The following is a 288358-nucleotide window of genomic DNA, read 5'->3' on the forward strand; positions in this document are numbered from 1 at the left end:
CCCAAGGGAGAAAAGCGACTTGGGCAGGGCTGAGACTGGCCCACCATATGTCGACTCCCAGGCCGATGCTTAGGGTCTTTTTCTTTGCCTGGGGTCTTTTTTGCCAGTCTCCTTAGCTTCAAGGGTAACTTCAAGGCCAACAGCAGACCCCCATGGAATGTAGGGGTCTTGGACATCTGATGTGAGATCTTCCCTACGACCCAGTGGGACGTAGGAGAGAAGACCTGTGGTCTAGTGATGGCCCGTCCACAGAAAGTCTGCGTGAGTTTCAGCAAATGACTTCACATCTTTGAACCTGGGTCTTATCATCTTTATAGTAAAAGGGCTTGGGACAGAGGAGTGGTTTTTCGGACTATGTTTTAGCAATGGAACCCTCTTTTAAAGTGAAATCTTATCTGGAACTCTAACATACAAAGTGGTTAAAAGAGGGGTACTCTGAAGCAGGAGATGGGGTGGGGTGGGCTGGAGGGCCCTGATCCCACCACTGGCCTCCCCTTGGGCCCCCTCCTTCCTTCCTCACCCAGTTTGAAACTGCTGGGCCCAGTTTCGGCACCTCAGCTGGCTCAGCTCTGCAAGGCCTTCCTTGCTTCTTCACCCACTCCTGCCTTATCTCCAAAGATGAGTGACAATATCCTTCTAGCGGAGCCAACTTCACAAGACCCCGCTATATAGCCTTGCTCTGCTGGGCCAAGGAAGAGGCATCATTCAATGATTTAGCCATTTACTAGCTCTGTGACCTTGGGCAAGTTAGTACTTTTAAAAGGTACCTCTGAGTCTATTTCATCATCTGTAAAATGGGATCATGATCATTTTGACCTCATAAGGTTGGGAGATTTAAATGAAAACATACGTATAAAACATTTAGCATGGAACCTAGCAAACTGTAAGTTGCAGTTATTCTTGTTCTCGTTATGAATATGAATGTGAGGCTTATAGGAGATAAAAGCTTATTACGGTTCACAATAGATACTTAAATGAATAAATGGTAGCTGTTATTTTTATTAGCTGATTATTCTAATAGGCGCCCTGGGGAACCAATGGGGAGTACGCTCTGGCACCCCCTCCTACAGGCCTCCCAAGCCCTGCGTACCCACCTGGTCATGAGCACATGCTCCAGTGCTGCCCCAGACCACCTCTGTGCTTCAGGAAGGGGCATGTGCTGTGGCATCCCAGAGGGGACAGTCAACACCACCACAGCGGGCATCACAGAGCTTTCCCATGGGAGGGCTATTACTTTTCTATCGCTGCACAGCAAATTGCCATAAACGTAGCAGTTCAAAGCCCACCTATTTATTATCTCCCAGTTCTGAAGGTCAGATGGCAGGCAGGGCTTGGAGAGCACACGCCTGACATCAGGATGTTGGCCTGGCTGAGTTCTTATCTGGTGGCTATGGGGAAAAATGTTCTTCTAGGCCCCCATTTTCTTGCAAGCTGCTAGCGGGGAGGCTGTGCTCAGATCCTAGAACCTGCTCTCGGGCATTTTCCATGTGCTCCTCTCCATCCTCAAGGCAAGTGGAATCCTACTGGTGCTTCTGCTTCATATCTGTCTGACATTCCTTCTGTCACCAGCAAGAGATAAGGCTCTGCTTTTAAAGGGCTCGTATGTTTAGGTCAGGCCCACCTGGATAATCTCCGTAGCTTAAGGTCAAATGACTTGGGATTTTAAATACATTTGCAAAACCCCATTACAGTAGTACCTAGATTAGTGTTTGATTGACTAGCCCGGGGCAGGGAATCTTGAAGGGCCATCTTAGAATTCTGCCTACCACAGAAGGTGCCCTTAGGATGGGCACTGAAGGATAAACAAGCTTTCAAAAGATGAAGAAGAGAAAGGGAGCTCCAGGCACGGAGCCCAGTATCAGTGAAGGCCTAGATTCCTGGGGAGGGGCAGGGAAGGTCATGCTCTATGGAGCTAGGCAGAAATGTGCGGAGGTGGGGTGCTGGGGTGGGGATGGGTGCAGGGCTGGGGAGGGGATGTGAGATGTCAAAGCTCCGGACGAGGGAGGTGTTTAAGGGGGGAATGGCCACTGGGGATGGTTTAGGAGAGAGAGGGACCAGCTGCATTCTGGGCTCCCCTTTGGACCAGAACCATCTGGGTAAAAGCAGATATATGGTTATTTCCTCCCCTTATCCTATGAGTCTCCATTCGATAAATATTACTGAGCACATGTGATGTGCCGACAACACCATGGTGAAGAATATGTTCATGGTTCCTCCCTATATGCAACTTAGGGTTCACTAAGGGAGACACAAACAAAGAGGAGTTTCCTGTAAAGAGGAGGGTGCAGTAATCAGGGAGGTGTTGGGTGCTAAGGGAGCTCTGAAGTGGGCCCCTAACCTGAGGCCCTGGTTTAAAGCAGATGGAGCTGTCGGCTCTTGGTGCAGGGAGGGACCCACGACTGGCCTGAAGCGTCAGTGGAGGGACCATGCACCCAATTCTGGGGAGAAAGGGGAAGATGGAAGGAAGCACAAAACTGTTTGATCAGAGTCTGGCCCCTGGGAAAAGAGCTAAGTGTCTTTTTGCTGGCAGCTGCAGCAAAAGACACAATCATTAGAAGGTGGCATTTTGCATTAAAATTGTTCCCATCAGCCAGTGACATTTTCTTGTTCCTTTTGGTCGGGAGACCTTTCAGTGCTACAGATTCAAATGACTTGGGCGGCAGAATTTCTTTCCCCCCTGGGTAGGGGCCGGGGAAAGCCCAGTCCACTCACCCCGGGGTGGACATACCCATTAAGCTGAGGTTAAGAAAGCAGATGAACAAGTGAGCACAGTGAAGATTAGGGGTGTGCATGAGCAAATGAAGACATGGGGGGAAATGGAAGTGCACACCCGTGTTCTGTGCCTGTGAGGATGACCAGCCTGGGGGATGAGCCCCGCACACGTGTGCCCTGCAAGTGTACTCATTACTGTGAGAGGCAGGGCCACTCCTGGTGCACGCGTCGGCACATGTGCTGAGGAGCGGTGTGGGCAGGTGTGAATACGAGCGTGTGCACAGGTGGGTGCAGGGGGCCACTCGTGAGGATCTAGGCTTGCGTGAGGCAGCCCAGCTCGCTCCCCACCTGCGCACCATCCTCCCCACCTCGGCAAGGGGCTCCGCACACACCCGATCACCCAGCTCCAAACCCAGGAGTCGCCCTTTTTCTTCCCTTGCCTCACTGCAGGTTCAAATCTCTCCTCTTCACATAGGCCTTCTCTGGCCACCTCAGCCAAAACAGCTCCCCTGGCCCCTCCACATGAACTCTGCATTGCAGCACAAACTTCCTTTCCTTTACCGCAGTTCTCTGTGTTGGAAATTATCTTGCTTAGGCGTCTGTCTCTATGTATGATTGTCCTTCCGCTCCCTTCAGAACGGCTTCCTGACAGCAGGGCTGGACCTTTCTTGTTCACTGCTGTGACTCCCTGCCTGCATGCAGGCGGCACTCGGTAAATGCTTTGGAGAATGAGGGTATGAAATTATCTATTTCCTTGTGCTGTCCCAGGGGCTGATTGAGGTCTGGGGCAGTTTCAGGCATCGGGGGGTAGGTGATTTCTTCAGTGCCAATGAACTGGCAGAATGAATTGGCTCATGAGTTCCGGAGCACTAGAACAGAGCTGCGTGGATGCTCTTAACTTCCCACCTGAGCACCTCATCGTGGGTGGAGGGATTAATCAAGAACTGGCCTTGTTTTACCTCCCTGGCCTCCCTGCTTTCCGATGATGCCATGTCCTTTCAACCTCCCCATCTGTATGTATTGTCATCACTTCCTGGCAGATCCTTCTCCTGTTCCTTGACTGAAAATTCCACGTGTTCTTGGAAATTCATACTCTGTGAAATCCTCCTCAGCTCTGGAGTCAGGACCAAGCCCCCCTTCTCCTTGGCCCCTCTTGTGGGACTCGTGGTTCCGACCACCATGGCTATATTCACTTGTATTTTCCCTGTAACCGACCACAGATAAGCCTGGCTCCCCATTCGTCCTGGCATCCCCCGGGCCCGGCATGGGGGTGCCGTGGGGCCCCATTGATGCTGGGTGTCTCTTTGCAGCTGGCATGTGAAGGGAGGTCAGGCTGGAAGATGAAAGATAGGCTCCGATGACAGAATGTTCTGCTCCCTGCCCCTGCCCCTCCCCCCCCTGATTTTCGGGTGACTCCTTTGGCACCCACCTCCACCAGAAGATGCTAGGCAGGTGATATACAAATCGTTGGTAAGTCGCTGCATGGGCTGCCTGGCCGAGAACCAAAGCCTCGTGGGGTGACTTCCCTGAGCCTGGGCTACTGGGGAGCTTCCAAGGTGCTCCCTCAGAAGGCAGGGCATAGACCGATTGATTATCAGGAAGACACAATGTTGTCTGAGCGGCCAGGGCTGTGAAGGTGAGACGGTAAGCCCAGAGACACCCACTCTTAATGTGCATCCACCAGAGATACAGAGAACAGGCACAGGAGCGCGGAGGGGAGGCTGAAAGAAGCATCTTCTAGGAGTAGATCAGACACTGAGCCGGGCCATGCAAAGGGCTCAGGTCAGTTTGGGCCACCCTGGGGTGGGATGCTGGCCTTGGGGTAGGCTGGGTGCTGAGGGGAACATGCCCAGCAGAGGGCGCTATGGAGACTCTGTGGGACAGCACTCGCAGAGCCTGAAGTCAGAAGTGTGGGTTCCAGCTTGGCTCTGCCACTTCCTAATCATACATCCTCGGGTGAGAGTCTCAAATTCTTCCAAGCCTCAGTTTTCTCATCTACAAATGGGGATTCTAGGTATTAAACATTTACCATTTAGTCTTTATGGCATATCTTTGACCTTAGTACTCTTATTCATCCCATTTTACAGATGAGAAAACTGGGGCTTACACCAAATAATTTGCACCTAGCCACATGGTTGGCCAGTGCTGGGATTTGATCCTGAGCTCAGTCTACCTGGAAAGCCCATGCTCTCAGCCTTGCAGGTGCTGCCAGGCTTCATTCCTGGGTTGATGTAAAGATCTGAAAAGACAACACAGGACCCACAGTGTGAGGAGCTCAGCACAGGTCATGTACAGGATCTTGGCTGCATGGATGCTGGGACCTGGGTTCAGGGCACCCACTTCCCCCTGGCACCACACCCCACCCTGCCCAGCCCATGCTGGGCCACCCCGGGAGGGTGGCACCCCCTCTGCCTACTTTTGCTGCTGCTAAACTTTACACTTGGCTCTGTCATTAGCCCAACAAGAAGCTCCCTGTTTGACTAGCCCTGTCCAAATTTACTCGGTGCAAGCAGGAGCCCATGGTAAGTAAACGGTTTTCTGTTGATATTTGAGTACTAATGAAGAGGCAGCGAGCGGGACCCATTAATAACTGAGGAGATGATTGTGTTTGCAGAAGGCCTGTATACAGCTTGTCAGCCTGCCCAGGCAGGGCCCACCTCCTTATTGATTTTCCCAATAAGCCGCAGGGGGCTCTTTGTCCTCAGCCTAGGTAGGAGGTGGCCTCTGTGTGGTCCTAGAGGTGGATCTCCTTTTTCTCCATGCTGCCATGCTGCACCCAGCCTAGGTGTCAGGTGAGGGTGGGGTCCATTCATTCATTGATTTGACATGCATGGATTGAACATCTTTTCTGCCAATAGCCAGTACCCATGCTCACCTAGAAACGGACCCTGCCCTTGACCTTACTGGGTGGCTTGGTCCCTGATACCTCAGGGCAGACACATGAACAGAGGCTGATTCCCTGTCTGCTTGGACTTCTAGCCATGTACCAGGTGGGACCCCATCACCGTATACTCCCTACCTGGATCCTCTACTTCATCTTGAACTGAACATTTGCTTCATCTGTGACAGGACATGGTCCTCTGGCTGGCCCTGGGGGATGGTGTCTTACCTCCTATATGGTCCTTTAACCCTGAGATCCAACAGGTTTAGGGTATGAAAACTTTTGTCTTTGGCTGGGATGGTCAGTTATGGAGGGGGCTACAGGGTGGAGCTGGAGACTCCCTCATTTTCCGCGCTGGGAAATTTCCAGATCCTGAGCTCTTCAGAGATATGCCACAGAAGGTCCAGGTCCAAGCTTCCAGGAGGACTGCCAGAAACCTCCACTGGAGCCCGACTGAGGGTAATTCCTGCCCCGTCTTGCGGGGGACACCAGGATGACTGAGATAATATCCCTCAGACAAGGCTCACCATCTGGCAGAGAAGGCAGACCTGGAAACAAGTAATTGGAGAAAAAGATGAGTCTGTTAAAGGGCATTAACCTAGGGCTGTGGGAGCAGAGAGGGGGGTATTAGGAGGCAGGAAGGGCTTCTCAGAGGAGGTGAGACTTGAGCAGGCTCTTTAAGGGCAGCTAGAGATTTATGGAAGCTGCAGTGGCTGCTCCCACTGGTGGGAGAGGAGAAAAAGAAAAAAAAACAGACTGCATTGAATGCAGCCATCAAAGAGACTCAGACTTGTGTCCTCTGACCAGGGAAGGTTTGCAGGGGAGAGCTTTTTCAGTCAGGACTTTTGTTGGATTTGGGATGGGTGGTGTCTGGGATGAGGGATGTCCTCCAGGACTGGGCACTGGCATTCCCTGCTCCTAGGAAAAGAAAAGCAGGTGGGAGGAAGAGTTGGGAGTCAGGAGGGTTAGACTGTCATCCTAGACTGCCTTTAATTGTGAAGAGTGTCTTTAGTTCCAAGAGTGACTTCATTTCTGGGAGCCTCTATTTTCTTATTTGTAGAATGGAGCCAATAATACCTACCTCAAGGCAGTCTTCGGAGAATCAACTGAGGTACTAAAATTGTAAGTGGTGGAGGTACATACCCAGAGAAGGGTACTAGCAAACGCGGCTGAGAGGATGGGCTGGAGGCAGGTCATAGAGGGCCTCGGATGCCAAGCTTAGGAGTTTGACTTTATCAGACAGACTAATGAGGGACCAATAAAGCTTGCTTGTGTCAAGGCATGACAAAAATCAGAAGTGTAAAAATTTTAAAGTGTGGCTTCTAGATGTGAGGAGCCTGGGAGGGTAAGGTGTCATGAGGAACTCCAGGGTTTCAAATCTGGCTATGTGGGAGTTGTGGATGGCATTCTGAGAACTTGGGGAGTAAAGAGAAGGAGGTGCATGGAAGGGGGGCGGGGCAAGACAGTGACTTGGTGCCAGACATTTGGAGGCAGACAGAGCTCCTGTAGGAAAACCAGAGAGAAGGACCCAGCAGCACCCTCAGAACTGAAGGGAGATTGGGGCTCTCTAGGAGGTAAAGGGGCTGAGGATTTAGATATATATGAGAGTCATCTTCGCAAAGGAGCAAGGCCACCGAGAGAGGGTGTGGTGAGAGCTCTCATACGTAGGGCTCAAGGGGTCAGGGAAGGGAGCAGGTAGGAGATGGCCTGAGAGCAGCAGTGTAGTACTGCTGGGGAAGGTTTTCTTGCTTCTAGAAGATAGCTACAGGAAGAGAAAATCCGCCTTCCCTGTGTGTGCTCAGGTCTGGAAGGGATGCCTAGAACTGCTGCAGCTGATCTTGTCACAGACTGAAGATGAAACCAAACCCAGAGGACATAAAGGAGAGACAGAAAGGGCCTGGGTTTCTAATAGCATCACTGAGCCCTTGAATCAGCCTCTGGGTCCTGCCCCTCCCCTAGACTTCCTGCTGCATAAACAGTACTTTTCCTTACTATTTAAGCCATTCTTGAACAAAGCTTTTTGTTACTTGCATGCTTATATATCTCGCAGAGTGGATTTTTTGCACCTTCCATTCAAGTATGTAGAGCTGCGGATGGTGAATCTCACAAGTAGCCTCTTGCAGTCATACCCCTGTCCCTAGAACTTCACACCATGTCCAGGGCCAATTAACTGTGAATTGATTAAATGACAGAAAAATGTGGATTAAGTAAATGAACAGACAAACTCCAGCCCTATTTGGACTTACTTCCTGGAGTGTTCTACCTTAAAGGCTGCTTTATGATCAGTTCCCTTCCTCTTCAAGAAGCTTCAAGTCCTTCGCAAAACCCAGGCCCCAGACACTTACTTGATGCCATGCAGTGAGGCTGGCATCAGAGGAAGGGCCTCAGATTGCATTCCTTGGCTCCTGTGTGCCAGGAGCTGTGCTAAGGCGATCAAGATAAATGATGTACGGTCCCTGCCTTCACAGACCTCACTTTCCAGCTGGACTGATAAATGAGGAAACAGAAGCATATGACCTATCTAAAATACCTGTTTTGTAACTGCTGTGAACTGATCCACAAACTTGGGGCACCTGCATTTTTTTTTCTTTTTTCTTCTTGAAATAAAAAAAGCAATAGTTTTCAAAGCACTCTTCAATAAGTAGTTACAGAACAGATCCCAGAGTTTGTCATGGGCTACCATATCATCCTCTCATATTTTTCCTTCTAGCTGCTCCAGAATATAGGAAGCTAGAGGGCTTAAATGTTTTTTTACCATCACAATTGACTTTTTTGCCTTTTTTTGTGAACAATAACATATATACAAAAAGCTATAAATTTCCAAGCACAGCACCACAATTAGTTGTAGAACATATTTCAGACTTTGATGTGGGTTACAGTTTCACAATTTTAGGTTTTTATTTCTAGCTGCTCTAAAATACTGGACACTAAAAGAGTTATCAATTTAATGATTCAGCATTCACATTCATTTGATAAATCCTATCTTCTCTGTATAACACCACCATTACCTTTGATCTTTCCATTCCTCTCTTTAAGGGTGTTTGGGTTATGGCAATCCTAAATTTTTCATATGGGAAGGGTCTGTCACTAATATGGAGGAGGGAGATTGAACTAGCTGATGTTCTGGACAGGCTGGGCCCTCTAGGTTTCAGGATTTATTTGGTCCAGGGAGCCATTTGGAGGTTGTACATTTCTGGAAAATTATCCTAGTGCATGGAATCTTGGCAGAATATTATATATTGCCCTAGGTATTCTTTAGGATTGGCAGGAATGGTCTTCTAGTTTGCTAGCTGCTGGAATACAATATACCAGAAATGGAATGGCTTTTAAAAAGGGGAATTTAATAAGTTGTTAGTTTACAGTTCTAAGGCCTAGAAAATGTCCCAATTAAAGAAGTCTATAGAAATGTCCAATCAAAGGTATCCATCCAGGGAAAGATATCTTGGTTCAAGAAGGCCCATGAAGTTCAGGGTTTCTCTCTCACCATGTGAGAAGGCACATGGTGAACACGGTCAGGGTTCCTCTCTCATCTGGAACTGCACATGGCAAACATGGCATCATCTGCTAGCTTCTTCTACTGGCTTCCTGTTTCATGAAGCTCCCTGGAAGACATTTTCCTTCTTCATCTGCAAAGGTCACTGGCTGGTGGACTCTGCTTCTCATGGCTATGTCGTTCTGCTCTGCTCTCTCTGAATCTCTTATTCTCCAAAATGTTTCCTCTTTTATAAGATTTCAGAAACTAATCAAGACCCACCCAAATGGATGGAGACATGCCCTACCTAATCCAGTTTAACAACCACTCTTGATTAAATCATATTCCCAGGGAGATGATCTAATTACAGGTTCAAACATACAAACTGAATAGGGATTAGAAGAAATGGCTACCATTACAAAATGGAATTAGGATTAAAACATGGCTTTTCTAGGGTACATACATCATTTCAAACCAGCACAAATGGTTTGGGTTGGGGTTTGGCAAATTATGATAGGTAACAATGTCTAACTGAAGCTTGCTTAAGAGCAACCTCTATTGTGGTCTCTTCACTCTATTGGAACTCTCTCAACCACTGCTACCATATTTGTTACACTTCTTTTCCCCCTTTTGGTCAGGATGGCATTGTTTATCCCATATTGCCAGGGCCAGGCTCATCCCTGGGAATCATCTCCCATGCTGCCAGGGAGACTTTCAGCCCTGGATGTCATATCCTATACAGGGAAGAGGGTAATTGTGCTGGTTTGAAAAGATGTGTGCCCCCTAGAAAAGCCATGTTTTAACCAAAATCCCATTTTGTAAAGGCAGAATAATCCCTATTCAATACTGTATGTTTGAATCTGTAATTAGATCATCTCCTTGGAGATGCGATTTAATCAAGAGTGATTGTTAAACTGGATTAGGTGACGACATGTCCTCACCCATTTGGGTGGATCTCGATAAGTTTCTGGAGTCCTATAAAAGAGGAAACATTTTGGAGAATAAGAGATTTGGAGAGAGCAGAGAATGCTGCAGTACACGAAGCAGAGAGTCCACGAGCCAGTGACCTTTGGAGATGAAGAAGGAAAATGCCTCCCAGGGAGCTTCATGAAACCGGAAGCCAGGAAAGAAAGCTAGCAGACAATGCCATGTTCACCATGCGCCCTTCCACATGAGACAGAAGCCCTGACCGTGTTCGCCATGTGCCTTTCCACTTGAGAGAGAAACCCTGAACTTCATCGGCCTTCTTGAACCAAGGTATCTTTCCCTGGATGGATACCTTTGATTATACATTTCTATAGACTTCTTTAATTGGGACATTTTCTTGGCTTTAGAACTGTAAACTAGCAACTTATTAAATTCCCCTTTTAAAAGCCATTCCATGTCTGGTATATTACATTCTGGCAGCTAGCAAACTAGAACAGTAATGATTTCACGTTCAGAGTTAGGCTTAGAGAGAGTGAGGCCACCTTTGAGCAACAAAAGAGATCCTCCAGAAGTAACTCTTAGGTATACCTATACGTAGGCTAAGCTTCACCTTTATCTACATAAGCTTCACAAGATTGAGCCTCAAGATCAAGGGCTTAGCCCATTGATTTGGGTGTCCCTAATGTTTGACACAGTATCAGGGGATTCCCTGATGGTAAGGTTTAATAGCTCTATATTCTTTCTCCCATCCCTCAGGGGACTTTACCAATACTTCTTGATTATCTGCTTAATATATTCTAGGATGTATCCAGGCATTACAATAATCTATACAGGATTAGAGGACCTCTTATTCTGGGCTCCCTGTGTTTCAGTTGTTCAAATGAGCTATACAGATAGGTTGAATTAGATTATGCACTACAGAAAATTTAGGTTCCAGACCAAATAAACATTTCTTCCATTGGTCTCAAGAGTATGTGAGGTTCTAAAATATAGACACTGTCTTCCTTACCCCTGTAAGTAAGTACTCCTTACTTTAACCCCAACCTGTTCGGCTTTGTTCTTATTTCTAAATATCGGGTTATATATATAAAACAGCATCTCAAAATGCATAAATAATAATCACCACTCCAGTCTAAAAGACTCTACTTTTAGAGTAATGTGTCTACTCTAAAAGCTTATAGTCTAGGCCCCTGTTTTCTTATAAGCATTTTCTAAATACTATGGTTGTTTTTTTGTTTCTGGCTGATTTTGTCTCACCAAATGTCCCACATGTTCATTCACATCGTTGCATGCCTCCTGACTTTGTACCTTTTTGTAGGAGCACAACCTTTGTTCATAAGTATACACCATTGTTCGCCGATCTATTTCTCCATCAGTGCCTTCTTCAGTGACCTGCATTCACCGGGCATCACGTATTGGGCCCAAAATCCACAGTCCATCAACATTCTCAATTTTAGATAATTTCATTGTTCCCAAGAGAAAGAAAACCAGTAAACACACCCCAGCCAAATAGGAGATCTAAACCTCCCCTTAACTCTTGTCCCTCCCCCATTATTTACCATGCAATAACAGATTTCCTCCTGTATCCTGGACACTCTTTGTACAAGAATCACATCTTTAAGGTAATTCTTGTGAGAACTAATTCATATTTCTAGTGTGAATCAGTGGGACATGCAGGCCTATACAACCCCTTTCAATCTTGTTCACCTTCAGGGGCACCTGCACTTTTTTTTTTTTTTTTTTTTTAACATGGGCAGGTACTGGGAATCGAACCCGGGTCTCCGGTATGGCAGGTGCGAACTCTGCCTGCTGAGCCACCGTGGCCCGCCCAGCACCTGCACTTTTAAATCTAGTTCTCTGAGAGCCCACTTTGCTGAGAAGCATTCAGCGCAGGATCAGCCTCTTGATTATTTGGTAATCCCGGTGGCATACCTGGTTCAAAAGGGGCCCATCCTTTTCCATATGCCAGACTCAGAAAGGGCTGCAGCCTGAAGCACAGCCGCTATGGCTGTGTCTTCTCACAGCCTACCATGCTTGGCACAGCCCATAGACACTTGTCCTCTGACCGTTATGCTCTTGTGGCCAAGGCCCTTGCGAGGCCACAGTAGCCATAGCTCCAAACTTTCAGCACTTATAGATCAAACTCATATGCTCAGCACTTATTACTTAGAGCACAACATTTTGCCAGGGTCTCTGGGTCTGGAAGGGCTTATGCAGCTCTAACCTGGCTTGCCCAAATCAGTCACTTGCCCATAAATGTTTTTGTCCTTGTCTTGGGCTAAGTTCATTCACTGGACACACTCTTTCCTTAAGATGATTCTGTTTACAGGACATTAGTCCAGTCACAGATGTCCCCGACTTTGAGTCCTGGGGAGCAGAGCTTAGGGCACTCATTGGTCCTTTTCCTCCCCAAAGACTCTGGGCTTGTTATGTAAATCAGGTTTCTTCTGCCCCAGCAATCAAAGGATGAAGAAAAAAAAAGTTTGCTAAACCACTTAAAACAGAAAAAGGTTTTGTTATATCTTGAGCCTCTAAACAATGAGCTCCTATTAGCTCCATCTTTGCATAAGTAAGAGAGTTTCTTAAATGACCCTGGACGGGACAAAATAACATCAGCTTTGCAAGGAAAGAACTTGTATAAGGTTAAGCAAAATTAGCAAAGAGGAGTGAGTGATGAATTCTTTCCAGGTCTGGTGTGTGGAGTGAGAGTGCAAAGGAGAAAGGCTTCAGAAAAGTACTGGCTTAGCAACATTTTATTATGAAAAATCTCAAGCATATTGAAAAGTTAAAAGAGTTTTGCAGTGATCACCCAACTTGCCACCTAGAGTCTGCTATTACCATTAATTGTATTGTGTTCATTTCATCATAGATCTTATCTATTCATCCCTTCATCCATCTGTCAATCAGCTTTAGTGACTGATAGCTTTACTATTCATATCATAAAATTCACCCATTGTGTATCAGTTCAATGATTTTTTTTTTTTTTTGACATGGACAGGCTCCGGGAAACGAACCCACGTCTCTGGCATAGCAGGCAAGAACTCTGCCACTGAGCCGCTATTGCCCAGTTCAATGATTTTAAATAAGCTCATACAGTTGCACAATTAACCCTACAAGCAAGTTTTTTATTTTTTATTTTTTTGCTTTATTGGAGAAGTCGTGGGTTTACCGAACAATCATGGATTGTAAAATACAGGATTCTCTTATTTTATTACTAACACCTTACGTTGGTGTGGAACGCTTGTTACAGTTGATGAAAGCAGAGTTTTATAATTGCACCGTTAACTACAGTTATGGTTTGACTTAGGGTTCATTGTGCAGGGTAGGTCCGTGGATTTTAAAATATTTTAAAATTGTTATCATTTATACAATCTAACATTTCCCCTTTTAATCACAGATATATTTCAGTGCCGTTAAGTACATTCACAAGTTTGTGCTACCACCACCACCATCCATTGCCAACACATCGCCATCCTTCCAAATAGAAAGCCTGTACATTTTAAGCCTTAATTTCTCATTCTTTATCTCCTGGTAACCTATATTCTACCTCCTAATTCTGTGAGTTCTACAATCAAGTTTTGGAACTCCCATCACCCCCAACGATTTCCCCGCACGCCTGTGTGCTGTCAATCACGGCGCATCCCCCAGCACCAGGCAACCTCTGATCTGCTTCCAGCCTCTATGGGACTGCCTTGTCTGCCACCTTCCTGTCATGGGAATACATAGTCTGGTGTGTCTGGTTTCTTTCACTTAGAAGAATGTTTTTGAGGTTCATTTTTGTTGTTGCACATAACAGAAACTTGTTCCTTCTTATTGCTGAGCTGTATTCCTCTGTATGGATATACCATATTTCGTTTATGTGTTCACCAGTTGAGGGACATTTGGATTGTTGGCTATTATTACTAATGCTGCTATTAACCTTCCTGCAGAAGTCTCTGAGCGGACATATGTTTTCTTTGCGAGGTTTTAAAGGAGTGAGGTTTCTAGCAGCCAACTAGGTTGTGAAAGCCAGAGGAAAGAGTTCCTGGCCGGAGGCACGGTGTGTGCAAAGTCTCAGATTACAGCAGCCACGTGTGCAGGGAATGACAACAGTTCAGTATCATGGAAGAGTGTTTAATGCAAGGGGAGAGAGGCGGGGGCAGGGCTACAGAAGTAGCAGGGGCTGGACCGCAATGCCTAGGGCAGAGCGCTGTGTGTCTGTGTGTGCCTGTTGTATCCTAAAGACTCTGCAGGACCCACGGAGGGCTGTTAACAGGAATCGACAGGCTCAGATATGCTTTATAAAAGGAGCATCAGGTTGCAGCACAAGAAATGGGTCCGTTACAATTGTTGTTGTAATTGTCGGGTGAGAGACACAAGGTCCTGAATCTGGTCCTGAGTTGGAGAGAGAAGGCAGTGTGATGGGACTGGGGACTGGATGGATTGAGATTGTGTGTGTGTGTGTGTGCGCACTGGGGAGGGGAGGACATGTAGTGACGAGGGGGCAGCAGAGTGACTCAACCTTGCCTGCGGCCCCATAAACACCCCTTCGCCAGAGAAGAGGCAGCCCCCAGCTCTTCTCTCACCCACCAGTGCCTGGCTGTCAAGGTGAGCGCTATGGGGGTCAGCGCTGTTTAAATGTTGATTACAGAGACGGTGGGAGCTGCTCAGATTTCTAATTAAGATTAAAGAATGTACCTGGCTTATAAATGGTTCTCAGGAATGTATAATTTGATTAGCCTGTTTTCTTCGGGCGCTTTAATTTCTGGATTAGTGAACGTGGCCTTTCGCTACAGGTGGGGCCGCTCGCTACAGGTGGGGCCGCTCGCTCCGTGCACACCATGTTTGGGGCCTTGCAGGGCCTTGGGGGAGAGGGGTGGGGGGTGGAGTGACAGGGGGACAGGACACCCTGGGGAAATAGGCTAGGCCGGACTGGGGCTTCTCCTTGTCCTCTTTTCTTCTTCACCACTTCTGGAGAAGAATGAAGAACGTCCAGCTTGGGATCAAAAAGTTCCAAAATATTGACTATAAAAATAATGTGTTCACTTAGCTCTTGTCCATATTCATTTATTAATTTCCAAAGGTACTGAATGCCTGGTCTTCCCATGCCAGAAACCAGTCCTCCTCCCTTCCCTTTCCCATGCTTCCGTCCTCCTTTCCCATCCTTCCATCATTTTGAGCCCTGCCTGTAGGGCCGCTCTAGGGAACATTGCTGGATGGTCACCGGGCGCCCCGGTGTCAATCATAATCATCACGACATTCTAGGGCCCATGCAGGGGCTCCTCTCCCCCCACACCGGGCCTTGGGCTGTGGTTCGGCTGCCCCAGGCAGGGGCTAGAGGAGTACTTCCAGGCCCAGCGCCCCCATGGAAGGGTGGGCTCTCAGGCTCCATTCCAGGTACCTTGCACCTCCCCACATCCCTTCTCTTCCTGCCCCAGGCTGCACTGAGACGTTTATGGCCCTGAGACACCTTTCCCTTTATGGACCCCCTTCTCCATTTAAAAAAAATATATATATATATTATGACTGCATTGGATGCATAAAAGATGACTATATCAATATTACATATTAAAATGCTTTGTTCTTTCTGAAACTTTATTTTCTTCTGTTTTAAAATAATTTAAAGCATTTTCGGGGACCATAAAAGTTTTGTGGGACTTGGGCATGCCTCCTATTTTGACCAAGGGAATAAGGCGGTCCTGTCGTGTCACCAGAGCTCCTGAGGACCCTGTTTCCCCAAAGCATACCTGCCTGCCACTCACTCAGGGACAAAGACCAGGATTCAGCGATCCTTGCAGAAATCCTGAGCCTGTTTCATCTCTGCCCTCAGGCTATTCCCACTGAAGAGCCAGGGGTCTCCCCAGCACCGGCTGGGCAAATGTCTCCCTCTTCAACCCCACTTCTGAAACCTGAGACCCTCCTGGAGAGAAGGCCAAATGGTTCCCCCCCCCCCCCGCCCCCCAATCACTTCTGCCCTTGATGGGACGAGTTTCCTCCCCATGCAGGCTGACCCCTGCGGGCCTCTGTGAGGTGCTCAGCTCCAAAAGCGACGTTTCTCATCACGAGTGGTGGGGTGACATTCCTTCCCCGGAAATGTGTGCCGCAAGAGGGCCTGTGCTTAATGACGATTCCAGGGACTCTAACCACTAGATCAGACTCTGGCTGGCACTGGGATTTCTGCCCTTGAAGGGGCTTCTCGACTGATTTCTTATGCTCCAGAAAGTTCGAGAAACCCTGGTGTGGGGGAAGGACGTGAACTTGGCCTTCTTACCTTTCCTTCTTCCCAGGCCCAGCCTCTCAGGCTGCCGGTGTCTGGGGTAGAGCCCCTGCTCTTTCCCCCTTTGGTCCACGCCTGGCTGGGAAGGAGCACGTTCTCTCCAGCTCTTCCTCTTCCCTGTGCTCAGGGTTGACACCACCCTAAAGGAAGAGGGGGTGCATGGACGCCTGGCTCTCACTTGCTCTCTTCTGAGGGCACTCAGCTCCTGCACTGGACACCTCCTTCCAGGTCACCTCAGTTCAAACACCGCTGTTAAACACTGTGCTAGGACTCTCTGGGGAGAAAGAGGTAGGTGAGGTCCCCGCATTGCTCTGTGGATTGACAGCCTTTTTCCTCTATCCAGCCCCACTGTCCTCTCCCCTCTTCCAAGGGGCTGGTCTTTTTAGACTTCTGAGGGAGGTGCCTCCATGCTCAGCGCCATCCACCCACCAACCTCTAAAACCATCAGAGAATTTCTTTGGACGAAATGCTTTGCTTGTTGACCGATAAATACCCAACTTCAGGGGAGCAGCGGTGAGCAACAGAGCAGGAGGAAAATACATGCGTTTAGGGAATTGCAACCCAGCCGCTCTAAGGGGGGGAGGTTCTGTCAATGTCTGGAGAGGACAGCACACTGGGTCCCCTGTCCCAGCATTGCCACCGACTAGCCGTGTGGCCCTGGGCAAATCCCCTCATCTTGGGGATTAAAACTGTAAATCGTAATATATTCTGCTTATTATAATTTCTCATTGGAAAGTGATCTAGGCTTCTAAGTACTGCTGTCGTTATTCCAAGGGGGCAGCAATGCAGAGGAGGGGTCTGGAGACCAGGGCTGTAGTTCTGGCGTTGTCTGATTTGGCTGTGTGATTTGGACATCTCGCGGCTCTGGGCCTAGATAATATCCAAATCTCTAACCAGACAGGAAGGCGCTTCTCAGGAAGGGACTAGATAATGTTAAGATCTCTTTCAGTCGTAACTGTCTGGAGTTTAGGACGGGTAGGGCTGTCTCACTCTGAGGCCAACGCTGAACTCTCTGGTAGGACCGCGGCGGGTTAAACCCAGGACCCGCTCCGAGTTACGCTCTGCACTCCCAGGGTCTTTCAGCTCCGCAGGGAAGGGGGACTGGGCAACCGGGCCAATGGGGGAAGGGAGACATGGTTCTGGGGGCAATTGGGGGTGGGGCGGGGAGGGCAAATCCTGAGATTTAGGAAGACACACTCCAACAGTACTAGGTCACCACCTTGTCCTACTCCTCCAAAAAGTGAGGCGCCCCCTTGATGAGGACTTCCTGGACCTCCCCGCGCCCCCACCCGGGTAGGGGCGTCTATACCCACGGCCCCACATCCCCACGGAGCCCGCTCCTGTCCTCACGTCTGCATCTTCGCAAAGGGTGGAGGTCTGGTTGCCACTCTAGCGCCCGGGGTCTCGGCGCCCCGCCCGGCCTCTGCGTCGCAGGCTGCAGAAGTGGCACACTCGGCTTCCTGCGCAATTCGGCAAGCGGGTTGGGACCCGGCTAATGATAATTAACACGTGGGGCGCGTTTTGTCTTCGGTAGTGCTTTACAAACACGACCTAATTAGCCCGCGGGGAGGAGCAGAGCCACCGAAACGCTCGCTTTATTATTCACCGCGAGGAACGCGCGACGTCCGCGCGCGGAGGGTGGGCGGGGGGCGGGGGGGACGGGGGCTGAAACGCAGTGTCCCGGGTCCCGGGCTCTCAATAGAAGGTTCCCGTGGCGCTACCGGCCAGGCCGAGTGCGATTCGCGTCTTTCTGCCCATTCCCAAGCATCTCTTTTAACCTACACGGCCATCTTGAGAGATGGCAGGGCTCTGAGGTTCAGAGAGGTTAAGGGACTTGGCTAAGATCACACAGCTGATGCGGAGGCGCCGTATCTGAGACCAGGACCCTCAAACCGCAAAGCTCCACCTCTTGACCACCTTCCCTGGAGCTTCTTGGCTCCGCACAGCGAGGCTCAGGGCGGCCGCCTTGCTTGCAGCATCCCCGCGCCCTGGCTGAAGGCGGGCTGCTTGGCGGCAGCGCGCGCGCTCCCGGGCCGGCCGAAACTGTAGCCAGCGGAAAACTCCCCTCTACACCTGAGCGGGGGACAGATGTGCATCAATATTTATTCGGAACTCCCAGGAAACCTGGATGAAGTGTAATTATCTCAGCTCAATCAGCTCGGATTAGCATAACATCAAGTCACCCATCAGACGGAGGGTTTGATTTCGGAGATCAAAGCGCCGGGCTGTAGCGCTGATTAATCCGGGAGAAAAGAGCTGCGAGAAGAAAGCCGCGCCGGCTCCGCGAGCCACAGCTGCACCGCTTCGAGGCGCCGATTGTGCCAACTTAACTTTCCTGGCCCCTCGGCGCCCGCCCCCTCCGGGTCTGCTGGGTTTAGCGCCGCTGCCCGCGAGCAATCGCCATCTCAGAAAATAGAGCCGCGACCTGGGCCCACGGCGAGATTGTGCTGTCTGTGAAGGGTGGCGCTTGTCGGTGCATTTTCTGCTCGGAGGCAAAGGAGGCGCTGCAGAGCTCGCCCGGGGTGAGGAGCAGGGCCGGGCGGTGGCGAGGTTCTCCTCCTCGGCTCTCTGGGAGGTGTGCATCCGGAACGCCCTTTGGAGCCTGTCCCGGAGGCTGAATGTAGTGAAAGGTCTTCCCCAGGCCGACCCCACCTAACCTTTGCCGCCCCACGTGCCTCTCGCACAACCCCACCTCTAACCGTGCAAAAATTACTCATGTTTTCTTAACTCGCTCTTCTTTCTTGATTCCCTACGTGCAGTGCCCTTATGCACGTTTCTTTGGCTCCCACTGCAGGAGCTCAAATGGGGCCTGGCGCCCTGGTGAAGCATGTGCTGCCGGTAGTTTCCCCCAGCCCCGGGGGCCTCGGTTGTGGCACCCTGGCTTTGGGCTCTCATTGTTTGAACAGTCTCCCTCCTTCCCGGTGGGCTGGGCCGGGTCCAGGAGCCCTTCCAGCGCGGGTCTGACCCAGAAGGAAAACATTTTCAGGAGTGGGATGGTGGGGATGGACAGGACGATTAGATTTGGATGAATAAGTCTCCTGGGTGTCCTGCTGGTTTCCAGACTCCCCCTCCTGCTTTGTGCTGGCTCCTCCCCCTCCCCCATCGAGGGTTCTGTGGGCAGGGCCCTGTCTTACACTTCTGACAGTCCTTGGTACTAAGCAGGTGGAAATTGTAGCTTCTCCTCTTTGTCAACTCTGTTTATCTAAGTCTCTTGCCCTCCCAGGAATTCAGACTGCTGGTCTGTCTTCAAAGGCCTTTGTGACTGTGACTTTCTGTGTTCTGGGATCTGCCTTCAGATAAGTCACTCCCAAGGGAGAGTGCCCCAGATGATGTCAGAGAATTCTAGAATCTTAGGGTTGACGGGTCACCCTTCAAGACTTTCTCTGGCTGATGGATGAAAGCATCAAACCCCCCTTCCCAGCCTTCCCAGCCTCCTGTCTCACTCAGGACCCCAGACAATTAACTGTCCGTCTGGATGTCAAAGTGAGCGAGGAACAGTCCTTCACCTTGTCTCCTTCTCATGAATTTGACCTTGCTCCCTTCCCCAAAGAAGATATACTTGATTTCCAAGGCTTCTACTTTGCAGACAATTTCCCAATTTCGCATCTTGTTTCCTTCAAATTGGTTGAAGGGTGTCTACCCTTATAACTTTGGTAATCTTTACCACAGCCCCTGGAGGGCACCATAAAAATGATTACATACATGTGTGCCTTATGTCACTGTTTACAAAGCCTCTCCAGCCATCATCACACCTGCTCCTCCCAGCAGCATTTGAGAGATAGAAAGTAAAGGTGGTTGTCTTCATTGGACACATTAGGGAACAGAGACTCAGAGATAGAGTGGTGTGCCCAAAGTCACACAGCCAGATGGAGCCACAATTGACTATGGGTCTCCTGGTGGTCTGAGGTAGGATTCTTGCCATCATGATGTGAAACAGCATGTTTGTGTTTTAGAGAAGGTTGAATGAGGTCCCAAGCAGTGAAGGGACTTGTCAAGATAAGTTGCCCATCAGGACAGTGTTCTATCAGTTCCTTCTCCTAGACATGGTATCACCTAGCGTGTTCAGACAGCAGGATTCTCCCCCTTTTTGGACCTGGAGTGTCTCCAATGTATCCATTAGCATTCTTCTCTGGAGTGTAAGCTGCGCGAGGGCAGGGAACATTTTTATTTTAATCCCTGCTGTGCCTCAGAATCAAAACTCAGTCCCTAGACATATTAGGTATTTGATAAATAGAGGTAGAATGAATGAAAGAAGGAAGGAAGGAAGGAAGGGAGGGAGGGAGGGAGAGATGGAGGAAGGAAAGAAGGAAGGAAGGAAGTCAAGACTGCAAGCCTTGGCAGAGGGCTGAGTCTTGAGAGTGGGTGGGTATGTGCCCAGTAGACTGGCAGAGAGATGATTTATCTCCGTTCCAAATCTCTGCTATGCAACATCATGGATTTTTCTCTCCCCTTTAATTAAGAACTAAATATAGAACTTAATTAAGACACTGATGAATTTAATTTAGAGTGGCATTAGGGCCTTAACTTGCAGAGCACAACGCCGTGTTTGTATAATGTGGGATATAAGGTAAACGAGTGCTTGCTTGTTACCACCATAAATAATTCCCTTGCAAATCCTTTTCGAATCATCGCAAACACTAATCCGCCTCCATCTAGAGAATGTTCTTGGACTCCCACTGCCTAGCCCCTCTTTATTTGTCACAGGATGGTCTTCGCTTGTCCCCATACTCTAACCAAACTGGGTTACCTCACTGCAGCTGCCTTACCCACCTCTGTGTCTTTGTTTACACCAGCCCATCTCCTAGGAGGGCCTTTTCCCTCTCTTCTCACTCCAAGTCTGTCTGGTGAACTTTCCTTTCTTCAAATTCCAGCCCAAGTGCTTGGACTGAGGAAGCCCTCTCTCTGCTCCTCTCTCCGGATCCCTAAGCCTACCACACACGACCTCCAAACTTCCACAGGGCTCGTGGTCTTCCAACACTTACTCTGCTGTGCACCATCATTATATCGTTACCTGTCTTTCCTCCCTGGCCCTAATCACGCTATAAGCACAAAGCCCAGGGCATGCACACAGTAGGTCAGCAGGAAGAGGATGTCACTTGGCTTGTATCCCGGAGCCCAAAGAGCCAGATTCCCTATTTCAGTTCCAAAAAGGTTTGTTGAGTACCTGCTGTATGCCAGCCAGTGTGCTAGGACCCAGGAGACCTGTACGATTTCTGTAGCAGGTCAGGGGGCTGAATGTAGACACATTCGGTAGGACAAGGGCATCCTCTTGTGTGTGATCGGAGGGCAGAGCATAGCTTGCGCCCATTCATTCATTGTGCAAACCCTACCTGATGCCCAAGAGGAAGTAGAGCATGATGGCTCAGAGCTGTGCTCTGGAATCTGCCAATCTGGGACTGGACAAGGTCACCTTATTCATTAAATGGAGTTGTTAGGAGGCTAAATGAGATTCTTTTCTTAGTGCAGTGCATGGCACCTAGTAAATGCTCATTCAATGGCAGTGATGCTGACTAGTTGGAAGTTTAGCCAAATGAGGGAGCAGAATGTATTGTTCACACTAAGTGCATTGGCAGATTGGGTATGGGAGGCAATTGGCCTCTTCAGGAACTCCATGCTTATCATCACATTGTTTGGGTCTCTGGGCCCTTCCTTTGCCCTCTGGGCTTCTCACCTGTGAAATGAGGGAGTAGAATGGGGTGATGTCATCCCCCACTCTACATAGTTACTCTACTGGCCTTACGTAACTCAACTCCTGGCTGCTTCTCCTCCTCGTTCTTAACCTCACATTGGTGCAGTTTTATCACAGGTGTCCAGAGAGCGGAGACTCTGATTTTTTTGTTTGTTTGTTTGTTTATTTTTTTGGGTGCACGGTCCAGGAATTGAACCTGGATCTCCTGCATGTAAGGCGAGCATTCTACCACTGAGCCACCCGTGCATCCTTTAGGAACTCTGATTTTTAAACACACCCCCTGCAGTGCCTGGCATAGAGCTCTTTCATGTGGCAAGCAGTACGTTTCTGTGATTTGAAGAATTGAATCATCTCCCTGAACCAACTGCCCAGCCATCGTGCTGCTGTTTGGGGCACTGAACAAAGGGTGTGCTGGTGGAAATCTATAGATTCAACTCTCTACTCTTTCTCCTGTTGTGCAAATGTATTGAACACTGCCTGTGAGGCTTGATGCCAGAGTTTCTCAACTTCAGCACTATTGACATTTGGACTGGATACTTCTTTGTTGTGGGAGGCTGTCCTTGCACTGTAGGATGTTTAGCAGCGTCCCTGGCCTCTGCCCACTAGACGCCAGTAACACCATCCCTCCACCCCACCATGACAATGAAAATGACTCTGGGCATTGCAAATTGCCCCCTGTTGGCAACCCTTGCTCAATATAAAACACAGACTGCATGCATTATCTTAGTTATCTATTTGACGAACTTGTAATATAGATACTATTTGGATACTTATTTTATAGATGAGGAAACAGACAAAATCAGGATTTTGGAACGGGGCGGATACCCAGTTCAAACCTGGGCCCTGCCAATGACTGGCTCTGTCATTCTAGGCAACTCACCTAACATCCTTTAGCATCTCACCTTCAGTATGTTGAAAATCCTTACCTCCCTCTTAGAGTTATTGTCATATTCTTAGCACAGTGCTTGATACCTGGTATCAATAAATACCAGAAAATATTCTTTTGTAGATGCACATTCAGACTCAAACCTTTTCGAATACCTATGAGGTGCCAGTAATAGTGAGAGTTAAACTTTATCGAATGTTCATTATATGCCAGGCACTGTTTTTTGTTGTTGTTGTTGTTTTTATGCTGTAGGGTGGGGATCACGTTTCATTCTTTTTCCATGTGACTATCCCATTATTGCAGCACCATTTGTTCAAATTTGGGGGGAACGGGGAGAGTGCATGGATTGGGAATTGAACCCAGGTCGCCTGCATGCATGGCTGGTGAGAATTCTACCACTGAACTATAGTTACACCGCACCCCCACCAGGCATTGTTTTAATGTATTACCTCATTTGAGCTTCACAGAGCTCCTATACGGTGAATAATATTCCTGCTAGTCAGATGAGGAGATGAGGTTCAGAGTGGTTAAAACTCTTGCTAATAACTTGAGGTATGGGGATTTGAACTTAAGACAAGGTGGCTCCAGAGCTCATGCTCTTAGCCTGCGGTGGCGCTGAGCACTTAGTAGGCACTTTCACATTCAGTTCATTTAGGAGACACTCACCCCCATCTTCATAGCATCTCTTTCTAGAATAGCAATTCCAGTGTGGTAACTACCAGCCACACGGGGCTGTTTGAATTACAATTAATTAAAATTTGAAATTCGTTTCCTCAGTCACACTAGCCACATTTCAGTAGCCCTGTGTCCTTAGTGACTACTGTATTGGGCAGAATATTTCCATCATCAGCAAGTTCTACTGGACAGTGCTGTTCTAGACATGTGGGTAAGAATTTCTTGCTCCTGAGATTTTTAATGTCCCTTAAGGTAATTGGTATCAGGCAATCAACATTAGGTCCAGAATTGTGCAGATAACAGAGTATTCTGTTCATTCAACAACATCTATTAAGTCTCTACTAAAGTGTCTGGAACAGTATTTGGGTCTGGGGTTATGAAGATAAATAAATATGGTTCCTGCTCATAAATGTAATTTATAATAGCATTAAGGTGCTAACTTGGAGCGCTTAGGGCTGTGTTTGTGTCGTGTGGACTTTGAGCTAAATGAATGTGGTAGGTCTGAAATTTATGCAATGCATCAGATATCATGGTGGCCAGGGGAAGGGGCAGCTAATCTTCTTAGAGGTGGGTTAAGAGGGGGAAACCAATGCACCCTGCCTTGAAGGATGCATGGTGACCCCTGAGCAGGCAGCAACTGGAAGTGTTCTTCACGTTCTGTAGATGCTCGAACTCTCTGTGAAATTTCTGCTGTAGAAGCTTGCAACAAAGAGAGTGGACATATTAGGGCAGGTCAATATTCTTTAAAGGAGATGTCAGTTGGTAAAGCATCTACATTCCAGGTGAACCTAGAGTCGAGGATAGTAAGTGGGAGAGGAAGAGTAGCAATAGAAAATGTTAGGGTTTGTGCTGGTTTGAAAGGACGTATGCCCCCTAGAAAAGCCATGTTTTAATCAAAATCCCGTTTCAGAAAGGTAGATTAATCCCTATTCAATACTGTATGTTTGAAACTGTAATCAGATCATCTCTCTGTATGATGTGATTTAGTTAAGAGTGGTTGTTAAAATGGATTAGGTGATGATATGTCTCCACCCATTTGGGTGGGTCTTGATTAGTTTATTGGAGTCCTATAAAAGAGGAAACATTTTGGAGAAAGAAAGAGATTCAGAGAGTGCAGAGCAGAACAACATGACCACGAGAAGCAGAGTCCACCAGCCAGCCACCTTTGGAGATGAAGAAGGAAAATGTCTCCCGGGGAGCTTCATGAAACAGGAAGCTAGGAGAAGAAGCTAGCAGATGATTCCGTGTTCACCATGTGCCCTTCCAGATAAGAGAGGAACCCTGAGCGTGTTCACCATGTGCCTTTCTACTTGAGAGAGAAACTCTGTGTTTGCCAGGTACCTTCTCACTTGAGAGAGAAACCCTGAACTTCATTGGCCTTCTTGAACCAAGGTATCTTTCCCTGGATGGATGCCTTTGATTGGACATTTCTAAAGACTTGTTTTAATTGGGACATTTTCTCGGCCTTAGAACTGTAAACTAGCAACTTATTAAATTACCCTTTTTAAAAGCCATTTTGATTCTGGTATATTGCATTCCAGCAGCTAGCAAACTAGAACAGGGTGATACCTCTCCTTGCACCTCCTGACATCCCAGCATCCTCCTTTCCTAATTCCAAGCTGAGTCCTTCCTCCTGCCTCCCTAAAGCTCCCCGCTCCCCACCCTTCCCACCCTGTGTTAGCTGCCCCTGTCCAATTGCCAATCTTCCTGCTCCAATTCAACACTCCCCTGGCTTAGAAATTGCTTGATAATATTGGGAACAACGAGGCCTGACTCTGTTAGTTCAGAGCAAAAAGACTTTTTTTTTTATTATTGTTATTAAAAGAGTATTGGTTTCTTAGTGCTGTATGGACAGGGCAAGAGAACAGAAGGAGGGATGAGGCAGGAGAGGAAGGCGAGGAGTTAGGACTCCAGTGTGGCTACAGCCTTGTTGGACAGGAGAGGTGGCTGCCCCTACATGGGACTCTTGACCTATGGAGCAGGGTCCTGGTTGATCCAGTTTGGAAGAAAAGCCTTGGGTGCTTGATTGGGAGGGGGATGGGTGAAGTGTTGAGGGCTGCCAAGGAGCCTGGGCCAGTGGAGAAGCTTATTCCTTCTAGCAAAGCAAGACAGGTCAATTTTAGTTTCCATCTCACCCTTAATGTCTTAGAGGACAGTAAGGCAGTGAAATGGACTAGAGTGGCAACATTTTTTATGGGACCACACTGAGGCCCAGAAACTGCAGCTGAATTGCCTAAGGTCATATAGCAAAAGTCCAGGGCTTTTTCCTTTGCTTCTCTGCAGAATTTTCTAGAAGTTTCCCCTCCTGCATCTCTAGGCCCAACCAGGCCTAGCTAAGAACCTCCTTGGGACGCAGTCCCCATGAAGAGCTGGTTCCAGGGGTGTGTGAGCAACCTGCAGGTGAATTTGAAGTGTTCTCTTTTAAGGACCAGCTCCAGCCCTGTTCCACTGGTTGAACTGTGGCTTCGAGAAGGCCTGGTTCCTCAGGTACTGTTTGGGGATGGGGTTGGGGGAGGGTGGGCAGGGGTGGCCTTGTCAACTGAGAGCCCAGCTCTCAGCTCTGGGGGCCTGTTCTAACCCTGAGGCCCTCCGAGACCCCAAGCACTCAGCTCCTTTGTAGCCAAGCTTAAAAGCCAGCTGCCTGGGCTCTTTCCCTCCCTGTGCCTCTGGCTCAGCCTGGGGCTGCCTCCTGGCTTGCAGGCTCCCCCTCTAAGTCCCACTTTCATTTCTAAACAGACAGGAAAATAAGCAATTGATTTTTGGATATTACATAAGCTGGGCGAGGGAAACTTTAATAAGGAAAAGAGCAAAGGGAGTGGCTTGAAGATCTTAAACTCAAAACTACAAAAAGCCCACCATTTCCAATCCAAACAAAGAGAACTGCAAACCTGCTGTGATCAGAGAGATCATGCAGGGGGCCTCAGGCCTCTGGGAGAAGACTGTTCCCAGCCAGTGGGGCTCTGTGATATCCCATGCGGAGGCTGAGCCCAGGCAAGTCTCTTCTCCATGCCTCCCACCACGGTCCCAAGGCCGTTCCTCTGTCCCGTTCTGTACCTTGATACTCACCGGTCTATTTGATTCTCAAGCAACATGTGGAGGCAGGCTGGGACTTCAGACAATCAGAGACACACAAAATGTGAGGGTAGGGAGGGATGACAGAGACCAAAGTCAGCCCCACCGTGACTTCATTGTGCAGATCTGGGAACTGGGGTGGGAACATGCTGTTAGCGTCAGAGCAGGGGCTGCTGCTCAGGCTTTCTGGTGCCCGGGACAGGGTTTGTTCAGTTATTCAGTGAGATGAATGTGTGGTGACTGCAGAGTGTCTGTGACCCTGAATGGTACCTCTTCGTATTGTACACGTCCCAAATGGGGAAACGGAGCCTTGGAGAAGTGGCTGTCCTTGCCCAGGACTTGGACTCTGGTTCAATGTTCTTGACTGCTCCATGTTGTCTTTTTGCTCCTAGGTTATTGCTGTGTGTGTGTGTTTGTGTGTGTTTGTGTGTGTGTGTGTGTGTAAACAGGGAGCAGATTGTGGGCATGAAAGGGAGAATGTGGTTTGGTGAGAGGAGAGCAGAAGGTCACGAAGGGCCTCGTGGATCCTGCCATACATTTAGTCATGCTTTGGCCTCCCAGGCTTGGGATGTCCTCACTTAGAGCATCGAACCCTGAACAACTACGTGGGCACTACAAAGGGTGTAGCCTCTGCACCTCTTTCTCCTGCACCTCCTCAGTTCTAGAATCCAGAGAATGCTAGCAACAGGCTCATAATCTCACAAACCCTCCAAGTCTGGAGTCCTGTGAACAGGAATCCCCAAAGGCTTCTTAGGGTGGAGGAATGACTTTCCCTCTATGGCCTATCACTGGCCCACTTCAAGGTCCTTGGGTGGGGTGGGTTTTGGAACCAGCAACTGAGAAGCATTTCCCTGCCCACTGACCACAGCACAGGGGACAATCATCTTACCTCTGACAGTGCTGGGAGTTTTACAGTAGCTTCAATCTTATCCAGACTACTGGACCCTCTTAAGAACAAGATTTGGAAATGTGAGCAAGTAAGAAAGACTTGGTGATCTCCTTTCTCTGGGTGGTGGAGATGCATGAGGGTCCTTGTCCCCAGTTGTTTATCCTCACAGAGGAGAATTTTAAAAAAGTGTATAGGGAGGGGAGGTGCCAAGGTGGCAGCTTAGCAAGGCACGTGATTTGTTCGTCCTCCAGAACAGCTGCTAAATAACCAGGAACAGTACAGAACAGTTTGTGGGGCCACGTCAGTGATTGGACACACAGCGTACCCCAGTCTGGACCAGCTAGACCAGCTGCGAGCCCCCCCAGAACCGTGAGTTCCCCAAGCCGTGGCAGCTGGTGCCCCTCCCCCACAGGCTGCTTCCCAGAGGGGAAAGGAAAGAGACTTTACCAGCAGCAGGGGCTGAGCCCAACCAACGCCAATTGTGGAATTAATTAATAAATTCTGACAACTAAAAATAGACCCCCAGCTCAGGTGAACCTGGTCAAAGCAGACATTGCTGATTTTTGCCCCGGCGCCAAGGGAGCAGGGCTGATGGAAAAAGAAGAAAAAAAGAAACAGAGGTTTTTGTGGCTGTGTTTCTACAAAGTCTTGACTGCCTTTGGATACAGTGTCAGGACTTCTCAGGCTGCAACTGCCCAAGACATAGGTAGAAACAAGCTTGTTTGAGAGCCTGTCTGGAGCCTGTGCCTTCCCCAGTGGGTGAGGCCCAACTCAGGTGGAATCCCTCCCTCAAGGAACTAAGACACCAGGGCTTGGCAATTTGAAGCCATTAAAACCAGCCTACCACCTCTCCTCTGTCTCCACCACGCCCCCAGCAGGGAGACTCTGCCAAAGTTAAAGATACCGCATCACCTTATGCTGGTGGGACCTGCAGGCAGACAAGTGCCACATACTGGGCAGGATAAGAAAAACAGAGTCCAGAGACTTCACAGGAAAGTCTTTCAACCTGCTGGGTCTCACCCTCAGGGAAAAGTGACACAGATGACTCTTTCCTCCTGACAGGAGGCCAGTTTGGTCTGGGAAAATCCAGCTGAGGTCTATAATACCTAAATAGACCCTCCTAAGGGTGGGGGAAAGGCACCATACAGGCAGGGCAAAAAACAAGAACTGAAAAATTCTCCTCTGTTAAACAAAACCTAAGTTAGTGGTCCAGAAAAAGCTGAGCTGAATGTCAAAGAACAGACAGACAACAAATTCATCCAGCAAGAAAACCCTAGGTAAAAGAAGTGAAAGCAATCTCCAGAATAAACTAATTAAGGTAATTAAATGTCTAGGCGCCAGCAAAAAATAATAAATCACACTAGGAAAATTGAAGATATGGCCTGGTCAAAGGAACAAACCAACAATTCAAATGAGATTCAGGAGTTGAAACAATTAATTCAGAATATATGAACGGACATGGAAAACCTCATCAAAAATCAAATCAATGAATTGAGGGAAGATATAAAGAAGGCAAAGAATGAACAAAAAGAAGAAATTGAAAGCCTGAGAAAACAAATCACAGAACTTATGGGAATGAAAGTCATAGCAGAAGAGATGAATAAAACAATGGAAACCTACAATGGTAGATTTTGAGAGGCAGAAGATAGCATTAGTGAACTGGGGGACGGAACATCTGAAATCTGAGAAAAAAAAGAAAATATAGGGGATAAAATGGAAAAATATGAGCAGGGACTCAGGAAATTGAATGACAATATGAAGCGCATAAATATAAGTGTTGTGGGTGTCCCAGATGGAGAAGAGAAGGGAAAAGGAGGAGATAAACTAATGGAGGAAATTATCACTGAAAATTTCCCAACTCTTATGAAAGACTTACAATTATAGATACAAGAAGGGCAGCGTACACCAAAGAGAATAGATCCAAATAGATGTACTTCAAGACATTTACTAATCAGAATGTCAGAGGTCAAAGAGAAAGAATCTTGAAAGCAGCAAGAGAAAAGCAACCCATCACATACAAGGGAAACCCAATAAGTCTATGGGTAGATTTCTCAGCAGAAACCATGGAGGTGAGAAGACAGTGGTATGATATATTTAAGATACTAAAAGAGAAAAAGGGTACAGGAAGGCAGAGTGCTAAGAGGCAAATCGTGGTCAAACACCCCAGAGCGGGACCAACCACCATGTAAGTTCAGAGGTGGGACTGGCTCCTCTTGGTGCGGAGCAGAGTGGAGGCAGTAGGTGTTGAGACAGGCTTTGAAGAATGGGTAGGCATTTGACAAATTGAGGTGGGAGGGAAAGGTATTCCAGGTGGTTGGAATGGCATGAACAAAAGCATCAAGGCAAAAAATTGCAAGTTATACTTGGGAACTGGCAAAGTATCAAGTTTAATTGAAGCATAGGGTGGAGGTAGAAGAAGGATGATAGAGAAACCTTGGGCTGAGCTTTAGACAAGTCACGGAGGATCTTGAAAGCCAAGCAAAGGACTCGTGACTTTACTGAATAATCACAGGAGCCGTTGAGGGTTTTTGAGGTGGAGAATAGCACGACCAGAGTGCTATGTTAGGAAGATTAATTTGTTAGAGCTGTGTGGGATGTATTTGAGCAGTAACCAGGTCATTGCAGTGGTCTGGGGGCAGAGGGGCAGCCGTGGGAAGGAGTGCAGTGGGCAGTCTTAGAGAAGGGGAGACACAGCTCCTGTCTGTAAGCCTCCCTGGTGAGAGAAGGTATAAGAAGAGTATTTAATTAATTGCCAAAGTATTTATGGTCAAGAGCCAAAGTAAGTGTTTTGGGGTTGATGGAAAGGGATGAATCAGGTGGGACAGGAGCAGAAGAAAAGAGTTCTTGGATCAGGTGGAAATTGAGCTGATTCTTGAAGACAGGGAGAATTTGAATAGGAGAAGGGGAGCAGTGATAGAGGGAAGGGTGCCTGACAGGGAGCAGAGTGAGTGAGGAGTGCAGGATTAGACCCTGGAGGCAGGAACTGGGGCCAGACTGAACTGAGCTCATCATATTCTTTCTGGTAAGTTGTATAATTAAACTCCAGATTCCTGGGGCCTGGAGGCTGGGGTCATTGGGAAGGCACAGGTGAGGGTCTCCAGCCCAACTGTTTGGAAGGCTCCAGATTTCTAGACTCTTGATGCCAGCACCTCCACGATAAACACTCATCCCATCCTCTGTGTTAAGTCTGGTACCCGTGGGAACCCCAGCAGAGTACTCCAGAAAGGAATGCAGGCGTGTGAGTCAGGCTTTGAGAAAATGCAGTAGGAGTCCATGGAAAAATCATGTTTTTGAGCTCTTCTCTGGTCTGCTCACTTGTCCTAGGTTTCTTGGGTGTCTAGCAGGGACCCCCAGACTTCTGTAGGAAAACCAGTACTTTGGGACATAGGGGGCAGTGGGGTAACTGTCTCTAGTATCTGTTTCCCATCTCAATGAACTTTTGATGCCCTCACCAGGAGATTTCACCTTTGCTGTTCCTTTCGGCTGTTCCTGAAATGGGCCTTCGTGCAAGGAAAGAGCAAAGCTTAATTCACTGCCACAGTCTCTGCCTGACGCCGTGGTGTCAGGCACCATCCCTGCTAGGCACCCATCTCCCTGCCTCTTCCTCCACTGCTCTCCTCCCTCTGGGGCCAGGGGAGTCCTCCTGTTACCACCCACCTGCCAGTGCGGAGGCCAGGCAGGCTGTGTCTCCTCCTGGTCCAGGAAACCCACTCTAGGTTGGGGAAACTGTGGTTGTGTATAGGAGACTACCATTTTGATCGTTTGGTGGCTCAGTGGTACAGGGAGGTGGACCTCAGTTATGCAAAGGGGCAAGAAGGCAATGTGACCAGGTATATCTCCATCCTCTCCCTACCCACTGCATCTGTTCAGATGACCGAAGGCTAAATTGCTGCTCAGTGCATGTTAGAAGGGAAAGTTGTGGAGAAATCAAGGCAATGTCACCAGTCATTGCACATCAGCCCAGGTGTGAGGGCGCCTGGGAGGGTCTTCTGTGTCTGACCCACCACCCATGCAGCCCAGCACAGCAGGGTCAGGGGACATCCTGTGGAGCAGTTCTGGTATTAGTTTTAGGTCTCCTATGTATCTTGGTACTGCAACAGGAGGGATCTCTTCCCCTATCCCCAGGCTTTTACCAGAAATTTTATTCTACCTTTAGCCCAAAGCTCTTTCTTATGCTATTTGCATAGTAGTCAAGTCTCACCACTTGCAATTTGTAAAGAGCTAGGTCTGGACTCAGACACGCAGGGACCACATCCAAGCCCTGCCGCCTAGAAGCAGGCACAGGGATCCAGTGGGTCCCATTATGGCTCCTCTGGGTGAGGTGAAATCCCAGGGGGACGTCCTGTTCCTGTTGAACGTGTCTGTGGGGCAGCCCTGGGGGTGAGGGGAATGGTTCGAGAGGGTACAGAGCACTGGCCCCACAGACCCAGGACTGAGAGCCTCTCCTCCATGGCCTGGACACCAGCCAGCCTTTCTGCATTCCCCGTGCAATCTCGGGAGATGAAAGAGCTCACAACTGCCAGCTCTCTGGCCCCCAGGCCCCTGAACTGAGGAAATGGCTGAATAATGAATGAGGCCAGAGCACTTCAGAGAGGTGGCCCTGGGGACTGTGTGGGCAGGGGGAGCGGCAGGGGCAGGTGTGTGTTGGGGAGTGGACCTGAATGCCTTCAGAGGTAACAGAAGCCTAATGAGATCTCTGCCAGTGGCTTCTGTGCAGGTCAGAGCTATTGGTTTGCACAGAGGAGACTGGCTGGGAGAGCTTGCATGTGGATTTGGGTTGCAAACCCTCGGCCTGTTGCATCTCTAACCTTCTGCACTTTCCTTGTGGTAAGCCCACCTCACATACCTGGCCAAGAAGTGCTACTTGTGGATTTTGCCCAGGCAGTTTGTGGAGCTGGATTTAAGCTGGATCCAGGGAGCCCCCCCCCCCCCCCCCGCCAAGATGAGGGCTGCAGGACAGGAAACTTATTCTGCGATGTTTTGAGAAGGGTGATATTTGCCAGGGAAAGTGGTCGTGGTCCATGCAGGAGCTTGCGTGGCAATCCCCATAGGATCAGGGCATCCCTGCCAGATCTGCAGATGTTTCTGATGAGGAGGCACTCTCTTCTCTTGAGGCTGCCCTTTCTAGTAGGCAACCCAACTATGCAGGTGTCTAAGCACCTACCGGGGACCCCCTTGTTTCCTGTCACTGTCCTTACTATTTTTTTCTTCATGGCCTAGAAGGGACAGCAGCTCCTAAAATTCAGCTTGCAGAAATAATGGGAACAACTCTTTGTTGTTCCCTCTGCTTGCTACGTCAGGCGCTTTTCTCACTGAGCACTCACAATAGTTTGGAAATGAAGTACTAGTATCTCCCTATTTGAAGAAGAATAAGCTGAAGTACAGAAAGGCTGAGTAACTTGGCCCAAATCACACAGCTAATAAGTGAATGAGCTGAGACCTGCATTTATGGGCTGAGCTGGGATTTAAACCCCCATTCCTTTCCATGCAAAACTGAAACCTGAGGACGTTCTCATTCTTCTCAGGGGGCATTGGGAGGGCCTTTCAGTCAGGCTCACTGTTGGGCAGCCCCAGGTGCTCCCCACTTAGCCCCTCTTGGCATAAAACTTGGCATAACACTAAAGCATGCTTGGGGCCAAGGTCTCCTTCCTAGGAATACTTTCCCCGCTTCTTTGCAAAGCATGATTGACCCAGGGGGATGTCCCATGCTCGCTAGGTTGCTCCCCAAGAGCTTCATAGCTGTTCTGCCTGGTCTTACTACAAGGTCATGTTCTCTGGCTTTCTCTCTGCCAGCCCCAAAGCAAGTAGGGGACCCCTCACAGCACCTGTCAGCTGAGAGAAGCTCGCCCGTGCCCACCTTCTCACCCCATTCTTCAGGCAGGTGGTATAGCCTTCCTGGGCTCAGATTGGCCTGAGATCCTTCTGAATACCTCTCTGCACCCCACTCCTCCACCCTTTGCTGCATTCTCCTAGGCCCACCCTGGCTGCTCACAGTAAATATCAGCCAAGATCAATGGCAGCCAAAGCCCCTGTGCCAAGGAAGAAAGCTGGGCATCATGCCTTTCACTGCCCTGGGAACCTGCATTATTGACTTAGGCAGCCCCAATTCTGGGCCTCCAAAAGGTGTTTTGGCCAAAAAGTTTTCAGCCTTGGTGCAAGCCAGTGTGAGTCAATCAGGTGTTGCTAATATCTTGGGAAGCACTTCTCTGTGTACACAACAGGGGGCCCAGGAGGCAGGGGAGAGTGTGAGAGGCAGCGCCTCTCAAGGAGAGGAGACTGTTGGAAGTTCGAAGCCATCCTGAGCACATCACCCCCATTCTGCGGCCCAGCCCCGCCCAGCCCCCTCCTCCTGCCGGCTGGTAGCAGGGCTGGACCCATTGGCTCCCGGGCTTCTCTCCTTCTCCTTTCTCCCTTCTCCCTCGGGCTGTGCCGAGCACCTAGCAGGTCTGTGCGGACCAGAGACACCTTGGGCAAGGCCATGTTGAAACAATCCTCAGTGCCCGGAGATTCCCTGCAACCCAAATGCACGTGTTGCCGGATCTCACAACAAATTTCACTGTCGTTCATGTTTTATTAGTATAAGTGCCTTAAAAGCAGATCAGAGATTCAACTAATTTGCTCATTAGTAAAAGGAAATTAGCCATTTGAGATCTGTTCTAATAAAATTAGCATGGTGACAAATGCTTTGTTGCCATGTTTATTAGATTACCATACTCCCTGCATTTTAAAGGCCAGAGCAGTCATCAGCAACTCTTCAGGGGACTCTCCCAGCCTCTTTCTTCTTCCTTTTTGTTTTCCCTTTCTGGTCTGTGGAGACTTTTTTTTTCCCTTTCAAGGCTAATTGGGAAGGCTTGACCCAAATCTGTGTTCCATTCACACAGTCCCACCGGCTCCTTTCCGCACTGCCTCCCTGCCCCCCCCCCCCATCCTCCCACTTCCCCAGCCCCTGGCCAGCCCCTGGCCCCCAGCCCATCCCTGCAGGTTTTCCGCTACCCTTTAAATGGAGCCAGACATGCCCACCCAAGCCCACCCACCCACCGGCAGGCAGCTGTAGCCCTCTCTGCTCTCCTGTGATTGTCCGGGGCACCCCTTCCACTGATCCTCAATTGGCCTCTGTTAGGGGGTGAATTGTATCCACCAAGAAAGGACATAGCCAAGTTCCAACCCACCCCCCTTTTCCTGTGAATGTTTGGAAAGAGGGTCTTTGGAGAGGTTAATATGAGGTTAAGTTGAAGCCAAATCTTAGTTCAGACAAAGCCCAGCTCTATTAGGTGACACTAGTCATGTTGCATTCAGACCTACAGACAGACGGGAGAACGACCTGTGACAACTGAGGCAGAGAATGCCAGGGGTTGCCAGGAAGCCACTGCCAGAAGCCAGGAGGGAGGCACGGACGGGTTCTTCTCTGCCGCCGCTGCAGAGGGAGCCCGGCCCTGTGACCCCTTGATTTGGGGCCTCCGGCTTCCCTGTCCAGAGCTGTGAGATATAACTCTCCATTGTCTAAAGCCACCTGGTTTGCGGCACTTTGCTACAGCAGCCCTGGGAAACTAAGTCTCTCTGCCCCTTGAAGCCTTCCGGCTCATACTCCAGTTTATACTGCGCTCAGGACCCAGGCCTGGCTTCACCCAGCTTCCTCTTCCACTGGGAGTGACTCATCCCCATCAGTGTGGTCATGTTTCGTATTTGCTTCTCTCTTGCATGTGCTTGTTCGTCTGGTGCTTGATTGATATAGCGAGAAAGTTCCATGAAACCCTCCCCTGTACAATGAGCTGCCAGGTGTGGTGTGGGGTTCCCTCTTGTGTCTGAGTCTGGGGCAGGCCTGTGCGGACCCCGGGAAGCTCCCAAGTAAGCCGGGGCTGTATGAGTTTAGGAGGAAGTGCTCCCCAACATTGCCACAGCCCTTTTCCGGCACCTCTCTTTCCAGCAGCACTTCATTTGACACGATGCGCTATTTTCACAACCGCTGTGAGCACTTGCTCTGTGCCAGGCCCGGGGGCCTGTCAGCGCTTTCTGTGCATTATTTCATCTAATCCTCTCTGTGACCTTAGGAGGTCACCACACTGCTATCCCCATTTGAAAGATGCAGGAACTGAAGTCTGGAGAGTTTCCCGAGGTCACTCTGCTGTAAGCTGCAGAGTAAGACTTTGAACGTGGGAGTGTGTGTCTCCAAAGCACCGACTCGAAGGACTCAGATCTTGCATGTGCTGGGATGGATGCCTGCTGCCCGTACTGGGGTGTGAGGTGTGAGCTTCTGGAAGGTCGGCTGTGACTTAGTCACCTCTGTATCCCCTACAGTGCTTGGCACAGATCTGGCATGTAGTGAGTGCTCAGAAATGCTTATCAAGCGGGAGGTAGATGGGGGAGGTCAGTCAGACAGACTCAACTACCCCAGGGCCAGAAGCCCACTGCAGGGGGTGGGGGAGTGGGGAGGTGGTGGTGGGGAATGCAGGCTGGTCTAGTGAACCTGAGCCCTTTTCCCTCTCTCCTTTTGCTGCCAGCAGCCTCATTCCCAGCCTCTCCCTGCTCCTCCCGGGTCCTCCTATCCTGGTACAAATCATTGGCTCAGACAACAATGATGTGTTTATCCCACTGGATGTGACTCTGAATATTAGAATGTCAGAAACGGCTGCCATCGCAATAAGTTGCTGTCAGAGAGGAAATAAAAGGGGAGTTGGAGTTATTTAATTTGGAGCGTGCTGGCAACAGGCTGGGCCTGAGAACTCGCAGCTGTCTTCCTGGTAGCTGGTGCCTTACCCTCCCTGGGAATCCTGCCCTTGCTTCTCACACCGTCCCTGCTCCGGGGACCAGTCACCCACTGACGCCCCGCTCCTCCAGCCCCATGAGCCCCACAAGGGTTCCCTCTCTGGCCTTCACTTACCTCTCCCCAGCTCCTGAAGGCCTTCCTTCCCATGCTCCAAACTCCAACGTCCCTCATTTATCTTCTCTCTCGGCTGGCTCAGTCTCCAGCGAGCCCTGGTTTTTCCTCTGTCCTGTCTCTCCTACTCGCCTGGCCCAGTCCCCTCTCCCGGTACTTTTACTGTATTTTCTGCCTAATTATCCCACTACTCCTGTGAGATATGCATTACTTCTCCCATCCCAAAGGATGAGGAAACTGAGGCTCAGAGAGCCCCTGGGCCTCCTGCTTCTACATAAAAGGAGACACAAAGTCTGCAGGTGATAAAAGAGGCATCAGTTACTTAACTGCGCTACCGTGTTCTAGTCTCTGGAGATATCGTAACGAATGAGATGCAGAGCTTGTGCCCTTGAAGTGGCCTGGGGCGTGCGACCACCAGAGCTCTTCTCCAGCTGGGGAGGGAGTCTTGAGGGGGGCGAGGACATGGCCAGGGAGGGCTGTGTTGGGGCCTACCTGAGTGCTTGAGCTTTGGTTCTGAATCTTCCTACCTCTCACAGCATTAAATCTCCTCTCCTTGGTGTGGCCCTGACTGTGATCTAGGGTGTGGGGAAGTATAGGGTATCCAAGCTGAATCCCAGAGACATGTTTTTGATGGAGACATTGACCCCCTTTCCAGCGCTCAGCTTTGGGTATGGGACACATGTCCTGCTGGTTCCAGTCCTCTCGGGAGAGGAGCTTGGGCTGGATATTTAGAGCAAGGTGCCCCAGAGAGACAGACAGAAGATGCACTCAGCCACACTAGATGCAAATCCAGGTCCATCAAGCTGTGTGACCTTGGGCTAGTTGCTTGACCGGCCTGGGCCTCCTCACCTGTTATCCACTTTTCAGGAGTGTGATGAAGATGACTGGAAATGTGGGCTGAGGGCAAAGGCTTTGGGGAGTCATACTGACCCTCTAAAGGCGAGGCCCAGCCTGACTTCCAACTGGGCTCAGGAAGGAGGCTGCTAGACCTGAACCTGAGCCTGAGAGTCAGCTCATCTGAAGCTCTAGGAGGTCCTGATCTGCCTGGAATCAGTTCCTGTGCTGCCCCAGCACCCTGCCTGCTGAGGCAGCTCCCTAGAGGAGGGCACGGCCAAGGGAGCTTCCTGGGAATTGAGATGGCCTCTCCTGGCTGGAGGCTCACCTGTCTGTGGGAAGAGGAGAAGGTTCCAGAGCTTGTTAGGCAGCTCCTTCTCCACCTCCGGTTTCCTACTTTCTGCTTTCCTGAACTGCAGACTCCCACTCAGTCTTGTTCTCTGCCTGAGGCCATACCTGCCCTTCCCAGATCCACGGCCCCGAGGAGAGTCCACTGCTGAGTGGGGACATGAGAGTGTGGCTTGAGAGGAATCAGGGTGTAATGAGAAAGGCGTGAAGAAAGAAGAGGGGAGACTTGGGTTCCTCTCTCAGCTCTAGCACTTGCCGGTTTTATGATCTGGGCAGTTGCTTTACCTCTCTAAGCCTTTTCTGCATCTTAAAAATGGGACCATAAAACCACTCAATGACTATCCTAGGGGACAATGGAGTGATTTATGGAAAGCGCTAGCATATCCAGGACATAGAAGTACAGTTTCTCTTCCCTGAGAGGCAGCTCAGAGCTGAGGCTTGCAGGAGCTCTCAGTGTGCCCCCAGGAGCCTCTGGCCTTCTTCAGATGACTGCCTTCCTCATTCCACCCTCCCCCTAAAAGCCAGAGCACAGTGGAGAGGGCACTTCAAAATTGGAGGTGGTCTTGATCCTTCAATAATGTCTCTCGTCCCGAGCCTCCCGTTGCAGGTGTGTTGGTACAACTGATGTTGTCCTACAGGCCCTGAGGCTCTGCTCATTTTCCTCCAGTAAGTTTTCTCTTTGTTCTTTATCTTGGATAATTTCTATTGACCTACCTTTAAGTTCACTGAATCTTTCTTCTGACATCTCAGATCTGCTGTTGAGCCCATCAAGTGAATTTTTCATTTTTTGTTACTATGCTCTTCAACTCCAGAATTCCCATTTGGTTCTTTTTAATATTTTCTATTTCTTCAGTGAGATTCCTTATTTGTTGAGTCATTGTCATCATATATTCCTTTAATTCTTTAAATATGACTTTTTAATTCTTTGAGCATATCTGTAATAGCTGCTTTGAAGTCTTTGTCGGCTAAATCCAATTTTTGGGCCCTCTCAGAATTGGTTTCTAATGACTGCTTATTTTCTTGAGTAATGGATGGCATTTTCCTGTTTGCAAGTCTCACAGTTTTTTGTTGAAAAGTCAACATTTTAGATAATGTATTATATGAACTCCGGATTCTGACTTTTTCCCCTTGAAGATTTTTGCTGCTAGGGTGTTGTTGTTTTTGCTTTGCTTTGTCTTATAGTAACTTACCTGGACTTAATCTGTGAAATTTGTCTCCCCAGTGGTATGTGACCACTCGTATCTCTTCTCATTTATTTAAATACTCTCATTTTCACTTTTTATCCTGGCTTCCTAGGGGTTATATCTATGGCTGCACAGCTAAGTGGTCAGTGAGTGACTGGTCAGAAGTGTGTGCTAAAGCCTCGAGCCAGAAAGGTTTCCATACTCTTTGTGTGAACTTAGGGGGCACATTTCAAACATCAAGCAGTTTTTACATCTGCCTCTGCTTTTGCTTTCTATCAGACCATCCCATGGTCTTCTCTATGTGCGTGCAGTCTCCCAGCCAGGGAGCCTTGGATCTTGCCTAGAATCTCTCCTGCATAGTTCGCCAGGCATGGGTGAGAAACTTTTCTAGCCTTTCTCTATGGCTCTCTCACGTCTAGAATCTCCCTGTTAAATATTGAACTGGTTTGCTGGTCTGCTGCTTGCCCAGACTGGGACTTCAACCTCAGGCCAGAGGAGAGGTGAGCTTTCCCCATTTGTTTCTCCACTTTAGCCAACGACTGAATGTGAGCTACCAAATTTCTGCTCCAAATCAAGTCAACTGTCTCTGGTAGTGAAGATGCTATGCTGGTTTTATGATCAGCCCCACTCAAGAAGAACTGCACCGGGGGTGGGGATAGGCTCAGCCCCAGGCTGAACTCTACAGACTCCCACTTTTCCTACCTACAGTTCAGTTTCTCATGATTAATGCTTCTCAATTTGTTGCTTGTCTTTATTGATTTCCAGAGCCCTAAGATGGCTGATTGGACTATTTTGTCTAGTTTTACAGTTGTTTTTGGGGAAAAGGATTTGCTGACCTCTTCAGTCTCCCACCACCAGAAATCCTGTTTCTGACTTGATTCTTGAGATCTAAACTTATCAATGTGTAACTTGAGTTCTGTTTGCATATCATGAAGAATCCTCTACTTGTTTGTTCAGTGTCTCCTGAACTTCTTGAGGCCTTTGATGACTAAGATGTAATTGATTTGGATTTGGAGATCTGGGTCCTAGTTAGTTCCCCTGAGGTCCTCTCTACCAGTGCTCTTCCATCAGGGAGGCCCAGGGCCTAGTGCCAGCCCAATTCTACCACGATCCAGAAACCATCTTCATTAAGGGTCTATTTGTCCCTCAGCTCTACCTGCTGCATGCCTCTTGTGGAAATGAAGGAGATGGTTTCCATCCATCCTTATTAACATGGAGCTTCTTGTAAGCAATCTCCTTAGAAGAAGGCATCTGTGGACTTATCCTGGGTGGAGGGGATGCCACTTCCTGAGGTTTCCTCAGTCCTCATTACCTCTGGGATCCTGTGGTTTTTGGAGCAGCAGGCTTTTTTCTCTCTATGTATCTTTTTAAAACATAGGTCTGATTTATCATGTTCCTACTAACAACCTTAATGGATTGGCTCTTCCTATTGAATAATGACTAAACTTTGTTACTGCCAGCTCTTCTTTCTATGCCTTCTTAGGGATATTTGTGACTTTGGGTACTTGAGATAAAACCCAACCCCTTAACTTAGGTCCCATTACCACCCTTCACACTCTGTGCTTTAACCCAGTAGAATTATTTGCTGCTCTTTGAGCATGCCGTGCTCTTTTACACCTCTGCACCTTTGCATAGACTGTTCCCTCTGCTTGGAGTGCCTTTCGTCCCTTCTCCATCTGGTAAATTTAAGATCCAGCTTAGTTGTCACCTCCTCATCTGTTACGATCTCTTTGGTTCCTCTGGTCAGAGGTGCTGTTCCCTCCCTTTGCTTTTACCTGGGTTATCCCATTGTATTAGTTTGTTAAGCTGCTGGAAAGCAATATACCAAAATGGAAGGGCTTTAAACAAGGGCATTTAATAAGTTCCAAGTTTGCAGTTCTAGTGCCAAGAAAATATCCAAACTAAGGCAGCAAGAAGAGGTTAACATCACTCAAGAAAGGCTGATGCCGTCCAGACCACCTCTGTTAGCTGGAAAGACACCTGGTGGGCATTTGCTAATCCCTTGCACCTGGATTCTGTTCCTTTCAGCCTCTGTTTCCTGTGGGGGTTCCTCACTTGGTATCTGTGGGCCTTCACTTAGCTCCTCCAAGACACTACTCTGGGTTCTGACTTGCTTAGCATCTCATGAGAAGGCACATGGCGATATCTGCTGGGCCCTGCCTCTCCAAACGTCTGGGTTTCGTGTTGGCTCTGTCAGCTCTGAAGCAACTGTTCTCCGAGTGTCCGCATCTGCTCTGAGCTCTCTCCAAAATGTTTCTTCTTTTAAAGGACTCTAGTAAACTAATCAAGACCCACCTAGAATAGATGGAGTCACATCTCCATCTAATCAAAAGGCCACACCCACGATTGGGCATGCCACATCTCCTTGGAGATAACCTAATCAATAGTTTCCACCCCACAATATTGAATCTGGATTAAAAGCAATGGCCATCCCCACAAGATTGAATCAGGATTAAAACATGGCTTTTCTGGGGTACCTAATAGTTTCAAACAGGCATACCCATCATATTGCTTTTGTGTCTGCTTCTCTCTCTAGCCTGCAAATAACTTGAGGGCTGGGCTGTTTTTAACTCATCTTTATATCCCAGTGTCTAACACAGTGCTTGGCACATAGTAAATCCCTAGTCCCCTCCACATCACACGGCGCTCACAACTGAAAAATCGACATAATTTTTATTTTCAGGGCATCAGGAAACTCCATCGCTCGTTACCTTTTTTTTTTTTTGCATGGGCAGGCACCAGGAATCAAACCTGGGTCTCCGGCATGGCAGGAGAGAACTCTGCCACTGCACTACCGTGGCCCACCCTCTCCCTTTACTTTTACACTGCTTAGACTAAATCTCATTGCAAAATTTTCAAACCAGTCTTTGCTGGCCTGAAAATCCGTTGAGGTAGACCCTTCACCTTCATTTTCCTTTAAGGATTCATATAAAGACTTAGCCTTTTATTGTATGATGCCGGAGTCTATGGGAATGCCTTTTTCTATAAGAATCAGGCATCCAAAAGAATGTTGCACTTTCTACGTGAGAGAGATGCGGATCTTGTGGTTTATGCAAATGCTTTGCAGTTGTTGGTGTAGCTGCAGCAACAGCTTCATAGATTTCTTTGTGTGTTGTCTGCAGCTTTTGCAAAACTCCCCCCAGGTTCCCATTTAATTTCTTATGCCGACCTGCGATATATTCGAAACCGCAATGGGGAAAGTCGCAATGTAGAAGGGATAACTGTAACTGTTTGTGGAATATGGGAATGACTTTTTTATATCCTTTTCTGTCAGAAGTGAATTCTTTTGATGACACACTGGGGGTTTTGCAGTGGTTGGAGTACAATTTTTAGTCTGATTACATTCAAATGTGAGATCTACATGACAATATTTGCTTAAGTTAGAAAATTTTAGAATGACTTTGGGTGGTTTTTTATTCAATACTCATTGTCCTTAGCACTGGGAGGGGCCTCCAACCCCCCCATCTCAATATTCTGATTCTGGAATTGCTTCATTTAATTTTGTCCATCTGTTGTGAATAGCGGTTGTTGGAACCTAAAAAAATACCCATTCCCTCTGTGACCCCATCTCTGCCCTTCAGATCAGGGATCCTGGCACTCATTGCTGCCACCATGGACTCTTCTGGAATAGCTGGTGTGTGTGTGTGTGTGTGTGTGTGTGTGTGTGTGTGTGTGTGTGTAGGAGCATTTGTGTTTGGGAGGAGGGAAGCTCCTCAAATGGTATGGGATCAGCTTATCTTATTATTCCTTTTTTTAATAACCAAATTACTGATGCTGACAAGTATTAAGGATTAATCCTGTAAATTTCGCTCTGAGCCACGGCGATCCACTTAAACAGGCCCTTTCCTTGATGGAATATATTCTAGGAGAGAGGCTCCAGAATGAGCCCTGCCCTCGTTAGGGGCATCTGTGACCTTGCGATCTAGAGCAGATGTGCCACCCGCTGCCCCGTCTGTAGGGTGGCAGTCCAGTAGGGAGCAGTGGGCTATCTGACTGGGACCCTGCTCTCCCTCACCTCCTCCAAACCAGTGGCTCCCCGGGATAAATGGGGAAGCCACTGATTAGCTCACCTGTGACTTAAAGGTGAGAAAGGTTGTGACAAGATCAAGTGCTTAGGGGAAGCTTGGTGAGTTGGGGCGGGGACTCCTGGAGTCATAGCCCTGTGAGGGACTCAGATATGTCATCCAGTCGATTCCCTAACTTCCAGGGAGCTTCAAATCCAAACAGTCCCTAACAGAGAAAATTTGGCACTGGTTATATTGATGAATTGAATAAAAGACACCCCAACTGGTTCCCCAGTTGTCAGGGAGAGATGGACAGTGCCCATTATGCATTGGCTTTTTTGCAGCACCTCCAATACACTGTGCCCCTATTTCTATGCATGCCTGACTCCCATTAGATTGGGAGCTCCTTGGAGGCAGGAACTATGTCTTATTTACTTTGTTTTTGCATGGGCAGGCACCGGGAATCAAACCTGGGTCTCCGGCCTGGCAGATGAGAACTCTGCCTGCTGAGCCACCGTGGCCCACCCCCATGTACTCTTATATCTTCAGTGTCTAACAATGGGGCCCGGAGGATGGACTCATTGAAGTTATACTGAATGAAAGAAAGAATGGGTGGATGGGGTGGGTGGGGATAAGTTCTGATTGGAGGCAGTCACCAGAGAAGAGAAACACGTCTCTTGTTCTTTAATTGGGCATTGGCTGCTGTATCTGCACACTGACCTTCCCGTGAGGACACTGGGTGCCCTTCCTAAGGCCTCTCATGCCCTCGGCTGCACCCTGGACTCCTGGAGTCTGTGCAGCAGGTTAGGGCTGAGAGCAGTGTGGAAAGATTGGTGTAGACAGAGGAGCAAGGGGGCAGTTCGGGTCTCAGCAGGAATTAGATGGCCCACTCCAAAGGGGTGATTAGAGAGGGCTTAATGAAGGGGCTGTTTACAAAAGCGTAGGGAGGGTTAAGGCAAACTAACACAGATGGTATAGCACCCCCCAGGGCATAGCAATGGGGTGAAGGGCGAGGGTGTAGCTGTAGGAGCCGTGGCCTTGGGTGGGTGTCTGGTGGAGAGGGAGCCCGGGAATAGATAGCCCAGGCTCTCTTGTCCTTCATCCACCAGGCTCTCTTGCATCTTCCCCAGAACTCCAATGGAAGCCAGAGAGCAAGAGAGCTTGGGTGATGCAGTCCAGGAGGTTGGCCTCCTGGGACACATAGCAGCCCGGAGAGGGGTGCAGATAGGTTGGGGGACAGGACTGATAATGTCCAGCGCACTGGGTATGGGTGAATTGCAAGTGTCTAGCTCCAGGCACCTGTGTGAATCCACAGGCCTCGCCGCACCCCTCTGGCCTCTCACAGCATCTAGAGGTTGGGTTAGGCTGGAAGTGGGCAGGAGGAGCCCTGTGAATCTCGGTCTCAGAAATGCAAAACTATAAACACAGCTGGTCCAGCTGCCCAGCCCACCTTCAACTGGCCTTCCTGGCTTCTGACTCCATAAACCAACAGACCTTTTTTCTGTCTCTTCTGCCTTCTTAAAGATCATCTGCCCCACGCAACAGAGCCAGCTGGCTGTCGATGAAACACCAATAGCCTCGTACTCTCCTGATCAATATTGGAGTGGAGACGGAAACAATTAATGACTTTTTCTCTTTCAAGGAGTGGGCTATTGTTTGGGTGAGGTGAAGGGGACAGGGCTGGGGACACAGAGGTGCTGCAGAAACCAAGAGCTAGTGATTTCTGGGTCTTGTGGGATTCCAGGCAAAGAGTATTGATGGACATTTGCAGAATAACTGCCTAGGTTTGATTGGGGGTGGAGAATGGGAGAGACATGATCTGGAAATCATGTTGAGGGAGGGAGACAGGTTTCGGGTACCAGGGGCTGGTCTGACCTTCCTGAAGGCTTTTCATGGGCCACCCCAGGCTTGGCCCCAGGTCCCCAAATCATGGAGTCCAGAACCTTAGAGCTGGAAGAAACTTTGCAAATTTTTTGACAAACACCATCATTTTACACAAGGAGACACTGGGGATTTAGATATTGAATGACTTTCTCAAGGTCACACAGGAAGACCATGGCAATGCTGTATATTGTCTCATGAAATCCCTTTAACATGTCTATGGGGTGGGTTCTATTCGTTCTGCTTATAGCTGAGGAGATGGGCTCAGAGAGGCCATGTAACTGGCTCAAGTTCACCAGCCAGTGAGTAGAGAAGCCCAAGACTGGCCGGCTCTAACATCTATGCCCTTCTACTGGATATGCCGACTTAAGCTTGCCAGGCTAGTCTCTGGCCATCTCCTCACCTTGTGCCCTGTGAGCAGAGCCCTAATGCTCTATTTTGACACCACTGAAGCCCCAGATTGCTAATTGCTATTGTCTGTCTGAAGTGGTACTGCTGTATTTGGGATGATGCATGAGGGTTGGCCGAGGGATAATTAATAGGATCCATCCTCCTTTCTTCTGCTCAATTGAACTCAATTTGGGTGATTTTCATTCATCCATCTGGAGGCCTTATTCAATGCAAGGGTGGGAGGCTAATGGGACAGCCATACCCTGGGGTCACCTGTGTCTCCCCCAGCATGGCAAGTGGGCTCATGTAGGTCATGCCTGCTCTCCAAGGAGCACAAGGAAGACCCTGATGGGCCCTGGTTTGGATGCTGGCTTGTTGTTAGAACAGCCGTGCCTTCCTCTCTGGTCCTCCCCAGAGGCCTAAAATCTTGGCTCCTCTGGGCTGAAATGGACCAACTTGCTTTCTAATATCTGTACCCTTTCTGCAGCACCCTCCCACCTCAACTCTCATCCATGTCTTTACTTGCACACCTCCAGTAACAGGAAGCTCACTACTCCTTTGCTAGAGCTTCTCAGTTGGTATGCTGTGTGCTATTATTGGATACATTTTGTGAATTCTTCTGAGTTGTAGGGCTGCCACCAGGGCCTGGCGTAATCAGAATCCCATCGCTGGTCACCTAAGGCTATGGGCAACTGTGTCCATTCCTTTCCCCCATTAAGCTATACAAATATCACCATTTTCTGTGTGGCCCATGATGTGAAAATGGTTGGGAAGCATTGCTGTATGACATATTTGTCCATCCTAACTTCTGTGCCTTCATACTGGACGCCCAAAATTGTTTTCTACAGTTTCCCACAGTAGTCTGAATTCTATTCCTTATGGGCCAAATGCACAAGTCCATTCCGCGACAGCTCTTTAAATAGCTGATAGCTTGTTCTGATAGGTTTTCTCAGGCTAAACATGCCCAATTTCTGTAACGTTTCTCTGATGACATGGTTTGAAATCTGTCCCCATCCTGGATTCCCTTTTCTGTCTCAATTTCTCTCAAGCACAACCCTTAGCACCGAACACCATGCCTGAGGGAAAGCTACCCTGCGGTCTGAGAAGACTGTTGCCTTCACCCTTTTGGGCCTTGCATCTCCATTAAAGCAGCCCCCACCCGATTAGTGTGGTTGGCACCCCCTTTGCCCTGGTGACTCATGCTCAGCTTTCTGCTGTCTGGACCCTTGGGTCATTTTCTCTAGGACCAGATGAGACCTGACCCCAGGACTGACACCCATGGCCCTTGAGATACCTGTTAAAAGCTCTTATCACCTTCCATGCTTTGCCCTTAATTTAGAAAATCCAACCAGCAAAGATTTTCTGAGCAATCCTCACGTGCCCAGCTTTCTGCTAGTTCAAAAGGAGGAGATTCCCAGACCATACACCAAAAAAAAAAGAAGAAAAGGAAAGAGGCAGCATGGCCTCTGTGCCATCACCAGGAAAGGGTGTCCTGTGAGGGCAAAGCTTTCTCTCACATTTGCTCCCTGTCCCTCCCTCCTTGGATCCTGTCCCCCGCTCCCTGAAGCTCTGTTCTCTCTTCTCCTTTACTTTTGCCAGATGGGTCCTGGCTGGCCTTGGCAATATTGCAGAGTTGAAGAGTGGGAAGGGTGCTGAGACGTAAGGCCCCCTTGTCCCACATCCTTAAGGCAGGTAGAGGTCCAGGCCTTGCTCCCACCCTCAGGTGAGTTTCATTAGTTCATCCCAAGCTGGTGGTCAGATCCTAGGGAGAGGGATCTGTCCTTTTTGCTTGCTGCGGCCCAGGTAGGGTTCTGAGGACTGCACGTTGGATGCCCTCTGGCAGCCTGCTGCACTGTGCACCGTGGGCCAGAATCAGACCTGGGTCCTAACCAGGCCCTACCGGGCTTAGCTGTGCGCCCCAAGGAAAGCTACTTAACCTCAGTGTTAGAATCTGTGTTATGGGGCTATAATTACCATCTGTTGGAGCTGATGGGAAACTTGAGAAAGATCACATGTGGCCTGGTACTTGCATACTGCCATGCTGTATTGTGAAGCTGCAATCGTGTTTTCATTTGTGTTTCTACTGTTGGTGAAACACCTGCCTTCCAGGGTGAGAAGTCTGAGCGGGGTGGGGAAACCTCGGGGGGTGGGGGCCGTGTGCCAACAGCTGCCCTGCCTGTCCCCAGGGGCCACAGCTCCCGGCTTCCTTTCCTCCTGGGCCCGCCAGCCCGGGGAAGCCCAGGGCTCGCTCCTCCACCGCTGGCGCTCCCGGTCCTGCTAGAACTGTCGACTCTGCCCCTGGCTCTAGTGCCACTGCAAGTAAACAGCAGTTGTCAGAGCCGATTTATTGTTGATATTTTTATCACATATCAGGGCCTGGCACCATGGCAAGGAATGACAGAAGCAGAATGCTAAATAATTTCTCTAAATGATGTGCGCTCTCTGGGCTGACTGCAGGGAGGAGGAGCTGAGGGAGCACAGAGCCCGGGGCTTTGTTTTCAGAATATAGGCATGAGGGATGCATTTAGTCCCTCATCCTTGGGGTCTGGCTGCTGACAGCCTTGGGTGGGCCTGCTCCTGGGTGATTGGGGGACAGGCAGGGGGAGCGGGACAGTAAAGGCCTAGGGGAGACAGAGCCAGGGAAGGTGGGAGGAGGAGATCAGACTCACTAAATACTTGTTGATTTGATTTGAAAGGAGGGAGGGAAGGCAGGACAAAGAGGGAGAGAGTGAGCCTGAGAGCTCTGTCTGCAGGCAGAGGGAGCAAGGAAACCAGGGAATAGAGAGTGAGTGAGACAGGAAGTGGGAAAGACAGCTAAACATGGGGCGGGGGGTGGGAGAAAGCCTGAGAAGGAGTTTTCTGAGAAAGGTATAAAACAGGTGTGGTGAGGAGGCCAGGCGGGCGAGGGAGAGAGGCGGGCAGAGGTGGGCGGCGGGGCAGTTTGGGAAGCTGGAGGGCTGCAGTGGAATGGTACGCCACACCCGGACCCCCAAGAACCCAGACACAGCCATCTGCAAATTTGGACCACTCTATCCCGCTCTCCCTGACCCCCTGTTCTCCTTTCCGGCACAGTTCTTCCTCTGGACTTTGGCAGAGACAGGGAGGCTGAGGCTGTGCAGGTTCAAAACCTTCCCAAACAAAGTTGAACAACCTCTGGGGGAAGCCAAGCATCTACTCAGCCCAATAGCCAGGGCTGAACGTCTTCATCTCGTCACCCTGCCCAGTAGGGACCGCCCCCCGCCCCCATTCTGCCTGCTGCTGACACCTCCAGGCCAATACAGGCTGCTGCCTGAAAGAACTGATCAAGGAATTCTGAGAGGATTGCATTTCACCAAAAATGCTTTCAATTGACAGTCTCCCAGACTTTCACCTCTTGAAGGCAGGGAGACAGGGGACTCGAGGGTGGTGAGCCAGGGAATTATTCGTATCTCCAATTCTATCCCCAGCAAAGTGCCTGGTATGTATTAGATGGTCCTGGTATGCTTGTGGAATGAATGAAGGAGCAAAGGAGCGATCTCAGGGTGAAGCATCTGAGGCATGGAGAAAGGAGAGGCGAACCTGTCCTGCAGCGTGGATGTGACAGACCCAGGGCTCATAGACTTATATACTAGAAGGGGGAGAGTACTTTGAGGTGGGTTGGTGCCCTCCTCACACTCCAAAGCCAGGCCTGACTCTTCACCCTCATAACTCAGCTCCACTAGGCTGGTGTCATCTGGTCTACCCCACCCCCTGCTATGTCACCCACCAGCCTCTCGGTCTCTCTTCTTCATTCACTTCACACATGGCATCTGCCTCAGTCTCCTCTTCATGTCAAAGTGTCTCAAGGCCTTGAAAACCCCATGCCCCCGTGGAAGACTCACTTCAAACCCTTCCCTCTCCATCCTCTAATCTCTTCACATAGATATTGGTCTTTGTCTTTGCTCCACTTTGGTCGGCCACTCTTACAGTGACCCCTACATCTTATTGTCCAGAATTGCTCCCCCTCTGAAACCCTAAATTCAAACACTTCACATTTTGACCACAATTTCTATCAATCTAGTTCTCTTGCTCAGTTTCTTCCCCTAAACAGATTCTTCCACTCATGAAGTGTCCCTTGATTTCTTACTGACCCTGTCTTCTCTTCCTTTCCCATCCAGCTTAAATTCTCCTCAACTCCTTTTCCCCATGGCTTCCATCTCACGGGGTCAATCCAATGATCTCCTGTCTCCATTTTCCATTCTGGGATGATTGGGATGATGAGTGCTACTGAACACACACATGCTCACACACACACACACACACACACACACACATGCTCCTGAGCATACTGGCATTTTCTCAAATCCATGGTGTCGGCTTCCCCTGGCCTTTGCTTCTCTGCAATCCTTCTTGATTCCCTAGGCACTTTTCCCTTCTTTTCTCCAAAAAGTTATCTCAAACATTCTTTCAACTTCCTCACACTCCATGCTCTTCCCCACTTCATCCCACCTCACATCACTAAGGCAATAGCAGCCCTCAGACCCGAGTGCCTTTGTCTTAGTTTCCTAGGACTGTCCTAACCAAGTACCACAAACTGGGTCACTTAAATCCACAGAAATTAATTCTCTCACAGTTCTGGAGGCCGTGCTACCTCTGCTCTGCAGGGTTCTGGCGGTGACTTCCGCCTTCCCACGGAGTTCTGCAGCCTGTGGCATGATAATGTCAGCCTCTGTCACATGTCTGTCTTCTCTCTGCCTCTCTGTTTCCAAATTTCCTTTCCTTATAAGAACACCAGTCATATCGGATTAGGGTCCACCCAAATCCACTCTGATCTTATATTAACTAATAACATCTTCGAAGATCCCATTTCTAAATAGGATTACATCCATGGAATCAGGGGTTAGGACTTGAACCTATTTTGGGGGGGGCGGGCACACAATTCAATCCAGAGCAGTCTTCAACATACATCCCCCTTCCCCAAACCAGCTTGCCTGTATCTGTACCTGGACTTTTCCTGGATTTTTTCCTGTCCCAGTAGTCTCATGCCTGAGACTAAGCTTTCTGCCCATATGCAGGGACTTTCTCTTGCCCTTACCCATCAATTAACACCTTTCTCTCCTAGACCTTCAAACACCTCCCCCTCCTTTTGCTAGATCCTTCTATGCACTATTTAAGCATATTCACCTCCTATCAATAAACAAGAATATGCTCTTCTTTGACTTTAGGCTCTACCTTGGCTATTGATCCATTTCTCTTGTCTCCCTTACAGCAGGCTTCTGGAAACATTGCCATACTTTTCTATTTTTATTTCTCATTCATCTGTCATTCCCTCAGATGGAATCATCTGGCCTTCACCCTCACCGCTCTGCTGAGTCACATGGAATCAGTCCCACACTGAGTGCAGTGGGAAGATTTCACTTTTGCCCGGCTTGACTTTTCCAGATCATCACACAAGGTTGACCATTCCTACTGGAAATATCCACTTTCCCCTTTCCTTTCTACTTATCTGACTGCCTCTTTATGGTCTCCATTGTAGACTCCTCGTCCTCTCTCTTAATTTCCTTAATATTTGGATATTTTTCAGGTTCAGATATGAACCTGCCTCTTTCATTTTTACTTTACAGATTCTGCCTGGGTGTTTGAATCCAGTGCCATGGCTCCAGTTATGAGCCATATGTTGATGACTGGCAATCTCGCTCTCCCCAGACTGCCCGTGCATCCTACCGTTTACCGTAATCTCCAAACCTTATCTCACCATCCTCCTTCCCCACCACACCTGCTCTTCTTCCTACATTTCTTCTTTTTGGTGCATTTGTTCATTCAACCAATATTTCCTGCATCCTGCCTCGTGCCAGGCAATGCTGTAAGCATTGGACAACCCAAGCCATAAATCCTGAAGTCAGCTTTGATTCCTCCTTCACTCTCTACCTTCTAAAAACACTGGGTCCTGTCAAATCTACTTCTCTGGTATCTTTTAAACCCTTCCCTGCCTCTCCATCCCTACAGCTTCCTTGATTCCTGCCTCAGCTTCTAAATTCTTATCCCTGTTTCTGGTCTTGCTCCTTCTAACCCTTTATCTCTTTTGAAGCCAGATTGTTCTCCTCACTCTACTACTCCAAAGCTTTTCGTAATTCCCCACTGTCCTCAGGCTCCCAGGTACCTAAATACTTACCTGCCTCTGTAGGGCATGGCTTCTGTTCGCGTCTCCAGCCTCATCTCTCCTGGTTTGTTCCTAAACTGATCAGTACCATATCCAGGATGAGATGCTTGCAGTCCCAGGCAGGCCCGCTGTTCCCCCTGCCTGCAATGCTCTGCCTCCACCTCTTCACGTGGCAAGCCTTTAACAGTTCAGGTAGCATCTCAGCGGTCCCTTGATGCCTTTTATCCTTCCCTAAAACCAGCCTAGGTATTCCCACTGAAGGGCTCCAAAGCGCTCTATGCTTGTCTTGTCGTGGAAACCACTATGATGTGATTTCACGGCTGCTTTCCTCAGTCCTCCCCACCATGAAGGTCCTTCCGGGAAGGAACTGTGTGTGGTTCACCATTTGTATTCCCAGCATTTTACATAGCGCCTGGTCAAAGTAGGTGCTCGATAAACATATTCTAAAATGAAGAGTAAGGCAATGAATGATTTGATCCAAAACCCAGCCAGGACCTCAATGGGGCAAGGAAGGGTGTGGCATGCACATGAGGGCATCGCCACACGTAAATGCCTGTCTGCTACTTTTTAGCAACCCTGATGGTGGTGGAAGCAGCATTGAGCTCTGGGTCAGAGAACCTGGATTCAAGTTACAATTCTGTCTTTTCCTTGCTGTTAATGATGCATGGCAATTCCTTTAACCTTTCCAAGCCCTTGATTTTCTTATTGTTAAATGGGGACATTAACACCAACCTCATGATTTTGTTGTCAGTATTAAATGTGGTGAGAGTTGTGGGAAGTACTATGCATTTTAAAAGTGTGGAGCAGGACTCTTGAGCCTCCTGTTGAGGACTTGGGCGAGTGAGGACATTAGACAGGCTGGGCCTGGTCAGCCAGTGGGAAGGAGCAGGCTGTGCCAGGGAAGCTGCTCCTTGGAGCTCGGGGAAGGGGTCTCAGCGGGTCACAGAACACCAGCTGCACTGAAGCTCCCGGGAGGCCCAAAGCAGAGAGCCTGGACTCAGCTCCTACCCAGACCCAGGCTCCTTACCTGAAACCCCCTCCAAGCCAAGCCTCCTGGGAGGTGGGCAAAGTCGGAGGTGGCTCTCTGGGGACCGGGGCAGCTGGGTCCTGGTGGGAGGTCCCTGGCAAACTCCTATTCCCCTGACCACAGCTGATTCTTCCTGGAGCTGCACCTGTCCTTCCCTGATCCGTGTCCAGGCTCCAGGGTGGCTGCCTCTGAGCTTAAAGCAGTATCACAGGGTGGGCTGGGAGGTAGCCAGGTGAGGAAGGCGAAGAGAAAAGACTTGGATTTTGGTCCCAGCTCTGCCACATTCAGTGTTGGTGGCCCCGGCAGAGGCTTCTGGCCCTTTGCTGCCTCCCCGGAATGAGCTACAAAACCACCACAGGGACTGTTACAGCCAATGGGTTAAAGAGATGGGAAACTGCTGTGTGGACTATAAATGCCATGTAAATATTAAAAACTATCAGAGAAACCAGGCTTTGTGAAGGCCTGTGTGGAATTAGTGCACTAGTCAGAAGATGAGTCCTGATGAGACCTGTTTAGTCCTCAGCCCTGAGCCGGGAGGTGTGAGATGGGGGCTTGGTGAGAGAGGGTTCCAAAGAAGGAATTTTCCCCCTCCCTATGTGTCCTCCACTGTTAGGATTTCCTGGGATCTGCCTGTGGGGTACAGGGGCTACTGCCCGGCTTCAAGAGGGAGATGCAGGCCAGGCCTGGGGATGGGACTGTGCCTGGGGACTCCTGGGAGGACCAAGGGGCCCTGGGGCAGCCTCAGGGGCTCCCCAGGGGCCTGGAGGTTGAGTACCTCTCCATGAGGCTGCCCAGCTGATTCCGGACTCCTGCGCTGCACCGGTGTTTTCAACTGGTGGCTCATAGTTGAGTGTTTAAAGCAGTTTACTCATGGTGCCAACTGTTCTTGGATGATTTTCTCTAAATGTTTTATGTTTTGTACTCGTGCCCAGAGGCAGTTTTATCTGGTGGGGACACTTCTGTCAATCTGTCAATGGGAGAATGATGAGAGCGGAAGGCTGGAGGAGAAGGAGGGAGCAAAACAAGGGGGAGGGATCCCAGGTACTCCTTGATCCTAGGTAGCTGGGGGAGTGTGTGCACTCAGGCAGTGGGTCAGACAGACTGTCCATCGGTCAGTCCACCTGAGGGGCTGAGAAGCTCTCAAACTCCCTGAGTGGGGCGTGCTGGAGGATGTCAGAGAAATGGCGCGTGTGTGCACAGACTCATCAACACAGAAAAGGCTTGAGAACAAGCTGGGCTTATCAGTGAGCGGTTTCCCATAGGACACAGTTTAGGGCATTCTGGAAACAGTCTCCATCGGGAGTCTCCAACTCTTCTCTCTCCTGTTACCAGCAATTTCTTTTCCTGTGAGGAGCTAATCTGACTCTCCTTGAGTCTTGGGACAGCCATGGGGAAGCCAGGGCAGGTACCACGAGAGCGAGTTGTGTGAGCTGGGGGGTGGACAGGCTGCTGGCCCCAGGCTTCTTCTTTTGGGATCCTGATTTAAGTGCTTAGAGGCAGAGTGCTTTGCTCAGTCTCAGGGCTGGGCCCTTTGCAGGCTCTGGATCAACTGGTAGACTGCAACCAAGCACCAGAACGTAAGCTCCAGTAGAGGCACAGATTTATTTCTGGTTTGTTTGGTGCCTAGAACAGGGCCTGGCTCAAAGCCAGCTCTTAGTACACATTTGTTGGAAGAACGAATGAAGACATTTCTGGATTCCAGAGTCAAGGTTTTGCTTTGTGAGCTGGATCTTTTATAATGCAAATGTCCAGGTTGAGAGGCTGGAAGGCTAGTTCCTCTGAGCTGTGGAAAGTGCTCCAGCTTTGAGCAAGATAGAAGCTCCAGGGTTACTATCTCAACTCTGCTCTGTTTGCTCGTCTGTAAAATGGGGATGACGGCATCGATCTCACAGAGATCTGATGTTGACTAAATGTGCAAGAATATGTAAATAGGGAGTGAGAGGAGAAGGCACAGGAAAGGAGGCTTAATTTAGTAAACTCCTGTGGAAAGCTAGCACATCAGGGAATCCCAGAGATGAACTTTTATACCCCTGTTGGCTTTGAGAGCAAAATCCAGCTCTGAGGTTTCAGTTCTGAGATAGTGGGGTATTCACAAGGCTGGGGAGACAGTGGGCTCTTTAATGGGGACTGTTTACTCCTCTTTGCTTCACTTAAAGTTCTGGTGCTAACTCAAGATGTTCCTCATTGAAGACCTTGCTGGGCCATAGTCCCAGGCCAGACTCAGATGAGATTCTGCATATGTTAGGCCCTTCCTTCCTGTTACCAGTCAATTCCACCCAGCTGTGCTGAGTTTGCATGCGCCCCCTCTTGCCCACCCTAGGACTTCTGATTAAGTGCCCAGGAGAAAGGGGGATCATTTGGGGGCATGGTGGTGATGCCTCAGGGGGGCTGGCTTAAATAGGGTGCCACAAACGTGAAAAAGAGCATAGAAAGCAGATCACTGAAGATCTGTTTCACCCTAGACACATCTGCGAGAGAACTAGAAAATCAACATATCATAATTCTCCATGTGCTGTTTTACTTAATCTCCACAGAGGCACTGAGAGCGTGTCCTGGAAGATATTCTTTTCCCATTTTGAAGAGGGTAAAACTGAGGACCAGGGGACGGAGGTTGATGATGTAAGTGAGCTGTTTTGTATGTAGCCTCTGATCCCTGGAAAATTTGATTCTTGGGTGAAAGGACTGTAAAGCTAAGAGAACCAAATGACCATCTGGGACCTTTGGTCACTGGGTGGCCAGTCCTTTCTAAATTGGTTAAAAGGCTGTAAATGGTGGGAACCGGCTCACCTTTAACTCTGCCAGCACAATGGGGGCAGTAGCAGATGGCTGTGGGGTGGGGGCTGGGTCCTGAGAAGACGCTGAGGGGTCTGGGGAGATGCTGTTAGTGCTGTCACCACGTCTAACTGTCCCCATGCCTGAGACGGCAAGAGGAGGTGACAGTGTTGCTGCCAGTGCCATGGTGGGGGGGTGAGTCATCCAGACTCCGGGGTTCAGGATCTGGGGTCACAGTCTCATTCTGCCACTTGTTAGATGTACAGCCATAGGCATAAGCCTCTGGGTCCACATTGGTATGATGTCCAATTTGGGTGGGGGGGCAAGACCAAGCAGGGCCTCTCCTGCCCGCAGAGAGGTTTGGGTGTTGAATTGTAGGTCAGCACCCCAGAGTGTTCAGCAGGTGGTAGATATGTAAAAGACAATGTTTGTGGAATCGAAGTGAGTATCGTGGGCAGGACTGGCTCTATAATTTGTGGGGTACAGCCCCGTCATTGCAAATGAAAATGCAAAAAGTATTAAGAATTTCAAGGCAACAGCGAACATTAAACAAATCCTGGGGCCCCTTGGGTCAGGGGGCCCTGAGTGATGGCACGGGTTAGGGACCAGTCCACGGCTGGAGGGGTGGAGCAGAGGGCTATGGGAGTTCAAGAGGGGTCTCTCCTTCTCTCCTTGAGGGGCTTGAGTTGCCCTGCACATGCTCAGTTTGCCTGGGGCTGGGAAGCCTGGGAAATACTCTCTCTGCAGACCTATCTCCCTGAAGGAGTCTGGGGGCTCAAGAGGGGGCGGTGGCTGCTTCTGGACTGAATAGACACAGAGGGAAGTCTCCTCCCATCCAACACTATTCCCTCCCCACCCCCAAGGCAGCGCAAAGTAATAGTTTCCGACACATTTCATTGAAATATAATAAAATATTTGCATGGCATTATTAGATAAATAAAAGTTGACTCGAGGCAGTGCTTATTGGGAAATGTGATATGAAAATTCATTTAATATGAAAGAATGTGGAGGCTTAAGTTTATGGTAATGGATTGATTGCAGATAGGATCTAATAACTCCATACAAATATATTTCAATCACAATATCCGTTGGGCTGGTCTTCGGCTCCAGGGGAATACAGGGTGGTTGTATGCCCGACCTCTCTTCCGGGCCAGATTAGAATTAATTAATTGCTAATATTGTGACATTACTTTTGTAATTAAGAAGCCCCCTAATTTCCAGCAGTGGTGAGCAGGGAAAGTGTTTGTTTATTGTTGTCTCTGATGAAGCTGGGGAAGGAAGGGAAGCAGAAAAGTAATAGCAGAGATGAGTGAGCTGGAGAGGGAGCGAGGGAGAATGTATTATTTAATTCTCTTTGTCTTGAGATTTTCTGTCTCGCCTGGAGAGCGCAGAGCCGAAGATACGAGATGGAGTCTCCAGGGTGGGCCGACACCTAGGCACAAGGTCAAGGGCCACTTCGCTCTTGACTCACTGACCCCAGCAGGCCTGGTGAAGCAGCCGAGAGGGGGCTCTGGTGAGAAGCTGTGGCTGTGACCGGGGCAGGGAAAGCAGGGACCAAAGGTGGGTCACGGTTGATGAGCCACTGGCACGCCCCTTCCTCCCTCGATTAACTGCGAAATCCATTTGTCCTTGGCGGGCAGGAACTCGGTGAGGTATTTGCTGTCACTTCTGGGCGCCTGCATCAGGGACTAGAGGAGGAGGGGAGGCCCCTGGCCTAGGCCTCTGTTCTGGCCTCTCTCCCCATCCGTGACCCTGGAAGAAATGGAAATGATTTCCTTTGAAACGTGACATTTCCTAATCTGGCGCCTGGCCTGGCTGACAGCAGGATGCGTGTGTGCGGCAGGGCAGGCCTGGCTGGCCACATGCAGCCTGACCCATGGGGCCGTGGGGCCAGCCTTGCCCTTGTCCGCTCCCCACCCCCCGGCCTGGTCTCAGCTGCCCCCTCTGTTGGCCCTGGGAACCTGCTGAAGCCCTTTCCTGACCGCTTGATGGTGGTGGTGATGGTGGGTGGTGGTGGGTGGTGGCGATGGGGTGGCTTTGTTCGCCCACCAGAAGCTGTTCCTCCAGGAACCCTGAGAGACAGGTTCAGATCCTGGCTGTGCACAGACTAGCCCTGTGACCCAGGGCTGTTTGTGTCCCCTCCCTGGTTTTAGTACTCTTACCTTCAAAATAGAGCGATGCCATAGATTGCTTCCAAGCTTCTGCTTCCAATAGCCTCTGATTCTATAGTCTCTATTAAGGTGTTTTTGTTAACAATAAGGTCCCACTGAAATGATGGAAAACATCAGTAGTTATTGCATGAGGCATTCTTCAAGGGACTGGTTTGACTCTCCCTCCCGGGTTTCTGTCTCCTGAGGAGTCTGGAACTTGTGGCTTTGCATGCCAGGTCTCTTTTTCTCTTGATGTAATTAAGGAACCCCATAATTTCCAGCACCTCAAATCCTAATAAGTGCCAGCTTATTATGAAACATTCTGTTAAAGCCTCACAGCAATCTGAGAGGTAGATGGTCTTTCCCCCCTTTCAACAGAAGAAGAAACTGAGGATCAGAGAGGTGAAGTTACTTGTTCAAGTCACTAGCTCAGGCTAACTTGACCCTGGAATGGTCCAACTCCAACCCCCCTGCCCTCCCAGGCCGCCTCTCACCTGTCGCCAGCTGAGTCGTCTGCCCCCTACCCCGGCCCCCACCCTCTGCCGAGACCATGATCTCTGGGTAGCCCTGGGCTATCCTGGCTTGTGTGTGATTTTAGTTCTTTGCGGTAGGGATTGGAGTACTTCCTACGGGGCTTGGTCTCACGTGCCCCTCAGGCACGACTCAGGCATTGCCATCTCCAAGACCACCTTTGGGGTGCCTCCCAGGCACAAAACATCTCACCAACCCCCAGGCAGGGGCCACAGGTGAGGATGAGAGCTGGAGACTCAGACACAAGCACATTGGAGAGCTAGAGAGTTCTGCTGTTTAAGGACTTTCCTGAGCATGTGGCTGGAAATCCCTTTTCTGAACTTTGAGACCCAGAGAAGAACCAGAGGGAGGCCAGGCATGGAACTATGAATTAGCAGATGAAGTCGGGAAGCCGCGAGGTGTGGTGGGAGAGCCCCGACCAGGGACCAGGGAGCCCTCTCTGCCAATGGGAAGGATTTTCTCCCCCATGCTCTGGGCTCCCTTAGTTTCTCCATCAGTAAACCAGAGACTTAGATTGGTCTAGGATGCTGCGGTCTCTCCACAGCATTTTGGGGCCAGCAGGGCAGGGAGAGGGATGTGCTGGATGGACCCCTGCCCCTTCCCCCTCACGACCCACTTCTCTAGGTGCTGACGTTGTAACTTGTGGTTCGTTGTAATAGGTGGCTTGGAAGTTTAAGAGCATTTACCTGGGGGATAGGGGTGCACACGGTGGAAAGGAGGAAAGGGAGTTGACAGGTAATTCTTCCTTAATGGCAGGAGGAGAGAAGCCTACATGGCCCAGCTTAGCTCAGAACTTCTCTTCCCCAACTCCAGCTCAAACAGCCCAGTGCTGAGCTCCTTATATTACACAGTTCAGAATGGCACAGCTGAGAACACGCGTCCAGCTTGGGACCAGTGGTGAAAGGGAGACAGCTTGGCCATAAAGTGCCTCTCTTTCAGACCACATCTGTTGGAGATTACAATAGCAATTACAAAAAAAGCAACGTGTTTGCGGCTACTGGGTGGCCCCCTGGGAACACCCCACTCTGTTCCTTCTTTCACGTGGGGGCTGGGAGTGGTAGGGAGATGGGGAGGGGTTGCCTTGTCCTAAGGCATCCTTCTGTCTCTATGTCTGCCTGGCTATCCCTGTCTCCCGTCTCTTTCTCACTCTGCCTTCCTGCTTGTCCTTTCTTCTCTGTGTTGTATCCCTTTCTTGGTGTCTCTGCCCCTCCCGTTTCTCTCTCTCTCTCCACTTCTCTGGGCCCACTCTCTTTCTCTCCCTCCCGGATCGATCTCTCCGACCTCTGCATTAGCATTCACAACCTCCGGCACCAGCCGTTTAGGCCAGAGAGACAGCTCCTTGGAAACACAATTGAAATATTTTTATAAATGACCAGCGGAGTTTGAGTGACATGCCCTTCTTAAGCTAAATAAAATTAAAGTTAAACCTTCTAAAAAATACATGAGCCAAACATCCTCTGCACATTTCATTATGCAAATGCAGCTGTCCCGAGCTGCACAAATTAGCCCTCCTTTTGAAATTCTCTGCTGCTTCCACACACCACCCCCCCACCCCACCCCCCATCCCCACCCCCGTCCCCGTCCCTTTGCTTTCCTTTTTTTTTTCCTTTTGGGTTTTGAGTGAAAAGGCTTTGTGATTTTAGACCGACAGCTGGAGTCTGGGGGAGAGGTTGGGAGGGTGGGAGTACCGAGTAACTCCTGATTTTCTTCTTTGTCCCTTTTCTTCCCTCTCTTACGGGAAAGGTGACTTAAAAACAAAATAAAACAAAACAAAACAAAACAACAACAACAACAAAAAAGCAATGAGCCTATGGACTCCTCACCCTTTCTCTTTCCAGCCTGCTTTGCAGGGTCTGGCCAGGAGAGGTCAGTGTGGAGTTGGGAATAGGGGCTTCCCCACGTGGGGGCTCAGCCGTTCCTCAGACCCAGGGGCTGTTTATGGAGGGAAGCTGGCAGCCCTGGCAGACCCGCCTTACCTCAGGTCCAGCCACCCCTGTTCCAGGGCCTTGGTCATAATAAAGGACGTCTTTTCCCTATTGCCGTTATCTCAGATGACAACAGGAAAAGTTGAGCCCGTCATCAGGGTCTGGGAGCATTTGGGTTTAAAGCAGGTACGAAAGAAAGAAGGCACGTCCCTGGTGATGGAACTTGGGGAGGGAGGAGAACTGGGTGATTGGGGTAGACCAGCAGGCCAGGCCGGTGGCGCAGACCTCTACGTGCTGCTGCCTTTTAGGGAAGACCCAGGCCCCTATAACCCTCTCTGCACAAGCACTGCCACCGTGCCTGAAATGCCACCATTAGAGTAACTGATTTGCACTTCTTTCTGGCAGGAAGGGTATGGGGTAGGGTGGAAATATGTACACCAGGGAAGGGTGATAAAAGAAATTACACAAAGGTGTAAATAAACTCCAAGGATCTCAGCATTCAGATGTGTCTTAGAGGATTTGGTACTACAGGTAGGGGAGCTGAGATCAAAACAGACGTGGTGACTTGGCCAAGGTTCCAGGCCTGAGTCGTGGCGGACTGGAGCCAGACTTAGAGCTCCTGGCTCCTGGTTCAGTGATCTTTGTTTCAAGGAAAGGTGTCCAGAGCAGGGCACAGGAAGAAAAGGAGCAGGAGGTGTGGGGGCAGAAAGAGCTACTGAGATAAATGTCAGCTGACCTCCCCAACCCCAGATGTGGCCATGCCCTGGCTCTTTGGGTTTGAGGTAGCATGTGTCTTGGCAGCCAGGCACCTTGGTCTTTGGACCTCCTAGGACTGAACCGAAATTCCAGATTGGGTTCCTTCTCCTCCCCCACCCCCCAATAATTCTGGGCAAGTCCTTGGAGTCTAAGCTGATTTTGCTTTGCTGTCCTGCTATTTTGTCACCTCCTCCTTCTGAATTATATTTTTAACTTTTTATCTTGAAAAACTTTCAAACTTATAGGAATGTTACAAAAATAATATAAGCTCTATACAGAGAAGTCCAACACAGCCCGACCTCCCAGATACCCAGATTCACTAATTTTAACATTTTACATATTTGCCTTATCATTCTATGAATCTATTTATCAATGTATCTTCTAAAAACTTGAGGCTAAGTTATATGCATCATGCCCCCTGAACACTTAATATTGCTGTGTACATTTCCTACGAATGAGGATATTCATTTATATAACTGCCTCAAGTGCAGTTATCCAGTTCAAGATATTTAACACTGATATAAGGCAGACATTCTATATTCCACTATCTTCTCAAAAGGACATTTTGAGTCTTTTCTTCTCCCTTATTAGGCCCTGTCCAGGATAGTGAGTTGCATTTAATTGTCAGAGTCTCTTTAGTTGCTCTCTCTCTCTTTTCTTCAATTGTGGGAACATATATACAACATAAACCTTCCCATCTCAACCACTCTTAAGCATACCGTTCAGTGGGATTAGTTGCTTTCACTATGTTATGGTAGTCTCAGCACCTCCCATCACTAAAACTTTCCTGTCTCCTCAAACAGAAACCCTTCACTCATGCATGAATTCCCCATTCCCACCTCAGCAACCTGCAGTCTAACTTGTGTCTCTGTGAGGTTGCATATTCGTCAGTATTGTCTTCGTAGTTACCATGGAGGTTAAATAAAACCTCCTAACTCTAAAACGATCATGTTTACTTTGACGCCAACTTAACTTCAATAGTCTACACGAACTGTCTCCCTATAGACCTCCACACTCCCACCTGTATGTGGTTCTTGCCACAAATATATATATGAGTCTCAAGCCACTGAGTTATTACATTTTATGCATTTGCCATTTCAATCTTATAGGAACTAAAAAGTGCAGTTACAACCCCAAAATACCATAGTACTAGCATCTATATTTACCCATGTCATTACCCTCACTGGACATATTTATTTCTTCAGATGACTTCAATCTATGGTAACCTGTAGAATTTTCCTTAGCATCCTTTATAGGGCCAGTCTAGTTGGGATGAAGTCCTGTAGCTTTTGTTTATCTGGGAATGTCTTAATCTCTCCTTCATTTTTGAAAGAAAGTTTTGCTGGCTATAGAATTCTTGGCTGGCAATTTTTTTGCTTTTGGCACTTTTGATACATAATCCCACTGCCGTCTTGCTTTCATGCTTTCTGATGAGAAATTGGCATGAAATCTTATTGATGACATGTTTGCTTCTCTCTTGCAGCTTTCAGAATTCTCTCTTTATCTTTGGCAGTTGACAGTTTGATTATAACATGCTACAGCATGGGTCTACTTGGGTTTATCCTGTTTGGAGTTTGTTGAGCATCTTGGATGTTTATACTCATGTCTTTCGTTAAAGTTGGGAAGTTTTCAGCTATTATTTCTTTGAATAGTTTCTCTGCCCCTTCCTCTCTTTTATCTTCTTCTTGTATTCCCACAATGCAAATATTGGCAAGCTTGGGGGTGTCCCATACATTCCTCAGGCTTTGCTAACTTTTCTCCACAATTTTTTGTTCCTTCTCCTCAGACTGAATGATTGCAATTGCCTTTTCTTCAAGCTCCCCGATTCTTTCTTCTACTAGCTCCAATCTGCTACAGACCCCTCCAGGGAATTCTAAATTTCTGTTACTGTGGTTTTCAGCTGTGTTTGGCTCCTTTTTATAATTTCTGTATCTCTATTGATATTCTCTTTATATTCTTCTGTCATTTTCCTGATTTCCTTTAGGTCTTTGTCCATGTTTTCTTTTAGCTCTTTGTGCATATTTGGAACCATTTTTTTAAATTCATTGTCTGGTATGTCCTCCTCACTGCTGGTTTCTGATGCTTTGATTTTCTCCTTTGCCTGGGTCATCACTTCCTGTTTTTTTGTGTTTTGTAAACTTTTATTGAAATTTGGACATTTTACTATTTTAATGTTATTGCTGGAATTTAGACTCTGAGGTAACTGTTCCTTAAGCTTGTATCCAGCTAGTGTTAGGACAGAGCTTTCTTTGTCAGGAGCTAAAAAGAAAACACCTGTGCTGATGTTTGCATACTGACCCTGAAGGGGAGCTTATCCATACTTTGAGTTTAGGGAATAGCTCAAGGCCACAATGTACAGGACTTCCTAATCCTTTCTGTGCATGTGTCTTGTCGTGGGCATGTGTGTGTGGTCCTAGGAATTCCCCCATTTACATGGTTCCAAATGTCCCCTCTTCCCTAGGAGACAGTTTCTTCATGGTTCTGGACACTGCCTGTATGTACTATAGCCAGCAATCCCTTGCTCCACTCCACGTGACTCGATTGCTTTCCACAGTGTTCTGTAGAGACTTCAGCCAGCTGCCTTCTACACACAGAGCAAATGATGGGATGGCAAGCCCTCAGGTCATCATCAGACAGAATGGACCCGGCATTCATGCCCCCAGTTGTGCACGTGGGTTACTCTTCTCCCTTCAGATCTGGGACCAGGGACCTGCATTGGGATAGCCTTTTACTTGATTTTGATACAGTGTTTATATATTACAGTATATAAACACTGTAATACTTTAAACTGTTTTCTGGAGCTTTGAAAAGATGTTTTTGTCAGTTGCTGATTGTTCAAAGCTTCTGTGTGTGTGTGTTGGGGGGATGGAGTCCTCAAGTGTCTCCCTCCACCCTCCACCTGCTGCTCGTGAGACTCCTCTTCTTTAGTCGCTTTCTTGCTCAAAAAGTTTAAATGCCCAGTTTGGCGCCTACAAACACTTGTTGAATCTCTGCTAGGTCCCAGGCATTGGGCTGGGCCCTGGGGTATAGACAGACATGGTCCCTGTCCTCATGGAGCTTATAATCTCATAGGGAAGACAGATAGTGAGGGAGAAGTAGAGGATGCTATCGGGGCCAGACCTTCCACGCTTCCTGAGGAGGTGACATGTGGCTGTCACTGGCTGGTTGTTTACTAACTCTGTCCTCTTCTTCCTGGGACACAGCCAGATTGTACTTCCCAGTCTCCCTTGTGGTTAGGTATCACCTTATGATAGAGGTCTCACTCCTTGAAACTCAGGCAGCATCAGTATCACCAGGGAGCTTGCTAGAAACGGAAATTTCTAAGCCCCACATCAGACCTAACTGAACCAGAATCTCTGGGAGTAGGGCCCAAGAGTCTGAGTTTTAGCAGGATTAAAGTTTGAGCACTGTTTTACTAATGGAATATAAGTACAAATGCCACTCTCAGGCAGTCTAGTGATTCCAACTGGTTGAATTATTTTTCCTTTTATTTTTTGGATGGTGAATGCATAGAATTGAATTAATCATGCTCCTCATTACATGACAATATCACCCTATGAAAGGACTCTGTTTTGTTTTATTTCATTTCCTTATTTCATCATCACACCCATTCCCATATCCTCCCCATATATATAGATTTTGACCTGTTTCTTACTTTTTCACTCAACTCTGTTTTCTATTTTCCTTCTGCTGCATATACATCTATTTTCATTACCTTTGGCTGCTGCAAAGCATTCCACTCTTTGCATCCACCAGATGCTATTTTTGAGTCCCCTAGTGATGGACACTCAGGCTGCCTCAGATTCCTTGCTGTGATGAATGTTTCAAACATGCCCTCTTATATATCTCTGTGAAAATTTACTTGAGGTATATTTCCAGGAGAGGGATTGCTGGGCCACAGGATATACACATATTTAGTTTCTCTTAGAAATGCAAAATTGCTCTTGAGATTGACTGTATCAGTGGGTATTCCCACTAGCAGCGCCTGTGGATTCCCGTTTCCTCATATCATTTCCAACACTTGATATTATCTGACTTTTTAATTGTTGCCAGTCTGATAGGGATAAAGGAGCACCTCATTGCTTTTGGCATTTCTCTGATAACTATGTGGTTGCACATAGTTCATATAACTGCTTTATGGAAGGACGTTTCAAATTTCTTCTTATATGAGTTGCCTTTTCTTAGTTGGGTTTGTTGTCTTCTTTTGGTGTTGATTTGGAGGAGTTCCTAAGATATACTAGACAGACACATATCCTCTATTTTGTTGTTGCAGACATCTCCCAACTGGTCACCTGCCTGTTAACTTTGTCCCTGCTGTCCTTCAGCAAGAGGCATCCTAATTTTATTCTAGTCAAATGCACCATTTCTTTTTTGACCTGTGGTTTGCGCCTTTTGGGATTTTGTTACAGAAATCCTCCCGCACCAAGGTCGCCAAGATATTCTTTTATATTTTCCTCCATTGGCTTTATAGTTTTACATTCACATCGTCACATGTAGGGACTTACTTTTCTGGAGTTCACCTTTTTATATAGTAGGAGGAGAGATTTAAAGTGGCTGTTTACCTGTTTAGTAAGCTATTCTTCTCAGCACTACTCGCTAAACCCTTAGTGCTTTATGATTTCATCTAGATATTATATCCAGTTTAAATATGTACATATATACGTACTAACACATGAACACACACATATATACTGTGTGTGTGTACATAGTGTTCTGGGTTCTCTCTTCTGTTCCACTGGCTTATTTGCCTGCACCTGTGCCAGTGATACAGTGTTCTTTAGAAATATATCGTGGTAGTCATAAAGACAGCTCACCAATAGTCAGGCCCTCTTCTCTTTTAGGAAAATGGTGTGAGTGTACTTTCCTGCTGCCAATTTGAAGTTAAATGTAGCTATGTGCCTTGATTTGCATAATGAAATGTGAGCATAAGTGATACTTGTTACTTCTGAGAGGAAGCTTCAGGATCAGTATGCAATGTGCCACATCCCCTTTCCCTTCCTGTGCCAACCTATAATGCTCCAGGCCCAGAAGTTTCTGAGAGCATGGACCTGTAATGAGGAGACATGGGGCAAGTCCTCCAGACAACCCGCAGTGGACATGTAACATGAGTAAGGAACCACTTTGTTGATTTAAACGATTGAGCTTTGAGACTTTTTGTTTCTGCAGCAAAGCCTAGTCTATCCTGGCTAAAAGAGTTATCATAGCTTTGTACTATTTCCAGTTGCCAGTAGGGTTGTTCTTTACAAAGAATTACTTTGTTTTTTGTGGCTTTTTGTTCTCCCATTTTAGAGTTTGTTTGTCAATCTTCTCAGAATGTCCAGTTGGAAACATCCACCCAAACAAGCAGTTTTAAGCAGGCATATGACGGAGGAGGGGTTTATATTGCTTCCATGCGAGGAGCTGTAGTTGTCACAATAGACCTCCCCTACTAACGTTCATGTAATGTACCGCATCTCTAACATGCGGCACTGATCCTTAACCCTTCCACTCTCTTTTCACTTTTCTGGCTCTTCTTTCCCCATCCTCTCTTCTTCTTGTTTTTCGTTTGTTCCCATTCTCCCTTTTATGTGAAAAACAACAAATTCCTCCTGAATCTCATGCAGAGTTATTTTCCTTCTCATCTAAAGTTTTGGACTCACTGTCACTCAGGCCTTTGGGGGGTTATCTTTTATTCTACATTTATCAAGAGAATCTTCCAAGCAGTGCCAGTTCCCTCTCTACGAGGAATTCTGATGCTAGCTGTTAATACAGAATTATCCACCTTGTTGTAAATAAAAGATTCTGGGAAAAATTAGATAACCATTTGAAGGGAGGAGACATACATTTAGATACATATCATAAAAGAAGAATAAATTTCATATGGATAATGAGGTTAACTATAAAAGTTAAACCATGGAAAAGTAGAGGAAATATCTGATCCCTGTTTCCATCCTTAAAAGTAATAGAACAGATTATGTACACACAAACTGGCAGGCTTAACTATATAAAAGTGTATAACTGCACACCAGCAGGCCGGGGGTGCACGGGTGGTTCAGTGGTAGAATGCTCGCCTTCCATGCGGGAGACCCGGGTTCGATTCCTGGGCCATGCACCTAAAAAAAAAAATAGTATATAACTCCTAAATGTCCCATTAGTATAAGGAAACATAAGGGTAACTAATAAACTTGGAGACATTTCATTAAGAACATGACAAGGAAACGTTTGTGCCGTTAATATATGAAATTTTCATGAAATCCATAGGAAAACCCAGCAACATTTTTTATATTAATTTCTAATTTTTTTTAAATACCAAAAAACACCAAACAAACGCAAACATTCTTAACTTTTGATTATTCCGTTTTACGTATATAATCAGTAATTCACAAAATCATCACATAGTCTAGCAACATTCTTAAAGAAAGTAAGCATTTGAATAAGCAATTCCTTAAGGAGGAAATAAAATAACTAGGTAGCTAATATTCAGAAAAATATTCAGAGCAATTAATAATAAACTAAAACTAATTTTAAAATCCTGCTGGGATTTTGTTTGGAATCGTGTTAATGAGTTTATAAATTAATTTGGGGAACATTTTCTCTATATGTCTTCTGCCATGCCCTTTAATAGGTTACCATTTTTCTTTGTAGAGGTCCTTTGCATGTTTAGGTAGGTTAATTTCTATTCTCTGTCGGTACGGTGACTAAAACCTTCTCTTCTTCTTGATTAGTCCCCTGTTGGGCTAGATCTTCTCCTTCAGCCTCTCTGAGTCCCGGACGCTCGAAGGACGCGCCTGCCAGAGTCAGAGGGCTGTGTGTGTTGTGAATGAAGACGAGGAAGGAAGGTGGGGGTGGGGTGGGGTGGGGGAAAAACACCTACTCAGCATCTTTCAGTTCTGAAAATACCTCTAAGAGTTATTGAAATGGAGATGCAGAGGAGGTAAGAAACTTGGCTAGGGTCACACATCCAGCTGGTAAGACATTCTTTCTTACTCCTGGGCAAAAACACTGCTCTTCGGCCACATGTTAGGTGAAAATGGTATAATGTTAACATTTCCCTGGTCAGGGGTGAGAGCACCGTCTTTCCCTGTGGTTACGAGCCAGCTCCTTTACAATGAATGTTTGTGTCCTCTGCCCGCTTTCTTTTTGCTTTGTAGGTATTCTTTCTTTCAGAATATTAACTGTTTGTGATATGATTTTAAAAGAGATTTTTCCCCCAGAGTTTCGTTTGGATTTTGGCTTTGTTTGTGCTATTTCTCACTGCCCCCCAAACTGGATGAATTTGATTTTTATATGGTTAAATTAGTCAGTGTCCTTTTTTAACATAAGTGGTTTTCAATCATATTTAGAATGGTCTACCCTGCTCCTAGCTATATTTATAAAATTCTCTCATTTTTCTAGAGTTTGATGGTTTTCGGTTATAGAACTATCAATCTTTGATTCTTCTTTACTTGCTTTTGGTGTAAGGTGTAAGGCTGAGATAGAGAACTTAAGGGGACCTCGCTTTTTCTCAGGTATCTACCGAGTTGGCTAAATATTATTTAATTAAAAAATACATCTGTTTCTCACCTTTTGAAACATATATCCTTGGGTTTCTTCTGTTCCATTGACTCATTCATCTGCTGATGCCATTTGTTGCTTTATCGTGTCTTTTAATATCTGACAAGTCTAGCTCTGCTTCTCCCACCCATTGATCTTCCTTTTCAAAATTTTTTTCTAGAAATTCTTGCTTATTTATTTTTAAAGGTTACTATTTACTTCAGAATCTTTTTAGTCCCTTCCCAAAGAAACTCCCAAACAAACAAAATGCAAAAACAAATTCCAACTCTTTTGGTATATGGACAAGAGAGAGGATTTCATGGAATTTATAAATTAATATAAATGAACATATTTTCGATGTTGAATCTTCATCTCCAAGTCTTCTATTTAGTGCTGTGTGGTTGTTCTTTTCTCCTAGAAAAAAAATCTCCTAGATCTTCTTTATTTCTTGGTTTAATTCTATGCATGTTATCCTCTTCTGTTGCTATCTTAAATGGGCTTTTTCCTTCCATTGTGACATCTAACTTTTGCCATATTTAGGAAAGCATCCTTCCATTCCTATTTTATAAGACACTTTATAAAAAAATCAAGCATGGATGTGAATTTTTCAAATATCTTTCCACCATCTATGACAGTATCATATGAGACTTTTCTCTTTTGTTTTATTAATACACCAAATTACAAAAGTTATTTTTTTTTTAGTATTAAACCATTCCTGAATTTCTGGAATAAATTCTACTTGGCCATTATGTTTTAATGTGACTCTGATTTCTGTTTGCTAATCTTTTATATGTTTTATTTTGCTATGATATTCATAAGTGAATTTGGGCTATATAGTTCCTTCTTGAGCTCTTTGTCACATTTTGATGTCAGTATTATGCAGTTTTCATAAAAAAGAGTTGTAAGTTTTGTTTCTTTTGTATACTCTGAAGGCATTTACACAGTGTGAGCTATCTGACTCTTAAAGGTTGGCTAGAATTCTTCTGTGACATTCTCTGGCGTGGTGCTCCTTTACAGGTGGAATAACTCTTTGACAATTGTTTTTAGTTTTTATAGCAACTAATCTATTAGATTGTCTAACTCTATTGTAGCTTGTTTTGGCAATTTATATTTTCCTATAAAATCATATTTTATACCCAGGTTCTCAAATCATTTTGCATACAGAAGAGCAAAGTAGTTTCAAATTATTTTTCAATTTTATCAGTTTCTGTGGGGTTTTCCCCATTATAATTCTTTATACTGGGCATTTCTGTGTTTTCTCCTTGTTTGATAAAGTTAGCTAATAGTTTATCATTTTATTAGCTTTTTTGAAAAAAAAACAATCACCTCTTGGGTTTGCATATTGATTGTACAGTTCTTTAATTTAATTCACTGTATTTTGCTTTCTAATTACTAATGCCTTCTTTCTGCTCTCCTTAGCTTTAGTTTTTCTAACTTCTTGGTTAGATGCTTAATTAATTTCCTTTCATTCTTACCCATGAACACTCTTTTAGCACAGATTCTAATGTGTAATTTATTTGTTATTATTGCTTTAAAGATATATTCCAATTTCAGGTTTTGATTTCTTCTTTATCCCAAATGCTGTTGAGAGAAAGAATTAGGTTTTCTGAGTGAGAAGGATTTTACTTCAAGAATCTAATTTTATTAGACCATAATCCCAGGATGCTGTTTGTGTGGTTTTTACTTTCTGGAGTATATTGACAGTATCTTTGTGGCCTAAGATTTTCAGTCTTGATATTCTCTGTTTTCAGTGTATTGAACTAGATATATATCATTTAAATTAAGTTTATTAATTACGTTGTTTAGTCTCCTATATCTTTACTTATTTTTCTGTCTACTTATTCTGTCACAGAATGGGTGATCAACTGTAATTTCTGACTACTAATAAGCTTCTATTTCTTCTTGTAAATCCTGTAGCTTTACTCTAAGGATGTTAATATGATGATGTTTGAAACATAAATATTCATAACTGGTATATCCTCATTGAAGATTATGCTCTTCATCATTATAAAATTTCCTTTTTTTTCTACTTTAATACTCTTCTGCATCTCCCCTCACCCCCAAAACTTATTGCCTGCTAAAATTGTAGTCCTTGCTTTCTGCTTGTGTTTGCATGCTATGTCTTTGTGCATTCCTCTGTTTTCAAACTTTCTAAGTAATTGTGTTTTAAGAAGCATAAGACATTTGGGCTTTATTTTGTGATCCAGTCTGAGAGTAAGTATTTTTAGTGAGTAAAGTCATGTCATTTACATAAATTTAATATAACAAACATGTTTGGTCTTAGCTTTCTGTTTTTTTTTTTTTTTAATCATGTTTTATGTAATGCTTTCCATTTTTATTGCTGCTTCGTTTATTTTTTTCAATCTTTTATTCCATGTTCTATGTTTTATCTGCTTGGTTTTTATGTTTGTATTTCTTCTAATAATTTGGATTGCTTGTATTTCCTCTCTGATAGTTACCTTTAAAACCATAACACATACACATATAATGTACTTGTTTAATACATATATGCATATACACACATATTCTTTGTATCTATTGAATGCTTTTTATGAGAGTCACACAACTGGTATATTTGCACATAATCCAATCTCCTCACCCACCACTTTATTTTGATTGTTACTATTTGTCTTCATGTTTCCCTTTTATACCTTTTAAATGTTCATGTATGTCTACCACTGACTTTATTAACTTTAATCTTCGATGCCCAAGCTATAAACAAAAAAAAATTAGCACACAACACCACTTTCTACCTTCTCTTCCCTTTCCTCACCCAAATTTTGTTAGTTACAGAATTTCTATATTATCAAGGTTTATAGCCTTGACATTTGGTTCTGTAACCATAACCTCTACGCTGTTTGGTCTTAGTCTATAGTTTCATGAATTTAGTGTCACATCAGCTGTTCTAATGTATTTTCTTCCATTCCTTTCTTTATTGGCTTGACAATTATCCTCTTGTAGATTCTTCAAACTCATGGGAATGATGCCCTCATGTTCTTACATGTTCATAAATATTGCCTTTATATTTAATTGATAGTGTGCCTGAATAGAACACTCTTAGGTAACACCATTTTCTTCGTATTGAGTAAAGGATATGGAGAGTTCTGAGGTTACTCTGATTTTTTTCTCCATCTTAAAGACACCTTGGTCTTTTGTGCTGTAATTTCCAAAGGATTCTTTGTCTTTGAAGTCTGATATCTTTACTAGGATTTGACCATCCTATGCCAGTCTTTTCCTGGGACAAGATAGGCTCTTTCAATCTGTTAATTTATTTTTGGAAAGTTCTCGTAAACCGTCTTTATACATCTGTTCTCTTTGTAGGGAAGTGAATTGCATGTAACTTTGTCTTTCCTATCTATTTTCTCTTTCACCTTTTTTTTTATAACCTCTTGCTTATTTCTACTAAATTTTCTCATTTTTTCAAATTCTGTTCTCTATATTCCTTCTGTTTTTATTAGTGTAAGTAATTGTTTTTACATTTTTCTTCTGAGCACAACTAGCTCATGATTTTTATCTTTTGTTTGTCTTGCCATCTTTTTTCCTGAACAAAATGTATCTTAATTTTGTGTTCTTGGTTTATGGAAAAATTGCTTCACTAAGATTTTTTAAAACTTTTTATTTTGAAATAATATCAAACCTATAGGGAGATTGCAAATACAATACAAAAATAATAAAGAGAACTCAAATAGCCTCTACCTTAGACTTATCAACTTAACATTTTGCCATTTTTATTATGTCTTTCCTTTTCTTTGTTTCTTTGTTTTTCTCCCTCTTTTTTCTTCTTTCCTCCTTCCGTTCCTCTTTTCCTTTCTCTTTTATTTTATCTATCTATCTACCTACCTATTTATTTATCTATCTATCTATCCATCCATCTATATCTGTCTAATCTTTCTATCATCTCTCTATATATTTATCTATCTTGTAAACATTTGAGAACAGGCTGCATATATCATCTCCTCTACCGCTTAATTTAATACTGCATATTTCCAAAGAACAAAGATAGTCACATTCCCACATTTAGGAAATTTAACATTGATATAAAGAATAGAGTTTATATTCTAATTTTTTAATTTTCCCAATAAAATGTCCCTTTGGGCCTTTTCTCCCCCATTATTAGATGCAGTGCACAACCAAGTATTACATTTCACTGTTATTGTCTTTTTCATCTCTCTTTTTTCAACCATAGTGATATATATACACCGTGCTATATATGTTATATGTAACTCATCTACACAACCACTCCCAGGCACACAAATCAGTGGCGCTAACGCCTTCACAGTGTTGTACTACCATCTCCACCACCTATTGCCAAAACTTTTCCATCAACCCAAAGACCCTCAATTCACTGTGTGTTAATTCCCCATTTCTCCTCCCCCCTGCCTCTGGTAACCTTTATTCTATTTCTGCTTCTGTGAATTTTCATATTCTCCTTATTTCATGTAAGTGGAAGCATACAATACCTGTCCTTTTGTGTCTCAGTTCTTCACTCATCTGATGTCTTCAGGGTTCATCCATGATGTAGCATGTGTCAGAATTTCATTCCTTTCTACAGCTGATTAATATCCTATTATGTGTATATATCTTATTTTGTTTATCCATTCATCTATACTATTCATCTGGACTCTTGGGTTGCTTTTACCTTTTGGCTATTGTGAATAATGCTGCCATGAACACTGGTGTATAAATATCTGTTCAAGTCCTTGCTTTCCATTCTTTTGGTGTATATATCTAGAAGTGGAATTGCTGGGTTACATGGTAATTTTGTTTAACTTTTTGAGGAATTGCTAAACTTTTCCGCAGCAGCTACACTATTTTACGTTCCCATCAACAGTGTATGAAGTTTTCTATTTCTCCACATCCTCACTGGAACTTATTTTCTGTTTTGTTTTTTTTTTCATAATAGCCATTCTAGTGGATTTGAAGTGATACCTCACTGTGATTTTAATTTGCATTTCCCTAATGGCTAATGATGTTGAACATTGTTTCATGTGTTTTTGGCTATTTGTAAATCTTTTTTGGAGAAATATTTTTTCAAGTCTTTTGACCATTTATAAATTGGGTTGCTTGTTTTTATGCTGTTGAATTGCGGAGTTCCTCTATATTTTGGAATTAAATCTTTATCAGATTCGTGGTGTTCTAGTTTGCTAGCTGCCAGAATGTAATTACCAGAAATGAAATGGCTTTAAAAAGGGGAATTTAATGAGTTGCTAATTTACAGTTCTAAGGCCGAGAAAATGTCCCAATTAAAACAAGTCTATAGAAATGTTCAATCAAAGGCATCCATCTGGGGAAAGATAGCTTGGTTCACGAAGTCCGATGAAGCTCAGGGTTTCTCTCTCTCAAGTGAGAAGGCACATGGCGAACACAGTCAGGGCTTCTCTCTCAGCTGGAAGGGCACATGGCAAATATGGCGTCATCTGCTAGCTTTCTCTCCTGGCTTCCTGTTTCATGAAGCTCCCCGGGAGGCGTTTTCCTTCTTCATCGCAAAAGGTCGCTGGCTCATAGACTCTCTGCTTCATGGTGCTGCAGCATTCTTTGCTTTCTCCAAATCTCTCAGTCTCCAAAATGTTTCCTCTTTTACAGGACTTCAGAAACTAATCAAGACCCAGCCAAATGGGTGGAGACATGTCGTCACCTAATACAGCTTAACAACCACTCTTGATTAGGTTACATCTCCAGGGAGATGATCTAATTACATACAGTATTGAATAAGGATTATTCAGCCTCTATGAAATGGGATTTTGATGAAAACATGGCTTTTCTAGGGCACTTACATCCTTTCAAACCAGCACACATGGTTTCTAGATATTTTCTCCTATTCTATAGGTTGTCTTTTCACTTTCTTGAAATATCTTTTGATCTGCAAAAGTTTTTAATTTTAATAAAGCCCCATTTATCTATTTTTTTTCTTTTGTTGCTCCAGCTTTTGGTATAAAATATAAGAATTCATTACCTAAAACAAACTCCAGAAAATATTTCTCTATGCTTTCTTCTAAGATGTTTATAGTTTTGCTCTTATATTTAGGTTTTTCATACATTTTGAGTAATTTTTTTCTATATGGTATGAGGTAGGGGTCCACCTTCATTCTTTTGCATATAGATATGCAGTTTTCCCAGCATCATTTGAAAATTTTTTTTCTCTTTTTTTAAAAAAAGTATCTTTTATTGAGAAATCTTCACACAATACAGTCCATCCATAGTATACAAACAATGGCTCATAATATCATCACATAGTTGTGTATTTGATAACCACGATCATTTTTAGAACATTTGCATCACTCCAGAACAAGAAATAAAAAGGAAAAAGAAAAAAACTCATACATCCCATACTTCTTACTCCTCCTTCTCATTGATCACTAGTATTTCAATCTACCCAATTTTTTACTCTTTCCCCCCATTATTTATTTATTTTTTATCCTTATTTTTTTACTCATATGTCCAAACTCTGGATAAAGGGAGTACCAAACATAAGGTTGACACAATCGTATGGTCACATTGTAAAAGCTATATGGTTATACAATCAACATCAAGAATCAAGGCTACTGGAACACAGTCCAACAGTTTTAGGTACTTCTCTTTAGCCACTACAATACACCATAAACTAAAAAGGGATATCTATATGATGCATAAGAATAATCTCCAGGATAACCTCCCAACTCTGAAATCTCAGCCACTGAAACCATTTTGTCTCATTTCTCTCTTCTCCCTTTTGGTTAAGAAGGCTTTCTCAATCCCATGATGCCAGGTCTTGGCTCATCCTGGGAGTCCTGCCCCACATTGCCAGGGAAATTTATACTCCTGGAAGTCATGTCCCACATAAGGCGGAGGGCAGTGAGTTACCTGCTAAGTTGGCTTAGAGAGAGAGGCCACATCTGAGCAACAAAAGAGACTCTCTGAGGTGACTCTTAGGCATAAGGGCTTCTCTTTTGCAAGGATAAGTTTCGTGGGGGTGAATGCCAAGACTGAGGGCACAGCCTATTGAATTGGTTATCCCCACTGCTTGCAAGAATATCAGGAAGTTTAACATTTCCCCAGTCCCCCAAGGGGACTTTTAGCCTCATCTTTTTTAAAAAAATTTTTATTAATTAAAAAAAATTGCAAGAAAGAAACACAAACATTCTAAATATATGCTCATTCCATTCTACATATATAATCAATAATTCACAATATCATCACATTGTTGCATATTCATTATCATGATCATTTCTTGGAACATTTGCATCAATTCAGCAAAAGAAATAAAAAGACAACAGAAAAATAAAACAAAAACAGAAAAAAAATTTTACATACCATACCCCTTACTCCTCCCTTTCATTGATCACTAGCATTTCAAACTAAATTTATTTTAACATTTGTTCCCCCTATTATTTATTTTTATTCCATATATTCTACTCATCTGTTGACAAGGTAGATAAAAGGAGCATCAGACACAAGGTTTTCACAATCACACAGTCACATTGTGAAAGCTATATCATTATACAATCATCATCAAGACACATGGCTAATGGAACACAGCTCTGCATTTTCAGGCAGTTCTCTCCAGCCTCTCTATTACATCTTAGATAACAAGGTGATATCTACTTAATGCATAAGAATAACCTCCTGGATAACCTCTCGACTCTGTTTGGAATCTCACAGCCATTGACACTTTGTCTCATTTCACTCTTCCTCCTTTTGGTAGAGAAGGTTTTCTCAATCCCTTGATGTTGGGTCTTAGCTCATTCTGGGATTTCTGTCCCACGTTGCCAGGAAGGTCCACACCCCTGGGAGTCATGTCCCACATAGCCAGAGGGAGGGTGATGAGTTTGCTTGTTGTGTTGGCTGGAGACAAAGGCCACATCTGAGCAACAAAACAGGTTCTCTTGGGGGTGACTCTTAGGCCTAATTTTAAGTAGGTTTGACCCATCCTTTGTGGGGTTAAGTTTCATATGAACAAACCCCAAGACTGGGGGCACAGTTGGTTGTCCCCACTGCTTATGAGAATATCAAGAATTCAACTTGGAGAGGTTGAATTTTCCCCCATTCTCACCATTCCCTGAAGGGGACTTTGCAAATACTTTTCCACTTACTGATCAAATCACTGTGGGATTCATCAGGGCATCACTCTGGACAAACCAACAAAATCTCATGTCCTACCCAAGGTTCCATGTACTTATGTTGTTCAACCTACTATCTACATAAATTATATTAGGAGATGCACTAGTCAAAACATAAATTTTGTATCAAATAAACAGTTTTTGCTTTAGTCTCACACATAAGTTGAAATTTTAAAATACTAATTACCATCTATTTTCAGCACCCTGCAGTGATGACATTCCTTTGTTCTTCCTCATGCAAAAACATTTTAAAATTTGTACATTTAGTCACTATGATTATACACTCTAGGCATTCCTAGATTATACCATCTCAATCTTATCGTCTATCTTTCTTTCTGATTTCATTTGTGCCCCCAGGCCTCCTCCTTCTATCATTCTCACATTCAGCTTCATTCAGTGTTTTAACACAATTGTACTACAGTTAGGTAGTATTGTGCTGTCTATTTCTGAGCTTTTATATTCAGTCCTGTTGCACAATCTGTATCCCTTCAGCTCTAGTTACCCAATATCTTACCCTATTTCTATCTCCTGATGGTCTCTGGTACCAATGAAATTCTCCAAATTTATTTACTAATGTCAGTTCATATCAGTGAGACCATACAGTATTTGTCCTTTTGTTTTTGGCTAATCACACTCAGCATAATGTCCTTAAGGTCCATCCATGTTGTTACATGCTTCATGACTTTATTCTGTCTTACAGCTGCATAATATTCCATCATATGTATATGCCACAGTTTGTTTAGCCACCTGTCCATTGATGGCTGGCTTTCCAACATTGTGGCTGTTTCCATCTCTTGGTAATTGTAAATAATGCTGCTATAAACATTGGTGTGCCAATGTCCGTTTGTCTCCTTGCTCTCATGTCCTTTGAGTAGAGACAGCATATAGATGGGTCCTGTTTTTTAATCCATTCTGCCAGGCTATGTCTTTTGATTGGGGAGTTTAATCCATTAACATTTAGTGTTATTACTGCACAGGTAGTACTTTCTTCTACTATTTTGCCTTCTGGATTTTATATGTCATATCTAATTTTCTTTCTTTTTACCTTTACTCATAGTCTTCCTTTCTACACTCTTCTCCACATCTCTCTCTTCTGTCTTTTCATATCTGTCTCTAGTGCTCCCTTTAGTATTTCTTGCAGATCTGGTCTCTTGGTCACAAAGTCTCTCAGTGATTTTTTGTATGAAAATGTTTTAATTTATCCCCCATTTTTGAAGGACAATTTTGCTGGATATAGAATTCTTGGTTGGCAGTTTTTCTCTTTTAATAATTTAAATATATCATCCCACTCTCTTCTCGCCTCCATGGTTTCTGCTGAGAGATCTATGCATAGTCTTATTGGGCTTCCCTTGTACGTGATGGATTGCTTTGCTCTTGCTGCTTTCAAGATTCTCTCTTTCTCTTTGACCTCTGACATTCTGATTATTAAATGTCTTGGAGTATGTCTATTTGGATCTATTCTCTTTGGGGTATACTGCACTTCTTGGATCTGTAATTTTAAGTCTTTCATAAGAGTTGGGAAATTTTCAGTGATAATTTCTTCCATTAGTTTTTCTCCTCCTTTTCCCTTCTCTTCTCCTTCTGGGACACCCACAACACGTATATTCATGTGCTTCATATTGTCTTTCAGTTCCCTGAGTCCTTGCTCATATTTTCCCATCTTTTTCCCTATACTTTCTTTTTCTTGTCGGATTTCAGATGTTCCATCCTCCAGTTCAAAAATCCTATGTTCTGTCTCTTGAAATCTACCATTGTAGGTTTCCATTGTTTTTTTCATCTCTTCTACCATGCCTTTCATTCCCATTAAGTTCTGTGATTTGTTTTTCAGACTTTCCATTTCTTCTTTTTGTTCATTCCTTGCCTTCTTTATATCCTCCCTCAATTCATTGATTTGGTTTTTGATGAGGTTTTCCACATCCATTCATATATTCTGAATTAATTGTTTCAGCTCCTGTATCTCATTTGAATTGTTGGTTTGTTCCTTTGGGCCATATCTTCAATTTTCCTAGTGTGATTTGTTATTTTTTGCTGGCATCTAGGCATTTAATTACCTTAATTAGTTTATTCTGGAGATTGCTTTCACTTCCTTTACCTAGGGTTTTCTTGCTGGATGAATTTGTTGTCTATCTGTTCTTTGACATTCACTTCAGCTTTATCTGGAACTCTAGCTTTAGTTTTGTTTAACAGAGGGGAATTTTTCAGTTCTTGTTTTCTTGTTTCTTGCCCTGCCTTTATGGTGCCTTTTTACCCCTACCCTCGGAGAGTCTACTTAGGTATTATAGATTGCAGCTGGATTTTCCCATACCAAACTGGCCTCCTATCAGGAGGAAAGAGTCACCTGCATCAGTTTTCCCTGAGGGTGAGACCCAGCAGTTTGAAAGACTTTCTTGTGAAGTCTCTGGGCTCTGTTTTTCTTATCCTGCCCAGTATGTGATGCTTGTCTGCCTGCAGGTCCCACCAGCATAAGGCAATGCGGTACCTTTAACTTTGGCAGACTCTCGCTGCTGGGGGCATGGTGGAGCGGTTGTAGGCTGGCTTTAATGACCTCAAATTACCAAGCCCTGGGGTCTAAATTCCTTGACAGAGGGATTCCACCCGAGTTGGGCTTCACCTCTCCCCTGGGGAAGGCACAGGCTCCAGAAAAGCCCTCAGATGAGCTTGTTTCTGCCTATGCCTGGGGCAGTTGCAGCCTGAGAAGCCCTGCCACTGTATCCAAAGGCAGTCAAGCCTTTGTAGAAACACAGCCACAAAAACCTCTGTTTCCTTTTTTTTTTTTTTTTTCCTTTTTCTGTCAGCCCTGCCCCTTTGGTGCCAGGGCAAAAATGAGTGACCTCTGCTTTGACCAGGTTCACCTGAGCTGGGGGCCTATTTTTAGTAGTCAGAATTTGTTAATTAATTCCACAATTGGCATTTGGTCCGGCTCAGCCTCTGCTGCTGATAAAGTCTCTTTCCTTTTCCCTCTGGGAAGTAACCTGTGAGGGAGGGGCGCTGACTGCCGTGGCTTGGGGAACTCATGGTTCTGGGGGGGCTCGCAGCCAATCCAGCTGGTCCATACTGGGGTACGCTGTGTGTCCGGTCACTGATGTGGCCCCAAGAGCTGTTCTGTGCTGTTTCTGGTTATTTAATAGTTGTTCCGGAGGATGAACTAAAATGCACATATTGTTAAGCCACCTTCTTGGCTCAGAAGTCCTTAAAGACCTAGCCTCATCTTTTGAGGAGACTATTCTTTCTCCATTGAGTGGATTTAGTGCTTAACGAAAATCAATTGGCAAAAGGTGTAAGAGTTTAGGGGTGCACAGGTGGTTCCGTGGTAGAATGATCACCTCCCATGCCAGAGACCTGGCTTTGATTCTTGGGCCATGAACCTCCCCAATCCCCCTGCAAAAAAGAAAGATGTAAGTGTTGATTTCTGAACTCTCAGATTGATCCCATTGGTCTATATGTCTGTCCTTGTGCCAGTATCATGTTGTTTTGATTACTGTAGCTTTGTAATAAGTTTTAAAAGTAGGAAATTGGGTCTTCCAGTTTCATTCATTTTTATCAAGATAGTTTTGGTTACTAAAGGCTGCTTACCCTTCCAGGTGAATTTGATGATGACTTTTCCATTTCTGCAAATAAGTCTATTGGAATTTTATTGGAATTGTGTTAAATTTGTATATTACTTTGGGTAGAATTGACTTCTAAATAATGTAATCTTCCTATCCATGTATATAGAATTTCCTTCCACTTTATTTAAGTCTTCTTTAATTTCTTTCGGTAGGATTTGTAGTTTTCCATGAATGAGTTCATTATATCCTTGGTTAAATTTATATGTAGATATTTGATTCTTTTAGTTACTATTGGAAATGGAATGTTTTTCTTAATTTCCTCTTCTGAATGTTCATTGCTAATATAGAGAGACACTACTGATTTTTGCATATTGATTTTGCACCCTGCCATTTTGCTGAATTTGTTTATTAGTTCTAGTAGCTTTGTTGTGGAGTTTTCAGGATTTTCTATGTATAGAATCATGTCATCTGGGCACATAGAGAAAATTTTATTTTTTCCTTTCCAATTTGGATGTTTTTCTTTTTTCTTTTTTTTTTCTTGCCTAATTGCCCTGGCTTGAACTTCCAGTATAATGTTGAATAATAGTGATGACAGTGGGCATCATTGTCTTGTACCTGATCTTAGTGGGAAAACTTCCAGACTTTCACCATTGAGTATAATGATAATTGTGGGTGACAGATATGCCCTTTATCATATTGATGAGGTTTCCTTCCATTTCTAGTTTTCTAAGTGTTTTTACCAAGAATGGGTGTTAGAGTTTCACAATATCTTTTCTGCATCAGTTGAGATGACTATGTATTTCTCTTTTTTATTTTGTTCTGTTAATGTGGTATTATATTAATTGATTGTCTTATGTTGAACTGCTCTTGCATACCTGGGATAAACTCCACTTGATCATGGTGTATAATTCTCTTAACGCACTGTTGGATTCAGCTTAATAATATTTTGTTGAAGATTTTTGCTTCTGTATTCATAAGGTAAATTGATCTGCAATTTTCTTTTCCTGTGGCATCTTTATCTGGCTTTGGTATGAGGGTGATGTTGGCCTCATATCATGAGTTTGGAATATTCCCTCCTCTTCAGTTTTTTGAAAGAGTTTGAGCACAATTGTGTTAATTCATCTTGGAAAGTTTGGTAAAATTCACCTGTGAAGCCATCTGTTTCTAGGGCTTTCTTTGTTGGGAGGTTTTTGATGACTAATTCAATGTCTTTCCTTGTTATTGATCTGGTGAGACCTTCTGTTTCATCTTTAGTTTTGGTAATTTCTGTGTTTCTCGGGATGTGTTCATTTCATCTAGATTATCTAATTTGTTGGCAAACGACTTCATTAAGATTTTAACATTTTCATGATAATATGTTTGTTCATCTCCTCCATGGTAACATTTTTCTGGTGAGTGTTCGTCTACTGTTTACTTTAGCTCTTCCTCTCCTTTTCTATTATAGTATCTTTATTGTATAGAACCTATGGTGGTTCCTTTTTGATCATTAATTCATATTTGAATGAATTGACTTCTTCATGAAACAGCTGTCTGCATGAGGTTCTGGATTGGGCTGAGAATGACCTTTTCTAGGTTAGCAAGAATTTTCCTATAGAGATAAGAGTGTGAGTTAGGTCCTTTAAACATCACTCTTCTTTAGCCAACTGGCACTGATAGTTGCAGATAAAATAGAGAGATAAAGCCTCTCTCTTCTATCCTTACTGATAGACTTCTTCCTGTAAATAGAACTTCTCGTATGATTCACCATTCAGCCCCACCTGTCCTATTTATGTCTTTTGTCAAAATAGGTTCGGGAAAGCTCCCAAGCCAGCCCACATACGTGTTATCGATATTCCTAACATGAGATCCTGGTGAGTGGCACTGACTTTGAAGAGCTGTGTTTAGCCACTTTACCTGAATGCTGCACCACACCTATTCTCTCTTAGCATCTTTCTGCACTCCAGTTGGACTTTACTACATTTCTTCCATTTTGTGTCTTAGGTTTGTACATCTTTGCTAGCTTTGTTAAAGATAATTTGCTTCTTATTTTTCTTATTGCTTTTAGGTGATTTTCAAGAGAAATATTTTTCCCTTAGCAGAGGAAAACACCAACCAGAAGTTCCATGTATTTTTTCTTAATTTTTTCTGTGATCGGCTTAGCTTATAGTTTTATTTACTGATAATTTATACTTACCCAAAGCACACTAGTTACATTGTTACTTCAATGCCTATGTCTAGGTATCTCTTCAGTTTTTATTTTTGCTACCAGCTGCCTGATTATCTTCCCATATCTTCCTATTCAAAATTTTGAGACAGTCTGAAGGTTTCAGCTAATAACTATCATCTTTGTTTGGATAGAACTTATATGGCAGATCCCTCCTGATAGGCTCTGGGCAAACCCTTGGGTAGGTTTCTACTCCTGGCCAAGCAGCTGCAGATGAGGGGTCTGGAATAATGCAGTAGAGAACAGGATGGTCTTGAGCTGTCTCCTCAGCAGAGAGCGATGGGCGAGAGTGTTTTTGTGGGCAAGAATATTCCAGAAATGACTTCAGGTCAGGAATGAGTATGGAAAGTTTAGGGGGTGGGACACCAAAATAAGCTTTGATGGAGTGCTATGCTGAGGTGATGGCAGAGGAAGGACAGCAGGGGGGTGGAGCCTTGATCCACTGCTAGACCAGAGCTTCAGAACTCAGGTGCTAAGTGGTAATGGGGTAAGGTGGAGGGCAGCATCTAAGATGCTAGAACTAGGAAGTGGGGAGGATGCCGTGGAGCAGGAGAGAGATGTGGGGTCTGGAATCATATGGAAAGGCCTTTTAGGGTTATCAGCATTGAAGTAGTTGAGGTTTTATGTCATATTGGCCTTTTGTAACTATTGTCCTTATCACAATAAATATTTTTGTTAAGCGCCTGGTAGAAACACTCAACCATCTAGGGTGGCACTGGTCTGGCTTGACCACTGCCTCAGGTTGTGTTAAGAATATCCCTGGAGTGTGGTCAGTGCGATAAATGGGGGACATGCTCATTCTCTCCCACTTCACCGCTATCTCCCTTCTGTCCTCTCTTTGTTCCCACAACCTTTGCCCCCACTCTGCTCCTTATACTACAATAGGATTACAGGGTATTAAAGATGAAAGGGATCTTGAAGACAGTTTGGTTTCTCCTTTTATAGAAGGGAAAACTGAGCCCCAGGGAGTGAAGTGACTCTCTTAAAGTCACACAGTCCAGACCTTCTGACTTTTCCACTATGCTGGACCATCTCTCTCATCAGTATATAAGATTTTCTCTGTATTAGTGGTTTATATTGTGTGTGTGTTTGCTTTGTGGATTTGCCACTCTATTGCCCCCAGGAGTCCTGAAAAACAATTTTTTAGAGAGACTTAGAGTGGGTGGCCCAGTTACTGATCCTACAAGTATCTGCAACTTCAAGTAAAGTCCTTCCATCCAGCTACGTGAGATGCCCCGTGTTTTCTCTGTCTAAGCCACAGCTCTTAAAGCAGCCCCTTCCTTTGATGGGTGACCACAGGCCTTGCTCTGATTCAGGCTCCATCCCCTCTTGACCAGATTATAGCAACAGCATCCCAACTCTTCTTCTCCTCCAGGCTTGTCACTTTTATGTCCATTTCCCCCCATCCAGCCAGAGTGAGCTTTCTGAAATAAAAGCTGGCCCCTTGCTCTTCACTACCTACAATGTAAAATCGAGTGGGATCTCAACCCTTTCCTCACCTGGCCCCTGTCCACCTCTCCAGCCTCATCTCTCCTTGACACCCCAAACCCAACCTCCTCCTTTAAGTTCCAAAGACATCAAACAGTTTAGAGTTCCCTGAATAGACTAGGCTTGTCCACACCTCTGTGTCTCTTCTTGGAGGGGCTTTCAGTCTTTGTGTCTGCCTGGCTAACTCCTGGCAGGCTGCAAAGCCCACTGAGATGCCACCTCCCCTGGTTGCTTTTCTCCAGTGCACTTCTGTGCCTTGTTCATCCAGTCTGCACTGCAACCCATACGATTTTCCCTTTGCAGATTCCTTAATTAGAGAGGGAGTGCCTGAAGGGCTCACACTTCCCTCCATCCCTGAGCATAGAGCTGGCAAGAAGGTGTTCATTAAACTTTCTTTGTATCGAGTTTTGGATCTACTGGGCCATGGATATGTATCCTAAGGAGATACGGGGGCTGATGTGTTCCTGGTGGTCATTTGTCTCCAGATAAGCCTTGCATTAGCAAGTATGTCTCCTGAGAGTGTTAGATTTGCTGCCGTGGGGTATGGAGCTGGGCTGTGTTGCACAGTCCGGCTGGTTGAATAAGTTGTCTGCTTCAGTATCTGTAGGTAGAACAGCTCAGGACAAGGACATTTCTGATTCTCAGTTGTGTCTGCTCCAGGGCCCAATACAGTTTATTAAAAGGCACTCAACAGGTTTAAAGGATGCTTCAGGGAGCAGAAAGTATACCTGAAGATTAAGCATATTATCTTTTATGCCAAAGAGGTTTGGGTTTGAATCCCAGCCCCACCTTTTACTAAGTGTGTGACTTTGGAGATAAGTTACTTAACTGTGCTGAGTTCTATTTTCCTCATCCATCAAATGAGGAGCATTACCCCATAATGTTGCTGAGAAGATTAAATACAAAAACATATAGAGGACTTTGACCCATTGCTGGCATGTACTGGGACTCAGTAGATGTTAGTTTTAGAAGCTGAGCAGGGAATATTTTCTTCATTTTTCTCAGTTTCAGTTTAAATGACAGGGCTCGGTGATAGAGGGACCTTTTCCAAGGCTGTTAAGATTTTTGACCTGTGCCCCTGTATCAACCACATGCCCAGAGTAACAATAATAATAATAGCAATTGCACGCTCTGTAAAGCACTTGGTAGCTCATAAAATGCTCCCTGCCCATCGTCTCATGATGTACACTCAGGAATCCACTCAACCCCCCGGCTGGAAGACCAGGGCGCTGGCATGAGAGATGGCGAGAGCAGCTGTGGCAGCAGCCCTGGTATCCTGTGGTCCAGCTGCTCCTCTCTTTCCATCACATTCGAATTCTTACTTCCTGCCAGGAGGAGGTCGGGGTGGGAGGAGCTTGACTAGAGAAACCTCTTCCAGAGGCCAAGTGAGTTTTTAAAGGGGTTTGACCTTGGATGTCCTTTTCCAGAGGTGGAGAGTAAGCAGTGGTGGCTGGGCCCCGGGTATCCTCTCCACCTGTGGAGCAGTACCTGCCTGCTCCGAAGACGTCGGCTCTTTCTGGCAGCCATCCCAGGCAGCCGGCCCCTCCCACGAGCCATCCCAGAGCGCCATGTCCTCGTTCACGGACCATTGGGTGCAGGCTGCTGCTCTCTCCTGCCTAATTGCCGGTGTCCTTGTTAACACCCTCCCTCTGCCTTCGTGCCTCACTCCCACCCATGGTTCTTGGATCCCCCACCCCCACCCCATAAGAGCCTCTTACTTGATGAACAAGATGTGAGTATACAAGTTATTAATCTTTCCACCAAGGCAATTACAGCCCTGCAAAGTTCCTCCTTGGCTACGTTGGCTCTTCTATGACAACCTTATCAGGTTAGCAATTTCAGATCTGCATTAAGTGTTCAGAAATCAATTTTCAGCTTATTTTGTGTTGCAAAGTTTGCCATGCCTGAAACCGCACTGCTAATTGAACAAGAGCAATTGATGTTTTAGCAGTAATTAAAGATGGTAATTATGACCAAATCTCCCCCATGGCCCTGCCGTGTTTGCTTTTGGACCTGTCAGAATGGCAGGCAGGCCAAATCAATCTTAATAAAGTTGGTGCTTCAGAAGTTTCCCCAGAAATGGTGTTGTCCTTGGGGTGGGGAGGTAGAGTCGTGGGGAAGACAGAGGCTGATGGCATGTTTGGGGACAGGGTGGGGGCGGCCAGTCAGTTGGGTGGTTGGGCAGCCATCAGCTATGACCACTTTCACTCTGAGTGCCCAGCCAGCACTGAGCTGGGCATGGGAGTTGGGGGGAAAGGAGCAGCCTGAAGACATAGGTGAGAACATTCTTGCCAAGGCGATGCTTGCAGCATATTTGGGGAGAGGCGATGTCTGTGCATGTACAAAATACCTTCAGAGTACTTATTTTCATTCATAAACGATAGAGTACTTACTATGGGCTAGGTGTGGGGGGAACAAAAATAAAAGATGTCATCCCAAATGAACCTCCAAACAAGCACAAATAACTACAGTTTTCGCATCTTTTATTCAGGACTTGGGGTCAACCCATGTTGCTGAATGATGTTGGTCTGATCATTAGGGATTGGCTCTACCCCTTCCCCTTCCTTCATCTCTCTCTGAGGAACCTCATCTTCCTGGAAAGATGGGAAGAGTTCTGGACCCAGAGATAGCCTCCATTCTAGGTTTGCAGCTCCATGTAGTGGCCCTCCCAGTGCTGACACCCTAGGACCCATGAGCATCTTGCAAAATTTGAAGTGAAGAGAGGAAGGTGTGATCAGCGGTAGAGGGTCTTCTCAAATCCCTTTGGTAAATCAGCATCAGATTTCTACTGACCTATTAAGTTGCTGTGCCATGAGATATTCATGCCACACTCACCTATTAAGCATCTGTGTGGCAGATGCTGGGCTCTGTGCTTAGGGAAACAGTGATGACTTTTGAGTACAAGAATTGGACAAATACCAGCAAGTGTCATATATGTAGGCAGAGGGTTAACACAGAGACTGCCCAGTCTCTCAGCATCCTGGGGAGAGGTGTGCTTGGGCGTGCTGGGTGCCCTGTAAACTGTGCACCAGGAGAGGGACAAGCCCCACTGTTGTTCTACCTCTTCAAAGGGAGAATTTGCAAAACAATCTGAGCTTGGCTGCCAGCTGCTTGGGGGAGGCTGCATATGAAAGCTGGCATGCCCGGTACCCCGTGTTATAGCATCTGGAAACCTGTGGGGAAATAGAGTCTGCACACAATGGAGGAGGTGGGTAGCCACTGAGTTCCACCAACTCATTGCCAGGACATCTAGTGAGAGCCACTGGGTCATTCCTTTCTGTTTCTCCACCATGACCAGGACTGGCTCCTGGTTTCAGGAGCTTTATACTCCATGGGGGGGAGAAAGACTCACAAATAGTTAATAAGAAAAAACACAGGGCAGTGCCATCACAGAACTCTGCCATGCTTATGGGAGGACTGCAGAAGGACAGGGGTGGGTGAGAGAGAAAGTCCTAGATGCTGAATCTTGAAGGTTGAGTGGAAGTTAGGCAGAGCAGGGGCACTGTGTGAACAAGGGCATTGTGGCATGTTGTGGGAGTGATAAGCTGACCACTATTGTAGAGGGCACAGCAGGTAAGGCAGGAGGTGTGAGAGATGAGTTTGGAGAGGAAGGCAGGGGACGGAACAGGGCATGTGGGTCTTGCTAAGTTGTCTGCGCTTTGTGCTGAGCATGGAGAATGGGAAGCCACTGAAGGCATAACCCAGCAGGGACCAGGTTTGCCATTGAGATATTTCATCCTGACAGTTGAGTGGGGGTCCTGATTGGGGACAGAGATAGATGCAGGGGTGGAGGCTCAGGGACACCTTGCCTGGTGGTTGCTCCTAGGATGGATTCCTGGAGGGATTCCCTGGACAAATGCCCTCTCCCCCTTGTACTTGGGCCTATGCCATTGAGAATGATCCCCAAAGCACCCTTACCCAGAATGCTGTATTTGCAGCCTCAGCTTCCACTGCGCTCCGAAACAGCACACACAGGTTGAGGGTGGCCTGCACAGCAGCCATGCAGGGCAGCGCTGTGACATCACCTTTCACACAGAAAGGAGCATGATAAGCAGGATGGAAATGGGCACCAGCTACCCCTGCCCCACTGCACCATGCAGCCTGCCTTGCTCACTGCTGGGTTCTGCAGCATGGCTGTTTATTCACCATTCACCCCCTCACACAGACAGCCTGAGACACAGGCGCATATAGGGGCCTCTGCTCAAATCTGAATGGGAACACATCTTTATAGGCACACTGCATATACACTTACACGTGTTCACTGCAGCTCACCTTTGCATGCACCATCCCAGCACCCAGGGGTGGATATGGTGCAGTCTCAGCCCTGAGAGGAATGTTTGCTCTCTGGTTCCAGTAGCATCAGTTTAAAAAATGAGGTAATTTTGGAGCCAGGCAGGTCGTCAATCAGAGGGCTTAATTCCTCCAGGGGAGGAGATGGGTGTGGGGGCGGAGGGGTGCCAAGGGAGGGACTGGGTAGGAGAGAGGCTGGGGGCTGGGTCCCCTCTTGGGAAGTCTTTGGTTTCCTCTGGGGGTGTACGCCACTCTTCTCACATCCTGGTCTTTTATGGTGGCTGTTTAGGCCCCTCAGATGGGTCTGCCCTGGTCTTCCGACTCTGGCTGGTCATCTGCTTCCCCGTGGGTCAGGCTCAGGCCCACCCATGCTGAGATGGCCGCAATGGGAGGTACTGGTCCTGCCTCTGCATCAGTGGGCAAAGTGAATCCCAGAGTTTAGTTTGGGGTTCATCTTGCCCAACCCCTGCATTGTCTAGATGAGTAGCCGGACGCCCAGAGGGGACAAGTGACTTGCCCAAGGTCACACCATGTGCCGTGTGAGGATGGGCCTTGCAGTAATTCCAAGGTGCCCTCTTCAGCAAACCCCTTACCCTGGGCTGGATGAGGCTGTGCCGGGTCAGCCCGCCAGGGTGAGGTGATGCGTGCCGGATGGAGCTCAGATTTTACTGGGTGGAATTAGCACTTACAACACACTTCGGTACAAACCAAGGCTCTGTGACTCTGTAGGCAAGTCCCCCTGCCACGAGGACTGCCCCCCTCCCCTGCCTTGTTGTTCAGATGGAGTGTTGGACCGGGACAGGGCTCCTGTTTTAAAGGCTCTTGACTGCAATAGCCCTCTTCTTTCTTCCTTCAGGATGGTTTCCTGAGACACAGTTACTTTCCCCAGCCAGGATCCTCTCTGATTGGAACACAGCATCTGAACTTAGCCACCGCCTACCCATAACTACCCTGCTGCCAGTGACAGCTTAAGCTCCCTTCCTTTGGTGCCGTTACAGGAAAAGGGAGAACAACTGGTCATTTGTCCCTGAGCATTTCCTGATGCTAATCCTCCAGGCTGGCCCGGCTTCAGTCACAAACCTTGCAGGCATGTCCTAACGTTTGCCTTCTGTAGGAAGCAACATCAGAGGGGGAGACATTTAGGGTAGTGGGAATTTCCACCACAGGGCTGGTTTCTCAGTCTCAGCCCTGGAACCGATTGCGTCAGTGCCTCGATGGGACCCCCGCTTCCTTCCTGATGGGGCTGCTGTGGCAAGACCATGTGGGTGTTCGCTAAGCAGAGCCGGGGGGCAGGGGGGCCAGGTCAGCCCTCAGGACCGGAAGCACGCCTGCTGGCCCAAGAGGTGCCGAGCCCCACTGCGCCCACTGCCCACCACATTCAGTTCCATTTTCTCTCCAGCTCCTCTCTCTCCACCAGCCTGCCTGTGTTCCGAAGCTCCTTCCCTGGATGGGTGATTGATTAATTGATTTACATATTTATTAAAATGTATTTTAGTAGCGTCTTTGCCTTTGATGCCAAATCTCATTTCCTATTGTGGGGCTGCTGACAGCCGGCATTGTAAATGCAAAGACACTTTACAAAACAATTTAAATAGCAATTGCCATCAGCTTAAAAATGAGCAAAACAGACAAATAAAATACTGATGAGGAAATTGGCAGCTTCAGGACAAAGAGGGCCAGGGGTTTCTGAGCAGCCAGCAGCTCCGGGTGCCGGGATGGTAAAGGCCATGTAATTGTCTCTCTAGAATGACTCAGATTCTAGGTGTGGATGAAGGGAGGTTAATGGTCTCTGCTTAGGAAACAGAAGGGCCTTGCCATTAAAGGAGACCTGCCCTCTGGGACTTTGCTGGACAGAGGTGGGCTGCAGATAAAGGGAGCAGCAGGGTCTGAGCCATAGGTTTTTGTCTTGCAGTCTGGACCTGCGAGGTTGGAATTGCCTGCTCCAAAGAGCACCAGAGTCGTGGAGGCTGGCCTGAAGATCTAGGAGGCTGGCAGGCAGGTTGTCTTTGTCCAGGCAGTTGCATGAGAAGAGTGTGGGCAGGAAATCTGGTCTCTGGGTTCTCGCCCCTGCCTGACCACAGGCTAGCTGTGAATCTTGGGGTTTGAGTCTCTGCTTCTCTGTAAAATATGCCATAGTAGAGATCCAGGAGTGCTAGCCTGGGGCACTGGAGAGCTGGTTTCTAGTCCTGCACTCCACTCCCTAGCTGTGTGACTTCCAGCAGGTCGCACTCCCTCTCTGAGCCTTGGTTTCCTCACCTGTGGCATGCGAGCCTGGGATGCGATGCTTCCTGAATCTTGTGTGCGTGTGCAGATGTGTGTTTGATACGTTAGCAGCCCACAATCCTGTGTGATCTCACTTCTGGCTTGATTACAGCGAGGGAGAGAGGGGCAGGTGAGGGAGGAAGAGTGTGTGGAACAGGGGCCAGGACCAAGTCAGAATTTGGAGCAAGACCTGGTCATAATATTCAGACGGCAGAGACGAAAGCTGTCAGAAAAGACGGTGGCGATCTCCAAAGGTGAAGATTTTGCTCATCCTCCTTGTCCTTTCATCCTCTCTGTTCTCTGCTTGCTTCCTACCTCCAGGGTTGGGCTTTCTCTGTCTCCTTGACTCCAATCCCACCCCCTTCCTTAGGGCTGTCTCTCCAGGCCCATCCTGGTGCCGCCTTTTCCTGCTGCTAGATTTACTTCCTGCGTGAGCTCATTTTACAGCCATTCTCTCTTTTTCCAAGATGCTCAAATTTTCATTTCCAGCCTTGACCTCTTACCAGAGCTCTAGTCTCATAAATCTAGCAGCCTGTAGGACATCTCTCCTTAAATGTCTTGCTGTCACCATAAAATGTCTAAAACCAAAATGTCTCTCACAAACCACTGCCACCACCCCTCCCCACCATCAACCACCAGCGTGCTTTTTTAAAAAATTTATTTCCATGCATTCCTCTCTCTTTAGTTTCCTATATTCTGGCAGTTATCAAAAGAAACATTTATATGGTGTTTACAGTTTTTGAGGTACCATTCTGTGCATGATCACATTTTTTTTAGCAAGTATGTATTGAGCACCTGTTATTTGCCAGACTCTTCTCTAAGTGCTGGGGATTCAGCAGAGCACAAGCAGACCAAATCCCTACCCCCAGGGGGCTTAGGTTCAGCTGACCAGGCTCTGCTTTGTGGCCTTGGATTGGGTCCCATTGTCCACAGACGCAGCAACAGTGCTGTGCTTCTCTTGAGAAGCTTCTGGAGACATCGAGTACCAGAGTGGATTCAAATCACACGCTCCAGATATTTATCTGTCAGAAATTTGGGAAGCACCTTGTATAAGCATAGCACTCTACTAAATACTGAGGGGACTTGCAAACTGGAGGCTCAATGTAAAGAGAGTTAAGGCAGTTAAGTAGCAAACCTAAATCAGCAATGCAAGATATTCACAAGGCTGTATTCATTCATTCATTCATTTGCTTATTCATTTAACAGATATTTGTTGAATATCCAAAATATGCCATTCTCTGTGCCGGGTTCAGTGACTGCAAAGGTAAAAGAACTAGCCTGTGCCCTTGAACTCGTGCTGTGGTGGAGAAGGATGTGTGAGCAGGGATGTCCACAGAGGGTGCTCAGGGCAGGGCAGCAGGAAGCATGGGATGCTGTGGGGCAGAGAGGAGGGCAAGGAAGGCTTCCTGGAGAAGGAGGTGAGTATGAGCAGGGATTAGTCAGCAAGAAGAAGGAGAGGAGGACTGGTAAGGAAGGGAGGGCTCTTCAGAGGGAACAGCATGTGTTCAAGTGCACTGGGAAAGGTAAGCCTGGCGGGTTGGTAATTGAGGGCCCTTTTGCAAGGTTGTATGGGGTAGACAGGAGGGAGTGGTGGCAGGTCAGTAGAAGGGGCTGGTGGAAATAGCAGGACCAAGGAGGGAAGGCCTAGGGTGTCTCGAATTTCTATCGAAGACAACCAGAAGGTTTGGGAGGGTCTTTGTCAGAGGAGTGTCCTATAGAAAGACTTGAATATCCAATAAGTGGTGTTGACTGTAGGGTTTAGTGGACTTCAGCAAAGGAGAGTCCTTCTAGAGAGATCAAAGGAGGCTTCCTGGAAGAAGCGCACTTTGCACTATAACCTGAATGGGGAGGAGGCTTTGGATGGGTGGAGCCGAAGGAGAAAGGCACTTAGCTCTCAGGGGCTCCCTTTGCAATGTGGCATTGAAAGCCCTCCAGGTTCTAGTCCAGTCCACCTTTGGCTTCATTTCCCAGTGTCCCCCATCACACACTCTGCCCTGGGCTAAGGGGATGGCTTACAGCTCCCACTCTTTCCAGCCTCTGTGCTTTTGCTCAGGCCATCCTTTTGCTTGGAAGGTCCTTCTATGTGTTTCTGAATGTTGGGATCTGAACCAATTTTAAAGATCGGTGATTCCCAGCTCTCTTCCTCCATCAAGCCTTTCCTTTCCCACCCACCAGAAGTTTTCTTCCCCTACTGGTGTCTGCAACACTTTCCCCTAATGGCTGTAGCCCCCATGTGCTGCTGCACCATAGCCATCTTGGGAATCACTCACCTCTTCTGTTGGTTGGTGGGACAGGGCCTTTACCAGGCATCCCTTGGCTCCCTGGGCCTGGCACAAGGTCCCTGTGCAACAGTGATGGTTGAAAGAGAGAACCGCAGACAGCAGGCTCACTGAGTGAGCCACAGGGTGCAGCGGGGAGCTGAGCCTGGTGTGTAGTGGATTCGCTGGGTCAGGGTTTCTTGACTCAGCGCCAGAGAAGGAAGTCCCCACGAAATGAATTGCTATGGATTCTCCTTGCATGCATGGTGAGGTTATACTGGGGAGCTCTAATGAGGAGAGGCACCTCTGCATGTGGGGCGGGGGTCTTACCTGACAGGTGAGGGCTCTCCTTATGCGCAAGGCAATACCTGCCATTCTGCCTGTCACAGCAGGTGGGGCGGCCTCTTAGCTTGGAATCCAGCACCAAGTGGACACCCCAGCCATGTAGGAAGCTTAGTCTGTGCCCTCGCTTGGTTTTGACTAGGAAACAAGTAAGCTCTTCATTTATTCAACATTTCATTACTGATGACGCACAGGCACTCTGGTGCAGTGGGGAAATAAGATGGGGCCTGCCATTTATATTTCCTGTCATTATTTACTTTTTGTTTTCCCTGAGTATTTTGAAAAGACTTTTAAAAATGCCAGCCTGTCTCAGCTGCACCAAGGGGAGGGGATTTGGGTCCAAGCTTCGGCTGGAGTTCTAAGGGCAAGAGTATACGGTGGAGATTAGTGGGATGGAGGCAGGGGGTCCCAAGCCTCTGAGGAGGGTGGTCCTGAAGGCCTCTGAGGGGAGGTGGCCCTGAGGGGAAGGTCAAACTGTTTTGCCCACCAGTGCTCTCTCCTGAGACTCTCTGACCTAAGTTATTCTCTGCCAAACCTCTGGCCACTCTGGGTCTGTCTTTAACAAGCTCCTTCCTTTTCACGAGACAGTATGGGGAGCGGTTAAAACCCAGGCACTGGAGAGAGCCCCTCTGGGCTTGCATCTCCCTGGGAACCAATTCCTTTCTCTTTCTGGGATGGCTCTTCCCTCAGGGGGCGGGTGTAAGAATTACAGAGCCTTTGTGTGCCATGTTCTGACCCAGTGCTTGCCTTAGTTTAAGTTTTTAATGAGTGACAGCTGTCACCATCATTCTACAGAGGTGAAAAAGACATGGGTTCCCTACTGTCAAGAAGGAGAGGGAAGCAAAACAAGGAGCCGTGGTCTTTAATTGATATGGTGTGGGTGGGTCTGCATGCTTTAACCCGTGGCCTCCTGACCCATCCCTGGTGGCCTTCCCTGCATGCAGAGTGGTCATGCTGACCAGTGCAGGCCGGGGCTCTGAACACAATGAGGGAGTCAAGTGGCTGACCTGAGGTTCAAACCTGCTCAAACCTCGGCTTTGCTGGGACTGTAGCACGCAGAGCCAGTAGGCAGCTCTGGCTAACACTAGCCTCAAAGGACTTCCTGAGTAAGGGAGTCCCTAAAAAGGGGGCCTGGAAGATGGTTGGAATTTCACAGCTGAGCCCCTCCACTGGATCTCCCCAGCCTCCTCTCTAGCTTCCCCTGGGAACACCAACCATGGCCATCCCCATGGAAACAGTGGCGGGGACCCTGGGGAGGGGGGGCTGAGATAAGAGAGAGGTGAAGAGGGAGAATAATCAAGAGTTATTTGTTTGGGGGAAGAGGAAAAAAGGAGTGGAGAGGGGAGTAGGAGGGAGAAAGAGTGGAAGGGAAGGAGAGACAGAGGGGAGAGAGAAAGACAGAGAGAGAGAGTGAGAGGAGAGAGTCTTTTCTTTGGGGAAAAATGGAAATTTAATCAGATCAGTTTTTATAGTGCAAATAGAAAATCAGTTTTAATAAAGTCAAAAGGAAATGCAAAACAGCCGCTTGAGATGGAGATTGTGTTAAACAGACAGCTCTTTAGGAGTAGCCGAGTCTGGGATGTTTATTGTGCACAGACAGAGCAAGGAGGGGGATTTCTGGCTGAATTTCAAATAGGCGGTTTGATTTGGCTTTTGGGGGCATGTGGTGAGTCCCTCCTCCACCCATCCTCTCCACCCTGGGCCCATCTGTCCAGGGAAGGAAGTCTCCCAAACTGAGATGGAAAGAGAGGGAGGAGTGGAGACAGCAGGGGGCAGGAGAAATCACCCCCGTCCAATGGGGTGGGTCCCCACAGCAGCACCCCATTGTGGCCCCCAGGTCTCCTTGCCCGTCTCACTCATACTTGCCTGCCCAAAGGCTGGACCCCGTCCTCCACTGACACACCCACTGTTTTCAGCTCCTGATTCTTAATTATAGTTCTGGCCGAGCTCTGGGTTTTATTGCTTTCATTTATTATAAAAAGACCAGTGTCTGTTTTTTGAAACGGCTATCTGGTCAAATCATGGTTGATAAGCAGCACTGAGCTGTCTTTTTAAGACAGGCCAAATTTATCACACTTTAAAAAAAAAAAAAAAAAAGCAAGCCTTCGATAGCCTATTAGAAAATTTCCCCCCCTTTTCCCAGAGTGACATTTCAGTAAAAGGCTTTATTTTTCCCCTCCGCTTTCACAAAGCCATCGCCTTGAAAGGGAGAGAGGGGGGCAGGGAAGGAGAGCAAGGCAGAGAGCACTTTTGAGGCTGTTCCATAAAATATATGGAGAGGGCACAGAAGATAACAGGATCTGTCCTAGTGGGGCTGTTAGCTTACGAGGAAGAGGGGGGCTTCTGGCACGTGATCGTCAGCTGTTATTTTTGTAATTAGAAGAGGAACTGCACTTTACGTTTTGGAAGCGCAGCTATTTGAGGCTGCAACAAAGATAGGGGGGTCTGGGCCAGAGAGATAGATTGGGAAGGGCCAGGGCAGGGAAGGAGGGGTGGGACGGAGCCCGTTGGCTTCTGGGGTTAATGAGCGCATCTGTCATCCCTAAAGCTGGGGAAAGCTGGTAGGCTTTCCTGTCCTTGTGGAGCAGCTACTACCAGCCGGAAGTCACAGAAATGGGGGTGGGGGACGCAGTCAGGTAGCGGGACTGCTCGGATGCTGCAGGGTTGGGAGGCAGGGTCCAGCAGCGGCTCTTCCCGTAGCCGGAAGCCTCTGACCACCTGCTGGGACTGGGATGGGAGCTGGGAGGGATGAGGCTGTTTTGAGAGTTCAGCTAGAAGCCAGTTTCTATCACCAGCTGCTTGCAGGTTTGGCTCTAGAAAGAACCAAGGTCTGAGAGATGGGGCCTGGTGCCATACTGCTCTTGGGATGGATGGGGTATCCCGGGGAGCAGGGACGGGCTGTGTCTAATCCCTCTGTGTCCATGCGGCAGCCAGAGTGGCTGGTTGCAGGGGTGTTGGCTGGTGGAAATCAGAAAGCATAGCCTCCTAGTCACCTGTGACACTTCATAGCTCTTCCTGATACTATCCGACCTTCTGTGAAAGCTGCCTGACCCTCTTTTGCTTCTTTCTTTCCTGCCTTCCCTCCCCAGCAGTATTCCCTACACCAATTGCTGAACAATAATTGTTCAACAGCTACCTCCCTTTTTTCTCTCCCTGGTAGTTAGGTTTCAGAGGCATGTTGTGGACAGCAGCCTCCTCCCTGCTCTGCTTGCACCCGTTCTCTTTTCCTAGGTGGACGCCCTCACTTTCGCCACTCAGTAGCAGCTTCCTTTCCCTGACTGTGAACATTTAACTCAGCAGCAACGTTGTCTCTGCCATCTGGCTACCCTGAGATCCAAAGAGAGCTAGATATGGAGGGGCTTAGGCTGCAGCAATGAGGGGCCTGGCGATATAGCACAGATGGCTTTGTGAGCTTAGGAGAATTATTTGATTTCTTTCAGCCTCAGTTTTCTCATTGTAAAATGGCACAGGGTTGCTGGGAAGAATAAGTAAAATAATGGCCATAAAGCTTGCACCACAGTGCCCAGACCCAATAGACGCCAGGTTCCTTTGTCCTGCCTAGGTGGGAGGCAGGTGGTGTTTGTCCACTGATACGTTCCTGGTCCCAGGGGCATGTGTGTGAGCACAGCAGGGCAGCCAGCCTCAGGACGGAGCCAGAACTAAAGTCAGCCCTCGCACTCCCAGACCTGTATTCTCTCTTACTCTACAGTGTCTTTCAATCTTCCAGCACCATCTTGGGTAGGCTACTTAATCTCTCCAGGCCTCAGTTTCTGCTTCCTAGATGATCTCCAAGGTTTTCCAGTTCCCAAAATTCCAAATTACATGAATCCATTCTGGTACTCTCTGGATCTTAGTCAGGTCTGGTTGACAGCAGTCCTGAGGCTGGACAGCTAAGCTGGGCTCCCCCCTTCACCCTGAAGACATTATGAGCTTGAACAATCCAACCTTGAAAACAGGTCTTTCATTATTTGAGGACTGCAACCCTCAGTTTCAAAGAAGGAGGTAAATAAGAGGGAACTAACCCTCCTGAGTTTCCTGGGACTGAAGAAAGAAACTGAAGCCTTTTAGTGCTAAAACTGAGGAAGTCCTGGGCAAACTGTAAAGAGCAGGAAATCCTTGGACAGGGCTTCAATTCAGTTCTATAAACGTTAGTTGATGGCCTTATATGGGCTAGCACTGAACCAGGTATTACGGAAATAGTAATGGCAGAAACTGGGGAAATGGTACAGCTTCTTCAACACATTAAACATAAGAGTTATTATATGACCAGCAATTCCACTCCACATACCCAAAGAAACTGAAAGCCGGGACTTAAATAGATACCTACATACCAGTGTTCATCGCAGCATTGTCCACAGCAGCCAAAAGGTGGGAACAACCCAAGTGTCTGCCAGCAGATGAATGGAGAAACAGAGTGTGGTGTATACATACCATGGGATGTTATTCAACCATAAAAAAGGAATGAGGTTCTGATACATACCACAAAATGGATGAACCTTGAAAGCATTATACTAAGTGCAATAAGCCAGACACATAAAGACAAATATTAAACGATGTCACTTGTATGAGACATCTAGAAATAGCAAATTTGCAGAGATAGAAAGTAGATTAGAGGTTAGGAGGGGCAGGAGTGGAAGGAAGGAGAAAGAGGGAATCATTGCTTGGTGAGTATAGAGTGTTTGTTAATTTTGGAAATTAAAGACAGAGAGAGAGAGATAAAGGAGGTTAGTCTTGCCTTTAAGGTTCTCAGAGCACAGATGAGGATGTAGCTATGTAGACAGATTAATTGCCCTACAGTGGGTGATTAGGGAAGTAATTGAAGCCTGTATAGCTATCCAGGAAACCCAGAGGAGGGGTGTTTTTTTTTTTTTTTTTTTTTTTTTTTTTGATAGTGCTGGTGGGAAGGCTTCCCAAAAGAGGCGATAGCTGAGGTGGGCTTTGAAGACTGAATAGATGTTTGCAAGGCAAACAAAGTGGAAGCGGGACAGCTAGGGACAGAACACAAGAGGCAGGGCTTGGAGAGGTATAAATGACTCAGTTAAGCTCGGGAGCAAAATGATGTGTAATGGTGGTGGGAGGGCAGGAGACTGAAGATGCCAAGAGTAAGCTTTCCCTTTCCTTGTAGGGCTGGGAGTGAGGGGTTGGATGTGGTTTGGCGGGAAGGTCTCAAGGCCAGCGAAAGGTTGGGACTCCTACCCCATCGGAGGATAAAGACATTAATTCTACAGTATCCTGGTTTCATCTCAGCCTTAGCTTATGAACATGTAGGACTTCACGCCAGGACTGCTTGGCTCCCTGGTGTGGCTGGGTGCCTGGCCCGTGGCTGGAGGCCAGTGGCCCTGAGCCCAGGGAAGCCAGCTGGTGACAAGATAGAGTTGTCCTGCCTTTGGCCAGGCAGACTGGTGGGCTCTGACCCAGACTGTGATCCCTGCTGGACTTCTTCTCAGATACATTTTGCTCTGCAGGAAAAGGCAATGGCACTGGCCTGGCTCTGCTGAAAGTGTCCCCTACCTCAGCTCTGTGCTTCCTTGCCTTTGTCACTAGCTTGGTGAATCCAAGGACCTAGCCTCTTTGGTGTAGGGCTGAGCTAAGTGACCTGGCCAAGGTCAGCTCCATTCTGGCAGACCCTACAATTCGAGGGGCCAGGAGCTTTGAACCTCCATGCATAGAGTAAACCTGAGTTAGGGCCTTTATAGGGACAGAGCAATGAATGGCTGGGGGCAAACAGAGTTTATTCCTTTGACTACCCTAAGAGTCTTGGTCCACCTGAAATCCCTTTTTGGGATAATACAAGGTATTAAAAACAACAAACTGGTCAGCCAACCAATTAATCAACTATGAAAACTTGTCCAGAAGCTTCATGGCAGCATCCCCATGAGAAGGACCCCCCAGATCTGGGCCCTCAGTGAGAACACAGGCAGCTGGCTTCCCTTTCTCAGCTGTCTTCTCCCTTTAGCTGGTGGCAGCAAACCTGACCTTGAGAGACTTGCTGGGGTCAGGGGCTCCCTCCCAAACTCTTTTTCCCTCCCACCCAGATCCACAGCCTTAGACTCAACACCCAGAATGAGTTAATATGGATATTATTGGATGGATATTATGGATATTAACCAACCAAACAAACAAATAAATAGATAGATGCCATGAAGACAATGATGATAATTGAGCATTGTAAGTGGAAAGCCCAGACATGGAACCAGATCTTGGGCCTGGGGTCAGGTAAATTAGCCTCTGAGTCTCCTCTCCTTCCTGTTGAGTAGACTGCCTTGGCCCAGGGTCTTTGTTCTGTTAAGTTAATAGAACTCCCCAAATAGAAGGTGAATTCCTTGAGGGATGAGGCCTTCTTTTTTCTTCTCTCTATACCCCCAGGGCCTGGCAACAAGTAGAAACTCAATAAATGTTAGTGGAATGAATGAATAAACGTTTGAATAACAAAAATACCAGCTCTACCGACCTCTCTCAGGATTATTGGGAGGATCAAATGAGATAATGCACATGAAAGCACTTTGTAAATTGTGGAGCACTATACAAATGCAAATTATTCGCAGCTTTGGTGGAAATTATCATTCAAATTATTATTATTATTTTCACTGTAAAGAAGGACAGGAAGGAGAGGGCAATGGAATGGGTCCCTAATGGTGGAAGCTCAGGCACCGGCAGCCAGCAGTGGGGCGGCACTCTCAAGCCTGCCTTGGAACCCCCCTAAATCATGGGGGATGGGGTGGGCAGGCTGCTCCCAGTATGGTGGGCCTGAGGATGCAGGGGCATTAGTCGCTACTGGAATCCAGTGTGGGACTGAAGCTATGAGCACATCTTATCTGAACAAAATAAATTAAACGCCAAGCTCTAAAAGAAAAAGGTTTTCTTTTCTCTGTCATGCCCCCCCGTTTTTTTTTTTTTTTTAATTTGTCGAAAAAATAGCAGAGAAAGCACCCAGCACCCAAAAACTCGGGGGTTCATGCGCATCTCCCCACCACGGAGCTCATATTTCCAGTGCTGTTTTCCTGCCTCTTCAACCCCTGGTCCTTAGGAGGGAGGACGAGCCGGCTGGGCAGCCAAGAGACGCCAGCAAAGGCGTGATTGATAATTGGCGACTGTAATTCTATAATTCATTTCCTTGCACCGCAGTGAAATTAAAAGAGTTTAGGTTCCCAGGCATAATGATCATCAATTAAACGCCGGGGAGATTTAGTGTCCTCATTTGAATTTTGTTTTATTTATTTAAATGTGTTTTTTTGGCTGGGTGGGGAGAGCGTTGGGAGTGGGGAGAAGGGTGCGTGAGGGTCTGCGGCCGCCGGGAGGCCGGTGCAGGGGAAGGCGCTCCGCTAGCAGCCGGGGCGCACCGGGCTGCCTGGGGGCGGCGAGGGTGGGAAGGTGGAGAGAGGTCCACGGGGCGGCTGCGCTTTCTCAGACAGGGGATCCATCATCCCGGGCCTAATCAGTTAATACTGATAAACTGCCAGCAATAACTGCCAATTGCGCCGCAGTTTTGGAGCTGCCAGTTCATTCATTTAGGGAGTGTGGCGGCACGTCGAGCGAAGCGCCCCGGCCCCCGCTTCTGGTCCCCACGTCTTTTCTCTGGGAGGGAGAGGATGCATCTGGCAGAGGCAAAGAGCTACCAACGATTTCCGCGGGCAGCACGAAGTGTGCACGGTTTAGCTGGAGGGTTTGCAGTGGCGGAGCGGGCTGCAGGAATGAAGCTGCGCTGGGCCGGACTGGGCCGGGGGAGACGCCCTCCTGGTTCTCCCGCCGGGTTTGGCATGGAGATGGCACCCGATTTCAGGAGTCAGGGGGAAATGTTTCCTGGCCAAGCGGTGGGATCTCTTTGTCCAGGGCCAGAAAGGGAGGTTTGGGAGAGTCTTGGGAAGCAGGGTCCTTCTTGGGCCCTGCTGCTGCCCACCTGTGTGACTCAGTTTCCCGTCTAGAAATGAGAGGGCTGGATTAGGTGAACTAGAGGAGTCTTCCTCACTCTGTGACTGTACCAAAGCTGCCGCTCTGTGCTGGCAGGGGTGGGATGGCTGCCACACCCTTGCCGCCCCACCCCGCCCCTTCCTTGGGACTTTGGGACTCAGTGCTCTCCAAGACCACGCCGAACCCCTTCCGTCCCGTGTTACTGTCTATTCGTCTGGTTGGTTACTGTTGTGGTTTCCCTGTATTCTCTGATCCTAACTTTTCACTTGCAATCAAGAAACTAAATACAGAACATAAAGGAGCGTTCCATGTGGGAGGGGGGAGGGGGTCAGAAGATGAGGGAAAATGCTCTGGCTCCCTGTGGAAATGAGACCTCATCAACTCTATATGGGGAGTTAGAAATCCAGTCTGGACCTCTGGCCAGGGGCAGGTATGGGGTGGCTGCCTTTCTGAATCTTAAGTGAAGAACTTGAGAAGAAAATTGTGAGTGCATGTGGGGAGGCGGGATGGGGAGCAGCCTTGGGTCACCTTCTGCAGTTTCAGGTCCTGGGGTTTGAGACCCATAGCCTGCCCGGTACAAGGGCGCCCTGCCCCTGGGTTGCCTGAGAACTGAAACCCATTTTTCCCAGGGCCCACATCACCCCAGAGGCTCTGTGTTCCAAACCATCTGCCAGGAGGGGGCGCCGTATTCTAATTTTAACAAAAGGGTCTTTTGTGCAAGCTGAGGCCCTGAGAAGGCTTTTATGGGGCGGGGGTGGGGACGGGCGGGTAGAGGTAAGGTCTAGTCATGTAGCTGTCCTTTTGACAGGCCCCCTACCAGGGATTTCTTCTCCAGGACTTCAGAAGCCAATCCTGGCTTTTGGATCGGAGGGAACGGACGTGTTCACGCTTGGCATGATAAGGTAGGCAACTCAAGGGCACTGAGGCTGGGAGAGGGCCCATGGGAGTGAGTGCAAAGCCCTTCTCACAGATGACACCCCTCTCTGGGCAGAGTACCTTGGAGCTCAGAGTGGTAAATGAACTTGGGTAAATTTCTTGGCTGCTCATGAGAGGGGGAAGCCTGATCCTGGAGTCTGGAAACCTGTCTGCAGTCTTAGCTGCACCACTTCATGCCCTTGGCCATGCCACTTTTTTTTTTCTCTGAGCCTCAGTTTCCTCTCCTGTGTAACAGGATGTCTGGCATAAAAGCTCTGTGGAGGAAAGGCACCCTGTAAGTGCAAAAGATTGTGACTTTCATCTCTTCTGCATAAAAACAGGTGGCAGCCCAGCCTTATCTTCCAAGGGACAGTGCAGAAGGAGGACCTTATCTCCACCCTTGCTTGCCAGGTGCGGCCTCACGAGCCCCTTTCTCACACGGGGCTATCTTCAGGACCCGATATGCTTCCCCTCCTGGGGGAAGAAAGGAAATGGCTGATATTAGAATCCAGAGACTTGCCATTTTTGTACCACCGATTCAAATCAAGATACCGTCTTTCAGTCTCCTCTCTGTCTTGCTGAACTCATTTCAGTTCCCTTGCCAAGCCGATCTCTATCGAGAGAGTCAGTGCTTGAAAATGTGATTTCTCCGGCGAGGGCTGGGCTGTGAGGGGGCAGGCCCTGCTGGGGGCGCCACCTTCACGCCTGGTGCGCTGTCTCCAGCTCTTCTCCGTCCCACCCACCAGGTTGTCCCTTTGGGTCTAAAAGAGCCCCTGTCATTGCCCTTTGTTTCTTGGCACTGCCCCCCCCCCCAGGACTCCACCACCTGCCCCCCTGCCCCCAAGGGGTATCTGCCTGGGGGTGTCTGCTTCTCTGACTGGTTTGGGGACCCTGACTGACTGTTCCATGGCTCCTTCGGGCAGAGCAGCAGGTGCACTGGTGATGAGGAGCTGTGAGGGGCAGGGACTCTGCAATTTTCTGTGTGAAATCCGCAAGAGCACCAAGCCCTAGTGGGCATAAAGCCCAACAGACGCTTCTTTAAAATTACCATTTGCTGTCCTTTTCTCTGATTACAAAAGTAATACATATTCATGGTCATAATTTTGGAAAATACAGAAAAGCACACAAAAAATTCATCCATATTCCACTACCTAGAAGCAAACACTATTATTACTGGGGGGGCATTGCCTCCCTCTCCCTTCCCGTGCTCTTTATCCCTGTTTTTCTGTATGAGTCTCATGCAGTATTACTGTTTTGTCACTTACTTCTTAATGTTGTGTCAGGAGCGCCCTCCTCCCCCCAACAAAAGCCATTTGATGTGGGTAGCCAGGTGTTTGTTCTAGGAAATGTGGGGGAGCAGGCTCTAGCAGGAGATCTCAGCATTGACAGATTTGGGCTCTCTCCAGCTTGCAGGGAGAAGGAGAACCCTAAAATCCATGGGCTGGAGGGGTAGCCCATGAGGCAGCCGTGTGCAGACAATGGTGTCCCAAGAACATCACAGGTGTTGCGCCAGGCTGCTCCTGCTGCATCACCTGAGGTCCCGGTCACTGGATGTACTTTCTTTCTTCTTGGGCTCTTGCCCCAGCCAGAGTAGACTGGAGGGGGTGTGTGTGTGAGGTGCCATCACCTAGAGCCTCACAATCGTATGAGAAATGTGAAGGACTGCCTCAGAAGCCATGTGGGGAGAAGAGCTCTGTGGTCTTATAACGACAATAACAAGGAAGGGGTTCCAGTTTAACCACAGACCTTTAGTTTAGCTAAGTGGGGTGTACACATCCAGGGGTCCTCAGCCTGTCTGAGTGCTGAACAAATTGTTACAAGATCTTGGTGTGAAAAGACACATTATTTATGTATGGGGGGCACCCATACATCTAAGCCAGACCCTGCCCACATCTGTTTTCCATCTGGTCAACTCGGCACCCCAGATTCACCTTCCTGAAAGTATTGTCATGAGGTCATGCTGACTCCTGCCTTCAACAAGAGCCTTTCTTCTCCCTCCTCTTTTTTCCTCTTCAAACTCAGCTCACCATGCCTATCCTCCTTTCTCTGGCTAGCCTCACAGGCAGAGAGCTCTCTCTTTTTAGAACTCCTCAGGCCCTTACACTTTCTCCTGCGGGGCCCCTAAACTGACCCATTACTTCATATATTCACGTTTGAGCTTCCATTCGGAATGCAGAGATAAAATCTTTGCCTCTTCATTTTCCCCATAGCACCCAGCACAGTGCCTCAAACACATAGCCTCTCAGCAAAGATTTGCTGATTGACTGAATCTTCACTTCCCGTCATACATTGTGGACCGTGGGCTGGCAGGGGATGGATGGAAGAGAGAGCCACGGCAGAGAGACAGGGGCAGGGCATGCCTCTGCACCCGTATATTTCTGCACATCGCAGCCTGTGAAGTGTTTAGGCAGCTGTCATCTCCTCGAGACTGGACTTAGATATACCCCCTTGCTGTTTTTATCTGCACACGCAGACAATGAGATTGGGGGAAATGGAGACACCATAGATATCTACTCTTGAGTTAGCGTTAGACCTGAGGAAATGGTGTTTTGGACTCTTCTAGAGATTTTAGGCTGAAAAATGTTGGAAGACATTAACCTGAACCACCCAGGACATGTACCTAATTTCGCTTTTCTTTAGAATTCCTAGAGACACAGATTCACAGCTCTCCTCAGGAACTCACATCAGAGTCTTACAAGTCTTTGGCGGGGAAAGTTTTTCCTGACCTCTCACCTTCATCCCTCCCACTGCAATGTAAACTTCTTCTCTGCTGAAATAGAGTACAGTCTCTTGCCGCCAGACCCCTTGTAAGCTCTTTTAAACTTGGGCTTTAGCAGAATAAAGATCCTTTACGTTAGGTATCTGTAATTTTCTCTTTGTAGGGTGGTTCCCCTGCTAAATTAATTGCCTGGTGCTCTTGAAAAGCAATCTTTTCCCCCCAGTTCATGTTCCGTTTTTGACCTAACATGGACACTCTTGGCCTTTTGAATGGGATTTGCTTTTAGTCGGGAATTACATTTCCATAGCAACGCTGGCAGCCATCTTAAAAGTCCTTTACCCCCATCCGGCTTTAACCCTACGCTGCCTTCGCAAACAGGCGGTTGGTTTGCCTGGTCCCAAGCCACCTGTGTATTTATTCTCATTGCAGTCAGGGTGGACAACAGTCGAGGCAACTCAAATGACTAACAGGATGAACAAAAATATATATAAAGGAGTCTATCTGCTTTTAGTTCCTGGGGACCTGGGACTCCTGGGGAAACGTTGGTGTTTATTTTTTAGCTTCACAGCATTTTTTTTTTTTAAGCAGGGGATTGCAGTTTTTCATGTTATTTCTGGATCACCTGGGCCTTTTTCTCTAAGCATGGCACCCTGCTAAGCTAGAAGCAGGAGAAGGCCCCGAATCCTAGCTTTTGGGATTTATCTGTTTAAAGTTTATTATTTATGGCGGTTTTTGAGTAAACTGTAAGAAATGTGAGAATTTTTTCTTCCTTTGTCTTCAAACATACCACTCAGCTCCCTACCGATAAACTCAGACAGGATCTTGGTTGTCAGTGGAATCTAATCCAAACTGGTACTCAAGCTTCCTCCGTGTGCTGGCCTCAGCCTGTCCGCCTGGTCTTAATTCCCTGTTATCAGTTGGATTGTGTTCCCCCAAAAGACATGTTCAAGTCTTGAACCCCATCTTGTGAATGTGGCCTTATTCAGAAATAGGGTCTCTGCAGATGTGATTAGTAAGATGAGACCAGACTGGATGGGGGCGTGCCTTACTCCAATATGGCTGGGGTTTTTTATAGTAAGAGGGCAATTTGGGCAGATACAGATGGACACAGCATAGAAAGTCACTTAAAGCCAGAGGCAGAGAGGGGAGTGATGCAGCTGCAAAGCAAGGAAGGCCGAGGGTTGCCGCTAACACCAAGAACTAGACAAGACTAGGAAAGCATCTCCCCTGTAGGCTGTATCTTGATTTCAATGTTCTAGCCTCCCAAACTGGGAGACAGTAAATTGCTGTGGTCCCAGGCCGCCTGGTTGGTGGTACTTTTTTCCAGCAGGCCTAGGAAATGAAGACACTCCCTTCCTTCCTCTTACAGTGCCTCCTGTCTGTCAAACAGGATGTTTGCCTGTCAGAATACACCCAACATTTACCTCTATGCCTGGGGCCTATGCAACGGGGACTGCAGCAGTCTTCCTCCCCATCCACTTTTGAAGTTCTGCCCTGTCTTGCAGGCAGGCCTTCCCAGCTGGTGTGTTGTGAAGGAGGTGACAAAAGTACTCATTCCCCTTAGCTGGATGGGGCTGGAGCCACCAGCACCCCCTCTCCCTCCCCCTTCCCCCACCCCCCCAGCCAGTGCTTCCATCTGTGGGTGGGCTGTCTCTGCATTCGTCCTGGTGAGCTGTCCAGCCTTTATCATTTCCTGTGTGTTCCATGTCTTGGAAAGGTTAGGATGCATGGCTTTAAGGCTCAGCTCATTGCTGCCTCCTCCATGAAGCCTCCCCAGGCTCTTCCTCAGATGCCTCCCACAGTCCTTCTGGAGTGTTTTATAGTCTGCTTTGTGTTGTGGGAATTTATACTTTCTTAATAACATCCTCCCTCCCCACAGAAATCGAAGGTTTTTTAAAATTTTGTTCTTATTTAGTTATACCCAGAGCCTAGAACTATGTCCTGTGTGTAATTGGGACTCCTTAAGTGTCTGGTGATCTGAAATCTAGAGTTCATATAACTGTAGATTGTACTCCAAGCATAACTGTCCCCACCCCCCTGCCCTGCCATGCTGCACTTACTCCAATGACCCTCCCCCACTGGTCAAACTATTTCTGGAATTTCTTTTCTGGAATTGCTTTCAGAGAAGGCTTAAGAGTCAAAGAATATAACTAGTCTCTTTTCCTTAGAATCAAACCATGTGTATTTAATTTTCATTTTGCTGTCATTGTTAGTCAACAAATGTGTATTGAGCCCCAGGCACCTAGTTGTATTTTAAAATTTAATATAAATGACTTGTCTACCTTATTGGCAAGATTTAGCTGCAAATACGTTTGGTCTTTTTCCAGAAAACAAATTTACCCTCAAAACATTGAATATTTACCATCTTTGAGAAGATTCACAACAATGAAAGCAAGGAATACAAAACTGCAAAAAAAGAAAGAAAAAAAATAGCAGACCAAAAAAAAAAAAAGGAAAACACATTGGCAGCATCATTGGAATAAGTGCAAAGCCTCCCAAAGTACCATCAAACTTGAAGACATAAAGTCTGGAGTGTTTGTTAGAAGAAGTTAGTGTTTCTAGTTGCTGTTGTCATACTTTGTACAAGTATGTGTCATTCAGAGAACTAAGGGGAATGAAATATGGTCTGTACTTTTGAGAGGCTTGTATTCTGAAAGAGGGGATATCATTCAGACAAAGACTTTTATGAGAAATCGTCACTAGAATTGGGTTGACACCTGAGAAAACCTCCAAACTCACAAGTTAATACTAATGTGTGGTTAATATTATGCCATTCGAAGCCAGTAGGTGTAGTTTATGTCCTGTTTTTGTTCCCACTGGCTGGATTTCCTTTGGTATTATTTAAACACTCTGGAACTCAGTTTTGTTGCCTGCATAATGGGGGCATGGTATCTATTTTATAGAACTGTTGAATAGATGACTGTTGACTCTGGCACAGCTCCTCTGATTTCAAAGAAAGCATAACAAACATTTTGGATTGTTATTTTTTTTCTTCCAGTGAATAAAAGGATAAGAAATAAATTGCTGCCTTTTTCAAACTTTTGGAGACTTAGATTACAGACTGGGCTTTAAGATGTTCATTGGAGAAAATATAGATGAAAGACCTGGTGTTTGGTTGCTGTAGAAATGATATGGGATATCATGGCTAGGTAGCGGGAAGTATGAATGGGGAAGACTGAGGCATCACCTATTGAGGAACAGGGTCCTAGCTTAGCTGAGTGTATTAAAGTGGTTTCTACTTTCTTCCAGCAAAGTAGCTGTACGGAACACAGGTGGAACCTTCTACTAATGTGGGCTCTGCTCTAGAATGCAGCCTAAACTCAGCTGCCACTCCTTCTCCAGTCATTGGACACCAGCACCTGCTGGTCAAAGCTCCACTACTCTAGAAAGCCTTCCCAGATAGACATGATTATGCCAATAGATAAGATCAACTTTCTTTGTGCCAGGCACTGCTCTGGGCACTTCACACAAATCAACTCACTTAATCCCTGAAGGTAGATATCAGAATGGGCCCTGTTTTATGGATGAGAATGTTAAGGCCCAGAGAGGTGAGCAGATTGAACAAGGTCACACAGCCAGTTAGTGGTAGAGCCAGGAATTGAACCCAGATAATCCAGTTGCCAAGCCTGCTACCCTACATGGTTCTAACATCCCAGAAACCTCATCACTTCTTAAGAACTTATAGATTAGTTCAAATGAATGAATGAATGCTCACATTTATTGTTTGTCTCCCCTCTACCAGTATCCAGCCTTCATGAGGTCAAGAAATTTTGACTTTTCTATTAACGGATGCATCCTTATTACCTAGAACATGGAAGCACATAAGAGATGCTTAACATGGATTTGGTGAATAAATTAACACTGCTTTTTTTAGCACCTTGCCTTTTAGGAGTTCTGATGTGTGTGTCCATTGGCCCTCTGACAGCCTGTAGAGGTGGATTTCTATCAGTTTTATTAACCAACATAACTGGCTCATTTCCATGGAAAAGTGTATGCCCAGTCTAAAGCCTGTTTTCTATGGGTAATTTTCTTGGTTAGAGAGAGTTGTAAGCCTCAAAAATCAACTAGCCCAGGGGTTATAACGGTATTTAAGGCCTGCAGATCAGATTTTTTTCAAAAAGTCAAATAGTGGGGATGTACTTTGCCATAGTCCCCTATCCTCACTATTATATAACTTGTATCTATTGACTCATCTACGTTCCCTCTTGGCCTCTAAATGGGGCTATATGATTCTATTCCAACTCCATCATTTTTTTGAACCCAGATCTCCTGCATGGCAGGTGAGAATTCTGCCATTGGGGCACCATCATACTGCCCCAACTCCATTGTTTTACAGTTGAGAAAACTGAGACCCAGCGAGGAGGAGGAGTTTCTTGCCCATGGTCATGTAGCTGGCAGGGTCTGGAATTAAGCTCTGATCCTGCCTCAAGTACAGTGTGCTTTCCCTATGTCACATTCCCTAGGAATGCCTTGTCTGCATAGCAATGAAAATGGGTGCCACTGGTCCAGGGGATGGTGGGTTTGGGGTGAAGGCAAGAAGGAGAGGAGTTGAGTGGCGATAAGCAAATCTCCTTGTTCTCCCTACCACATGGTCATTGTGTTCATTGGCAACCCCTTCGAGTGATGGTATTTTCAGCAAATAGGAGATAGTAGTTCTCTCTCTTTCCCTTCCCCACCCACTTCCCATTGTAATTAGTTGTCAAGAAATTTTAGATGGAAGGGGGAATGCTCAGGTCCTGATGAGATGATACAGCAAAGATTTCATTTCATCTTGAATTTGACATTAAACTTTAATAGTCTCAAGGACAAGAAGCCAAGAGATATCAGATGTAATGAGATAAAGCAAAGTTTCTCTGACAGCAAATTTGATCACAAATGGGCTCCGAGATTGCTTCTTTGATATAAATGGAACATAATTCATCTTCCAGCGCCCCGAATGGGCTTTCAGGCTGGGAATGAGGCTGGCATCTCTCTTGCCTGGTGCTGACAAGTGGCAGCACAGGGAGGAGGTAGAGGCCTCACAGGACCCTGCCTGGGCAGTTTCCCTTCTGTTTGGGAAGAGATGGAACCAACAGCTGTGGGAAGTTGGAGGGCGTCCTGGTGGCTGCAGGCAGCGGCTGGACCCACACCTTCTGCCCTGAGCCCAGTTTTGGTCTAGGAGGTCCTCTTCAAGCTCAGAGTGACTCAGAGGGTGTCAAACATCCCAGAACCCCCTTCCAGGGGTTAATTGCTCTCTTGATAATTTCCTGGTTTGGGGATTGAGAGGAACTCAGCAATTTGTTCTTGAATGCCCTGTTCATTCTCCTCTGAAATGTCTTCTTGAAAGAATTCCTTTCTTTCCACACTTCTTGTCACTGCCCAAATTCAAACCATTAGGGTGTGAAGGGTGTGCTTGTGTGTGGAGGAGGGCTTGGGGGAGGACGCGAGCATCCCAATCTCCATGTGTTCCTCATTTGTTTTCTTCACCTCGAGTTGATGACCTTGGTGATGCCTTCCAGGCCTGCCCACTACCTCTCCACCAGATTGCTGTCCTCCAGCCTCTCTCACCTGGAAGTTCTGCAGCTGCTGCTGGTCTGGCTCCTCTGGGTCTAAGGCTGCCGCTAACTGCCACCGGCCTCTCTGCTTTTAGCCTTTGCCACTTCTGATCCCTCCTCTGCAGATCATACACCTGTCAGTACTTTAGGACAGGTGCCAGCCCTCCTCAGCCTGGTCCTCATAGGCCTTTCTAGCCCCATACCCTGCTGAGACTCCTTCTCATGGCCACATCAGAGGGAGAACACTCACAGAGCAAGTCAGGCCTTTTCTGTGCCTTGGCTCCAGCAGTTCCCTCAGAAAGCCCTTCTCTGGTCTAATTCTACACTCTTCTACCCTTATCTGTAAGGGTGTATTTCCTGAGAAGCCTTCACTTACTGGCTCTCCTCTCCTTTGTGAATTGCTGTTCTTCTCTCCTTCTCACTGTGTCTTTGCAGGTATCTGTCTGTTTTCCCAGACTGTCAGCCATGTCTGGCTGATCTTTGTATCTCAGTATGTCACATATGTCATGGTGCCTGGCATGGAGCAGGTACCCACTGAGGATGTGTGAGACGAAATCTAGTCCTGGCCCATGGCTTGGCCTTCAGGCACATACCAGGCTCAGTTTATCAGATAGCCCTCCTCTGGGGTTGAGAGGGTCAGAATGCCTGCATATCTACCTCTCTGCTCAGGGGCAACAAATAAGCCAACCAAATAACATTGTTGAAGTCTCCTTGATCAAGAGTTTCAGCTTGTGGAATTGAGACCAGATTTAAAAGATATCTGGTGACATTATCTTCTCTTCTTCCCTGGAGTCCCAGAGTGAGGACTCAGATTAAGGCATCTTCACCTTTCTTAGCTGGAGACAACTTGAACATCCTGATGGGAAGGGAGGAAGTGTTGAATCTGACATGCCTTGGATTGAATCCAAATGCGGCTGTGGGAGCTGTGTTAAAGTACGGTATGCATGAAAAATATGCGCGCTCCAAAGTGGGAGGCAGAATCAGGGCTGGGAAAAAAGGACTGATCTACTCATTAAAGGAAAGTTGAATTTGAGAGCTCTGGGTCTAATCAGAAATGTAGCATTAACCCAAATGTTCAAAAGGAATATATGGATAAATGAACTGCAATGTATACATACAATGAAATCTTATTCAGGCATAAAAAAAGAATGAATACTGATACTGCTACAACTGTGGACAAACCTCAAAAATGTTATGCTAAGTGAGAGAAGCTGGACACCAAAAGTCATATATTGTATGATTCTATTTATGTGAATTATCCAGGATAGGTAAATCCAGAGACAGATTGGTGGTTGCCAGGGGCTAAGTGCAGGAGAATGGGGAGTTCTGCTTAATGGTATGGGTTTCCTTTTGAGGTGATGAAGATATTTTGGAACTAGTCAGAGGTGGTAATCATACAACATGTGCACACTAAATGCCACTGAATTGTTCACTCTAAAATGGTTAAATTTGTTACATGAATTTCACCTCAATAATGTTTTTCCTTTAAAAACCAAACCATTCACAGATTTATGGAGATTGAACAACATACTGTTAAACAATTAGTGGGTCAAAGAAGAAATAATAACAGAAATTGGTCACTATCTTGAGACAAAAATGAGAACACAACGTATCAAAACTTATGGGATGCAAAGAAAGCACTGCTGAGGGGGAAATATATTGACCTAAATGCTTACATTAAAAAAATAAAAAAGAGGGCGGGCCACAGTGATCCAGGAGGCAGAGCTCTCTGTCATGCTGGAGACCTGGGTTCAATTCCCAGTGCCTGCCACATAAAAAAAAAAAAAGAAAAAGAAAGAAAGAGCTATATTCAAAGACCTAACTGCACACCTGGTATTCAAAGACCTAATGGCACACCTGGAGAAACTAGAAAAAGAACAGCAAACTTACCCCAAAGCAAGCAGAAGGAAAGAAATAGCAAAGATTAGAGTAGAAATAAATGAAATTGAGAATAAAGGAACAATAGATAGAATCAACAAAATGAGAAGTTGGTTCTTTTAGGAAATCAATAAAATTGACAAACGCTTAGCTAGATTGACGAAGAGAAAAAGAGAGAAGATGCAAATAAACAAAATCAGAAATGAGAGGGGAACATTACTACTGACCCCACAGAAATACAAAAGATCATAAGAGGATACAATGAATAGCTGTATGCCAACAAACTAGACAACTTAGATGAAATTGTCAACTTTCTAGAATCATATGAACAATTTACACTGACTTTAGAAGAAATAGAAGACCTCAACAAACCAATTACAAGTAAAGAGCTTGAACTGGTCTTCAAAAATCTCCCAAGAAATGAAAATCCAGGACCATATCACAGGTGAATTCTACCAAGCATTTCAAGAAAACTTAAAACCAATCCTGCTTAAACTCTTCAAAAAAAAAAAAAAAATTGAAGAGGAATGTTTTGGTTTGCTAAACTGCCAGAATGCAATATACCAGAAATGCATTGGCATTTCCAATGGGGATTTATTAGGTTACAAATGTACAGTTCTAAGGCCATGAAAATGTCCAAGTTAAGGCATCAAGAGGGAGATACCTTCTCTGAGGAAAGGCTGTTGACATCTGGGTTCCTCTGTCACATGGGGAGGCACATGGTGACATCTGCTTGTCTGTCTCTCCTGGGTCCTGGTTTCAAAATGGCTCTCTTAGTTTATGTGGGTCCTTCTTGCTTCTCCCAGGGTTTTCCCTCCTAAATCCTCTCTTCCAGTGTTTCTGACTTTATCTTTTCATAAAGGACCCCAGAAGAGGCTTTAAGACCCACTTGAATGGGCTGGGTCACATTTCAACTGAAATAATTTAGCCAAAAGTTCCTACCACAATAGGTCTGCTCCCACAACAATGGATTGAAAGAACATGATCTTTTCTGGGGTATGTAACAGATTCAAACCAGCTCAAGGAGGGAATGCTACCTAACTCATTCTATGAAACCAACATCACCCTAATACCAAGGCCCGACCAAGATACTACAATAAAAGAAAAATAAAAATCAATTTCTCTAATGACCATATATGCAAAAATCCTCAACAAAATACTTTCAAACTGAATCCAGTTACACATTAAAAGAATTATACGCCATGATCAAGTGGGTTTTATCACAGGTATGCAAGGGTGGTTCAACACAAGAAAATCAGCTAATATAATAAACCACATTAACAAATCAAAGGAGAAAAATCACAGGATCATCTCAATTGGGACGGAAAAGGTATTTGAAAAAATCTAGCATTCTTTCTTGATAAAACTACTTTGAAAGGTAGGGATAGAAGGAAATTTCCTCAACATGATGAAAGGCATGTATGAAAACCGACAACTAGCATCATACTTAATGATTAAAGACTGAAAGCTTTCCCTCTAAGATCTGGGACAAAAGGATACCCTTTTGTTACTATTGTTATTTAACATTATACTGGAAGTTCTAGCTAGAGCAATTAGGCAAGAAAAAGAAATCAAAGGCATCCAAATTGGAAAGGAAGAGGTAAAACTTTCACTGTTTGGAGATGACATGATCCTATATTGAGAAAGTCCCAAAAGATGTAAAACAAAGTCACTAGAGCTAATAAGTAGGTTCAGCAAAGTCGTGGGATAAAAGATCAATATGCAAAAAATTAGTACTTTTTCTATACACTAGTAAGACCAATCTGAGGAGGAAATCAAGAAGAATGTCCATTTATGATAACAACTAAAAGAATCAAATAGCTAGAAATAAATTTAACCAAGAATGTAAAGGTCATATACACAGAAATCTACAAAACATTGCTAAAAGAAAACAAGGAAGCCCTAAACAAATGGAAAGATGTTCCATGTTCATGGACTGGAAGAGAAAATATAGTTAAGATGTCCATTCTACTTAAATTGATTTACAGATTCATACTCACTTGATCAATCAAAATTCCAACAGTCTGCTTTACAGAAATGGAAAAACCAATCATCAAATTTATTTGCATTGGCAAGGGGTCCAGTACCTAAAAGCAACTTGAGAAAGAAAAGCAAAGTTTAAGGATTCACACTTCCTGACTTTAAAGCGTATTACAATGCTACAGTGGTCAAGACAGCATGAAACTGACTTAAGGCTAGATACGTTTATCGGAGGAATCAAATTGAGAATTCAGAAATAGACCCATGTATCTATGGTAAATTGATTTTTGACAAAGTGGCAAATTCCACTCAGCAGGATGTAACAGGTTCATCAGCAAATGATGCTGGGAAAACTAGATATCCATATCCAAAGGAATGAAAGAGGACCCATATCTCACACCTTGTACAAAAATTAACTTAAACTGGATCAAAGACCTAAACATTAGAGCTAGGACCATAAAACTCCTAGAAGAAAATATGGGGAAACATCAACAAGATCTTGTGATAGAAGATGGTTTCTTAGATCTTTCACCCAAAGTGCAAGCAATGAAAAAAGTAGATAAATGGGATCTCCTTGAAAATGAATTCTTTTGTGCTTCAAAGGACTTTATTAAGAAAGTGAAAAGAGAGCCTATTCAATAGGGAAAATATTTGGAAACCACATATCTGGTAAGGTTTTAATATACAAAATATGTAAAGAAATCCTACAACTCAGCAATAAAAAGACAAACAGCACAATTTAAAAATGGGCAAAAGATTTGAATAGATGCTCTGCCAAAGAAGAAATACAAATGACTAAAAAGCACATAAAAGGTGCTCAACATCACTAGCTATTAGGGAAATGCAATCAAAATCACAATGAGATATCTTTTCACACCTACTAGAATGGCCATTATATTAAAAAAACAACAACAGAAAACTTCAAGTGCTAGAGAGGATGTGGAGAAATAAGACACTTTTTCACAGCTGGTATGAATTTAGAATGGTGCAGTCACTTTGGAAGGCAGTTTGACGGTTCCTCAGGAAGATAGGTATAGAACTGTCATATGATCCTTCAATCTAGTTACTAGGTGTGCCAGTTTGGGTCTATTATATACCTCAAAAAATCCAAGTTCTTTGCTTCTCATTCAGTATTGTTGGGTGGGAGCTTTTTGATGGTTTCCTTGGAGATGTGACTTACCCAATTGTGGGTGGTACCTTTTGATTAGGTGGGCTCCATGGAGATGTGTCTCCACCCATTCAAGGTGGTGTTGCTTACCAGAGCCCTTTAAGAGGGAATCATTTTGGAAAAAGTTTTAGAGCCACCAGAACCAACAGAGTCAACAGAATGGACAAAGCCCCAGGGAAGCCATTGAAGAGAAAACTAGCAGGTCTTACCATGTGCCTTTCCAGCTGAAAAAGAAACCCTGAATGTCATCGGCCTTCTTGAACCAAGGTATTGTCCCTGAATGCCTTAGTTCAGACATTTTTATAGCCTTGCTTTAATTTGGACATTATCACAACCTTAGAACTGTAAACTAGCAACTTAATAAATTCCCTTTTTGAAAAGCCATTCTGTTTCTGGTATATTACAGTCCAGCAGCTTGCAAACTAGAACACTAGGTATATACTCAAAAGAACTGAAAGCAGTGACATGAACAAACATTTGCACACCTATATTTACGGCAGCATTATTCGTGATCGCCAAGAGAGGAAGACAGCCCAAGTGTCCATATACTGGTGAGTGGATGGACAAACTGTGGTATATATATATATATATATATATATAGGATGGAATATTATGCAGCAGTAAGAAGGAATGAAGATCTGATCCATGCAATAACACAGACAAACCTTGAGGATATTATGCTAAGTGAAATAAACCAGGCAAAAAAAAAGGGACAATATTCTATTATCTTACTAATATGAACTAATTATAAATGAGTCAATTCTGAGAGTTACAATCTAGAGAATAGGTTTACCAGGAGACAGAGTATAGAGAATGGGCAGATGATGCTAAAGGTGGATGGGATTTTTAATAAGGTTGCTAAGCATTGATAATGGAGGTTATGAGGGGTGTGGGATGTTTTTGGTTTTGTTTTTGTGTTTTTTTTGAGTAATGAGAATATTCTCAAATTGATTTTGGTGGTGAATGAATAACTTTGTGATTATACCCCAAGAGCCATTGATTGTACATTTCGAGTAGATTTATGGTGTATGAATAAAACTGTTAAAAAACAAACACACGAAAAAAGACATGTAGATATATTCCTGGGGCATCTGGGTGAATTCTACTAGATATCTTTCTTGTTATCCTGAGCTGTCTTTGTGAAGTTGCCTATGTTTGTGTGTGGGTGTCTGCCAGGGCTGCCACGGCACAGCTCCAGAGGATACCACTGGCTTGACAGTGCATGTGAATGGATTACAGAAGGCCTGTGCCCACCCTGGGGTGCCTCTGGGCGTCTGGCAGAGGGATGGGTATGGAGAGGCTCCAGGCCACCCTCCATCCATGTCTTTCATGCTCATAAACATGATGCGAATCGTTTTCCCTCCCCAAAACTGCCAACCAAGGAGAATGACCACTGATTTCCAAAACCCAGAGTGTGGAATAAGGGACTCCCCTTCTGCAACATTGGTCTCTGTCCCTACGGCTGTGAGTGTCTCCCAACACAGTGGTCATTGCCAGCACCCTCAGGATATGGTGGGAGAGGGAGGGGGAGAAGACCCTAGGTGATGACAGAAGAGACCCAAAGTCATTATTTTAATGGAGCCATTGGCTGTGCTTCCAAATTTCCTTATCAATGTCATTAAAATTAATTTGAGGGCAATGGTGGCTCAGTGGCAGAGCTCTCGCCTGCCATGCCGGAGGCCCGGACTTGGTTCCTGGTGCCTGCCGGTGTTAAAAAGAAAAATTAATTTGATTGCATGCTCTCCCTCTTCATTTTTTCTCTCTTCTTTCTCATCACAAATAACTTTCCTCCTGGATATGTTACTCTAGGGGATGACAGGTTTTCACATGCTGGGACCTTTGATGTGAAGGTGGCAATGTCCTGGAGTTGCTTCTTCTTCGAGAAGCTGGCTGCAAAGACACCTTCTTCTGGACACTGACTTCTTTTGCTCCCTGGACACTGGCATTGGAGAGCATCATAAAGGGCCTCTAGTCTTCTATCAGGTTGCGTATCCCTCAAGAACTAAGAAATCCTGTATACTGCTGTTATCAACCACAACAAAATTTAGAGTAAAAAAATTCTAAAGAATTTTTCTTAGCTCCTTAACGCAGAATTTCTAAGCTACATGGAATTCTCAACCCTGGTAGTAGATAGACCATCTCTTTGTACCTAATCCAGGTGTCATAGACCAGAGGCTTATAAGGCAATTTCACAAGGGCTCTGGGGTAACCTGCCACTGAGCAGTAGTATTATGTATCAGAGGCCTTGGACTCTTTGCCAGTGGCCTGGCATCCGAGGGAAGGATCTGTAAGCAAGGGTGAGTGTGGCTTTGCACTAACAGACCATTACTTAGTGAGTGAGGCCTCCAGTGGTTCTTGTCACTGTCTCATCAGTGCTGGCCTCACTGAAGCCACAAGGTAGAATGGAAATATACAGGCTTCCCAGCTGCTAAAACAAATACTATACAGTGGGTTGGCTTAAAAACAGGAATTTATTGGCTCATGGTTTCAAAGCTGAGAAGTCTTGCTTCCTTCCAGGATCTGTACTTTCTGGCTGGTGGGCAATCTTTGGGGTTCCTTGGCTTTTCCATCACATAGCAATACATATGGCGCTGTCTTATCCTTTCTCTTTTGGGTTTCTTTGACTTCCATCTTATAGCTAATCACTGTGGCTTCTCTCTCCATCTGACTTTTGTTCTTCTGATAAAGGGCTCCAGTAATCCGAATTAAAGTCCAACCTGATTCAGTGGAGCCACAACTCAACTGAGTAACACCTTGAAAAGATCTTATTTACAATGGGCCTATACCCACAGGACCAGAGGTGGGACTGAACATGCCTTTTGTCGGGGACATGATTCAGTCCCCAATAGGGAGTTTTCTGGATTCTGGAAAAATTCCTACTTTCCCCCACAAACACAGTTTACCTGAGGAGCATTCTAGAAAGTTTCAGTGGAAAGGCCCCTGGTGTGTCTGCTAAGGGCAAGGTCTCTGGTGTGTTTACTGAGGGCCAGTTTGGATTTCAACAGGGTTGGAACCAAAGGAGTATGGCAGCTACAGAAGTGCCCATGATTCAGTCCTTCAGCTGCTGCCCTGTGGCTTTGCCTGGCCTGATGGTCTTTGCCAAATCTAACTGAGTCTGGGATCTACAGATTGGAAATGGAGTAAGCACACCCACGGGCATCTCCTCTACATTTCTAGAGGGCTTCAGGGTTGTACCTTATAGAGATGGGAGGGGAAAGTTACACCATGTGACAGCGTGGTCGGTGGCGTGCGTTAGAGCACTGGGGACACTGTCAGAACCCCTGTTGGGTCCTGCCCTGTTACTATTTAACTGTGTGGCCCTCACCAAGGCATCTTCCCTTTATGGACCTTGGCCTTCTTACCTGCAAAATGAAGGTTGAATTAGAGTCTCTCCGCCACCCGTCATGGTCCTTCTATGATCCTATGCTTTTTGCTAGAAACCCACCCCACCCCCTCTTTATTCTCCAAAGCGAAGAAAAGAAAATCTAAATTGCCAAGCAGAGAGAAAGGAAGATTTTTCATCAGTGGTTATCAAACTATAAGAATATCTGGGGAGCAGGTTAAAATTGTTCATGGTTTCAAAGCCTTGTTTCCTCCCAGGATCTGTACCTGGTGGACAATCTTTGGGGAGCCTTGGCTTTTCCACCACATTCTGGTCCTACTCCCAGAGATTCTGAATCAAGAGGATGGGGGAAGGGGACCCAAGGATCTGCATTTTTACAAGCTCCCCAGGTGATTCTGACGCAGCACCTCAGTTTTAGAAATACTGCTTTGCCTCTTGGTCTGCAGACTCAGATGCTGTCTTCACCTAATAGGTGGAATGTAGATGCTGGAAGAAATGCAAATCCATCTGAACTTAGTGCTTAGGACTTTAGCTCCAGTGTCTGAGTCTCAGTTACCATCCCACACAGAGGGAGCTGTGGCAGATGAGGCTCCCCAACACATGCATCCACCAGGGAGAGAACTATGACTGTGCAGAGGAAGACGGGGCTGCTGGGAGAGGTGGACAGCCCTGGCACCTTACAGCCGGTGACAAACACCTTTCATTATCACTGAGAGGAAAGTTGTGTTTTGCAGTCGTGGGTATCTTTTCTTAATTGGTGAGACAGGGCTGATATATTTGCTAATTAACAGATGGAGGTGTGTACCATCCTGTGATTTGCTTATTTATACTTGACAGTGGTTGTCTTCTGGAGAAGCACCTGGGGACACAGGGGCTGGGATAACTGTGATGTAATGGGAAGGCAAGTCATCCTGCAGGGGGAGGGGCTTCAGGGCTCCACCTGTTCCCCGGTCTATTCCTACGTTCTCCCTTGACCAGGAAATCAAAGCCACTTTTCTACAAGACTGGCAAATTTGTTTGGCCAAGATTAAAAAAAAAACGCTGAATGTATTATTTATTAGAAAACTCAGTTTCCTCCTTCCTTCTATTATTTCTTTATTCCTTTCTTCCACAAATATTGGGTGACTACTATGTGCCAAATACTGTGTTTTGTGCTAGAGAACTAGCAGTTAACTCCGTAGACAGGGTCCTGGCCTTCAGAGATCAATTACCCTCTTCCATGCAAAGGGCCACTGGTCACTTTGTTGACCCTATTCCTCCATGCTCAGTGTGAAGGAAACAAGAATCCATGACTCCAGGATGCTTTGCAGCAGTTCAAGGCAGTTCTAAGGCAGACCCAGCCACATCAAACCCTTGGTAGATACCTCTTCTAGGCTAAACAGACCCTGTAGCAGATAGTGAGATCAGTGCAATTGGAAGCCTTTTCCTCGGAGAGTTCCCATGCGGGCAGAAGCCTGAGTCTGCCTGGGCTGAAGGGTGTTTGCAGCCCCTAACCTGGGACATGGGCATTCCTGAGACATCCCCAGGTCCATATCTCTTTATTCCGTAGGTTAGTATCCGTAGGTTAGTATTTCAAAATGTCCCTTCCCTTTGTTCTAGCTCCAATCCTCTTTAAAAGACTCTGGCTAGCAGATGGCCATGTCTGGGATGAATAGCAGATGCTAACCCATGTCTATCTATTTTGTATTTTAAAGTGCTTATTGCTTTTCCTATTAGAATGTGCCTTAGCACATTTAAGCCTCTTAATGAGTCTATGAAGTAGGTACTACAACCATCTTCATTTTACAAATGAGAAAATGGAGGTGTGAAGAGATGAAGATCTCTCAAGGCCTTCCAGCTGGTGAGGAGCAAAGCTGGGGTGTGGTTATGGAACCTCTGTGAATCCCCTCCGAGAATAGTCTAAACCTTGTTCTCAGGAGCACCATCTCTATATTACCGTGTCTCAGTCTACCTTCTCTACCTCTGCAAGCACGTGCTTATGCCCAGATGAATAGCAGGACAGTTTGGACTTTTAGTCAAATAAATTGGAGTGGGCTGCCAGATTTGCCTCTTACAAATCCTTTCTGCTCTACCTTGCTCTTAGGACATATTAACAACATTTCAAGATTGACTGAATGAAGAAGAATGATACCTTTCAGGAAAAAAAAAAGCAGTTACAAGCAGGTAGCCTAATGGTTGATGACCTAGGCTCTGGAACCAGATTTCCTGTCTCCACGGTCCTGGCTCTGGCATCTTGGGCAAGTTATCTAACCCCTTCAGACTTCAGGGTCTTTCTTAGTAAATTGGGGATAATAGAACTATCTGTCTCATAGAATTATTATGGCATTAAATTGGTTAATGCATGGAAAGTACCCACAGCTGCTGGCAGAATAAGCTATGCAGAAATGGTGATGATGATGTTGTTGAAGAAGATGATGATGAAGAAGAGGGAGGAAGAGGAAGAAGGGGAAATGGAAGGTGGAGTGGAAAGAGAAGGTAATATTGAGGCCAGACCTCGCGTGCAGGCCCTTGTGCGTGTCTTTACCACTAACTTTGTGGAAATCTGCTCATCTCCCTGACCCAGAAGAGGATACTCTGACAGCCATGGATGAAGCATCCCTTAGCAGATGTGCAAGGGTAGGAGTGATTTCAAAATATTCCCGTCTTGGAGTCCATCACCTGTCTGCACATATGTCCATTCTCCCTTTACTCTGGGGAGCAACTTGACGGCAAGTCATACAGAGTTGCAGTGCCAGCTTCCGATTCCTTGTATTCAACTCTGCAGAGGTCTGTGCTTCAGCTTATGAAAACAGATGGCAAAAGTAATTAGAAAGCCGAACAGTCTTGCTAAAGCCCGCAAGAAGGTATCTCTGTCAAGCATTCATAATAGTTACCATTGTGCCCCAATTAGGTGTCAAGCCTTACAAACAGTCAAAGTGATGCTATTTAAGGGTAAGTCAGACCATGCCCTTTCTTTGCTGAGTGTTCTCCAAGGAGATCCCCATTTTACTCAGGGAAAAAACACAGAAAACAACAAACCTTATAGTGGCCTATAAGGCCTATGAGATCTGCCCTCCTCTCTGATCTCATTGCCTGCTAGCTTCCCTTAACACTCAATGCTGAAGCCATGCTGCCCTCCACAGTTCGAACATGCTGGGCACACTCCTACTGCAGGGCCTTTGCACTGGCTGTTCCCTCTGCCTGGAATGTTCTTCCCAAATATCCCTATGGCTCACTTTTTACTCCTTTGAGTCATTGTCCAAGTGTCCCCACCTCTGTAAAGATCACCCTGACCACTTTAATTTAAATTAAAAATCCTTCCGCATCTAAATCTCCCTTATTCTGTTCTACTTTCCCCCCAATGTACTATGTAATTACCTAATTTATTATGTTTTATCTGTTTCCCCCATTAGAATGTAAGCTCTATGAAGGCAAGAATGTTTATCTGTTTTGCTTAATGTTGTAGTCGCAAAGCCTAGACCAGTGTACAGCACATAGTAGGGGCACAATAATAATTTTTGGATGAATGGATAAGTGCTTTATATGCATTTCCTTACAAGGAACCTACAAGATAGGTACTATTATTATTCCCATATTATAGATAAGAAAACTAAGGTTCAGATTGCTTAAGCAGTTTTTTTCAGTGTTGCACAGCTAAATGGTGGTAGAGCTGGGTTTGGAATCTAGTATTACTTGAGAGCCTTGGCAAGTGTTAATCATACCATGTTGCTTCATCCATCCTTCTTTCCACCTGTCAGTCCATCAGTCAATCTATCCATCCATCCATCCATCCATCCATCCATCCATCCATCCATCCACCCACCTATAACAGCTTTCCAGGCTCTCTCTGGCAAAATCTATTTGTACCAAACACTGTGACTGGCTCTGTAGATTTGAAGAAAAGATGACATAACCAATTGATCATTGTCTTCAAGAAGCTCATGGTACAACAGGGCAGGCCTCACAGGGGATAAGTTCAGATTTGTAGGAAAGGAGGTGGTTCTATGCATGAAAAAGATGGAAACTTTGGAGTGGCTTCCTCTGAGTTCTGGCTTCTAGAAATAGTAATTTATTTTCATCTTGTCTGTATCATCTTTCCATGCTATCCACAAACTCTGCATGAAAATCTCTACATAGGAAGGCAAAAGTCTCACCCAAATATTTTATGTAGTGCCTGACACAGTGTCCATCCCTGGAAGCTCTTGGTAGAATTTATATGAAGGGGAGAGAATGCTTGAGGCAGGTGATTATCATTATGTTGCTGCTTTAATTAAAAATAGCACGAGCTGAAAATCACAACAGGGAAGAACAATAATCGAGTTTTTCTTTTATTTATGTGAAATCCCAAAGGCTAAAGGTTAGTTTTTTTAAAAGTCATAATCAGTAAAGTGTCCATGTGAGTTGATAATTGACTCTGGTTTCTTTGTATGAGATGCAAGTTTTGTGAAATTCTTTCCTACCAGTGAAATGTAAACACAATTTCACTACTTCTTCTTATTATAATTCTTTCTAGGAATAATAGTCAACATTTGTTGAGCATTAACTCTGTGCCAGGCCTGGGCTTAGTGCTTTACATATATTTTTTAATTTACTGCTCACAGTGTCCCTGATAAGTAGGTAATATTAGCTTTGTTTTACATACAAGGAAATGAACTTTGAGAGATTAGTAAAATAATGTGTTCAATCTAGCCCAGTGCCTGGTATATAGCGGGTGCCCGGCTCTTCTCTTTAGTAGTACACGATGGCTGTAGAAGCCTTAAACTTTCCAAGACACACCTGGAGTCCATTAGTATTTGCTGCCTATGCCCCCTCTTGGGTTAATGAGTTTTATAAGCTGACAACCAGCTGTGCAAAGCAGTCGTTTTTCCTTTGCATTTGTTTTAAACTACCTATTTCAGGCTTCAAGTGGTGCCTTTGTAGATCCAGTGATTCAGGAGTTGATGAGCACATTCATATCGGTCTTTGATCGCCTTTAATCTCGCAGCCTTTTATTGTGCACCTGCTATGTGCCAGGCCTTGTGCTACTCTCTGTGGATACAAAGAAGAAATCTGCCTTGACCCTAAGGAACTCTTACCTAAAAGACTTTGATTGCTGGACTCTATAATATAGTTGTGAGTAAAATGGTCTTTGGAAGCAAGCGAGCAGGGACACTGTGCATGGCACACAGTTTGCGCACTGCACAACTCCAGGTGGTGTTATCCACGTGGCGTACAACTGTATGCTGTGGGGTTGTGCAGCATGCAACCTGCACATATGCAGGCAGTGAGTGTGTAGTTGGGGGAACACAAGCAAGTGACTAAATATTTTCTTTAAGCTTCTGTTTTCTTACCTGTAAAATGGTAATCACACCACCTTCCTCAGAGAGTAGCCTTGAGGGTTCAATGAGGTGCTGCATGCAGAGTGAGGATTAGAACGGCTGGTGCAATGGGGCTACTCAGTTAATAGAAGCCCATATCATCTTGTCTTTCCAGACTCAAGAATCTACTTCTCTATTCAGAAGTCAAGAGTGTGCTTTGTTATGGATCAGATGAGTCTGATCTTATTCCAGGAAGGCTCAGGCCTAAAGTCCTACCTGGGAACATGTGAGTGCCTTATTGAGAGGCTGACACTCATCAGTAGGAATAGCATTCTCAACTGCTGCTGGAAGAGTCAAACCTCATCTGAGCTCCGGAGAGTGAGTGAAGCGGTTGCACAGAGTCTTCTCTATTTCTCAATTGCAAAGCTCAAACAAATTAATATTAAAATTATTTATTATTATTATTTAATAGCTTTTTTGGCATTTGTGTTTTATAAAACCTTTGAGTAGTCTTCATAGATGTGGGGAATTTGTACCCAGACATGCAACATCAGACTCCCTTGCTTGTGACCATTATTTGGCCAGTTAGACTTACCCATAGGGACTTGCCTAGAGTGGGCAGTGTGCAGAGGCTTCCAGGTAGAGGCAAGTTGGTTTTCTGGTCGGTGCAGTGGTAGAAGTGTTTGTTTCCTTGAGAGCAGCAGCGGCAGAGCTTCTGGTATTCAGTCCTGAGTATTATGGGACCCAAAAGGAGTTCGTATTTTCACAGAAGGGCACCTGCAATGAGATTAGGCATTAGTCTTGACTGAGTGGCTTCTGCCACAGCTCTAAGTTGCTGGGAGCTACCTAATATTCTTTAATATGTGTCCCTTTTGGCGGGAACTAGCCAGGGTAAATTAGATTATTTACACCTAAGAATCCCGGTTAATAATGTAGTAATTACATAATGTGGTAATTATAAGGTTAATATTTATAATATTATAACTGTAAGCCTCTCTATAGCAGCATTGGGGTTCCAGAACTTTTGGTGCTCCTGGAAACAGCCCCATCCACAAACGGCATCTCCTCTCCTCCCAGCACTCACAGCCTCACCATCACTCTCTGCCTGAGTCCCTAGGACTGTTCATTATGCCTTTTATCTGAGTTTAAGTCTATAAGACATGAGGCTTGACTCCTGGGTCACCCCTCACCCCTGGCTCTGCCCCATCAAGGTCTGCACATCTCCTTTCCTGACTTCATTTCTCATTTCTCTCCTACCCTTGCACTTGCCCTCTGGAATTCATGGTCAGCCGCCAACAAATCCCACATTTCCTCAGTCTCTGAAATTCCCTGGTTCTCCCTTAAGAGGCTCCCCTAAGAGATAGCCCTCTTGATTGATGGCTATTTTCTGTCTCACAACCATCCAACCACTGAACCTAGAGATGGTGTAGGAACCTTCCCTGCTTCTCATTCCTGCTTCCACACTATTCTCAGTCCCTTCCCTCCCTTCTCTAAGAAGCCCCAGCTTTGGAAATAACGATATCAGGAGTTGTGATTACCTATCAATTCCTGGTTACTTGCTCTCGTCCCTTCAGCATTTTTGTATGTAGCTCATTGTCACTTTCTCCAATACTACCTGTCTCATAATTCTTAGCCATCTCAGTGTCCATGATCCTTATAGTACCTTGGCCCATCAGTCCTGTGACCTCTGCTTCCAATGCTCTTGCTCTCCCTCCTACTCTAGCCATTTCTATCTACTTCCACAGATGTACCCTAGGCCTTGATATTGCCAGTCACTGCCACCCCTCCAAACTGTAAAGGTTAAGGATCCCACTCTCTGTCCCCACTGTTATCCTTCTACCTCTCAACCTCTGGCACCCTGATTCTCACATTCCTCCACCTAATTGGAACATGCAATCCCTTGATGCAAATACCCCTTACTGATTCCTCCCTCTCTCAAATCCTTATCCAGCTTCAATTCCATAGTCCATCATTATAATCACTCTTTTGCATGCCCCTCAGCTCCTTTGCTCCTCTTCTCTTTGTATTTGAGTAGCAAACCCAGCCCTGATTAAGTCCAACTCCCTGCTGATTTGGTGCTTACACTTGTACAACTGAACATGGCTAGAGAAAACCATATCCTAATCGGACTGATCTTATTTCAAATTCATGAGCAAACCTCAGGCAGGCTCTGAGTGCAGCCCTGTAGTCCTACTAAATTTCCACACCCTGTTTGCCCTCCCACTGCCCTTCATGACTCTTTCATTCCTTTCACCTCTGCTCAGAGCTTCAGCACCTCATCCCCATCCGCACGCTCAGCTGACGCCTTCATCTCCTGCGTCACCACCACCAGATCTACCCTCCCGCCATGCATAGTTGCCTTTTTCCTCTTCCTATGAATGAATTACCCGTTCTCCTGGTTAACGTCAGAACTTCCATATATGTTCCTAATCCCACACCTTTCAACATCCCAAGAATACCATGCTGTGATCCTCCCTGCTTTTTCCTGTATCATCAGTTCTCCCCTCTCTGCAGCATTATTGCTTTCAACATAAAAAAATACCACCATTAATTTTCCAACTTAAAAGAATGTTATCTTGACCCCACATCTCCTTTCAGCAAAACTCTTTATCAAAAGAGTTGCCTACACCTGCCTCCAATGCCTCTGCTTCCATTCTGTCTTGAACCCATTCCAGTTCAACTTCACTCCCATTTGTCAAGGTCACAAATGAGCTCTGAGTTGCTAAGTTCAATGGTCCATTCTTCGTCTTCACCTGACTGTCATCACTGGTACTTGGCAGAATTGATGACCCTTCCTTCCCAACATTTTCTTCACTCGGCACTCAGGACATCACCCTCTTCTGGTTTTCCTCATTCCTCACTGACTGCTTCTTAACTCCTGGTGCTCTGGAGCCTCCCAGAACTCAGTCCTTGGACTTCTTCTCTGTCTACCCTAAGTGATATCCTAAGTTCAGAGTAAATGAGACAACTCTCAAATTTCTGTCTCCTCTCCAGTCGTCTCCCCTGAACTCCAGACTCATACCCTACTGCTTAGCTGACACCTTCACTGGAGTGTCTAAAAATGAAATGCTGATCTTCCCCTCCAAACCTACGCCTCCCACTTTCCCCCATTTGGTAAGTAAGTGGAAACTCCGTTCTTCAAGTCAAAAGCCTAGAAGTCATTGGCGACTCTTCATTTTCTTACGCACACACACATCCAGCTCATCAGCAAATCCTGTCAGTTCTACCTTCAAGCTATATTCAAGATTCAACACATCTCCTCATCTCCACTGCTTCGTCTCTGGTCTGGGTCTCTCTTTTTCATCATCTTGATTGATGCAACAGTCCCTGAACTGGTCTCCCAGCTTCTAGACTTACCCTTCTGTAGTAATCCAGAATCATCTTTAAAAATGTGATATTAAATCACTGCCCTGCTCAAAACCCCATTGCACATACAGTAAGCCTGCAAGTGCTCACGTGGCCTGCAAGGCCACCTCTTCTCCTTCTCTGGACTCACTGCCCAGCCCCCTGTTCGAACTCCAGTTTTTTGGCTTCCTTTCTGCCTAGAGTCCTTGTTCTTGGGGTTCCCACTGCTTGGAATGCTCTTTCCCAGGAAAACTGCCTGACTCGCTCCCAAACGTCCTTATGCCTTTGTCTGATGACCTTCTCTGTGAGGTCATCCCTGAGACCATCCAATGTAAAATTGCAACCCTCCCACCATCACTCCTTAAACCCCCTCTCCCATTTTATTTTCTCTATAGTATCAAGCTTCATCTGACATACCAAGTATTTTAGATGTATATTTGTTTTCTGTCTGTCTCCTCCAACTAGGATTCTGCTCCTTGGGCATTGGAACCTGTATCTGTTTTGATAACTATTGCACACCCAGGCATTGACCATGGCTGGCACAGGGAAGGTAATTAGGAAATATTTGTACAGGGAATTAATTGAATGAATACAAATTCTAATAATGGTGAATTATCTGTGACGTGCATCTTTTAAAGTATAGTCACCACTTAATTTAGCCTCCTAAACTGGTGAGGTAGAAGGTACCCTCATTTTGCAGAGAGGAAGCTCCGGCTTAGTGTGACTGTGTGATGGGTCCCAGGTGGCACTGCCAGTAAGTAAGTAAGTAAGCAAGGCTGGGATGAGAGCATCCAGGCTCAAATCCTTATCCTCTTTCTAGGTATGTGTCCTGGAGCATTTTTCATTATCTCTTGAAGCCTCAGTTTCTTTTGCTATAAAATGGGATTAATAATAGCTCCCTTTCCAATGAGGTGTTGAGAAAGTTACATGAGATCATCTTTGACATGTGCCTGGTTAGTAAACGCTTGATAAATGTTAGTTTTTATTGTTATTGTTCTTCCCGTTTATTTTTGCATCTGTAGCCCATTGATGAAGAAAGAAATAAAATTGTGGAGAAAAAAATTCTCTTTCAGAACCTTTGTTTCTTTTCAGTATCAGCTCAGGATCCAGTTTAGGATTAAAAAACACAATAAAACAGGCCCAGTCTGGCCCTATCTCAACAACTGTGTGTGACTGTTGGTGTTGTATGCGTGTGAGGTTGTGTTGCTTGTGCCTGCGTGTCTTCATTTTCCATTTACCTCGAAAATTGATAGATTTCCAATTTAGAGCAAGGGGGGACTGGGAGGGAGAAGGAAAATGGAGCTGCCCATCAAAATTAGCAGGGAAGTGGGTAAAGGTCATTTGATCACAGCTTGGCTGAGCTCTGAATTAACCTGCATAACAGAGACTTGTTGAGTTTGCAGCTCTTTAAGGCGCATATTAATACCAGGAGTGAGGCAAGGAGACACTCGGAGAAGGTCAATTTATGGCCACTGAGATCCACGGGGCTCCTGGAGAAAGTTGGCTGGAGCAGCCAGTGCTGGGCGAGGGGGCGAGGAGAGATGAAGGAAAGCCTGGTCTACAGCGGCCAGCTGCCTCTCCAGGGGCTGATTCTGAAGTCTGACTGGCCCCACATTGGGGCTGGGAGGGGCTCCCCTAGAGCTGGAGCTGCACCAGAAAGAGAAATAAAGAGAAGTGGGCACAGCCTCCAGTAGCAATTGCAGATTCATTAATTGTCTTTGGGGAGAAGAATGGGAGGCATTTGTATGATAAAGATGCTGGGAAATTAGAGGGAGCAGCGGTGCTGTTTACTGTTTTTATTTTATTTTTATTATCATTAAATTGCTTCAAGTCACCTGTAATTTTCCTAGGCTGTCACAATTACAAATCTTTGAGGGTTATGCGAGGCATACACAGTCAGAAAGGTATAATTTAAACTTTCAAAGGTCTGAGGGCCTCAGCTCCTTTTCATTACCTCTCTGGCGGTTAGCCCTGATGTCAGATCACCTCCAAGGCTGCTTCCAGCCCCCAGGCTTTGAGATTTTACCACCAACTTGGGGCAGGATGGGCCAGGAGGCTGCTGTGGAGACAAGAGTCATTCCCTGGAGCCAAGGAGCTATCTTCACATTCCTGCTTTGCTCCAGAATGCTGAGCTGCCTGTGGATAAGTCATTTCCCTTCCCCGTGCCTCAGTCTCCCTATCTGTGGCATGGGGACATTGAGACATAACTTACAAGATTGCGGTTTGCCTTATCTAAGATTCTGGTTCCCAAGTAACAGTTTCCTTCTGAATCACCTCAGAGCATGTTAAAATTTCAGCTTCCAGGTCCCTGATCTTCCAAATGATTCTGAGGCAGCAGGTCTGAACTGGGGCCCACAAAACTGCATTTTAACCTACCTTGCAAATGGTGCCGATGCTGGCGGTCTACGGATCACACTTTGAAAAAATGATAATGTAAGATAAGGTACAGTAATTTGCATGAAATTGCACTGAAAACTGTGACATTCTCCAAACATTAGATATTATCACAAGGATTGACTCCACCTTTGAACAGCCCTGATTGTTGGATAGGCTTCAAGTGTGATTGTAATTAAATATCAGAGTGGAAGGAGACTTAGCAGCTTTAGAGAATCTAGTCCTCTGGAACCCCTAGGCTGCAGGTCGAGGTCGGGGAAGATTAAGTGCAGAGCCAGGCTCTTTGCCATGCTCCCCTTCAATCCCGATCCCACCCTCGGTCCTGTTTCCCGCTGTTCCCTCATTCCCTCCTTGTTAACGCCAAAGGTCGGTCAGCCCAGCTTTCAGCTTCCACCCTAGTCCTAGGTTGACTTAGAAGGGTGTAGCCTGGGTCTTTTACAAATCTGGGACCTTAGCTGTGACCTCAAAACTCTTGCAAACTTCTAATTCAGTTTCTCAAAGAACACTCCCAAAGAACCACATGGAGGGTGATGCTGAATTGATATCTCTGGGGTTGGGCCAAGGAATTGGCATTTTAAATAGATTCCCAGGGAATCCCTGCACCTTCTCCCTTAGCAGATGACCTTGCCCCTAACTTGCTGGGAAGTCCAGTGCAAGCCGACAAGGGGTCAGCTTCCTGCCCACCGGGTAGTAGGTACAATGGATGTTTATGGAATGAATGAAAGTATCAGTGAGTAAATTGAATTTCTCTTCTCTCCAACTTCAAGTTCTTTTGTGGTTTCCACTGTCTTCTCCAGTCCCCCAATACCACCCCATGTTCAGACTGTGGCCCCAGTGGGGCTTCTGGCCTCTTCTAAGATCCTGCTTTTCAGTTCTCCTCCCTCTCCTGAAATCTTCAATGACTTTCCACTAACTCTTTCCACATGCCCTGATCTTCCCATTCCTCCTTTCAGAGGACCCTCTGTTCTCTCCTTCTCCTTGCCTCTCACAATCATTTGCTACTTTTCCACTTAACTTAAAGGCATCACCATTCTCCCAACTTCCTCTATACCTCACAGCCACCTTTGGTCCCTCTCTCCCCCTCACTTTTGCATCCAGTGTGTGGCTAAGCCCTCTTTTTTGACCTTTGATCTTTGTCTTGAACCCACTTTCTCCTTTCCCTCCCTATGCCACACTTCCATTGGCTCAAGTTGGGTCTATTGTAATAGCTTCCTACTCTCTGATGTCTGACCTCCAGTTTATACTGAACACTTAGCCAAGTGAATCATTTTAAATTTCAGCTCTTTTCATACCATTTATCTGTTCAAAATGTTTCTTTCACTCCCCATTGCCAGCAGAATAATGGCCCCTATCTTCAGACCTGAAATTCAAAGCCCTCCCCCATTTGACCTCAACCTATGTTTCCAAATTCATCTTTCACTGCTCCTTTAAAATTCCAGTCTTCCAAAAATCCTAGATTCCTACTCTCCTGGACCTAAATATTTGCTGCCTTTTCACATTTGGCCTTACTGTTTTTCCAGCATCCCTTCTCCCCCTGCAATCTTTTCAGCCGCAATGGCACTTGTTCCAAGAAGGCTCCAATCATTCCCAGGGACCTTCCATGACCTGTCACTGGTTTCTCTAAGGACATTTACCATACTTTGCTTTGCTTTATGGTCTTTAGATGTGTGTCTTCTGAGATCTTCAGTGCCTTGAAGCCAGGTGACCATATCAATAGCCGCTTATGAATGGCAGGAACTGCTTTAATTAATTGAGAACTTAACAGAAAACTGGGTATGTCACACATAATATCTTTAAAACACATAACCATATTCCAATTTGCTTGTCTACATCTTAGAGATAAGGAAATTGAAGTTTAGAGAGGTAAAGACTAAAAAGCTGATACATGGCAGGAGTCAGATTCAAACCCAGGCTGACTCCAAAACCTGCTCTTTCTATTCCACAACGCAGCTCCCAAGACAAAGAAGAAAAGCCACATTTATTGAGCAACTACTGTGCCAGTGCTGGCAAGAACCCAAAACTGCACAAGACAGTCCTATGAAAGAATGTATATCAAAATGCCTCGTGCAGTGGCTGGCACCTAATAGGTACTCAATAAATGCACTTCAAAAAACCTATGGATGTGGGGCCTACTCTGCGCCTGTGATTGCTTCTGGCTTGGAGGCTGCATCCTGCCATGGCCAGCAGCGAAGGAACCCTGGGGTCCAAGATCTACTTCTGCCCCAGCCAAATGCTGTTACAATGACTTTAAGTAAGTCTCATAGTTTTTCCAAACCCCATTTTCCCAGCCCTCCTGGGCCAGCAGGAATTGGAGGTGAAAGACAAAGGACCTCTCTTCCCCAGTGCATTGGGGGGTGGGGGGTGCTACTGGAGGAGCTCTCCTCTCTGGTGGGGAGCAGAGTTCTGTAGGATCTGGCCATGCTTGGCAGAGTTAATTAATGTCTGTGGGATGAGCTAGCAGAAATAACAATTGCTTTGATTAAAGGAGAGAGATGGCTATGAGCTTTACTTTACAGAAAATGTATAAAATGGGAAAGCAAATCACCCACTGTGCCTCCTTTGATGAGGCCCATTGGCCTAGACTTTCTCTGTCCTGCCTGCTGACCTCTCTGGCTTCCTTTATAGATGGGCTTTAAAAAGGACCCTTGTTTTTGTTGTCATAGATAAGAGGGTCAACATCTATGTGGGTTTGAGAATGTGGATTTGGAGAGAGGCCCATGATTCCTGGGAAGAGGCCACAGATGAGAGAGCTGATGAATGTGAGGTGGAGCCAGGGGAAAGATGCATGAGACAGTAAATGTGAGGGGTGCCCTGTGCAGGCGCAGCCGTTCTTAGCAGCACTTTCTCCTTTAATCTGCATGAACACTGTAGGGGAAGAGGCGACCCTCTGCTCTAGGCTACATGGCTTGTGAGCAATGGAGGCAGGATTCTGACGCAGGTCTGTCCTTCATGACCCAATGGTTGCTTGTTACAATACCTCTGCCTAGACAAGTAGAATGCGAGGATGGAGAATATTGAGGGAAAAAATGGGGAAACAGCTTGAGAGGGGAAGAGCTAAACTCAGGATGTCCTCACCCACGCTTGCCCCGACTGGCTGCTGGAAGCAATCAGTGCTCATTGAGTTGAGTTCCTACTACGGAGAGTCATAATGCTAAGGAGTATTCCAGGTACCAGCTCCCTGGAGCTTCTGGGTAGCTGTAGGAGGTGCATGTTGTTTCGCAAAGGAGCAGAGTGAAGCTTGGAGAAGACAAACCCTTTGCCAAGGTCATGCAGACAGGGAGAGCTGCCAGACTTTGAACGTAGGTCTGACTTCCTTCCTTGCTTGCTCCACCGACTAGCACTGCCTTCCTCTTTGCAGAATCTCAGGAGACATTGATAAGTGATGTTGGCCTGAAGCATACTTCTCACCCCAAAGTTAGGGAGAGGGGGAAGCAATGGGAGAGAGAATGAGGAGATGGAATCTTGCAGAGTACTTTAAAGCACCTGCCACTTGACTAGGCACTCCACTGCATGTCATCTTGTTTAAGTTCATTTAATTCTCACAACACCTGGGTAGGAAGGGCATAATTGCCTGCGTTTTGCAAATGAGTGTGTTAAGGCCCAACAGTGGCAACTGATTTGCCTAAGGTCACATAGCTAATGAGTGGAGGATGGAGGATTCCCATCCAGATGGGCCCAACTTCAAAACCGGGGCTAATTCGAAATATAATTTTGTGCTAAATCAAGTAGCATCTCACACCAGAGTCTATTCAAGGCAAACCATAGCAAAGGCCAACATTTAAAAATAAATTTACAGTTGAAAAATTTATAATTATGCAATCATCAATTGACTCATTTTTCAGAGAATAGAGAAAGGTTTGCTGTTACTCAATTTCAGCAGAAGAAGTATCTAGAGCCTTGCTTAAGACCTGTGGTGTGTGTTCAACAAAGCAGAAGTTAGACAGCATGGCTCAGGGAAGCTGATCCAGGCTGGATGCCTGTTAGGGGACTTGCTTGAGAGCTTTCTGGGCATAGAGAGCAGGCAGGAAGCACAGGCAGGTTCAGCACTGCCTGGGAGAGCAGTTTTGGCTTCACTCTAGGCTATACATAGTATTAGCCAGAAAGGATCATATGTTCGCAAAAAACAGGGACTAGGAACAAACTAATTTATTTCTCCTCCCTGCTCAATAACCCTCAATGGCTCCCCATTATGTCCTGAGTAAAGTCCACAAGCCTTACCTAAACATTCAAAGCTCAGCATAGTCTGGTTCTGCCTTATTTTCCCAGTCCTAATTTCTACTATGTCCCTCTAGCCCCACAGAGACTTCATGCTCAAGTTAACCTGAGCATGAACCCATTTCTGGGTCTTGGAGGATCTCTTTCCCCCTTCCTCAATCTTTGCCTCCAAATCTGTCTAGTAAAATACTCACAGCCTTCAAGTTCCTTTCCAAGATGACCTCCTCCCCAAAGTCTTCTCTGATCGCCCACCAGAAGCAAATTCTTCCTCTCTTTATTTATACTGTCCGTGAGACACTGACCCATTATGCCTTGAATTGAGATTACTTATGTATGCATGCCATCATTCCTACAAGGTCTGACCTCTTTATGGGCAGAGGCAGTATCTCACGCTTTTAGGTATATGAGTTAAAGTATCTAACAAGCTAAAAGGTTAATGGTGTATCATTGTAGTTAAATTCTCTAATGGCCCACATTTAAATTCAGCAGTTAAAAGTGACTTAACTTGAGCTTGCTTAAAAGTGTATTAGAGACTTGAAACATTTTGGGAAGCAGGTTTTTCCATAGTCCACAAATGATATTCACTTATTCAACATTCTCAGTGTGGGATAATACACTTTTTATTTTTTTTGCATGGGCAGGCTCTGGGAATTGAACCTGGGTCTCTAATAATATACTTTTTTTTTTCCTGAAAAACTTGTTTGAAAACCGGAGTGTGCAAGCTGTCTACTAAGTACAAGTGTTGCTGTTTGGAGTTTCTTGGTGGTGTGTCTGCGCGTGCGTCTGTGCGCGTGCATGAGCCCCATTTAATGAGTTCCCGCTCTTTGCCAGGCATCGTACTAGAGGCTTCCCCCATATGATTCCATCTGTAGCTGCAGAGAGCAGACTTCTGAGCGGCTTGCCAGGCATCCATCTTCTGTGGTTCAGCCAAGCCAAGAGAGAGAAATTGAAGATGCTGCTTCTAAAAATACTTGGTAACAAGCCAAGTAATTTCTCTCGCTTTCAACTCCCACTCCGTGCTCTGTTCATGACTGGGACGGATTGAAATTCCCAACCAAGAAATACCTCTTGCCAGTTTGCACGGCAGCGCTGCCACCCACCTTGTCTCTGGTACATTTGTAAGTTTGCAAAATTAAGTCAGGAAAGTCCCACCTTGGCTCAGGCACTGTTGATTTGAAAGACAGCCATGGTGGCTGCAGCCAAAAGTGAAGAGCTTCTCAGCTTCCTCAACCTCTACGCATTTACCTGGATGGGAAAAAAAAAAAAAAGCATTGTTCTTTGTGGTTCTCTCTGGTCTGTAAAGTTGGAGAACCATCTCATTTTTAAAAGTTATTTATTTTTAGTTGTGGCAAAATACGCATACCATAAAAATCATTTTAACCATTTTAAATGAACGATTCTTTGACATTAAGTACATTGACAATACTGTGTAATTTCACTACTATCTGTTTCTGGACTATTTTCATCATACCAAACCCAAACCCATACTCATTTAGCAATAACTCCTCATTCCCTCCCACCTACTCCCCAGTAACTACTATATTGCTTTCTGTCTCTGTGATTTGCTTATTCTAAGTATTTCGTTTGAGAAGATTCATGCAGTTTTTCTCCTTTTGTGTCTGGCTCATTTCTCTCAACATGATACCTTCCAGTCTCTTTCCATGTGGTAGCATGTGTTAGAATTTCACTCCATTTTACAGCTGAGTAATGTTCTATTGTGAGGATAGACCACATTTTATTTATCCATTCATCTGTTGCTGGACACTTGGGTTGCTTACAACTTTGGGCTATTGTGAATAATGCTGCTATGCGCATCAGTGTGCAAATATTTGTCTGAGTCCCTGCTTTCAGTTCTTTTGGATACGTACTGAGGAGTGGAATTGCCGGATCATATGGTTATTCTGTTTCACTTTATGAGGAACCACCAAACTGTTTTCCACAGTGGCTGCACCAGTTTACATTCCCAGCAACAGTGTATGGGGATTCCTATGTAGAACCATCTCATTTTGAGTAGTGACCAAGATGAATTTTGCTCTGCTTGCTGCCTCCAGAAGCAGCATACACAGTACTTACGGTCAGGGGCTTTGGGACTAGTGCAAATCTCAGCCCACCCTTGATTAGCTTGGAGGTGGGTTTTTTTGGGGGGGGAAGTTGCAGTGAAGAGTGTCAAGTTTCTTCATCTTGCTGTGCCTTTGTACCCTCATCTGTAAAGCAGGACTAATAATAATTCTTTGTAGTTGTCCTAAGAAGTAGGTGAGCTAAAAGGGGTCAGACAAAGAGGAAGCGCTCAATGTATGCTATCTATTATTAGTATTACAAATAGGCTCAGGTAAGCTGCTATAACCACCTCACCCCCAAAACACATATGTCTCTTGGCTTGTCTTCCCTGAATGGCCACTCAACCAAACTCAAAGCTAAGCATGAAGTTGTTAGCGTTTCCCCTTGATGTATTCCTAATTCAAGTTCCTTTATATCTAAGTCTGTGCAATAAACATTCACCTACTGTTTCCTTCCATTGAGGGACTGTGCTATGCTGTGGGTATGCTGGGGTGAAAAGGAAATGGAGGACCAGCCTTGCCCTCAGGGAGTTTGCCATCTGGTTGGACTGAAAGACAGGCACTGACTGCTGTAAAACACTCTGAAGTGTGAATACTGTTGAAAATGAGATGCAAACCCTGTGACTAGATTATTGGCACGAAACCATGTCATCGTCCTGCCTCATTTTAATTATGGTTTCCTTTCTCTGCTATCATCAAATTATAAAATCCTTGACACTGTAGTCTAGCAACATTGTTATATTGTCATTCTGAAAATTATGTGGAAGGAACAAATTGCTTTCGGGGAAAGTTTCAAATAAATTTATGAGCTTATGGACAAATTGCCCCTTATTGCTTTTTTTTCTTTCTAAATTATATAGAGAAATATTAAGTCAATTTACTAATTTTCAACCTTCAATTAAAAAGAATAACATCTCCCACTTGTCTGTAGCTATAAGGTTTATCAATCTTGTAGCCATGCTTGCATTTTCTTACAGCCATGACATTCTGAAGATAAGGGAAGTGCTTGATCTCAGTTTAGGGACCCAGGCTCAGAAAGGTCAAGTGTCCCCTAAGTTCACAGTGAGGGACTTGGTGAGTCTTTGGAACCCAGGATCCCTGACTTCAAATCTGGGTTCTTTTTGCTACATTACTCTGTAGTCAACTAGTTATGCATCATTTAGCTAACATTTAATTAGCTAGAATGGAAACAGATAACCTTGAAATTGATTCAAGTTAATGTTAAATGTTGCTAACTTTTTATTAGTTGAATGTTTCCATTAACTTTTCCAGTGGCTGCTTTTTTGCACCCTTACAGCAGTGAACAAAATTGAGTAAGTGTTCAATAAGTATTTATTGAATAAACAAATAGCTTAGCTGGCCTGGTTTGGCTGCAGGGAGGGGTTAGAAGGTTGAATCACTGAAGACAAAGTTGAGCATTTAATTTGGTCTTTCGTTTGTCAAGTATTTATTAAGTCTCTCTGTCTGGCACTCCATGGAGTGGCATTTTGGAAACACATGGCCCTTGGCAAGTGGTTTCACCTCTCTGAGGCTCAGTTTCCTTGGCTTTAAAAATCTTACACAACTCTTATTAGGATAAAACTAGAAAATATATATAGAGAGAACTCGATACAATGGCTAGCACTGGAGCAGTGCTCAGTAAATGGGGAAGATGTTCGTTATCAATCTTCATGCCGTATGCTTACATGTGCTCGCTGCCCCAAGGCTCCAGAGACCACAGTAGTCGTGTCTTGCAGTCTGAATAGCTGGCTGGGAAGGTGACAATTGGTTTGCTTCAGAGCAGAGGAGGGAAACCGAGGGAAGCTTTGGCAGCAGAGCTGGGTTACCTGAGAAAATAAAGAAAAGGATGCTCCCCCTCCATTTCAAGTGACCATGAGGAAAGGGACCCAGAGGATAACTCAGGTACTGTCACTTGTCACACTCCAGGTGGGGCCTCCACTCTGCATCTTGGAGAATTTGGAGCTCTTTGGGCCTTTCAGCCAACTGCTTAGATCAGATGTGGGCACAGGGATAAAGGGATTCAGGGATGGGGGGGGCTGTGAGACAAGGACAGTGCTGGGCTCTTGCCACAGAAAGATGGTACTTTTCACCAAGTGGCAAGACAGGGCACAGCTCAGTAGGGTCTTCTGCAGATCCTCTGTGCCGCATCTACTGTGGGAGGAAAAAGTCCTATCTGGGGCCAAGGAGAGCCCCTGCCTTGGTTTTCCCTTTTCAGCTGAGCATATGGGGGGAAGGGGAAAGGGCTAGAGTGCTTGCCTCATTTCTCCAGACCGTTTTTCTCTCCAGGCTGGGACGCCGTGAGTGGGGGCACACAGACACCCTCTCTGTGACCCACCCAGCGGGGCTGCAGTCTGGGTAGAAGGCACTGGATTGAGTTGTTCTAATGAATAAAGCTGCTGGTGAGCTCATTTACAGTCTGACATCCATGCTGGCACCACCACAGCCGCCTTCTACCCCTGCAGAGGAAGCTACTTAGGAAGACTGCAAAGCAATACTGCCGCCAATCTATCAGCAATTGGCTTCCATTAGGGATAGGATGGCTGAGGAGGCGAGGGGAGGGGGGAGCAGGCAAAAGGGGGATGAAGTCAGCTCTGCCAACCGTTTCCTCTTATCAGGTTTCCAAATCCCAAAGGGGGAGAACGGTGGTAGACTGGGCAGTGGCTGATTGTCTCCTTCAGGGTGGCACATGGGTTCAAAGATGTCTTCATCCACTACATGAAAGTGTGCGGCTTATCATAAATTGTCCTGTCTGTCCCCATGCTTATTTATCTGTTCCCATTTCTGCCTGTCCACTGGTCTGTCATATCAGTGTTCTTGTATCTTTGTGTCTCCCGATTGACCTATCTTCCTAGTCTGTTCCCACGGCTTTCTTCCCTGCTCTGATTTGAGCAGTGGTTCCCTACAAGGGAGGTGATATTGTATCCTGGAGAGGTGGTGCTTGGCTACATCATGGTATTTTGCATGCATTTTATGTATGTCTCCGTGACTAAGGAATGCTACCGGCTGTCAGTGCTCCGTGAGAAGAGACCAGGGATGCTAAACATCTTGCAATGTGTAGGATGGTTTCACCCAACAAAGATTCATCCCATGCTGTGCCAATAACAACTCTGTTAAAAACAGGTCTTAATCCTGTCACTGGAGTTAAAAAGGTAGGGAGAGAGGAATTGGGGTATCAGGGGGGATTAGACTCAAACGGGACTGATTCCTGCTAATCAGATTCATAAGAGACTGATAAAGGGTTGCAATGGATTAATTTACAAAGGGGCTGTTCCTTTGCCCTGGACAGAAGACTTTGATTATCTGTTTGGAGCCAGGACAAGAGGGAAAGTGAGTGACATATGCAAAGGTGAGCACAGACTGGAGAGCAGTGGAGCCTAGTACGTGGTGAGGCCCCACCAACTTAGGACTCCTTCACTGCCATCCATACCTCACCTCTCTAGGGCCCAGAAAACTCATATCAGTCTGTGTTTCTCCTTTTTAGTCAGTATTGGATAAACCCAACCGAACACTTGCTCTTTGAGACACTGCCACCCTCAGGCGTGGGCCGCAGGGTCCCTGTCTGGGCCTGTTGTCTGGAGGGCCCAGCTCTGACTCTCCTCATTCCTGCCTGGGACCTTGAGTTCCTGCCCGAGCAGCACCAAGTCTGCTCCCAGGGCCTGCCTGGTGCGCCTATCCCTGGGGGCCACAGAGCAGCTCTACTGCAAGAGGTGGGGAGAGAGCCCCTGCAGCCTGAGGTCTGAGACAAAGCTGGGACAGGAAGCAAATGGGGCCAGGCCTGCCTGTGTACCCTTGCTCAAGGCCCAGCAGATGCAAGGGGCAGGCCTACTTTGGGCTTCCTTTTCTGAATCCCAGTCTGGCACCCCTTCTATAATTACGGCCTTTTTTCCTATGAAATCCCAAGGACTTAGTTTCAATCAAATTCCAGTTGTCCTTGGAAAAAGGCTTGAGTCACCTTGATCGGATTTGGGGCCATACAACTCTTCTCTTACATGTTTATGCCCAGATGTTGGATTTTTCTCCAGTTATTCCTTAGAAGTCCAATCACATGCATTTCTTTGGCTTTTACAAGTATTCTTATCACTTCTGAGGATTTTTTTGTGGCAGGTGAGGGAGTGAGGTGGAACTGGGGTCACTGCAACTTCCTCCACAATTACTGTACCCCACAGGGTCAGATACATGGTTTGCAACCCTCAGCTCTGTTCTTATTGTGTCTATTCCTATGCCTCTTTGCCCCAGTGTTCTGTCCCAACTTATTTCGTCTTCTAAAAATTTCTACCTTTTGGGGCCCAGGGCCCAGGACCATAAACTCATCCCATCAAGCTATAAATTTGCAGGGTCGGTATAGCTTCCGTATAAATTAGAGGTTTGGATGCTTCAGGCGGCAGTTCTAGCAGTTTCTTTGATCTTTTACTGACCAGTAAATTATTTATTGGGTCTGTCATAAAGATAAACCAAAGCCTATAAACTATATTTATAGTATCACAAAAACCTTCCCTCCTATCTGGCATCTTCAGATGTGGACTATAGTCCAAACAATAAGCAAGTCTCCAGGGCTGAAGCATGCTTGCTGCTTCATTTTGTTCTTTTCGTACCCCTTCTTCTTCCCTGTCCTTTGACCTGTTTACCTCATTTTCCCTTCCCTTGATTTTCTGGGTGTTGTCCAGATTTTGTGAGTGTTGATAAGGTCTCTGGGCGGCCACGCCCTTTCTCTGCCTGCATCTCAGGTCACTCTCAGCTCCTCCCTCGAGAATCCCGACATGCCCAGGCCCCAGCCGCAGCACCAGGCCCAGCAGCTGATTCATTCCTGTACAACAATCCATCTGCCCTGAAGGCTTAGAACACCTGTCAACCCCTGGGAAAATGAACTGTTCCCAATCAATGGCCAGTGCCAACTGACGCTTTGGGTTGTCAGGAGGGGAATTCATGCCAGAGGGTGTGTGTGTGTGTGTGTGTGTGTGTGTGCACGCGTGTGTACATGTGAACAGATGCATGCTAGCCATTAAGCACCCCTTTTCATTTTATCCTTCCTATGGCTTTTAACTAGGACCTTCCTCAATTAAAGTGGCAAGGCAGAGCAGACAAGGAAATCAGTGGATCTCTTCCCGAACATCAATAAAACAAATTTCTCTCCGGGATACCTATTTGTTATTTGGATATCAGACTGACTGTAATCTGTTTCCATTTTCCTTCTACGTGTCCCCGCCAGAAGCTAGAGGCTCAGCCGTGGATATCCTGCTGTTTCCATTTGGCTGAACGAAGGGATAGATTAGATTCCTATTTGCTATGCGGACGCTCCCATCTGATATCCATTAGATGTGTCAAGGAGAGCCCGGAAAATGTGTCTCCTCAATTCATTTTGGGTGTGGTGGGGTGCGCTAGTGGTGGTGGTGGGGCTCTTGGAAGATATCACCAGCTACCTCAAAGATACCAACATGGCTTTTTCTTTCCCTCTGCTTGGTAACAAATCACAGCCCAAGTTATTTCTGGTCCAAGGCTTATGGATATCAGGGGCAGCTCCTGCTGCTACAAGAGGAGAAGGCAGACCTCGACTGAAAGGTGGGCAGAGCACCTTTGAGGCAACACCTTGAGAGCCTGGAGACTGAAATACTGTGCTCCATTGTACAGATGAGGAAACTGAGGTCCAGAGAAATCAGGTAAGTTATTGCCTTGGAATCTACTGCCTAGCCTTCTCTGCTTTCTTTCCTGCTACTATTTCTCTTGAGGAGTGTCTTCGAGCTTGGCCACTCCCTGGCCACCCCTCCCTCTTGAGCCTGGGGAAATCAGGCGTGAATGTGTCATTTATATATGTATTTGCAGCCAGTTGCTAAGGAAGGCACAGGCCATGTCTAATACTTTGCTGTGTCCCACGAGTTGCCTAGCATGGCACTGTGCACAAGGTAGGCATGCAATTTGTCCTTGGTGTCATCTTTGAGGTCACCACCCTCTATAGCAATTGCCTAGTGAGTATTTACTTCATGCAGTTCCTTCCAAACTGGATTGCCCAAAAGTCACTGTTGTCCTTCTGGAAGGCCTGTTCCTTCTGCCTTGGCCAGCGGACCTGCCTCTGTGCCTTTTCCTACTTGTCGCTTTCCTGTCCCAGCTCGGTCTGGGATGCATTACCAGGGACAGCCTCCTGCCATTCACTTGGTCCTGCCTCACCTCTAGCCCCTGCTCTCCCCAAGCCTGCTGCTGCATTTCAGGTCCCCTCCCCCCGCTTCAGGGGGACAGCTCCTTTTTAAACAGAGTGCTGTTTCCTGGAACACTGACAATCCTTCAGAATTGACAAGCCCAGTCTCTGCATCTCACACCCTGCCACCCAGCTCTCAACCTGGGGCCTAAGTGACTTGTCATCTTCCCTTGTCAGTCGCTGGCTCCGGCTGCCACTCCTGCTCCCCCTCCCCACCAGGGCCATAATCCTCTCCCTTTGATATCACAATTGTCTCCGTGGCACTGAGCAGCCCAGCGGCTCCGCAGGGGCTCTCAACCGAGAGAGAAAGATGGTAATAACAGCAACAAAGACCCTCATAAGAAAATATTTATGTCCGTCTCCAGATCTGCTCCCACCTCCCTAGACCTTCCCCTTCCTCAGAAGAAAACTTTCTGGGAGAGAAGATACATAGAAAACGGGAGGACAGGGAGGCCCTCAGACAGAAGGTTCTGTTCGCACTGCTGTCCTAAGTGGGATTCTTTGTTTTCCTGTCGAGGCAGCATGCCCCGAGAGAGCGAGAGAGCGAGAGAGCCCGCTACTGCTCTGGAGAGATGGGGAGAAGGGTGTCCAGCGGCAGGCCAGAACTGTTTGCTCAGTGCAGTGCCTGGTAGGGAGCAAGTACTTTCGGCTGGTCTAGGACAAAGCAATGGGTTGGGTACTGCCCCAGTAGATTTGCCTGGAACTGTTCGGTTCATTGAATTATCTAGTTAGTGTCTCCCATGGGCCAGACTGTCTGCCAGGCCCAGGGAACTCGTGGGCTGCATTGCACAGGACAATGACAAACAGGCAAGGATGGCTTTGTTCAAAGCCCTATGCAATAGGGAAGAGAGACAAAGCTGACCCCAAGGCTATCAGAATGGGGGGGGGGGGGCTCCACTCCACTGAAGCAGAGGAGAGGGTTGTGAGGGACTGGAATGAAGAGCTCGTGGAAGAGGATGGGAGGGGAGGTTAAGCCACGGGGTGTGTCCACTTCATGGTGCCATCTCCTGGGTTGCCTGTGGAGCCAGGTGGAATGTGTTAGCTGGGTACTGTTAACGCCAAGTTGAGGGAGGTCGGGGCCTCTAGACAAGAAGAAGCCTGTTGAAAGTTCCGTCAAAACTGAGAAAGTTAAGGTCTTCTTGGTTGGTAACACGAAGAGCGGGGGATTTCTTAACCTATGCTGTTTCCCAGGATCACGTGGTTTGGGTAAAATTCAACATGGTCGGGATAGACCCCCACATCATGCAGAGCAGGAAAGAGTGGAGCGAGGCGGTTCTGGCTGGAGCTGTCTGCCCCTGAGGCTTGAGCCCGGGCCCTGGCCTCTCCCCTGGAACCCAGCCAGCTGACCACTCCCGGGCCCCTCTGCCCTGGGGCATCCCCAGTAGAGCAGCCTCAGCCGTGGCCCAAGCCTCCCCCTAATTTCTATTTCCGCCTTCTCTGCGGGGTTTCCCTCGCTAAGCAGGACCAGTGTGGGAGCAGAGAGGCAGGGCCACACCCAGAACCAGCAAGAGACTCCAGCCTGCCTCTGGGAAGTCCTGTCGGAGAATTAGTATTCTGAGGAGGAAGCCAGTGATTACATTTTAGACTTGCAAATGGGTTTGGTAAATAGGCTTTGCAGAGAGGTGGGACAGACAGCTGGACGAGTGAAGACAACTGTGAGCGGCAGCACATGGTGATTAAGGATGAGATTTGCTCCCTCAGAAAGGGGACTCTCCGGGGGCTGCTTCCTGGTGAGGCATCTTTTAAGTGAATTCATTTTGGCAGTTACTGCCCTCTTTCTGAGTCGAAGTCCCTGGGTGTTGCTTCTGCTGTCTCGTTCTAAGGACCAGAGAGAAAGCATGTGCAAAGCGGTAAGCAGGCACACACTCACCCACGTACTTCACGGGTACCTGTTGAAGAATTCATACGCTCATTCATTCATCCATTCACCTAACAGGCATTGCCCACCCATTCTGTGTCAGGTACTGTGCTGGGGTCCAGGGATAATGCTGAGCAAGACATTCATTCCCCCTTCTATATCCCATGCCATCTTTAAGCAGCTGTTCGGTGCCCAGAAAAGAAGTCAGAATGCCCTCAGCATCTTAGTTTGTCTTTATCAGACCCTGTTTGCTTTTCTATCCCAGACCAAGGCTAGCACAGTGGAAATATCACATGTTCACAAGCTGGGGTGGTCTGGCCCGCTGACCATCTTATATACCCAATGCCATGTTCTAAAACAAAGGACCCAAGACCATGTAGGTGAGCTAGATGCTCTGGACACTAGCTCCTGTGGTACCCGGTGCAAATCAGAAACAAGGGCCCCTTCCTCAAGACATATCACTGCCATCTGCTGCAAAAATTGTCCCAGTCAGTATACAGCTCCACATGACTACACTGGGAATAGTGCTTCCTAGTTTTGTTCAGTGCATTCTCTGCCTACCTATGGGTTTGCTGAATGCCTAGTATGATCAACCCTGCAGATTCACAGTTCAGGGGCTACTGTCAAATCCCTCAAGAGAAAGGTGCAGTGCTCTACACAGATCCAAACACCTGGGAAGCCCATATCCATCTCTGTTCTACTGTTAGCACACATTCCTAAAGTTCTACTCAATTGTGGGTGACTGAGGGTGGAAATGTACACTATTCTGAACTGCATGTGAAAACCGACTAATGAGAAGGTGCAAAGTTATCTACAGGTCTAATTTTCCTTTCCCTCTTCCTTGCCCACATCTCAACTCTAGTCCATGCTGGAATCAGATAATATCTCCATTCAGACAAATGCAAAGCACCCAGCCAAGAACAATTCTTGGCTCCCAATACTCCTTGGCTCCTGATACTCACACATTCTTTGGAAGAACTCTTGAAGTATTTTTCTCTAAGATTCATTGCCTTATAGTTTAAATTGAAGGATAAATCTCAGGACTCAAACCCTTTTGTCCACAGAGGAGGTTGATAAGCAAAGCAATGGATTTAATCAACAGGCAACGGTGTGCCTTGAAGATACTTAAGGGTCTATTTTCAACTCCATGGGTGCAGCACACACATACACACACATGCACAGTTGCCTGCAAATGTGTGTGCAGGGATTGGATGTCTCTGAGCTGGGGCCTGGCCTGGTGCCTTTTGCTCACTGTGCTACATAAATGTTGGTTGGTGAAAATGGTGGTGGCACCAGCAATTATTGGGATCTTCCTTGCTTTGAGCTTTGGGGTCCTTGTAGTTAAGTATTAGCTCTATGCAGTAACCTTGCCTATTCCAATCCTGATGGTTCTGCAGAAGGATGGGTGAATGGGTGAGCATTCAGAAACATGAATATTCCAGGGAACTACTGGCTCCAGCTGCAAAGGACCTTCTCCAGGAAAGGCAGGAACCCAGGAGACTGAATCAGACAGAGATGACACTGATGCCCACGGCCAACCTCAGCATGTTTGGTCAGAACAGCTTTAACTTGGAGCTTGGGCTCTAATGATGTAAATAAAGGGTGGGAATTCAAGACAGGAAGCAGATTGATGGGATGCGGTCCCAGAGTCCCCATGGCTGAGAAAGGTAGGACAAGAATGCTCAGCCTAGGAATGTGTCAGTCTCGGGTGGTGCTGGCTGCATTGGTGGTGAGATACACCAGACCAGGGCTTGAGGGGTCTTGGGGAGGGCCATGCATTGTGCCAGGCTGAGGAGTGGAGGATGTTGTACCTTGCTCCTGGCCTATATTCATGCATCGATCCACTTAGGTGATAAATAAACCCTCAATGAGTGCCCTGTGATTAGGGTCTGTGTTGCAGGCTGTGGGAACTGCCCAGATGAATGAGACATGATTCTAGCCTAAGGAGCTTAGCAAACTGCCCCAATGTGATACCTCAAAGGCTTGGGGGTTCCAGGGAGCAGAAAGCACCTCCAGCTAGGGATTAGTAAAACTGCTCCTGGAGATGGCATTCAAGCTGGAGCTTAGAGGACAGCTCAGACTTGAACAAGTTTTGATGAGGAGTAGAGGAAGGAGTTTGGGCAGAGGGGAATTCCCAGGGAGAAAGACCAGGGAGAAAGCATATGCCACAGCTGGCACAGGCAGGGCATGAGGTCTGGTGCAGGAAAACTGTGTGGAGTGGAGGCTGGGGAGGGTGAATAGGGACTCAGCAGTGAAGGCCTTCCATGGTGATTGACAGAGTCTTACCAGTCGGGGTGGTGAGGTAGGTGGAGTAATTCCCTTCCCCCCTATCCCATTCTCTGGAAACTGAATTTGTGATCTTGCATGGTGAAAGGACTTAGCAGGTGTAATTAAATTAGGCATCTAGAGATGGGGAGAGAATCCTGGATCACCCAGGTGGGCACGATGTAATCACGTAGGTCCTCAAAGGGGGACAGCAGGGCCATGTGACAAAGGAGGTAGAAATTGGAGTGATGCAGCCACCAGCCAAGGAATGCTGGTTACCTCTAGCTGGAAGCTTACAGAGGAAGGGACTCTCACCTGGAACCTCCAGAAGGAACCAGTCCTGCTGACACCTTGATTTTTGGACCTCTATCCTCCAGAACTGTGAGAGAATGGATATGTGTCGTTTTCAACCACCAAGTTTGTGGTGCTTTGTTACAATAAACATGGGAAACTATTGCAGTGGAAGCCCTTTTCCAGCTCTTGTGGTTTCTGCTCTTAAGGAAAGTCTCTTACATTTTCTATAAATTTCCTCATTTTTAAAGGGGTTTAATAGTAGTATCTTCCTTGCAGGGTTTTAAGGGTTAACCGAGAAGGCATATGTAATGCTCCTCCCCATAGAAAACAAGTCATAAATACAGCTTTTGTGATGTTATTCCTGCAGGCTGCACTGGCCTCAATACCTCCCCCTTGCCTGCTCCTCCCCTCCCTTCCCCTGACCTTTTTGCAGCATGGTCTTTCTCCTTTCCTATTCATTCTCCTTTCCCATTCTCTCCTATTGTAGCTCAGTGGTTTCCATTAACTTAGGTCTGTGTGGGTGATAAAAAGTCTCCTAGGCATCTCTGATTTAGGTGAAGACACTAAACCTTACCAAACCCTCTCCAAACCTTACCACATCCTCTTCCCCCTGCCCACTCAGGTCATAGAAAACACAGGGTGAAGATTAGAACCTTGCTGACTCTGCCTGTCATAACATTCATAGATCTTAATAGTTACTGGAAAACATTAATATTTTAACAATTAATTATGTATTTAATTATAGGGACAAATGTTTTAAAATACATTCTTTTTAGGTACAGCATTTAATGAGTGAAACAAATAAATCCTTGAAAGATCCACATGTGGTTATATGCGATGAAATTCTGATTCTGGAAGATATACCTGAATTATTAGAAGTCTGACTCTGTGACAAGCCCCAGAAATGCAATTTTTATAAACATATATTTTTTTGGCCTTAGGTCAGGTCTCCCCAAGGGCTTCCCAGCTCATCACTTCACAGAAGCCCCTGAAAAATCACCATCAAAGCAGACCTCTTCCTCAAGGGCCTGTTGTCACCTCCAACCCTTGAGTTTTTCTGGTATCACCCTCTCCTGGTGTCTGGGCTCCAGTCTTTGTTCAGTGGCCTCAATCAGGAGCTCAAAACATGGCTACCAGTTTGAAGGTGCCCTCAGGCTTGGCAGGAATCATGTGGACAAAAGTCTTGGCAAGCACATCACCCTTGGGCAGCTTAGTGGCTGGATTGACCTCCTCAGAGCTGCTGGGATTGGGCATGTAGACCTTCTGAGTGAAGTGGACTACCTCCAGGGCATACAGCACTTCTTCCTCCCCAGACCCATATGGGCTCCTGGGTACCAGCGGGAATGACGCTGAGTCCAAGGATATTGCCAGCATGAACGTAGTGATCCTCCATTTTCTTGAAGCCTTAGCGTCTACCTGATGATTTTCCACCAGGGGTTTTGGGAGTTACCACTTGTCTTCTTTTTTTTTGCATGGGCAGGCACTGGGAATCAAACCCAGGTCTGCAGCATGGTAGGCGAGAACTCGGCCTGCTGAGCCTCTGTGGCCTGCCCCCACCTGTCTTCTTGGACCCATCTCTGATGGCAACTGCTGTAGCCTGAGGCGGGTTCAACAAGGTTGTCACTGCAGTCTGCGCCCTCAGTGCTAGCACCACTGATGCCGTGTTCGTTTTACATTTGCTCAAACATATCTTTTTGATAACTTTACTGATGTCTAATTGACATGCAACCAACTGTACATATTTAAAATATACAATTTGGTAAGCTTTGACGATTGCATCTACTTGTGAAACCATCATCATGATTAAGCTAATGAACATATCTATAACCCCCCCCAAATTTCCTCATGTTCCTTTGTAATCCATCCCTCCTGACCCTCTCTGCTATCCTCGACTTACCCCTTCTGGCACACTTTTCCTACAGGTAACCACCGACCTGCTTTTTGTCAGAATAGCTTACATTTTCTAGAATTTTGTATGAATGGAATCATACAGTATGTACTCTTATTTTGTCTGTCACCTTTTACTCAGTAAAGCGACTCATCATGTTGAGTGGATCAGTAATTCAAGCTTTTCTATTACTGGGAAGTGTCCTATTTTGTGGATTACTACACTATATATGTACACATTTCCCTGTTGATAAACATTTGAGATTTTCCAGCTTCATAAATAATTTTGCTAGGGACATTCATGTAAAAGTCTTTATGTGGCTATATGCTTTCATTTTTCTTAGGTAAATACCTGTGCCAGTTTGAATACCCCAGAAAAGCCATGTTATTTAATCCTCATTAAATATTTCTGAGTGGGATCTTTTTTTATTATTTCCATGGAGATGTGATCCACCTAATTGTGGGTGGTAACTTTTGATTAGGTGGTTTCCATGGAGATGTGTCTCCACCCTTTCAAAGTGGGGTTGCTTACTGGAGCCCTTTAAGAGGAACCATTTTGGAAAAAGCTGAGAGCCACCAGAACCAACAGAGCCCACAGAACAAACAGAGGACTGGGGGAGCCATTGAAGAGAAAGCTAGCAGATCTCACCATGTGCCTTTCCAGCTGAGAGAGAAATGCTGAATGTCATCAGCCTTCTTGAACCAAGATATCTTTCCCTGGATGCCTTAATTTGGACATTTTCGTAGCCTTGCCTTAATTTGGATATTTTCACAGCCAGAGAACTATAACTTTGCAACTTAATAAATTCCCCCTTTAAAAAGCATTCCATTTCTGGTACATCACATTTTGGCAGCTTGCAAACTAGAACACTATCTTAGAATGGCCATATGGTACAGCAGGTATATGTCTAACTTTTTAATACAATGCCAAACTGCTTTCCAAAGTGGTTGTACCATTTGCATTCCCACCAGCAGTGTCCAACGGTTGCTTGCCCACACTTGATATGGGCAACCTTTTTCATTTTAGACATTCCAATAGGTATGTATCTAATAGGTAGTGGTATCTCATTGTGGTTTTAATTTGTGTTTTCCTAATGACTAATGATACTGAGCATCTTTTCATATACTTATTTCCCATCCACATATCTTTTTTTGGTGAAGTAGCTATTCAAATTTTTTGCCCCATTTAAAAAAGAAATTATGACATTTTCTTGTTGAGTTTTGAAGATTCTTTATATATTCTGGATTCAAATCCTTTATCAGATATATGCAAAGATTTTCTCTCCATCTATGGTTTGTATTTACATTTAATAGTGTCCATTGATGAGCAGAAGATTTTAATTTTGAGAAAGTTCTTTTATGGATTATGCCTTTGGTGTCATATCTAAGAAATCTTTGCCAAACCCCATGTCGCAAAGATTTTCTCCTAGGTTTTCTTCTAGACTTTTTATTGTTTTGTAACTGAGAAATCAGGTTTTAGGGGATGATTTTGATTACTGAATCATTATCTAGATATTCCTTTTTGCTTTCTGGTATATTGGAGTAGACAGAGGGAAATATCTGAAATCTTTGAATTGAAATCCTGCTGCCTCGATCTGTGATAATGATTGTATAACTTTTATCTTGTGCCTTTGTGATTGTAAAAAACCTTGTGGCTAACCTCCACCTGTAACCATTTATCCAGTTTTTTGACTTTAAGTTTGTGATCTCTACAGACAGCCCCTAATGTTTATTTATGAATGAGTCAGCCCAGAACTACTGCCCCCCCCAAGTTAAAAGTTATCTTTATAACCAAGATTGGATCTAACCAAAATAGGCCTGCCTGACATGCACAGTAGCTTAGATTTTAACCTACAAGTCACCTGTACCTCATTACAATACTAAAAATCACACCCATCATGATATTAAGGCCGCCATTTTCTTGCCTATTTTCTGTGACTAAGCATGTAATCAATCTGCCCATGTTTAGTGATTAGATCACCTCTAATTACATCATCTGGGGCCACTGTGCTCATTTTCACCAGTGACAGTTTTAGTTTTAAATTTATGTGTATGATCCATCTTGAGTTAATTTTTGTAAATGGTGCGAGACATCAATGGAAGTTAATTTTTTTTTAATATGGATAGCCAATTGTTCCAGTACCATTTGTTACAAAAACTTTTCTTCCTCCACTGGCTTGGCTCTGCAGCTTTGTCAACAAGTAGTTGCCCATATATATGTGAATTCTTATCAATACTTTTATGCACTCTTCCAAGTATACAATAAGCGATGTGTTTAAGGGCGCACACTATAGAAACACCAAGATTATTTTCAAAAGCCAGTGTCAAAAAATGCTCATAAATGAACATAACATAATAAACTTACCAGTCAACTTTTAGTGTCAATATTTATAAAGGCCTTTGTAAATTGCTTGCTTATATTATGACGTTGACTAGAATGAGCCAGGGAATCCACACCTAGCTGAGCTTTGGGGAACGATACCTCGGTGGTTTATAAATGCCGCACAGTAAAATTTTGATATTAAACTCGGTGCTTTTAATCCTCTCACTTCTCTGCCTCACCTTTCCAGATGAAGGGAAGGTTTTCACCATGCACTGCTCTTAGGGTAGGGACTCTACAGAGGGAACAAAGAGTCCCTTTCCTGGCTTTTGAGCTCTTAAGTAGCCTTTTGTAAATCTATTATACAGGCAATGGTATTGAGAGCCATGGATTTCAATTGCAAGGGTATGGTACTTGAGAGAAAAAAAGGTATTTTTGAATTTCAAAAGCTGGGCTTTAAATATCAAAAGCCAAAGCCAGAGGGCTCAGAGCACAGATTTGTATCATAAACCAGACAGTGGAGAAGAGCAGTCTCTTTCCCTACCCAAAAGGAAATAAGATTTCAACCTAAGGATGAGGGGTGGGATGGAGGAGGGAGAACTGGAGGGAGCTTGATTAAATTTTAAACTGATGGGCACCTGGAAGGGCTGCGGTGTTGGGAGAAGCCCAAACTAGCTACCCGTAAGGTGGTCCCGCGTCCAGCAGAACCACACCGAGGCAGCGCAGAAACAGGGGTCCAAGGTGCCTGGGCCTGATGGGTCCGAGGAGCCCCTCGGAATCCTTGCACCCGATATGGAGTGGAGAAGCTGCCCACAGTTCTAGCATTTCCTGAGCAGAGCCTGCAGGTGGCCGAGAGGGCTGGTGGGAGTCTGACCCGATCAGGGGGGTGCAGTATGCAGAGCTGATGAGGAAGTGCAAATTGGTGAACGTACTCCCTGGCGCCTGTGAATGTGTGACCTGATATGGCAAAGGGGAAGGAAGGTTGCTAATCAGCTGACCTTAAAATAGGGAGTGTAGCCTAGATTATTGCCCAGGTGGGCTCCAATGTAACCACAAGGGTCCTTAAAAGTGGGAGAAGGAGGGGCTATAAGGGTAGTGCAGTGGTAGAATTCTCACCTGCCATAGGGGAGACCTGGGTTCAATTCCCGGTCCATGCACTTCCCAAACAGACAAACAAAACGAACAAAAATTCAACAAATGATGCTGCAATAATGGGATACTCACATGGAAAAATAATGAAATGTGACCCTGCCATATAGCATACCAAAAAAAAAAAAAAAAAAGTGGAAGAAGGAGGCAGAAAAGAACCAGAGAGATGGAAGCATGAGAAAGGCACAGCTTGATGTTGCTGGCTCTGAAGACAGGGCTGTGAACCAAGGAAAGCGGGCAGCCTCAGCCTCTAGAACTGTAAAAGGCCAGGGAAGGGATGGATTCTCCTCTGGGACCTCCAGGAAGGAATGCAGCCATGCTGACACCTTGATTTTAGTCCTGTGAACCCATTTTGAACTTTTGACCTCAGAACCGTAAAATAATAAATTTGGGCTGCTTTAAGCCATCAATTAGGTGGTAATTTGTAACAACAGTAATAGAACAGACTCCTTGATCCCTATGTCTGCCAGTTATGAATCACAACTGCTGTGCAAACTGCTCTCTCTGCTGCTGCTCAGTGGGCAAGCCCGCCTGCCTCCTCTGCCTCACCTCGCCCCAGCAGCGCCCCCTAATGCCCACCAGGATACTCAGTGCAGCCCCCAGTTCTTGACACAACCCTGTGCCCCTGCCCCAGTCTGCACAAATCTGGAAAGGTCCAGGTTCATGCATTTCAACCTGGAAAGGTCCTGTCTATGCGTTTCAACCTAGTCTATTTTTTTTTTTTGTATAATATGCAGTGGGGGTTACATTTCATTCTTTTTCCATGTGACTATCCTGTTATCTCAGCACCATTTGTTGAATTATTTTTTATTTTTTATTTTTATTGCATGGGCTGGGAATCGAACTTCAGTCTCCTGCAATGGCAGGCGAGAATTCTACCACTGAACTACCCGTGCACCCCTCACCCTACTCTTTACCCTCTACCACCAAGACAGTTTCCATTCTAGATGTACATTGATGCCTAGAAGACACTCAGAAATTAAATAATGCTGCCTTTTATTATTTTCTTTTGAAGTTCTTTACTCTTTCTCCAAGGTCCTGATGCCATAGAGCTACCCTGGATTTATAGTCTCATATTATTATTTTGTCAATTGTTTCTCTGAAGGAAGTGTTCCCTCAGCTTCGCTCCCTACCTCTTGCAGAAGATTGCATGGAGCATGTGTTTACAGGCCTCTCTTCTCTTCTTCCCATACCCAGGACCTAAAGAAAATCTGGTGAGCATCTAGAAGGAGTTCGAGCAGGGGCAAATATAGTTTCATTTCTTTCCTTCTTTCCTCCTTCTTTTCTTTCTCCTTTTCTTATGCTAATACTGGTCAAGTTCCACCTCTAGTTCTGACTCTGCAGTTAGAGTTGGTGCTCAAAGGTGAGGTTGATTCACTCCTGCTTCTAGTTCGGAAGGGACAAGGAGAAGGGTAGATAGACACTTACAACGTAACCTGACTGAGGACCACTAGACTAGGGACTACCAGGAGTGCTCTGGGAGCACGTACTAGAGGAGTCTCTATTAGTTAGGGGGATGTTAGCTGCTGTAAAAAGCTATTAGAATTTATTTCTTGCACATTTATCAGTTCAATGTGTCTGTGGTAAGCTTTTCTGTGTCTTAATTCAGGGGCTTGGGCTCCTTCTATCCTGTGTCTCTGCCATCTTCTAGAGCCTTGTCCTCTTTCCCCAGCCAAAAAAAACGCAACCTAGAAATATCACCCATCACTTCTGTTCACAATCCATTGGCGAGAACCACCCTTGGATGCAGAAAGAGTCAGGAAGTGTAGTCACTGGTTGGCATCTGCCTCCCAGTAAGAATTCCATTGTTATGGAAATTGGGACCATGAATTTTTTGGTGGATAGCTAGCCATTTCTGTCACATCTAATGCAGTCTTCAAATGGTCAAGGAAGGTTTACTGGAGGAGTTGCCATCTTTACTGAGTCCTGAAAGTAAGGAAGACAGTCAAATGAGGAAGTTGGGGAGAGTGTTTCAGCATGAGAAAAAGGCACATTGGGGAAAATAATAATAATAAGCAACATTTATGTAGCCCTTTATAGATTAAGATGGGAACCAGAGTGTTTGGTTTTCTAAAGCTGCAGGAATTCAATATACCAGAAATGGATTGGCTTTTGCAACGGGGATTTATTAGTTAATGAATTTACAGTTCTAAGGTCATGAAAACATCCAAATTAAGGCATTAAGAGGAAGACACCTTCTCTGAAGAAAGGCCACTGACATCCGGGACACCTTTGTTACAAGGGAAGGTACATGGCATCTGCTGGTCCTTCTCTTCCAGGTTCTGTTGCCTCCAGCTTCTGATTCCAATGAGTTCTTCTCTGAGCAGCTGTGGGTCCTCGCTTAGCATCTTCAGGGTGTTTCTCTCCAAACTTTCTCTTTTGGTGTTTCTGCCCCTTTATCTTCTCATAAAAGACTCCAGTGAAGGACTAAGACCCACCTTGAATGGGCCAGTTCAGATATCAATTGAAACAACCTAACGAAAGGTCCTATCTTCAGTAGGTCTGCACCTACAAGAATGGATTGAAAGAACGTGGCTTTTTCTGGAGCACATAACAGCTCCAAACTATGACACAGACCTTCACAGAATTCATTTAATTTGCACATTAACAGTATAGTGCATACATTATTATTACCCCGTTTTTTTTTTTTTGTTTGTTTGTTTTTTTACATGGGCAGGCACCAGGAATCAAACCCGGGTCCTTGGGCATGGCAGGCAAGCACTCTTACCTGCTGAGCCACCGTGGCCCACATACATTATCATTATTCCTGTTTTATAGATGAGGAAATAGAGGATAGAAAGGTTAAGGGACTTTCCCAGTTGATCAAGAGTAGATTGTAGTGATGCTAGGGGTAGGAGGGGTCAGGAGGGCCCAGGAGAGAGAGAAGTGAAAAGATGTAGGGCTGTGGAGGCAGCAATGGCTAGACCATGAAGGCTTTTGGAGGCCATCCTAAGAAGTTTGAACTTGAACTAGGGATCACAGAGAAGCTGTCGAAAGATCAACATGGCCAGATTTGCAGTCATGGTGTGTAATTGTGGAGAATGATTTGAGAAGATTGAGACGGGAGGAGGGAAGCTGTGTCAAGTAGGATGTTACAAGCCCAGAAAACCCAAACTAGACAGGCTTAGATAATGAGGAAGACATTTATCTCACACCGAGAATTAAGGCCAGAAGCAGGGCTCAGCCTTCTTTAATTCGGCAGCTCCACAACATCACTGAGAATCCAGGTCCCTTCCATTTTCCTGCCCTACCATCCTCTGCTCATTGGCTTTTACCCCTTATGGTCCAATGGCTTCCAGGCAGACAGGACAGTGTCTGGTAAAAGAAAAGAGATGATCTCTCTTTTTATGTGTCTTTAATTAGCAAAGAACTTCTCCCTGAATCCTACCAGAAGATGTGCTCTTACGATTCATTGGCCAGGTTTGAGTCCCATGCCCCTTTCTAAACTAATTACTGACAAAGGGAATGAGCGAGATTACCATGATTGGCTTTGAGGATTCCAAGCTTACCCTCACACCGTGTGGAAGAGGGTGGAAGCCTGAACAAAACTGTGGGGTAGGAAACCAACAGGGACTGCTACAGAAGATCATGGAGGTGGCTATGGTGGGAATTTGGCCTGGAAACATTAGTGGTCTGGATTAACAGATTGAGAACAAGTCAGTAGGGGGAAGAGAAGTGGACAGATTCTAAACCATTAAGGAAATAGCATGACCAGAACTTGGTGATGAGTGAGGTTAGGAGATGAGAGAGAAGTCAAGGGTGACCAGGTTTCTGGTTTGGGCAGCTGAGAAGGAAGCCAAGCCAAGGAGCAGCTTCTTCTTTCTTCATTCACTCATTCAACAAGTATTACTAATCACCAGTCATGAGCCAAGCACTTCCTCCCGCACAGTAGTTTCAGCCTCATCTTTCAGATGAGAAAATGGAGGTTTAATGAAATGAAGCAACTTATCCAAGATCACACGGCTGGTGAGTAAGTGGTGAACCAGGATTTCAATCCAGATCCTTCTGTCTGATTCCAAAGCCCATTTTCTTGCCAAAATTCCATCCCACTTCTACAAAATAGGGATAAGTCAATAGTCTTTGCTCTATAAAGAAGTGAGATAAGCATACAAGTAAATATACCAAATGGCAGAATATGATAAAACATTCAAAGGGAGTTAGAAGAAACAGACATTTTTTAACCCCTCCTATGCTTCCAGAATGGCTCTGAACAGGTTACAAAGGTGATTCATTTAACCCTCAAACAAAACCCCTGTGAGGTGGTTTTATTATCCACAGAGTCATCTTGGGCCGAATAATAACAGCAACGGCTACCATTTCATGCTTCTAGCCAGGCGATGGACAATTTGCTTTAGGTATAAACCTCACAACCACATAATGAGTATGTGTCCTTGACCCCAACCACTGAGGCTTAGAGAGGTTAAGAAATGACTCCCAGGTCATACCGCTAAATCCATTTTAGATCTCTTCTTCCCCCTCACGTGGAGAGGCCAATCTCCTTGGCCTGGCTCCACAAACCCCTCCAGGATTTGCCCCATCTCTCTCTTTCTAGTCTCCTTTCATACTAGTCCTTGCTTTGCATCTTTTGCTCCAGCAACACTGAAACATTTGTGGTTCCTTAGAAATTCGGAGGGCAGAGCTGAGACTAGGGTGAGGAAAGCAAGGTGCCTAGGATACAGAATTTAAGGAGGCCCTCATTTCTCAGCACTGTGTTAGGTGGCTGCACTCCTCCATGTTGGCTCTTGTTTTTCTCTCAGGGATATCATCTTTTCTCCCCACTCCCAATCTCAGTTTGACTCATGTTCACCCTTAAGAGTCAGCTAAGATATGGTCTCCACCAGGAAGCCTTCCCTGACCACCTCCCACCCCTTAGGCTAAGACAGGTGGCCCTTCTTGCTATTCCTATAGTAACAGATTTACCCATCTCTCATTGCATATCCACAAAAGAGTAGTTCTCTGTTTCTATGTTTGCTTCCCTACTAAATTAGAAGTCTGTTGAGGGGAGTCTTACTACTTATCTACTTGGTCCCTATCACTAAGTGCGATGTCTGGTATACAGTCAGTGATTATTAAATGCTTGTCAAATTAACTAACTAACCAGTCATCTCAGATCCCCGATGCCATGCGTGTGCCACATCTTTTGTTGTTGTTGTTGTTGTTTCCTATTTCTTACCAGTACGTCCTCCCTCCCCAGTGAGATGTTAAATCCTTAAAGGAAAGAAGTGCATATTTACATCTCTCTGGCACAGGACTCAGCTCCTAGTGGTTCATGCTTCCAATTGGTCTCGTTTAGAAATGGGACAGGACTAGTGTCCATTTGGTCACCAGGACTAGTGTTCAGCCTCATTTGATGGAAACAGCCTAGACAAAAGGTGGAAGCCACTCTAGTGTCCATTAGCAGATGACTGGATAAGCAAATTGTGGTCCATACATAGAATGGAATATTACTCAGGCTTAGAAAGGAATGAAGTTCTGATACATGCTTTAACATGGCTAGAACTTGAGGACATCATGTTGAGTGAAATAAGCCAGACATAAAAGTACAAACATTGTACGATCTTGCTTATGTGAAATCCTGGAATAAGCAAATACGTAGAGGCAGAAAGCAGATTGCATGTTACTGGGAGGTGAGAGACAGGGACTTGGGAGGGCATGCTCAATGGGCACAGAGTTTCTGTTTTGGGTGATGAATAAGTTTTGGCAATTCGTGGTGGTGAGGGTAGCACAATATTTTGAATGTAACTAACACAAGTGAATTGTATACATGAAAAATGGTTAAAATGGGAAATTTTGTGTTGTATATTATGGTACCAAAATAAAAATGGAAAACACTCATGCACACACCTGAGTCAAGCTGTAAATTTGGTGCGTCGTTATTCTTAGGAAGTCCTTACCTTGAGTCTGCCCAAGCTCTCCCCCACGCACACCCAAGGCATCGGCTGGGGGTGGCAGAGGTCCAGACCTGGGCACCAACACTACCTAAAGGTCCACAGAGTGGCATGTGCCAGTCTTCCTCCAGGAAGGGGCCTGTAGATGTAAGACTGTTATACTTTGGAGTCTTGTAAATAACTCATCACTCATTTATTTGGAACATGTATTGATAGCCTATTATGTTCCAAGCTCTGAGGATACCATGGTGAATGAGACAAGACAGGACACTCCCTTCCTGGAGGTCCCATTCTACTGGGGTCAAGTCTTTGTCATTGCGGACACATTCTAATAAGCGCAGCTGGTATTTATCACAGGGTGTTGGAGTTTACAAAGCATGCTCATGCTCATTAGCCCTCTTGATCCTCTCCAAAACCTTGGGCGCTAAGAATTATTATTATCATATTTCATAAATTCTCACAGTTTTCTCATTTGAACATCTCTGTCATCAGGGTGGGTCTTGCAATTGATGGCATGTCATAGTTTAATTGGCAGCACTTGTTTTCTTTCTTAGTGGTAAATAAAAGAATGGTGGGTCTTACAATAAATGGTTTTTTAAAACACAGAATTTTCCCTGTTGTATAGATAATGAAGCTGAAGTTCAGAGTGATTCAGTGGCTTTCCAAGGTCACATGTGGTCATCTGTGCAGGCTTGGGGAGACTGGGAGTCAGGGCTGTGCCAAAAGCCACAGAATCCGTGGCCAGAGCCTCTTCCCTTCGTTGCTGTCTGCAGATTCCTTTTCCAGGCACATCACAGCTCATTGCTCACATTTTCCTACAGGGAAAGGAAGTGCTGTCCTGTCCCAGGATGAGCTTCAAAGGGGCCCTGGCCTCCCCTCGCTCCACCCTATCGGGGGAGCAGCAGGATTGTGGCTAAGACCTGAATTAAGCAATCTTGGATCAAAAGAGCCTCCATCTCTCCAGAGCAGCCCAGGGACTTGAGTGAGCTCCTCTCCAGACTGCCCTGAGTGATCAGTTGACAAAATACATCTGGGAAAGGAAGAGGCCTCTGTGATCAGCTGTCATCTTCCCTAATACCCCTGATGCATTTGCTTTCTTCATCACCCATGAGGTGTCAACCCTTCATCTGCGGTGATCTAATCCAACACGCCTGTTCCCCTGTGGCTGGAAAGCGGTTATGCTGCTGTTGGATGGGGGGCTTGGGGACTGGGGGAGAAGCAGTGAGGGCAATGGGTTTGGAGACAAAGAGACAAGGAGGAAGAGAGAAAGGAGAAGAAGATTGCTAGAGTGAGGGAAAATGGGAACTGGAAGTTGGCATTGCCTTGTCTTTATTCCTTGTCTAGTCCCAGCGCTGGGCCCCTGACTCAAAGCTGGGTGTGGGGCGACCCCAGTGAGTAATTGCTTCTGTTTTTCCAGTACATTGTCCTACACACGCATGTGTGCATGCACACACACACATACTCACATGCACTGTCTGGATCAATATGTTACCTAACTGGAACTTTCTACTTGGTTAACTGTGACACCTGTGGGGGTTGCTACTCTCATCTTGAATTTTCCATAGATAATGGGAGACCTCAAGAAGTCACCTTGTCTAAATCCTTTCCCCAAACTCAGTCATCAGCTCTGGAGTTTCTCCAGAATTCCCCAACTCTTTAACCTGAAACCCGGTTCCCCTTCCAGTCTGGCGCCAATCTATATCCCCAAATGTAGCAAGCAGTACCTTTTAATCTAAATGTTATACTCCAGCAGAACACATCCTCTAACTGGACTAGAAGCATGCCATAAATATACCACCTCTGTACATTTTCTCACTCCATGTCTCTTCCAATAATGCCTTCCCCTTCTCTCTCAGCACCCTTTACATCTCAACTCAAGTTCTTCTGTGTGAAGACTGGCCTTACCCAAGGCTGGACTGAATGTCCATCACCTGAGCAAGGAGCCTCAACCTGGCACCCAGGACCAGAGTGAATCAATGATCGAGGTGAGCTGTTCCAAAAGGACCCAGAAGAGAATTGCTGCACCCTCTTTGCTGTCCCACACCTTGATACAATGCAACAGTTTTTTTGTTTTATGCCTGAATTTCTGTCCTGGCATTGGGCTTATAGAACCCTGTCTCAAGATTCCTACAATCACCAAGGCTTCCAAATTTCACTTCCTACTCATATTCTTGGAACTCTGCTACCCTGGATGAAGACTGAAGACAGCTGTGTCCCACTGGCACCTGCTTGTCCACTAGACTGAGCCTCTATTCTCATTGTCTTTGGCTGGGTCAACTTCCACAGCATCTGTCCTGCCCCAAGGACAGGGAAGTGCCCACTCGCAGCCTCTTCCTGTCTTCCATCCTGCTTTCTGGCACTTGCTGTGTACTGTCAAATCCTAAGAGACTATGACAACCATGGTGCATGAAGTGTCTTCTGTGCTCTACTCTTGCTTCTTCCTAATGATTACAGGAAACAAGGTTATCTTTGTACATCTATGTTCTGTTCCTTCAACTTCCTTGTTCATTCCTGGAGATGAGACCCTCTCATGTATCTGTGACTTCCCTGCCTGATGCGTACAGAGTATAATTAATGCATATTACGATGCAAATGTCCAGATCTTCCCTGGTAGTCCTTGCTGAAATCTCTCACAAACTCTTCTGTTATAATGGCTCTATTCTCTCCCTTCAGCTTCCACCTGTCTGTTTCTTTTCTTGGGAATTCTTCCCTTCCCTGTAGTCATTCAGAATTACATTTTAGTGGATTCGATGGAGATTTTCTCTTGGACAGGAACTGTGGCCAGTTCATGTCTATATCTCTTGTAGTACCTGGTGTATAGTGTATGACCAGAAAGCAGTGGACTAGAATTGTGGAATTAATCTCTGTAAGCATTTCTTCAGCCCCTAATGCATGCAAAACATTGTGTTAAGTATCTTAGGTTCATGAAAGAAAACAAAACCAAGCAGAGCATCTATCTTTCAGTAATCCAGGCCAGGCAAGGGCCATAATAGGTGTTTCCAGTTAATTACAAATATCTAAGTGCCACATTGGTAGACATTTCCTTCTAGATGAGAGGTTATCAAGTGGTGAGAAAGAAATGGTAGTCTCAGATGGACATGAGCATATTCATGCCCCTTTTGGAAAACAAATCTTTCTCTCCCGTCTTGGTGAAACCCAAGATCTTCAATATTTCAACTGATGGGACTGGGTTAGGGAAGGGCTACAAACAGTGAGCCTTGGAGGATTCTGTCTCCTGTTACCCCGCCCCCACCACCACCACTCAGGGAACTAAGCTCCAAGCTCCTCCTCTTCTCTGTAGTGAGGAGGGAGATGTCTGACAGGAGTAGACAGTGGCCAGTGGGGGCCTGAGTGGCAGCAGGAGGTCTTGTCAGCCATTATCCTGCTGGAACAATCCTCAAACACCCTCAAACCCGACTGGGAGGGCGGTCTCTCCATTTGATCTGCCTGGGACTGCAGGAGATAGTCAAATGCTTCTGGCTAATATCATATGCATGCATAATTAGATGGCAGCAATTACCATCTGGGTTCCTAGCACTAGTTCCAACATCCAGGCCTTGGGCAAGGAGCTGGTGGGAGTGAGGCAGGGAGGCCTCCCCCACCCCTGCTTGTCCTCCGTCAGTCTCCTGGAGAGCAGATTGGAAGCCCGGAGCCTGGGAGTTCAGCCCTGTGGAAGGCCAAGGATGCTCAATGAAGAGTGACAACAGGCGGGTGGCAAAGGGAATTGAGTCGTGATAGTGCTTTGCCAGCTCATGAGTTGGCTTGCCATCTCAGGCTGGGTGGGTTGCATGGGCATGGGGGAGGAAGGCTCATGGGCAGCCCTGGTTTCAGAGAAGAAGCACCGAGCATGTCTGAGGGTTCTCAGAGCAGTGATGGGGCTGATGAGATGCCATCTACCCCACCCCCAGCTCTGGGTTCTTCCATCTCCTGGCTGTCAGAACTCTCTGTGGGTGCCAATGACACAGACATATGCTTGGCCAGGTCTGGCTGACATTTTCCTGAGGCTGGTGTTCAGACTTCCTGGCTGGGAAGGGGAGGTGGAGCTCCAGGGAGTTGAGGTGACTTGAGGAGATGGGGGCACGTCTTCTGATGTAGAGGAGGTTGAAAGAGTGGACATGCACAGACCCCAAACCCATGAACATTTCATATCCCTTTTTCTTGAGGAGGATCCCAACAGCTGTAGGATTGGCACAGTCCCATGCAACACTTGCTACCTGCTGTGCCTGCAGTTTAATCAACCAGTCAATTCAGTTGGACGTCCAGCAGCTTCTGCCTTGTGGCAGTGAGGCAGCATATGTGTGTGTGTGTGTGTAGTGGAAAGATCGTGACATCACAGGCTTTGCAATAGATGGGGCTGAGTTTGAATCCTCCCTCTGCATTTCCCAGCCAAATGCCCTAGGTCAAGTTATTCAACCAATTCGTTGCTTCTTTTGCAAAACGGAATTGTGAGGATTAAAGGGGTTTTTGGCACATAGAAGATAACTCAGAACATGCCAGCTCTATTTTTCTTTTCCATCTTAATGTATGATTGCGCTTGTTAGGGAGTCCACATTCTGTTCATTCCTGATTAGCGAGGAGGGTAAAGTGCATTTTAAAAAGTTGTAATATCCCTCTGGGCCTAGTTGTTTGGTATTAAGAGACTTTGTGTGGTCCATTTTGGCCAAGGAACCTCCTTGCACTTCCAATGCCCTATTCTCTGCTATCTGCCCTAAGGCAGAACCTGGGATTCCCCTCGTGCCAGCTCATAGCACTGTATATGCTTGTTTGCCATGGTACCCGGCGTTGTAGCCATTGCTTGTATTGAACTTGTGTTTGGATCCTCAATCTCTTGCATGGTTCCTGGCAAACAGTAAGATTTTGAGAAATGTTTGTTGAGAGACTTACTGATTATGGCTTAACTCAGGTAACCTTGCCATAGGTCCATGCTGGACTGTCAGCAGCAGACTGAGGAAAGTGGGAAGAAGATAAGATGAGGTTGAAATGAAGCCAGGCAACATCTGGAGCCCAATCCATCATAGTAGAAAGACTATGAATTTGGAATTCACTGAAATTTTGGGTGTTGTGTGATTGCTGTGTGATTTGGGGGAAATTAGTAAACCACTCTGAACTTCTGTTTCATCATCACTAAGATGTGTATAATACCTGCCTTACAGGATTATTATGAGGATTGAAGAAGCAAAGCATGCATCTACATAAGTAGATGCTAAGTAAAATAGTGGCTGGAATGATTACCGCTTAGATTGAGTTAGGACCTCCTGACCTTTCGAGATCTATTAAATGTGACTGGAACCTCAATTCTGTAGCCTGTGCCATGAAGCTTCCCTATAATTTCTTAAGCTTCCTCATTTATTTCTTTATGCTCCTCTCCAACACCCCAGTTCTAGACCTGTCTGTGTTCATTCCTTCACCAGTTTCCATGCACTGTTTAATTATTTCAGGTATTTGGTGAGTTTTTGTAGACTGCCTACAGACTTGGAGGTGGCAGGAATCGAAGAAATAGTACATTGCACTTTTTGTGACACAACTTCTGGCTGTTCAAAAGCTCTTGGGGAGTGTGCACAGGTGGTTCAGTGGTAGAATGCTTGCCTTCCATGCAGGAGACCCAGGTTTGATTCCCAGACCATGCATTAAAAAAAAAAAAAGCTCTTGGAGATTAATCATCTTTTGTAGATATGTGCAGAAAACAATTCTGGAGAATGAAGAGCTCTCTATCTGGTTCCCTCATTATTGTAATCTCACTCTGCACTGCAGCTGACTCCTGGTGACAGCCACTGGATGCTCTGTTCACAGGTTCAAAGGAGACTTGGGGTGTCTTGAGGCTTTATTTGTGTTGGTGTCAATAGGTCCAGTGAGTCGGGGTGGGGCACAAAACGAGCTCAAGAGTTGTTAGTGTAGGAAGTCAGGTGGGTGCATTGTGGATATGGATGGTGCATTTGGTGAGGGTAGGGACCCTGTCAGCAAATAGGAGTCCTAGGGAACAGTGTCCAGACCTCTGCACAGGACATAGAGGTGGCAAGAGCTAAGCAGGGGTGCATTCCAGCCAAACAGGGCAGGGCTTTATTGTCCTAGAGTGCTGGAGTGATTAGCAGGAAACAGGTTTTAGAGTGGGCTAGACCTACTAGGACTAAGAAAATAGCCCCTTGCTTTCGAAGCAGTGTGTTTCTTGCACGTGGGAATCTATGGGGTCACATTCTGATACACTTATGATGCGGACGCCTGCAAGCTCGTGGGGTTGGATTTGATCCCTCCTGAAGATAACTAGTGACACTCCCCACCTCAACTATCTAGTCACAAAGTGGGTTCTAGAAGAGAACCTCCTACTCAGAAGGCAGGGCTTGGGGGCTCTTCACTCACTTGGATTTGGTCCTCCAGGACCCTGGAAGAACTGGGGAAAAGTAGCCTCTGACAAGGGGGGGCACATCAGGGGTTCATCCTGGGGGGAAGGCATCCTGTTGAGGGATCCAAGTAGAACGTGAGTCTACTATAGCCCTAAACCAGATTCTTTTTTTTTTTTTTTTTTAATTATTACTCCATTTTTTTCCCTTTTGTTTTTCTGAGCATTTCATGAAGTTTTAATCAAATGTTCCATCTTGATCTCAACTATACGGTGGAGAATAAGGAAAATGGTGCAGACCCTCACTTGGTTCTGTGAGGTAAAGTGGGGGAGCATCCTGCACCCAGGGCCTCAGTTATTTATTTACAAAGGTGAGGATGATCCGGGCACCACGGGACCCACCTTTTCCTCTACACCAGGAGTTCTCCCCGTTGCAGGTGGTGGAGGATTGGAGTTTCACATTGCTAAGGAAGATGGCCATTTTTCTGGTCTTTGGTGTGGTGAGGCTGGATCTCAGGGTACATGGGTTTCTTGGGTACAGGATTTATCACACTTATAGCAGCTGAGCACAATTTCAGACCCATTCCTTGGTGGACCGATGCTTTTAAAGCATTCTCTGCCTTGATGAGACTCATTCTCAGAATCTGAGGGGCTGCTGCTGAGCAGGGGTGAGGGTGGCGGGGGCACAAAATCACCTCCCATCTTCTCCTTTGCTGCCCCAAATTCAGCTTCCAACAAGTGCTGGCAGCCTGCCCTTCTCCAGCTCCCCTGTGGCTCCCAGGGCCTCAGAAAGGTCTTCTCTTATCTCCCTGCCAGCAATGGGCCCCAGAGGACCATGCCAGCCCAGCCTGAGTTGACCTGGAGTGTCGGGGCCGGTGGAGATGACCTCTGCGGCATGGAGCCCTTTGCTGAAGAATTCATTACCATTCTGTGTCCAATTAGGGAGAGCGGGCTGGAGGAGACAATGGCTCATACCCCTTGTTAAGTAACATCCTTAATTGATGACAGGGATGGTGTAGCTGCTTGGAAGCCAGCTCAGATTGTGTTTTTTAAATTCTCCTTTCTCCTGGGCTACCTGCCAGAATTCCATGGCATGGCTCTTCAGGAGAACAAAGGAGGCTTTGAAAATCTTTCTCCCCACCTCCTTCAAATGCTTATCTGAAAGGACATCTTTTTCCCCTTAGTTGCTGGCATCATAAAAGCGCAGGTGATAAACTGCTTCTTCATAATCATCAATTGTGAAGGTTTCTCCCCCTCCAAAAGCAGGAGCAGCAGCAGCAGCAGCAGCAGCAGCAAGAGGAGAGAACCACCCCTGTGCCCACACTGATGCCTATCAAGCCTCCAGGCAGGGTGAGGGAGAGGCAGAGATGAACTTTGTTTGGTGACAACTTTTATCTTCGGGTCTTGGGCTGTTGAAATGTCAAGCCAGGCTTCGATAGGATCTCCTGACGATGGCTGCTGCTTAGCTCCAGGGCATAGAGGGCTGGCAGAGGGACGGAGGAGGGCCTGGAAGCCAATTGAACACATCTTGAATTGTCCAAGCTCTGGGTCTTGGTGGGGCTACATTCCCAGAAAAGAGAGCAGAGGCTGTAGGAAGGAGCCATCACAGCCAGTGTCTGCAAATGACCTTGAGAGTCATCCTGAAAAGATAACGTGTAAGCCATTTCAGAGGAGAATCTGCCTAGGTGTTAGGCTTCCCAGCAACGAAACTGTAGAAATGAGGGATAGTTAGGCCCAGGTTTCGAATTGGATTCTAGCTCCTGGGTTCCCACTCATGGTGAGGCCTTTCTCCTTTAGCGGTCACACCCTGGCCCTTCCCTGTAGCTCACAGACCATCAGCTGGCCCTCACTCTCTGCACACTGGCTGACACGCCTCCCCGGGGGGTCCAAGGCTGGGACCTTCCATAGTTAAGGGCAGCATTGCAGGCTCAGCCTAATTTAATAATGCTTCAGGTTTTTAAAGCTAGAGGAGATAATATCCACTTTATTTTTTCAAAAATGCACAAGGCACCTATTACATAGTGGGTACCGGTTTAAGTGCATTTAAATGCATATTAATTCATTTCATCCTCGTAATAATCCTATGACCCGGGTGAGAAAATTGAGGTACAGAGAGGCTAAGTAATTTGTCTAAGATCCCAGAGTAACTGACAGAACCAGGACTCAGATGGAACACCGGGTCAAGAGCTTGTATCTTTCAAGACTATGCCATGCTGCCTTTCTTTATGCTTTGCTGGGCAGTGAAGGATGAATAGGGGTTTGCCAGGTAGACAAAAGGAAGGAGAGAACATTTTGCTGGGAAAACAGCAGGAGTAAAGATATAAAGTTTAAAACAGCTTGGACCTAAAGGAAAAGGGAACCAATATCTGTTGAGCACTTACCTTGTGCTAGGTACTATGCAAAGCATATTGCATTTATCTTATTTTATTTGCAGATTAACCCTGTGAAGTAGATATCATTCACCTTTTACAAGTGAAAAAATTGAGGTTCAGAGACCATAAGCAAGTTGTCCAAAGTCATATAGCTACTAAGTAGTAATCGTCCACATTGAGTTGATTTGAATAAAAAGTGGACTAACCAGGACTTCCTCAGATAAGGCCCGGCCTGTGTTTCCCGAGTAGCCCCACACCCCTGGTGTTTCCTTGTTTAGAACGTGATTCTATCTTGTAACTAATGTTCAGTATTGATCTTCCCTGGAGGACAGAAAGCTCCATGAAGACAGGGCCCATGTCTGTTATTCACCAATATTTCTCCAATGCCCAACCTTGTGCCAGGTGCCCGGCAGGCTTGCAAATCTTTACTGAATGAATGGGAAGTGCAAATTGTGTTGTAAATAGCTGCCAATTCTTCACTCTCCCCTGTCCAACCTACACATTGGATTTTGCTAATCAGGTCCCAGGCTTCACCTCACTAGCTGGTGTCCACATCCCTAAGGACAAGGCTACTGGATGGGGTCACCTCGGCCCCCGTCATTACTACTCAGATGACCAAGGGGAACTGTGTCTGGGAAAAGGGCCAGGCCTCGTGGACATGGTCAAGTGAAAATAAACCAAGAATGCCCAAATGAGAACAAACAGGCTTTTTATTCAGAGCTTGCTGCAGCAAAGGAGTCGGCTGCCATCCCTTGGTTTGGTAGAGACTTGAAAGGCGGGAGGGAGTGGGAAAGCTCTGAGTGCAGAAAGGAGGAGGCTGTTGGCATGGGGAAGCTGAAGGCAGGCCAATTAGGGCTGGGATATCCTGTGTGGCTGGTTTAGGGAACGGATTTGGCTTTCTCTGTTTGGTCCTAGATTGGAAGCAGGAACAAAAATTAGGGAAGCTGGCAGTCATTCATCAATTCCTGTCCACTGGGGTTCGATTGTTACAGGGTCAGTGGTTTGACTCCCCGGGATGTTTGCTAGGGATGACCATTTGTTCCAAATAGTGGGACAGGCTTTCCTGGGTGTTGTCCTTTTGTATATTCAGTCTCTTAGTCTGGATGAAAATACTGCCATTTGTTCAGGGCAGTCCAGGTTTTCACCTGTTGTCCTGCTGCATTATTAATAATGATCCCTTTCACTCTCCAGAGAGCCCCAGTTGGGATGGTCAATCCGATGTCCTTGGGCAGGTGACTGCCAGAGGCTTCTGTGCTTCCCAGTGTGTCAGGTCTGCTGGGGAAGAGCAGAAACAAAATCAAGTGTGGTTGGCAGGAGCATGCTGCAAATTCCAGTGATTTCCCTTTTCTTCTCCCCCATATCCTCTGCCCTCTCCCCTCCGGCGGACCATCCTTGTGGTGGGCACCAACGACGGCCCCTTGGCAGAAGGCAGGTGGCAGAGGCAGCAGACCGGTCCGCTGGCTGGCCTCGTGACCGCGGGCAAGGCACCTTTGCCCTCGGGGGTTCAGGTTTCTGTTTGAAGGTGAGAGCACCCGAGTTTAGGGGTTTTTCAGTCAGCTCTGTGCACACCAAAGAGAGGGGATAAAGAGTATGCAAACCATCGGGCTAGAGAATCCGATGGCAGGGCAATCAGGGAGGGCCACCTGCCGCCTGTTGAAGTCAGGACTGAGGCAGGACCCCTCAGAGTTCAGAAAATGTGCCCATCATCACAGCTCACACAGCACCGCCTTCCCAGTAGAGGGTCTCTGGGAGAGAGGCCTCCCAGGGTGGTCAGGCTGAGCAGCAGAGTGGCGCTTTGGGGTGGCTACGGCCTGTGGGGGGGGGGGGGGGTAGGGTGGAGGAGAGGGGATGCAAAAATTCAATGGCCTGAAGGTCTCCAACACTGATTAGTCAATTAACCAATCAATTCATATATTCATGCATCAAGCATTTACTAAATGCCCTGGGGACTAAATGGACCCCTGTCAGAGAGTGCTTCTGAGTAGGCATGTAAATGCCTCATTTACCCCCTACCCATCTCCCGTCTGTGCTGCCCTGGGTTGGAACTGACAGTAGGGAAGGGCCGGGCGGGGAGCTGCTGAGGGAGGGGAGGTGGTTGGGGTTCGCAGGTGGAGGCCTAACTGTTTTTCTGGGCACCTGGCACTTTGTGGTTGGGGGACCCCCCCCCGCCCCCAGAGTAGCAGGCTGTAGTCGGTGGTAGATGCTTCCACCACACCGCTCTGCCTCCCTCCCCTGCCCGCCTCCCAAGCAGCTGGTCCTTTGCGGAGGCTCGGCCAGCTCCTCTTCGCCCTCTGCAGGTCTCGTCTGGCATCTCAAGTCCTAAAGGTTCTGGGTAAGGCCGATTTGCTTTGCCTGCGTGACACTCCTCTCTACCCCTCTCCCATTTTATCCCCTTTCTGCCATTTCCAGACCACAGTGGGGGCTACCAGGGACCCCAAAGAGTGGAGCCCATTCCTGGAATGTCTGCGGGGGGTCTGGATTTGGAAAGGATGACAAAAGCGGGAGGAGCTGTTGGTGGGAGTGGGGTCCACAGAGATTCGAGAAACTTCGGGAACTGCGTGGAGCCTGCGGGGAAGCCCACCTCTAGGCTCAGCTCTGAGATGGGCGAGATTTGGGCGGAGGTTCTAGACATGTCATGTTTCTCTCTGGACACCATCTGGTCCCCTTTCATATGAGTGCTTTCCCGTGTCTCCGGCCCCAGAAGGGAATTTCTGCTCACACTGAAAGAACAGCGAGTTCAGTCAGGGGGTGTGCGTGGGGTCTCAGGGGCCTGAACTCTATGCCTGTTCTTGACCCAAAACTACTGTGTGACCTTGGTTGGGTCCTTTCAAGTGTAGATGGGGGACACGATGATGCCCTCCCTTCACTAGATTTCTGTGGTTCTGTGAATTCTAGATCTCCATCTGGCTTGGGGAGGGCAAAGGAGAAGTGGCCAGTAAACCGTTTCGTGGAAAGCTCAGCACGCAGGGACAGGGGCTGCCGAGGGGCACGTGTGGTCCTAGCCGGGCAGGGACCTGGCTTTCAGGAGCTCGGGCAACTCCTAAATGTGGCAGTGTCCCTGAAGACAGGTCACTCTGGAAGTTTCTGAAAGCTCAGATATTAACTGCTATTCTCTTAGCCAAACCACCGTTTGAAACCTCGTTTTAAAAGTACTAGAGGCTCATTTGCATCTTATTTGCATCTCATTTGAACATCATCTCATTTAATGTTCAGAAACCACTAAGATTTCTTCCAAGCCCTTGCTTCTTCCTGTATCCAGATTGTTTCCTTACCTCCCTCTCTTTCTGGCATCCCATCTAGCTGGACAGGCTCACTGGTTCCAGCCTGGCTGGAGCAGTTGGCCCTATGGTTATGGGAAGCAGTGGGTCCAGTGAGGGGATGAGCAGTCCTTGGAGCCAAGGGCAACCGGCTGATCTCCAGCCATAGCTTGGTGGGGTCCAGCCTTCCCCTTCCCCTCCAGGACCCTGACCCTTCCCAGGTCTTGGGGTCTCCAGAGCTTTCCCTCAGACACCTGAAACTCTCTAGCTGCCTGCAGCAACAGAGAGGGGGAGGGGGAGGGGAGGAGCAGGCACCATGTGTTAGCAGGGAATAGGTTTACTACGCCCTGGGGAGGAAAAGGAAAACAATTAAAGAATTGATAGTTTTGTTTTATTTTCTAAAACCTACGGGGTCCCGGGGAGGTCTGCTGAGGAAATTCTCCTGTAGGGGCTGGAGAGAGATTTTCTCTTCCAGGGAACTCCAAAACTCTGAAGGAGCCCCTGGGCAAATCACCATTACATTATTAAGAGGGGAGTGTCTCCCTGCCTCCCTCTCCTTCTTTCCTCATCCCTAGCCCAGCTAAAATCCAGGCTGCATTGTTCCTTCTGCAGCCTCCCGAGTTCAAAGGGCAGCCGGCCATGCAGGGCCTCAGAAACTGCCTGGCTGAAACTCTCCGTGTACCGGAAAGAGCCGAGGCGCAGTGAGGTTACATGGCTCACCCAGAGTCACGCAGGTGGTCAGGAGCCAGGCCGGGGCTGGAACCCCCAGTTCCTGACTCTGTCCCTAACTAAGCTGGCAGCTGACCTCCAGCTCTCAAAGAACATGGAGAGCGGATTCCACGGGATGACTCGAGAGTCCCAGGAACCTTACATCCCCCCAGCCACAGCGAGCAGCGCCCGTCTTGTTACTCCTCCTGCGCAGCCGCCCTGACTCCGCCCTGCCTCTCTTAGCCGAGACCTGTCCCCTCCAAAGCCCAGGGCGACTCTCATCTCCTCCCCGCGGCCTCCACCAGGCTTTGGTCCTCCCTGGCAACTCGGCCCTTGAAGACGTGCTTGCTAAAATACCGTGTATTGTTCTCTCGGTGCTGATGGTCAGCAGGCTTCATCTCCCTGACGGACTGCTGCTCGCGGAGCACGGAATTCTACAATCCCAAACGCGCACTCTGTCTCTTTTTCTCTTTGTGACTCTTTGGTCTCTGTCAGTCTCTCCCTCACATGTGCACACACAGCAGGAGCCTTGTGCCCACAGTTCCATCGAGTTCCTTCATAGCTTCTCTCTGACTGGCCCAGGTGCCTCAGTCTCTATGTGTGTGAAATGGGGGTGGGGGCTGGGATGATGTAAGGTCCTTGTGGCTCAATCTGCAGGAGCTAAGCCTCCTACCCTATGCTGGTTTCGTTTTCCTGCCCGTTTGGAGAGCTGGGGATTGGGGGTTTTGAGGGTGGGGGAAGTTAAGGCCGGGAGGGAGATTGATGCAGCCCCCAATTTGCAGTGGGGTGAGGGCTGGACAACCCCCCAGCAGCCTTCTCTGGGCTCCTGGCGCCGGCTCTGAGTGCTGGCCCTGTCTGAGCCCTGTGAGCTGCGGTCGGGCAGAGCTCATTAAGGGGGATAATGTGAGCAGAGTGACAGGGAATATCTGTTCTCTCCCCACTATTACACTTGTCGCACGCTCTCTTCCTCTCATAGGTGAGCTAAGGGGTTTGATTGTGAGTGTGTCGGATCTCTCCATAACAACCAGGAAGACTAGACAATTGGGCTGCTCAGAGCTGTTTGGCCAGAAGCTACTTCCCAGTAAACCTCAGGAATGGGCTATACCCTGGTGGATGGCGCCAGTGGAATAGCCCCTCTGCCCCACCCCAAAGAAGCTGCACGACAAGGACACTTTCCTTTATCCCAGAGTAAAAAGGAGGATGCTATCACACTCAGGCAGGCTTGTTGCCAAGGCAGAATGGACACGGGGAGTGACGGAAAATGCTCTGGAGAGCTCTTCCCTGAGAGGCTGCATAACCAGCTGAAGGGCTGGGGCTGAGGGCTGGAGGTAGAGGGCAGCAGGCTAGGATGCCAGAGCTGGAGTGGCTGGGGCTTCCAAAGAGGCTGGTATCAGAATTACCTGAGGGGCTTGCTAAGAATACACAGCCTGGGTCCCACTCAAAAGCTTCAAATCACTTTTCTAGGGGCGGGATCTAGGAATCTGTATTTTAACAACTTCACAGGTGATTCTGAAACACATCTGGATTTGGGGGCTGCTGATAGAAATTTGTCCTTGTTTCCACATTACTGATGTGGCAATCAAGGCAGAGAAGATCATTTGAAAGATCTGGAGGATCTGAAAATAGGCCCTGGGAAGGAGACTGCGAAAGGTACGCGACGTAGTGCTGACAGTTTAGAGAGCACCCAGCCCAGGTGGACAGGGGTGTCGGGAAGTGTGATTCTCAAGGCTCCTGAGCGGGAGAGTCATCTCGAAGGGCTGGTTAGGAGGGACCTGACAAGGTTTAGCATAGCATGCAGGATACAGGTGGGGTGGGACAGCATCAACCAGCAAAAGAGAGAGGATCTTGGACACAGTACAGGTTGCTGTGAGGCTCATTCCATGGGCCTAGGAAGCAGGAGAGACTGTTCTAAGCTGTGGCCACAGAGCAGAAGAGATGCAAACCCAGAGTCACTAAGATTTCAAACAGAAGCCAGCAGAGGAGAGGAAGAAGGGGGTGGAATAGCAAAAGGTCTCCCTTCTCTGGACCAGAAGGGGAGCTGGTGAATGCAGCTCAGCTTGAGCTGGGGGAGGCTCAGAGGATTGATGAGAAAGGGGAGGGGAGGGGAGGGGAGGGGAGGGGAGGGGAGGGGAAGGGAGGGGAGGGGAGGGGAGGGGAGGGGAGGGGAGGGGAGGGGAGGGGAGGGGAGGGGAGGGGAGGGGAGGGGAGGGGAGGGGAGGGGAGGGGAGGGGAGGGGAGGGGAGGGGAGGGGGATGAAGCCAGGAGCAAATGTGCATCTTCCTTTTAGAGCACATCATTCTGGGCAAAATGCTCTCAAATCAGCTCCATTCCCCGAATCCCAGGGCATCTAACTGTTTCTGGGGGACTGATGAAGGGATCAGTGGGGATGATGGGAGCTGACCTAAGTTCGTAATATCCTTTCATGGAGAATATGTCCCCTTGAATTAAAAACAATACAAAGTAACTCATGGGGCAAGCAGACAGACCCTTACTGGACCCTCATTCCCTCATTCCAAGCCAAATGCCTCCTTCTAATATCCTGAAGGTGGCAGGAGAATTTTAAGAATGACCCCCCCGTGACTTTCAACCTATGGAATCCCTTTCTCTCTGAGTGTGAGCAGAACCTGGGAATATGATTTCATTCCTGTGATTATGTGTGTTATATGGCATAGTTGACTTTCACACAGGGAGATTATTGGGATTGGCCTACCCTTTCACAGGAGCCCTTTAGAACTAGAGCGTTTTCCCCCGCTGGTGGCAGAGGGGCAGTCAGAGAGAAGTGGGAGAAGGGTTTGATGTGCCCTTGCTGGCCTGAAGCCGGAGGGGCCACGTGATGGGGAATGCGTGTGGCCTTGAAGAGTAGAGAATGGTCCCCAGCTGAACTCCAGCTAGGAAATCGGGAACCCATTCCTACGATTGCAAGGAACTGAATTATTCTAACAAACCAAATCATCCTGGAAGTGGACTCTTCCCTGGAGCTTTCATATCAGAGTCCAGCCTGGTCAGCACCTTGATTTTGACCTTGTGAGACCCTACAATGCAGAGAACTGTGTTGAGCTTGCCCAGGTTTCTGACTTTACAGACTGCGAGACAAAACACGGGTGTTGCTTTAAGTCGCTAAATTTGTGGCAACTCATAATACAGCAATAAAAACCGAATATGCTAAATCTCAATATCCAGTCACCTGGAATCCATCCTTCCTCATTTCTGGCCTCGGATGGCAGATAAACACAGGTTCCTATTCGTGGAGACAGCAGGTCAGTTAGGTGCCCATCCTCTTTCCTTCTCCAAATCCTTGGGTGCCACCCCCCACTTCCTACACCGTGGTGAGTTCTGAGCTGTGAGCCGGGCATCAGCTACCTCGAGGTCTCACCTCATTGCGTAAAATGTGATAATGGCATTTCTTGAACCTCTGGCCTCTGAGAATGGTCTGGCCTAGCAGTTTCCAATCTTTTCACTCTCCCATGATAGTAAGAATCATAATATGATTATGATGATAAGAGCTAATATTTAATGCCTGTTTCCTCTGTGCTAGACAATAAGCAAGGTGATTTCCTAGATCACCTCATTTAACGCTCACAATAACCCGATGAGAATTATACTGATTCCCATTTTGCAGAAGAAGAAACTGAGACTTGGAGAAGTGAAGAGATAAATGCAATTTACAGTCAGCAGGTGGTTGAACCAGGATTGGAGCCTGAGTGTCTGGCTCTGGAGCCTGTGCTCTTAACAGTCTTGTAATCTCTCCCTCCCTCTGCACCAAGCGCCTCGGATTTTTAAAGATTTTTGTCTACCAAACAAACTGCATTTATCAAGTAATAATTTGTTTTCCCATTTTTTATTAATCAAAGCCATGTACGACTGCCAATCAGGGGTTCAGATCAGCATGAGATTAGCAGTATTATCACACTGAGTTGATAAAATTCCAGCCAAAAGCAAAGCAATGATGTCTCAGTTAGTAATCTGTGCAGCCTTATCTTTGGTAAATGTGTCATTCCTGTGAGGCGTGCAGAATTACTAAAAATAGCTCGTGATCCTCTGCTACTGCCTGTGGGAACCTGGAGGGGTCCGAGGATGACAGGTTGGTCTAGAGGGTGGAGAGCTTCCAGACCCTCTTTATCAGCTCTGCTCAGGCCTCAGTGTCTCTGCAGCCCGTTTCCAACCAGAGAGGGGGCGGAATGGAAACGCCTTTCTCCTGACCACCACACTGCTGGGACAGGGTGAACAGTGCCTGCCAGTCCACCCACAATGCACACACACACACACACACACACATACACACACAACCACTAGGGATGTGGTTTTGTTGAGTAGTCTCCTGTGTGTTGGGTTGTATGTATGTGACTACAATGACTATGTCTTTTTTAAAGTTTGGGTAATGGATGGTGGTGATGGTAGCACACATTGTGAGTGCAATCAATACCACTGAATTGTACATGTAAATGCGATCAATTTAATCACTTAAAAATTTAAATTTGGTGTTATCTATATGTTACCATAATGCAATTTAAAAAAAAAAAAAATTAGTCTTCTGGGGAAGTTGCCCAGAACTTGCCCAGAAGTTGTCTTCCCCAGATCTTTCCCTGCTCCCTACTCGCTCCCACCCTTGCAGTCAGCCAGCCACCCCCCCACACACATGCACACATGCACAAGTGCACAGACCCCACCTCCAGCACCATCTTCTCCTCCAATGGAACATACTTCTGTCTTAGTCTAAAACATTTAACACTCCAATCTCACAGGACCATAAAGGTACAGCAGCATTCACATACGTGAATGAGGAGGGTTAGTCTTCACTTTCCCCACTATATGTAGCCTGATTTCTCTTTCTCATATTGTGGGTCTAGTACAATGAGCCCCTTGCATCATTCATTCACATAAGACATGTATATTCATCACCCACTATGAGCCAGGTATGGGGCGCCTATTGGTAAGCAAGGAAGATATGGCCTCTGCTCTCATGGAGCTCTTGGTCTTGTGGGGACCCCCATTCAGCAATTACAATGAAGAGCTGTGAAGGCTTTACAAGGAAGTGCGGGAGCTGGAGAGCATTCAGGCTAGGACACTGTCAGCCTTGAGAAGGGTTTGGGAAGACTTCTCGGAGTTGAGACTTTAGGGTTGAGTAGGAGTTGACCAGGTGGGGAGAAAGGCGGGGGAGAGAGCAAGACAGGGGGCCCAAAGGTTGGAGAGTGTTAATGCTGGAGGCAGTGGGATTTCCTGGGAGGGACAGCATCTGGACTAAGAGTCCCCGGTAGCTTAACGTCTGGGGCAGTGAGTCCTATCCAAAGAGCAGGAGTTGAGCAGCCCCAGCAGGGTCCAGGAGTACGGGCTGGGGTTGGCAGGGAGGCATTGTTTGTTTGGTGTCAATCATATAGTTTGCCAACTCATCACCAACCTCCACCCTCATCCCGACCCCGACACACGGGGAACTTGTGTCGTATTTGGAGAGAGGAAGGACTATGAAAAAATATAGGAGTCAGTCCAGTGAGAGATTTAGATGCCAGAGAGTGGGAACTTGGAGTGGATCCATCTTTCGGTGGCTTCATAAAAGAGTGCTCCCCTGGTGGGAGAGCATCCTCCTCTGCCTTGGAGAGAACAGCATTAGCACGGAGGGATGGGGTTGATGTGCCAAGCGGGATGGCAGCTGTGAGGGTGGCCAGGCCAGCACAGCAAAGATGGAATGCTTCACAGACAGTCCAGCAACCAGTTGGTCAGGGGAAGCTACTGCACAAGGGAAGAGAGCCAGGAACCACTCAGAGGGACCCTGGGGGCTGCAGGTGAGTGTAGCATCATCTGAGGCAGGGGAACAGAAAGACCTGAGGTCTCTGCGGGATTCTGGGCTCATTTTCTTTGTTGTCCTCACTAAACCTCCGTAGTTAGCCAGAATTCCAGTGGTTTCACTGGTGGGATGGGTCTCCCACCTGGCATTGTAAGTTAGCACACTACAAAATCATCTATGTGTGAGCCACACTTGCTTGGGGACACTGGTGGAAGGGCCAAGCCAGGAATGCCAATGTGAAAGTAGTGCCAGGGGGCTGAGTCAGGGCCCAGTCTGGATGGGAGAGGCCCCCCACCAGCTCTTAACCATGAAGGGTTCCTGACCTCCAAGGATAAGGGAGGTGGAAGATACAGGTGCACCTTCTGGGTCATGATAATGAAAACCACCACCACTGAACAGTATACAACCACATGTATAATCTGCTTTAGAGATTAAATATTTCAGTCAAGGTCAAATGCCGATCCCTCCACCAGGCTACAAAGCAGGCTGGACAGGTATCAACATTCCATTTCATTGCTGTGTGTGGTTCAGAGAGGGTAAGCAATTCACTTAAGGATGCACAGCTAACGAGTACAGAGAGGAAACCAGAACCCAGCCCTGTGCCCTCTCAGGTATACCTGGACATTCAGTCAATGTGAGACTGAAGTGGTTCCCAAGGGACAACAGTCAAGGAGTACTCACGGCTCATTGGGACAGACCATGTAGAGAGGTCAGGAGCAGCAGGAGAGCATGCCAGAGAGGAGCTAGCAAGAAGGGCCTGGATTTGATTTGGCCACTGGGTTTCCTGCGTGCTCCTCTTTCTCAGGGGACCATACAGGAGAAGGAGGAAATTGGACCTTCTTGTCCCCCAAAGACACCCTTGCGGTCCTTGAGAATCCTAACTTCTATCTTCTAGAATGGTTGATCATGTAATTATTACATAACAACTTTAATTTATTGAGCACTTGCTATATGCCAGGTACTGTGCAAAGAGCTTTGGAGGCATAATTTCACGTGACCCTCTCAATGACTCTATGAAACAAGATCTATTATCTACATTAGACATTTCAAGAAACAGAGGCTCCAAAAGGTCAAGTCCAACTGCTTGAGGTCACAGATGTGGGAGGTGGTGTGAAGAGGATTCTAGCTCAGCCCTCTCTGACTTCCGGGTTCATGGCTCCTGCTAGAACAGGGGCCCAAATTCCTAGGCACTCCTGACTCCCTCCATCCTTCAGTGGCCTATTCCCTGGGGAGCAGAGGGTGACCTGGAAGAGCTGTGAGAACCCCAGAATGAAGGGATGGGGAATGGGCCATGAAAGGGAGGTGGGGAGAGTCACAGCTTGCCGTGTTTCAGCTCTCCACGCTGGCATCGTCCTTCTCCCTTCCTCTGGGGCTGGTGGGAACAGTGGGAGAAGAAAATGAGGTTTCTACCTTACTGCTGTTTCTGTGGGGCCTGGAGTGGTTCCCCACCCTATTTGCAAGGCCATAAATAATCGAGATGTATTACTCAGGGATTGCCATGGTAACATCTTCAGGTTACCAGGGATGCGAGATCCAAACAAAAGTATTCGATTAAATATTTCTGGCCACTAGAGGAATCCAGCCCTGTAACACTGGGGTGTGGGGGAGGGGAGCGGCTCGAAGGGCTTACTGCTTCCTTCTCCTTTCTTACTGTTTCTTTCCCAGCTTCCTCTTCCTCTTCAGACCCTATACAACGGTCCTGGCGCACTCCTTTCTTAGCCTCTTTCCCTTCCTGGGCTCCTTCCCTGCTGCTGGGATAGCGGTTTCCCACCTACAACCCATATTTCTCACATACAACCGGTATCCCGAAGCCAGCTCTATACAATATGCCTCCGGCACTCGCGATAAACACACTCTTCTAATTGGTTTAGGATCGAGTGGAATATCCAACTAAAAGTCGTTCTCACATACATCACCCTTCTTAAATGTAATCAGCAGCCCGGCAGGTTGGTTTTCCCCAGACGGCAGGTGCAGTGTTATAGGCAGAGAGTGATGGTCGCGGCAGAGGGAAGGAACGAGCTGCCGGGGGCCCCTTCCTGGTTGTGGGGAGAGCTGCGCTGCCGCCCGGCCTCCCTGGGGACCCTGCCTGAGAATGAATCGTCTCCATTCCCGGAGCCGCACAACCACAATAAATATGTTTCTAATAACCCATTGGTGTTGGTTTAACGTAAACTCCCCGCTCTGTCCTCCCCGGTAGCCTGAGAGAGCTCGGAGGTAAGCGGAGTTTAGGAGGCTGATTTAGAGTCGTGTTGGCAGGTTTCAGAGTGGAGGCTAAATCCCCACCAGCAAGGAAGCCATGTCTCTGTGGCCTCACGTCTTAGGAGACAGAGTTGGGAGGTGAGGAGTCACCCAAGGTCAGCCGGCTAGCCAGTGGCCCCATTCCTTAGAAAAACCGATCCCCTGACCCAAGGCTTCTTCCTCTTTGTGGGGACCCCGGAGGCCTGGATGGGACTATTGGGGTCTGCATACAGCCTGGGCCTCTGGAGAAAGGTGGAGGAGGGCCTGGGGTGGGGGATGTGGCAAAGGCATCTCAGCCCATCCAGCCTGGGGAAGCCTTGAGCCTACTACCAGCCCTGTCAGACATGTCAACAAAGCTTTTCCTGCTCTCTGAAATGTCCAGTGGATCAATATGTATTCTTTGAGCAGGCTGGGCGGTGTGGACTACTGATTAGCTGTCCCTTTCAAAGTGCTACAATTTCCCTCCTCTGGCACCATTGTTCCACCCACGTGGGCTGGGACTTTGCAATGCAGCCTTAGCCCCGGCCGGGTGGGTGAGGGGGGCCTGGCCTGAGGCCAGATCCCAGCCACCTGGACCACCTACGAGCCCCCGTCCAGCCCCAGAGGAGCATCTCATGCATTGTTTATGAAGCGGTTGTCCAGGTCTCAAGGTTAGCCAGGGAGTCAGCAAGAGAACATTCTAAGCAGCCCCGAGTGCAGGGGCTGGGTGGGAGGGCGGCAGGGGTTGTTTGCCTTTGGGGAGGGGTGGGGTGGCTTGCATATTTGATCACTGTGCAATCTCCTGACTCCTCTTTCTTCCTCTCCCCCTCCCTCCTGAAGCGGCTCTGATGAGAGTTTATATTATTCAGCACATTTCTTTGTAAGTCTATTTACAACCCGGACGCCTTTGGTTTGCGTGTGAGAGAGATGGCCCATCCTCAGATTAGTTAAATTGGAAATAAATTGGTTGTTAAATAAAAATCCTCTCAGGGATGTGACAGTGATGAATGAGGGATGGATGCGCCTGGGAGAGGGAGTGGTGTCTTCTCTGGATTGAGACAGTAGAGCTAAACTACCCCAATAAGCTCAGGGGGACCCTAGGGTGGCCTGAGGGCTGAGGGTAGGCACAGGTGGGCAGGACAGGGGTGAAGGGGTGGGCACAGAGTATATTTAGGAGAGAAATCAAAGGTCAAGACTTGCGCCCTCGGGCAGCACATTTTATTTCTTTATTATAGTTTACAAAGCACTTTTATATAGGGTATGTGGTTGGCTTTACAACTTTGAGGCATATTTCCCCCTACTTTATTGGTGAGGACCATGTTGCAATATTAGAACTGGAATTTGGGACTCTGGATTCGTAAGCCATGTATGTCACTATCATTTTTTATCCCCTTGCCTCTTTCGTATCTGAGCAGTCTTATGTATTTTTCTCCATCCTCCTCCTCTTAAACCTGCTGCCAAGAATAAAGAAGCTGGTGACAGCTTAAACTGTGACCTCCCCAGGGATGTCTGGCATGACTTGGGACCAGAGCCTTAAATTTCAGAATCTGAAGAGGGCAGTTCTTTCCACGGGCAATCGGTCCTGACTTCTCTTTTCTTTCATCAAAGTCACCGGGTCACTTCTGCCTGGACCTAGGAGGAATAATAGGTCATAATGGAAGCTGTTAGATGATAAGGAATTGGTTGATGCAAATACTCTCAGATGGTTGAAGCAAAGACGCTCAGAGCTAGAAAAGATCTTAGAGTATTTGGCACAGCCCCCCATTACACAGATGGGAAAAGTGAGGACTAAATAAGAGAAGGCATCATGGTTAGACTGGATAACAGAAAAGGATCATCCTGGAGGAGGGAATGGGTGAACACACAGCTCTTCCTCTTCTCTAACCCCTCAGCCTGTTCCTGCTCTTGCCCACGCCTCCCCTCACTGCACGGGGGGGTCACTGCATGCCCCACAGTCATCAAACTTTAATATGAACCCCGTGGCGATGCTTTTTTAAAAGAAAATAATAGGGTTCCATAAGCATTTAATATTAATAAGCATTTAATTATAAGCAATTTTTAATATTTGTAGGCATTATTCTATGTATTTGACATGCATTAACTCATTTTATCTTCATAATAACCCTTTGAGGTGGGTGCTATTGTTTGTTTGCTTTTTATTAGAGTAGTTGTAGGTTTACAGAAAAAACATGCAGAAAATACAGAGTGTCCGTACACCCCACCTCCTTGGCGATGCTTTATTTAAAATGTGGATTCCTGCAACTCTGCTCTTCCTCCTGCCTGATGGAGGAATGGAGCCCAGGAATCTGCATTCCGCCAAGATTCAGATGAGGCCATCTGGGGACACATTTGAGAAAGGTTGGTAGAGGCTATGTCAGGTTTTAGAAGCAGGGTGGAGAGAATGACCCTCGGGAGGCTCTTCTGGCTTGGGTGCTTAAGTATTCTGTGGATTTAGCTGGGAGAATTATGTAAATTTGGGGGGAGGGAGCGAGGAAGGGGCAATGACCTTTTCTTCACACCTCTAGGATTTGTGCCCTCTTGCTTCCCCTTATTTTCTCTACCACCTTACAGAGACAAAGCCTGAGGCAGGGGGAGGTGTTCTTCAGTGGAAATAAAGACTCTTCCTTGAAAGGTAACAAATTCCTTGCTAATTATGCAATTATTTTATTATGCAGCCTTAATGAAAAAAAAATACACACACTACTCAAATCTTAAAAAGAAGGCTGTGGCCAAGACTTATCCAATTTAATAAATCCTCTCTATCCCGTAATTCTTTCCCTGACTCATTAACACAAGTCTGCTTGAGGATGCCAGAACTGTCTTTCCCTGGCTGCTGGCAGGGGAGGGGTCAGGCCCCCGAAGGGCAAGTGAGCTGCCCCCCCATTTCTCTCCCCTCCTGTCCTCTCCTCTAGGTGTCAAGGCACAAGTACCTGAGCTTTTTCTAGACTCTGCCTCTCATCTTCTCATCCACCCTTTCGTATCCGTGAGCGAAGGCATTGGGAGAAGGAGGGGGTGGGTCTGAGGGATGGAAGAGGTCAGACTAAATTAGTTGAATTTTAGCTTTGATGGTTTCCCCACCATTGCCTCACTCCGATTTGTGTTCTATTTCCTTAGCCTTCTTCTCAACTAGCAGTCATAAACGTCACGGGTTGAGGGACTTGTGATTTCTAGATGGGGTTAGATGATAAAATGTGGACCAGTCACCCTTCAAGGTCACATATTTTGAGTTTGTCAGGTCTGGGCTCAAAGTGTGGGTTAGCCATGCATAGTTTGTGACCTTGGGAGAAATCGCTTAATCCCTCTGAGTCTGTTTCTTCATCTGTGAAATGGGGATGCTAACCCCTCCCCTATCAGAGATATTGTGTGGCTCGAAGGAGATAATGGACCTAAAAGATTTAACACAACACAGGACACTTAGCTGGCCTCCATCAAGGAAAGTTTACTTCCAGGCTCCCCTCTCCCAGCCCTACCTCCTCAACTAATAGCTTGAAGGTGGCATTTATAATAATGGGGAGACAGTTGGGCCAGTGGGGACTTACTTGGCTCTCCGGAATTTCCCTCACTTCTTCTGTCCCTACCCTACCCCCAGTAGTGTCACAATGGTGCTGTGATAAGGAAAGCTTCAATGGAGGGGGCTAGGCTGAGGTTTAGGGCTCAGGAGGAGCCTAGGAAACCTCGTTTCTTTGTCCCTAGCATCAGGACAGGGCCAGGAGGAGCTCATTGGTTAATGCCTGCTCCCCCACCATCACCATGGTGACTGCGGCAGCCTGAATTCCCCAGCCTCCTGACTGAGGCAAAACCCACAAGGGTCCCTTGTGCAAGATGCTGGCCACATCCTGCATACTGCTGGTCCAGTATCACAATTGCCTCAGGGTGGTGGGTTAGTGCCTGAATCTCTGCCTGGCTCTCTACACTGCTCACTCATTCACCCCACACTAACTTGCGGCCACGCCGTAACAGGCACCACCCCCAGGCACGGCCTGGATGCTGCAGGGTCCTGGCCAGGCAACCTGGCCTTTGAAGTCAGTTGGACCCCATTAGAAGGTTCTTCTTTCTGATATTCTCTAGTGGTGTCATCTTGGACTAGAGTTACTTAAACTCCCCAGACCTCACCTGTTTCCTCACCTGTAAAACAGGCATAATACAAGAATTTACCTCTTGGTGTTGTTGAGGCTCATATTAGATGAGGTATAGGAAAGACCTTGCTAACTGTGAAGCACTGAACAAATGTGGGATGGGTGGGATGCAGCTAACTATTTGAGTGTCTACTACATGTCTGTTATCGTTTTGAGCCCATCCTACACATTGTTCCATTGGATTTATAAACACTGTGAGGTAGGGCTCAATTTCCCCATTTTACTCATGAGGATATGGTCACTTAGAGAAGGTGAATAAATTGCTTGAGTTCCCATAGCAGCAAAGAGCCAGAACTGGTGCGGTTATCAGCCCATTCTCCATAAGCGCCTGAAAAGGATGATTGTTCCTATGGGTACTGAGCCATAAAATTTTCATTGTGCATTTACTTATGGGGAGCTCTCAGGGGTATTGAGCAGTTTATGACAGGGTCTTCCTTAACCTCGAGGAGTTTCTACTCCCTGATGGCAGAACATGAAGAATGAACTAGCTTTAGAGAGGGGAGTCCCTGACAAAACCTTGTGTGGAGACAGGCAATCTGAGTTCAAGGTCAGAGGGCCGATCTTCCTGGGCCGGGGTCTTTAGAGAAGGCCTCATGGAGGGTGGGGGTTTTAGTAGGCTTTAAAGGATGGGTAGGATTTGAAGAGGCCAAGAAGGTGGGTGGACAGTCCGCTGGGGGCTTGGACCATCTGGAGAGAGCCCTAGAAATGTGCTGAGTGACGTGTGTGTGTGTGTGTGTGTGTGTGTGTGTGTGTGTGTGTGTGTGTGTGTAGGGATGGGGGTGTTGTTAACATCGGCCATGGATTATTCTCCACGTGGAGCTGCTGTTGGATAATAGAATTGGCTCTAACGTCATGAATCAGTTTTGTGGCCGATGCAGGTGTGTCCTCAGCAATGTGTCCCTACACCCCCAGCTGGCCTCTCAGTCACCTCCTTTTCTTTGGAAGCCTACTGCCAAGTGGGCACCAAATTTGCCTTGTGTGATGTTCAGTTTCCTGCTGCTTCTTGCCTTTGAACCAACCTGACCAGCGGCTCCCAGCTGGCCCTCTCGCTCATCAAACGCCAGGCTCAGCTTGATCAAATTTGACATCCTCCAATGCTGGGGTCAGAGGAGGTTGCAGGTGCGCATGCTGGGTCCTGGCCCTACTAAGTTGGGGTCTTGAGAGTTCTCAGAGCAGGTTCTGGGCCCGGTCTCTTTGCCACATCTTTAATAGGGTCAGCCTTGAATGTTGCTGGTGAAATGAGAGTGGATTTGCATGATTTCAGAACCAGGTTGGGGTGAGGGCAAAGCTAACGTGCCCAGGCTGTGGATACACTGGGACTGGAGAGAGCGGTGGGGGTGGACTGTGTTGGTGTTTGCCCAGTGTTCACCCTGGAGAAGACTGTGAGGTCAGGAAAGCAGATCTCCAGGCCCTCAACTTCCCTCTTTGTACCCCATTTTTGTGCCACTTCAGATGCTGAAATAAGCCAAGGATCCTTGTGGGATGACTTCCAGTCCCCTTACATGAGTACTTTTTCTCAGCAGGGCATCCATGCAGCCTGAGCTAGAGCAGCCAGTTGTGTATAAGGAAATTCTAGGGGTAGACTATGTACTGGTTTGTAAAATCCATAGACATAACCTGGCCATGTAATTTGGCATGACTCAGACCATCACGTGAATCAGGTTGCCTATTTATCCCTTACAGTCTTAACTTTGGGCTACTCAGTTCCCATGCCCTTCTGGGCTCTAGGACAAATTCTCATTCATAGCACTTTCTTCCTTCAGATTCTTTTCTTTGGGCAGTTTCTGGAAGCTTTGGCTTTTGATGGTCTTCTGCTTTCCATTCTAGGCTCTCCAGTGAAGCATCCAGGACTGCTGTGTCCCTGCCCACAAATACAAGGCCTTGTCTTCACTTCCTTTGCATTTAGAGCTTTTGTCTTTGGCAAGGGTTTTTCTCTCTTTCCCCCTCTCCACAACCTTCTTGAATTCCCATTTCTTTTTTTTACCGCTGCTCTTTTGTCCAGGTTTTCCCCTCCCTCATTTCTCTATCCCTGCTCCAGATGTTGAGCCTTTGCTGGGTTATCTTCTCACCTCCATCAAGTTTTCTTAATCTGGAGTCCTCCCTAAAAGTGCAGAGCTTAGAGACAGCTCAACTGACATGCTAACCATGACTAGAAAGTCAAAATATTATACTTCTAGTAACACACCTGCAATTTGGCATGTCCGTCTGGAGCTGTGTCTTAACTCAATGAACTGGTAGGTATTCCAGGCTAAAAATTTAAAACCACAGATGGTGAGATGCTTGAGGAGAACATTTCTAACACTCTCATGTTTTGGGTGGAATTAATCTCCGAGAGGGTCAAGATCAGGTCTAGGGTCTTTGTTACTCTGTGTTTCTCCTTTCGCCCACCTTAGCCCTTCAATTTGCCCTTGAACCTTAAACTAGAAACTAGGATGTAGCATCCAGGAGCAATAAGGCGAGTGATCCATGTCATTCCCTCCCACTTTTCCAAAGGAGAAAGTGTGATGGGGAGGATCCAGAACTCCTGGCACATCCATCCATTCCTCAGCTTCTTGTTTCTCCCAGTGACCTTCTTGGGTACTCCTGGAAGGAGGAAGGGATGGCTCTTTACTCTTCAGATCATCCAACACCTAGGGTTGGATTCATATGGCCAAGTGTCCTCTGGACCTCCAGTGGTTCTCAACATTTTCTTTCTAAGCTCCCATCAATTGCTCATTCTGTGTGTCCCACCATGATAGACACCAAAGCCTCCATTTTTCTAAGAAGGCCGTTCACATATTTACAGGCATTCTATTATTACAGTTACCACTTACAGTAAATTTTAAAGACATCAACTGTAAGAGTATTGTTGGGAGCCTATTTTATTGCTCTGGCTTTAAAAGAAACAAAAATAGTAATTCCATTAGTAGTTGGAAATCATAATAGTACTGTATTGTTGGGGATAAATTTTACAGCTACCATAACTGTGTGCCACAAAGATAATAAACACCCGGTTGCAGAGTGATCATATTGGCAGGCCAGGTGGACAGGAGACAAAACATCACCCTTGCAGGGCCACCTGAGAATTGAGGTAGAGGATTTTTTAGTGTTCTGAGAGCTCCGCTTCCTCATACACTGAAAGATGTGGGGTGATACAGAGTACGGGCTGGAAACCAGACATATCTGGGCTGAAATCCCTGTTCCGCCTGTTTCTAGCTGTGGAAAGCTGAGTATTTCACTTGGCTTCATCAATAAAATGGGGATAATCCTACCAGGTGGTGAGGATTAAATGTGGCACTCAACATAAAGGTCCTTGTGGATTGCTAAATTATAAGTTCCAGAAATTCCTATCAGTCTTGTTCTCCACTTCATCCCTGGTGCTACCTCCGTGCTTGGCATATTGCACTTGGTTTATTGATACAGTTATTATCGTACTGTTTTGTTGTTGCTGTTACAATTATTGCTTTTAGATCACAGGTAAATTGCCAAAGACCTTTGATTTAATTAATCCCACTGCCTTCTTCTAGCCCACCCTGCAATCCAGTGGTATAGAGCCAGAAAACTGTAGGGTAGGCAACAAGGAAATTGGAAAGAAGACTTGAATTGCAGAGACTAAAATGAAAGGGCTTTCCACCAAGCCATGAGATTGATGATCTGAGTATGTATATTTTAATCTTTTGGCAAAACGTTTCTGAAGCAAATTCCAATACTTGATTTAATAGTTGAGACTCCCAGGTACAAAGCATGTCTCGGATAGGCCAGGAATTTGTTACTTGATTTATAGGCAACAGTTTTGGTGTAAATGTTTATTAGAATCAAGCTCTCTTTAAAGGTGATGTATGGCATTATTGTACATTAGCATGAAGAGTGGTCTCTTTGGATCTCCCAAATTGCACCAAGTCAAAAGCTTTATGTTTTCTATGCCTGGGAACATAGCTACCCACCATCTCACTCAGCAGCATTTATGATCTTTTATCAATTTTATGTCCTGATTGTCACACCGACAGAGCTTCTGTCAAGCATTAAAAGTTTTCCGTTTGCAAGTGAGGAGGCACCTCTTGGCATTGTAGATGACCTTCTGCTTTGTGAATCGTTAATTCTCTTTCTTAGAGAGAGTTGAGCAGGTGAAACTCACAAGAGTGACAGGACAGGAAGTTGGAAGTCAGAGTTTTGCAACAGCCTCTGCAGAATTTTGGGCAAGTTACTTCTTTCCTCTCTCTAGGCCTCAGTTTCCCTACCTGTAAAATGAGGGATGAAGATAGTGTCTTCTTCACCGCTACCTGGCCTCTTAAAAACACGTGCCCTGCCTTACTTCTCTTTCTATCTCTAGAATAACTGTCATAATAATTTACACTTGCTAATGCTCACTCAACAACTTTGGATTGGATGAGAATGAAGGAATGAATATTTTGTCTATGGGAGATTTGGGGTAATGACAATCTGTATAAATTGTTTGCTGGACATTCAGAGAAGAGGGTTCTACTAAATTTCAATGAAACTTGCTTCTCTCTTCCTTTCTCTTTCCTAATCCCTTTTTCTTCAGAGACTCCCAACTAATTTAGCTTCTAAAGCTGGATTCTGCTGCGAGTTTTAAGCTGGTGCCCCATGCCTCCCCAGGCTGCCCCTCATTGTCTGCTTTTGAACCCATCCCTTGTGGATGGAGTTGGCAAACACTCTATAATTATATTGGAAATCATAGGTTCCCAGAGACGGGGGAATAATTATGCTTAATAGGAATAAAATGAATTCCCAGTTGCCCTCTTTGGGGTGGTTGACTGTCGGACTCTATATTTACCTTGTAATGATATGGCAATTACAATCTAATAATTATCCTGGCACTGGCTGGCACCTACCCAGCCATTAATTGGTTAATGGCCATCATGCCATGCAGGGAATTGAGGAATATGCCTACTCCCTAATTTCCATAATTTAAATCTTCAGCAGGTTGGGGGTGGCTCTTAAGAGATAGTCACGTGGGGGGCTGGAAGGATCAGTGCCGCCTGCAAAAGGATTGGTAGCTGAGCCAAACATCTTTTCCCCCAGGGAAGCAAAACTCAGCCCTCCTGGGAATGGTGGAGGTGGAAGCCACACAAGGAGAGAAGTTCACTGAGCTCAAAATAACTCTCTTCACTCCCATCCTGAGGGCAATGAAAGGACCAGAAGTCCTTTCGCGGCAAGTCATAATTAAAGACCAAATTAAATCCCACCTCAACCCTTAAATATTAATCACTTCATTAATTCATCCAGTCAGTTTACTGAGCACACACATGAAGCAGCACACTTCCAACCGTCTTGGTGCACACTTATCTTGCCCTTTACTGAGCCTTTCCCAGGAGCTCTTACTGGATATGTCTGTCTTGTGGTCTCCTCATTGTCTCCATATTGCCTCTAAAAGCAGATTGGGAGATTTCTGAGGGCAACATTTGTAGAAGCAATTCTTTATATTCTCTCAGAACCAGCCCTCAGTGGATCTTGAAAATACTTGTTAAATGAATAATATTTAACAGACAATAAGATAGAGGAAAAGTGCATGAGTTTGGGTCAGCTAGGCTTGGGTTCAAATCCCCGCTTTGCCAATAATTAGTTGTGTGACCTTGGATAAATCACTTAACCTTTCTCACCTGAAAAATGGGAATCCTATAATTAGCACAAAATGCTTATCACACAACATATAATTGACATTGCAATGGTTCCTACCTAACTTTATTATGTACTTTGTGTCGCATTTGCATATTAGTGCAAATCATATATGGAAATAATAAAAGCATTTCCTTTCCTTTTTTTCAAGGGAGCAGAGGTAATGTGGAACTTGAAGTTCTGAGTAAGTATATTTATGCTTTTTTAAATATACTATTTGGTTTGAAAAGTTGTATGTTTACAGGAAAATCATGTAGAAAATAGAGTTCCCACATACACCCCTCCTTATTATTAACACCTTGCATTAGTGTGTTACCTTTTTATAACTGATAAAAAAATTATTGTGGCTGTATTATTAACTATACTCCATGGTTTAAATTAGGGTTCACTGTGTTTTTTTTCATTTTCATTTTTATTCTTGTAACACAACCTAAAATTTACCCTTTTAGCCACATTGACATAAATAATTCAGTGGTATTAACTGCATTCACAATGTGTTGCTATCATCGCTACCAAAACATTTTCATCACCCCAAACAGAAATTCTGTACCAATTAAGCATTAACTTCTCATTCTCTATCCCCACCCTGGCCCCTAGTAATCTATATTCTAATTTCCAACTTATGAATTTAATTATTCTAATTATTTCATATCAGTGAGCTCATATAATACTTGTCATTTTGTGTCTGGCTTATTTTACTCAACATGATGTCTTCAGGGTTCATCCATGTTGTCACAGGTATCAGAATTCCATCCCTTTTCATAGCTGAATAATATTCCATTGTACGTATATACCATGTTTTGTTTATCCATTAATCTGTTGATGGATGCTTGAATTGCTTCTTCCTTTTGACAATTGTGAATAATAATTCGACAATTGTGAATAATTCTTTGTATATTCTGGATACTAAACCTTTTTAGATTATGTGATTTCCAAATATTTTCTCCCATTCTGTAGGTTGTCTTTTTCTGTTAATATTGAAGTCCATTCATACAGAAAAGTCTTTAATTTTAATGAAGTTCCGTTTATGTATTTTTCCTTTTAATGCTTATGCTTTAGGTTTAAGAATCTATTGCCTAACAAGGCCCTGAACATGCTTCCCTATGTTTTCTTCTAGGAGTTTTCTTCTATGAACATCAGTGTTAATTCTCTGTTCTAGTTTCTGCTTTCAGTTGTTTAGGGTGCATACCTAGAAACAGGATTGCCAGATAATAATGCTAATTCTATACTTAACTTTCTGAGGAACTGCCATGCTGTCTTCCACAGTGGCTATACCATTTTACGTTCCCACCAAAATTGAACTAATGTTCCTATTTCTCCACATCCTCTCCAATACTTGTCGCTTTCCATTTTTTTATAGCAACCATTTTATCGTGGCCACAATGAAATTTAGTATCTCATTGTGGTTTTGATTTGCATTTTCCTGATGAGCATCTTTTCATATGTTTTTTGGCCTTTTGTATATCTTCTTTGGAGAAATGCTTTTTAAGTATTTTGCCCATTTTAAAATTGGATTGTTTGTCTTTTCCTTGTCAAGTTGTTGGAATTCTTTGTATATTCTGGATGCTAAACCTTTTTAGATTATGTGGTTTCCAAATATTTTCTCCCATTCTGTAGGTTGTCTTTTTCTGTTAATATTGAAGTCCGTTCATACAGAAAAGTCTTTAATTTTAATGAAGTTCCATTTATGTATTTTTCCTTTTAATGCTTATGCTTTAGGTTTAAGAATCTATTGCCTAACAAGGCCCTGAACATGCTTCCCTATGTTTTCTTCTAGGAGTTTCATAGTTTTGGTTCTTATATTTAGGTTTTTAATCTATTTCAATTTAATTTTTGTATATGGTATAAGTAGGAACCCGTCTTCATTCTTTTGCATATGGAAATCAGGTTTTCCCAGCATCACACTATTCTTTCCCAATTGAGTGGACTTGGTGTCCTTTTGAAAATAGATGGCCACAGATGTAAGGGTGTATTTCTAAACTCTCAGTTTGATTCCATTGGTCTATATGTCTATTCCTGTGCCACTACCATGATATTTTGATTATCGTAGCTTTGCATTAAGTTTTAAAATAAGGAAAGGTAGGTATTACAACTTTATTTTTCTTTTTCAAGATGCTTGTAGCTATTTGGGGCCCCTTACACTTCCATATAAATGTAATGATTGGTTTTTCCATTTCTGCAAAGAAGGCTATTGGAATTTTGGTTGGGACTGCATTGATCTGTAAATTCCTTTGGATAAAATTGACCTCATAAGAGTCTCTTTTGTTGCTCAGATGTGGCCTCTCTCTCCCGCCAACACAACAAGCAAACTCACCACCCTCCCCCTGTCTACGTGGGACATGACTCCCAGGGGTGTGGACCTTCCTGGCAACGTGGGACAGAAATCCTAGAATGAGCTGAGACTCAGCATCAAGGGATTGAGAAAAACCCTAGAATGAGCTGACACTGAGCATCAAGGGATTGAGAAAACCTTGACCAAAAGGGGGAAGAGTGAAATGAGACAAAGTGTCAAAGGCTGAGAGATTCCAAACAGAAGTCAAGAGGTTATCCTGGAGGTTATTCTTACGCATTAAGTAATATCACCTTGTTAGTCAAGATGTAATGGAGAGGCTGAAGGGAACTGCCTGAAAATGTAGAGCTGTGTTCCAGTAGCCATGTTTCTTGAAAATGATTGTATAATGATATAGCTTTCATAATGTGACTGTGTGATTGTGAAAACCTTGTGTCTGATGATCCTTTTATCTACCTTGTCAACAGACACAAATAGAACATATGGAATAAAGATAAATAATAGGGGGAACATAGGTTAAAATAAATTTAGTTTGAAATGCTAGTGATCAATGAAAGGGAGGGGTAAGGGGTATGGTATGTATAATCTTTTTTTTCTTTGTTTTATTTTTTTTTCTGTTGTCTTTCTTTCTTTTTCCGAATTGATGCAAATGTTCTAAGAAATGATGAATATGCAACTAAGTGATGATATTGTGAATTACTGATTATATGTAGAATGGAATGTTCACACGTTAATGTTTTAGTTAGTTTGTTGTTAACTTTTTTAAATTAATAAATAAATAAATTTAAAAAAATTGACCTCATAACAATATGTTGTTCCAATCCATGAACATGAAATGTCATTCAATTTATTTAAGTCTTTGATTTCTTTTAGCAATGTTTTCTACTTTTCTGTGTATAATTCCTTTACATCCTTGGTTAAATTTATTCCTACACATTTGAATCTTTTAGTTGCTATTGAAAATGGAATGTTTTTCTTGATTTTCTCTTCAGATTGTTCATTACTAGTGTACAGAAGCACCACTGATTTTTGGGTGTTAAGTACCTTGCCACTTGCTGGATTCTTAGTTTATCAGTTTTTGTAGCTTTGTTGTGGATTTAATCTTTTTTAATAACATTTTTTTATTGAGAAATCTTCACACACATACAGTCCAGACACAGCATAAAATCAATGCCTCAAAATATCATCACATACTTGTGTATTCATCACCATGATCATTTTTAGAACATTTGTATCACTCCAGAAAAAGAAATAAAAGAAAAAAGAAAAAACTCATTCTTCCCATACTCCATACTCCTTCCTCTCCTTGACCACTAGTATTTTAATCTACCCATTTTTTTTTAACCTCCTATCCCCCTCTATTATTTATTTGGATTTAATCTTTGAATTTGTTGTTCCTTTCCTTCTACTTGCTTTAGGGTTAGTTTGCTGCTCTTTCTCTAGTTTCTTCAACTGGTCAGTCAGGCCTTTGGTTTTAGCTCTTTCTTTCTTTTAAATGTAAGCATTTAAAACTATGAATTTCCCTCTCAGCATTGCCATTGCTGCATCCCATAAGTTGTGATATGTTGTATTCTCATTTTCATTCATCTACAGATACTTAGTGATTTCTTTCGCAATTTCTTTTTTTCACCCTCTGATTGTTTAAGAGTGTGTTATTTAACCTCCATGTTTGTGAAAGTACTGGTTCTTTGGTGGTTATTGACTTCCAACTTCATTCCATTGTGTTTGGAGAACGTGCTTGGAATAATTTCAATCTTTTTTTTTTAAATTTAGACCTGTTTTGTGCCCCAGCATATGAGCTATCCCAGACAATGTCCCATGAGCATTTTGGAAGAAAGCATATCCTGGTGCTTTGGGGTGCAACGATCTTTATATGTCTGTAGGTCTAATTCATTTATCATATTATTTAGGTTCACTAAATAATAATAAAAATAAAAAATAAAAATGGTCACTGCTCAGTCTTATGAAACTTCAATGCATGTGGTGAATCGCTTTTCTTTTGTTGCTTTCAGGACTCTCTCCTTCTCTTCAGCATTAGAGAGTCTAATTAGTATGAATCTTGGAGTGTGTCTATTTGGATTTTTTTCTATTTGGAGTTTGTTAGAATTCTTTGATTTGCATATTTGTCTCCTATAAGGATTGAGAAATTTCCCCCAATTATCTCCTCAAGTACTCTTCCTAGCTCTTTACCCTTCTCTTCTCTTCCTGGGACACCAGTCATTCTTGTATTTGTGTGCTTCATGTTGTTCATTGTTTCCCTGAGATCCAATACATATTTTTCCATCTTTTCCACCATTTGTTCTTTTGTGCATTTGAATTCAGTTGCTCTGTCCTCTAGTTCACTTATTCTTCTGCCTCTTCATATCTGATGTCTGTTGTATCTCTTGTATTTTTAATTTGATCTACAAATCTTCCATTTCTGTAAGATCTTCTACTTTTCTATTTATTCTTTCAAATTCTTCTTCATACTCCTCTTGTATCTTCTTGATATTCTTTATCTGTTTAGCCAGTTCATTGAAATTATTTAGGAGATTTGTATGAACATCTTTGTTTAGTTGTTCCAAAATCTGTGTCTCCTCTGCCTTTTTATTTTGATCATTTGGCTTGGTCATATCTTTTTTTTTCTTTCACATGGTTTGTGAGTTTTTTTGGTTGGTTTCTTGGCATTTGTTTATCTTGGTAAGGTTATTTTGAAAGTTGGTTTCCCTTGCTCATCTAATATTTTATTTTTGCTCGGGTTTGTGTTGAAGGTCCCCTTTGGCACTTGGTTTGTCAGTAATTCCTATGCAAACCAAAGCCAGGGCCTTTCTCAAGGGGAGCAGCCCTTTTTCCAGTCTACTGGAGGCTGGACAGAGATGCAGCTTGCCAGTCTGTACTTTCCCCATCTTCCCAGCATATGGTATTTTGGGCCACCTCTTCCCCACGACTCTGCTTCTGCCCCACTGCGACAGCCTGCTGAGCAGGGACAAGACGAGGTGAACATCCAGTTAAGGCTGCAGGGCCTTGTGTGCACTGGAAGCCTCAAGCTCTGGGGATGGAGGATGGGCACTGTGCACCATGGCAAAGACTCTGGCTTGTAGGTGGAGTGGGTCTGATGATTCCCAGATACCCGTGTGGAAAGAGTCTGGGCTGCAAGACTGGGAGGTCTGACTTCACCAGCCAGCAGTTGGCACAAGAGTGCTCTCCTTTTTGCTAGCCAGCAAGACTGCTTCAGGGTTGAGGGAAGGGTTCCTGGCATTGCAGCACAGCTGCCTGGCCCTCGCCTCTCTGTTCCTGTACGGAGTGAGTGCCCTGAGCCCCTGTGTACAAAAGATGAGGCAGGAGCACCCGGAGTGTCTCTCTTGCTGGCCAGTTGTCCGATCGGTCCTGCTCTGCATCCCTTCTCTACTCAAGGGAAGGGCTTCTCAGATTCCCTGAAGTCCGGCACCTGCAGCAGCCTGCCGCAGGGACGGGGGTAGGCCCTGGGCACCACAGCAGGGTCTCTGTATGTAGCTAAGATGAGCCTACCAGCTCCTGGATTCCTGCACGGAACGCTGGGCTGCGGGTCTGAGAGGATTGCCTCCCCCATCTCTCTGAAAGACTTTGCTGCTTTTCGGCTGCCTGATCGGCCATTGTGGGGTGGCAGACCTTACGGATGATAGGGGATTGAATACACTCACCGGAATTTCTCAGTCATCGTCTCTCCGCTTTTCCATCCGGGCCTTCCTCATATAACGCAGAGGCCCTTCCGGTTACTGAGGCTCGGAACTGCTGCTTTGGTCCTACTACTGTTTTTAAAGCTGAGTTTTCTTGATTTGACCCTTTTCCAGTTACTGTGATCCTTTAACTGTTTTCTGGTGTTTGAGGAAGATAGTTCTGCCAATTTTTGTTAGTTCAAAGATTTCGTGGGGAAATGGCATTGTGGAACGTCTCACACCGCCATCCGGGTCGACCGGAACTATGATTACGTTTTATGGTTAGTTTTTCTCTGACCTGTGAGTAACAATACCCTGCCCCAATCTAAAGAATCACTGGAGATCATTCAAACCCCATTACCAGAAAAATTACATTGAAAGTGCTGTGCAAGACAACTTCCATCTATGTTATTTCATTTAGTCTTCACAATAACTCTGCAAGGGGAAAATAAATTGTGAAAGACAAAACAGTACTGGACAATTAAGAAGATTATTTTATTCCAGTCATTTACGATGGAGAGAATGTTCTTTGATGAGGAAAGTCTCCAGGGGAAGAAAAGAGGCCTTAGGTAAGCAAGGCTTATGGGAGTCCTAAGGAAGGGTGGAGATGTGTCTGATCTCAGAATATATGAGAGCAGGTGGCCCTTTGCTGTTAGCCATTTCTGGAAACACTAAAGGGCAGGATTATTCCTTAACCTTTGGGAGCATAGGGCTCAGATGAAGTTCAGCTTTGTCAATCTCATCCTGATGTTTGTAGCTGAGCAAGTGACAGATTGTGAGAGAGGCAAAGTTACTTCTCTCATGATGGCTATGAAGGTAAGTAACTTGTGTCATGACCAGTCTGAAGTAGAGCAGTTTCAGAAACCTGGCCCCCAAACTGCCATCTTCTTGCAGACATGATGGCCTTTCTTTTATTCGTTGATTAATTCAACAAATGCTGTGCTGCTATTATGTGCAAGGAATTGTCCTAGGTGCTGGTGAAGCATTGATGGATAGGGAGTAAGGGCTCTGACTTCATGGAAGTTACATTTGGGTGAGATGGAGGGACATTGAACAATGTAACAAGTACATAAAGAAGATAAATTGAGATAGGAATTAATCGCTACAAAGGAAATAAATCAGGCTGAAGTGGTGGACATTGACTCGGGGAGGAGGCTGCTTCTCTGTGGTGGACAGGGAAAGCTTCTCTGGGGATGCGACAGTAGACAGGAGTCCTGAATAGTGAGATGAGAAGGAACCAGCCATGGCAATAGTTCAAGGGTGCGGATGTGGGGGGAGAACATTCTAGGAAGAGGAAACATCTAATGCAAAGCCCTATGGAAATGAACTTGATTTGTGTGAGGAACAAGCAGGGGTCGCGGACACAGAATGAATGATGGAGAAAGGGGTTGGACCAAAGTCAGAAAGTTAGGAAAAGACCAGATCTCAAAGGATGCAGTAGGCCTAGCAAGGTATTTAGATTTTATTCCAAGCACAATGGGGGAAGCCATCAGCCTGGTAATGGAACCCCTGGGTGGTGTTGGGAAAACGCTCAGATTGTGAGTATCTGTGAAGGCTGGGAAAGGGTGCCACTGGCCCATCTGCAGTTGGGCTAGCCTGTCTACCACAGGCTTCCCCTGCCCCCGTGCATGTACTGCTTGGCTTGAGGATAGAAAACACGGTTATCCCATCTGCCCACAAAGCAGGACCTCCTGTCTGCCTCCCGCAGCTGAACCTTCACTTGTTCCTAAAATGCATTTAAATGTCAGAGGGCTCACCCCTCTCATTTATGCTCATTCCACCCTCCGTGGTGGATAGAACAGGGATTATGTCCCATCCTCCCTGTAAGAGGTGAGGAAGCCCAGGGGTTAAGTGGAGGGCCATAGACCCTGCAGCTAGTTAAAGGAACTTAAACAGGAAGCCAAGGTGTGTGACTACGGGGCTGGGATTGCTCCTCCCTGCGGATTTCAGAGGCTTCTGCATGCAAGGGTGTCCAGGTGGGCGCCAACACCACATAGAGTAAGAGGTGAAACCAGGAGATGTTCTCTATCTAATGGTCTTCGGGCCACCACCCCTGAGTTCTTGGCGATGCTCTCCAGCCAGCAGCTGCCTATTATCTATTATTAGCACTGCCATCTATTAGCAGCTATTATCACTTTGCAACTATTAGCCACCATTAGCTACTGTTATCACCCAGCTACTATTATACATTATTAGCTACCCTTATCAACTATCTACTATTATCTACTATCAGCTTCTATTATCTTCAATCTTCCATTTGTTATCTGTGATCTACTCTCTATTATCCACTATGTGCTACCATCTATCAGCTACTTTTTATTCTCTGCTATCTTTAGTTTTGATCATCTACCAGCTACTATCTGCTATTTAACATCCATCAACTGCCATCTACTATTAATCTCCATCTTTCCTCTCTACCTAAGCCCCCACACAGTAATTAACCATTATTAGACATCTCAGGTTATAATTTGCTTATAGTTGTCCTTCTGGGGTACAAGCCTTCTCTCTGCCACCATAGTTTTGAGTGTCACTATCAGAGGTGGGTTCCTATGTATTTACAGCCAGGGGGCCATGGGCCATCTCTACCCCTCCCAGCATCCCCAGGTCAGTGCATCCATGAGACTCCTGGATGCCTGAAGGTCTTAGACAGAAGGAGTCAAAGTTCCCCTCAGCTTTAATGGTATACATTTGCTTAGTCAAAGCAAAGCCTGCTTGAGGTAGAATACCTGCTTTCATGGGAATAAGATTCAGAAAGATGCCTATGAACAAGACACATCAAATCATGGCTGCCTGAGCTGCCTCTCCTCCCCAAACACAGACATGACCCACGTGTATGCATGCTCATCAGAGACAGATGTGGGAGTGTGTGTAAAAAGCGTGCAAAAGGGTGAGGAGTGTTGGATGCAGAAAGGCCAGGAGTCTCTGTTCTTTCAGGGAGGCTAACAGCCTAGGAGCAGGTGGGGCCGAGGGTGTTTTACTGGAGGCCTGAGTACTGATTGATCAGAGGTGGCCTGTCTCAGAAGGTGGAGGATAGCGTGGAAATTGCTGGGCCTTGGGTGGGTTGTGTAAAGTCCTTTTTCCAGCCACTAGTGGGATGACCTTGAACAAGTCATTTAACCTAGGTGAATTCATGAAGGCAATGTGCATACATGTGAAATGGGTCATTAGGGGAAACCTTCTGGGGATAGGGAGAGGGTCAGAGCCGTGGCAGGTGCTGCAGGAGCTCATCAGCTGAGGGACACCCCTCTGGAAGGCGAGAAGGCTGGAGAAGATTCATCAAGGGGCACAGCTAGAATGGTCATTAGAAAGCATCTAGAAGGGGGTTTGTCAAACTGTGGGTCATGACCCTTTAGGGCAATGAAATCAATGAATGGGCTGTGACCAGAATTTAAAAAAAAAGAGAGAGAGAACTAGAATAAAATAGAAAACAGGGTAAGGTCAAACTTTGTTTTGTGGAGTGTATTTACTTTATATATATATTTACACACACATGTGAACCGGGTTGCGGAGAAAATGGATTTTGTACTCTGAGTTGTGGTGAAATAAAGTTGAAGACCACTGATCAGATTGAACTTTCTGATTTGGAAATCAAGGCACAGAGGGTTTAAGTGCTCTGCCAGGACAGGAACATATCAGCCACTAAAAGGAGATGCTGCCTAAGTCAGGGACAAGAACTCCCCACATGCCCAGGGGGATGGGGCCTTTGTGAGAGCATTGGGTGAAGGACTATCTCAATGAAAGAAGAAACAGTCAAAGGATTTCTAAAGGGCAAAGTCAAGGAAACAGGACTGCTGTGATAGCTCCATGGAACATTCCTTCATGTTGTGTAAAACATTTTGGTTTTCCTGCAGCTATTGGCGGAGCTAAGGGTTCCAAATAATGAGCCCAGCCCCAGCCCTGGCCCCACAGGGACTTTCAGTCTAACAGTACCTGCGACCAGCCTTTGCAAAGCCAGTTACGAACTTGGAGTCAGGCAGATCTGGGGTTCAGATCCTGGCTCTGCCACTCACAGATGGAGTCAGACATGTCATGTTGAATGCGTGAGTCTCAGTTTCTCCATATGTAAATGGAAATTCCTACCTTATGGAGGCTTTAAAAAATTTTTTTTTATTTAAAGGATTTACCGAAATAACTTTGGGGGAAAGTACTTGGCAGTTGAACGCATTCAGTGCATGCTTGCCCTTGCGTCCACCCCTGAACCCTCGCACTCAGTGCTTCGTGGTTCACCAAGGGCTTTCATATCCATTATCTCATTGACTGTCCGTCTCAGCCGGCGAAGGTGGTTCTTACACAAACAGGTCAGTAAATATGCTCAGTAGTCACATTTATGCAGGCGAAGTGGCCAGTGTCCCTTGCCAAGACAGTGATGACATATAGAGAACCCAGCAGACAGAAGTGATACCTTCTTTTGGAAATTTCCAGCCCCCTAGGATATTGAGCAATGGATGCCCTTGGGCCACCCTCTAAGAGGCTTTGAATTAGGCAGAAAGGGAGGTCTGGTTCAGGGGCTGCTGTGCCCCTTCCTTCTGCTCCATCAGTTTGGCTAGTATTAAAACCCCTGACCAGGCTGATCCACTTTCTCTCTTGTCCGACGGACCGAAGATGGATCCAGCGAGGAGGCCTATTAATGAGAAACATGATCTAAACCTGGAAGGGCTTTAATGCTCTGGGGGAAAATATTGTTTTTTCTATATTAAAAAAAAGTGCTTCTATTATCTCCTTCAAGATGAATTCCAGCTATTTACTCACAGTTTCCTTTATGAAAAAAGCATATGCATTCCCTGGGGGCATCTTTCTTGCTTGATCACCTCATAACCAGATTGTAGATGCATATATATCAAGATGCTTGTTACTGCACCTTCTCTCTCTCTCTCTCTCAGGTGGAAGATGGATGGATGAGGATGGACTTCATGTATTTGGAATGCAGGCAGCTCAGGTCCTTGCTTGGAGGACAGACTGATTCCCTTATGAGTCCTGGGCCTGTTTGGATGATGCCATTCATTATACAGTGACTGGCCTTAGAGCCCTTTCAGAACCAGGCTGGCCACAAGCCCTGTATGTTCTTCCCTGAGCCCATGGGGACACAATGCAGATGGAAGGTTAATATGACTGTACCCAGAGTCTGGGCATTGTCTGGGTATGCCTGGTCTCATGTAATTGGTCCCTCTGTTCTCTGAATAGGCTTGCATGTGTCCCGTTTTCTGGTTGGGAACCATGGATACTGCAGTCATTTCCTTTCCTCTTGCCAAATTCCCTCTCTGTCTTTCCTGTCTTAGTGAACTCACCCCCAGAGCTATTCCTTTTGCCTTCTAGGAAGCTGTGACCAGTCTCGTCCAATGCTAAAGGCTACTGAAATGAAATCAAATTCTAAATTTAATCAATGCAATAAGAGCCCCTCTAGTTCTGTAGAAATGTGAGTTCTCGAAGCACAGGCTACTGATGGTGGAGATCCACCCCTGCTTCCAGGAAGGCTCTACCTGGTAGGTTTGACAGCTCTGCCAAGCAGAGAGTCCTGCTTCTTCTCCTCTGGCTTCTCCTTGGCTTTATTGAGGTATAATTTACATACCATAAAATTTACTCATTTTGAGTGTTCAGTTCAGTGATTTTTAGTATATTTAGAGTTGTGCAGCGATCACCATAATCTAATTTTAGCCCATTTTCAGTACTCCGTAAAGAGACCCTGTACTCTTGGTCATCTCTCCCAAGACCCTCCTGTCCCCTCAGCTCTAGGCAATTATTAATCTACTTTATGTTTCCACAGATTGCCTATTCTGGACATATCATTTAAATGGGATTATACAATGTATGATCTTTTGTAACTGGCTTCTTTCACTTAGTATAATTTATTATCTCACAGTTCTGTATGTCAGAAGTTCAACACAGGTCTCATGGGACTAAAATCAAGATGTTGGCAGGCTCTAGAGGAAAATCTGTTTCTTTGCTTTTTCAAGTCTTTGGTATTCCTTGGCTCGTGACCCTCTTCCTCTATCTTTAAAACAAAACATTGTTTCTCTCTGACCATTCTTCCATTGTCACATCTTTTTCTGATCACAGCTCTAGGATAGGTTCTCTGCTTTTAAGGACCCATGTGATTGGATGGGGGAACAGTTGAATAATCCGGGGTAATCTCCTCATGTCAGGGTCCTTAAACTTAATGACAACTGCAAAGTCTGTTCTACCACATAAGGTAACGTAATCCTAGGTTTCAGGGATTAGCACTGAACATCTTTGGGGGAGCATTATTTTGCCTACCACAGATGGCAAAATTCACTCTTAAAAATTTTGATCAAGTCCAAATTACCAATGTTTTTTCTTTTATCATTTGTTTTAGGTGTCATATCTAAGAAATCATTGACTGATTCAAGGTTACTAACATTTACTCCTATGTTTCTTTGAAGAGTTTTAGCTCTTACATTCAGGTCTATGATTGCTTTTGAGTTGATTTTTGTGGATGGTGTGAGTTAATATCTAGATTCATCCTTTTACACATAGATATCCAATTGTCCCAGCATCATTTGTTGAAGAGTCTGTTCATTCTCCATTGAATTGTTTTGGCATGTTTTTGAAAATCAATTGATCATAAATGCAGGGGTCTGTTTCTGGACTCTCAATTCTATTGCATATGTCTGTCTCTATGCCTGTACCACATTATTTTGATTATTGCAACTTCATAATAAGTTTTGAAATCGGGAAGTGTAAATCCTCCAACTGTGTTCCCATTTTTCAAGATTGGGTTGGCTATTCTTAGTTCTTGGGATTTCTGTTGAATTGGAGTCACTGTGTCCCTGGTTCCTTTATCTGTCACGCATAGAGAGCAATTCTGATGTATCTATCTTGACCATCACCCAGCACATAAATGGCTCCCAGGGAATAAGGAACTATTCTAGTGCAGTGTAAACTTGTAAGGGAGACACTGAGGAGCCCCAGCAGTAGTGTTTATTGCCTGGCCAAGGGGAGGCCCATCTGAGAGATGAAGAAGAGGCAGCTCATGTCTAAGAGAGTAAGGCTTAAATCTTTCATACCATTGATAGTACTTGGGGTTGGATTCATTCATTAATCACATGTCAGACATTTACTCAATGCTGAGGACATGTATTTTATTTGGGGAAGTTGGTGGTGTCAATTTTAAGAAGATTCCATTGAGCTCTCAGTATATCAGTGGAGTCTGGAAACAGGCAGGATCCAGGCAGGGAGAGATGGAAGAGGGGATCACTTTTTTTTGTTGGAGTAAGGACTGTGGTCAAAGGCACAGGGGTGAGAAAGTGTAGACTCAGGCATGAGTAATGAGGATAGACAGTACTAATAGGTTGGGATCCAAATATCAAAGACTAGAGTGACAGGTTGTTTGGGTTTAAAATCGTTGTGTACCTCAGAAAAACCATGTTCTTTATTCCTGATTCAATATTGTTGGGTGGGATCTAGTGATTAGATGGTTTCCATGGAAGTGTGTCTCCACCCATTCAAGGTGGGATTGCTTACTGGTGTCCTTTAAGGGGGAACCATTTTGGAAAAAGTTTCAGAGCCAACATGAGACTGAGACATTTGGATATGGAGAAAGAAAATGCCCCAAGGAAAGCTGTTTGAAACGAGAAGCCAAAGGACTAGCAGACACCAGCCACATGCTTTACCAGATTGGCCTTTCTTAAGTCAAGGTATCTTTCCCTGAATGCCTTAATTTGGACATTTTTTATGGCCTTAGAACTTTAAATTTGTAGCTTAATAAATTCCCTTTTTAAAAGCCAACCATTTCTGGCATATTGCCTTCTGACAGCTTTAACAAACTGACACACAGATTAAGTGGTTTGGAGTTAAATTTGTAAACAAAGGAAAGCCTCCCAAAGTTCATTTCAACAGGCACTCATTGAACCCATGTTATATGGAAGGGACTATACTGAATACTTTTGAGAAAATACAAAGATAATGTAATGTTACTCCTGCCTGCCATGGTCTTACAATCCAAGAAAGGACACAATACCCAAATGCCTAATGTGCAAAGTGAGTGTGGAATGAAGCTCACTGGTGTCACAAAGTGCCTTAAGTATATAGAAGGCATTTAACTTAGGAGAAAGTCTAAATCAACATGACTTTAAAAAGTAAAGTCATGTCCTATTTTATGGAGCAGTTGTGAAGTAGGTCAGGCTGCAGGCAAGGCTTGACCCAGATGTTCGTTTCATTACCAGAATTTTATTTCTTTCCCTGACTCCCATGGAATAATTTGTATCCTAAGGATGCATTCCTCATACTACTAGGATGACTGGCAAGCAGATATTGGAGATCTTGCTTTCTTTTTTATATTTGGAAGAAGAGAGCAAGAGCAAGTGTGAGAGCAAGTGGAAACGGGAAGAGAAAGAGAGCTAGTTCCCTTAGAAGAAAGAGAATGCTTATCCCCAAAGAGGAAACAAATATCTTTTGGAGTCTCACCAGCAGTAATTGCCCATCTCAGAACCAATCACTGTAGCCACATGATGTAGGCACTGGAGCTTGGGATTGGAGATGTTCCCATTCAAAATGCATGGCTGAAGAATTTGGGTCCTGTCAAGAAGGGAGAAAGAGGAAGTCCACCCTGTTCGTATATATTCTTATTTCCATACACATATTTTTAACAAATGCTAAGCTTATGGAAAACATGCTCATTTTTCCCTCTGAGGGAAAAAAACCAAGTGTCATCCAGTTTTTGTGTCCAGCTGTAAGATCAGGTTCTGTGAGTAATGTCATTTTTTACCATCGGGGCCTGGTGGAGATCCAAGTGATGCATCATCCACCTTTATTATAATCACTTTACGATGGTGGGGAGTGATTAGGATAACTTCAGTGCAAACACCCCTGTGGAAAGTGGAGAATGGGATGGAGCAGAGTGGTCGCTGTCCACAGCCCATACCCTAAAGCAGCTGGCCAGGAATAGTAAGGACTCCCTGCCTGGGTAGAGAGTTCTTTGTTCAGCTTAGTTTCTTTTCTATTATTGTCAAGGGTCCCTGGTTCTATTCCCTGGGAGAGTTTTTCCTGTCAATTGCCCTCCCTACCTGAATCTGGACTTTCTGCTTCTGGGAATGTTGGTACTTGTCTTTAGAAGCTGAGTAATCATAGGCCTTAGTTTAATGGATTTGATGTTGTGGCAAAACGGCTCATTTAAAAACTTGAGGCATGGATACCTGTACTGGTTTTCTAACCCATTTCCACCTCCACCTTCTTTCTTACTAATGGAACTCCAGTTTTGTCCAAGGTGGCAAATGTGCATGCCTAAAGGACTTGATCACCTCGTAGCCTTTGTAGTGAGGAGTGGCCCTTATGACATAGTCTTGGCCAATGAGACATAAGTAGAAGTTGCTGGATGAAAGTTTCTGGAAAGCTCTTTTAAAGATGACAGAGTTGACTAACTTATCCTGTCAGTCTCCCCAATTTGGAATGTGCATGGACACCTAGAGATTTAGCAACCCCGTGGTGGAGCATGAGGATGAAAGAAAGCCACACGTCAAGGATGGTGGAGGAGAAAGATGGAACTAACCTAGGGACTGTGATGGTCTCCTGAGGCTGCTGTGCCAACCCTGGATTGGCTTCCTCCACTCTTTGTCTTCAGAAAAACAAAACCCTATTTTGGTGAAGCCACTATAGTCAACTTTCTATAGAATCAACCCAAATCAATTCTAATGGGTACCATAACCCATGTGTCTATTTGCTTCAGACCATGGAACTATTCAACAAAGCCAGAGAATTATTCATGTTTGAGGCTAGAACAGAGTTTGGAAAACTTCCATCTCCAAGTAACCAATTCGGGCCTCAGTGCTCTATTTTCCCCCTAGTCCTCAGTGGGCTATACCTGGGGTGATTTGAAACGTCAGATGGGGATGGAAATGTTCCTCTAAGGCTTCTTCCTACAGTTAACATAGATAAATCCTTTTTTTAGGCAGACAATGCCTCACAGGTGTATTTGAAAAGAGACCGGGGGATTGGGTTTCTCCTGGGTCCTAATCTGTCTTCCGCTGAGTTACTCACTTCCTGTCTCTACTTGCAGGAAATTGAGTCTAATGGGGAGAATGTGGCTTTCCCAACTCTGAAAGGCTAATTATTAATTGCCAGACCACTGGGAAATTTGTATTGCAGACCACAAGCTAAAAAGGGCCTCTAGCAAATCCATATTTTCTTCTCTACCTGTTTTAAGGGGGGGCCAGTTTGAGGCCTTTTGAAGGCTCACTGAAAAGGTAGTCCTCTTTCTATTATATCTTGAATTTTCTCTACCAAATTCTGGGACACCGAAGCTTTGGCAAATACATGGTCTGAGTCTTAAGCTAAAACAGGCCATAGTTTAATCAGCTTATTTGCTACCCGAGAACAAGGGTTACTGATGTCCTGGCCCAGGAGGGTGGAGCCCTCCTCCTCCTTTCCTGGACTCCCTCAGCTCTGTCAATTGCATACTTACGGGCTACTATTATTTTCATTGCACCATTGCCAGTATCGCATTCTGTGTGTGGGTTTCAAGTAACAGAAAACTCAAGTCAAACCAGCTTAATCAATAAAGAAGATTTGTTGCTTCACAAAGCAATAAAGTACAGAGGTGACGGAAGACTTCGGCACAGTTCGATTCAGGACCTCAACAGCTGAGCTGGCTTGCGGGGAGGGGCCACACCTAGCCAATGAGAGAGGGTTTTTTTGTTGGGTGATGCCCTGATATATCCCACAGTGATTTCTCTGCTCCACCTGCCATGTTGCTGATTGCCCATAGAGTTACAAGATAGTGGACATTACATTAGATGTGGTAGGGCTTGTGCCTGGAAAGCTTTAAAAGCTCCTAATGCCTGATCCTTTCTAGAGATTTTGATTTAATTGTCTGGGGTGCAGACTAAATATTAAGAGTTTAAAATCTCCTCAGATGTTACCATATGCAGCCAAAGTTGAGAATCAAGATTAATCTGAGAAGTGAAAAAATATATAAGAACTGTAACTCTAATACAACTGGGACTGAAAGGTAAAATCAAAACATTTGGGGATTTATCATATTTCATTGAATGTAAGAAACCATTGATTGAAAAACACACATTATGTTATGTACACTAAGAAAGAAAAAATGCTGCCTTTAAAACTATGACCTACTACTAATTGTTATTCACATCTTGCTTTCAGAGATAGAATGTGAAAAAAAGTCTGTCTTCTGAATCTATGAAGTAAAATATGTATCTTAAGAAGAATGACCCTATAAAGTAGTCACTGTGGAAGGATTAATTTTATACAGATACTTTTGAAGTTGCATTATATAAAACACTTGTAGAATGTTTTTCCTTTGCTGCAAGAATCCATTTTCTATTTATACAAGAAAATCATAGCGTGGTAGAGCTGGAAGAGACATTAGACCATTCAAACCAACCCCTGGATCGATGTAATCATAGTTGCACCTTGTTTTATTCTAAACAATGGTATTATGGGTATTTCCCAGTCTAAATCTCTCATTCTCTTTACCAGTTTTGGCTTGTGTAGCTTTGGGTTGCTTCCAAAAATCAAATCCACCCTCCAGGATGAGGATTGGCCACCAATGAGGCTATTTTGCAATGTGCAACAGGCTCTTCTGACAGTTCCCAGAATGAGGACTGAGTGATGGAGTAAGTAATGGAACCACTGCTGTTCTCACTTTGATATTTGTTATGCCAAGATCTGTCACACCATCAAACCTTGTTCCACTGGGTGAAGGTGCTAAGAATGGGACCATGCACACATACTGCAAACGAGACATATAGGATTAATGATTCTACTTAATGATTCTTCCAATATAGGAAGAATATCCTATAGTGACTGGATAGGAAAATCTCAAATGAAGTGCAAGCTAATGTACCTAAGATACTTTGCAACCTCATCCCAGAGAGACCAGCAAGAACTACTTTTTCTGTTTTGTAAAGAAAAATTAACACCCAAAGAGAGTAGGTACTGGGCTAGGAGGGTCACATTGGAGTTGAGCCCCAGGCAGTGCCGCCAGAGCTCTTGCCTTCCAGCCCAGGTTACCCCTCACTACCCTGGGCTATCTCCTTGCTTCTTAAGGTCTCATGGCATTGATGCAGTGCACGTTTGAGGAGTAGGTGCTTTGGCTAGAAATCGGGCGTAGACCTAAGGAGGGGCTTGGTTTTCCAAGCACGTGGCACCACGGCTTACCCAGCATGCTCAGCCTGCCAGACTTTCCATGCTGACTGGGGCACCTAAACCACCAATACAGAGCACGGATCCAGAGTCAAAGGTGTATAAATTCTTGCCCTGAGGTCTTCAGACTATCTTTCAATCACATATTCTTTTCCATTTCGTGATGGACTAGAGGTGGGCTGGGGTGGGGGCTGGGCCCATGATTTACACTAATTGGGACTGAGGAGCGCACAGGAAAACTTTTCACAATAGTGTGGAAGGGCAAGGGGAGGGAAGAGACCTCAGAGAGGGGCACAGTATATGGGTTTGACAGCTTCCCCACCTTCTCTCTCCATCATGCACCAAGGCAGTGGTGACTCCAGCTGGGGTCTCCTTTCTCCCACCTCACTCGAGCAACTTTATCATCCTCTTCCTCTTCTTCCTTATGTAAGGACATACAGCTCTATAGTTTGCTACTAAGGTGCATTAATTTGCATTTCCAGCAAGCTTCCAGACGACACTGTTGCTGCCACTCCAGAACCCCTGCTTTGAGTAGCACTGATCTAGGGCAGTGATTCTCAAACTTTATAATGGGCCAGTTCGCCTGGGAACTTCTTAGAAATGCAAATTCAGGCCATTCCCTAGACCTCAATGAATCAGAAATTCTGGGGACAAGGCTCAGCAATCTTCTGATTTAACCAGTCCTTTATATAGGTGATTCCGATACAAACTAAGAGGTTTTCAAACCACCAAGCTTGTGTTTTTCAGTCCTGGCTAAACTTTACAGTCATTTGGTAAGTTTTCAAAAATGCTTGTGGCCTCCCCTACCTATGATCTTGGAGGGTGGTTCTAATTCACAATGGGATCGGGGTGGAGTTGAAAATCAGGGCTCTAGATTGACAGTGAACAGGCGATGGTTTATCAAGTTCACACAGCTGGGGCGGGTCCTTTTCAGAGACTCTAGTTCCCTGCCCAGGAAGTTGCCAGAGTTTCTGGGCACCTGCAGGACTCAGCCACTTCTGGATGCACGCACACTTGTTTGTATACCCAGGTGGGCCCCTGTTCCAACCTTAATTATTTCCTTCTGAGCAGGGAGCAGCACCTGTGGGTTGTCAGGCGGCGCCGACCCTTGCTAGCAGCACAGGATCTGTTTCTCTGGACTATGTGCTCTTCAGTCTGACTTACCTCCACGTGGGAAACTCCAGAGGAAGGCGGCTGCTCCTGCTGGGACGTGACTCCTCTTCCTGGCTTCCCTGAGCCCACAGGTGAGGGGCTGGGAAGTGGATGCTTTTAAGTATTCCAAAGCCAGCTAGCTCTCCCTCTCACCGTCAGCCTGGGGTATCCTTCTCATTTCTCTGTTGGAGACTCTGGAGCTGGGGGACCCAGCATGCCCATCTCTGGGGCTGGCTCTCACCTGTCCCCAGGACGCTCCTGGTCTGTCCCGGTCGTGTCTTCACTTCTTGCCCCGCATCAGGCTCAGGACCCCTTCCACAGGACAGCAGGGGGAAGGGGCCAGGATTGGGAGAGAGGACCTAGGGGTTCCTGGAGAGGCAACCCACAGCGCTCCTGTATCATTTCTGTTCAGATCTTAAGTGAGCTACAGTGTTGTTGATGATATTATTTCCCCCTAAGCAATGATAGATTAAGCCTCTTAATTATTTTTGATTTAGTCTAATATTCCGGTGGATTCTCTGAGCTTGCCCATGGATGGTAGTCTTCGGTCATGGTAAACTACAGGGAGAAGCCAACATGTGACCCAACATTTGCCATGGGTCACGGCAGCAAGTAAGTGACCTGCTACCTGCCCAGTCAGTTCTGGGCATGACGTGTGTGTATGTGTGTGTGTGTGTGTGTGTGTGTGTGTGTGTAGCAGGCTAGAGCACCAGGGGGCAGTTTCTTGGTCTGTCCATCTGTCCCTCACTAACGTTTGGTGTCCATGCCACGAAAGCAGCTGGTTTCCTGGCACCCACGGCCTGGCAGATGGGCCTTGACCTTTGTGGCAACTAGCACGGTGTTAGGTAAACAAGACCCCCTGCCCCTCTCACTCTTCTGCTCCTGCTGCCAGTGAATTCTATTTTTGGCAGACCTAGGCCAAGTGAGCCTGGGAGAGTCGATGATGGAGGCAGAAAAGTGGGCACCTGCTGCATTGGGGGGTGAGAGGCAGATGGTGGCTAAAATTGGCCCAGCTAGACTTGGTCTGTCTGTAGGAAGCAGGGAGCGCCCTCCCGCCCCCTACCGGGCAATTTTGAGGATGCAATGAGGCCAGCGGGAGAAAGGGGTGAGACAAAGCAAATCAGTTTCACAGCAGCATCGTTGGTCTGTGAAGAGTAGGAGCCAGTCATCTCCTGACAGTAGGGCCAGCTGCTTGCAGGAGGGCCAGGCCGGATCCCAGGACCCCTATTAATCTGATGGATGACTCCAGTGCTGCTAATGCGGTTAGGGCAGGCAGTGGCCTGAGGGCTTGGGAGCTCCGAGGCCGGCCAGTACAGGCCCAGCTCTAATCACATTTGCTGGGACACAGAAGGGGCTCAGATTATCCACCCAGGAGCCCAGAGGACATTAGTTATAGTCATTTAGAAACATTTTTTGTATCAAGCTTTTCTTACCTTATTATTATTATTATTATTTAAGAAAATCAGTTTACTTCCCAGGGCACACAGAGAAAGGAGCAGCTGTAGGAACGGATTATGGAAGAATGGTCCAGGCCAGCTTACTTCCCAAAGCCCCAAATCTCCAGGTTGGGCACAGCTGTGCAGGTGGGGGTACCCTAGGCTTCCCTGCTGATAAATCACTGGACTTCTCTCTTCCGTCTTGCAGTCTGAGCTGGCCACTCTTCTTGTAATAAACTCTGTTATAGAATAGTTTTAGCTTTACAGAAAAATTGCAAAGGTGGTACAGAGAGTTCCCATCTGTTCCATACCCAGCTTCCCCTGTTAGTAACCTCTTACATTACTTTGGTACATCTGTCACAGTTAAGAAGCAATATTCATACATTATTATTAACTAAAGCCCATATTTTGTTCAGATTTTCTTAGCAATCTTGGTTTTTACTTAATACGCTTTTTTTCTCTTCCAAGATCCCATTCAGGATGCTACATTACATTCATTTGTTCCTCTGAATGAAAATAAACGCTCATTACATTAGGTTCCTCTTGGCTGTGAAACTTTGTCAATTATGATATTTTTTCTTTTTTTATGAAATGTCACGTACCATAAAGCTCACTCTTTGAACGTGTAAAATTCAGTGTTTTTGGTATATTCACAAAGTTGTCCAGCTACTAACACTATTTCCAGAACATTTTCATCACCCCCAGAAGAAACCCCATATCCATTAGCAGTCATTTCCTACTCCTCCCTTCCCCTGAACCCTGGAAATTACTAATTTACTTTCTGTCTCTATGGACTTGCCTCTTCTGGATATTTCATATAAATGGAATCAATGGGATCATACAATATGTGGCCTTTTGTGTCTGGCTGAGCCAACCACTCTTACAAAGCTTTACTAGCTTGAATTCTCATCCTTGGACTGAAGTGAGGATTCTAAGGAAAACAAAATTCAAGGCACATAGACAAGATTAACTGTGGAATTTTGAGCCCAAATCCAGTTGTTTTGACTCCAGACCAGAGTATTTTATCCCTCTCTCCAATCATTCATTCAACATTTTTTCAGTATCCCCTAGGTGCTAGGTGCTGCAGATTCAGGGCCCCAAGCCAAACCACCATTGTCTGATTCAGATTCTTGCACCAGCTTTCAAACTGAGCAACTTTTGCCTTTACTCTTCTACAGTCTGTTCTCACCATACCAACCAGAGTACCTAGGTCAGCTCTCAGCTCTGCTCAAATGCATCCTTTAGCTTTTTATTTCACTCAGTAAGAATCAAAGTCCTTAAAATGGCTATGAGGTGCTCTCTTAGCCCTCTGACTTCATCTCTTACTGTTTTCTCCTTTGTTCACTTTGAGTTAGGTATGCTGGTCTCCACTTGTTTTCTATATCTTGCCAGGCATGCTCTTGCCTCAGGACCTTGCCACTTGCCACTTGTTGTTTCCTCTGCCCGGAGCCCACTTTCCCCAAATATTTGCATGATGGAGTCATTCCATCACTCCATCACCAACTGTAGGTTTTTGTGCAAATGTCATCTCAAAAATGCCTTTCCAACCATGCTATTTAAAATAGTAACTTCCCTCTGAGTTCCTAATTCTCCTCCCCTGCTTTATTTTTCTCCATTGCACATATCACCATCTGATACATGATATATTGTACTTTATTATCTCTCTCCTCCCATTAGAACATTCTATAAGGGAAAGGATTTTTTTTTTTTTTTGGCCTGTTATACTTATTGCTGCATTCCAAATACCTAGAAAAGTGTTTGGCATATAATATATGTTCAGTAAATATTTGTTATATGAATTATAAACTTAGTTCCTTTCAATCCTTTATCTCTTCTAATAAGAAATCTCCCAGGAGTCATCTCTGTACTACTATGGAAAGTGAGGGATGGGATGGGAAGAGACATTTCTTCTGATGATACAAATTTGTATCATCAGAGAGGGAGGAAGTTCAGAAAGACAGATTCTGGCCTTCATTCATTCATTTATTCATTATAAAAGGAGTTAATCTTTGTAAAGTAAGTGCTAAGAGATTGATAAATAAAATTAAAAGTCACTTATTCATCTATCTAGTCAACAAATACCTATTCAATGCTTGTGACAAATTCAGTGGTATCATGGTATCATTAATTTATAGGTAGATGTTAAAAATGCAGTAGAGAACAAAAAAGGTGCAATTGCTACCCTTAGGAAGTTTACAGTCCTGTGAGGAAAGCAAACATTGGACAAATTATTATGCAAATAACTTTTAAACGACGATCTGTAATATACGTCATGACAGGAAAGTAAAGAGTGCTATGAGAAGCTTGTAACTAAGGACACTGACCTAATCTGAAGGTCAGGGAAAATAAAAACTTTCTTAAAGTCAGAGCTGCCCGCAGCTGAAATGGAATGATTTGGAGTTAAGTTTCCTTTGACTGGCAGAGTTAAGCGGACGCTGAAATACTCTTGATGTATGACGTGCACTACACATTGGAGAGGGTACAGTGGGAACTTCCTGTTCCAGAAAATCTAGGACTTCAGTTGAATTTCCCAGTTGAATATGAAAGAGACGGTCTCAAGTGCCCTCATGGATATAAACTAGTTCTGCCAATACTTTGTGGACCCAGAGACCAAAGCAGCAGGTGTCCCATTTCTACTGACTCTGTAGCAATTCTGCCAATACTTTGTGGACCCAGAGACCAAAGCAGCAGGTGTCCCATTTCTACTGACTCTGTAGCATCCAAGACTAGAGACTATGGGTGTACCACACTGTTGGAGAGACTTATGAACAACAGCCCCTAGTAATGATGTCCTTTTATCTTTGTGCTGCTGGTTATTTACTGTTGTATTCTCCTAATCTTACCTCATTTGAAAATAACCATGACTTCTGTGAGCTAGTTCAGCTAGAAACTATTATCTAAACTTTACAGAATAGGAATTAAGGCTCAGCGAGGGTAAGATGCTGAATTTTATAAACTATGAACTTCATGAAACCATAAACTATGGTCTGCTGATTAAAAAAACAAATTTGGCATGTTACAGTTTATGTATTGGTTAGCTATTGTCCAAGTAATGCTGTGTAACAAATCATTGTCCAAACTCAGTGGCTTGAAACAATAATTATTTATTATTGCTCATACATATGCAGGTCATTTGAGATGTGGCTCATCTAGGGTGAGCTTGGCTGCAGATGGTTACTTCTTACTTCGGATCTGTGGGAACCTGGGGTAGCTCTGCTTCAGGTTGTGGCAGCTCTGGTGGTTCTGATCCACATGGCTGTCATCCTTTCCTGGGACCATGGGCTATCTAGAGCATATTCTTTTCATGGAAATCAGAGGTGCAAGACCCCTATGGCAGAGGCTTTACAGCTGGCCCAGTGTCAGCTCTGCCTCATCATATGGACAAACAAACTTGTGATGTCCAAATCCCAAGCTGAGGAGAGGAAAGCATACTCCAACCCTTCAGTGGGAAGAAATGCAAAGATACATGGGAAGGGATGTGAATACAGGGAGGGGTGAAAATTTGACACCAAACATCCAACAAACCACATTCCATTTGTTCTTTTGTTCACTTGCTCATTCATTTATTTCTTCTCTCCATCCCTACAATGTGCCTGAAATCCTTCAAGTTGTTGAGGATTCAGAAGTGAATAACACAGTCTTCGTAAGCAGAGCTAGAGATGTGCTAAGGGGAGGTGAGCACAGAGGCTCTCGGGGGAGCACATTCTTCAAGAACCAAAAGAGGAGCATTTGGGTTGGTCTCATTTCTGAAAGAACCCAAGAGATGAATCAATGAAGGAACAAAACTGAAGTTAAAACAATTCTGGGTACGTCCAGGTGTCCACCAGTGAAGCCAGGTATGGCAGGCATTTAAGCTTTTTTTTTTTAAAAAAAATAGATTGGCAACATCTCCCTGTTGTTTTGTTGAGCCCCGTTTCTCTTTCACTGTTAAAGCAAAAGCAATCTTGGAAAAATCTGTGCTTGCTTTAAAGCACAGTGTGGAGAGGAGGATGAAGGTGGCATCACTTATCTAAGTACTATTTAGCAATGGATTTTGGAGGAAACAGTCTTGGTGGGAGTCCAGGAAATAGCAGTGAATAAGAGAAGATGTGGGATAGTTCCTGGAAATGGCAGTGAATAAGGAGAAAATGTGGGATAGTCATAATAATAAATGCTACTATTTATTAAGCTCTTTGTGCTAGGTGTAATCCTAAGTGCTTTAGATGAGGTAAGTATGATTAACAATCATGGAATGAGGCTCAGAGCAGACAGAGTAGGGTGACCCAATTCCCTGGCTGAATGGTGGGTAGAGGTAAAGGATGGCTAGAAGTAGCCCCCAGGTCAGCATGGACAGGCTACTAATCTACGTGTAAAGCCCCAATGAGATTTTGCAGTGTGAAATTCCACAAGCAGAATTATCAGAGGTGTTTTTGAGTTGGTTGTTTATAGCCTACATAACCCTTCCACTAAAATAGGTTCTGATAACTAAGGGGGCACTTTTTTTCCCTAAGGGCTTGATTGTGTGTGTGTGTGTGTGTGTGTGTGTGAGGTGTGGGTAGCTTGAGATATGAAAGTTTGAAGACAGGATCTGGGAAGAAATCACATTTTTCTGCATAATAAAGAAGTGAGAGATTTAGAAGCTAAATTAGAGAAGGGAGTGAGAAACAGAAGCCCAGAAGCCAGAGAGTATATGGGTAGTCAAAAGGGAGGGGTCCCAAGTGGGGGCAAGGAAGAGAGGGGATTTGGAGTAAAAGGAGAGAGAAGCAGGGAAATGTTAAAAGAAGATTTCAATGAGGTATGTAAAGTAAATCATTTCCATCTTCCCTATCAAATGTCCTGTATATCCCATGCTGTTGAGTTTTACGTAACTGGATTTGTTTGGGAGCTTGTAGGGGAGGCTGAAAAGGACAATGAAATTTATGTTCTATATCTGAACATATGCGGATTAACATTAACTGGCTGGAAAATGTTTTCAAGTGGGTGTGGTAGGGGAGAGTTTCTACGCTTGTCTCCTGTGTTTCAGTGTGGTCTCCTTCATCAGCTCATAGTCCTTTGGAGGGTAGGATAGTGCTTCCTCTTTCCTGTGGATTGACACAATGCTGGGCACACATCACATGCTCAGAAAATACTGAAAAATTAATTTTTTGCCTCTGGCTAGGTCCCATTTAGAAAAGAACCATGAGTTTTCCTCTGCCTACAGCTGTCAGTGTTCCCAGAGTTTCCAGGTCACTGACAATTTCAAATATTCTTTTCCCTTGTACCCCATAAGTGCAAGTCAACTGGTCAGGCCATGTGCTTGGACTTGGGGCTCAGATAAAATGGTTAGCTTGTTCCTAGGGTTAATACTTGAAGATACAAAGAACCAGAGCTGACTTGCTTGACCTAGGATTTAGGCAAACTCCCAGCCTACTAACAATTTGACCTTCCAGAGGCTACATCAATTGCGCAACAGAAGACTGAGGCTGGTCCTCTGTTCCCATGAGGACAATGGTTCTTCTGTCCTGATTCAGAGACCCAAGGAACAAATGACCAAGAATCCTCCACTTCTACAGAAGCATCTTCTTTGGCTCAGATCTGGAAGTATGGTGGGTTTTGAACTTCTGAAGGAACTTGCAAATCACTGGGATCCAGGCATGGGTCTTACCTTCCACAGAGCCACTATCTGGAACTGTTGGGGGTGAGTTGGTGGTGTTGATGGGATGGGTCCTCAGAGTCAGCTTTGGAACCTCAGTGTAATCTTCCACAGAAACTCTGCTGTGGGCAATGGCTAAGGGTAGTTGAAAAATGCATTGAGTACACTGTTGGGGAAATAGATTTTTGTGACTGGTCTAGGAACCTGGTCACCATTTGTGATAGAAAAGTACTGACTTTGGAGTCTGACATATGTGCATTTGAATCTTGACTTCCACCCTTACTTGCTATGTGAGCTTGGGCATGTCACATTACCTCCCTGAGCCTCAGTTTTCTAATCTGTAAAATGGGAGCTAATGACATGTATTAATACTTACTGAACCAGTTATAGTAGGTGAACTTCAATACCAAACTCCACTAAATGTCAGTGGCTTAAGACAATAAAGGTTTATTTATCGCTCATGTCACAGTCCAGTGTGGGTCAGCAGAAGGGTTTGGCTTTATGCAGTCACAGGGATCCTGGATCCTTCCATTTAGAGCTTGAGAAACTTTCATTAGATCTTCTGCATCAGGCAGGCAGATGAAGGAGGGGAGCGCATGAAGTATCGAGTAGGAGGCATTTTTATGGTTAGACTAGGAGGTGGCATGTATGTTTTCCACCCACGTTCCATTGTCATATGGCTATGCCTAAGATAAGCCAAGGCTGGGAAATTACTGTGCGCGTAAAAGGAAAGGGTTACTATTTTGGTGAGCAAGCCAGAGTCTGCCCCTCCTATCTTGTAGGCTTGTGATGAGGTGAGTATGTCATGAAAGAAATGCAAGTGAAATGGCTTCATTCTTTGCAGTAAATAGCGGGTCTCAATAAATGTAGTCCTAGTAGTATTTTTTACACAGGAAAGCAAACTTTAGATTCCGAACAAGGAACTTACAAAGGACTTTTAAATCTCCATGTGTTTGTAAGAGGCAGACTGCCTTGCCTATTTTTCCTTGGCTTCCCAGGAATTCTGATGACTAGGCCATGAGGGGTTAAACTATCCTGGCCTCCAGTGAAACTTGGCAGCTGGGTGTCTTTCTGAGGTCCTTCAGCTCTCTCTTTCACTGCAGTAAATACATCTGGCATTCCCTATTCTGGAAATACAAGCAACTAGTCAATTGAAAAAGGCGTCTGCTGATGGTAGCATGACAAGCAATATCCATAACTGCTTGTAATCTCCTTCAGACATCCGCTTGCTCCCATCCAGTCCCACCGAGCACAAAGGGGTTCCTATTATCTCGGCAGCCTTCTGTCGCCAAAAATGCAGATGAACCCTGACCTGATATTCCACTCAACATGCCCTCTGAGCAAAGGGCCTTCTTCAAGTGTTTACCCTGCCAGAATAGCAGATGAGTGGGGCACAGGGAGCAGGCTTTCTGGAGGCAGCAGCTGCGGCACAGTGGAAGAGATCACACATTTTGCGCTTGGGAATTTGAAGACTTGGCTCTGCAACTCGCTAGCTCCGTGATCTTGGAAAAGTTCCATTGCCTCCCCTGCCTCAGTTTCCTCATTGGTATAATGAGGCCATGCACCGTGCCTCCTTTATCTGTGTCATAGGAGGTGTTGGGGCCTCAGTGATGGGTCCGAATCATGCCTACAGCCAAAGCACATTACTGATAAAAACTCCCTTAGAGGGAGAGGCAGAATCGCCTTCCCAGGCAGACAGGCCTGGGAGTCAGAGGTGACAAAACAATTGGCATACCTTAGGCTGAGAGGGTCAAGTCTGTCTCCTATCTGTGAGTAAGAGATGACAGGAAAGTTTCTGTTTAGAGGTTCTATATTCACTATAACTTTCCCTGGACTAACCCCTGGATAAGGTAAGAATGCACAGGGTCAGAGCCTGTTAGGGGCAAGTGATGTCTCTTCATCCAGAACAGGGTCCACGAAGAGGGGAAGAGGAAGACAGAAGGGCTTTCTCCTCCCATCAGTCTCTCATACCCAGAGTCAAGAGAACTCAGATCTCTGATAAAGACGGTTCCTCACATTTGTACATACTTGATCATTACAAAACCTTTTTCCCAGGCAATGTTGCATATACTCCTCACATAATCCTTGAAACCAGACATTAGGATCTCTGTGAGGCTGAGGCACAGAGCTGTGCAGTGCTTTGTCCAATGCTAAATAACCTCATCCCTCTGATTCCCAGGTTGTATCTCCTCTACCACTGCTGCCGCTTCTCTGCCCCAGTGTTCCCAGCTACAACCAGGATGAAAGTTTTATTTTCTAGACATGGACAGATACTTGCTCCCTAATGGGCTTTGGAATAGAATGTAAGACCAGTCTTCTGACTCTCTATCCCTAACAGTGCTTGGTACATGGATAACGTGCTCCCTAAATGGTTATAAGATGGGCAGGTGGGAGAGCAGACTGGCGGAAGCAGGGGACGCCTTAGGTGTTGACCAGAGTTCAGAAATGGCTGGTGGACAGTGTATGCTGAAGAATGATAAGCTATCAAGGGAAGAGACAAGAAGATAGCCAGAATGGACAAGGCTTTCTCATGTTCTGTTTGCATGAAGACAAATCCAGGGTCCTGGAGTGGACCCTCCTCTTCCCCAGGGGGAGAGGCCCCAATGGGTCTTAGAGCAACTTGGGAGGGCTCCAAGTAAGGTGGTCTCTCTGAGGCTCACAGGGTGGGATCAAGAGCTCAGCTCAAATGGACCTGGGGCTGCCGGGCCTAGAAAAGAGACTACGTTGAATCTGCCAATTCTATCAGGGCTGATTAGACTCTGGTCCCAGCCAGGGCGGGGTCTGAGCTCAGGGTCTTCTGTTGCAGTAGGTGGGAAACAGGTTAGAAACTCTGCAAGGAGTGAATGGAGTGTAAACTGAGCAGTGTGTTGGGAGAGAAAGCGAGGCCCTCCTCTCCCAGCCCCGGGAAGAATTCTGGCTTTGAGAATACAATGCAGGGGGCAGAGCAAGAGGAACGGAAGGGAGTGGTGGATACAAGCAGCAGCCGCAGAGTCAGCTGCCGCCATGAGGACCACTGAGGGTCCCGGTAAAGTCTCAGCCTGGGCAGGCAGGGGTTGCTGAGGGGCAAGGAGGCAGGGGCCGGGGAGCCTTTGGGAAGCAAAGAAAGCAGAGGCTTTTTTGTTGTTGTTATTTTTCTAATTAATTATTGATTTAAAAAAATGTAACAATAAACTCAAACATTCTTGACAAATGATCATTCCATTCTACATATATAATCAGTAATTCACAATATCATCACATAGTTGCATATTCATCATTGTGATAATTTTTTAGAACATTTGCATCAATTCAGAAAAAGAAATAAAAAGACAACAGAAAAAAAATTCATACATACCATACCCCTTACCCCTCCCTTTCATTGATCACTAGCATTTCAGTTTACTAAATTTATTTTAACATTTGTTTCCCCTATTATTTATTTTTATGCCGTATGTTTACTCGTCTGTTGATAAGGTAGATAAAAGGAGCATCAGACACAAGGTTTTCACAATCACGCAGTCACACTGTGAAAGCTACATCATTATACAATCATCTTCAAGAAACATGGCTACTGGAACACAGCTCTACATTTTCAGGCAGTTCCCTCCAGCTTCTCCAGTACATCTCGGTTAACAAGGTGATATCTATTTAATGCGTAAGAATAACCTCCAGGATAACCTCTTGACTCTGTTTGGTATCTCTCAGCCATTGACACTTAATTTTGTCTCATTTCGCTCTTCCCCTTTTTGGTCGAGAAGATTTTCTCAATCCCTTGATGCTGAGTCTCAGCTCATTCTAGGATTTCTGTCCCACGTTGCCAGGAAGGTCCACACCTCTGGGAGTCATGTCCCACGTAGACAGGGGGAGGGTGGTGAGTTTGCTTGTCATGTTGGCTGAGAGAGAGAGGCCACATCTGAGCAACAAAAGAGGTTCTCTTGGGGGTGACTCTTAGGCCTAATTTCAAGTAGGGTTGACCTATCCTTTGTGGGGTCAAGTTTCACATGAACAAACCTCAGCCTATTGCTTTTGTTGTCCCCACTGCTTATGAGAATATCAAGAATTCTCCACTTGGGGAGGTTGAGTTTTCCCCTGTTCTCACCATTCCCTGAAGGGAACTTTAAAGCAGAGGCTTTTACTGAAGGTGGTTGGGTGGGAAGGTACATTTGCAGGCAGGAAATGTGTGTTTGTGTGTGTGTGGGGGGGGGTGAGACAGGGAGACTGAACCCCTGGGCCCATTGCAGCAGGAATCTAGAATTGGGGCTTTAAGGGCACCCCCAAACAAGCGCTGAGTGGGGGAGCGGCCCACCCGCTGAGGACGTGCAGTGGCAGCCCTGTGATTCTGGCAAGGGACATTCAAAGGACAAGACTTCCAGCAGTGGCCTTCCTGCCTCACCTCTTCCCTTAGACTCCCTCCCGGTGGGGGTGGGGGTGGGTTGGGGGGACACCGTAGGCAATAACCCCTGCCCGGCCACCTTGCCTGTGGGATTCACAGCCAGAAGTCATCCTCTCTCATGAGTCTGACCCACCACTGACATCCCATCAGCCGCTGAGGCAGAAGAGGCCAGGCTGGCGGCTGCAGATGATGACCTTATCGGCGTTTCCGAGAGAGGATATAAGCACAGGATTGGATGGTATCATTCTAATTTACACGGGATTTTGTTTCTTTCCAGGTACTTAGCATGTGGATCTAGGTGATATCAAAGGCAGAGCATTATACAATAAGTAGGCTTAACCTTCATCTCACCCCTCTCATCCTTCTGTCTCTTCATTGAGGCCACGAGGAGCTGCAGCTGGGGTTGCCATAGTGACCAATTAGGATTACGGAGATGTTCCTGCAGAGAAAAAAGAGAGTATCGATTTAGCTTTGAAAGTGGGGCATCTGGGGACCAGGGGTGTTCAGCATTAGTAGGGGACAGAGGGTGTCCCCCTCAAGGCCGTCCCGGGGTTCGCTTTGGAGCTGGCCTCACTTGTGGAAGAACCAGCGGCAGCCCCCTGACTGTTTGGAGGTTGGTGTCTCCATGTCAGTGTTGAGCAGTGGGTGAGGGTGTCTGGGGAGAGGTGGTGGTGGGGATCCCATCCCCAAGAGCAACCCTCAAGAGAAGGGAAATTCCTTGGCTCAGTTAGGGAGGCTCAGATGCCCAGACAGTCTGCTGCCAGCCACGAGCTTCTTGTTGACAATAAGTATTTCTAGGTGGTTTGATACATGGGCCTCAGCTGGAGGCTAGAGGAACCACAGAGGAGAACCTGACCTGGACCCTGAACTTCGGGAACTTCAAATGGGATCAAACCCTCAGGATCATTAAATGCACACCCAACCCCTCTGATTATTACTACATTAGGAATTTCCAAACTGAGAGGGTGCCTGGGGGCTGCAGGACCCGGGGAAGCCTTCAAGGTGGGGTTAGGGCTTGAGGTGGGTGGTACAGGATTTGGAGAAGTGGAGGGTGCCACCGACGGCAGCCTAATGCAGCTGTGTGGCTTGGACAAGTCACGTAACATCATTGAATCTCAGTTGACCCCTCTATTAGCAAAGGGTCCTAGTAATCTACTGAACAGAAGCTCATAAGGTTAGAACTTCTACTGGCAAAGCACCTGGCATTTGGTACATGCAGGAGGCTGAATGGAGAGGAGTGGGGACAGAACTGGCAACTGGACCAGCCGGGGAGAGAAGATGGGGGATGGAAGTTTGGAAACACAATGCAGGAATTTGGGTGGCTTCAAGACAGAGCAGGGAAAAGCAATGAGGACTGGAGAGCAAATGGCCATAGAGAGAGGAGAGAGGCAAAGGGGCAGGGGGGACTGGATGCCATGGAGCGGGGAGTGGGCAGCAAAGACGGTGGGAAGAAAGCTTGCAGCATGGAGGGGCATAGCAGCCCCTGATCTCACTACAAGGAGAATTTTTCCTTTTCCTCATTCTCCAATTCAGAAAAGTAGACTCTTCTAACATTCTTGGGAAGTAAACAGGGGGTGACTGACATGAATTGACCAGCAGGTGCCTCATCCCCAGAGGGAAAGGCAGCTGCGTGGGCTGAGCAAGTTGACCAGAGTTGGTCTCCAGGCTTGGCCAACCTCCCGCCTCCCAGGGGCCATTCCAGACTGCAGCCAGAGGGGTCCCTGCCTTGTCCCCCTGAAGTGGGTCCCCAGGGATCCTAATTAGAGCAAAACTAGGAAGAGGACCCAGGACAAACAGCTTCTTTCCCCTCCCTGCCCCATCCCCTGCCTCTACAGGATTTAATAACTGCCCTCCTTAAAGATCAGGAGACATGATTAATTCTGACTCAAGGATTATTAAAATGCTTCCACCGGGCATCTAGCATTAAAAGTTTTAAATCAATTAATCTGTTATTTGGGGAAGAGCATTTTAGTTAGCACAGCTGTGAGAAGCCATTGGGGTTGCTGCTGGGATGGGAGAGGCTGTCCTGGAAAGAGGGCTCAGCACCCCCTGTGAGCTGAAGAGGCACCTGCTGGGCTCCAGGCTTTTGCTCCTGAACTGAGGTCTCTCTCCCCTGAGCTGTGTGCATCCAATTTCTAAGCAGGTCTCTTGCACAACCCAATAAAATGCAACCTGCCCAGTTACGTTTGAATTTCAGATAAACTGTGGACAATTTTTTTAGTGTAAGTGTGTGTCATGCAATATTTGGGATACTTATAGTAAACAGTTATTTGCTGTTTATCTGAAATTCACATTTAATGGGGCAACCTGTATTTTTATTGGCTAAATCTAACAACTCTGCTCCCCCACCCTGTTTTAATAGCATGACATTCTTGCTGAACAGGACTCTGGGGTTTGAGCCTTGAGCCTAATATCTCCCTGCCAAGTGTCCTAGGGAGCATTGCTTCCCCTTTCTAGGTCAAGTGAGAAATAAGCAACTCTGAACTCTGGGACACTTCAGCATTTGCAAGACCCTCACACAATGGTTTGCAAAATCTCCATTTATCTGAAAAATCATTAATGAAATTTATTAATACACTGATGTTCACATGGAAAAATTTTATTTTCAACAATGATCCCAAGAGCACGTGCTTGGTATTGTGCTTTGCAACAGGTTGTCCTGTCTGTCCTCGGAACGTCCATGGCACTTTTGCTTCCCACCCCCGGTGTGGCCATCCAGCTGTAAGCAACTCCGTGGTGGTGGCTCGGTCTGCCTGACACCCAGCCCAAGGCTGGCCCAGGGCTGAACCTCTGTGTAAGTTGATAAACTGAATTCATGAGTGAACTGACGTTCCCTGTGTTCTCACCAGGCTCCTGAGTGTCCAGAGTTGTTATTTATAAATTACAAAGGGTTAAGTGTACGGAAATGATCCATGGAGGAACTGAGGGTTAGAACCAATCTTAAGCCTGTTGTAGAAAAGCGCCAAACTAGGGTTCTCATCCCAAACTCTGGAGGCAGGTTCTGGTTTCTGTCACTAAGATCTTGAATCTTTGGCTAAGTCCCTGTCCCTCTTTGGGAATTGGTTTCCTCATTTATAAATGGAGCGAGTTTTACCGGTGGTTCTTTACAGCCCAGGCAGCTCCATCGGGGCCGAACTCTGCAGCCCAGCTTTGAGTGGGTCCAGCTGAAGCTGCGTCCTGGGGTCTAGCCTGAGTCTTAGCGCCTGGAAAGACCATGCAAGGCGATGCTCAATCTCGGAAGTCAAGGGGAAGGCCCCATTGTGCGGGTCCAACTGGCCACATCTTGCTGGTGTGTTTTTGGTTTCAGTTGCCTCTCTGTAAATACAGCTCCACTTTTTGGTTCCTAAGCAAAAGATGGAAAAGGGAGGGGACCCCACGCTTTCTGACACTGCATCCCATCCTCCGGCTCTTTTGACCCTTGGCTGCACCTCAGACATTTCTTTTCAGCCTCTGCAGACAGCCTAGATATATCCCGCTTCGTGTCTCTCATGTAAAATGCATCTCCCGCCACTTTGCCAGGTTAAATGATTTAACAGCGGAGGCAGAGAGGAATTAGAGGTCCAGGAGCAGGAGGCAATGCCTGCTTTTCAGATGAGATTGGAAAAGAGATGGAGATCGGTGCTGATGATAATCTCTTATTTTAATAATATAAAATAACTGTCCCACTGAATCAGAGTGAGCGATGAATTCTGTGGCCTGGGGTTAGAGGCAGAGCCCAGCTAGGAGAAGCGAGCGGGGTGGGGGTGGGCTGCAGGGACGCCTCTCTTCCTCTCTGCATGGCTCCCCTCTCTTCTTTTCTCTTTTGAAAAAGGCTCATGCCAGCACCCCTCTGAGGCTCCTGTTGGATCTGGCATCACTAAGAATGTGGGGAGCCAGGGAGACAAGGGGGAGAGTAGTGGAACTGGGGAACATGTGCAGGGAGGGGGCAGGGAGAGGGAAAGAGAATGAATGATTGGTTGAAAGATCATTCTTTTTGTGATCCAGCAATAGACAACACCCTACTCTAAGCGCCTAGTAAACGGAAACAGCCTGCCAAAAAGCAGGGTCCTGGGGTGTACAATGGTGGCTCAGTGGCAGAATTCTTGCCTGCATACCAGAAACCTGGGTTCAATTCCCAGAGTCTACCCGTGCCAAAAAAAAAAAAAAAGCAGGGTCCTGTATAGGATGCCCCCAGCTGTGGGGCCACCTCGCTGCAGCTAGTGTGAACAGAATCATGGGATGCTTGTCCCTAGCCCTGGCCCAGTGAGCCTGGAGGGCAATAACCTCACTCAGTCCCTTAATTGGCCAACATTTGTTAACACCTATCATGTGCTACGTGTGCCGGCTGGGCCAGACTTGAGAGGTCCCTAGAGGAGCCAGGTGGTAGGGAACAAACTCTGGCACATGTTGGCTCAGCAGGGTTCCCTCTCTCAGCGGGCTGCTAATAGCCGAGGAGCTGCAGACCTGTCTTCTTCCCTGGGATTAATTCATTACTCCAACCCTATTCTGATTCCATCAGGTTCTAACGTCAGAATTTAATATGCAGCTAATGAGTCCAGTGCTCTCTCTATCTCTCCCTTTCGGTCCCATCTCCTTGTCCAGGGTTTGCTCTTTTTCCCTCTTCTCGCTCTGCAGATAATTGCCTTTGCAGGTGTCAGGGGGTCTTGTCGGGCGGAGGCCAGAGGCAATGACTGCCTGAGTGGAGGAGGGTCCTTCCTCCCTGTCCTTAATGAATGTGAAGCCTGTTCTCTCTACTGCGCTTGTTTATTCTAAGACCGAAGTGCTAGGAGGATGCAAGTCCACTTTTCCTGGGACTCCTGGGTCAAGGCTCATCAGAGAAGATGGGAAAGTGGGAGAACTGGTCACAAGGAAAGGCCTGATTCCCTGCTCTGCCTTGGTCAGTAACCATGCATGATACCTTATGTGATAGATCCAGGCACGAAGGGTACAAAATTGAATTTATGGATTAATTCTTTTTTTTTTTTTTTTTGGATTGATTCATTTTTTAAGAAGTGAATGCTTAGTAGGAAGCCGGGTATAGTTGTTAGGTTTGAAGGCTCTGGAGACAGACTTCCCAGGTTTGAATCTGGGGCCCCTGTCTATGTTAATTCAGACAAGTTAGCCCTCTCTATTTCTTCACCTGCAAAGTGGAGATAACAAAAATATCACCTACATGCCGTTGTTAGGAACACCAAATGGGTTGGTGTATATAAAGTGCGCAGCAAATGCTAAATAAATGCAGCTATTATGCTGTGGTAAGAACTTAGCATACAGGGTCTGAATCTAAAACACAATGAGTAACACTGCCTGGCTGCTCACTATATACCCGATAATATGATATATATATCTTTATCTATATATACATTAACTCATTTAATCCTCATTTCCTTATAAGATGGGTCTCTGGAGGAATTTGAACTTCAGACAGTTTTTGTCCAAGATTGTCCAGCTTGTAAGTGCTGCAGCTAGAATGTGACCTCTGCTCTGTTTGAATCTGTCTGAGCTCTTGCCACAGTTCTATGTCTTGGGGAGACAGAATATTCATAATTACAGAAATGGCAAGTCCAAATTCAGTAGTGTGGGATCCACAAGAGAAGGATGCGGTGGCTTCTGTTTAGGGAGGAAGGGAGGGCTTCCCGGTGGAGGTGATGTTCAAGCTGGGAGTTGAATAGGTGTTCTCTAGGTGGATAGAGTGGGTGAGGCAGGTGACAGAGGGACTGGCAAAGAGCAAGGCACATTTGGAAAACTGCCCCAATCGGCTGCAAGGAAGGTGAGCAGTGGGAACTGCTCAAGGATGAGAAAAAACAACTGGGAAGGCACTGTCAGGGCTTTATCCTCAGAATAATAGGAGTTTCCAGGAGTCAGAAGCAGTGGAGGGGCAGAGGTGTGACTGTCAAAAGCGCTGCTCCTACATGGAATACGGACCACGGAGGGAAGTCTGGAAGCAGGGAGGATGCTCAGGATGCTGCTGCAATTGACAACTTGCTCTTCAAAGCAAGTAAAGTTTGTTGCCCATCCAAGGAGACTGCATTGGGGGTGGTGGTGGTGAGAGGAGGAGTGGGTCTTAGAGGCTAAAAGGGACAAAGTGTCTGATTCTGGTCCTTATAAGTTGATAGCATGATGTAGCCAGGAAAAGATGGCGTCTGCTCTCAAGGCCACTTGGAAACTGGTGAGAACAAGATGTGATGGAAAACAAGGTGCACAGAAGCCAAGCTTCACTGGTGTAGAATAAGCTTTATATGACATTTAGTGATCATAAAAACCAAGCGTACATAGCAAAGGGCCAGATGGGATGGGTGAGAAGACTATTCCAGGCCCAAGTCAAGAAGGTTTTAAATGGAAAACTAATCCGAATGGAAGCTGGATTAGTTCAGGGAGGGCCAGGCTGGGGCAGGGCCAGGGAGCAGCATCCTCATCTGCCAAGTTGAGCGGATCAGGCATCACAGAGTAGCAGCTGAGGCCCAGTGGGACACCTAGAGACCCAACTCCGAGACAGGCACTGAAGATCCCAACAGGGACTGGTAGCAGGGCCAGTTCTAATCTGCTTGAAGAGAAATCCAGGCATCTTTAAAGCAGTCAGTGAAGACAATGACAAGGACTAGGGGCTGGACCTCCCAGGCTGGTGCCCTCCAAATCAATATTTTGCTAAATGTTCAATGTGCAATCAGAAACAAGCATGCTGAAAACATGTTTCTTTTTATAGTCCTTGGTATTTTTCTTTTGTTTTCATAGAAAAGTTTTTTCCCCCAGTCCTATTGTGAATGTTTTTGCAGATCTGAGAGGGGGAAATATAGCCCAGTGGCTGGGAGGGGTAGCAGCCATGGCCCCACAGTCAAGAAGAGCCAAAGCGGGGGACCTGGAACGTGCAAAGATGAAAGAGGAGGTATAGAGCCAAGTCAGATAAGGGATGTTGGCCACTTCTGATGGCAGCTGTTGCTTCACAGATGAGTGGCACGAAGCTCATCATATTGGCCAAATAAATGGAGACCTCTGAAGACTCTCTGATCATCTTTTTACAGCAGCCATAGCTGTCTAGCCAGAGCTGTTCTAAACAGCTCTTTGAACCATGCTTGACCTTGTGTCACAGTCATTCTAGTATATGGCTTCCCCTCTGCAATGGATTGCAAGCTCTCCAAGGGCTGTGAACTTGTTGCAACCACTTTTATATTCGGCACAGCACTTAACAGAGTAGTTTGCCTATGGTGATGGGCTGAACATACCCAGTGAGTGAATTTGAGACCACGGGAAAGCCACTGTCATACTGCAGCTTTCAACATGCTGAATATAGCAGTGGGGGATGGGTATCTCAAGGACAAGGGTCCTATCCCCAGGAAGATGACATTTAAGGAATGTACAGATTGAGATTAGAACTATGTTTCAAGCCAATTCATTGGAATGGGAATACTGGAATGGGCTGCACTGCAGAGGCCCAGGAATTCTACATGTGGCACTCAGGGAGAAGATGGGAGGGGTACCTTGCTAAAGTTAAACAAGATGTAAGAATATATCTATTTCCACTCCTGTAACTGCTACTGTCCTCTTAGTTTCTATCCCTATTACCCAGGCTATTGCAGTACCTCTTGTTTTAGTTTCCATGCAGTGTGGTGGCTTAAACAATAGGAATTTATTGGCTCACGCTTTTAAGCCTATGAGAATTCCAAAACTGAGGTGTCAGCAAGATGATGCTTCCTCCCCAAAGACTGTGGCATTCCAGGGCTGGCCGCCTTGGTCCCTGGTTTTTCTGACATAGCAATGTCCATGGCAGCATTTCCTTTTTCTTCTGGGTTCTGTTGAATTCCAGCTTCTGGTTGATCTCTATGGCTTCTCTCTTTCCATATCCGATTTCCTTATAAGAACTTCAGACATATTGCTTTAAGGCCCGTCCTCATTCAGATTGGGCACAACTTAATTTATAACATCTTATAGGTCATATTGACAAATGAGTTCACATTCACAGGGTCACGGTTTAAGATCTGAACATGTCTTTGTCAGGGACACAATTCAATCCCCCTCACCTCCAAAATTGTGCCTAGTCTTTAGCCTCTTCTGCTTACAGTGGTCAAGTGACTATCATCCTTTATCACTTTCTAGTTCAAAAACCTTCAGTGACTCCCCCTGGCCTCTGCAAAAAGTCCAAACTCTAAAACCCTGCTCTACCTTATAGCCTGCTCTCTGCACCCAGGTGGCATTTATTATTCAAGACTGTAGCGTATTTATAATTCCCCCTACCCCTAAGGCACTTTGCAATTTCCTGCCTGGATACCTTTTCATAGCCCTCATTCTGTCTTCCACATACCCACACCTATCACCACTTCCTGAGCCTGATTTAAATCTTACCTCTCCCAGGAAGACATTTTTGGCTTCCCCAGCCCCATTCCTTTTCTGTCTAACATCTGTTGGGTGTGTACCCTGTGCCAAGAACTCTCTGTGTGTTTTCTCATTTCTTTCTTCCAGTAGCTCTATGACATTGGCTCTGCCATTAATTCCAAAGGTGAAGTACCTTGCTTGGAATTGCTTAGCTGCTAGGTATTAGAGCCAGTATTGACCCCTGATATTTTTAAATTCCAAGTTATCGTTCTTAATCCTGTCATACACAAAATTACTTGTGGGTTCTTTCACTTGTTCTGCAAAGAATAAATGGTTTCTTCTCCCTTCTGATGCAGAGGTCCATGGACATCATGTGAAAAAGTGGAGGTCGAGGTTTCTAATGTGGAGACAGCATAACATTTTTTTAAATTTACTTTTTTAAGTACCAAAAAACACCAAACAAACGCAAACATTCCTGTTTTGATCATTCCGTTCTACATATATGATCAATAATTCACAATATCATCACATAGTTGCATATTCATCATCATGATAATTTCTTAGAACATTTGTATCTATTCAGAAAAAGAAATCAAACGAAAACAGAAAAAAAATTTATACATACCATATCCCTTACCCCTTCCTTTCATTAATCGCTAGCATTTCAAACTAAATTTATTTTAACATTTGTTCCCCCTATTATTTATTTTTAATTCCATATGTTCTAAGCATAACATTTTAAGGGCTACTGAACTAGGATGCAGAGAACCTGTCTCTTGGCTCTGCTGCTGGGTAAGTCCCTCAACCTTTCCGAGACTGTTTTTCTCTTTGTCAAAAGCAAAGAATAACTTCCATGACTTGGGCTTCAGTGGGGGTCAAATAAAATAAAGTTTATTCTACCACTCTGTGAACAGTAAAAGTAGGGTGGGATAGTTTTTGTTATTGTTCTTAGTGTTAATTTCCAAAGACGAATTATGTCCTGAATAAAATAATAGACAATGAACACAAAGGGTGGTGTGCCGAATAATAAAGGACACAAGATGAAGGTACATAAGCTGACATTTGGAAAATTCCCTAATCTGCTTGGGTTGGTTAGACCTAGCCAACACTAGCAATCAGACTGTGATGCCCTACTGGGAAGCTATACAGACAGGGATAGGTTTCAGGGGGTGTGAAGCTTCTAATTGTGTCTAATTGGACAATTGTGTCTAATTGGACAATTCTGGGAAGATGACCCATTGGTTTTATTAGCTTCTCGTTGGGGTCCATGGTCCCCGAAAAGTTAGGAAGGGTTAGCAATCAGCATCTATGGGATCTGGCACAAGCTAGTAGCTGGAAGAGGTCCCCTGGACCAGCAAATGGAGGTCACAGTGGGGAGGTATTGAGGGCTACCAGGAGTGGAGCCCTCCAGTCTAGTCAATTGGAGCCCACTGGCAGGGGCCTGGAAAATTCTACTCCAGGCCAGAGATGGGGTTTCTCAGGGAGGCAGCCTTACCTATAGAAGCATATATGAGATCAGAACTGTCAGAGATGAAATGGACTGTTCTTGGGAGCAGCGAGATCCCTTTCATGAAAGGTAAGTATTCTTGATCTGACACAGTTTTGGTGGAAGGGATTCTAGCATTAGACGGAATGTTGAACTAAAAGGTTCCTACATTTCCTTACACCTTTGGATTGTTTTTCTGACTCATGTGTTAAGCAATACTTACTTAGCTGAGTACCTGTAACGTATCTACCTTGGGCCCCCAAATTCCTCAACCCTGTTGTGAATGTCATTGTGTATTTCTTAGCTGGTATGTGATTCATTCAACATGGACGAGAAGAGTGGGTTCAGCACGGGTGTCCAAGGTTCTGACTAAGGAGGAGAGAGTGGCCGTGGGGTCACTGTCAGTGCCCAGAGCAGACTGCTCCACAGAGCAGTGACAGACCTGAGTATCAGGTATCCTGTCAAAATATATGAGGGAAATTTGGATGAAACAGTTAGATAATTTTTTTTGGATATTCGTCTGTCTGTTTTAATTCTTTGAACCTTGGGACTTCACAAGAAGGGAGTATGATATGCAGCATTTCTCTATTTTTTTTTTGATGTCCCAAATAATACACTAACATTGCCCAAGACAATTTTGCCATATGCCCTCTGTCTTTCGCATCTCCTGCCTAACTCTCCTTTCAATTTTACTAACCCTTCTCTGCAGCAGGGATTCTGTAGGGAGACATCTGGAGCCTCGAGAAGACCCTTCCTCAGCCCAGTAGGATTTCTGCAAGTGGTATAGGTTTAGGCATGTAATGAATTTAGATTTAATTTGCAAGTGAAAAAGCTTGCTTTCTTTTGTAGCTTACACCAAAGCTCAAACGTCTAAGCTTCCAGGGTTTAAGTCTAATTAACTGTATTTCACAGCTTATTTAAAGAAAAGAATGGAGGCATTAAAATTGTAAAATCTAATTTTTGAGTAAATCTTTCAGTGCAAAATTAATGTCGCAGTATTAGGGCCGCCTTGGCAATATATCTCTTGTCTTCAAATTTCAAAATGAGCTTTTGCAAACATGAAATTATTCATTAGACTGTCTGGTAAAGAGATAAATAAACGTCTCTTCAAATCCTCCATCTCCTCTTCTCCATTTAGCCAAAGATAGAGTTATTTGGTTTGTGGGGCACGGGGTTGATCAGATTTGTGAATTTAGACAGGTAAGGAGGACGACGGAGGAAGCAGGACCTGTGCATGTGGAGGGAATTGCACGACAACGAGCTGAATCTCCTCTCTGCCTCTCTGGCTTGCTCCTGGGGGGACTGGCCCTGGGGCAGGGGTGAGGCACAATAAAATATCTCAGCAGCTGGGGCTGGGGAGCAAGGGACCCCCCAGCAGCTGCTCTGGCAGAAATATGCACATTCTCCAGCACCTCTGGATGGGTTATTTCATCCATTCATCATAACCGGTGGTCACCACTTGTCTGGCCCATTATTCAAATGCCTTTGACTACTATCCCCTTCTCTTTGTCCCCATCGCCACTGCCCTAATTCAGGTGCTCACTCACCCACCTTCCTAGACTCATCTGCTACCTCCTTCCCTCTCTGGTCCTACACTCTGGCCTCACCAAATGACTAGATGTGCCCAATACGTTCAACATGCTGAGCCTTCACATGTGCTCTTACAAAGGCCTCTCCCCACCGCCCTCAGTCCCTCCCTTGCCCCACTAGACTATGAGTTATTCCAGGACAGAATATGGATTCATTTCTCCTTCCTATCCCCATTGTCTAGCACAGTATTTGGTATACAGTAGGTGTTCACTAAATGTTTATTGGTGATACTGGCAATGAATGATAGAATGTAAGAACTGGATATGCAGAAACTCAGGTTCACGTTTTCCAACCCTTCATTTCACTTGTTACCTGTTCCCTTTTACCTGCAGTACAAAGTTGGGACGGGGTGGGGGGAGGAAGTGGTGGAGGGGCTGGAAATTGAGGTGCTTCTACCTGGTGGGATCATTCTAAGAGTCTGTGAGATGTGGAAAGAAGATACCTGAATGGAATTTAGTTCTGCTTCCTACACCCTTGGCGAATGGGAACAAGTCACTTAACTTTCGAAGTTTATCTCTTGACCTGCAAAATGGGGATAATAATACCTAAATGTAGTTTTGAGAAGCTCGGAGATGACGTACATAAAGTTGTTAACACTGTTGCCTGATACATCAGAGAACTTCAAAAGTTGGCAGGCACTTTTCTTGACCATCATGCGATGGAGGGATGAAAGTTGACCAAGCTCTCATTTACACACCAGTATTTGCTTATTTTTGTTTGTTTGTTTGTTTATTAGGTCTTCCATTCATTTGTTCATTCTTTCAGTAAATATTCATTAGGTTTGCTCTGAGTGTGTGGAACTACTGTAGGTGCCAGGGATCCAATGCTGAATTAGATCCTAACTCTGTTCTCCGCCTCCTACATATCACTAGACTGAAGCACGATTTCCTGTTTCCCTTCACAATAACCCACCTCGAGCTGCTGTAATCTATTGCCTCATGTATTTTGACACACTGCCAGCCTCCCTACCTCTACTTTGCCTCACTACAATCATTTCCCACAGAAGAGCCAGAAGAATATTCTAAAAATACAAACAGACCATATCACTGCCTTTATACAAACCGTCAGTTGCTCCCACTTGCCCAGGGGACAGGGTCCGTAAGCCGTCATCTAGTTCAGAAGGCCTGGCATGGTCCCTGTCCACCCCTCCAGCTCCGTCTCTCCTTATATCCCTATCGCAGGCTGATGGGCCTTTGAACCACTTCTAGATCCTGGCATCTGCCTGCCAAGCCTTCCCACTACTTGGAGTTTTCCTTGCCCCCTTCTCCCATGCCTTCTTACTTTGTACTGGCCTAATATGTACTCTCCAAGTTTTAGCTTAGAGGATCTCCCAGTGAGGCAAGGAGGCTTTCCTAACCCCACTTCAGGAGAGGTGCTAGAGCGCCCTGTACTTCCTCATCATGGCAATCACCATGTGTTATTGTCGATTTCCCTTTCCCATACCATCATGTTACATACAAAAGAAGCCAACACTGAAAAACAACTAAAAGCTTTTTTAAAAAAATTTTTTTATTAATTAAAAAAAATTACAAGAAGCACAAACATTCCCAACACATACACTCAGCAATTCACAATATCATCACATAGTTGCATATTCATCATCATGATCATTTCCCACACATTTACATCAGTTCAGAAAAAGACATAAAAAGACAACAGAAAAATAAAACAAAAACAGAAAAAAAAAATTTTACATACCATACCCCTTACCCCTCACTTTCATTGATCGCTAGCATTTCAAACTAAATTTATTTTAACATTTGTTCCACCTATTATTTATTTTTATTCCATATATTCTACTCATCTGTTGACAAGGTAGATAAAAGGAGCATCAGACACAAGGTTTTCACAATCACACAGTCACATTCTGGAAGCTATATCATTACACAATCATCATCAAGAAACATGGTTACTGGAACACAGCTCTACATTTTCAGGCAGTTCCCTCCAGCCTCTCCATTACATCTTGAATAACAAAATGATATCTACTTGATGCATAAGAGTAACCTCCAGGATAACCTCTCGACTCTGTTTGGAATCTCTTAGCCATTGACACTTTGTCTCATATCACTCTTCTCCCTTTTGGTTGGGAAGGTTTTCTCAATCCCTTGATGCTAAGTCTCAGCTCATTCTAGGGTTTTACTCAATCCCTTGATGCTGAGTCTCTGCTCATTCCAAGATCTCTGTCCCACGTTGCCAGGAAGGTCTACACCCCTGGGAGTTATGTCCCACATAGAGAGGGGTAGGGTGGTGAGACTGCTCTTGTGTTGGCTAGAGAGAGGGGCCACATCTGAGCAACAAAAGAGGCTCTCTTGGGGGTGACTCTTAGGCCTAAATTTTAAGTAGACTTGACCTATCCTTTGTGGGGTTAAATTTCATATGAACAAACCCTAAGACTGGGGGCTCTGCCTATAGCTTTTGTTGTCCACACTGCTTGTGAGAATATCAAGAATTCAACTTGGTGAAGTTGAATTTCTCCCCATTCTCACCACTCCCCAAAGGGGTCTTTGCAGATACTTTTCCACTTACTGATCGAATCACTCTGGGATTCATCGGGGCATCACTCTGGACAAACCAACAAAATCTCATGTCCTACCTGAGATTCCAAGTACTTATGGCGTTCAATCAAACTACCTACATAAGTTATATTAGGAAATGCACTAGTCAAAATATTACTTTTGTAACAAATAAACATTTTTTGCTTTAGTCTCACACAGAAGGTGACATTTTAAAATATTAATTATCATCTATTTTCAGTACCCTGCAATAATGACATTTATTTGTTCTTCTTCATGCAAAAACATTTTTAAAATTGTACCTTGTTCATTTCACTGTTCTTATACACTCTAGGCATTCCTAGATTATACCATCTCAATCTTTAACATCTATCTTTCTGATTTCAATATGTCCCCAGCCCTCCTCCCTCTATCATTCTCACATGCAGCTTCATTCAGTGTTTTAACATAATTGTATTACAGTTAGGTAGTATTGTGCTGTCCATTTCTGAGTTTTTGTATCCAGTCCTGTTGCACAGTCTGTATCCCTTCAGCTCCAATTACCCAATATCTTACCCTATTTCTATCTCCTGATGGTCTCTGTTACGAACAAAATATTCCAAGTTTATTCACTAATGTCAGTTCATATCAATGAGACCATACAGCATTTGTCCTTTAGTTTTTGGCTAGTCTCACTCAGCATAATGTTCTCAAGGTCCATCCATGTTGTTACATGCTTAATAAATTTATTCTGTCTTAAAGCTGCATAATATTCCATTGTATGTATATACCACAGTTTGTTTAGCCACTCGTCTGTTGATGGACATTTTGGCTGTTTCCATCTCCTTGCAATTGTAAATAATGCTGCTATAAACATTGGTGTGCAAATGTCCGTTTGTGTCTTTGCCCTTATGTCCTCTGAGTAGATACCTAGCAATGGTATTGCTGGGTCATATGGCAATTCTATATTCAGCTTTTTGAGGAACTGCCAAACTGCCTTCCACAGTGGTTGCACCATTTGACATTTCCACCAACAATGAATAAGTGTGCCTCTTTCTCCACATCCTCTCCAGCACTTGTCATTTTCTGTTTTGTTGATAATGGCCATTCTGGTGGGTGTGAGATGATATCTCATTGTGGTTTTGATTTGCATTTCTCTAATGGCCAGGGACGTTGAGCGTCTCTTCATGTGCCTTTTGGCCATTTGTATTTCCTCTTCTGAGAAGTGTCTGTTCAAGTCTTTTTCCCATTTTGTAATTGGATTGGCTGTCTTTCTGTTGTTGAGTTGAACAATCTCTTTATAAATTCTGGATACTAGAACTTTATCTGATATGTCGTTTCCAAATATTGTCTCCCATTGTGTAGGCTTTCTTTTTACTATCTTGATGAAGCTCTTTGATGCATAAAAGTGTTTAATTTTGAGGAGTTCCCATTTCTTTCTTTCTTTCTTTCTTCAGTGCTCTTGGTTTTGGTGTAAGGTCTATAAAACCGCCTCCAATTATAAGATTTATAAGATATTTCCCTACATTTTCCTCTAACTGTTTTATGGTCTTAGACCTGATGTTTAGATCCTTGATCCATTTTGAGTTAACTTTTGTATAGGGTGTGAGATACGGGTCCTCTTTCATTCTTTTGCATACGGATATCCAGTTCTCTAGGTACCATTTATTGAAGAGACTGTTCTGTCCCAGGTGAGTTGGCTTGACTGCCTTATCAAAGATCAAATGTCCATAGATGAGAGGGTCTATATCTGAGCACTCTATTCGATTCCATTGGTCAATATATCTATCTTTATGCCAGTACCATGCTGTTTTGACCACTGTGGCTTCAGAATATGCCTTAAATTCAGGCAGTGTGAGACCTCCACCTTCATTTTTTTTCCTCAAGATACTTTTAGCAATTCGGGGCACCCTGCCCTTCCAGATAAATTTGCTTATTGTTTTTTCTATTTCTGAAAAGTAAGTTGTTGAGATTTTGATTGGTATTGCATTGAATCTGTAAATCAATTTAGGTAGGATTGACATCTTAACTATATTTAGTCTTCCAATCCATGAACACAGTATGCTCTTCCATCTATTTAGGTCTTCTGTGATTTCTTTTAACAGTTTCTTGTAGTTTTCTTTGTATAGGTCTTTTGTCTCTTTAGTTAAATTTATTCCTAAGTATTTTATTCTTTTAGTTGCAATTGTAAATGGAATTTGTTTCTTGATTTCCCCCTCAGATTGTTCATTACTAGTGTATAGAAACACTACAGATTTTTGAATGCTGATCTTGTACCCTGCCACTTTGCTGTACTCATTTATTAGCTCTAGTAGTTTTGCTGTGGATTTTTCAGGGTTTTCGACATATAGTATCATATCATCTGCAAACAGTGATAGTTTTACTTCTTCCTTTCCAATTTTGATGCCTTGTATTTCTTTTTCTTGCCTAATTGCTCTGGCTAGAACTTCCAACACAATGTTGAATAACAGTGGTGATAGTGGACATCCTTGTCTTGTTCCTGATCTTAGGGGGAAAGTTTTCAGTGTTTCCCCATTGAGGACGATATTAGCTGTGGGTTTTTCATATATTCCCTTTATCATTTTAAGGAAATTCCCTTGTATTCCTATCCTTTGAAGTGTTTTCAACAGGAAAGGATGTTGAATTTTGTCAAATGCCTTCTCTGCATCAATTGAGATGATCATGTGATCTTTCTGCTTTGATTTGTTGATATGGTGTATTACATTAATTGATTTTCTTATGTTGAACCATCCTTGCATATCTGGGATGAATCCTACTTGGTCATGATGTATAATTCTTTTAATGTGTTGCTGGATTCAATTTGCTAGAATTTTGTTGAGGATTTTTGCATCTACATTCATTAGAGAGATTGGTCTGTAGTTTTCTTTTTTTGTAATATCTTTGCCTGGTTTTGGTATGAGGGTGATGTTGGCTTCATAGAATGAATTAGGTAGCTTTCTCTCCACTTCAATTTTTTTGAAGAGTTTGAGCAGGATTGGTACTAATTCCTTCTGGAATGTTTGGCAGAATTCACATGTGAAGCCGTCTGGTCCTGGTCTTTTCTTTTTGGGAAGTTTTTTAATGACTGATTCAATTTCTTTACTTGTGATTGGTTTGTTGAGGTCATCTATTTCTTCTTGAGTCAAAGTTGGTTGTTCATGCCTTTCTAGGAAGTTGTCCATTTCATCTAAATTGTTGTATTTATTGGCATAAAGTTGTTCATAGTATCCTGTTATTACCTGCTTTATTTCTGTGGGTTCAGTGGTTATGTCTCCTCTTCCATTTCTGATCTTATTTATTTGCATCCTCTCTCTTCTTCTTTTTGTCAATCTTGCTAAGGGCCCATCAATCTTACTGATTTTCTCATAGAACCAACTTCTGGTTTTATTGATTTTCTCAATTGTTTTCATGTTCTCAATTTCATTTATTTCTGCTCTAATCTTTGTTATTTCTTTCCTTTTGCTTGCTTTGGGGTTAGTTTGCTGTTCTTTCTCCAGTTCTTCCAAGTGGACAGTTAATTCCTGTATTTTTGCCTTTTCTTCTTTTCTGATATAGGCATTTAGGGCAATAAATTTCCCTCTTAGCACTGCCTCTGCTGCATCCCATAAGTTTTGATATGTTGTGTTTTCATTTTCATTTGCCTCGAGATATTTACTGATTTCTCTTGTAATTTCTTCCTTGACCCACTGGTTGTTTAAGAGTGTGTTGTTGAGCCTCCACATATTTGTGAATTTTCTGGTGCTTTGCCTAGTATTGATTTCCAACTTCATTCCCTTATGATCTGAGAAAGTGTTTTGTATGATTCCAATCTTTTTAAATTTGTTGAGACTTGCTTTGTGACCCAGCATATGGTCTATCTTTGAGAATGATCCATGAGCACTTGAGAAAAAGGTGTATCCTGCTGTTGTGGGGTGTAATGTCCTATAAATGTCTATTAAGTCTAGCTCATTTATTGTAATATTCAAATTCTCTGCTTCTTTATTGATCCTCTGTCTAGATGTTCTGTCCATTGATGAGAGTGGGGAATTGAAGTCTCCAACTATTATGGTATATGTGTCTATTTCCCTTTTCAGTGTTTGCAGTGTTTGCCTCATGTATTTTGGGGCATTCTGGTTTGTTGCATAAATATTTATGATTGTTATGTCTTCATGTTGAATTGTTCCTTTTATTAGTACATAGTATCCTTCTTTGTCTCTTTTAACTCTTTTACATTTGAAGTTTAATTTGTTGGATATTAGTATAGCTACTCCTGCTCTTTTCTGGTTTGTTATTTGCATGAAATATCTTTTCCCAACCTTTCACTTTCAACCTATGTTTACCTTTGAGTCTAAGATGTGTATCCTGTAGACAGCATATAGAAGGATCTGGTTTTTAATCCATTCTGCCAGTCTATGTCTTTTGATTGGGGAGTTCAATCCATTAACATTTAGTGTTATTACTGTTGGGGTAGTGCTTTCTTCTACCATTTTGCCTTTTGTATTTTATATGTAATATCTAATTTTCCTTCTTTCTACACTCTTCTCCACACCTCTCTCTTCTGTCTTTTTGTATTTGTCTCTAGTGCTCCTTTTAGTATTTCTTGCAGAGCTGGTCTCTTGGTCACAAATTCTCTCGGTGATTTTTTGTCTGAAAATGTTTTAATTTTCCTGCATTTTTGAAGGACAATTTTGCTGGGCATAGAATTCTTGGTTGGCAGTTTCTCTCTTTCAGTAATTTAAATATATCATCCCACTGTCTTCTTGCCTCCATTGTTTCTGCTGAGAAATCTACACATAGTCTTATTCAGTTTCCCTTGTATGTGATGGATTGCTTTTCTCTTGCTACTTTCAAGATTCTCTCTTTCTCTTTGACCTCTGACATTCTGACTAGTAAGTGTCTTGGAGAACATCTATTTGGATCTATTCTCTTTGGGGTACGCTGCACTTCTTGGATGTAATTTTAGGTCTTTCATAAGAGTTGGGAAATTTTCAGTGATAATTTCTTCCATTAGTTTTTCTCCTCCTTTTCCCTTCTTTTCTCCTTCCAGGACACCCACAACACGTATATTTGTGCGCTTCATATTATCATTCAGTTCCCTGAGTCCCTGCTCATATTTTTCCATTTTTTTCCCTATAGTTTCTGTATCTTGTCAAATTTCAGATGTTCCATCCTCCAGTTCACTAATCCTAACCTCTGTCTCTTGAAATCTACCATTGTAGGTTTCCATTGCTTTTTTCATCTCTTCTACTGTATCTTTCATCCCCATAAGTTCCGTGATTTGTTTTTTCAGAGTTTCCATTTCTTCTTTTTGTTCATTCCTTGCCTTCTTCATATCCTCCCTCAATTCACTGATTTGGTTTTTGATGAGGTTTTTCAGGTCTGTTTGTATATTCTGAATTAGTTGTTTCAGCTCTTCTATCTCGTTTGAACTATTGGTTTGTTCCTTTGGCTGGGCCATATCTTCAATTTTCCTGGTGTGATTTGTTATTTTTTGCTGGCATCTAGACATTTAATTACCTTAATTAGTTTATTCTGGTGATTGCTTTCACTTCTCTTACCTAGGGTTTTCTTGCTAGATGAAATTTGTTGTCTATCTGTTCTTTTATCTTCAGTTCAGCTTTTTCTGGACCTCTATCTTAGGTTTTGTTTAACAGAGTATAATTTTTCAATTCTTGTTTTCTTGTTTCTTGCCCTGATTATATGGTGCCTTTTCCCTCCCCACCCTTAGGAGGGTCTACGTAGGTATTATAAACTCGAGCCGGGTTTTCCCGGACTAAACTGTCCTCCTATTAGGGGCAAGGAGTCACCTGCATCAGTTTTCACTGAAGGTGAGACCCAGCAGGTTAAAAGACTTTCCTGTGAAGTCTCTAGGCTCTTTTTTTCTTATCCTGCCCAGTATGTGGTGCTTGTCTGCCTGCAGGTTGCAGCAGCAAAAGATGTTGTGGCACTTTTAACTTTGGAAGACTCTCCCTGCTGGGGGCATGGTGGATACAGAGGAGATGTTGTAGACTGGTTTTAATGGCTTCAAATTGCCAAGCCCTGGGGCCTGAATTCCTTGAGGGAGGGATTCCACCTGAGTTGGGCTTCACCGCTCTCCTGGGGAAGGCACAGGTGGGAGACAGCCCTGAAAGCAGTCTGTTTCTGCCTATGCCTGGGGCAGTTGCAGCCTGAAAAGTCCCACCGCTGAATCCAGAGGCTGCAAGTCTCCATAGAGACACAGCCACTAAAGTCTCTGTTTCTTCCCCTTTACTCTTTTTCCTTGAGCCTAATGAGTGACCTCTGCCTTGACCAGGTTTAGAGTCTCTTTCCTTTCCCTCTGGGAAGCTGCCTGTGGGGGAGGGGGTGCCGGGCGCTGGCTGCTGCTGCTTGGGGAACTCATGGTTTGGGGGATGCTTGCAGCCAGTCCAGCCGGTCCCGACTGGGGTACGCTGTATGTCCGGTCACTGACGTGGCTCTGGGAGCTGTTCGGTACTGTTTCTGGTTATTTAGTAGTTGTTCTGGAGAATGAACTAAAACACGCACATTGCTAAGCTGCCATTTTGGCCCCCTCCAATTTAAAGCTTTTATGAAACTGCTTGGAAAATGGCAAAGGGGTGTTCATACATAACATACAACAAACTTTTAAAAAACCCTTTTCTTCGTCTTTCTCTCAATATCCCATGCAGCTGGGGATATTCCACTTCCACACTCTTTTTTTTCCCCTAAACTTTCCTAAAACCACCTGCAACACAGCCCTCACTGGTTTTTATCTTTCACTCCTTCTTTCATCTTTCCTTCTGGATTCTCTCTCACAAATAAGTCCCTTCACTTTCAATGTTGCTTTAAATAAAAAAAAATCAAGCATCCATACAAATGCAGAACATTATGCACCCATCATTAAGGAAGAACTTAGCATTTCATCCCACTGGATTCTAGCTCTCTCTCTCCTTTCTAATCAACCAGTCTGGTGTAGAAGGTCATAAGCTCAGTGGCCAGACAAAGATCATAAATGGAGACGTTGACTAGGTGACAATAGGGGATGGTGGAGACTGTGGCAAACTAAAGTGAAACTGTCCTGTAAAGCGGCCAGCTCCAGCCAAATGTGGCCCCCACAAAAATCTGCTGCTCAAGAGCAGTGATCTTTGTTGTTCTGTTTACCTCCATATTCCTAGTATTTGGAATGGAACCAGGCCCCTGGTTGAATGAATAAATGAGGGAATGTGAGCTGAGGGTTACCAAATTCTCTGAGTTTATCCAAAGAAGCTAGGAATCCTGAGTTTTAACCAGGGAGCACTATTTCCAAAGAATTATTTTAATTCATTATGAGCCAGACACCCACACTGAAAATTCATGACTTTGATGCTGAGTTTGCCACGCTTCTTAATTCCCTCTCTACCCTTTGCTTGATTGCAACAATACAGACAAACAGACTCAGAGGCTGCCCAAGCATCCAGGGCTCCTTTCTCTTACAAGGCAGGGTAGGGTGGGAGGAGAGCGAGGATTATTTGTGAGCAAATATGTGTTGTCACTACCACAACTGAAAGCTTCATGAGGGCAGGGCAGTCTTCTCTTTATCTTTGAGCCCTACTTTAGTTTCCTGGCTGCTAGAACAAATCCATACAATAGGTTGGGTTAAACAACGCAAATTTAGTGACCCATGGTTTTGAGGCTGGGAGCATTCCGAAATTGAGGTGTCAGCAAGGCAGCACTTTCTCCCTGAGGACTGTGGCATTTTGGAGCTGGCTGCTGTTGATCCTTGGACCTCGGCTTTTCCATCACATGGTGGCATCTTCTTTCTCTTCCAGGTTCCTTTGACTTCCAGCTTCTGCTTACTCTCAGTGACTTCTCTCTCTGTCTGCCTGATTTTCACTCAGTTCATAAATGACACCAGTCATCCTGATTAAAGCTCACCCTGATTCAGCTGGGCCATATTGTAACTGAAGAGATCCTGTTTACAATGGTTTCACACCCACCAGAACACAGTCCAAGACCAAGTACATGGCCAAACTGGGGCACATGATTCAATCCACTCCAACCCCCCAGGCCTAGCACTGGGCGAGGTGTTCGCACGCATGCGCTGAAGGCACGATGCCCCAGCAGCGGAATGTGAGTTTCAGTGAGTCCTCAGTCCTCTCCCTCATGCCCATGCTCTCTTCAGAGCAGGGCCCACCTGCCCTTCCCCTTGAACTTATGCACCTGGCTTGGTTCAGGAGAGGCCTGTGCGGCTGGTGAGAGAGCAGGCACAGAGAAGCCCAGGGCCCTGGGCATGTCATCACGTCTGGGGGCATCTTAGTTCGCCAGGGCAGCTCTGACAAATACCATACAACGGGTTGGCTTATACAACAGGAATTTATTGCCTCTGTTGCTTTGGAGGCTGGAAGATCAACTTCAAAGTACTGGCAAGACTTGCTTTCTCCCAGCTCTGTAGTGCTGTGGCAATCCTCCTATGCGTGGTGATCTCACTCCCTTGTCACTCCTCTGATTCTTGCTGACTTCTGGTTTTTATCGACACTCCATTCTTATGAGGACTCCAGCCATATGGACTGAAGCCCACCCTAGTGCAATTTGGCCTCATCTAAATAGGATCTTCTAAGATCTATTCACAGATAAGCCCACACCTTAACTAAAAAGAACATCTTCAAATATCCTATTTACAGATGGGTTCCCAGGGACAGGATGGGGGCGGGCAGCAGCTTGGACTTGAACATATCTTTGTTGGGGAAATGATCCAATCTCCAAAAGATGGTTTCTGTCCCTGCTCTGCCGATGCCTGGCTGTGCCACCCTGAAAGGACATTCCTGCCCTGCTTGTTTTGTGTGTTGAGGGTGGGAGTGGATTGGTCTCCCATGGCTCAATGCCTTCCAGTGGGAGGAGGACCCGAGCAGACAGAGCTGGGGAGGTGGGTGAAAAGGACTGTGGCCGGGACCGGCAGGGGGCGCTGCCCCTGCTGCCACGTGTCTGTCTCACCTGCGCCCGCATCTCACCGTAGGCACAAAACCTATCTCTGGGGCCGCCCGGCTTTTCTAGAAGGGCGAGAGGCAGCGCGCTGTCAGTTTGTTGTTGTTGTTGTTGTTGTTTTCCGAGAAATCTTGGTCCGATGGGAACCTCTTTGAAGTAATCACTTCTCAGAGCCAATTAGTGTCTGGCCGCACTTGGTGGAATGATCCAGAGCGGAGGCGGGGCGGGTTGCTGGTCTTGCTGCGGGCAAAGGAGGACAAGGTCGGCCCAGGAGCTGCTGCTGCAGAGGGGAGCGCGCCTGGGGTCCCGGGAACCCTGCGGGTGTGCGGGGATTTAAGGGGCGCGGCTCCCACATCAGGCTGCCTCTCCCCTATCCAGGCCCTTGCCCCCCAGCACCAGTGTGAGCCCAGGAGCAGCTTTGCAGAAGGCAGGTTTTAAGGAAGGAAAGCCCCAGCCTTGGCTGGGCTCCTTTTCCGGTGTGATTTTGGCAAGCCCTTCACCTTTTCTCAGGCCCTACTTCCGTTTTGTTTAAGTGGTGCAGTCTGGCAGCCCACCATAGGGGCCTGTTGTGAGGATAAATGGGTGCCAGAGCCCTTTGTGTAGGCAATGGGAGGGCAAACGGCTTAATCTTTTAAAACTTCCCTCTCATCTCATTTGTAGAAAGGGCTGCATTAAGTAGAAGAGTGCATATAAAATGACATGTAGCAAGGACTCTAGAAATATTCTCTGCCTTTAGGATTACTATTGAATATAGGTAGAGTGCACAGGTGTGTAAACAGTGGCACCTGAAGGGCAAGTTTGAAGTTTCCACATGAGGAGAAATGCCTCAAGGTACCCCAGGAGGTTTCCAGCTGGATGGCTGAGTCTTGGAGGGTGGAGGTGCAGGGGGTGCTGCTGACAGCTGAGAGGGAGCAAGGCCTTTGTAGAATGGGGATTAGGTGGCCTGGGCTTGGGGCCATCTGCAGATGAGAGCAGTCAGGAAGGAGCCTGAGAACCTTCTCTGAACCACCTGCTTGGAGAATGACAGAGTCAAGGAATGTCCCGGCCCAAAGGCACCTCTGAGATGACTGTTTTTGAAAAGAAGGCTCCAAAAGGGAAGAGACTTGTCATGGGTCCAATTCATGAGCGATCTGGGACGCAAATCCTGGGCTGTAGGCTCCGAGTCAAGGGCTGTTCTCAAAGGGGCACCTGCTGCTAGGAATTTCTTTCCTGGAGGTAAGACCTGCTTCTTCTCCACATTCCTTGGCCCCAGAGGGCCTCCAGCTGGCTGCATCTCAGGCTACCTGCAACTTATGATTTTCCCTTTGCCTGGTGCTCCCCCACATCCTCCATGCCCCCACTAAGGGTGGGCTTAAATCTGGAACCCTCCCCCTCTCCAAAGCCTGCATCATGCCCTATTCAAGTCCCTCCAGGGAGCCAGGGCAACGGTGCCTCTTCTGTCTAGATGTGGGATTTGGTCATGGGCAGGCAGGTGCTCTCTGGCCTAGAGTAACTTGATTTAGATTTGGGTAAACATTTCTGGCCATTAGAAACTATCAAGCTCGTTGGCTCTGGCTTCTGATAAGCAAGATAAATAAACTTGGGCCCAAGAGGAAACTCTTCTTTCTTTCCTCTGCCTTTCAAACTCATCAAAGTCAAGTTCTCAAAGCTCTACTGTCTCACAAGTGTCTTCAAATGGGTCTCATTGTTTTATTTATTGTGCTTATCACAAGTGTAGGCAGCCTGGAGATTTCCAGGCCAGTGGAGACCTCTTTCACAGAGTGTTGACATTTCTGGGGGATCAGAGCGGTCCTTGGTGTCTTTCTTTCTTTCTCTGGGCTGCCTGATTCAGGGAACGGGTTGCTAATAGGGGTTTCTCAGGTGGGCTGTTCCTGCAGGGCCTCCCCATCCCAGCAAGCCAGGACACACGTCTCCATCTGTTCTCCCCTGCCCTTTTCCAGGCCTTGTCCTGCCCAGGCTCAAGTCCCAGCTGCCCAGCTCTATGGCCTTGGTGTGGCCCTGTCCTGCAATGTAAGGCTCAGCAGCAGCCCTGATGAGAGGCACTGTGATCACTCATGAAATAACATAATAAATATGAACGAGTGCCTACTGTGTCTGTGTGTGGGTTTAGGGGGGTGCTGGATGGGGAAGAAAAAGATGCCTAGTGTTCTAGTTTGCTAGCTGCCAAAATGCAATACACCAGAAACAGAATGGCTTTTAAAAAGGGAAATTTGATAAGTTTCTAGTTTCTAGTTCTAAGGTTGAGAACATGCCCCAATTAAAACAAGTCTATAGAAATGTCCAATCAAAAGCATCCAGGGAAAGATACCTTGGTTCAAGAAGGCTGATGAAGTTCAGGGTTTCTCTCTCAAGTGAGAAGGTACGTGGTGAACACAGTCAGGGTTTCTCTCTCGGCTGGAAGGGCACATGGTGAGCATGGCATCATCTGTTAGCTTTCTCTCCTGGCTTCCTGTTTCATGAAGCTCCCCAGGAAGCATTTTCTTTCTTCATCTCCAAAGGTCGCTGGCTGGTGGACTCTGCTTCTCGTGGCTATGTTGTTCTTCTCTGCTCTCTCTGAATTTCCAGCTTTCTCCAGAATGTTTCCTCTTTTATCAGATTCCAGTAAACCAATCAAGATCTACCCAAATGGGTGGAGACACGCCTCTACCTAATCCAGTTTAACAAACACTCTTGATTAAATCACATCTCCAGGGAGGTGATCTAATTACAGTTTCAAACATACTGAATAGGGATTAGAAGGAACAGCTGCCTTTACAAAATGGGATTAGGATTAAAACATGGCTTTTCTAGGGGACACACATCCTTTCAAACCAGCACACCTGGCCTGGGGAACCTTGTGATCCATGGTCTACATGATGGACTGAAGAATATGACATCTAAAGGTCATCAGGCAAGGGGAGGATGTGTCAGAAGAGAGTGAAAGAGCAAAGGTGCAGAAGGGTAGGGCATGCCGTTAAGTTTGGGGGATGAATGGTGGGCATCCTGGTATTGCAGAAGCAAAAGGTGGACAAGAAGGGCTAGTGGGAGATCAGGTTGGACCAGATCATGAAAGGCTGATCTGGAGGTCACAGGGATCCTCTACCAGATTTTGAAGGGTGTCTCCATGATAGCTGTGTCCCTAGTGAGTGCACTGCTTGACTCTGTGTTAGGGTCACATCCTCAGCACTTCCTGGAGGGTTTGCTGGCAGGCAGAAAAGGGTGGAGCTATAGTTGGAATGGATCCTACAGGATCTGGGCTCAGGGTAAAAGCCCTGTGGCCATGAGCTTTACTGGATCAACAAACCTGGACCTTCCCAACCTTCTGGAGAATTGGCAGGAACTGCACACTGCCAAGAGATTAATCTTTAAGGCATATACCTGTTCCCTTTTAAAGGGCTCAAAGTGGGTTCCCAGGTGCCCTTCCAGGCACTGTGGTATGAAAGCAGATAGAGCCAAGGCACCATGAGCTCGGCTAAGTCCCAAGCCCTGTAAGTCTGGTTATCATCTTTGCAATGTGTTCAATGTTACCTTTCTTGCCAACATGACCTAATGTATATAAAAATGCTTTAAAACTATAAAGAGTTATATGGATGTAAATTTATGGTCCTTTTGTTCTTTCCTTCATCCCCTTTTCGTTTATTCTCAATCCACACTGTAAGTGAGCCAGGATGAAAGACCTATCTCCTACCATATCCCAACAACTGTCTGCTGTAGAGGGCAGATTGGGTCACCTCTGAAGTTTTAGAAATACCAGGAAGTAGAAGCTGGAGAGGAAAAGAGGCCCCAGGTTGGCCTGGCAATAATTAGTGGAGTGACTGAGTTTGAGCCCAGGAGAAGACGTGAGAAGGAGAAGAGGAAATTTTAATTGCTGTTGTCATTGATACTATCATAATCATCTATATCATCATCTTCATCTTCATCATAATTTCATAGACTTCAAATGCCCTTGTGCCCATCTGTCCCATTCTGAATTCTTTTATTTCTTAATTCTTAATGGTTCAGCTCAAATGCTTGCTCTTCCAGAGGCATTTCCTGATTTCCCTAGGGGAAGGGGCAGCTCATCTCTCATAACACTTGGCGTCTTTCTCATGGTCCTTGTTTCACAGCACTCTGTGTTGCAGTCATTTGTGGCATTTCCCTTTCTTGCTGTTGGGCTTAATCTCGTCAAGAGAATGTACCCTGGCCTATGGACCTTTGTGTGTCCCTGGTCACTACTCCTTATACACAGGAAACCTCCACTAATTCTTGAGGAATTAAGAACTCACTTGCCTTCAGCAAGCATCAATCAGACCAGAGTGGTGGGTGGAATGCTAAGGGGTATCCTCTAGTGGCTTGCTGTCTAAGACAGCTCCACATTTGCTCTTCTGAGTGGGAGGCAGAGAATGAGCATTTTCAGGTCTTCCCTGACAGCCATTGGGTCCCTGCCCTGAGTCTTGGGCTGGATCCTGTTCCTTTGTGCCCCATCCATTTCATAGCCCTTTGCATAGCTGGGAGGTGAGGCCTGGACACTCAGGGGCAAGGGAGAGAAAGAAGGCAGGAGAGAATGGAAGGTAGATGTTGGGTGGTGGAGGGGGCCGAGGCCTTGCCATCCAGAGAGGTGAAGGAGCAATCCCTCGCTCCCTCTTGTTCCTGGCCCTCCTAACTCCCCAAGCTCCTTCTTTGTCCTGGTGAAATACTGGCTTGTCAGGGAGACACAATTATTACTAATTACTAGATTGCTTTGTGCCTGTTGTTCTCAGGCAGGCAAGGCAGGGCCTGTCTCTGGAGAGGCCTCTGGGTGACCTCATCCTGGAGAGGAAGAAGCCAGCAAAGGAGAGTGAACAAACAAAAGAGGAGCTGTCGTTTTCTTGTCCTTCCTAGAGTACAGCAGGTGGCCCTTCTGGGCCTGAGGCTATGATTCACATGCACACACAAAGACAGCACACACCTACAAATACAGGCACCCACAGAATCATTCACACCCATATAAAAATACTGGTACATGGAGACGTTAGCTGCTCAGTGATTCACGCCTAGCAATGCAGGTTTGCAGCAATCAGTGTACACAATCGGTAACTCACAGATGGGCAGAAAACACAGGCTCAGTTATATTTGTCGAATACAAACAGATACTCCATATACAGGTATGTGCAAATGTCTTGAGATTTGAGGGTGATAATTAATCTCATCCCTCTTCTCAATTTCTGAGCAAAGCAAAAAATAGGCACCAGAGGCAGATAATGATCAAAATAATCCTGTATTTCTTCTCTGTTTAAGACATGTCTTCACATTTCTGAAATTGGTGTGTATTTTACAATCGGCAGCATCTTAGATTTGCTGAAATGCAAGCTCTATTACTTAGTAAAGTTGATTTAAAGAGCTGAGGCCCAAATGGGCTTCTCATCCTTCCCTCCTACCTTGAGGTTGCCCAGAGTCACAATCCAAGAACCCAAACCCGTGCAGGCCCACTGCTGCGGGGAAGAGCCAGCCTCACCAGCTTACCCCATGAGGAGGGCAGAACCCGTGCATTCTACCGCCACCTGGCCCATGCAGGTGCCCTGACCTTTTTCCAGTCTCCCCAATTAAGTAAGGAGAAAAGTGGGAAAGGGAGGGGAGAGGAGGAGATTTCCTCCCATTATTTCCTGAAGGGCAGAATTTCCCATTTCATAGGTCTCAACAGTAACACAGGAAATGTTTTTCCCTTCTAGATGGATCCATCCGAATACCCATAAATGCACGAAAACATATGCAGACACATTTGCACGCGGATGCTGTGTGTGTTCAAGTGCCCGTTGCACCAGGAGGCTTAGGTGGGGGAGGATACACTTGTGAACAGACACACTGTGTGATATAGGCAGTGCATCAGCACTCCTATAGAGACCCAGTAAGCAAACACAGGCAGCCCCTGAATTGTACACTTGAAAATGGTTAAGTGGGAGATTTTAGGTTGTAGTTATGCTACCAGAATAAAAAAGAAAGCAACACATAGAACTGTACTATACAGAATGAATCCTAATGTAAACTATGGACTACAGTTAATAATATAATTATAATAATATTGTTTCATCAACTATATGAAGATACCATGCTAATGCAAAATGTTAATAAAAGGGAAATCTGTGTGTGGGAGGGGGCAGGGATACATGGGAACTCTGTATTTTCTGCATGTTTTTTTTCTCTAGACCTACAACTGCTCTTGTGGTAAAACACAAAACCTGTATAGCGTCACCTGTTCACACAGACACACATTCTCAAGCAGGTACACGCGGGCACATTTGTATCCAGGTGCTGATACATATGCATTCACTCAGGCCCTGGTTCTCCGTCCCTGCTGTCCTGCCGGGAGCCAAGAGCTCATTGACAGCAGAAGACAGAGTGCACAGATCTACTCAGAGGCCACTTTATGGAGTTCCTTAAGCCAGAGGGCTGCTGCGGGGCCAGTGCTGCCAGAGTGACTGGCATGCAGCCTGCTTCTCCGGTGGTTGCTTCCAGCTCACCACAGGGTATCGGTCTGGGCCTCTCCATGTGGGCTCAGCTTTCCGGACGACCCCAGTTCCTGCTGGTCCTGAGGTCTGGGAGAGAGCCCTCGCCGGGACCTCACCCGCCCTGCTCTTCCTGAATCCCCCTGATACCTGCCCTCCACAGGCCGGAAGGGATGCAGGCCCCATGGTTTACCCCTTTCTTGTCCGACTGAGGAAGCCAAGCCTCAAATGAAGGTGCCACATTTATTTAGTCCCATCAAACCTCGGCTCTCCGTCTAGACGCCATCTTTGGTCACTCATGAATGGGTGGCTGTCTGTGGACCTCACTGTCACTTCTCGGCCTGGGCAGGCCCACTTCTCATTGGACTGAAAGACCCCCGTGGATAGAGGCCACGTCTTCCAATTTAACTGTAAATGTTTATCAGCAAGTTTGCAATTGGCATTTAAAGATCTCCTGGACAAGCCCTATATGTTACTGAATGGGATACTGAAGCCCAAAGAGAGGAAATGATTTACCAAGGGTCGCTTAATCAGGGCTAGAGACCAGCTCCTGGGCCTCTGTTTGTGTGCCTATGTGAAAATGTGTGGTTAACTGTGACATGTCCACCAGTGTGTATTCTGCACACATCTGTAGACCCATGGTATTAGTCATATGGGGGTAGCTGACTTTGTGTGTTACTGTGTGTGTGTGTGTTTTCCTATGTGTGTTTCTATCTATGGGAAACTGAGTGGGGATCCACGTGAATGCTGTGCAGGTATTGATGTGAATTCATGTAAATGAGCTCATATAAATGAGCTTATGTTTCCTTCTATATACACCTGATTGTGTATCTACCATGCATCCTGGTGTAACATCTAGATAATCTCTGTGTGTATCTGAGGATGTTTACCCATTCATGGATAACTATGTGTCCAAGTCCGTTCTTGCCTACCCTGGGCAAGCATGTACCAGGCTGTGTATATGCATTTATTCACACCTGTGAATGTATGCACAGCCATCTGTGTGTGTTTACTGTGTGTACCTGACTGTGGGTGTCCATCCATGTTTGTGAATGTAACAGATGGACCGTGTGTGTCTGTCTCGGTAGGGCTCCAGCACTTCCCGCCCGCATGCTGCGTGCTCCTCTTTGTAACTTTGGCAGTGTGAACCCCTCGGCCCAATCCTTGTGATCCCTGGGGACAGCCAACTTCTGGCACTGCTTGGCTCATTGGTCACTTGACTGGCAGCCTATGTCTTTCCACTCAAGAAAAGGTCATTTGGACCCCCATGCAGGCTAAAATCGTGTAACCTTTAATGTTTTCTCTCCCATGGGGAGCGTTCAATTACCAGCCTCTCTGGGGGCCCATTTGTGTGATGTCAAGTGGAGAATGAAACTGTGCACTGGTACGAACTTCCCCAAAGAGTGTGACTCCATGCCCAGGAAGGCAGCTCACCGGGTGAGCCCTTTCCAAGGGCTTAGGTAACGGCTAGTAGTATAGTAGTAACAACCCCATAGCACAGCCCCAACTCCACTATTGCAGCAAAGCCTGCTGGAGATCATCGAATCCAACCCTCTCAGTTTAGAGACTAAGACATGGAGGCCAAGGGAGAAAAGGAGTCTTATTCTGGAGCACACATTCGGATATGAGAGAGCCTGGAGGATGCCCAGCCCTCTTTGACTCCCAGTCCAGTGCTCTTCTCCCTACATATACCAGACCTCCTGCAGCACATGGCAAGCTGTCTACCAAAGAGTCACCTTTCCCTTCTGTGGTGTAAAGCTGTCACCCCTTGCATCTAGATGGACCACAAGTTTTGGACATGGGATGCAGGTGGATGTGCTAGATGCCAGTTCTGGGCCTGGTGCCTAATAACCTCCCAGGCAGTCCTCCATCTCCCATCAGTCTCCCCCTGATTACTGGCTGGAAGTCAGCACCAGGGGGGCCTCTGGTGAGCCTGTGTTGATGATGGCAGAGTCTCCCTCACTCTGGGTCCCTGGATGACTCCTTGAAGCAGTGCACCCACCCCATAATAGAGAGCAATAAGACTTCCACTGGATGGAACCACTGAGATTTTCAGTTATTTGTTGCAGGAGCTAGCACTACCTCAATTACTGTATTGCCTCTTCTTTTTCAGGAAATGACCCTCAGGAAAAACCTCCTAAATCCCTTGTCACAGACACTGCATCTAAATCACAGCTGCCATAGATTGGGGTCCCTCTTGAACACCTGGAGTGCCCCGACCTGGATGGAAAGGCTGAGTCACCATGGTGACTATCCCTGCGGTGTACAATAAAATTAATGAATGCACTCATTACAGCAATTCTTGCTGTCTTTTTAGTAAATTTAACTCTTCAGAAAAACCACTGGCTTTTACTCATGATGCTTGAGAATCATCATTTATGATTGTGGATAGAATCAGCTTTCCCCTCACACTCCATCTGTTGGGACCAGTGACTTTGACCCTTGGAGGGCTTATCAGTGTGAAATGTGGCCACCAGGAGCTCCCTACTGAGTCTCTCTCCTCAAACTTTCTCCCACTTTGGGCCTGTTTTAGTTTGGAAAATCTGCTGGAATGCAATATACCAGCAATGAATTGGCTTTTAAAAAGGGTAATTTATTAATTTTCCAGCTTACAGTTCTAACCCATGAAAATGTCCATATTAAAGTGTTCAGAGAGAGATACCTTGATTAAAGAAAGGCTGATGGGTCCTGAACCTCTCTCAGCTGGAAAGGCACATGGCTATGTTTGCTATTTTCTCTCCTTATTATATAAAACTTCCCTGGGGGCATTTTTCTTCTGCACTCCAGAGGTCTCTGGCTGTGGGCTCTATCAGCACTTTCCAGAATGGTTCCCTCTTAAAGGGCTCCAGTAAGCAACTCCACCTTAAATGGGTGGAGACACATCCCCATGGAAACCATCAAATCAAAAGTTACCACCCACAATTGGGTGTGTCACATCTCCATGGAAACAATTAAAAAGATCCCATGAAACAACATTGAATGAGGACTAAGAACATAGCTTTTCTGGGGTACACAACAGATTTAAACCAGCCCAGGGCACCTTCTCTTCCCAAATAGCCCTGATGAGTCTTTCCCCGCCCCAGCCCCTACTCCCCTGAGCTGGGAGTGGCTCAGTTCCTTTGTCCTGGGTCAGTGCTAGTGATCTCATTAATGCTCCCAAGGATTTCCCTCTAGCTGAGTCCTCTGACTTGGAGTCTGTGCCATCCTTGGGATTTCAGCTCTTCTAGAAGCTGGGATAGGGCAGAGCCACACTCCTGTTCAAGCCCCTCAAACTTGGCTCTGCATCTAGACACCGTCTTCTGTGTTTGAACAGAGCCTCACTCCTGTTCAGACATCTCCCATGGATCCCTATTGCTGAGGCCAAAGTCTTAATTCTGTAGCCCAGCATGCAGGATTTTCACAGCCCAGGTTCCATTTCTATCCCCAGCTGTTCCTCAAGTGCATACTCTCGTGGGACCACTGCAGCTCCTCACTATGCTTTGTCCTTTTGCACCTGGTCCTCTTTGTCCATGCTGTTCCCTCTGCCTGGTGTACCATTCTCTTCTTGGCATGTTGATTTCCTTCTTGTCCTCCTAGACCTGGCTCATCATCACTTCCTCTGTGAAGCTTTCCCTGATCCCACCCCTGCGCCTCCCCCCAGTCCCTAGCAGAGTTAGAAACTCCCTTCTTTGGCCTCTCATTTGGATCACACCTCATCACAGAGTTCCTGTACTTGTGTAAGAGGTAACAGCTGCCTAGATTGACACGGGGCATTTCAGGTCAGGCAGCAAGCCTTAGATATTGTTGTACCCAGCATTTAGCTCAGTCCCTGGTATTTAGCATGTCTGTGTCAATAAATGCTGCCTGAGCAGGTGTGAGTCCTATAAGCTCATCTTGGAGGGGCAAAACCTGCTGCAATGCGGGGGTTGTCTGAAAGTCTGTCCAATATATTGCCTCAGCCTGGTCTGGTTCCATGGTTTTCTCGGGACCTGGCTGAGGGGGAGAGAGCAAGGATCCTTGCCTTCCTCTTTTTCTAGGGAGTCAGAAGAGCAGAGTGAGACTGAAATGAGAGGCTGGTGGTGGGTCAGCCCCAGAGAAGCAGCTGAGGAACATCATATCAAGGAAGGGGATAAGAGTAGAGTCAAAGGGTAAAATGTTTGTACTTCATCAATTTGACACTTGTTCAGATTTTGGCTGAAATTAAAATGCATTATAATGGCATATCATAGCTAATTTGACAGTATGTTTTTCTCTCTTGGTGGTACATAAAATAATGGTGCATTTTACAATTGATGGCACTGTTGATTTGACAAAATATGTAAGTTATCTGTTAGCTGAAGTCAGGGCTGAAGACATGCATTGCTGAATAAAGTCAACACTGGCGCAGATTTGCACTGAAGGAAGAAGCAGAGGTAGGGCCAGGACTGGGGTGAGAAGAATGTGTCTGAAAGAGGAAACAAGGAAGTTGGGGCTGTTTAGTGTCTTACTGTAGCTGTGTTTCTTTTAGGGGGAAGAGGAGAGTTTCCCAGGCCCTGTGGGAAGTGAAACTCAGGGCAGGGATTAGCACCCCAAGGTCACTCTTCAGTCTTCCAAATACTAGGTCTCTTTGTCCCCCTTACAAATCTCTTTCCAAAAGTGAAGGAGGACCCATTTGGGATGGGGGAGGTGAAGGAAGAAGATAGGAAGGAAGGTGGGTGAAGAAAGGGCATCTACTCTTGGGCCAATAGGATAGGTAAGTGATGTCCCTGTAAAAATGTAAAAGTCAACCACAAATCCTTGATTCTCAACTCTGACAGCAAAAACTCTGGAGGCTTTTAAAAAATACATGTCTTGAGACTCATCTCAGCTCAATTAAATTTCTATCTTGCATTTAGGGTTGAGAATCAATGGCCAAAATTTTTTCTGAAATTTTTAATACTAATCACTGAGGATTGCCTTCAAACTGCAAATGGAAATCTCAGAATTGGAGAAATAATATGATTTACATTTGAATAGCTCTTTCAGTTTGTAAGTGTTTGCACCTTGTTCTCTTTGATCCTCTGTGGTAGACAGGCAAGTTATTATTACATTCAGTCTACAGCTGAGCAATTAGGCCAAGAGGTCAAGACACCTTGTGAAAGGAGATGATGTCCAAGCTGAGTGATGGAGAAGGTCCTGCACTTGGTGAATTGTCCAGGAGATTCAAGGAGCAGAGCTGAGAAAAGCTGGCAGTTGGTGTTTGGTTAAAGGGAGGAGAGAGGAAACAGAGCACCAAGTGAAGAATTGGTAAAAACAGAGACAGAGGCAAGAATATGGAAGGTAGCAGAACTGAGAGGCAGGGATGTATCAGAGCCTGCTTGGATGACTAGCTTAATAAATAAAACAGAAAGGATCCAGTGCTTTTAGAGGATGAAAAGCAGTGTTTAGAATCAGTTGAGGAGCCCAGCTCAGGGACTGGGAAATGTTGAGATATCCCTGAAACACCCTCATGTTGGTGAGAAGGGTGAAGTCAGGACCAGAAGCCAAAAGGAATGTACCAGATCCCAATCAGAAAAAGTCCTGCCTTTTCAATGACTTAAAGGTGTGAGAAGATGGCGGAAGAATGAGAAAATCCAAAGAGGGTAGGGCTGGAGGACTTGGGCCCAAAGATTGTATGTTTGTGGTGAGAACAGGGTCTGATAGTGACTTCGCAAAGTTCTCCAAGAAATGGGGAGTCAGACAAGGGAGGCATTCAGCTAGCCATTGCTGGTAACCCGAATCCCCTCCCTCCATTCTTTACCTGCAGGGAAGAGGGAGAAAGGAGGATGAGACAATAGAGGGGTGCCTAGGGCAGTGTGGTTTTCCCTAAATGGAAGGCAGCAGCAAAGAGGCAGCTGTCCCGTCCATCCCAAGAGATGAGATGGTCCAGTGCCATAGGTCTACGCCTCCTGGCAGAGTACATGGACTATAGGTCCTGGGGCAGCCGGAGACAAACCACTGGTTCCTCCCTACAGTAATGGACAAATTCCTCTTGGTGGGCAGCTCCCAGGCCAGGCGTGGGTCTCTGAACACAGCTGCACCAGCATGTCCTTGCTCCACCACCTCCCCAGCTTATCTTCTTTTTAACGAACTCTGAATCATAATGAAAATTTTCCTTGGATGTACTGTATGCCTGACAATCAAATCACTACTAAATCAATTCTTTGCAATCAATGTTTTTCTAATGAATTTTGCATTTCTAATGGCAGGACCTGACACTATCTGTTTGTTTTCTCTCTTGCCCTTGGCTCCCTCTCCTGCCTCCTTGTTTTAAGCAAACTACAGGAGAGGCTGCAGGAGCCAAATGGCAGGTCTGCCGCAGTTTTCTTTTTCTCAGTCCCTCCTCAATTTCCCCTCTCCTTTTTCCTTAGCATCCCTGATTGGGAAACTTAATGGGGTGTTTCTGGAATAATTAGAATGATTTAAATAGCCCTGCTAACAAAGTTTGTCAGGAAAAAAAACACAGCCTGCTAGGGCTCACCCCATACATATGTAGCATCCATCTAAGAAAAGAGAGATTCTAGGGAAATGGAAGGCTCATCTCATGTGTCTCCTTTCCCCCTTCATGAACTCCTTCTGCCCCCCTAGAGTACAGAAGTGGTATTGGATTAGATGCAAAATCATTTTTCATTTTGACTCTCTTCAGGATTTCTGGCAAAATAACATATCCACTAATAAAACAAACAATAGAGAATGACTTCCAGACCAGGGCTGGCTCTTATAGCTCAGATTCCTAAATGAATGAATGGAGACAAGAAGGGCATATAGGCTAGCATTCCAGAGATGTGGCTTGTGTGGAGCATGAGTTAGAAACTTAAACCCATTGGGGTAGGCAAACTAACGCTCTCAAGATGTTTACTTCCTCATCCCTGGAACATGTGATATGATGAAAAGAAATGAAGGATGCAGGTGGAATTAAGGTTGCTAATCAGCTGACCTGAAAATAGGGAAAGTATCCTGAATTATCCACGCGACCCATTGTAATCACAAGGGTCCTTAAAAGTGGAAGAAGGAAGCAGAAGAGGAGGTCAAAGTGATTTGATGTGACTATTCAACTCACATTGATGACTGTGAAGCTGGAGGACGGGAATCTTGAGGCAAGGAATGCCATGGCCTCTCAAAACTGGAAAAGGCATGGAAACAGGTTCTCCTCTAGAGCCTTCAGAAAGGAACACAGCCCTGCCAACACTGATTTTAGCCCAGGAGGTCTGTTTTGGATGTCTAACCCACAGAACCGTAAGATAATAAACTTGTGTTGTTTAAGCCTCTAACTGTGTGGTGCAGCCATAGGAAATGAATATATATCCATGTTTCTCAGATGTCCTCAATCTGACTGGAGTAGTTGAGGGAAGCCCAAGGTACATTATCATAGAGATAGTGATAGGATGTGATAACCGACCTCTGAGGCTTATTGCGAAGGTGATGCATGTCAAGAATTTAGTATATGGCAGGAAGCAGGATCCTCAGAAATCTCATCTGCCCTCACTTATGAAGGCATCCCCTAAGTTTTCTCTTCTGACTCCTCCCTGTGCTGACTCTTAGCTGATGACCTTGCTTCCTACTTCACTGAGCATTGAAGCAATCTAAGAAGACTTCCACAAACTTCTACCGTCACATCTACCCACCTATCAGCACCTGCCCCCTCACACCCTGCCCTTCCCCTAAGTACTGTGGATGAACTGTCCACGCTCCTATCTAAAGCCATCCCTTCCCCTCGCACCTGTCCAAGGAATTTGTTCTAGCAGTCTTCCCTTCTTTCTGCTTCATCAGTGTTTAGCTCTATACTGGATCATTCCCATCAGCAGAGAAATATGCCGTCATTATTCATTCATCTTAAAGAAAACCATTCCCTTGGTCCCATTTCTTGTTCAGGTTACTGCTTGTATCTTTATTACCCATTACAAATAAAAACAAGAGTTCTATCCAGTAAGGCCCTTCTCTCTCCCGCTGCACTGGAATCGTTCCATCAAGGTCACTAATGACTTCCTTATTGCTAAATCCAGTGGACAGTTTTCAGTCCATTCACCAGATGTGTCCTTGACCTGTGAGCAATACTCTGCCTCAGGTGGGCACAACCAACTGCTTGGTTCCTGGATAGTACAGTCTCATGTTTTTTCTCCTATCTCACTGACTTCCTTTCTCATTTCCTTTGCATTCTCTTCTCTTCTTCTAGACCTCTAAATGTTAGAAGGAATGTGAACCCCAGGGCTCAGTCCTTGGTTCTCTTCTCTGTCTGCTCTTCCTCCCCTGATGATCTCATCCAGTCTTGTAACCTGAAATATCAGCTGTACACTGATGACTTTTACATCTTCTGGCCCAGACCTGTCTGCTGACTTTAGACTTGCATAGCCAATGGCCTTCTCAGAGATACATCACAGAGACCTAGGAAGGCTGGGCATGTCTTTGGCCATGTTAAGTTGCACTGTAGGTGTTTAAATGATCAGCTAACCCAGAGTTTCTTAAACCATGCTCATGGAACCTAGTGCCAAAATAGTGATAGTTATTCCAGAAAGAAAGGAATTCATGGTCAAATAAGTTTGGAGAACCTTGAGTTAAGCACAATAAAAGGTGTGCTTCACTGCAGGACTTTTCAGAGCCTTTCATATATTAATATGCATTAGGAATCTGTAAAAAAAGGAAAGTATATATACAGTGTTCCCATACTTATTTGATCCCAGAACCCCTCCTTGCTGTATACAAACAGAAACTAATGTTCCATGGATCATTAGTCTTGGGAATGAATGCTCTGGTCTAGCTAGTTAGTGAGGGCAATTGGGTTGGATGCTTCTTCAGTCTCTCTCTAGGAGCTTTAAAGGGAGAGCCGTGGTTTGGGATGGGAGTTGGGTTCTGTTGGGGGCTGATGACAGGTTGTTTCCTATAAGGAAAAGCAGACGGCCAAGTCCTGGGAGGCAGGCCTAGGAGCCATGAATGGTACTCCCCCTTTTTATGTTTTTTATATTTCTACCATTTTTTTAAGTGTGTATTTTTCTAACTTTCTAATTGTATAGTATAACATATATACAAAGCAAAGAAATAAAAAAGCAATAGTTTTCAAAGCACTCTTCAAAAATTGGCTACAGGACAGATCCCAGAGTTTGTCATGGGCTACCATATGATCCTCTCAGATTTTTCATTCCATATGCAGCAGAATGTAGGAGGCTAGAGGACTTAAATACTTTTTTATCATCACAATCGACTTTTTTTCCTTCTTTTTTTTTTGGTGAACAATAACATATATATAAAAGAGCTATAAATTTCAAAGCACAGCACCACAATTAGTTGTAGAGCATATTTCAGACTTTGACATGGGTTACAATTTCACAATTTTAGGTATTTACTTCTGGCTGCTCTAAAATATTGGAGACTAAAGAGATATCAATTGAATGATTCATCATTCATATTCATTTGTTAAGTCCTATGTAATTATACATAGAAATGTATAATTCCACCATCACCTTTGATCTTTCCATACCTCTCTTCGGGGTTGTTTGGGCTATGGCAATTCTAAATTTTTGCTACTGGAAGGGTCTGTCACTAATATGGAATGGGGAGATGGAACTATCTGATGTTCTGGAGAGGCTGGGCTAGGTTTCAGGACTTATCTGGACCCTTCCCCCACTTTTTTTTTTTAACATGCCTGGAGGATGGCTTGCAGCCTGAGGAGAGAACTGGAGTTGAAACAGAGCAGGGGCCTGTTTCTCTGTTGGTTTTTTGGGAAGACACCTGCTCGGAGATCACCACTGATCTGCTGCTCTGTGGAGGGTTAGAAACTGAAGCCCCTGGCAACCAGAGCACGTGAATGGCTCAGGGACTGCCTTTTCCTTTGTTTGTTTTGTTTGATTTTATTTGGTTTGCCTTGTTTCTCCTAATCACTGTCTTCGGGGTTACTAGGGAGTAGCAGGATAAGAACTGGGAGGTTGAGGCTGAGACTCTGGACTTCATCTGGGGCTTTGCTGGGTGTGTGTACAGGGCCAGGGGAGATTAAGCCGCTGTCTGCCCGGGGGAGGCTGGGGAGCAGTTTCCCACTGTGGAGGGCTGTGTTTATCTGTTCTTTCCCAGAAGAGCCCTGGGACTGGGAAAAGAGAATCAATCTGAATATTCAGCCCCATAAATAATGCCATGAAAGTCACATCCATTTGCAGAGGAAGACTCAGCACTAATGTGCCAAAACAATGATGCGAGTTTACAGCATCAAACCCTGATCAATCTCTGTGCTGGGGCCAAGAAACTGCTTCCCCTCCGCTGGAGGATCAATTCCCAGCTTCAGTCTAAAGAATGGAAGAGGAGCTGGCCCTGACCTTTAGCAGTCTCTGTCCCCTTTTCTGACCCCCATCTAGCTGGCCAGGTGTGACCATAACCCCCTCAGCAAGAATAGAGTAGGTCTGTGGGTGGGGTGCCTGGGTGTGGTGTTAGGAGGAGTCAGCAGAGTGGAATGAGAAAAGTGTACCACTCTCCTGGCCCAATAGACTTGGGCTTCAGTCTAATTTCTTCTGCGTCCTGGCTTGTGACTTTCAGTAATCGCATAACCCTCTAAGGGTCTCCCACTCTGGAAATGTAGAATTTGGTCCACCTACCTCAGCACGTTGTGGAGAGTTAAATATTGCAAGGAGGTGAGGATTCTCAGCCAGTTGTGTTTGGAGGTGAAGGAGACTTTGAGGTTAACCAGCACTCCCTTTCATTTTGCAGATAGGGAAACTGAGGCTTGAAGAGATGAAAGAAATTGGCTCAAGGTCACCTTGGGAGAGAGATAAAGTTATTATTATTGATTCCAAGCCAAGGCACAAAGCAAAATGAGATCTGAGCCAGAGAGGCTGCATTTCCCTAGCAGGAAACCTCAACAGGCAGCAGGAAGTCTGCTTACTCCTCCCAGTTCTTCCTTTTCTGGGTCAGTAATTCAACCAATGCCTTCCCCTGGTGCATCTTCACTGGGGCCCAGGAGCACTGGCAGCTGTCTGCAGTGCAGAGGCATGAGTAAAAAGTACGCCCTTTTCCCAGGACCTCCCGAAATGTCACCCTTGGATTTGGCTGTGAAGCTGTCTTTCCAAGGGGGTTTGTTGGCTGTAGGAACGATATCTCATTTTGACCCCCTTCTGAATCCCCCCTGCACCTGGCCTTCTCTGATGCTCTCTCATCACTTGGGGGCCAGTAGCCAAGCCTGCTCTGCTCACCAGGAGGGCACCGGCTCCTTCCTTGGGGAACACCAGGGCTGCTGATGCAGTCTCTCACTGCAGGCTCTGCTGGGCTCAGGAATCGTCGGGGTCTCTGATCCAATAGGGGTGGGGGTAGGGTATCTGCCCCTGAGTCCAGGAGAGTCTTAAGGCCTCTCTCAACAGAATATGAAATCCTATTGATGCTTCATCTTTTGTCCCCCCCCATATAAAAGTAGTACTCACCATGAGGCATGCAATGATGTGAATGAACATGTGGGACATTAAGTGAGACAAAATAAGCCAGAAACAAAAAAATAACAATGGTATGGTCACCTTTAGAAAATGCTTATAAGAAAACAGGGGCCTAGATTGTAAGCTTTTAGAGCACACACATCAAGTCCGGAGTGATGATTATCATTTGTGGATTTTGAGAGGCTGTTTTATATATTTAGAGATAAAAACGAAGCCGAACAAGTTGGGATTAAAGAATTCAGAACATAGGGGTAAGGAAGACAGCATCTCTATTTTAGAACCACGCATACTCTTTGAGACCAATGGAAGTAAGGTTTATTTGGTCTGGAACGGAAATTTTCTGTAGTGCATAATCTAATTCAACCTATCTGTCTAGCTCATTTGAAGAACTGAAATACAGGAAGCACAGAATAAGAAAGAGGTCCTTTAATCCTGTATAGATTATTGTAATGCCTGGAAACATCTTAGAGTATTAAGCAGATAATCAAAAAGAAAAGGCAAAGTTCCCCTGAGGGAGGGGAGAAAGACTATGGAACTATTAAACTGTACACTCAGGGAATCCCCTGATACTGTGTCAAACCTTAAGGATACCCAAATCAATAGGCCATGCCCTCATTCATGAGGCTTACTCCTGTGAAACTTATGTAGGTAGCACAGAAGCTTGGACTACCTATAGGCATGCCTAAGAGTTACTTCTGGAGGACCTCTGTTGTTGCTCAGATGTGGCCTCAGTCTCTCTAAACCCAACTCTGCAAGTGAAATCATTGCCCTCCCCATACGTGGGACATAACGTCCAGGGTGAAAGTCTCCCTGGCGACGTGGGAGATGACTCCCAGGGATGAATCCAGACCTGGCACCATGGGATCAACAATTACATCCCAGCAAAAGGGGGAAAAGAAGTGTAATTAATAAAGTATCAGTGGCAAAGAGAATTCAGAGTCGAGAGGCTACTCTGGAGGTTGCTCTTATGCAAGCTTCAGGTGGACCTTACTACCTATCATAACCTGCCAACCCCCAACCAGGACCATTGCAGCCAATCCTGAAGAACACCTCGGGCAATTTATAAGATTCCACAAGGGTTCCAGGCACTAGAGTAATGTTCCAGAAACCTACAACCTCCAGATAGGTCCCTGGTCCAGATAAGTGCTGAAACCTAGCCCAGCCTCTCCAGAAGATCAGATAGTTCCATCTCCCTACCTCATATTAGTGACAGACCCTTCTAAAAGCAAAAATTTAGAATTGTCATAGCCTAAACAACCCCAAAGAGAGGTATGGAAAGATCAAAGGTATTGCTGGAGTTACACATAGAAGACAGGACTTAACAGATGAATATGAATTCTGAATCATTAAATTGATCTCTCTTTTAGTCTCCAGTATTTTAGGGCAGCCAGAAGTAAAAGCTTAATTTGTGAAATTGTAACCCATGTCAAAGTCTGAAATATATTCTACAACAAATTGTGGTGCTGTCTTTGAAATTTATAGCTTATATATATATATATATATATATATATATATATATATATATATATATATATATATATATGTTATTGTTCACAAAAAAAAAGAAGGAAAAAAAGTCAATTGTAATGATAAAAAAGTATTTAAGAACTCTAGCCTCCTATATTCTGGAGCAGATGGAAGGAAAAATCTGAGAGTATGGTATGGTAGCCCATGACAAACTCTGGGATCTGTCTTGTTATCACTTTTTGAAGAGTGTTTTGAAAACTATTACTTTTTTATTTCTTTGCTTTGTATATATGTTATACTATCTAATTAAAAAAAAAAAGTAGTACTCACCAAAGGGGTAAGGAAGGGCAAGAGATTTTGTGGAGACTGCAATAATCTTAGAGTTGAAAGGCACCTTAAATGGAGTCACGTCCAGCTGTTGGCTCAACCCAGAGGTCCTATCCCGCTTTTCTGACGCCTCCAACGACTAGGAACTCCCCACTTCACAGGCCTCCTGTCCCACATGGGTGGTGGGTCTAATTGTTGGGCAGTTCTTGGACCATTGAAATCTTTCTTCTGGTAACTTTTACGCTCCTGGCTTAGTCTGCCATGTGGATTCATAACATAATAATAGCCATCGTTCATTGAGTGTTTCCTCTGTGACTCACTCTGTTCAAAGAGCTTTGCAGGTGTTACATGTGTTAACCCACTTAAGCCTCAGGGGCAAGAATCATTATTTCTTTTTCATAGATGGTAATATTGGGGTACAGAGGAGTCGAGAAACTTGCCCAAGATCATCCTCTAGTAAATGGCAGAACTGGGATCTGAACTCAGGTAGATCTGCCTCCTGAGTCTGCCCTTTTAACCTCTAAGATGTACTGCCTGGTGGGCCCCAGCCTCTCTCTCCCCCAAGACACAGTGTGTCTTATATTTATGACCAGCTGTCACTCTTTGCCATGGTTTTCAGACTACTTGGTGTCTTGATCATTTGCCTCTGCTTCTTTAAAAAGATGACCTAGTAAAAGCACAGCCCAGTGGCCCCGGTAGGGTCCTTCCGTGGTGGACTACAGAGGGGCAATTTTCTCTTCCTTTAATTGTGCACCTTTAAGATTTCTCTATCTTCTTAGCAGCTGCCCTCCACTGTTAGTCCATATTGAGCTTGTGGTTAGCTGAAACCCAAAGATCTGTTTTTTCTTATGGCTCTTTGCCAAACCAGAGCTCCTTTATCTTATACTCGTCCGATTGATTCTCTAAACCTAAATGCAGGGCTTTACTCTTAACATTCTTAGATTTCATTTTTGTGGTTTTTGGCTGGTGTTCTAGTCTGCTGAAATCGTCAGATGCTTGGGTCTGAAATGCAGTTAATTTCCCCAAACTTAGTCATATACAGATTAGCTAATCATCCTTTCTCAAGCTATAGCCATGCCATTGAGAAAGCATTGAATGAGATGGAGAATGGGTCAGTGCCTCTTCTCTCAAGAAAGACCTCCCATTAGGTGACAGTGACCCATTCTCTTGAAATACACGCATTGTAATTTTTTACTTCATGATTCTATATTAGTCCTGCATTGAATGCCTACTATATTTTAGGCAAATGACTAGGCATTGAGGAAACACAGACTTCAAGTCAAAATCCGTGCTCTCAAAAAGCTCATTGTCAAGAGGGGATGGGACACCCTTGGGGACAAATAAGAACAACGAGTTGTCCATCTAGATGGCTGGTGCCCATGGCCGGGAGCCAGCCCAGGGCCCCTCACTCGGCCTGGTGAGTGGGAATTTAAGGAATGTGTTGGTGGAGGTAAGGGAATGGGAAAAGAGTTCATGCTTAATGGGTACAGAGTTTCCATTTGGGGTAATGGAAAAAAAATTGGTAATGGATGCTAGAGATGGTAGCACGCTACAACAAATGTAATTAATATCACTGAATTGTATATTTGAAAGTGGCTAATATTGAAAATCTTATGTCATACATATGTTACCACGGTAAAAATTTTAAGCACCACAAACCAGAGAAATCCCATAGAAAAACACAGAGAGTGAACCCTAATGTAAACTGTGGACTTTAGTTAATAATCTAATCCAAATAATATTGGTTCATCAATAGTAACAAATGTGCCATACCAATCAAATGTTAATAAAAGGGAAAACTCTGTGTGGGAGGGCGCGCGATGGGACGGGGTGGGAGCTGGGAGGAGGGGTATATGTGTATGAGAGCTCTGTACTTTCTGCCTAATCTTTCTGTAAACTCACACTTCCTCTAAAAAATGAAGTCTATTAAAAAATGAGTTGGATTTATGAGGATTGGTGTAAATTGGTGTGCCTGGGGTGGGGGGTGGGGGTGGGGCCTGCGGGTGGCACATCAAACTGTTTTAATGTCATCGTTTTAGCTCTGTCACCCTTTCTACCTTGTGACTCATTCTCCAACTCTGTTTCCTCTAAACGTGGAATGATAGCCCCAAATTCAGCAGTACCCGTGGGAGTGTGTGTGTGAGAGTAGACGTGGAGGATGGTGGAGATTAGAAATGGAGGGGAGGGCGGGCCGCGGTGGCTCAGCGGGCAAAGTGCTTGCCTGCTATGCCGGAGGACCTCGGTTCGATTCCCGGCCCCAGCCCATGTAACAAAAACGGAGAAACAGAATACAATAAAACAAGAAAATGTTTAAAAATGTTTTCCTTCCTTCCTTCCTTCTCTCTGTCTTTCCTTTAAAAAAAAAAAAAAAAAAAAAAAAGAAATGGAGGGGAAGAGAAGGGAAGGAGGAGGATCGAAGTTTCCTCTTTAGAACCAAGGAAGGGTGTGTCTACCCAGACCGTGTCTGCGAGAGGACGGCCGGGCCTGCCCTCTGGAGAAGGCTGCTGGCTGACACTGTCATCAGTAAGCTGGTTTCCCAAGGCTCTAGTAACAAAGACCCCAACACCCAGTGGCTTAAAACAACAGAAATGTATTCTCTCATAATTCTGGAGTCCAGGCATCCGGAATTGAGCTGTTGGCAGGGCCGTGCTCTCTCTGAAGGCTCCCGGGGAGGAATCCTTCTTTGCTTCTTGCTAGCGTTTTGGTGGTGGCCGGGATCCTTGGTGTTCCATGGCTCGTGGAAGCCTAACTCCAGCTGTGCCTCTGTCTTCGCATAAAGGCCTGCTCCCTGTGTCTGTGTTTCTGTCTCTTCTCCTCTTCTCATGAATCCAGCCACATTGGATTAGGGTCCACTCTAATTCAGTGTGGCCTCTTCTTAACTCAATTACATCTTCAAAGACCTGATTCCCAAGTAAGGACACATTCCAAGTACAGGGGTTTGGATTCCAATGAGGGGACACAATTCACCCGGTCACATCCCCAAGAAGAGATGGGGAAACTGAGCTGGGGAGGGGGGAACATGGGAGAAACTGAATATTTTCTTGCTCAGCCCAAGTGAGATTTTATGCATGGCTTCATTCCTTAATTTGAGTGCTGTGAAGGCTCGGGTCAACTGACAGTCCTCCTTCTGAATATATACAGCAAGACACTCCAAAGACAAACCAAAATGATTTGGGCAATGTTCGGGGCCAGAGCCCCTTTTTACCTCTGTTGGCAGTTGCACCTCCATTTGGTATTGGCGTGACCATTTCTCCAGGCCACCGCAGAGCACATCTGGACCCAGAAGGACCCTAGATGGGATTGCTTTGCAGCATTTTCTGCCCCCGAGCTCTGAGAGCTCAGCTGGGTGTTAGAGCTCTGTAATTCATGCCAAAGGTTGCTCTTTGCAATTTCTCTTTGCCTCCCCCTCCTCCCGGTTCCCTCCCCCAGTGGGAGAGAAAAAGCAGCTATGCTTATAGAAAGATTGATTAGTTAAGCAAGTCAATTATATCTCTTGCCGAGAGCAACTGTATATTAAGTAATGCAGCAAAAATGATTGTCTGCACAGATCCATTTTGTCGAACAGCTGTTCCAGAGGCCCGGAAACAGAAGACGAAGGTTAAAATCCCGTAATAGTCTTCCCTCTCCATTTCACCCCACCCCATCATGCCTGGCCCTCGGGGGCTCCATTTATTATGAGATGGAATAGGGGTGGGTAATGAGCATGCTGGCGGCCTGCTCCATTTTGCGGGAAAACTCCCCTGCCACACCACGGGCTCCCGGGCCTCCATCAGCACTGGCCCCGTTGCCCTCCTGCCAAGGAGGGGTTGACTAATGCCTGCTCACAAGCTGGCGGTTTGCCTCACTCTTCCCCTCCCAGTCCAGCAGCTTTGATACCATGGAGTTCTGGGTGTAGAGGCTGGAGACCTGATTCAAGTCCAGTCATACCTGTTCTTGGCCAAGTTTTAAGCTTTCTGAGCCTCAATATTTTTGTTAGTACAATGTGACAAAATGCAAAGGAGGTGATGGATATGGATGGAATTTGTGGTCTATAATTATATTATAAAATCATTCATTAATGCTGGATATTATACTAGGCAAGGAGGAAGTGGAGGGGCGGAAAGCAGTGTCCTATTTACTGGACACTGGTGGCTGGGCAGGGCCACCACATTGTTCAGCCAGACACATTGAAAAAGATAGAGGCTCATGTGTTTCTGTAATAACCCATGCCGTTTTTTCTTAACCACTGAAGAAAATGGGTAGGTTTGACTTCCCCCGAGTTAGGCTGCCCCCCTCCCTTGGGTGGCATGTACTGTTTTTCAAACTTCCATCCTGTAAGGCTGTCCTTTGTGTTTGTTTTAATCTAGTGTCAATAATTCAAATGTGATTTGCAGGACACCCCTTCCTTGCCTCCCACTCCAACCCCCTACTCAAAGATCATGGAGTTGGCTGGAAGCATTTGGCTTCTTTGCCCTCAACAGACACACACACAGCAGGGCTGATTGCTGGGTTACAGCGGGAAGGCACCTGGGGACAACTTGTACTCTAGTTGTTCACAAGAGGATTGGCACCTGGGTAATGACTGTCCCTGACTTCCTGCTGCTTTGGGAAAAGACTCAGCCAAATAGCCAGGTTCAAGTTTCTATTGTAGGTCAAACCTTCCACCCTTACCAAAGAGCATCTTTTACCTCTTGTCTCTTCCTCAAGAGGGTATCTCAGATGGCTTGTTTTCCCACTTGAAGTTCCATCACCCTCTCTCCATTTTCTTCTCCCTGTTAGAACATAAGTGCATTAGGAGAGAAAATGCTTCAGCCTTATCATTTATATGCACCTCATTGTGAATGAGTCTAACAGATCCTCTTTTAGGGACTGGAAGGGACTTTGGGGCATACAGGCTGACCCTTTTATGGGGAAACTACTCAGAGATGGGGAAAACTTAGATGATAATGTTGCAGAGCTGGGAGACCCAATCTCCTGCATCCCGGCCATGTTTCTCCATTGGGCATCCCTGCCACCTTTCAGAGAGTCATTTTGTCCAAGGGAGTGCCAAGACAGGCTGGCTATGTGCCACCATGATGGTGCTAAGGGGGTCAAGTGCTTTCCCCATTCTTGGGCACAGCAGAGTTCTAAGTGGAGTCACTGTGACTGCTGGTTCCAGGGCTAGCAGCACTTCCCGCAGTTTGATGGGCCATCAGTGTCCAGAGCCAGGGCACAAATCCAGGTCAGACCCAGGTGGGCTGGGCTCTTCTTGGCCTGCAGGGCTGAGGGACTCCGGATCTCCTGCTTGCTGAGTAGTGTCACAGTTTCATTTTCCAACTCTGAGGGCACGTGTGGGTAGTTAGCATAGAAATGGCTGTTTCCCCGGTGCCTTTGCCTTTTCCGTGTCCCTAAATAGGGGTCTGTGAGCGTGTGTGCACAGAGGGTTGGGTGGTGGTGGTGGTAATGCTGATGGTGACCCACATGGGCATCCAGCCTTGGAAACTGGGCCCTCGGCCGGCAGGGGGCCTTGTGCAGGGATAGGCTGGTGAGTGTCACAGCTATTTCAGGGACCTTGACGATCCAACTTGGAGAAATGACCACCCAGGCACCACTTCTCATAGAATGGCAGTAACTGAGGGACCCTCTGAGGTTGGCTAGTTTGGCCTCCTATCTGAATCTTGAATCCCTTTGGCAACGTTCCTCCTATCTCCAATCTTTAACTGAAACTACTTGGTGCAGCCCAGTATGGAGAAGGAGGAAAACAGGGTCATGGCTTCTCTTCATTCCTATACCTTGCCCTGGACTGGACCTAGAACTCATTCAGATTAGGACCTAATTGGGTTAGGGTATCAGGTTTAACCTTTGATACTTCCTATCCCCTCTCTTCTCAACCTAGACCAGGGGAAAGATACCCAGTTGATTGATTGAAGAGATTTCCTTCCTACTCTCTAGTTTCTCAGCCCTCTAGGTCATCCCCTGAGTGCCTGCAATGAAAAGGCCAGACAAAAAAATAAGCCTGCAGGCACATTTCTTGAGGCTTCTTTTCTTGATGCAGTTGGGAATGCAGTTCACTGGGGAGAGAAGGTATGGGCAAGAGGAAGACAATTTTTTCTACCAAGAAAAGGAAGGTGCCAGCTGTAGCACAGAAGTCAGGTGGATGAGAATGTCCCAGTGCAAGAGGCTTAAGGAGTCATCTCATTCAAGCCCTGTATCTTATAGACAAGAAAACAAGGAGGTCAAGGAGGGTAAGAGAACTTCCCAGGGTCACATAGTAGACCTGTGGTTCCACTGGGATGGGACTGGCTAGGGATTTCTATGGCTGAATGTGGATACCTGCCTTGGAATAGGAGAAAAGGGAATGCAGCCTGTTTCTTTTGCTATTATTCAGTGAGATTCCCAGCTCCTGGAGTTCCAAAGGCAGTGGCAGCCTCATGGGAATCAAAAGAGGCAGCCACCTACAGTGGCACTGCAGTTTCTTGAAAGTGTCTTCCCCTACTCCCTGGAGCCAGAAATTCTTCCTCTTTCCATGTCTTGATGCCCAGGATTCCACTGCTTGAATATCATTCTTCTGGTTTAATGTGTATGTTCTTTAAAAGGGCTTATCAGATCCTTTGCTGAGTGCTTTTAGATGGGGGATGAGCTTGAGGACACTTGGAACCAGGTAAGAGGGAAACCTGGAACTTCAGAAAGAAAGATGCTTAAAGGGAAACTGAAGCAAGTAAAGAGGCTGGTCCTCACTTTCTGATGTCTCATGGCAGCTATGCAGAGAGCTGAGTGGGCTGACTGCAGGTGTGAGGGAAGTGGACACGTGGATCTGAGGGTACCTTCCGGGGGCGATGGTTAGCATTACAGCCCGAACAGGGCCAACATCATTGGAATTGCTAGAGCAAATGCGTTGGCTTCAGTGATTGATTAGACCTGCCACTTGTCCTCTTTAAAGACTCCACTTTCCCTGCAAAATTCCTCCTCCAGCTTTTGCTCTCTGATTAACTCTCTGGGCAGCCTATCCTCTACTCTCCACTGCCTGGAGTAGGATTGGACTTTCCATCACTAGGGCATGAGGTGTCTTCTTAACTGCTTGTAAAGTCTCTTGGGGACAGGGACTGTGTCTTAAATAGCATAAAAAGCAAGTTTAAGTAGGCAACAGTCCCAGGCCTCTCCTGGCCATTGAAATGTCCCTGCTGTCCCTCTGCATGCTTCTTTAGCAAAATTAGCCAGAACTGGGGTGAAGACACAACCAGGCTACTGAGAAGAGTGAAGTTGTCCCCCTGTACTTCCCCAGCCTCTCCTGCAGTCCACCAGGTAAATGTGTGATTGTGGGCACAGGGGTGTCCACCTACCAATAGGTTAGGGCAGGATTTCGAGATGGTTAAATCCATGGGCCCTTTGGGCCTGAGAGGGATTTCCCAAAATGTTGGGGAGATGAAGTGCTCTGCTGTCCCTCAATTCTGAGCAAAGAACAGCTTCACTGAATGGCTTCAGGTGACCTTGCCATGAGTCTCAGCATCCTAAGGTGTTTTGTCATTATCTAGTCCAAGTCTCTGATGCTTCATCTAAGCTCCTCCATTCCTGGTGTCCCAAGACAGAGATGGTGTCTTGGGACACGGGGCAAAGGTGAAGACGGTATGAAAATAAGGGGTTTGCTCTCAGCTCTAGGGGCAGTTGACATGAAATCTCTGCCTTGCCCTCTGGACTTTCCACGGCATCTGGGTGAAGGTAAGACAGTGGGGTTAAATAGGCAGGTTATCCCACAGCAGTACTCAAAGAGTTCTGAAGGTTTTCCTAGTCCATGCCAAGTCGTGACAATTTAACGTGTTTCTGCTGGTATGTGCCCCAGCTCCTCTAGTGATAGTTCCTCTCTGCCCATGATAGAAACACTGACAAATTGGCTGCCAGATTCCCATGGGAAACTAACTTCTTCTCTGTGATGTACCCATAAAAAGAGAAATGGAGAGGAGAGAGACAGAGACAGAGAGAAGAGAATCAGAGCAAATAATGACCCCTGCACTGGGTTGAATAGTGTCCCCCAAATTCATGTCTGCTTGGAACCTGCGAATGTGAACTGATTTGGAAATATGGGGTCTTTGCAGATGCAATCAAGTTAAGATGAGATTGTGTTGGATTATAATGGGCCCCAAATCCAAAATGACTGGTTTTCTTATAAGGAGAGGGGATTTGGACATAGAAACACAGGGAGAATGCCATGTGATGACAGAGGCAGAGAGTGGAGCTAAACTACCACAAACCAAGGAATGCCAAGGATTGTTGGCAACCACCAGAAGCTAGGAAGACGCAGGGGACAGATTCTCTCTCTGAGACCTCAAGAAGGAACCAGCCCTGCTAACAGCTTGTATTTTTTTTTTTGTTTACGGCAGGATCACATTTCATTATTTTTCTATATGAGAATCCCGTTATTGCAGCACCATTTGTTGAATTTTTATTTGCTGCTTGTTTGTTTTTTGGGGAAGTGCATGGACCAGGAATCGAACCCAGGTCTCCCACATGTCAGGCAAGAATTCTACTGCTGATCTATCCTTGTACCCTCAACAACTTGATTTTGGGCTTCTGGCCTCCAAACTCTGAGAAAATGAATTTCTGTTGTTTAAGCCACCCAGCTTGTGGCGATTTATTCCAGTAGTCCTAGGAAACCAATACAGCCCCTTATGCAGTACACTGTGAGAACGACTTGGAGAAGCTGGAGCACTTTCAGTGGAAATCGATCGAGAAGGGATGCAAGAGCAAAGTGAGGTCTTGTGAGGATGGTTGAAAGAAGTTACAGTGTCTGGTCTACAGGCCAAAAGCTTGTAGGTGCATTACAACTAGAAGAACTTCGTCTTCTAGTATCCAAAGGCTGTTTTGAGCAATAGAGGTCACACTTGCTCTCCACACCCTCAAAAGCAGAAATAGGACAAATGTTGAAGCCTCAGGAAGAAGGCATTTAGTTTGATCAGGAAGAGTTTTCTCCAGCTGTTGCTGACCAAGGATGACAAAGCTTCTCTAGGAAGGCGGCGGGTTCCCTGTCACCGGAGGTAGGCAGTCAGAAAGAGACAAGGACACGTTCAAAAGGGGGAAGAAGGTGAGAGACAATTGGAGTCTATTGGAGAGGACTCCAACTTTAGCTGGGCAGTTGGATTAGATGGCCTGGAGGACCTCTTCTAGCTTCTCAGACTGCACAGGAGTTGGGTTTCAGACGGTTTTGTGTCCAGAGCTGGCTGGGGATCAGCCCACCTGCTCCAGCCCTACTCCATAGTGTAACAGAGGTGGCAGGTTCCGAAAGGCTCCTGGACAGGTGCAGGGTGAAATTCTCATGGGGGCTTCACTGTTCCTCATGTATGAGACTGAATACGAGGGGCAGTGGTTGAGTGATTTAGCTGAGTGTGGTTTCAGGGTGTCTCTGTTCAGTGTGGAACAGAGATGTTCCACCAGCCCTGCTCCCTTTCCCCAACCTTTCTATTGAATTACTCAGGCACATTCATTTGTCCAGGTCTAGGAAGCAGGTAGATAGTGGCTTTTTTGTTTGCTTGTTTTAGTAAGGATAAGGCATTTGCTCTATACTTTAATTCATTTAATCCTTATAAAAGCTTGAGAAACAGATACTATGACTCCATTGTACAAATGGGAGATGGGACTTGAATCACGTCAGGGTCAAGGAGTGTGGTATCTTTATCAATCTCTTGACCTTTGCTCCTTGCCATCTGACTGGAATTAATTCGCATTTTGTTATATATTTTTTCCAGATGTACTTTTCAATATTTCTCTTAACTCTTTTCATTTTCAAGGATTAGATCTGTAAATTTTGTGTGTGGAGATGTGATTATATTTTCTTCTGAGTTCTTTACTTGCAGTTAGACAATTCCACCATCAGATGGTGATATGGTTGGAACTGTCAGTGACCTTTAAGAGATATAGCACACTGTTACACTTCAATGACTCATGAAATAGATAAATTGTTTAATTTTATCGGAATATCCAAGGTTCAACATTCGAGATGAATAAAAAGAAGACTGGGAACAGTGTGATACCATTCTTACCAATTTTTGTAACTATTGTCAGTTACTGCTCCATGTAGCTCCAATCTTATCTCAGGGCTTTACTGGTACAAGTTTACAAATGGTTTCTCCAGGACTAGGGCATGGCTGGTGCTTGGAGGGGTTAGAGAGGCTTCTGGTTGCAAGACCAGCCCCTCAGCTGTAATATGCTTTAGTTGTCATAAGGGATTACATTCCCTGCTTGGCTTCAAGGGCTGGGCTTGTCCACATGTGGCGACTGAAGACTTGAAATGTAACTGGTACGAACTGCAGTGTGCCTAAAATACACCTTGCAGTTCAAAGACACAATTTAAAAAACAATGTAAAATATCTCATTAATATGTTTATTACATGTTAACATTTTAAATGCGTTGGGTTAAATAAGATATGTAATTAATTTCATTTTGTTTCCTTTTACTTTTTTAAATTGGCTACTGGAAAATTTTAAATTAAATGTGGCTCACGTTTGTGCTTTTCATTATATTTGTTGGACAACATTGTTTAGGCAAATGCCTAAGTTGTTGTCTTCAGTCAATCCTCAAGTTCTAGGTAGACCCTAGTCAAAAACCAAAGTGCAGAATAAGTTTTAGAGAGCAGCCTAATCCCTTTGAATTTTGTGCAGCAGCACAACTGTCTTTTCCTTACTTAGAAGGTTTCTCATTTGCCCTACTGGTCCCTCTTAATTACCTAACACCCTTCTCCAAAAGAAATTGAGGTCTTTGAGCTGTATTTGAAAATCGTTTAAAGTTCAACTAATGAAAATCTTATCCATTAACCAAACTAGATTATAGAAAAAGACTGCAGCCTCATAGAATGTCAAGGCAAGATTGGGTCTAAAAGAGGACCTAGGTGCTCATACCCAGATCAAGACAGGATCAGGCTTAGGTGCTGGACAGGCCAGAATCTGGATCACAGCCAACCACGACAGAGCCTGAGCCAGGGTCTGAGGGCCACTGTGGATAGCATTGACGTTGCCTCTAGTTCTGGCCAGAACTCACAACTACTGCCTTTCCATTAAGACACCTCTGCCACCACCTCCCCACCAATCCCTGTCTTGGGAATCATGCTACTAAGCCTGAACGTACAAGAAACTTTTAAGGTAGATCCTGATTCACCATGAAAGTTGCTCTGTGCCCACCTTGACTACAGGTCAGGTATTGGTGATTCACCTTTTGAGTTGAATGTATGCTTAGTCGGGGTTTGGTGGGTGTTGAAGTCCCAAGAGTACTCTCCTTTGGATCAGAGGTGATTTGAGTTGGATTCTTGCCTGAGGCTTGGAGTCTTGAGATCCTTCACGTAAGGTGAGATGAATGTAGGTCCCATGCCAGATTGTTTTTGGTGGTCTCCACCTGAGTATTGTGAAAGTCTTGCCTAATAATTCACACTCTTTCTGACTGCATACAGACTATGCATGACTTTGTTGTGGGGAAGAGCTACCAGGCATAGGTTCTGTTTATGAGAGAAGGTTTTCAACATTTTATTTTTCAATCACACAAAGGTAGAGAGGAGAGTATAATGAACCCTCCCGCCCCATGAACCATCACTCAGCCTCAACAATTACTGACATATGGCCAATTTTTTTTCATCAATACTCCCTTCTCCTCCCGACCCCCTGCTAGACACATTATTTCTCTGTAAGTGCTTCAATTATATATTTCTAAGAGAAAAGAGCTCTTTTTTCCTTAAATACAAGCATATCTTTTTTATTATTAATTAAAAAAAATGACAACAAACACAAGAATTCTTAACATACGATCATTCTGCTCTACATATATAATCAATAAGTCACAATATCATCACATAGTTGCGTATTCATCATCATGATCATTTCTTATAACATTTGTATCAATTCAGAAAAAGAAATAAAAGACGACAGAAAAAAATTCATGCACACCATACCCCTTATCCCTCCCTTTTATTGATCATTATCATTTCAATCTACTAAATTTATTTTAATATTTGTTCCTTCTATTATTTATTTATTTTTATTCTGTATGTTTTACTTGTCAGTTGATAAGGTAGATAAAAGGAGCATCAGACACAAGATTTTCACAATCACGCAGTCACATTGTGAAAGCTATATCGTTATACAATCATCTTCAAGAAACATGGCTACTGGAACACAATGCTACATTTTCAGGCAGTTCTCTCCAGCCTCTCCATTACATCTTGACTAGCAAGGTGGTATCTATTTAATGCATAAGAATAACCTCCAGGATAACCTCTCAACTCTGTTTGGAATCTCTCAGCCATTGACACTTTATTTTGTCTCATTTCTCTCTCCTCCCTTTTAGTCAAGAAGGTTTTCTCAATCCCTTGATGCTGAGTCTCAGTTTATTCTAGGATTTCTGTCCCAGGTTGCCAGGAAGGTCCACACCCCTGGGAGTCATGTCCCACATAGACAGGGGGAGGGCAGTGAGTTTGCTTGTTGTGTTGACTGGAGAGAGAGAGGCCACATCTGAGCAACAGGAAACGTTCTCTTGGGGGTGACTCTTAGGCCTTATTTTAAGTAGGCTTGAACTATTCTTTGTGGGGTTAAGTTTCATATGAACAAACCCCAAGATTGGGGGCTCAGCCTATAGCTTTGGTTGTCTCCACTGCTTGTGAGAATATTAAGAATTCAATTTAGAGAAGTTGAATTTTCCCCCTTTCTCACCATTCCCTCAAGGGAACTTTGCAAATACGTTTTTATTCACTGTTCAAATCACTCTGGGATTTTTTGGGGCATCACTCTGGACAAACCTACAAAATCTTATGCCCACTCAAGGTTCCATGTACTTATGGTGTCAATTAAGCTGTCCACATAAGTTATATTAGGAAATGCACTAGTCAAAATAAAAATTTTGTACCAAATAAACATTTTTTCAAGCATATCATTTTAACATCTAAATGTTAGAACTTTATTTAAAGCTTCATTATTTTTAGTTTTATGAAAGCAATACATTCTCATTGTAAAATATTCAGACAATGCACAAAGATGTATAGAAGAAAGTAAAAATTACTCATAAGCTGAACACCCAGTGATAATACTATTATTAGTATTTTAGTGTGATACTAATGTATAGTATATTTAGCATATATTCTTTATGCAAGTATGCTTATACAAAATCATGTTGCAGATGATGTTTGTAATCTTAGTTTATTTTTTGGGTAAACATTTAAAAAATTAAAATATAAATACATCTAAAAAGTGCACAAGTCATAAGTGTATAGCTGAATAAATTTTCATAGTCTTGGAACCAACCACTACCCAGGTTAGGAAATAGACAATTATCTGCACCCCAAAACCTCCCTCATCTGTCAGTCACTACCCCTATGAAATATAACCACTACCCTGATTTCTTTCTATATATATTAGTTTCTCCTGCTTTTGAATTTTACATAAATAGATCACATATCCATGTTCTTCTGAGTGGCTTCTTTTGTTCCACATGATATTTGTGAGGTGCTTCCATGCTGTTGTATATAGCCATATTCATTCATTTTCCTTGTTGCATAGTTTTCTGCTATATGAGTAAATGACTATTAATCTATTTGTGTTAGTTTCCTAAGGTGCTTAAACAAATACCATGACATGGTCAAGTTAGACAATGGTGATTTATTTACTCAGGTTGGAGACTGGGAAAAACTCCAAATCAAGGTGTTATGAAGGCAATGCTTTCTTCTAGAATACTGGATCTCTGGGGCTGGCTTCTGGAGACACTTCGTCCTTTGCTCGCCATGTGGCAAGGCACTTGGTGGGGTCTCCTGGTCTAGCTTTCTCTTCTGAGTTCTGTTGATGTTCAGCTTATTGGTTCCTGTGGTTTTCTCTATGTCTGAATTTCATTCCACTTATAAAGTAATAGAATTAAAACCCATCCTGACTGAGGTGGGCCACACCTTAACAGAAGCAACCTAATCAAAAGCTTCTACTTACAATGGGTTTACAACCTGGGGAGAATTGAATTTAAGACTGTGTTTTTCTGGGGTACATACAGAGTCAAACCATTCTAATGTTGATGGACATTCTCCCAAAGTGTGTTGCTAGTAGGGATATCTTTTGGTACATGGATGCATGAATTTCTATTAGGTAAATATTTAGGAATAGCCTTGTGGTTGCATCAACTTACACTTGCACAAGCAGTCAGTGAGAGTTCTTGGTCACGAATTATTATCCTTTAAATATATTGTTGTATTATAAGACTTGCTAAAGTTTTATTAATTTTTGCATCTTTATCATGATGGATATTCTGGAAGAGTTTATGTAGGATTAATGGTATTTATCATTAAACGTTTAGTAGAATTTACCAGCAAGGCTATCTGGGCCTGACGTTTTCTTTGACAGAAGATTTTAAACTACAAATTCAATTTCATTATATAGATATAGATCTATTCAGGTTCTATGTTTCTTCTTCAGTGATTATTAGTGGTTTATTTCTTTCAAGGAATTTGTCCATTTCACCCAAATTGCTGAATCTATTCCCTTATCATTCTTTTAATATCTATAGATTATGTAGTGCTGTCATCTCTACCGTTTCTGATATTGATCATTTGTATTTTTTCTCTTTTTTCTCTTATCAGAGTTGTTAGAAGTTTATCAATATTTTTATCTTTTCAAAAAACTAGCTTTGGGTTTCAGTGATTTTATCTATTATTTGTTTTCTATTTTATTAATTTCTCATACTCATATCATAAATATTTAAATAAAATTTTATATCATTAAATTAAATTAAAATAAAATATTTTGTATCATAAAATATTTATAATAAATATTTCTGATATTCATTCTTTTATTTTGTTTATTTTTTATCTAATTTTCTTTTCTTTTTAAACTTTTTTTTATTAATTAAAAAAATTAACTAACACAACATTTAGAAATCATTCCATTCTACATATGCAATCAGTAATTCTTAATATCATCACATAGATGTATGATCATCATTTCTTAGTACATTTGCATCGATTTAGAAAAAGAAATAGCAAGACAACAGAAAAAGAAATAAAATGATAATATAGAGAAAAAATAAAAATAAAAAATACAAAAATATATATATTTAAAAACAGAACAAACAAACAAACAAACAAAAAAACTATAACTCAGATGCAGCTTCAATCAGTGTTTTAACATAATTACATTGCAGTTAGGTAGTATTGTGCTGTCCATTTTTGAGTTTTTGTATCTAGTCCTGTTGCACAGTCTGTATCCCTTCAGCTCCAATTACCCATTATCTTACCCTATTTCTAACTCCTGATGGTCTCTGTTACCAATGACATATTCCAAGTTTATTCTCTAATGTCGGTTCACATCACTGGGACCATACAGTATTTGTCCTTTAGTTTTTGGCTAGTCTCACTCAGCATAATGTTCTCTAGGTCCATCCATGTTATTACATGCTTCATAAGTTTATTCTGTCTTAAAGCTGCATAATATTCCATCGTATGTATATACCACAGTTTGTTTAGCCACTCGTCTGTTGATGGACATTTTGGCTGTTTCCATCTCTTTGCAATTGTAAATAATGCTGCTATAAACATTGGTGTGCAAATGTCCGTTTGTGTCTTTGCCCTTAAGTCCTTTGAGTAGATACCTAGCAATGGTATTGCTGGGTCGTATGGCAAGTCTATATTCAGTTTTTTGAGGCACCGCCAAACTGCCTTCCACAGTGGTTGCACCATTTGACATTCCCACCAACAGTGGATAAGTGTGCCTCTTTCTCTGCATCCTCTCCAGCACTTGTCATTTTTTGTTTTGTTGATAATGGCCATTCTGGTGGGTGTGAGGTGATATCTCATTGTGGTTTTGATTTGCATTTCTCTAATGGCCAGGGATTTTTTAACTTTTTTAAGATGGAGCTGAGGTTATTGATTTCTTCTCTTCTAATATAGATGTTTGGTGTATACTATTTTATTTTCATTCCACAAAATTCGGTAAGTTTTATATTCATTTTAGATGCCTTTTTGTTTTATTCTTTGATCCATGAATTATTTAGAACTGTGTTATTTAATTTCCAAATTTTTTTGGGGGGGTGAATTCTAGATACTTTTTTGTTGTGGATTTTAAATTTAATTCTACTGTGGTCATAGAACATGCTTTATATGACTTAAGTCCTTTAAATTTTTTTGACGCTTGTTTTATGGACCAGATTATGTTCTATCTCAGAAATTTTTTTGTGTACACTTGAAAGGAATTTGTGTTCTGCTATCGTTAGATGAAATGTTCTATAAATGTAAATTAAATCAAGTTTTTGACAGTATTGGTAAAATCCTGTATATCTTATTTTTTCCTGTTTTTAAAAATTCTCTCAGTTAATGAGAGAGTGGTTGTGCTGGCTTGAAAGGATGTATGTACCCTAGAAAAGTCATGTTTTAATCAAAATCCCATTTCATAAAGGTAGAATAATCCCTATTCAATACTGTATGTTTGAAACTGTAATCAGATCATCTCCCTGGAGATGTGATTTAATCAAGAGTGGTTGTTAAGCTGGATTAGGTGACGACATGTCTCCACTCATTTGGGTGGGTCTTGATAAGTTTCTGGAATCCTATAAAAGGGGAAACATTTTGGAGAATGAGAGATTCAGAGACAGCAGAGCAGAATGACATAGCCACGAGAAGCAGAGCCCACCAGCCAGTGACCTTTAGAGATGAAGAAGGAAAATGTCTCCCAGGGAGCGTCATGAAACAGGAAGCCAAGAGAAGAAGTTGGCAGATGATGCCGTATTCACCACGTGCCCTTCCAGATGAGAGAGGAACCCTGACCATGTTCACTATGTGCCTTCCCAGATAAGAGAGGAACTCTGTGTTTGACATGTGCCTTCTCACTTGAGAGAGAATCCTGAAGTTCACTGGCCTTGAACCAAGGTATCTTTTCCTGGAAGCCTTAGATTGGACATTTCTATAGACTTGTTGTAATTGGCACATATTCACAACCTTGGAAATGTAAACTAGCAACTGATTAAATTCCCCCTTTTTAAAGCCACTCTGTTTCTGGTATATTATATTCTGACAGCTAGCAAACTAGAATAGTAGTGTTGAAATTTCTGGCTATAATTGTGCACTTCTCTATTTCTTCTTGCTGTTTTATCATTTTTGGTTAAGAAATTTTAAAGCTTGTTATTAGATGCATAAGCATATAGAATTGTTATATCCTTTTGATGAATCAACCCATTGTCATTAAGAAATTACCCTCTTTATCTTGGCAATATCATTTGCCCTGCAAAATATATATATATATGAATATATATATTCATTTCAATTAACAGTTAGAAAAATCATGTAAATTAAACTTTTTATTGGTTCCCTGTTTAATCAAGGTGACATGAAAGTTTGAAAGTAAATAGAGAAGTTAACAAGATTTTAAAAGGACGTAATTTTTTTCTTAAGTGAGGAGGCATTCTCTAATGTTCTGGAGCAGAGAGAAGGAAAAATCTGAGAGAATGATATGGTGACTCATGACAAACTCTGGGATCTGTCCTGTAACTACTTGTTGAAGATTGCTTTGAAAACTGTTGCTTTTTCCTTCCTTTGCTTTGTGTGTGTGTCATATTATATGAATCAAAAAGTAAAAAAAAAAGTGAGGAGGTGTTACCTAAAACAATAAGAAAGGAGATGGTCAGCATACATATAAATAAGTATATGATCTGATAAGATATAGGCATCTATGCAGATTACTCAGATGGTTAAAAACCTTTTATAGTTTCTCACTAAGAACAAACCAATAATCCAAGAAAACATTGTCATTTTAACAAAGTGAAAACCAAACTCTTGTTTTGCATGAAGATATATCTGATAAGAAAACTACTAAAAGCTTATAAAACTATAAAATCTTAGCCAAACTTAACCACAACAATAGAATTCACTTCCAACAAAACTTCTACAACTTTCTATGTCCATCCATTTTTGTCCTACACATTCTTGTTTCTCATTTTCCTGAAATGTATTTATATGATATTATAGTCACTCCAGCATTCTTTAATTAATACTAACATTGGAATATCTTTTTCCATGTTTCAACTTTTATCCTATGTGTTTCTTAATACTTTTGTGTTTTTTTTTGTAGGCAGAACACAAATGAGCGTTGCTTTATTATCTAATTTAACAATCTCTGCCTTTTAATTAGGTATTTAGATGCTTTATATTTAATGTGATTATTGGTTTGGTGCAATTTAAATCTACCATCTGCCTATTAGCTTTCTATTGGTCTCATTTGTTCTTTGTTCATTTTTTTTTTGCTCTTTTGTGCCTTATTTTGTATAAATTGAGTATTCATTTGTGATTCCACTTTATTACTTCTGTTGACTTATTAGCTATAATTCTGTTTTGCCATTTTTCTTCAGAGTTTATACTATACATCTTTAACTTATTACATTGTAATTTAAATAGAAGAAGGCAGGGGAAGAGAGAGAGAGAGAGAGAACTTGTAGGCTCCCTTATCTCCCATCTCTCAGAGTTCACTGCCTTTCATTGTCTATAGTGGGTTGAACTGTGTCTCCCCAAAATCTGTGTTCAAGTCTTAATACCTGGTACCTGTGAATGTGACCTTATTTGGAAACAGGGTCTTGGCAGATATGATCGAGTTAAGATGAGGTTATACTGGATTAAGGTGGGCCATAAAAATCTAGTGATTGATGTCTTGGTTTTTATTTTTTTATTTTTGATTGATGTCTTTATAAGAGAAAGAGGGAGATTTGGACATAGAAACACAAACACATACAGAGGGAAGAAGGTCAAGTGATGATGGAGGCAGAGATTGGATTGACACAACTACAAGCCAAGGAACACCAAGGATTGCTGGCAACTGCCAGGAATTAGGAAGGTGCAAGGAAGGATTCTTCCTTTAAGTCTTCAGAGGGGCATGGCCTTGCTGACACCTTGACTTCAGACTTCTAAATTCCAGAACTGTGAGAGAATAAATTTCTATTGTTTTAAGCCATTGAGTTTGTGGTGCAGTCCTAGGAAGCTCATACCTTGCCTGTTGCCCATTGTTGAGAACCATTGTTTCATTATTTTGTTCAATCTGTTAGTTGCTTTGGTGACAAGATTATTCTGGTACTTGTTACTCCACCTTGGCCCCAAATAAATATCGGGTATAGTGTTTTAACAGATTTTTAATAAAGTCAGGTTTATTAAGTGTAATTTTCAAATCTTCTGTATCCTTTATGGTATAGGATAAATGTATCTATATATTTAGATAGAATTTATATTCCAGTTACTGAGAAAAGTGTGTGTAATTCTTTCTCTTTTCTCTAATTTTTGCCTTTCACATTTTGAGGTCATGTTAGGAGGTATATACAAATTTAGAATTTTTGTATCTTCAGGTGGATTGACCTTCTTTTCATTAGGAATTTGCTTTTCTTTATCTCTAATAATTCTTCTTGCCTCAAAGTCTACTTTGTCTGATATTAGTAACTTGTATGTATTAGTTTTCTTTTGCTTAGGGTTTGCAGATATATGTATTTTTTCTGTTTTTTTACTTTCACCTTTCTGTGGTCTTATATTTAAGGCATTCCACTTGTAAGCAGTATGTTCCATCATAATTATTGGGACCCAAGATGGATATTTTTATAGTTAGGAATTTCTGAGCAAAAAAATAACTGATGTGCTATAAAGATAGAAAATGTCTCTTTTCCCCAGACACATTTGCTCCTCACATTCCAAGGGTGGTAGACCTGGAGCGAATTTGCACCTTCAAAATGCATCCATCTGCTCCCATTCAAAGGGTAAGAACACTTATTTCCCCATGCTAAACACTTGCATTCCAGTATAAGGATTTTCCCCTTTCTCTTCTCAGAGAGAAATAATTTTCATTAGAAAGATAAGGTTTCTCTCCCTCTCTCAGGAGGAAAGGGATGCAGCTATATAGCTGTTCCTATATAAACTTCAAGATTCATAACTTTGGGATTCCTCCCCAGTGGGACCAGAAACCCCCTTTTGGCACACACAGGCCTAAACATTTGGCTCTCTTTGTGTCACCTGAGAGAAGGAGATTTGAGCATGGAGAATGGAGGCGGTTATTGCTGTGAGTAATACTGTTTATGCTGACCCAGAAACCTCATGTTTGCTTTCAAGATCATATAAATAAATCACAAATATTAAAAACATAAAAAATTAATGTCACTGAATTATATACTTAAAAGGATTGAAAGGGGAAATTGTGTGCTCTGTATGTTACCACACTAAAAGTTTTAAAAATAACACTTAAATAGAGCCTGACAATTATTGCTTTCCTTTGAAGAATTTACTTTTTTGCAATTACTGATACATTTGGTTTTCAATATACTATATTGCTATATATTTTCTATTTATTTGTATCTCCACTACATGCTCTTTTTTTCTCCTTTTTTTCTTTTGAGTTAACCAAATATGTTTATTATTTCTAATTGTGTGCTAGTTCTACCTTCTTTTGCTATTTTCTTAGAGACTACCCTAGAGATTGCCACATGCAATCTTTGATTTATTAGAGAATAATTATTACTTTGCTCACTTTTATCATTTCTATTGAAAAGTTATACATGTTGAAATAAGGTTTTTTTTCCCCCTCTGGCTGCTTTAATGTTTCTCTTGGTTTTGGTATCTTAGCAGCTTTGTATGATGTATGTCATATATATATGGTCCTGTGTGTGGTTCTCTGGAAATCTGTAGTTTTATGTCCGTTTTTGGTTTCAGAAAATCCCCAGCCATTTTTCTTCAAATATGTTTATGTCACATTTTTTTCCCTCTCCTTTTCTTCCAGAACTCCAATTACACATTTGTTAGATCTTTTCACTATATCACGTATGTCTCTTAGATGTTTTTCTATATTTCCAACTTCCCAATTTTTATCTCTTCTTGTCAGTCTGGTGCTTGTCTTCCAAGCTATCATTCCAACCTCTTTCTTCCTCTGTTAGTGTCTAATCTCTTACTAAACCCAAATTATTAATTTTAGCTATTATATATTTTTAGTTCCAGAATTCTATTTGGACTCTTTTTATAGATTCCAGGGTGTATTTTGTTTTGTTGAAAATTCCCATTTTAATTTATTTCCTTGAACATATTTCTCATAGTTATAGTCTGCATTTGAAAACACCAATATGTGGTTTCACAGTGAATCTGTTCCTATAATATGCTCTTTCTTTTGATTCTCAATCATTTCATTCTGTGTCCTGGAATGTCTAGTCATTTTTTAACAACTTCCAGACATTGTATATGAAAATTTTCATCTCTGGATGATGTTATCTTCTTTCAGTTAAGATTTACTTCGCCAATTAGAGTAGAGGCAGATCACCTTATTAATCTGAAATTGAGGTGTTTTGAAGCTAGGTTCCAGTCTGTGAAGGTTGGTATATTGCCTACTCACTTTTACTGGTTAGGTTTAGCACTTGATGGGTTCCAACTGAAAGCTCGGAATGTTTGCCAGACCTTTTCCTTCTTGGCGGCCCATGATCTTCAATGTTTATCTCCCTAGTACTGAAAGACTGCTAGCTTTTTAAAATTTCCCAGCCTCATAGCCACTGTCTGGTTAGCTTTCTCATCCTCTGGGCTGCCACAGGTGGATCAAAAATACCTTGAGGGAAAATGGCATCAGATGTTGGGTCACTTCACTGACCTTCTCTACTCTCAAGGATCCCAACCCCTTATGTCCTGGCTGTCTTGGTAGCTCTGAACTCCAATTTATGTCTCCTCAGCCTCATGAGACTGTGAAAAGCTCTGCTCAGCCTCACAGTCTCTTAGCTACTATCTTATGCTCTTCTTCTTAGCGTCTGAGCTGCTGCATATGAATCAGCAAATTTCCATCAAGGGGAAAAGTGTCATGAATGTAGGACTCTTCTCAGTACATTTCCCTACTTTTTTGGGATTTTGGCTCATGGAGTCCTGGCTCCCTTGGCAGCTCTCTCAAGATTTTTTAAAAGTTGTTTTTTTTCTTAAGTTTTTTATTAGCAGGAAAATGTCAGATATAGACCAGTCTGTCACAGACACAAATGGAAATCTAGTAACCTGCTTTTATGATGGAGTTTTGTAACTATTACTTGGTATTAGACCTGGAGATTAAATAGAAAGAAAATCAAATACATCTGAGTGGGAAGAGTTAAGAAAGGATTGGGTTACTTGGCATCCAAAAGATGTCACAGTCCCACCTTGTTCTTCAGATTATTAATCAGATCTTAGTCATGCTGCTGAATTGGAAGGAAATTGGAGGTTATTTTCAAATATATGAAGGATTCTGCTCTGGTTTTGGCAATAATGGGGACTAAGGCACAGGAAAACAGGGGCCAAGGGTATGAATAGAAGCTGAAGAGAACAGAGTTTGGCTGCTAAAAAGGAAGTAGTTGTAACAAAGATTGGTTGAAATGAGGATCAATGGGAAATAGTGGCTCCCCATCCATGAAGGCATTCAAGCATTGGCTAGACTAGCATTGGTACTGTAGAGAAGATGAAAATACTGAATGTGGGATGGAGAAATGGCTTGGTATGTACCTGATCATAGTAGGTTAGGAGTTCAATAAATGTTGAATGTACAAGTGTTCCACAAAATCCTGTCTAATGCTGCGTTCCCATGATTTTGGAAGGGATAGGAGGTCAGAATTGGGTGGTATAAAGAACCTAGGACAGCAATGCAGGGTAGTTTAGGGGGAAAATAGGGAGAAGGCCATCTTTTGCATGCACTCCTCTCACAACCCCAAGCTGTCACTAGCCCTGTAAATCCTTGTTAAACATAACATGATAAGCTGAAATTCAATGCAGAACATTAGGACCCTAGATGGGATGGAAATAATGCGAGTTTTCTCCACGAGAGTGGGCAAATGCTACTTCATGACCTCTCAGGGGCTAAAAGTACAGGCTCTACAGATCCTGGCATCCTGGCTTCCTAAAAGGCTGCTCCAGCCTGACCTGGGAAGGGGGCCAGCCAGGAGGTCACGTCCTTGCCTTCCTCTTCTCTGCGGCATTTTCTCAGCCTGGGCTGGTGCCACTGCTTGCTCCCTCACTGCAGGTTGGAACAGGCTCATCAGTGCCCCTAGTCTGGGGAGCTCAAGGCTGGCACAATATCCGCATCCCCATCTCCAGGCACTGCAGAGATGCTGCTCCGACCAGTTGAATCTTGCAAATGTTACTACTAAATATTTCATTCGAACTTAACAACTCAATCTGCCTGCCATTATCTTGAGCCTCCCTCCCCCCAGCCCCCAGCCTCTTTCTGATTAACAAAGTAGCTGGCCGGGAAGACCTGCCAATGCTGTCATTTGAAGGCTCAGGCTGGGCTTGGGCGGAGGCACAGCATTGAGCAGGAAGCATCGATTGCAGAATTAGCTGCTTTTTACATTCCCAGGCAGACAATACAAGCACCTTTAATTATCTTCAAAGCAACTGAAGGGAAGGAAATTGGTCTTAGATGTGGTAAATAGACTCCACAAAGTCCGCTGAAGCATGCAAACTTGTGCACACTGGGGACAGAGAGGCCGGGCCGCCAAGCCCACTCCATGGCTGTTTAGAATGCAGGCAGCCATTGCAGGGGTCCCATTCCTTTCCCTTTTGGGGTGTCAGGCCCCCCTAGTGCCTGGGAGAACATGGAGGGCACAAGGCTAGGATCTCAAATGCCAAGATAGCTGCAAGGATGTGAACAGTCAAAAGAACATAGACCTTAGATTCAATTTTGATTCTACTGATTGCTACATGTGTGTCCTTGGACAAGTTGCCTAACCTGTCTGCAACTCGTTTTCCGTATAAATGAAATGGGGCTGGTAACACCTGCCTTATAAGGGAGTGATACTAATTTCAGTGCTCTGTCCTCTCCAGGTTGGAACTTCCTCTATGTCCTCAAAATTGTACACATTGTACCTACCTCTGTCCCACTGCTTATTGCACTAGATGGTAGATTGAATTATGTCTTCTCAAAGGCATGTTCACATCCTAACTCGGATCTATAGGTGTGGAGTCATTTGTAAGTAGGACCTTTGAGGATTCTACTAAGATGAGGCCAATGGATGCACTGGTAATTCAATGGTAGACTGCTCACCTGCTGTGAGGGAGACCCGGGTTTCATTCTCAGTCCAAGCACCTCTCCCCCATGACCCCCCCAAAAATTAGGCCAAAATGAAACAGGAAGGCCTTAAACTGGTTGGCTGGAGTCCTTATAAGTAAAAGGAGTTTGGGCACAGAAGTAGCAGCCGCAGGGAGAGACAAATCACCATGTGACACAGACAGACACTGACTGCCAGAAAACCACCATCGGAATGCTACAGACTGTGGAGAAGGCGTGGTCCGCTGATACTTTGATTTTGGCTGTCTGGTCTCTAAACTGTGAGCCAATAATTTCCTGCTATTTAGGCCAACCAATCTGTGGTACTTTGTTATAGTAGCTCTCACAAACTAAGACACGCTGTTTTGTGAGTGTTGGTTCTCCTGTCTTTCCTTCCCATTATATGAGCAATTGTTGACTTCTTTTTAGGGAGAAGTCACAATCCCATTAAGAAGCTGATGAAATCCATGGGCCCTCTTCCCATAAAAACAGACATACATGCACAAACATGAGAGCATGTAATTTATGTAATTTGCCTGCAATTTAAAGGGACTCCTACGAACCAGGCTAGAATGCTCATGTCAGAGTTCACACAGCGCTGGCACAAGGACCACAATCAGTATATTCCTGTAAATGCTTACATAATTTCCATCCTCAGAATTCTGGAATTCAATTCTTTCCAAACAGCAGGGGTTCCGCACTTATTGTATGGAAGGTTCTGGGCTGGGCCTGTGGAGCATATAAGGATGTAGATCCTTCCCACAAGATGGGAATTAGATAAAAATGCACATGTCAGTGAATCAGAGTGTGCAAAAGCTGGGCCATCTGAATGCTCCCTTACCTGTCCTTTGCTCAGACAACTCCGGAGAAAGGGCTTGCTCTTTCCCTCCCACCCTGACATAGAAGTCCCCATGAGTGTAGTTGTTGGCACTGATGGTGGGAGAAGGGACAAGTGTGGGTGTGATGGGCCAGGTGGCAGGAGGGGAAGACTGTGTAGCGAGAACCCTTAGCTTCCTGGTCCAGAAGCACAGCCACCACTCTCAATGCTGGGGCCCAGAGCCCTGGGCCCACCAGCCAGCACCTGCTAGCTCCTGTCCGGTCCCCCTGCTGGGTTAATTGATTCAGTCAGGACATCATTATGTAAGGCAATTTGCATAACTCTGTTAAACCTTTGATTGCGGGGCACTCAAGTGCTTTTTGGGAGAAAGCTGTCAAGAGAGCATCCTTTTGTCCTTCTCAGACCGGGGAGGGGTGGGGTCCCCGGGGGAGGGGTCTCAGGACGCTGGGCCTGGGTCCTGTAGAGCTGACTCTCTCAGGTTGAGTCCAGGAGAGTGAATTGAGGTTTCCCACAGGTTTGTTTCAGGGGAATAAGTCCATTCCCTTTCCCATCCTGTAGCATCCTCTCTGCTTTTAACGACTTAATTTTAAAAGGATAAAACCTCTTGTGGATGTTTTTAAGGAATTAAATAAGTAGCAACGATGGCTCCTGTTGGGGCTGTTTGGATTTGAAAAGAAAATACTGAGATGTAAAGATACCAACATTTAATTGTCTCTTGAAGCCTGGGTTTTCAAACCAGCAACAGGGAGCCAAGAGTCTCCTCCGAATGTGTATGTATGCACGTGCATGCACGCTTATACACACATGCACATGTGTGTACATGAGTGCCTCTGTGTGTGTTTGCATGTGTGTGCTTTATAGAGGAGAATTCTTCAGGAACTTTGTGCATATGCACTGCTCTATTTCTAATTAACTCTGCTCTCCACCACCTCAAGAAATAAGAAAGGGGGTGCATGGGTATTTCAGTGATAGAATTCTTACCTGCCATGCGGGAGATCTGGGTTTGATTCCCCACCCAAACACCACCACCGCCACCCCCGAAAAGAAAAACAGAAACATTGTGAACAAAATTCCCCATGATATACACATCACATATATGCCTCTGTGTGTGTTTGTGTAGATATAGATATACATATATGTAGGAGACACACACACACACAAAGATAATAAAGGAAAGAGGATGAACTCTTTTTATTCAATTTAATTCAACAAACCAGTGTTGAACACTTATTTGGAACTTCCCTGCCATTAAGACATTCATAGTCCGGTGGTGGGGTGAGGTTGATCCTTTATACAAATTGCCATCCCACCCATCAGATGGACTGGAATAAATCCCATAGACCTAGATGAACTTTGTGCAATAGATTTACTGGCTCCTACCCTGCTCTCTGAAGCTGAACCCCGGTAGGGCTCCCCCAGCCAGAGCCCGTCTTCCCATTGCCTCGCATAGTTCCTGAAATATTACAGATGCTCAATAAATTTGTGTTGAATGATTCTCGGACTCCTTAAGCATTCCCTCTGGCTCTGTGGTCATTTCTGCCCACTCTGTCTCCCCTATATTCTTGGCAGTTTCCCAGAAAAAGATACATACTTCTTGGAGGAAGAAAAGAGACTCAGATGGTTAATGGGGGTCTGAGAAGAGTAGAAAGTCGAAGCTGGGAGGGACTTAGCTGGCCTGGGTCTGGAGAGGTGGAGACACTCGTCCTCTTCCACTGGCACCACTAAAGGGACTTGGGTTAGATGCTAGGAGGAAGCTCCTGGTCTCCTGATGAGGGGAGTTTGTGACATGACCACCATGGGACCTTTTAGGGAGAGAGAGAGATGGGGTCCTCAGAGGGTGGGACAAGGACAAAAAGACCATTCATTTCCTCCCAATGTGGGGTCGTATGCTAAGTCCCCATCTTACAAGGGCATTGGAAAATGCATTGATTAGGATTTGCATGTGGTATCAGTGGGGAATAAGTTAACATGAAAAATTAGACCAGAAAAAAACCCGCAATTGCCCAACTGCGACTTCACTGAACTTGGGGCTCTGATTACTTTTCTGCCCTAGAGGTTGTGGAAGACCCCAGAGAGATGTCAGGCAGACCTGGATTAGAAGGGAGCATGGTTCACTCTGTGCCTAAGTCTGGATTCTAAATATGGGATCATATACAGTAAAATGCCATCTAGATGTCTTTTTCTGTGACATCACAAGGAGTCACATCTGTGATTCCTCCTGCTGTCAAGGACGGGAGGTGGCACAATGAGTGCATTTGGTCAACTCCACTGCTTAGATCTTCAAACTCAAAATCAGGGAAGATGTCTCTTCTGCCTCCATACCCTCTGCATCTGAGTCACAAATATAGCTAAGCCCCTAAATGATCAGTTAATCTTTCTTTTAATATTAACTGGAGCTCCCTTTGTCTGAATTTCTTAAATCTTTGGCTTGGCAGACAATGATGACATTAAAACAACTTTCTATTTCATTCTCTTCCATAGATTTCTGAGAGAACTTTTACAATATCATTTGCTCAATTCAATTCTAATGAATATGGATTAATTTTCTGCATTATAGCTATTGATCTTCGGCCATTGATCCGAAGAAGTGAGTGTTACTGCTCATAAATCCCTCATTCTGATTGAGGGTTCCCTGGGGACAGAGATGGGGTGGGTGGGGCATTATGTAGCAAGAGACGGAGAAACTAGAGGGCTGGGGTGGCTGCAGAGGGATGAGGCAGGGGAAATGTTCGTAGGGGTTGGAGATTCAGGGGTGAGACTCTATGGACCATTTTTTGCTCCATTCAAATAGTCCTATTTACCCTTCTTCACCTATGCCTCAAGGTTTTTGCATTTTTGAGCCTTTGGTTGTTCCATGTTTCTCACCAACCAGTATTGCCCTTCCTCCTTTCTCCACTACATTTTTCACAAAGACTTTTCCCATTTTTCTCCCTGCTAATTGGAATCTCTCACTCTTATATTCCCACACTATTTTATTTCTAAAGTTCTTTATAACTTCTTTACCTACACATCTTAATTTCTGGCCTGTAAGCTGCATGAAGGCAGGTATACCACCTGTCTCATCTTAATATTGTCAGCTCAGCATCCATCACAGTGCAGACTCATTTAAAAACTTGCTGAATGGATGAGAAGTTTGGGATCACAGGGATTAGGTAGGGGCCTATGTGAATACCCTTCCTTCTGCTCTTAGTGGTCCTTATAAAAAGAAGCCTGTAAGCCGTACAGTGTTCTCCCCATAATTAGCCTTTCTTCAGTTTCACCATTCACTGTTTT

General features: G+C 45.3%; 2 long non-coding RNA genes, 1 other non-coding gene and 1 pseudogene across 3 annotated transcripts; 2 read left to right on the forward strand and 2 right to left on the reverse strand.

Moving 5' to 3' along the window:
* Nucleotides 1-22112: 22112 nt before the first annotated feature.
* TRNAV-UAC (transfer RNA valine (anticodon UAC)) lies at nucleotides 22113-22183 on the reverse strand. The gene has a single exon. It is a non-coding gene; the product is annotated as a tRNA-Val (tRNA).
* Nucleotides 22184-67149: 44966 nt separating this feature from the next.
* Nucleotides 67150-189627, forward strand: LOC143643295 (uncharacterized). Its single transcript, XR_013156194.1, has 4 exons — nucleotides 67150-67167; nucleotides 140457-140639; nucleotides 187404-187436; nucleotides 189526-189627. It is a non-coding gene; the product is annotated as an uncharacterized LOC143643295 (long non-coding RNA).
* Nucleotides 146709-147384, reverse strand: LOC143643835 (large ribosomal subunit protein bL27m pseudogene; annotated as a pseudogene).
* On the forward strand, nucleotides 163170-166226 carry LOC143643294 (uncharacterized). The gene is made up of 3 exons (XR_013156193.1): nucleotides 163170-163486; nucleotides 164352-164822; nucleotides 166060-166226. It is a non-coding gene; the product is annotated as an uncharacterized LOC143643294 (long non-coding RNA).
* Nucleotides 189628-288358: the final 98731 nt, after the last annotated feature.

This window comes from Tamandua tetradactyla, chromosome 8 (assembly GCF_023851605.1).
Source record: "Tamandua tetradactyla isolate mTamTet1 chromosome 8, mTamTet1.pri, whole genome shotgun sequence".
NCBI lineage: Eukaryota > Metazoa > Chordata > Mammalia > Pilosa > Myrmecophagidae > Tamandua > Tamandua tetradactyla.